At 54.5% G+C, this 209,702-nt stretch overlaps 22 protein-coding genes, 2 long non-coding RNA genes and 1 other non-coding gene across 54 annotated transcripts; 14 read left to right on the forward strand and 11 right to left on the reverse strand.

Annotated features, from left to right (window-relative positions):
• The first annotated feature begins 2,373 nt into the window (after positions 1-2,373).
• On the forward strand, positions 2,374-10,833 carry FARSA (phenylalanyl-tRNA synthetase subunit alpha). The gene is made up of 13 exons (XM_025457717.3): positions 2,374-2,571; positions 4,438-4,575; positions 4,658-4,756; positions 4,837-4,955; positions 6,289-6,381; positions 6,466-6,594; positions 6,672-6,787; positions 8,784-8,868; positions 8,962-9,061; positions 9,150-9,318; positions 9,426-9,503; positions 9,659-9,773; positions 10,449-10,833. The coding sequence occupies exons 1-13, from the start codon at positions 2,425-2,427 to the stop codon at positions 10,585-10,587; spliced, it is 1,527 nt and encodes a 508-aa protein (XP_025313502.1). The 5' UTR covers positions 2,374-2,424; the 3' UTR covers positions 10,588-10,833.
• Positions 10,834-10,985: 152 nt separating this feature from the next.
• Positions 10,986-29,502, forward strand: SYCE2 (synaptonemal complex central element protein 2). Of its 6 annotated transcripts, none has more exons than XM_025457721.3 (5): positions 10,986-11,984; positions 14,498-14,613; positions 25,937-26,147; positions 27,206-27,394; positions 28,486-29,502. In XM_025457721.3, exons 2-5 carry the CDS (start codon positions 14,504-14,506, stop codon positions 28,528-28,530), a joined length of 555 nt encoding a protein of 184 aa, XP_025313506.1. In that variant the 5' UTR covers positions 10,986-11,984; positions 14,498-14,503; the 3' UTR covers positions 28,531-29,502. The 6 variants fall into 6 exon arrangements, with proteins under 6 accessions (XP_025313506.1, XP_035558635.1, XP_025313505.1 ...); XM_035702742.2 differs by having other exon boundaries at positions 25,973-26,147; XM_025457720.2 differs by lacking the exon at positions 10,986-11,984 and adding an exon at positions 13,818-13,893.
• Positions 27,867-33,992, reverse strand: GCDH (glutaryl-CoA dehydrogenase). Its single transcript, XM_025457718.3, has 12 exons — positions 33,840-33,992; positions 33,631-33,760; positions 33,506-33,541; positions 33,093-33,236; positions 32,888-32,950; positions 32,428-32,598; positions 31,594-31,723; positions 31,297-31,513; positions 30,695-30,798; positions 30,283-30,408; positions 29,819-29,979; positions 27,867-28,396 (listed from the first exon to the last, which is right to left on the reverse strand). The coding sequence occupies exons 2-12, from the start codon at positions 33,719-33,721 to the stop codon at positions 28,323-28,325; spliced, it is 1,317 nt and encodes a 438-aa protein (XP_025313503.1). The 5' UTR covers positions 33,722-33,760; positions 33,840-33,992; the 3' UTR covers positions 27,867-28,322.
• A 4,591-nt stretch (positions 33,993-38,583) lies between these two features.
• KLF1 (KLF transcription factor 1) lies at positions 38,584-42,112 on the forward strand. The gene is made up of 3 exons (XM_025457712.3): positions 38,584-38,793; positions 39,538-40,384; positions 41,514-42,112. The coding sequence occupies exons 1-3, from the start codon at positions 38,707-38,709 to the stop codon at positions 41,687-41,689; spliced, it is 1,110 nt and encodes a 369-aa protein (XP_025313497.3). The 5' UTR covers positions 38,584-38,706; the 3' UTR covers positions 41,690-42,112.
• Positions 42,113-42,755: 643 nt separating this feature from the next.
• DNASE2 (deoxyribonuclease 2, lysosomal) lies at positions 42,756-45,323 on the forward strand. The gene is given in 7 exon segments (XM_025457713.3): positions 42,756-43,115; positions 43,220-43,397; positions 43,492-43,573; positions 43,919-44,083; positions 44,175-44,372; positions 44,783-45,120; positions 45,122-45,323. Coding segments are annotated over 7 exon segments (1,101 nt in total). The 5' UTR covers positions 42,756-43,020; the 3' UTR covers positions 45,167-45,323.
• A 263-nt stretch (positions 45,324-45,586) lies between these two features.
• On the reverse strand, positions 45,587-75,696 carry MAST1 (microtubule associated serine/threonine kinase 1). Of its 2 annotated transcripts, XM_049097728.1 has the most exons (27): positions 75,576-75,696; positions 71,973-72,004; positions 69,956-70,044; positions 69,376-69,451; positions 67,302-67,380; positions 65,057-65,217; positions 64,791-64,866; positions 64,409-64,618; positions 60,336-60,437; positions 60,106-60,238; positions 59,959-60,026; positions 57,065-57,144; positions 56,767-56,975; positions 52,486-52,624; positions 52,240-52,372; positions 51,938-52,103; positions 51,736-51,837; positions 51,464-51,586; positions 50,877-50,986; positions 50,088-50,272; positions 49,765-50,012; positions 49,223-49,429; positions 48,873-49,102; positions 48,377-48,499; positions 48,122-48,258; positions 47,032-47,219; positions 45,587-46,928 (listed from the first exon to the last, which is right to left on the reverse strand). In XM_049097728.1, the coding sequence occupies exons 1-27, from the start codon at positions 75,612-75,614 to the stop codon at positions 45,670-45,672; spliced, it is 4,704 nt and encodes a 1,567-aa protein (XP_048953685.1). In that variant the 5' UTR covers positions 75,615-75,696; the 3' UTR covers positions 45,587-45,669. The 2 variants fall into 2 exon arrangements, with proteins under 2 accessions (XP_048953685.1, XP_025313495.1); XM_025457710.3 differs by lacking the exons at positions 71,973-72,004; positions 75,576-75,696 and adding an exon at positions 71,636-71,795.
• RTBDN (retbindin) lies at positions 69,120-82,390 on the forward strand. 3 transcript variants are annotated; one of them, XM_049097730.1, is made up of 8 exons: positions 69,120-69,286; positions 69,556-69,696; positions 73,445-73,579; positions 79,723-79,897; positions 80,471-80,537; positions 80,651-80,761; positions 81,253-81,349; positions 81,944-82,390. In XM_049097730.1, the coding sequence occupies exons 4-8, from the start codon at positions 79,729-79,731 to the stop codon at positions 82,169-82,171; spliced, it is 672 nt and encodes a 223-aa protein (XP_048953687.1). In that variant the 5' UTR covers positions 69,120-69,286; positions 69,556-69,696; positions 73,445-73,579; positions 79,723-79,728; the 3' UTR covers positions 82,172-82,390. The 3 variants fall into 3 exon arrangements, with proteins under 3 accessions (XP_048953687.1, XP_048953686.1, XP_025313501.1); XM_049097729.1 differs by lacking the exons at positions 69,120-69,286; positions 69,556-69,696; positions 73,445-73,579 and adding an exon at positions 69,963-70,089; XM_025457716.3 differs by lacking the exons at positions 69,120-69,286; positions 69,556-69,696; positions 73,445-73,579 and adding an exon at positions 77,658-79,085.
• Positions 82,391-90,400: 8,010 nt separating this feature from the next.
• RNASEH2A (ribonuclease H2 subunit A) lies at positions 90,401-95,442 on the reverse strand. Its single transcript, XM_025457706.3, has 8 exons — positions 95,309-95,442; positions 95,048-95,119; positions 94,798-94,924; positions 94,608-94,695; positions 92,294-92,431; positions 92,101-92,188; positions 90,767-90,890; positions 90,401-90,631 (listed from the first exon to the last, which is right to left on the reverse strand). The coding sequence occupies exons 1-8, from the start codon at positions 95,433-95,435 to the stop codon at positions 90,496-90,498; spliced, it is 900 nt and encodes a 299-aa protein (XP_025313491.1). The 5' UTR covers positions 95,436-95,442; the 3' UTR covers positions 90,401-90,495.
• Positions 95,443-95,590: 148 nt separating this feature from the next.
• THSD8 (thrombospondin type 1 domain containing 8) lies at positions 95,591-98,002 on the reverse strand. 2 transcript variants are annotated; one of them, XM_049098537.1, is made up of 3 exons: positions 97,833-98,002; positions 96,503-96,708; positions 95,591-95,731 (listed from the first exon to the last, which is right to left on the reverse strand). In XM_049098537.1, exons 1-2 carry the CDS (start codon positions 97,981-97,983, stop codon positions 96,509-96,511), a joined length of 351 nt encoding a protein of 116 aa, XP_048954494.1. In that variant the 5' UTR covers positions 97,984-98,002; the 3' UTR covers positions 95,591-95,731; positions 96,503-96,508. The 2 variants fall into 2 exon arrangements, with proteins under 2 accessions (XP_048954494.1, XP_048954495.1); XM_049098538.1 differs by having other exon boundaries at positions 95,594-95,734.
• PRDX2 (peroxiredoxin 2) lies at positions 97,529-101,445 on the forward strand. Of its 2 annotated transcripts, none has more exons than XM_025457708.3 (6): positions 97,529-97,666; positions 98,794-98,905; positions 98,995-99,148; positions 99,738-99,860; positions 100,035-100,165; positions 101,123-101,445. In XM_025457708.3, the coding sequence occupies exons 1-6, from the start codon at positions 97,568-97,570 to the stop codon at positions 101,206-101,208; spliced, it is 705 nt and encodes a 234-aa protein (XP_025313493.3). In that variant the 5' UTR covers positions 97,529-97,567; the 3' UTR covers positions 101,209-101,445. The 2 variants fall into 2 exon arrangements, with proteins under 2 accessions (XP_025313493.3, XP_025313494.1); XM_025457709.3 differs by lacking the exon at positions 97,529-97,666 and adding an exon at positions 98,178-98,318.
• A 2,145-nt stretch (positions 101,446-103,590) lies between these two features.
• On the reverse strand, positions 103,591-105,430 carry JUNB (JunB proto-oncogene, AP-1 transcription factor subunit). The gene has a single exon (XM_025457705.3). The coding sequence runs from the start codon at positions 105,125-105,127 to the stop codon at positions 104,084-104,086; it is 1,044 nt and encodes a 347-aa protein (XP_025313490.1). The 5' UTR covers positions 105,128-105,430; the 3' UTR covers positions 103,591-104,083.
• Positions 105,431-116,309: 10,879 nt separating this feature from the next.
• HOOK2 (hook microtubule tethering protein 2) lies at positions 116,310-127,796 on the forward strand. Of its 2 annotated transcripts, none has more exons than XM_025457698.3 (22): positions 116,310-116,476; positions 117,002-117,087; positions 117,157-117,229; positions 118,168-118,218; positions 118,317-118,449; positions 118,543-118,610; positions 118,972-119,034; positions 119,311-119,391; positions 119,503-119,687; positions 119,782-119,922; positions 120,918-121,119; positions 121,356-121,466; positions 121,575-121,662; positions 121,932-122,001; positions 122,667-122,804; positions 122,915-123,002; positions 123,209-123,243; positions 126,065-126,147; positions 126,228-126,331; positions 126,749-126,859; positions 126,928-126,999; positions 127,083-127,796. In XM_025457698.3, exons 1-22 carry the CDS (start codon positions 116,432-116,434, stop codon positions 127,230-127,232), a joined length of 2,178 nt encoding a protein of 725 aa, XP_025313483.1. In that variant the 5' UTR covers positions 116,310-116,431; the 3' UTR covers positions 127,233-127,796. The 2 variants fall into 2 exon arrangements, with proteins under 2 accessions (XP_025313483.1, XP_025313485.1); XM_025457700.3 differs by having other exon boundaries at positions 116,311-116,476; positions 119,527-119,687.
• A 1,485-nt stretch (positions 127,797-129,281) lies between these two features.
• Positions 129,282-133,530, reverse strand: BEST2 (bestrophin 2). Of its 4 annotated transcripts, XM_035703587.2 has the most exons (11): positions 133,222-133,530; positions 133,004-133,098; positions 132,821-132,864; positions 132,499-132,613; positions 132,066-132,299; positions 131,812-131,966; positions 131,393-131,470; positions 131,067-131,219; positions 130,902-130,982; positions 130,553-130,707; positions 129,282-130,079 (listed from the first exon to the last, which is right to left on the reverse strand). In XM_035703587.2, the coding sequence occupies exons 1-11, from the start codon at positions 133,371-133,373 to the stop codon at positions 129,653-129,655; spliced, it is 1,689 nt and encodes a 562-aa protein (XP_035559480.1). In that variant the 5' UTR covers positions 133,374-133,530; the 3' UTR covers positions 129,282-129,652. The 4 variants fall into 4 exon arrangements, with proteins under 4 accessions (XP_035559480.1, XP_035559481.1, XP_025313464.1 ...); XM_035703588.2 differs by lacking the exon at positions 131,393-131,470 and having other exon boundaries at positions 133,222-133,529; XM_025457679.3 differs by lacking the exons at positions 132,499-132,613; positions 132,821-132,864 and having other exon boundaries at positions 133,222-133,526.
• Positions 133,531-137,358: 3,828 nt separating this feature from the next.
• Positions 137,359-143,377, reverse strand: GET3 (guided entry of tail-anchored proteins factor 3, ATPase). The gene is made up of 7 exons (XM_025457689.3): positions 143,188-143,377; positions 142,228-142,375; positions 139,451-139,599; positions 139,219-139,369; positions 138,406-138,513; positions 138,119-138,316; positions 137,359-137,705 (listed from the first exon to the last, which is right to left on the reverse strand). Exons 1-7 carry the CDS (start codon positions 143,346-143,348, stop codon positions 137,574-137,576), a joined length of 1,047 nt encoding a protein of 348 aa, XP_025313474.1. The 5' UTR covers positions 143,349-143,377; the 3' UTR covers positions 137,359-137,573.
• A 1,387-nt stretch (positions 143,378-144,764) lies between these two features.
• TRIR (telomerase RNA component interacting RNase) lies at positions 144,765-148,219 on the forward strand. Of its 2 annotated transcripts, XM_025457691.3 has the most exons (3): positions 144,777-145,218; positions 147,397-147,474; positions 147,786-148,219. In XM_025457691.3, exons 1-3 carry the CDS (start codon positions 144,865-144,867, stop codon positions 147,891-147,893), a joined length of 540 nt encoding a protein of 179 aa, XP_025313476.1. In that variant the 5' UTR covers positions 144,777-144,864; the 3' UTR covers positions 147,894-148,219. The 2 variants fall into 2 exon arrangements, with proteins under 2 accessions (XP_025313477.1, XP_025313476.1); XM_025457692.3 differs by lacking the exon at positions 147,786-148,219 and having other exon boundaries at positions 144,765-145,195; positions 147,397-147,473.
• On the reverse strand, positions 146,368-152,486 carry LOC112666572 (uncharacterized). 2 transcript variants are annotated; one of them, XR_003140900.3, is made up of 6 exons: positions 151,368-152,486; positions 151,063-151,239; positions 150,804-150,875; positions 149,937-150,112; positions 149,229-149,333; positions 146,368-146,990 (listed from the first exon to the last, which is right to left on the reverse strand). It is a non-coding gene; the product is annotated as an uncharacterized LOC112666572 (long non-coding RNA). The 2 variants fall into 2 exon arrangements; XR_003140901.3 differs by having other exon boundaries at positions 152,299-152,485.
• A 13-nt stretch (positions 152,487-152,499) lies between these two features.
• On the forward strand, positions 152,500-168,952 carry TNPO2 (transportin 2). 6 transcript variants are annotated; one of them, XM_025457678.3, is made up of 25 exons: positions 152,500-152,678; positions 154,200-154,311; positions 154,969-155,044; positions 155,129-155,278; positions 157,778-157,884; positions 157,969-158,102; positions 158,192-158,273; positions 158,348-158,470; positions 158,573-158,691; positions 159,571-159,631; positions 159,733-159,898; positions 160,117-160,269; positions 162,348-162,573; positions 162,788-162,959; positions 163,438-163,524; positions 163,604-163,711; positions 163,820-163,978; positions 164,596-164,683; positions 164,871-164,969; positions 165,588-165,683; positions 165,957-166,032; positions 166,310-166,409; positions 166,489-166,563; positions 166,666-166,767; positions 166,879-168,952. In XM_025457678.3, the coding sequence occupies exons 2-25, from the start codon at positions 154,213-154,215 to the stop codon at positions 166,957-166,959; spliced, it is 2,739 nt and encodes a 912-aa protein (XP_025313463.1). In that variant the 5' UTR covers positions 152,500-152,678; positions 154,200-154,212; the 3' UTR covers positions 166,960-168,952. The 6 variants fall into 6 exon arrangements, with proteins under 6 accessions (XP_025313463.1, XP_048954399.1, XP_048954400.1 ...); XM_025457676.3 differs by having other exon boundaries at positions 152,514-152,678; positions 165,927-166,032; positions 166,666-166,793; XM_025457677.3 differs by having other exon boundaries at positions 152,519-152,678; positions 166,666-166,793.
• Positions 162,630-162,699, forward strand: LOC112667016 (small nucleolar RNA SNORD41). Its single transcript, XR_003141009.1, has one exon. It is a non-coding gene; the product is annotated as a small nucleolar RNA SNORD41 (small nucleolar RNA).
• Positions 168,953-170,164: 1,212 nt separating the features above from the next.
• On the forward strand, positions 170,165-175,400 carry FBXW9 (F-box and WD repeat domain containing 9). 2 transcript variants are annotated; one of them, XM_025457683.3, is made up of 10 exons: positions 170,176-170,673; positions 171,786-171,925; positions 172,004-172,132; positions 173,075-173,187; positions 173,273-173,364; positions 174,239-174,387; positions 174,470-174,583; positions 174,706-174,795; positions 174,886-174,951; positions 175,026-175,400. In XM_025457683.3, exons 1-10 carry the CDS (start codon positions 170,265-170,267, stop codon positions 175,098-175,100), a joined length of 1,377 nt encoding a protein of 458 aa, XP_025313468.1. In that variant the 5' UTR covers positions 170,176-170,264; the 3' UTR covers positions 175,101-175,400. The 2 variants fall into 2 exon arrangements, with proteins under 2 accessions (XP_025313470.1, XP_025313468.1); XM_025457685.3 differs by lacking the exon at positions 174,706-174,795 and having other exon boundaries at positions 170,165-170,673.
• Positions 175,401-175,943: 543 nt separating this feature from the next.
• On the reverse strand, positions 175,944-180,441 carry GNG14 (G protein subunit gamma 14). 3 transcript variants are annotated; one of them, XM_025457694.3, is made up of 3 exons: positions 180,138-180,441; positions 176,209-176,301; positions 175,944-176,126 (listed from the first exon to the last, which is right to left on the reverse strand). In XM_025457694.3, exons 2-3 carry the CDS (start codon positions 176,299-176,301, stop codon positions 176,001-176,003), a joined length of 219 nt encoding a protein of 72 aa, XP_025313479.1. In that variant the 5' UTR covers positions 180,138-180,441; the 3' UTR covers positions 175,944-176,000. The 3 variants fall into 3 exon arrangements, with proteins under 3 accessions (XP_025313479.1, XP_048954430.1, XP_025313480.1); XM_049098473.1 differs by having other exon boundaries at positions 180,068-180,441; XM_025457695.3 differs by having other exon boundaries at positions 180,063-180,441.
• Positions 180,442-180,695: 254 nt separating this feature from the next.
• Positions 180,696-184,226, forward strand: DHPS (deoxyhypusine synthase). Of its 5 annotated transcripts, none has more exons than XM_035703595.2 (9): positions 180,696-180,902; positions 181,512-181,676; positions 181,909-182,030; positions 182,114-182,210; positions 182,286-182,372; positions 182,761-182,866; positions 182,946-183,067; positions 183,894-183,937; positions 184,020-184,226. In XM_035703595.2, the coding sequence occupies exons 1-9, from the start codon at positions 180,696-180,698 to the stop codon at positions 184,156-184,158; spliced, it is 1,089 nt and encodes a 362-aa protein (XP_035559488.1). In that variant the 3' UTR covers positions 184,159-184,226. The 5 variants fall into 5 exon arrangements, with proteins under 5 accessions (XP_035559488.1, XP_025313471.1, XP_035559484.1 ...); XM_025457686.3 differs by having other exon boundaries at positions 182,946-183,049; positions 183,812-183,937; XM_035703591.2 differs by lacking the exon at positions 180,696-180,902 and adding an exon at positions 181,002-181,155 and having other exon boundaries at positions 182,946-183,049; positions 183,812-183,937.
• On the reverse strand, positions 184,121-188,591 carry WDR83 (WD repeat domain 83). The gene is made up of 9 exons (XM_025457690.3): positions 188,451-188,591; positions 188,253-188,373; positions 188,048-188,153; positions 187,453-187,501; positions 187,252-187,378; positions 185,849-185,916; positions 185,645-185,753; positions 185,454-185,568; positions 184,121-184,423 (listed from the first exon to the last, which is right to left on the reverse strand). Exons 1-9 carry the CDS (start codon positions 188,551-188,553, stop codon positions 184,274-184,276), a joined length of 948 nt encoding a protein of 315 aa, XP_025313475.1. The 5' UTR covers positions 188,554-188,591; the 3' UTR covers positions 184,121-184,273.
• Positions 188,592-188,854: 263 nt separating this feature from the next.
• WDR83OS (WD repeat domain 83 opposite strand) lies at positions 188,855-190,293 on the forward strand. Its single transcript, XM_025457693.3, has 4 exons — positions 188,855-188,987; positions 189,103-189,208; positions 189,722-189,819; positions 189,909-190,293. The coding sequence occupies exons 1-4, from the start codon at positions 188,938-188,940 to the stop codon at positions 189,973-189,975; spliced, it is 321 nt and encodes a 106-aa protein (XP_025313478.1). The 5' UTR covers positions 188,855-188,937; the 3' UTR covers positions 189,976-190,293.
• An 837-nt stretch (positions 190,294-191,130) lies between these two features.
• On the forward strand, positions 191,131-206,530 carry MAN2B1 (mannosidase alpha class 2B member 1). 2 transcript variants are annotated; one of them, XM_049098474.1, is made up of 24 exons: positions 191,131-191,320; positions 192,043-192,145; positions 192,318-192,491; positions 192,840-193,033; positions 193,688-193,820; positions 194,073-194,218; positions 194,884-195,000; positions 197,515-197,600; positions 197,692-197,812; positions 197,893-197,971; positions 198,153-198,262; positions 198,496-198,603; positions 198,909-199,025; positions 200,327-200,496; positions 201,587-201,688; positions 201,763-201,880; positions 203,423-203,541; positions 203,632-203,733; positions 203,895-203,982; positions 204,164-204,244; positions 204,637-204,864; positions 205,310-205,462; positions 205,555-205,657; positions 206,331-206,530. In XM_049098474.1, exons 1-24 carry the CDS (start codon positions 191,156-191,158, stop codon positions 206,438-206,440), a joined length of 3,027 nt encoding a protein of 1,008 aa, XP_048954431.1. In that variant the 5' UTR covers positions 191,131-191,155; the 3' UTR covers positions 206,441-206,530. The 2 variants fall into 2 exon arrangements, with proteins under 2 accessions (XP_048954431.1, XP_048954432.1); XM_049098475.1 differs by having other exon boundaries at positions 191,132-191,320; positions 197,518-197,600.
• LOC118351736 (uncharacterized) lies at positions 201,108-204,748 on the reverse strand. Its single transcript, XR_004807659.2, has 2 exons — positions 204,614-204,748; positions 201,108-202,499 (listed from the first exon to the last, which is right to left on the reverse strand). It is a non-coding gene; the product is annotated as an uncharacterized LOC118351736 (long non-coding RNA).
• Positions 206,531-209,702: the final 3,172 nt, after the last annotated feature.

The raw sequence follows: 209,702 nt of genomic DNA on the forward strand, positions 1-209,702 counted from the left end.
CAAACTCTAAGCAAACAGGCCCTGGACCTGGGAACTTGGAAGTGGACTGGGGAAGGGGGTGGAATCCTGGCAAAAAAGCAGGGAAGGCGTGCTTCCCTGATAGTGGTGGAGACTCAGAAAAGAGAAGAATGAGGAGTCTTGGAGAAGTTGGGGTTCTGCCCCAGGCAGTATCCAGTATCACTCAACCTGCATGAGGAGCCAATCTGGGGTGATCACTCCAAGCCTGCCACTGACCCTCCCACCTTCCCTCCCTTCCACCATATGTCATGCATGCATGAGCTTGGTGCTTCCTGCTTGAGGGTAGACCCTGTGACTACCTTATTCACTTCATCCCTCAGTGTCTCTTGAAGCACTTGGCACAGAACAGGCTTAAAACCTGCTGTGTGAGAGAAAGAAGGAAATTGGAGCAATTAAACAAAAAACGAGGAAAGTGCTTCAAAGCTAAGAAGGGACTTTGAGGGACACATCCTGAATTTTTGTTAGGACCTCACTATGGGGTCAGGATTGGGTGATGTTAGTAACCCCATTTTCCAGCCTCACATAATAATTATGATGGTTAAATGAGTAAAGATGTTCTGCTTACAATAGTGCTTGTCACATGGTCCATACTCAATTTAGTATTAGCAAGTACACATACATGTGTGGGCAGTATTTCGCTTAAATCTCACAATAACCTGAATTTATATCATCTCTATCCAGGCAAGGAAACAGGCACAGAAAGCTTAAGCGACTTGGCTGAGTAGCATAAATGGGATTAGAATCTACTTGCACTGTTTCCTCTAATCTCCACTGGCCACCTGTGACTATTGACCAAAGGTAGCTGGTCTCAATTGAGATGTGCCATAAGTGTAAAACACAACAGATTTTGAGACTTACTATGAAAAAAGAACAAAGTATTCCATTAGCAATTTTTTTAATGATCTTTTACATTTTTTTTTTCCATTTATTTATGATAGTCACACAGAGAGAGAGAGAGAGAGGCAGAGACATAGGCAGAGGGAGAAGCAGGCTCCATGCACCGGGAGCCCGACGTGGGATTCGATCCCGGGTCTCCAGGATCGCACCCTGGGCCAAAGGCAGGTGCTAAACCGCTGCGCCACCCAGGGATCCCTCCATTAGCAATTTTATAATAAGTATTGAAATAGGGATGCCAGCAGTTGAGCATCCGCCTTCTGCTCAGGGTGTGATCCTAGAGTTCCAGGATGGGGTCCCACGTTGGGTTTCCTGCATGGAGCCTCTGCGTATGTCTCTCCCTCTGCATATGTCTCTGCCTCTCTCTCTGTGTCTCTCATGAATAAATAAAATCTTAAAAAAAAAAAGTACTGAAATGATAATTTGGACATACTAGGTTTGGCAATTTTTTTTTTTAAGATTTTATTTATTCATGATAGACATAGAGAGAGACAGAGGCAGAGACACAGGCAGACGGAGACACAGGCTCCATGTGGGGAGCCCAGTGTGGGACTCGATCCTGGGACTCCAGGACCATGCCTTGGGCCAAAGGCAGGCGCTAAACCGCTGAGCCACCCAGGGATCCCCAAATTCTTCGAATTAATTTCATCCATTTTGTTTTTCACATTGCCACTAGAACACTTGAAATTAGATTTGTGTCTTCCATTATATTTCTATAGGCCAGAACTGATTAGGGCATTCATTACTACCCTGACATTGACCTTCTCAGAAAAACATGCAGGGATTGGGGTGGGATTTAGGGTGTTTGTAGTTTCTAACACCATCTCTACCCACTGTGAGGAAGTCATATCACCCTCTAAGTCTCCATTTTCACATCTGTGAAAGAGGGATTATATTAATATCTACATCAAAGTATGGGAACATGAAATAACACACCTGAAGTACCTGGGTGGAAAATGTGAGATGTCCATACAGGTTAGCTATCTTGCCTATAACTACTATTAAATGAGTTCCTCTCCCCTTTATAAATAGGGATGGTCCCTACCTAGCCTCCCTTTAAAAACTTGAAAGTCGTTTTTTTGTTTTTTTAATTAAAAGTCGTCTTGATCTCAGCGGAATGACTATCTCTGGAGCCCACCACCTACAGCCCTCCCGCAGGCCAAGAGCGAATCCTAGGGCAGAGGGCTCTGAGGCTCAAAGAGAGAGAAGTCCAAGGTCACACCACCTGCTGGAAGTGGGGTTGTATGAAACCTAAAACAACGCTGTGATTCTGTCCTTGAGGTCTTCAGTTAGGGTTCTCTGGTCAACCAGACACCACTAGTTTAGCTGGGGCGGAGGCGGGCGCTGAGCTTCTCCTACCCTCTAAGTTTCAATCGCCACACTGAATATGGCGGCGCCCTGAGCCTGGCCACAGGTCGGCCACGCTCAAGATGGCGGCGCACCCCCGGCGCCGGTTCCGGTTCCGGTTGTTCAGGCCCCAGGCGGGATAAGGCGCACACGCTCGGAGGAGCCATGGCGGATGGGCCGGTGGCAGAGGTGCTGCTTCGGCAGCTGGAGGCGGCGGATGGCGGCTTGGACAGCGCAGAGCTGGCGGCTGAGCTGGGCGTGGACCACCAGGCGGTGGTGGGCGCCGTGAAGAGCCTGCAAGCGCTGGGCGAGGTGAGTCGGGCCCCGTGATGCTGGGCCTCCTCGCTCTTGCGCTTGCCGTCCCCTTGCCCAGAAGGCCCTGCCTGCTGAAGAATCCTTCGGTAGTCCAGCCTAGGGTGGGCAGGCAGGGAGTCTAGAACAAGTAAGAGCCCAGGAGCACTGACGTTCTGCACTCAGTAGATGTCCATTGAGATATAGTAGGCATGGGGGAAGGCACGATGGTGGACAAGGAAGACGGTGGTCACCGTCCTCACAGAGGTTAGGGTCTAACGAGGGAGATACTCAGGTGACCCTTAGAGTGATGAAGGAAATACAGGGAATCCAGAGGTGACAGCTGGCCCAGGCATGGGAATCAAGGAGAACGTCCTGGAGGAGGTGACAGCTGAGTCGGGCCTCTGCATTGAGGAAGAAAGCTTCAGGGATCAATGGCAGAAAGGGGAAACAGGTGTTGAAAGGCATTAGTAGAGGCAAAATTTGCAAGGCCTCGTAGGTCTCGATCTCATGGAAAGTCATGGCAGGAGCTGGAGCCAGTCAGATATGTGTCCTGTCTGTGTCCCTCTGGCAAAGGATTGACAGGGACAGGACTGGTGGTGAGGTAGGCACATGCCCAAGGTAGAGGGCATGGTGTCTGGTTGTAGGGAGGCAGGTGGAATGGAGAAGATTCAAGAGAGGGAATGAAAGGAGATTCATGGCAAGTCAGGGGAAGCAAGAATGAAGCGCAGCCTTTTTGACTTAGACGAGTGAAAGGTGATGGAGCCATAGAAGAATGATTATCAGAGGCCTGTGGGCGACCCAGGAGGCTGGATTCTCAAGGCTACGAATCAGAAAACCTAACTGGGCTGCATATTCATCAGCTCATGTTCCGTGCCCCACTTTGGTCTCAGCTTTATGTAGCATTTAGTCTTTGTCATTATCCCACGATGGTAGCACTGATATCTCCATTTTGCAGACAGGACATCTTCTGAGCACTGGTCAGTAACTGGATCAGTGTCACTGGAAGGAGCAGGCAAACCTGGATTTTAAATTAAGCTTTCAGGCTGCAGAGCCTGAGGTCATCAATGCAGAGAGGGGATCCTATGTGGCGTGATAGCACCTGGATTCCTGTGAAATTGACTTGGGTTGGTCACAGTAGGTTTAACAGTGGCTGTTTATTGTGGTTCAGTCTAATGACAGTGATAGTAATAATGACGATGATGGTAATAGTTGGTAGAATGCACACAGTATTTGGTAGGTACTGCTAAACATCCTACGTCTTTTCCATATGTTAATTTAATAATTATTCATGAAAGCTTCCTGGGGGTAGAGCCCATCGCAGCTTTCTCTCTGGGATAAGAAAACTTGCTCAAGGAAGTTAAGCAACTTTCCTGAGGTCATACAGGGACTGAAGAGCAGAGCTGGGAATTAGAATGAATAGGGAGCTAAGCCCTGTGGGCCCCACCCAGCCTTGCTCCTCTGTGCATGGCCTAAACCCATCCTCATCATGGAACTTTGTGTTCCTGTGTGTAATGTGGACCCGGGGGCCCTTTTCTGACACTCTGGGCACTAAGATGCAAACACATTAAAGGTGGAGATGAATCAGTTCACCTGGGATCTCAAAAATCTTTCTCAGATTCAAAAGCAATAGGAAGAACTTATTTTCTGTTAGGAACCATTCTTAGTACCTTACCTCACCCTGGGAGATGTGAGCCATCTGTGTTGTTATCCTGGTGTCACAGAAGGGAAACTGAGATTCAGCAAGGGGTGCTCACTCAGCTGGGAAGTGGTGCAGCTCAGATGTGAAGCTGGCTTCAGGTACCGTGCAACCGGAGTGCTGTAGAGAGGGCATTCCTGGCTCTGAACCCTGTCTCTGTGGGTCTTCCCTTCCCCATTTCCCTGCAGATCATTGAGGCTGAGCTGCGTTCCACCAAGCGCTGGGAGCTTACCGCCGAGGGCGAGGAGATAGCCCGGGAGGGCAGCCATGAGGCGCGGGTGTTTCACAGCATCCCCCGGGAGGGCCTGGCCCAGAGCGAGCTCATGGTAAGGTCCTAAGGGCAAGGCATGGGAAGTGACGGGTTGAGGTGGCCCTCATGCTCTGCTCACTGTGGTCTTGCTCCCCCAGCGACTTCCCAGCGGCAAGGTGGGCTTCAGCAAGGCCATGTCCAACAAGTGGATCCGCGTGGACAAGAGTGCAGCTGATGGGCCCCGGGTGTTCCGAGTGGTGAGTCCCTGCCTGCAGGGGGGCAGGCAAGCAGGTGGGCCATTGGCCCTCACAGCCTATTACACCCTTCATCACGGCAGGTGGACAGTGTGGAGGACGAGGTGCAACGGCGGCTCCAGCTGGTCCAAGGTGGGCAGGCTGAGAAGCTGGGTGAGAAGGAAAGGAGTGAGCTCAGGAAGAGGAAGCTGCTAACTGAAGTGTGAGTGGATGCCCCGCCCCCATTCCATCCCGCATCACCCAAGTGGTCCTAGGGTGTGGTGGACGGAGTCATCCTGCCCATACTGGGCCACAATGCTATCAGTGTTCCCCCAGCACTGCTTTACCATGTACTCATGCCAGGCTCATGCCACTGCAGGGCCTTTGCTCATGCCATGACTTCTGCCGAGAGCTGTCTTCCCTTAAGCCAGGCTTGGGCATCAAACCTCTGCCTGTGTCTATTTATTTATTTATTACGATTTTATTTATTTGAGAGGGAGAGCAAGTACACATGAGAGAGAGCATAAGCTGAGGGAGAGGCAGACAGAGAGGGAAAGGCTGACTCCCTGTTGAGCAGGGAGCCCAAAGTGGGGCTCGATCTCATGACTCTGGGATCATGACCTGAGTGGAAGGTGGATGCTTCACCGACTAAGCCACCCAGACATCCCTGTGTGTCACCTTAAAGAGGCCATCCTCGCACCCCTTTCTCCCTTTGAGTTCCATAAAAGCTGCTCACTTATTTTTTTAAGATTTATTTATTTCAGAGAGAGCAAGCGAGCAAACTTGAGTAGGGGAAGGGCAGAGGGAGAAGCACACTCCCCGCTGAGCAGAGAGCCTGACATAGGGCTCAATACCAGAGCACTGGGATCATGACCCAAGCCAAAGGCAGACATTCAACCAACTGAGCCACCCAGGCGCCCCAAAAGCTTCTTACTTATACTCTGCATATCGGATGCCATGTTTGTTTCCTTTATGGCTCTGATGTCAGTGTCTGAAATTGATTGAATGCTGGGACCTGGACAAGCCAGGGGCTTTGCTCTCACAGGGCTGATATACCCTTTGACTGATAACTTAGTGGCATAGCAGTTTTGAGGATACAGACTGGAGGAAGGCTGCCCTGTCCAGGTCATGGCTTTGGTCCTTATTAGTTTTGTGACCTTGGCCAAGTCACCTGATCTTTCTGGGCCTCAGTTTCCTTATCTGTAAAACGACCTCTTTTTCATAAGACAGTGGGATGATTTCAGTGGAATAGAGCCCAGCACGGAATAAACCCTCAAGAGTTTACCTGTTATTCTTAGTATGTATGTATGTATATATGTTTAGTACTTTGAACAGACCCTGGCACATAGTAGATTCTTATTAGGTACTTGTTGAATGAGTAAGTGAGCGACAGAAGGATGTAGGTGTGGGCTAAATAAGAGGATTTCAGGTGATGATGAATGTCAGGAAGAAAATAAAGCAGAGGGACTTGGTGGCTGGTATTGGGGTCGGCATCAGATATATTGCAGGAAACTTCTTGAAGGAAGTGACAGTGCCCTTCTCCTCTCTGACCACAGGACCCTGAAGACCTACTGGGTGAGCAAAGGCAGTACTTTTAGCACCAACATCTCCAAGCAGGAGACAGAGCTGAGCCCAGAGATGATCTCCAGGTAGGGGGTGGCCCCAGGAACTGGGTCAGGTCAGGGAGGGAGGGGAGCCTTCACCGGGCCCATGCACCCTGCATCCCCCAACAGCGGCTCCTGGCGGGACCGGCCCTTCAAGCCATACAACTTCTTGGCCCGTGGCGTCCTCCCAGACAGCGGCCACCTGCATCCTCTGCTCAAGGTCCGCACGCAGTTCCGGCAGATCTTTCTGGAGATGGGGTGAGCACAGGGCCAGGGGGTGGGGCCGACCCAGCCACTGGGCACAGGCAGAACAGTCAGGCTGCATCTCCCTCCAGATTCACAGAGATGCCGACTGACAACTTCATTGAGAGCTCCTTCTGGAACTTTGATGCACTTTTCCAGCCCCAGCAGCACCCGGCCCGTGATCAACACGACACCTTCTTCCTCCGAGGTGGGTGGAACTGGCCGCGCCACCAGAGGTGCCAGGCCTGGGCAGAACTTTTTGGAGAGGCTTATTCGTTTTACGGAATAAATTCTATCCTAGGTGTGGCTGACTGGGCTGGTGTGAACAGGTCCTCTTGACCTCTGTCACCTCCTCCCACATCCTGCCTGCCCACTTCATGGCCCTTGCCCGAGCTTCCAGGCAGTTCTCTGCTGAGAACCGCCTTCTCCCAGATCTTCAAGGCTGGCTCCAGCATCAAACCTTGGCTGACGGGGGTCACCTCACAGAGGCCACTTTGACATGCCCTTGTCAGGGCAGCCTGGGTGGCTCAGCGGTTTAGCTCTGCCTTCAGCCCAGGGTGTGATCCTGGAGACCCCGGATCGAGTCCCACATCAGGCTCCCTGCATGGAGCCTGCTTCTCCCTCTGCCTGTGTCTCTGCCTGCCCCTCTCTCTCTCTCTCTCTCTCTCTCTCTCTGTGTGTGTGTTTCTCATGAATAAATAAATTAAAAAATCTTTAAAAAAAAAGAAGATGACATGCCCTTGTCACCTTGAGTTCTAAAAGTCCCTCATCCCTAGTCTTGAAGCTTGTTTCCCAATTTTTTTCTTTCTTAATTTCACAATGTTTAGTTCTGTCTGAAACTGAATGATTTTCCACAGTCGTTTTCTCCCCACCCCCAACTGCATCCAGTCCCCCAATTCTCCACTGCAGGAAGGCAGGGGAGGCCAGTGGGTGCCTGTTACCTGGCTAGGAGCAACAATGGCATTGCTGTCGTCATTGTCACAGCGCCCAAAACTTAATAAGTACTCACTGTATACTCTGTTCTTTTTTTGTTTCTTTTAAGATTTTATTTATTCATGAGAGACAGAGAGAGAGGGGCAGAGACATAGGCAGAGGGACAAGCAGGCTCCCCAAAGGGAACCCAATGCGGACTCGATCCCAGGACTCCAGGATCATGCTCTGGGCTATAGGCAGACATTTAACCACTGAGCCACCCAGGTGCCTCCCATACACTCTAATCTCTGTTCTAATTCTGCAAACTGTAGGAAGTAGTGCTGTTAGCTCTCTTTTACAGTGGATGAAACTGAGGCTCAGAGTCACACAGCTTATACATAGTAGAGCTGGGATTTGATGTCAAGCTTTTCAGGTGCACCAAAATTATGTTTCTGGAAAGGGATCCTAAGAACTTGCCCATTCTAAGGGATGCCTGGGTGGCTCAGCAGTTGAGCGTCTGCCTTCAGCCCAGGGCATGATTCTGGAATCCTGGGATCAAGTCCCATATCGGGCTCCCTGCAGGGAGTCTGCTTCTCCCTCTGCCTATGTCTCTGCCTCTCTTTCTGTGTCTCTCATGAATAAATCTTAAAAAATAAAATCTTAAAAAAAAAAAAAAAATTTGCACGTTCTCACAACAAATGGTTGCTAATGCCCTCCTGTGGGCCAAGGTCTTTGTTAAACATCTAGGTTACAGCCATGAATGAAACATGAAGTCTTTGCCCTGGTGAGACCTGTGTCCTGGTGGATAGATGTATATTAAATCCTGAGTGCTAGACAAATGCAGTAATGCAAGGTGGCAGTAGACACAGTAGAAACTGGTGTGAAGGGGGAAGGGCCTGTGGATTTAAAACCAAGCCTTTGTTTAAAGGCCAAAGGAGGTGAGGGAGAAAACCTTATCTGAGAATGAAAGTTCCAGGAGAGAATGGCCAGTGCAAAGGCCCTGAGGCTGGAATGTGCCTGGTATTGCTCACAGATCAGGTGGGAGGCCCTGTGACTGGAGGGAGTGATCAGTTAGGAATGAGAGGCGACAGGACAGTGTAGCCAAAGGGAGGGCTTTGTTCCCACCCCTGGGACATGGATGGAGGGTTGTGATGGACTTGGGTGTTCCTAGGCACCCTCTGGCTGCTGTGGGTGTTAAGAGTGGGAGCGACACATGTAGCTGTTTGTCCTCTGTACAGTGGCTGTTTGAGAAATGCTCCTTGACTGACACGATTATACTCTGTCCTGCCCAGATCCAGCGGAGGCCCTGCAGCTCCCAATGGACTACGTCCATCGGGTCAAGCGGACTCACTCTCAGGGTGGCTACGGCTCACAGGGGTGAGGCAGGACCAGGACTTTTTGGGGTATCAGGGGAAAGAAGTTTGGGGGTCTGAAGGCGACAATGCGGACTTCCCATGTGTCCTTCTAAAGGTACAAATACAACTGGAAGCTGGAAGAGGCCCGGAAAAACATACTGCGCACGCACACCACGTCTGCCAGCGCCCGTGCTCTCTACCGCTTGGCCCAGAAGGTGCAGCTCAGCCTGGGCGGTGGGGGAGGCAGGGGGCTGTCCCAACGACCTTCTGACCTCCCAGGCCTGGCCTACCTGTCACCCCCAGAAGCCCTTCACACCAGCCAAGTACTTCTCCATTGATCGCGTGTTCCGAAATGAGACCCTAGACGCCACACACCTGGCTGAGTTCCACCAGATTGAGGGCGTTGTGGCCGACCATGGCCTCACCCTGGGCCACCTCATGGGCATCCTGCGGGAGTTCTTCACCAAGCTGGGTAGGCAGGCAGGCTGCGGTGGACGGTCTAGTGGAGCCACGGCAAGAGGCCCTGCTGCCAGGCTTATCCTCCACTCCTCTGCTTGCCCCCCTGCCTCCCCTGCCCAGGTATCACCCAGCTGCGCTTCAAGCCGGCCTACAACCCCTACACGGAGCCCAGCATGGAGGTGTTCAGCTACCACCAAGGTCAGGGTGGAACCTGGTAATGGGGTGGGGAGGGGTGTGTCAGCCTTCCCACAGCTCAGCCTGGGTCCCTGTCACTGCCAGGCCCACCCCCCCAGATCACTGCCAGACCCAGCATCATCCACACATCTCTGTCCTACCTTCTACCACCCCTATAGGTCTGAAGAAGTGGGTAGAAGTCGGGAATTCTGGGCTCTTCCGCCCCGAGATGCTGTTGCCCATGGGGCTCCCTGAAAATGTGTCAGTCATTGCTTGGGGCCTCTCCCTGGAGCGGTGAGTGCCCAAACTTAGAGTGTCTGGCTGCCACTCAGGTGACTTGCTGGGCACGGGGGCCTACAGACCTTCACACCATTCCATCTGTTCTTCATTTGAAAAGCCTTTAGTGAGCGTCTGCTATGTGTCATGCTAGGAGTATGACAGCACACATCTGTGCCTCTGCGAAGCTAGGGTTATAGCGCAGTGAGAAAGATGGTAATTAGCAAGATAAATAAGTAAATTGGACAAGTAAAATTTAGAGTGTGTCTGAAGCCAGTAGGTGCTATAGAAACACAGCAGGGAGGGCTGAGACAGGATTGTCCGGGAAAGCTTCCAGGAGGATGTAGCATCTGAGCAAAGACTGGAGGTAGATGAAGGGGTAAGCTGGGGGCCTATCTGGGGAAGGGTGTTCCAGGCAGCAGGAATAGCCAGTGCAAAGGCCCTGAGGCAGGAATGTCTGTGCTATATTTGGAGAACATTGAGGGGGCCAGCGTGGCTGGAGAGAGTGAATAAGTAGAATGGGAGGAGAATGAGGGTGGGGAAGTGACAGGATAGATCATTCGGGGCCTTCTGAGCCCTTTGAATAACTTGGGCTTTTAAGGAGGTGGGAACCATCAGAGATGGCTTGGTTGATCAGAGGAGACCGTGACCTGACATAGCATCAAAACTATTTTCTTCCCTCCCCACTGCAAGCCCGACAATGATCAAATATGGCATCAACAATATCCGGGAGCTTGTGGGCCACAAGGTGAACCTCCAGATGGTGTACGACAGTCCCCTGTGCCGCCTGGATGCTGAACCGGGGCCCCCACGGACACAGGGCGCCGCATGACATGGGCCACTCTGGATACCTGCCTTCCCTGGGCCCCAGCTGTCCAGCCCCCTTACATCCCTACCAGTGACCCCCTTGTATTTATAAGGCCTCCGTGAGGCCATCCCCCCACCCCTGTTCCTGGTATCTCCTCTTCCCCACCTGCCCCAAGGTCCCAGGGGCAAGAGAGCAGGTAGCAGGCTTGATCTATGAAGGTGGGAGCCCTGCAGGCCAGCTGCTGGCTAATAAAGTGGGCATTTGTCCTCATATGGTGCCTTTCCTTAGGGGTGGAGGAGTGCTAGAGCCCTGGGTGTGAGGAATGGTGGGTTGGGAGACTTGGGTCCTCGGAAGCACGTGGCTTGCCTGAGCCAGATCCACCTGGGGAAGGCTAGCTCCATTAAGCATTTACCCATCACCTGGTGGTGCCAGGCTCTCCTCTAGGTGAATAGAACAGAAGTCCCCCACCCCTGTGGAAGGGGCATATAGGAGGGGAAGGCCAAGACAAGTGCCATGATTCACCCTGGGAGCCAGGCATGGTGGGGTGACTGGGGGGCAGCTTTAGATAGGTGTTTGTACTTTTTTAAAGCGTTTCTTTAAAGCTGCCCCTTCCCCCCCCCACTTTTTTAAGCAGTTTCTGGTTCACAGCAAAATTGAGTGGAAAGTAGAGGACTTTTTCATCTACCTTCTGCCCCCACACACACACAGCCTCCTCACTACCAACAGCCCCACCAAAGGGGTGCATTTCTTACAATGAATGAAGTACATAGACACATCCTGATCACCCACGATTCATGGTTTGTGTTGTGGTTCATGCTCCATGTTCATCCCCTGGGTTCGGACAGCATTTTCACTCCCAGAAAAGTCCTTGGTACTCCACCAATTCATCTCTCCATCCTCCCCCTAAAAAGCTGCTTTTTTTTTTTTTTTTTTTTTAATGATCTCCTAAGGATTTCACAGGAGCTCAGAGGAGGGAGATGAGTAGGATAGAGCTTCATGAACCCACATTGAACAGTGTGAGCAAGATCCCTGTGTCTGTGGAAATATTTTAAAGTAAATCTCAGTCTCCGTGTTGCTCCCCTCACGTCTTCAAGGTCAGCGCGCTCTTGGAAACGTGAACAGTTTTCTGGAACCACGAGGCCACCGTTAACAGCCAGCACAGTTGGCAGCTGAGGCTGTAGGCTTTTCTGGTCCCAGGGTGTATGGTCACCAATCTCCCAAGGGCTACCCGGTCAGCTTTTTTTTTTTTCCTTTGTTTCAAATTTAATTAAGACATACAGAAAAATACTCATGCAACAACAGTGCACCTCCTGAGTGCCAGTAGTATCATGAGCTAAAGACTCAGCAATAGGCAAAGCTGACTCAGGTCCCTGCCCTTGGGAGCTCCCAGGGGGAAGGGAGTGCATGGGGGCCATAAACAGGTAAGTTCCAGAAATGGAAGGAGGGATAAAACCCCAGAAAAGTGAAGGTGGGTGGGTAAGAAGAGTGTATAGCATAAAATATAAAGCCTAATACATCAAGCGCCTAGGAGTCTGCCCCCAGTTTGATCAAATCTGAACGTTGACTATATTTGCTTTGGATCTTATGCATTTTAGATCTGTGACTAATGTTCTGAAGACCCTATGGGCTTGTCCTAGTTCCTTTTGCCAGCACCTTGCTAAGATTGCTCCCTCATGAATTTGGTGTTTCTCTTTCTCCTGTGTTTTTAAATTTTTGCTGCTATATATGTTCCTTTAACAAGACAGGCTTGATTTTGCTTATTTTCAGAAGTTCTACAAACCCTGCACTATAAAAAAAAACGTCCTGCATATTGTGTTGCTTTTGTTTCTTTTCAGTGTGTGTGTGCATGTGTGTGTCCTTAACAGTAAATCTTTTGAAATTTTTGATTGGAGATTGGAGTTATCTACTCCAATCTCCAAACCTGGTACTGCAGGAAGGTACATTTTGCTTACGTTGTGGCTTTGCCACAAGATACTAATGTTAGCTGCTGTTTACTAAACTCATTGTGTTCCAGTTTAGATTTTATTGCCTCAGTTACAGGCAATAAATTTTACAGGCAAAAATGGATTTTGAGACTGAGTGGAAGTTTTATGCCCTGCCCCCAGGTCTCTGGTTGGTAAGAGACCAGATTCCTTTTTTTTTTTTTTTTTTTTTTTAAGATTTTATTTATTTATTCATGAGAGGCAGAGGCACAGGCAGAGGGAGAAGTAGGCTTCCTGCAAGGAGCCCGATGTGGGACCGATCCCAGATCCTGGCATCACACCCTGAGCCGAATGCAGACGTTCAACCGCTGAGCCACCCAGGCATCCCAAGCGACCAGATTTCAAACCACATTCTCCAGAATGTAGGTGTCAAGATGTGTGTGCCCTAGTCATTGTGACAGGTGACAAGAGTCCTGCACAGGCTTCCTGCTGCCTCTCCCACATAGACATTGACACGTGTCCCAGAGAGCAGCTCTACCTCCTTACCAGTGAATCGGAGCAAAAGCCAAACCCCCTTGCTTTGGCTCCCAGCCCAGTCCCTGCCCAACATTGATCCTTCACCCATAGCCTCCCCCAATCCTTGTTCTCCCTCCCTCCCAGGCCTGGCTGCTCCTCAAGTACACGGAGTTTGCACCCACCTCAGGACCTTTGCACATGCCTATTCAAATCTTTTGCCAATTTTTAAGTTGGGTTGTCTTATTGCGTTCTTTGCAGATGCTGGCTAGAAGTGCTCAGAAATATGTTTAGCAGTATTTTCTCCCACTCTGGCTCCTCGGGTGCCAATTGTTATAGTTGTCACCATTAAGGTAATATTGCTATTAGTAGTAGTAGTAAGGGACATGGGCCCAACTCCGTAAAGGCCAAACCCATCATGTTTCTAAGGAGATTCCAGTGCTAGAGTGCACAGGTAACTGATTCAAGATGATACTGCAAAAACTTTTTCACTGAGGACAATAGGTCATAATCAAGAACAGGGACGGTCAGGATTTTTCTTTGCAAAGATTTCTTGGGGCAGCGAAGATAATCTAAACCTAAGAATAAACGCAGCGGCCAATCGCTTCCCTCCACCTGAGTAGGGCCCAGAATCCTCCCACAAGGGGGACGCACGCACACAGACCACCCCCTCCTCCGGGCGGCGCTGGCTGCGCGCGCAGCCCCTGGGACAGCCCAACCGCCGGTTAACGGTCGACTCCGCCACGCGGCGCGCGCAAGTTCTCAAAAAGAGGCGGAACCAAGAGCGCGTGATGCCGCACGTGCGCGGGGGCGGGGCGAGCCAGGGGGCGGGGTCGGCGCTTGCGCAGAGGGCTCGAAGGAGAAGGCGGGAAAAGACAGAATGGAGCGACAGGGAGTACGCGGCGCTGGTTTCCCTTCGCGCGGGCGGCGGGCGGACTGACGGGGAACTGCCGTGATCTCGGACTTCCCTGGCGGACCCGAACCGGGCCGCTTGTCTCCTGCCATCAGGGCCACCCCTCGCTAGGCCGGGCCCCGATTTCCTGACTGACTGACCAGGCCCTGACTGACGGGACTGTGTGACTGACACGCTGACAGCCCAGGCCGGAAGGACAGACCCTGACGCATGGCGCGTGGCAGGCGCAGGGTAGAGAAAGACTCAGATACCCACGCGCCGCACTCTTTCCTTTCCTTCTTTTTCTCCTACCTCTTCCCCTTCCTGGAAGGACTCGAGCCGAGGCACACACCAGTTAGCCCAGCGCCACTCCCCTCACTCCATCCCCTCCAGGTCTCCCGGCCAATGTCCTCGGGCGCTCCAGGCGCAGGGCCGCCCCACGCACGCCCCCGACCTCGTGGTGCCCATCCCAGCCCCGCGCACCTCTCCTGGGGGTCCCCAGCCATCCGCAGGGGCAAACGGAGGTGCCCGGGGTCGAAGAGGCAGGAGGAGGGACCCCTTCTCGCCCTCCCTCCTCTGGCCTCTCAAGCGCTGGTTGTGCTCACAGGTGGACATGCCTCACGTAGAGTGCAAGGACCAGGAGCCACAGCTGCTGGGGGAGAGCAAGGAGCAGCCGCAGGGCGAGGAGAGCCGCGAAGAAGAAGCTGGTCGAGGGCCAGCTAGGTGAGGAAGCACTCGGGCCCACGGTGCACACAGACCCCCAGTCCTTGTTCACCCGATTCTTCCACGAGACCCTGCCAGCGTCCACTCTGCGTGCATTTGCTCCGCCAACTGGTCGGGCGTCTACCACATGCCTGGCATGGTTCCAAGTGTTGGGACGGAGTAGTGAGAGGACAAGACAGCTGGTAAACTTGGGAGCATCTAGTAGTCCGGAGATGATAATACTGTGGGGGTGGGGGGCCGAATAAGGAGAGAGTGCCAGTTTCTTTATTTTTAAAGATTTGAGGTTTATTTTTAAGGTTTTGTTTTTTTATTCACGAGAGACAGAGGCAGAGGGAGAATCAGGCTCCCTGTGGAGAGCCTGATGTGAGACTCAATCCCAGGACCACAGGATTGTGACCTGAGTCCAAGGCAGCCGCCAATCGCTGAGCCACCCAGGTGCCCCAAGAGAGTGCCAGTTTAGAGCAGAGGGTCAGGAAAGCCTTCATGGAGGAGGTGACGAGGGAACCATGAGGGTAGGCAGAACTATGCTCTAGGCAGAGGAACAGTACCTGCAGAGGCTGTGAGGAGGACTGTGTTGGAGGAGCCTAAGAGGGAGATAGGAAGAGATGCAGTCAGACAGGTTAATGGGACTTTGGGTGTTAATTACCCATGGACAGGTTTGGAATAGAGTGACATGGCAAGGACTATTGTTAATAAAGTTTTGTTGGAACACAGCCATGCTTGTCTATGGCTGCTTCTGCAGAGTCAAGTTTTTTGCAGCAGAGACAACAGAACCTTACAAAGCTGAAAATTTACTCTCTGGCCCTTTATAGAAGTTTGAAGTCCTCTGGGCTAAGGTATTAAAAGCCTCTCTCTGGCTTTCATGTAGAGTATAGATTATTGAGGGCAAGAGTAGAAGCTGGGAGACCAGTGAGGAGGCAATTGGAATCATCCAGGTGCAAGATGACTCCAGTTTGGCCTATGATGGATCTGTTGAGATCATGAGAAGTCAGATTCTGGGTATGTTTAAGAAGATAGAACTGACATAAATTGCTTATGGATTAGTTTTTGGAGTTGAAAGAGCAGCATCAAGGGTGACAAAAAATGTTTTTGTCTTGAACATGTATTTATTCAGCAAATATTTTTTGAGGATCTGCTTTGGCCAGACACTGATGCTGAGCATGCAGAAGTGAACAAATCAGAAGTTCTACTCTCTTGAAGCTTTCTTTCACTTAGCAGCAGTATGCACTTAAGGTTCCTCTGTATCTTTTCATGGCTTGATTGCTCCTTTCTTTTTAGTGCTGAATTATACATCATTGACTGGATGTCCCACAGTTTATCTATTCACCTACTTAAGGATATCTTGATTGCTTCCAAGTTTTGGGAATTCTGAATAAAGCCGCTATAAACATTCATGTGCAGGTCTTTGTGTGGAGTTAAGTTTTCAATTCCCTTTGGCTAAATTCCAAGGAGTGCTATGGCTTGACGAATATGATAAAAATATATTTTGTTTTGTAAGAGACTGCCAAACTGTCTTCCAAGGTGGCTATGCCATTTTACATTCCCATCATCAAGGAAAGGGTGTTTCTGTTGCTCCACATCCTTGCCAGCACTTGGTGTTGTCAGTTTTTGGATTTTCACCATTTAAATAAGTGTGTGGTCGTATCTCATTGTTGTGTTCATTTGCATTTTCCTAAAGAGATATGAAGTTAAACATCTTTTCATATGCTTGTCATTCATAAGTCTTTTGCGGGGAGGTGCAGATCTTTTGCCTCTTCTTTAATCAGGTCGATTGTTCCCTTATTGTTTTTAAGAGTTCTTTGTATATTTTAGATACTTGTCCTTTATCAGGCATGTGTTTCACAAAGATTTCCTCCCAGTTTGTAGCTTATCTTTTCATTCTATTAACAGTTCCTTTTTGCAGAGCAGAAGTTTTTAATTTTAATGAAGTCCAACTTACCGATTTTTTTCTGCTGATATTATATCTAAAACGTTCCTCTAGATTTTTTTCCCTGTGATATCTTCCAGGAGTTTGATAGCTTTGTGTTTGACATTTAGGTATGTGCTGTATTTTGTGTGAAAATATGAGGTCCATGTCTCGTTTTTTGCTCATGGCTGTCCAGTCATTTAAGTGTCACTTGTTGAAAAGACTACTTTCTCCATTGAATTTTCTTTGGTCTTTTGTCAGAGATCTGTTGACTACATATGTGTGGCTCTATTTCTAGGCTCTCTATTCTGTTCCACTTATCTATTATCTATTCTTTTACCAGGGCCACACTATTTAGATCACTGCAGCTTAATAGTAAGTCTTGAGGCTAAGGCTCATCAGTCCTCCAACTTTGTTCTTCTACTTCAATATTGTATTGGTTATTCTGGGTCTGTTGCCCAGCTGATTTTCTAAAAAAAAAAAAAAAAAAAAGAGGAAGAGAGAGAGAGAGACAATAATCATAACAATAAAATAATGTTATTTCAACTGGTGGTAATTGCTGTTAAAAAAAAAACAGAGTAAGAAGCATCTAGAGTGATAGGGAGTTTAGAGAAAATTTCTTTTTTTTTTTTTAAGATTTTATTTATTTATTCGTGAGAGACACAGAGAGGGAGAGAGGCAGAGGGAGAAGCAGACTCCATGCACGGAGCCCAATGAGGGACTCGATCCCAGGTCTCCAGGATCAGGCCCTGGGCCGAAGGCGGCACTAAACCTCTGAGCCACCAGGGCTGCCCTAGAGAAAATTTCTAAGGAGATCACACATGAAAAGTACCAACCAGGAGGCCTCAGGGGAGGGGGACCCAGATTTTCCAGGAAGAGTGGAAGTCTCTGAGGTATGAATAAGCTTGGTATGCCCACAAAACAGTAATAAGGTCAGCATATCAAGCACTGTGATTGGCAGCAGGGGGAGGTCCTGAGTCCACCAGACACATGCTCTCATACATACCCTCCCGGTGGTTCCATCAGACCGAGAGGCAAGTACTGAACAAGTACTGACACAGAAGAATTTGGGGTGTTGGGAAAACACCCCAAGGCAGCCAGCCCTGAATGGGGTGCCAGAGACAGCAGCCTTGAAGAAGCAATGCTGAATCAAAAGGTAAGGGAGAATGGATGTTGAGTGGCCATGGGGGTGGGAGAAGGAGCTGAGAAGAAGTTATGCGAAGCCCCTGTGGTGTTCAGGGAGCTGAAGGCAGACCAGTGTGGCTGGGTATGGGTATGAGCACAAGAGGAGCACTGGATGGCTGGGCAGAGGCGAGATCATGGTCATTTTGTCAGCCGCAGACTTTATTCGGAGGATTTTTTGAAAATAGCTTGAAATATAATTCACATACTATCTAGTTCACCAACCAAAATGTACAATTATTTTTTTTAATATTTTATTTATTTATTCATGAGAGACACACAGAGAAAGAGGCAGAGACACAGGCAGAGAGAGAAGCAGGCTCCATGCAGGGAGCCCGATGTGGGACCCGATCCAGGGACTCCAGGATCATGCCCTGGGCCCAGGGCAGGTGCTCAACCACTGAGCCACCCAGGCATCCCTAAAATGTACAATTCAATTGTTTTTAGTACATGCACACAGCCATGCAGCCATCAATGCTATCGGCCTTATAACACTTTGATCTCCCTGAAAAGAAACCTTATATCTCTAACCATTATCCACCGGGTTCTGCAACTTCCTCAGACCCTAGTAACCACTACTTTCTGTCTCTATGGATTTGTTTCTGCTGGACATTTCATATAAGCAGAATCATACACTTCCATGGTCCTTTGTTTATTCATGAGAGACACAGAGACAGGCAGAGATACAGGCAGAGGCAGAAGCAGGCTCCATGCAGGGAGCCCGACACGGGACTCGATCCCAGGTCTCCAGGATCACACCCCGGGCAGAAGGCAGCACTAAACCGCTGAGCCACCTGGGCTGCCCCACTTACATGGTACTTTGTGACTGGCTTCGTCCACAGAATAATGTCTTCACAATTTATCCATGCTGTAATGTATCAGAACTCCATTTCTCTATGTGGCTGAGTAATACTCTATATTATGGACCCATCATGTTTTACTTATCCATTCATTGGTTGATGGACATTTGAGTTGTTTCTGCTTTTTGGTTCTTGTGAATAATGCTGCTGTGAATATCCATGTATGCATTTTGGTGTGGATATATATTTTCATTTCTCTTGTGTAGATACATAGGAGGGGAATCACTGTGTCAGTGAAGTGCCATGTTCTGGTTTCTGTTTTTAAAAGACACTGGCTGCTTTGTGGAGAATGGAAGGGAGGGGGCATGAGTGGATTTGGGGGATCGGGTGGGAGGTTTCTGTGGGGGTCGCATCTAGCAGGGCAGATGGAGGGAAACTCTTATGGGGGTTAGGGGGGAGTGTTTAGTGAGGCTGAGAAAGGGGATGAACTGAGGATCTCTCCCTGCTAGTGTGCTACCAAACAGTGAAAAGGCCAGTGTATCAGGCATTGTGATTGGCAGCAGGGATACCCATGCTGTGTTGTACTGGGGCCAGCTCCTCCCAGCTCCCACATCTCTTCCCAACATAGCATTTAGCGATTTTATGTTAGTAGCTTGAAATTGCCCATAGTGAGAGTCGGCACTATGGAAATTGGCAAACACTACAAATCAGGCCTTTTTTTTTCCTCCCCCACGGAGAGCCACTTGCTAAATGTTTACTAGCACACCTCTTTCTCCCCACTTTGGACTGGTTTCCAGCAGATAGTGGTTTCCGTGGCAGAGGCAAGAACACAAGTTCCATTTTGCCCTTATTGAGCTTGAGGTAACTGGGGACATGCGCATGAACACATCCAGAATACAGTTGGACTTGCTGATCTGGAACTCTGGGTGGGACAAGGGGCTGGAGATGGTACTGTAGGAGTCACTGATTCAGTGACAACTGTGGGGTGAATGAGCTCACCTGCGGAAGGAGTGAGACAAGGCCACGCTCAGGACAAGGCCCTAAGGACTCTACATATAAAGCCAGCTTCTCCTTACCTCCGGATTCCTCAGTTATAAAGCAGGCTACAAGGTGGAGTGGTTTCTAGGTGTGTGCTATCAATTGGAGACCAGAAAAAAGAAGGAAATGACTGGAGCCATTTGTTTGATAACATCTTCCTACAAATAGCATGTTTAGACCTGGACCTAAGTGGCAAAGAGACATAGACAATTGCGTATCAAAGACTTCAAGGAGTTCCACAAGAGCTTTGGGCTGAAAAAAACAGATGGATTAGAACCAGTGCAAGGGCCAATTAATAGATCCAGCAGCAGACACTCAGTGACATGATTAAAATGTGAACACATTTCAGGAAAGAAAAGCAGAGGGTGAAGAACAGGCTCGGTAGCTTTGATTCAGACCTTCCCCCTTCCTGGCTGTACTTCAGCAAAACCTCATTTTGCCCAAGCACCAGCGATTCTGTTGTGTTCCTTCTTGAATGTTTGATTAGCTTGTCTCCCCTCCTGGGACTGCCGCCTGCGGTGGTCATAAGTGGCTGGCGGATTGTTTACTTGTATATCTGTTAGAGGCCATGGAGGGAGGGCCCCACCAGCGGGGGGCTCTGGCTCATACGCCTGCCAATCACAGCTTTACCTGGAGCGAACAGATGGTCTCTTCACTTAGACCCATTTCCTCACCGTTCCCGGGCCCCCTGCCAGCGTGGGCCCTGCTCAGAAACTATGTCCTAATCCTTGCAGCTGAATTAGGGACTTCTTAGAAGGACAGACTATAATAGATGAGCCGGGTGAAGTGTTCACAGCCCCCACCCCAGATCCCCCCTGTCCGACCCCTCTGTGAGGCCATGCACACCCAGCCTGCTTTGTTGGGCCCACTTCCATTCGCTGGCCTCCATCCAGGGTTGGGCAATAGAAGCAGGCCTGGGAATGGGGGAAACCAGTGAAGAGGACACCATGCATTTTGTTTATTAAAGTTAATTGGTGAATGCAGGCCCAGGGAAGCCTATGATTCATTAGCATCCTGATGAATATGCAGCTGCTGAGTATTAAGAAAAATGAAATGGAAAGAAGTAAATCCCCAAAGGAGAGGTTGGAAAAAATCAAGAAGCTCTCTGCAGACATCTGATGCAGGCCTTTGTCCCACAACAAAATTTGAATGAGATGAATTCAAGTGATTTTTCACTATTTGCATAGCTGCCATGAAGACCATTCCAGCCTCATCCCTGGAGCCTGAGAAAGGAGCAACTTAGAATTGTTAGCAGCTCAAGCAGGTTGTGAGCAATTACATAAAAAGAAGCACCTGTTTTTATCATTGATTTTAATCTCAGACCCTTACACTGTCGGGACAAGGCAACTGTGGGGACAAGGTTTGTGAGCGGGGATGTTACACGCAGCTCTGGAAGAAGTTCGTTCCTTTAGGTATTCATTTATTTTTTAATTTGTTTTAAAGATTTTATTTATTCATGAGAGACAGAGAGAGAGGCAGAGACATAGGCAGAGAAAGAAGCAGGCTTCATGCTGGAAGCCTGTTGTGGGACTCGATCCCGGGACTCCAGGATCACGCCCTGAGCCAGAGGCAGACGCTCAACTGCTGAGCCACCCCGGTGTCTCCCTTTAGGTATTCAGTGAATATTTATGCTGCCTTTGGGTTGTGCAGACTGCCATCCGTAACTACCCCCCTCTACCCCAAGCAGGCGCCATGTCTTGGAAGGAACCAATGCGTGTAAACCTGGGCAGTGTTGTGATTAGTAAGCGCAGGTGCTGTGGGCCTGCACCAGCATACACTCCGAATGGTGAAGTTGCAGGAAGGGAAAGCCATTTCAGGCAAAGGCTGATGGGTTTGGTGAAGTTGTGGAAGGTTCCAAATTGCTCGGAGTAGGAGATGGAAAGGGAAGGTAGCAGCCAGGACCCTGGAAGGCCTTGTGCTCAGTGCTAGGGAATTTTCTCGATCCTGTGGTAGGTGGGGGCTCTCAAGCTGTCAAGCAGGAGTAGGACATCAGATTGCAATTTAGAAAGTCCCTAGAGACCAGGTGAGAAATGATAGGTGGAGAGTTAGAAATGATTAGATGGAGAGAAGATGATAGGTTTGGGAGAGATCAAGGAGGTGGAAGGGAGGATTTTTTTTGACAGGATGTGGAGTTGCAGAGAAAAGCTGACTCTAGGCTGACTTAAGTTTCTGGCACGGAAACCAGGTGGCTTTTGGTGTCATTCACAGAAGGAGAAGGAGGATGGCAATGTCGGTATGCAAATTTGTAGTTTGAGATGGCCTCTGGGACAGCCAAGTGGAGAGGGCCTGGAAAATAGATACATTGTTGGGAGCTCAGGAGACAGGTGTGGGTTGAGGATAAACCTGGGGGGTTGTAGAAGGTGGATGGTAATGAATGCCCTCACTAGTCATCCATCCATTTATCCCACACCCCTTTATTACTCCTGTCATGAGGCATAGGTATTACGGACATGAAGATGAGTGACACACGGTCCAGTCCTCCCAGAGACTACAGGGGGAGGCTGAGGTGCAGACACTGACGCTGTAGGTACCATGTGCAAATAATGCAGCCAGGGAAGACTTTCTAGAAGAGGCAGTATATAGGAAGGGAAAAGGATTGCTGGGGCATTCTGGCTACAAGGATTCCTTTAGGGAATAACGGGTTGTCCATTGTGAGGTGGTGGGTGGGGGGTTAGCAGGAAAGGGCAGCAGGGAGGAGGCTTGGGGGTCCTGGCTTCAGAGCAAGGTTCTGAACGGATGGTGTGAAGAGAAGAGAATGAGGCCGACAACAGGGCCTGGGGACACCAAGTGTTGAGAATGGCAGGGAAGGATGGTCAGTAACACCACAGCCAGCTCAAGGGAATTACAGTATGAGGTATCTGCTGGGTGCCATTTGGGACCCTGGCAGGAGACACTTCATTTGAGAACTGGGATAGGAACTGGGGGGCTGAGAAGAGTGAGAGGTGGGAAAATATCTCAGAAAGTGTCAGCAACTCTTTCTAGAAGAGCTACATGGCTGTGAAGGGGAGGAAAGAAGGAGGCTGACTGAAGGGTGTATGAGGGGAGGGATGTATATGTGTGTTGTTTTAAAATGTAAAACTGGGGGGCAGCCTGGGTGGCTCAGTGGTTTGGCACCACCTTCAGCCCAGGGCGTGATCCTGGAGACCCCGGATCAAGTCCCACATCGGGCTCTCTGCATGGAGCCTGCTTCTCCCTCTGTCTGTGTCTCTGCCCCTCTCTCTGTGTGTCTTTCATGAATAAATAAATAAAATCTTAAAAAAAAAAAAAAAGTAAAACTGGGGATGACATGCCCCAGAAAGGGCTAGCCCAAGGGAAAGGTCAAAAGTATAAGAAGAGGGCGAGGTACAGGCGGGGAGGATTGGGAGCCCTGTAGAGGCATGGGACCTTTTTCCTGCCTGCCAAGCTGGGAATTTGGAAAGAGGAATGATGGTTGTGGATCCATTTATGAGGAACAGTAGTCAGGGGAATTGGTCTGCTCTTTCTGTATATGCTCAGGGTGAGGGGAGGCAAGTGTGGGGTCAGGGACAGGAGAATTATGAAGGTTTGGAATGGCTGATAGGCATGTGAGAGGGAGGTGACCAGAGCACAGATAGGATGCCCAGTGACCCTGAGGACTCCCCAGAGGCTAGAGAGCAAGACTCTGCAGTGACCCTGTTCACAGGTTATTTCCTCCAGTATCATTCAAACTCCTGAGTTTGAGAAAAGATACACCACTTGGTTATGGAGAGCCAGGGTAGGGTTTTGGTGTGAGTATGATACAGTGGTGAAGGGAAGAGCGGCTGATGCTCTTAGATGGAGACTGAAGTAATAGAACCCCAGTTTAGGCTGAACATGAGGGCTGTCAGTGCTTGCAATCTCAGGGAAGTGAAACACCAGGTTTTCTTGAACCTCTGCAAGTTTCATTATCATCATGAAGCATGGCTATCTTTTTAAGAGCTATCCACTTTGTGTTTTTCGCTTGCATCCAAACATTACAAAAGTCTGAGTGTTAAACTGTCAGTCTGTGGGGGTCTGGCTGGCTCAGTCAGTACAGCATGTAACTCTTGATCTTGGGGTTGTGAGTTCAAGCTTCACATTGCATTTAGAGATTATTTAAAAATAAAATCTTAAGAAAAAAAAAGGAAAAAATAAAACATCAGTGTGTCCCAGGTCTGAATTAATCTCCTTCTGCCTCACTTCCCTGTAGGAAAGCAGTAATTGCAAGCTTAAGAGGCCATAAACTCCTTAGTAAACCATTGTCCTGCAGTAAAATGTCTTTTTACAAGAATACTCAGGAAGACTTTAGTTGGTCTATTCTTTTCTAGCTGATGTAAGTCTTTGCTATAGATTATCTGCCTCAGAGAATACTTTCCCAACTTGATAAATGCATTGACCTCACGTATCTTGCCTTGGAGACTGATGGACTTGCATACTTTGTATGAAGCCAGAGGAGGGAGGGATAGATCAGATAGAAGGTGTCCTTCATTCATTCAACGAACAATAGAAAATTTACTATGTGGTGAGTGCTGTGAATTCGGAGATAAATAGGACACAGCCCTCTGGGGAGATAGGGATGTGAGCTGTGACAAGCACATACAGTGATAGGCACAGGATCGTGGACAGCTTCTCAAAGGAGGCATTGGTCTGGGCTAGGTCTCACAGGTCAAGTCAGAGAGCAGGCACAGAGCCACAGAGCCAAAAAGCAATCTGGCAAGGAATAGTTAAGGACCAGGACACAGTTGAAGTCTTGGGCCTGAGAGCTTTCGTGCTGGTGAGAGCTCTGGCCACCCAGGCTCTTGTGCTCAGGGGTTTTACTGTGCTTGTATCCTGAGCCAAAGGGAAGAACTTGGGCAGTCAGGAAACCACCAAGAAAAATAGTTTTATGGAAAAAGCATCCAAAAATCAAAATGTAATTTTCTAAGTAATCAGTGCCTGGCTTGTGTGGTCTTGGCCAACTTTATGGTTGCTTGTGAACTGGTGAGTTCAGGAACCACGCTGTTGGCACCTCTGAGTCTCAGCCATTAAGAGCTAGAAGGAGCTCAGAGGGGAAGAAACAGGACCCAGGGGCAGCAGGACATGGGTTGGGGAGTCAGGCCAGCTGGGTGCCACACCCAGCTCTGCTGGACCCCAGCCAGTGACCCTCAGAGTGACACACTGATCCTGCATCCTCAGCTACAAGGTAGGTAAAGATGATGAGTGGACCAACCCCAAAACATGGTCAAGAGGTTGCAGCAAGACAACCTGTGAAGTTAGCATGGAGCCTGACAGATGGAAAGTGTTTACAGATCAGATAAAGCAAGATACAGAAAAGAAAGAAAGAGGGATCCCTGGGTGGCGCAGCGGTTTGGCGCCTGCCTTTGGCCCAGGGCGCGATCCTGGAGACCCGGGATCGAATCCCACATCGGGCTCCCGATGCATGGAGCCTGCTTCTCCCTCTGCCTATGTCTCTGCCTCTCTCTGTGACTATCATAAATAAATAAAAATTAAAAAAAAAAAAAGAAAGAAAGAGAAAGAAGGAAGGAAGGAAGGAAGAAAAAAAAAACATACCTTAAACATTTTATCTTAATTTTAAACACCAAAGGGTCTGCTAATCAGATTGCAACTTTTTCTTTGCATAAACTTCATTCATAACGCATTATGCATAATTTCTACTTCTTTGTTTTCAAATATTTTATTTATTTATTTATTTATTTATTTATTTATTTATTTATTTAAAGTAGTCTCTACACCTAATGTGTGTTTTGAACTCAAGACCCCAAGATCAAGAGTCACATGCTCTACCAACTGAGGCAGCCAGGCACCCCTCCACTTGTTTTTTTTGAAAAATTTTTAAAGTTTTTATTTATTCAGGAGAGACACAGAGAGAGAGAGAGTCAGAGACACAGGCAGAGGGAGAAGCAGGCTCCACGCAGGGAACCCAATGCAGAACTCGATCTCAGGACTCCAGGATCACACCCAGGGCCAAAGGCAGGCGCTAAACAGCTGAGCCACCCAGCGATCTCCTTCCACTTGTTTTTAAACCAGAGTGAAAACTTACAGGTCTCGACAAAGGAATCTCTATGCAGAATCCCTCTAGTTGTTTACAATCTTTGCCCCAATCTATAGTTGTTGATAAACTAAATAGTATAACTGACATTCATTTCAAGGTAGCAACTTGGTGTAATAAAAATGACAGTGGGCTTTGGAGTCCAGCAGATCCCCCTGTTCTGGAACCTTAGGTGGATTTTGTTTGCACTCCTGGATCTGTTTCCCCAGTTGCAAAATGGGGTTGCTGTCCCTGCCTCTCAGTGTGTGAATGAAATAAGCAAGCATCACCCACAGGAGACACACAACACTGGCTCCCCTCCCACCATAGAGCTAATTCAGGTCAGCACTCTCAGGAGAGTTTGGTGTTGACCTCAGTTTCCTGTACTTTCAGAAGTCAGGTTTCTAGCCCCTCTATCGCCACCTCCAGTGCCAACCGCCAGCTGATGATGCTAGAAGGGAAGTCAGGATCCTGCTTTTCCTCTCTGGACTCAAGCATCGACATCCTGAAGAAGAGGGCCCAGGAACTGATTGAAAACATCAACGAGAGCAGGCAGAAAGACCACGCACTCATGACCAACTTCAGGGACAGCCTCAAGATCAAGGTGACAGATTCTCCCATACACTGCAAAGGCAGGGGAAGGAGTCCTGTGTAAAGGGTGAGAGGGGAAGGAATGAAGCTGCTGCTGAGTGTCTTTCAGATTCTAGGCCTGATGCTAAGCAACCTGCAAGCAGTACCTCATTTCCCCCTTACAGCAATCCTGCCCAGAGATCAGGCCCATTTTATAGATGGTAGAGTAAGGTTTGGAAATGATTTGCCCAAATGAAGGAGCCAGGAGGAGGAACGAAGGTCCATCTGCACCTGCAGCCTAGCCCTCTTATTTCATGCCAAGGCTAATGGCCAATGGAGTAGGGGCCAAGGCACAGCCTACATTGTCACACCCATTTGTCCTTCAGAAGTTGAATTGTTTTGGGGGCGCCTGGCTGGCTCACCTAGTAGAGCATGCAACTCTTGATCTCAGGGTTGTAAGTTTGAGCCTCGTGTGGGGTGTAGAGATTACTTAAAAATCTTGAAAAAAAAAAAGTGGAATGGTTTGTGATGGGAGATTAGGGTTCCCTTGACATGGCTGGGCCTTAAGAGTCTAACAAAGTCTGATGTGATGTTCAGGTCCAACACTAATGATCATCCTTGATGCTTCTTCAGAATGCACCGAGTCCTGTGAGTGGGACAGCTTGTTGGTCACATGGGAGACACATGTCATGCATCTCTCAATGACAGGCTGACTTTTTTTTCCCTTTTCCCTCCTCCCATCCCTACCAGCACATACCCTGGTACATAATAGAAAATTTAGAAAGTAGAGAAGAATATAACATAGCAGAAAAAATAGAAAACATTCCTATGATCTCACTATCCAGCAGCTACTTTGTCACATGTTTTCTTAGTTTCCATTGCATATTTTCTTCCTGTTTGAGCCTGTACCACATACATAATTTTGCATCTTCCTTTAAAAAAAACTGAATATATAGGCAGTTTCACTTCCAGTCACTGGCATTGTTCTTACCATTTTTATAAAATAAATTGCAGAAATATTAGCCACTTAAAACAAATATCTTATGATACCTCTTGTTTGATTTTCTAAGAACTTGCTTTATTCTTTAAAAGGTTTCAGACCTGACAGAGAAGCTAGAGGAGAGGATGTATCAGATTTATAATCACCATAACAAGATCATTCAAGACAAGCTCCAAGAGTTCACTCAGAAAATGGCAAAGATCAGCCATTTGGAAACAGAGCTCAAACAAGTGTGCCACACCGTAGAGACAGTGTACAAAGATCTGTGCATCCAGCCAGAGGTATGACTAAACTCATGCATGCAGGTGCCACCTGAGGAAGGTGAGGCATGGTGGCTAAGATGAAAGTAAATGTCCACACAAACCAAGGATGTTAGCACCGTGCCCAGCCTAAACCCCATAGGGGCCACTATCACTGCAAAACCCTTGATGCTCTTGACATCTCACCCGTGGTCCTGGGCTCCCTCTGAGGTGGTGTGTCTGAGCTGAGGAGCTAGATAGTTGTTATTTCCTACCACTGTGTGGTCAGCCCTGTGGTGACAGAAAGGACAAGGGCCCCTCTGTCTACAGGCCTGAGCCCTGGTCAGTGTCTGACCAGGGTTATTGGAGCAGAGCCCAAGACTCCAACCCAGGCCAGACCACTTGTGGGGAAATCCCTGCCATACGCCCAATCACCTCACAGTCCCCACATTTTTCCTGTGACGGAAATGACCTTTTGGGTGGTTACAATTAAATGTGCCCCAACACCTTGAGGTCAGACATACAGACTTTATTCTCTCTTTCACTCTCATTTTGCTCTAACATCCAGCATAAGGCACTTACCCTCGGGATGGAAGGGTCAGAGGGCACACAGTGAACTCTTGGTGTCGGGGGGATTTGCTCAGACACCAGAGGTTGCTTCCACGTCACTCTCCTTCCCTCTTCCTGCCCCCCCCCTCCATCAAGAGAAGCTTCTGTTCCAAGATAAGTGGAATCCATTCCCGTCCATGGTTAAAAGTGGGTTGAGGAACTTGGTACAGAGAGTCCCATCTTCTTTTTAAGGAACACATTTGAATGACTTCAAAGGGAAAATTTTGATAATTAAGAATCAGTGTCTCTCACTTCCCACTATAAAAATTGGCTCCATCTGCCACCTCCCTGAGTAAGCTCAGAGCACAGCATTTCCCTGGGAATGAGCTTGAGACCATCTGGGCTCCTGGGTGAAGTATGCTCACTTGCTGGCCGTGAACGCCTGGATCCCTGTGATTGCCCTTCCAAGGATCAGAGCATGAATGTCATGAGTGCCTGGACAAGATAAATACAGAGATGGTCTGAAGTCAGAACAGCTCACAACTTCCCTTTAAAGTCAATTTTCATGTCCCTCTTCCCCCTAGGCTACTACTTTGGAAGATCAGACCCACAAAGATGGCGACTGCTGACAGCTACTGGGAGAGGCCCCTCTTAGTAACAGCAACCAAGAGAAGGCTCAGAGGCCACCGTTCAGGCCACACTGAGAAAATTGTTTTTCACAGTTCTATAATGCATCTCGGGGGGAAAAAAAAGTCCTTGTGCTAGACCCAAAACTTCAGCAAGTCCAGCCCTGGCCATGGGCCCAGCTTTGGTGTTCCCCATACTTGGCAAATTCACTCCACCCCACCCTGCACAGTTGGTTAAATGTTTAATTTTCAACCCGTTCATGCTTCTTTCACACAGAGGCTGAGAAAGCTGATGAGCTCTGTGGAGATATGTCAGGCCCTTTCTTACCTAAGAGAGGGAATGGGAACACAGACATCAGATAAATTGCTTGTCCCAGCTGATCTCCCCATCCTAAAGCCACCACCCCACATACCACATCCCATGCTGTCAAGTCTGGGTAACATTTTAGAGCCATCAGTGTTCTCATTTGCTCTTCCTAAGCTTAACAGGGTGGAAGGCAAAGGTTACTGCTTCCCTTTTATGGAGAATTACATAACAATTACGTTTACTTCCTAAAGTGCAAATCTGACCCCATCCCTCCCCTGCATAAAACTCCCTAAAGGCTCTGCTTGTCCTCAGGGTCATCCCCACACCTGTAGGATCACCCCAACCCCAACCTTCCCTTTTGCTGTTTCTGGAATGTCCATCTAGAATAGCACACAGAAGCTACTTCACTGTCTTTGCCCAGGGAGCTACACTTGCCTTCAGGCCCAACCTGGTCCCACTTTCTTCTCAAGATGAGCACTTGTACCTTTATACATCTCTGCCTGGCTGATACTAGATTGTACTTTTTTTCAAATAATCTTTTTCCATGTCTCTTCCCACAGGGAAAGGTGTTCTAGGTCCAATGCGATTATATCCAGTTGCCAGATGTAGGCACTACAGCCTGACAATGATTTGTCTTTTTTCTCTTAACATAAAATGGAGTGGTGATTCCTGTGTGTAGCTGTGCTCTTGCTTCCTAGCATCCACCAGCTCACTAGGCATTGTGCCCCATTCTGGGGATGCCCGAGGAGGTCATAAAACAGTCTAGGAAGTACCCCTCCACCTGAGCACCATGGGGGAAAGGGCTGAGAGCATTTCACTTCCACAGTCCCTGTGTGAGCCACTCCAGATGAAGAACACAGGGTAGGACTTGCCCCAGGTCACCAGTGATGACAGCTGGGAGGATTCAGTCCTGCTGTCCCCACCCTTCTTCTTTAGACAGTGAGGCCACTGTGACACTCCTCCCCCCAGAGACCCAGCCCCTACCTTCATAGGTGTTCACAGCCTCCAGGTTCATGGCGTGCCGGATCACATGATACTCATCAGAAATCCCATTCCCCCCCAGTATGTCTCGGGCCTGGCGGGCGATATCCAGGGCCTTCCCACAGTTATTCCTCTTCAGCAGGGAGACCATTTCTGGAGTGGCCCTGGGAGTGGCACAGGCATGTAACAAGTATGGGCTCACACAAAGAACTGACCCCAGGCATCCCTAAGCCCCGGGCAAACCCAGCCAGGAGAGATGATTCCCCAAGTTCTAGTCCTAGCAGCAGACACTGAGCTCCCAGTAAGGGATAAGCAAGCAGTCCTGTCCCATCGAGGCCAAGAGGGAAAGAAGGCATAGGTCCCCAGGGCCCACCAGGCACAAAAGACCCTCCTCTCCTGGTCCCCAGGGACAGCCACCACCATGTCCTTGCTGCCTATGTCCTGCTCCCCCAACACACAACCCTTACTTGTCTTGATCCTTTAAGCGGCCAAGCTGTAGGCAGGCATGAAGGCCCAGTGTGATCTCAGTGAGCATGTCTGCCAGCTTCTTCTGAATCAGCTGGTTCCTGGCCAGTGGGGCACCAAACTGGATCCTAGGTGGGCAAGTTCAGGGTAAGTGTGGGGATGTTCACTCCCCAGTCCTGGAGGCCTTCCTAGGCTGACTGGGCCCTCACCGAGTTCACCCTGGCCCTGTTACTGCTCAGTGTTACCAATGTCACTGAGCACTCAGGCCCTCAGTGTTCAGAAGAACTTCCCAGGCCATTTCACCCAGTGTGGAATTTAAGTCTGGTAGACAGGGGATGAGGAGTCACTGGTAGGGGTAAGGGATGGAGCCCATGCTGCCCCCACACCTCCAAATCTCATGGCAGCCCCACATACCTATCCAGACTGTACTGCCGGGCCGTGTGCAAGCAGAATTCAGCAGCTCCAAGCACACCCCAAGCGATGCCAAACCGGGCATTGTTCAGGCAGCCAAAGGGCCCCTGTAAAGTTGAGAGAGAGGCCTCAGCCCCAGCTGGAAGCTGAGAGGCCCCATGCAGAACTAACCTACATAAAGGAAACCCCCTTCCCCAGACATGAAGTCAGTTTAAACAGAGGGATTCGGGGCAGCCGTTTCAACCACACACAGTCCTGGCACCAAAGCTCATGCATATACAGTTTTACCCAGCCCAGGATCTGAGCTAGATGCTAAGATCTAGGGGATGATGTAAGGAGACAAAGATGTACATGCATCAAAGAATTAAATTGGCTCAGGCCCGTATGTGTCCTTGGCAGAGCCAGTATGAGCAAAATGGTCACCAAAAAGGGGCAATTTCCAAACATCAGTGAGCCAAACAGGACCTCTCAGAATCATTCGTGTGTGGGCTCTGCAAGCACAGGGACTGTGTCTGTTTCCCAGCTGGGCCCCCAGCATGGTCCCTGCCCTAGAAAGTTGAACCAGCTGGTGAGTGATACCAGTTCCCAAGGTGGCTGCTGCTCACCGCCAGACCAGATACGTCAGGCAGCACATTCTCCTCCGGCACCTCCACACCGTCCATGACAATCATCCCTGTGGATGAGGCGCGCAAGGAGAACTTGCCCTCAATCTTGGGGGCTGAGAGGCCCCGCATCCCCTTCTCCAGCAAGAAGCCCCGAATGGAGCGATCTTCACACCGGGCCCATACTACAAACAGGTCGGCCACAGGTGCATTGGTGATCCTGGGGGAGGGACAGACAGTGAGGGTCTGGCCACCTCCCCCTTGCCCCTGCCCACCTGCTTGAGACACCAGGCCCCTCACCAAGTCTTGGTCCCATTGAGGGTGTAGCTCCTGTTGGATGGGTTGTGGCGGGCTCTGGTCTCCATGCTGCCAGGGTCACTCCCATGGTTGGGCTCTGTGAGCCCGAAGCAGCCCAGGAGCTCCCCTTTGGCTGCAGGAACAATACAGGGTCACAAGACTGCCTGTCCCTCACCCATCCCCTCAAAATTGTCAGCTTCTCCACTGAGCCAGGCCAAAGGCAGACCCAACTCTGCCCTCATGTCACTCTCAGGTGATGGTGGTATGTGGGAACAGCCACCCCCCCCCCCCCAGGCCACAGTAACAATGCCACAATGGGGAGAGTAGGAGTCAGGAAAGAGATAATCTGTCTTGAAGGCAGTGAAAAGGAGCTAAGCAGGAGGAGGAAGAGTGGAGAAGAGTGCTCCCAGCGAGGTAGAGATGTGCAAAGGCACAGTGGTACTTTCGGAGAATTCTTGATTGCTAAGGAGGAGCAGTCAAGAGAATGGCCATAGATGAGGTGGAATGGTCAGCAGAGGCCAGGCTACTCATGTGGGGTCTTGTGGACCATCAGGAAATTAAGACTTTAAACTTTGGGCTAGGAAGGGGCAGCACAGAAAGCAACTCAGGAGTGAGATGATGGTGGTAAGAAGTGGGCAGAGTCTAGGCAGACCTAGGAGGGGACAGTCAGGATCAGATGCAGGGGTGAGGCCCATGGTCTGGCAGGGGATCTGGGTAGCCATTGGGTATCTTTCAGGTAGGGACAGAAGGTCTGCAGGCACTGGGGACAGTCCCATTCCTAAGTTCCAGACCCCTGACACGATCTTCCTTCCACCAGACTCCGTGGCAACTGCTCACCCAGCCGGGGCAGATACTTCTGCTGCTGCTCCTTGCTGCCATAGGCGTAGATGGGGTGCATGACGAGGGAAGACTGGACGCTCATTGCTGACCTATAGCCGCTATCCACTCGCTCCAGCTCTCGGGCTAGGAGCCCATAGGCCACAGATGAGACTCCAGCACAGCCATACCCTGGTGATGGGGAGGGAGAAGGAAGATGGAGAAATGGGAGACAAAGCCCTGCCCAGCTTGGACCAGTGTGATTCCTGGGGCCCAAGAGACAAAGCTACGTAGGGGTGCCCAGGGAGGGGACACCAAGCTGGCCCTAGTTTGTGGGTTTATGAATTTGTCCTCACAGCCACTCTCAGATGGAGGAATAACAGCCTCGCTTTGCAGACTGGGAAACTCAAGCTCAGGGATGAGAGGGGGCTTTCCAGGCCACAGTGGGGGCTGCAGAGTGTGGAGACAAACCTGTCCCTACCTTTGATGGTGGGGCCCAGCACACCAAGCTCCCCCATCTCTGAGATGATCTCCCGGTGAAAAACTGCAAAAGATGGATGCCCAAACTCAGGCCCAGCCCTGCCCCCCCTGGAACCCCACCCCAGGGACAGAGGGGGCCAGGGGCTCAGCTAAAGCAGGCAGAGCTGGTGCGCAGGGTGGGAGCATCCGCCCACTGGCATGAGCACCTTCGTTGCGATTAGCCAGCAGGATTCGGGGCATGAGGCGCTCCTGGCAGTAGGTGCGGAAGGTGTCCCTGATGAGGATCTCATCCGCTGTCAGCTGCTCCTCCAGTACCAGCGGGTCCCTCCAGTCAAATTCAGGACGCGAGGCTGGGACGCAGAGCAGAGAGCGGGAGGAGGCTTAACTGGGCCCGGCCACCCTACCACCGCACCCTCCTCTTCTGGAATCCTCAGCCCCGCTCCCGGCTCCACCTGGCTCCTGGTGGATGTGAGCTTATCTCCGGGAAACTCACCGCCTCGGCCCTAGCCACGCCCTGCCTCCCTCCAGGGCAGCCCTCGGATTCCGGGACAGAGCCCACCCCGGGGAGACAGACAGTTGGACAAGGGCCGCAGACACCCGACGCAAGGAGGGTCCTTACCCTTAGTCGCTCGGTTCAGTGTCTTCCCGCCCTTTTCTGCAAACACAGGATGGGAAAGTCATCCCGGAAAAGCCCCCGAACCTCCAATTCCACCCTCCCCACCCTGCCCCCGACCGGGCACTAACCAGTCTGCGCCGCCGCCGAGCCCCACCCGCGCAGGAAGCTCAGGCCTGGTCCACGGCTCAGCAGCCGCTCGGGGACTCTTCTCAGGGCCATGTGGGCAGCGGGCGGGCAAGCGGAGCAACCACGGCCAACCTGGAGGAGCAGGGGCGTCAGCGGAGTGGCTGCCACCGCCCGGCCCCCGACCCCACTCGCCCCTCTCGCAGGTGCTAACCTGGCGCCTCCAGGCTCACCGTACAGTCCACGGTGCAACTGGCAAAATCTTTTGACCTCTGGGGGTGGGAGGGGCGGATGCCGAATGGGGCTTCTCATTGGCGTGTGCTAGGACCGACTCCTCCACGGCTCTGCCTTTTAAAAGGGCCACGGCAGCCTCGCCGATGGAGACGGCAGCGCCCGGGCCAAGGCCTGTTAGCTGCTTTAAGAAGCAGAACAGGGAAGGGGCGGAAGGCGAGTGCGCCAAGCCAATTGGCCGGCTGTGTTCCCATTCGGATTGGCCCTAGCAGGGGGCTCGGCCCACTCTTGATTGGTCCGTTGCAGGGGGCGTGTGCAAGGGGGGGAATTCTGCAGTAAAATGAGGAAACTGAGGCACAAGAAAAATGAGTCCTGGAAGCCAGGAGTCCAGACCTTGATGTCTCCCCTACTGGGTGCTGTGAGGGGCCGGGAGGTAGGGGGCAGGCGGGCTCCTGGGGGCGATCTCAGCCCCACCTCTGCCAGCCTGTCCCAGGAAGCACGTGTAGCCACGGTGTGTGTGACTTGGGGGTGATTTGCTTGGGCTGTGCTTCTTGCATCTATGTGTGTGATTGTATCTGACTATGTATCTGTATGTGGGTGTGCCTATGACTTTGTGGGGCGGTTGACTGTGGGTGGTCGTGTGCCACTGCAACTGTGGCAGTGGCTGTGTGCCTGAATGTCTTTGTGGTTTCTTGTCCGTGTGGTTGTAAGCCTGTGTAATGGTATTCCGTGTGATCGTGTGTCTGTATGTATGATTCTGTGTTCTTTTTTGTTTCTTTGTTTTTTTTTTTAAGATTTATTAATTTATTCACGAGAGACACACAGAGAGAAGCAGAGACATAGGCAGAGGCAGAAGCAGGCTCCCTGCGGGGAGCCTGATGTGGGACTCCATCCCAGGATCCTGGGCTCACGACCTGAGCCAGAGGCAGAGGCTCAACCACTGAGCCACCAAGGTGCCCCTAATTCTGTGTTCTGATAGTTTTCTCCCTAGGTGTGCCTATTATTTTTGTGACAACTTGACCAATATTTGTGTGTATGTCTGTGAGATTGTGTGCCTACACGTGTCAGTGTGATTTGATCTATGTGAACCTGTGGTGACTGTGAATGTGACATGAACATATGCCTGAGTGAGTGGCTAGGCTCACCTAGGTCACTTTGATGAGCGTTTGTGTGATGTGCATTTGAATCTGGGTGCACTGTGCCTGACCATCTCTGTATCTAAAAGGCCTATTTCTGCCATGACATGGCCTTTTTCCAGGTGGGGTAAGTAAGGCCCAGAAAGCAGAATGATCTCGCTCAAGGTTACAGTAGGCCAAGTGCAGAGCGGGGATCTGTATTAGGATCCAGGCCTCCTGGTTCCCAAGCCAGACCCTCCCTGCCCACCAGGAACACGTCTTCCCACATCAACATTCTGGCTAATTGTATGTGTGTCATGCTCTACCTCACACCATCTCTGAATGAGTATGATGGGAGTAACAGTGGGATTGTGTCTAAAGGTGATCACTGGCCTGCATACCCTCAAGTGCCTGAGGACTGGGTGTCTCTAGACCTTCCTACTTTCTGGGCCGTTCTTGCCCGTAATGTCCAAATAAAACAGTTTGAACCCTCCTCCTCACACATCAGGGAGCCCATTACCTCCCTGAAATGTCCCTGATTATGCGTGGCTCTCATTCTTCTGGTCGCCTCCCTCCTCCTGCAGCCAGTGGGCTCTCCCCTCCCCTCTCCTCTTCCTTTCCCCAAAGTTCCCTACCCTGAAGCTGCTGTGGGTGTCAGAGGGTGATGTCCATCAGGAAACCCAAACTGAGGTTCAGGCCTTGCCTCCCTGGGAAGTCTATCATCCCTCCTGGCCACATGCTCTTAGGGGGCACGTGTCCCAGCCGCATGCCCTGCCTCTGTCCGGACCTTTATCTTCGTGCCTCACATTTTAGAGCCACAAATGCCTGTTTAATGCCTCATCCTAAACCAAGGAGATCTCTTCCCAAGGGAGACTCTGCTTTCCTCTCCAGGAACCCACTAATTCCAGCCTATTGTTTTATTGAGGCAAAATTCACATAACATAAATGAACCATTTTAAAGTGAACAATTCAGTGGCATTTAGCACATACACAATGTTGTGCCACCACTTCCTCTATCTAGTTCCAGAACATTTCCATCACCCAAAAAGGAGACCTTGTACCAATTAGCAGTCACTCCTCATTCTTCCTCCCACTGCTCCTGGAAACCACTAATCCTTTCGTCTGGTGGATTTGCCTGGATATTAACTAGAATCATATGTATGATGTCTTATGATTGGCTTATTTCACATAGCATGTTTTTGAGGTTCACCCACGTGATTATGTATTTAAAGCTTCATTCCTTTTCCTGGCTGAATAATATTTCACTGTATGGATGGACCACATTTTGTTTATCCATTCATTTGTTCATGGACATTTGGATTGTTTCTACCTCTTGACTACTGTAACTAATGCTGCTGTGAACTCAGCATACAAGTATTTGTTTGAATACCTGTTTTCTTTTCTTTTTTTTTAATTTTTTTTCTTTTTAAATTTATTTATTCATGATAGTCACACGGAGAGAGAGAGAGAGGCAGAGACACAGGCAGAGGGAGAAGCAGGCTCCAAGCACCGGGAGCCCGACGTGGGACTCGATCCCGGGTCTCCAGGATCGCGCCCTGGGCCAAAGGCAGGCGCCAAACCGCTGCGCCACCCAGGGATCCCTTTCTTTTCTTTTTTTAAGAGAGTTTATTTGTCTATTCATGAGAGAGAGAGGCAGAGGCTCCCTGCATGGAGCCTGCCGTGGGACTCGATCCTGGGTCTCCAGGATCACGCCCGGGCTGAAGGTGGCACTAAACCACTAAGCCACCAGGGCTGCCCTGAGTACCTGTTTTCAATTCTTTAGGGTATATACCTAGGAGTGGGTCATATGGTAACTCTTGTCCAAATTTTTTGTTTAACTTTTTGAAGAATCATCAAACTTTTCCACAGTAGCTGCATTTTACATTCCCACCAGGAGCTTACAGGGTTCCAATTTCTCTACATATGGCCATCTTAGTGGGTGCATTGAGCTGGCTTTTATATTACTTGCTACCCCCTCCCTTTGTGGCACATGATAATATTTTGCCTTTTTTTGTGTGATGCATTTGTGAGGACCAATTCTGATTGTGCATCTGTGGTGATGTGTCTATGTCTGGGCAGCATTGTGTGCTTTTCACTATTGGAGTGTTTGATTCCATGTTGGCAATGGTTGTCTGTCTTTAACTGGATGTGGTCCCAATGATTGGGCATTGGTAGCTGTGCAGTCATGACTAATTACAAACTGTGACAGTAACAGGTGGTGTGAATATGTAGGGTTGTAGGTTTTATGTGGTGCCATATATGGTTGAGTCTGATGTATATGTATAGCTGTGTGCATTACTACATCATTGTGCGTTTGTGAGCAGCTGTGTGCTGCTGTGTTTCATGCTTTTGTGTGTGGTGGCAACATCTGTGTTTCATGGGAGTTGTGTAACTGCATCTTCTATAGTTTAGTGACAACATATCCAAGTGTCTCTGTGTGTCTGTTCGGTTGTGGCTAAATCACGTCAATGTGATTGTGTGCGTTTATGTGACAGTGTGTGATGCTGTCAGTACCTGTCTGTGTGATTATGAATTCTATGTCTGAGAGATTGTGTGACTATGTCATTGTGTAACCAATGTAGTGGATAGCTGTGTCTTTGTGCCTGGAAGTTGTGTGTCTGTGCGTGGTCTATATTATATAGATACACAATTTCATGTGCAGGGACTATATGGTCTGTGTGACTCAGGGGTCAGGAATCCGTGTTACTATGTAACTGCCTGTTGTGTGTGGATATGACTGTGAACTATGTATGTATGATATGTGTCCGTATCATCCACCCAGGCTCCCACGGTAAAACAATGGTCCCTGGTGTAGAACCTTGGATTCCTCCCCCATGGGGAACAGAAGTCAAACAGCAGCCAGGCCCAGAGCAGGGGTTGGGGAGGGTCTCCTGCACATCATCATGTACTTCCTGTGGCCTGATCCAACCATGCAATTTCACCCAGGAGAGGGGGTCACTTCCCCTGCTCCAGCCCCATCACACCAGAGCAACTGTGGTCACGGCAGCCTCCAGCTCCACACAAGCCTCACCCAGAGGGGCCGTGGCAGACAGCAGTGCCTGATTGGGAGGGGCTCCTCCCGGCGCTAAGCTCAGACCCTGAGAACTCACAACCCAGGCAATTTCAAACCAACCTAACATGAAGCCCCAGCCCCCAACCCTCCCACTCATCGGGAACAGAGCTTTGGCTGTTCTGGGCCTCCACCTGATAGCAGCTTACAACATCTGGGGTGTCTGATAATGCTTGGCTTGGCAGGGACTTCATGCCAAGCCCCGCCATCAGCATGGTTGCTGCTGTTTATTGGGGAGGGGGAGAGCTACAGGGCCCCGGTCACAGGAAAGGGGGTATCAAAACCCCTTCCCAGGACCCCCATTCTGTCTGTCGCCCCTTCTACAGAAAGGTAACTAAGAGTAGGCCCCAAGTTTCTCTTTCTGTGGGGACTCAGTACCTCACTTTACCCAACACCTGAACCCTCAACCTCTGAACCCCCAGCCCCTGAACATCTGACTTGGCTTTAGATACAGGGTCAGTCCTTAAAGCCCAGCCCCTAAACAGGCTGAGATGAGGTCTCTTCCCCAAAAATGGTGACCCCCCGCCTTGCCTGCCTCTTATCAGGGGCTGCAGCCAATCAGCTGAGAGCAGAGAGGAGCCCTCTGAGGGGCCATTGGTGTCTCAGAGCCCACGAGGCCACGGAGGGAGAGGAGGTCTGAGGCCCAGGGTGGGCACCAGCCAGCCATGGCCACAGCTGAGACCGCCTTGCCCTCCATCAGCACGCTGACCACCCTGGGCCCCTTCCCGGACACACAGGAAGACTTCCTCAAGGTGGGGCCAGGCGGGGTGTAGGTGGGCTGGCTGGGGTCCTGGGCTGTGGGTAGAGCTTGGGGTGGGGTCTAGTCCTCATCTTACTCTGCATCTTAAGGCTGGGGGTCCTCAGGCCAGGCCAGGGGTCTGAACCTGGTCTAAGGACCTATTTCTGTCATATAAAACTGAGGCTTGGAGGGGCACCTGGCTGGTTCAGTGGGTAGGACATGCAACTCTTGATCTTAGGGTCGTGAGTTCAAGCCCCATTTGGGCCATAGAGCCTACTTTAAAAAAGAAAAGAAAAATTAAAAACCTGAGGTTTGAAGCTGAACCCTGCAGCAGTCCACAGTGAGACAACCCCGGTTACCAGGGGAAACAGCAAATCCAGGAATCACTCTTGGGAATTAATTTTTGGGGGTGACAGGGAAGAAGAGGGAGAGTCTGGAGGGAAACTGAGGCAAAGCTGAGCCCCCCCCCCCCCAGCCTTCCATGCCTAGCTCTGCCACCCCTTCCCCCATGCCTGAGTGTGGCTCCAGATAATGTTAGTCTTATCTTGGGTCTCCAGCCAGACCCATCGGCCTCTGGCCCTGGACTTGGGGGTGCTGGGGGGAGTGTGCATTGTAACACAAGGGGACAGACAAGCAAGCAGGACCCCTTTCCAGAGCCTCTGGCCAGCCTGCCCCCATCAGGGCATCCAGCACCCCCCAACTCTGGACGGGGTACCTCGGTGTCCACCGAAGCCTCACGCCACCGCTCCTTCCCCAGTGGTGGCGCTCTGAGGAGGTGCAGGACTTGGGTCCGGGTCCCCCTGATCCCACCGGGCTGCCCCTCCACGTGAGGCCAGAGTCGCAGGACGCGCCCGGGGAGGACGAAGACGACGAGAGGGACTCGGCCACCGCCTGGGATCTGGATCTCCTGCTCACCAACTTCCCGTGTCCCGAGCCGGGCGGCGCGCCCCAAACCTGCGCTTTGGCGCCAGGCGAGTGCTCGGGGGTGCAGTTCCCGCCGCCGCCGCTGCCGCCGCCACCAGCGCCCGAGACTCCCTGCCCGTACGTGGGCGGCCCGGGGCTGGTGGCTGGGCTCTTAGGTCCCGAGGAGCACCCGGGCTGGGCGCGGCCGGCCCCTAGAGCCCCGGTCCCGGACGCCTTCGTGGGCTCAGCCCTGGGCCCAGCCCCCGAGCCCAAGCCATTGCCGCTGCAGCCCGTGTACCCGGGGCCAGGTGCGGGGTCCTCCGGCAGCTACTTCTCGCGGACCGGGCTTTCGGTGCCCACGGCGCCGGGCGCCCCCTACGGGCTGCTGCCCGGGTACCCACCGCTGTACCCGGTGCCGCAGTACCAAGGGCACTTCCAGCTCTTCCGCGGGCTCCCAGCGCCTGCGCCCGGCCCCACATCACCCCCCTCTTTCCTGAGTTGTCTGGGACCCGGGACGGCGGGTTCGGGACTCCGGGGGACCGCAGGAGACCCAGGAGGGGTCGCGGACGCCGCACCGTCTAAACGCAGCCGGCGATCGTGGGCGCGCAAGAGGCAGGCGGCACACACTTGCACGCACCCGGGCTGTGGGAAGAGCTACACCAAGAGCTCACACCTGAAGGCTCATCTGCGCACGCACACAGGTGAGGGCGCGAGGACCGGGCCGGGGAATGGGCCTCAGGAGCAGAAAAACCCGAGCAAGTGGGCGGGGCAGAGGATGCTCGGAGCCGGCCTGGGACCTCGGCAGCAGGCAGCATTGAGGGAGGCGGGGCGGGGGTAGCACGGAGACAACCTGGGGAATCTGAGGAGCGTCTCCGGGAGCCGACGGGTGAGATCTGGGCAGGGCAAGGGCCAAAGAGCAGAAAGCCTGGCAAGTGACAAAGGGGACGGGCCGCGGAGAGGGGAAAGGCTTGGAATGCCAGAGGTGGAGCCAAAGACAGAGGGTTCGGGTCCTGGGCTTGCAGAGACGGAGTTAGGAGCCTGGAGTGTAAAGCGTTGAGTTGCTTGCCGGGGAGGCGGAGCCAGGCCGTAGGGGGCGTGGCAGCACTCAAGAGGGGAGGCGGGGCCAGAGCCAGTTTCTGGAGCCCAGATAGGGCGGCGGGTCCAAGAGGATAGAGGGAATAGCTGGGAAAGGAGGGTGGGCCTAGGAGAAGCCGGGTCCCAAGGATCCTGTGGAATAGAGGCGAGGAGGAGGAGGAAGGGTCAGGCCTAAGTTTAGGAGTCCCCACGGAGGGTAGGCCCAGCACAGATGGCAAGGGCCATGTGTACACTCCAGTGCAGAAGCGCAGGGGGAGAGGCCAGGAGTAGCCGGGAGAGAGAACAATCACCGGGGACAGGGCCAAGGGGGGGTGGGAGGCAGAATTGGGCAGCAGCTGGAGGGTCCTCTGGTACAAGGCAGGCGCTGGAACACAGGGAGCCAGAGTCAAAGGATGAAGGTGGGGATGGCTTTAGGACTCAGGGGCAGGGTAATAGGGCACAGAAAATGAGGCCAGTGGTGTAGGGGACAGGACTTGGGTCCAGGAACTGAGAACGGGTTTGGCGCCAAATGCAGGTACAGAAGGGTTGGGATCGCAGAGGCCGGAGTGGGTGCGAATCAGAGCCCTCCCCTGAGAGTGAGCGCCTCCCTACATTTTGAGCGCTAGGTGCCTCACTTGCCTCATCCTAGTACAGACCAAGGCTGAGTAAAGCAGTGTGGCCAGATGCAGAGGCAGCACAGGGGAGGGGTGGGGCGGACAGTGGCTCACAGCTTGTTTGTCACCCCCCAACCCACAGGGGAGAAGCCCTATGCCTGCACATGGGACGGCTGTGGCTGGAGGTTCGCACGCTCAGACGAACTGACCCGCCACTACAGGAAGCACACAGGACAGCGCCCCTTCCGCTGCCAGCTCTGCCCGCGCGCTTTTTCACGCTCCGATCACCTGGCCTTGCACATGAAGCGTCATCTTTGAGCGCTGCCCCAACACTTGGACTCTTCCTGGGGATTGGGGATGGAACAAAAGCAGATCCACACAGGGTGGTGTTCCCTTGGATGGACCCTCTCCCGGATTCATGGTCCCATAGATCCACCCAAAGATCAAGGACTGGCCCATAGAGACACTTGAAGCTCCCACACGTCTTCAGCCACGGGGAGCTACACAGAGACATCCAGTGGCCACACAGACACAGCGAGACAGACCTCCAAATAAACGGAGTCATTTGGACACTCAGACATTTTGGACAGAGGGACAGACTCTCAGAGAGCTGGACCCTCAGACCAGCTTACAAGAGGCCCTGGGCAGTGGGAGTGGTTGTGGGGTGAGGTTTCCCAGAGACCCTTGGCCTAGAAAGGGGTTTTCACACCGTGATTAATGAAGTTCTGCATAGTGGCTGGATCTGTTGTGAATGGTTATGGGTCCTATACCAATGCCTCTCCCAGATAAAGGTTCAGCGTTGGCCTGATTTTGTGGGTTTTGGGTGCTGGAAGATGGGAGGAAGCTTTACCCTCGGGGGTAAGGTTGGGAGCCGTACACACCTTCACACCCTCATCTAAACTTCAGCTACTCCTCTTAGCACTGCAGGCTTTGATGCCCCTCCCCATCACACCTAGCCCTTGTCTCCTGTCTTGAACCCCAGGTGCATTCACCGGAACCATCTCCCCCGGTGTAAGAGTCCTCACCCGGGGCCCTCAGAGCCCTAGCACCCTCCACCCTGACGTGATCCAAAATGCTCCCTTGATTAGCTCAGGAGGCCTCAGGAAAACATGCGGCATGAAAAGCAAAGAGCACAAGAGTTGAGCCTCAGGCTGTAAGGCAGGAAAGGAAAAAATCCAAATTCACATTTGACCCACGAGCCCGAGGAGAGGAGCTCTGGCGGAAGAGTGGTTTGACTATAGCCGAGCGAGCGGAGCGAGACGGAGGCGGGGCCTAGCGGAGGGATGTGAAATGTGATTGGCTGAGAAAGGAGTCGGAGGCGGGACAGGGGAAAGCAACGAGACCGCAGTGGGCGTGGTCAAGTGGGCGTGGCCAGGGCCGGCCCGGCCGGTGGGGTATATCGACGCAAGCGGGAGGCGTTCCCTGAGGGGAGTGACGGTCAGAAAGGAAGCCCCGCCCCGGGGGGGCGCCCCAAATTAACTTTCAAATCTCAACTTTCTAGTCTCGCGGGCGGACTCTGCATCCTCGTGAGGTCCCGGCTCGGGTTCCCATGCCCGTTTAGGGAAGTGAAAGTCGCCTAGGGACCGGCCCGGCCCAGCTCGTGACCTGGCGCCCCAGGGTCCCAACACGGATTCCTCGACCCAAGCGCCATGGCCACGCTGAGCCCGCTGCTCCTGGCCGCGCTGCTGTGGGTCCCTGTAAGGACCCTGACCTGCTACGGGGACTCGGGGCAGCCTGTGGACTGGTGAGTGCGCATGCGGCCACCATCCCCCGGGGTCGGCCTGGGGATGCTGCGCGACTGGGTGAAGCCTGGGGTTCCCTCTGTTCCCCTCCCTCCATTTCTTCCAGGTTCGTCGTCTACAAACTGCCAGCCCAGAGCGGGCCCGGGGATGCGGCGCAGAGAGGACTGCGATACAAGTACATGGATAAGGACTCAGGGGGCTGGCGGGACGGCGCGGGGTCCATCAACAGCTCGGCGGGGGCGGTCGGCCGCAGCCTGCTGCCACTGTACCAGAACGCCAGCCAGGTGAAGGGGCGCCAGGGCTGAACCCGGGATGAGACTCTAGGGCCCAGCCCGGGGGGGGGGGGGATTTCAAGTTGCCCCGTCCATCTCCCCCCAGCTCGCCTTCCTGCTATACAATGACCAGCCACCTAAATCCAGTGGGTCCCAGGACTTCGTCGCCATCCGGGGGCACACAAAGGGTGAGTTCTGGATTGGGGCTCCGGGGTTCCTATGCATCTTTCCCAGCTAACCCCTGACCTGCCCGGGGATGGAGTGCTGGGTGGTCTGTCGGACTCTGGACGTCTGCTTCCTCATTTTATATTAACATTGCTTTTCAAAACAAACAAACAAAAACATTTTCTTCTTGACTGTGAGAATTGACAGCTGCAGAAACTGAGCTCAACAGTGGTTTTAACACTGCTCATGCCTCCTCCAGCCCCCCACCCCCACCCCCAGCCCCGGGGCAAAGGAAGGGTGTTCTTGGTGGCGTGTGTGCCTGTCGGAATGCTTTGATCAGCCCTCCTGATCCTTGTCTTCTGGTTCAGGCGTGCTGCTCCTGGACCAAGAAGGGGGCTTCTGGCTGGTCCACAGCGTTCCACAGTTCCCTGCACCCGCCTCCTCTGGGGCATACAGCTGGCCTTCTAACGCCCACACCTATGGGCAAACCCTGCTCTGTGTATCTTTTCCTCTTGCTCAGTTCTGGAAGATTGGTGAGTGTGGACAGGGAGGCAAAGTGAATCCCTGATTCCCTGGGGCCAGAACGTGGAATAGTCGCTGATTTTCTCCACCCTTGCCCTCTAGGCCGGCAGCTGACCTACACCTACCCCCTAGTGTATGACCACAAGCTAGATGCAGACTTCGCCCAGAAAGTCCCCTACCTGAAGGACGTGGTCAAGGGCCATCATGTTCTCCACAGCCCTTGGAACAGCAGTGTAACCCTCACATCCAAGGCAGGGGACACCTTCCAGAGCTTTGCCAAATATGGAAAATTTGGAGATGGTGAGTCTGGAAATTGACGGTTGCAAAGTTCTTTTTCTGCAGAGGGGATGTCTGGTGTGTCCATGGCTAAGGGCAGGTCAGGAATAGGGACTAGGATTTTTTTGAAAGCTACAGTCAAATGACAGGTAGACAACCAACAGACCTGGGTTCACATATTAGTTTCTGGCTCTATGATGTGTGATTTAACCAGAGCCTCAGTTTAACCCATCTGAGAAATGGGGATACTGATATCTACATTAAAGAATTGTTATGAATGAAGTGAGGCATATAAAGCATTTGGTAAGGGTTATTCATGTTGTCATTCCCTGTGTTTTTAGGAATTGACAACTGAGGAAACTGAACTCAGAAAGGGGGAAATGGCCCTAGCAATGACCCTGACCCTGCTCATGCCCTTTTTCCATCCTCCACAGACCTGTACTCTGGCTGGTTGGCAGAAGCCCTTGGCAGTAACCTGCAGGTCCAATTCTGGCAAAACTCTCATGGCATCCTACCCTCCAACTGCTCCAGGGTCCAGCATGTGCTGGACGTGACCCAGATAGCCTTCCCTGGGCCAGCTGGGCCAGCCTTCAGTGCCAGAGAAGACCACTCCAAGTGGTGTGTAGCCCCAGAAGGGCCCTGGGCCTGTGTGGGTGACATGAATCGGAACCTTGGAGAGGAGCACCGGGGTGGGGGCACATTATGTGCCCAGCTGCCAGCTCTCTGGAAGGCCTTCCAGCCTCTGGTGAAGGCCTGGAAGCCCTGTGGGGAGAACAGAACTTCTCTCCAGGAAATCCAGCAGAGCATATAAGAGCTAAGGCTCAGACACCATTTGGGACTTCAGCTTGAACCCCAGTTTAACGTCTGTGTGACCCTAATTATGTGCCTTAACCTGTGACTCAGTCTACTCACCTGCAAAATGAGAATCATGACACCTGACTCAGGACTGTTGAGAAATAAAAGGAAATTGGTGGATGGGGCTGTTAACCTTTTTTCTTCAAGTGGACACTGGGACTCCAGACAACACTGCAGCCCTTCTTCTCTCTCTGAAGCTCTGGGGACAGCTGGTGTGTAAGCAAGACCCAAAGTGGGACCACAAGGAATGGTCCACCCAAGACCCACCTCCTCTCTCTATGGTAATCAGGCCTGGAGCTTCACCCTTCAAGACGCACACAGGCAAGGGGGCAGAAACAGGATGTCTTGCCCCGCCAGGGGAGGTGGGGTGAGCCCCAGAAAGCTCACACAGCACAGACACACTTTATTTATATGTGTACATATGTATACAGGTGGCTGTACAGAGCAGGGCCAGCGGCCCCCTTGGCTATGGGCCTGGAGGTGTGGGGCAGGGTGCACCTTTTTTGGTCAGGCCTGCTGGGGGTATAGCTTCAGCAGGGCACCGGGAGGTCGGCCCCACCTCAGCCTTGGTAGCTGGGACCAAGAGGGAAGTAGGTGGGGTTGGGAGCCCTGCAGTGCTGGGCGCATTCCTTGTGGGGGCTAGGGAGGGGGTCTGGGGTTCTGGAGAGAGTTTGGGGGAGGTGGGCTTGGAGCGAGGCCCGCTCAGCGTGGTCCGCTCCTCTACCACCTCCAGCACCCAGCACTCCCGACCCCGGGGAACCTCAGGTACAGGAGGCGCCAGAGATGTGGATTCCTGCAACCCTTTGGAGTCTGCACCAAGAGGCTGGGGGGTCCCGGCCTTGGCCCCGGGACGCACAGGCTCTACGACAATTGGCACCGGGGGTGTGCCTGCCTCACCCGAGCTGCTGCGCCTGCCGGTCTCGTGTTCCTGCACTGGGCTCAGCGCAGCCTTTGCCACGGCCCTGGCCACCCCACCCGCTCCATCCTCTGTCTGCACGCTCTGGTGCCTTATGCCGCTGGCGTCCCGCTCCAGGGTCCGGCCCCCGGGGGTCGTCACACGGGGTGGGGTGCAGGCATCGGCCCCACCCGGAGACTCCTTCTCTTTACTGGACACCGACGGCCTGGGGGAGCCCTCGGGCAGCAGCGGATCGGCACCCAAGCTCAGGGGTGACTCTTGGCGGCCCAGGCGACGGACGGCAACCTGCCTAGGTGTGCCAGGACCCTCGATGGGAGGCGTCTCGCCGTCAGACTCGGCGAGGCTATGCAGCGCCAGCTCGCCGTGGAAGTCCTTGCGGAAATCCGGGTGGCCCACCTCGAGGCTGTGTTTGCGCAGTGCGCCCTTCTTGTCGGCGCCCAGCGAGGCTCCCAGCTTCTCTGCCGACTGCACGCGTTTGAGGAGAGGCGAGCGCGGGGGCTCGGCACTCTTGGGGCGCGGGCGCACCACGGGCGGAGACGAGTGCAGCTTCGCAGGGAAGCTCTGCGTCGTGTGTGAGCTGCCCACCGTGTGGCCTGGCAGCGGCGGTGGCGACGCCTGTGTCGGGGACGGCGTGTGTGCCAGTGGCGACAGGGGGATGTTGCCGGCCGACTTGCAGCGCGCAGAGCGGTACTGGCGGTGCAATTTCGGCGACAGGCCGTGCAGCGTGCTGGGCCGGATGTGGTGCGACGCCGACGACGCTGGCGAGTTGGGCGTGCTGGAGGCCGGCGAGCTGCTCTGGGAGGAGGCGCCTGCGGGTGAGCGAGAGGGGCTGTCGCGCGCTGCGGGCACAGCCAGGGCACAGCCCCGCCACCCTGCGCCGCTCGGCCCGCCGCGCGCAGGCGCAGAGCGTACCTAGGTAGGCGGAGTCGGGCGTGGAGCGGTAGCTGTGGGTAGGCGAGCGTGCAGGCAGCCCGTGCGTGGGCGAGCCCGGGAGGCTGTCGCTGGACGACAGCGACCGGTTCAGCGACGACAGCGAGCGGCTAGTGTGCAGCAGGTTTGACTGCTTTGTGATCTTGCGGAAGAGGGAGCTGCGCTTCTTGCTGGGGGACAAAGAGGGGGCCACCTACCCTTCACCAAGTTCCAGAACTCCTGGCTTCTCCCACTTTAGGGCCGCAGGTCGCCCCTGGGGGCCGCCCACCCCACCTGGCCCCTCCCTCTCCAGCTGCAACCCTCAGATCAAAACTGAAAGAATTCTCCTAAACTCTGGTCCCATCTGGCTCCTCCCACATCAGGCCCCCAGTTCCCTTCTGGCCTCTCCCACCCGAAGCCAGAAAAACACCCATTGGCACCAACCCAACCACTTCTGGCCCCGCCCACCCGTCTAGCCCCGCCCTCCCCAGCTGCAACGGGCCTAACAGAGCTGGAAGAAATTCACATGACTCAGTCTTGTCTGGCTCCTCTCACTCAAATCCCCACTCAACGACTTATCCAGGCCAAACCGCCAAACCCTCTGAACAAAACACCACACACTCGTGGCCCCACCCATCTCTCCTAGCTCCTCCTACTTCTAAGGGAAGAAATTATTTCAATTGGCCCAGTCTTGTCTAGCGTGCTCATTTCACGTAGGAATCACTTCTCGTAGCCCTCCCAGACATCTAAATATATCCAACAGGTCAGAACCAGCTCTCCTGGACAGCACCCTCTTTAATTGACAAATGCTGGCCCTGGCCACCTCCCAAGACACCCCTACAAGGTTTTTCTCCCTGCCTAGAAACCTGGCAGTTTCCTTTCTGGGCTTCGCCCGCTTTCCCAGCCCTTCTCTCCCTGTCCTCTTGTTTTTGCTCGATGGTCCGGCCGGCCACTCTTCCTGGGCGCTTCCCTTCTCAGGTCCTCACCACCTCCCACCTTAGCCCCGCCCACTGCTCAAACAACAACACGAAAACGCAAATGTTCCCTCAGCCTGCTATTGATAGACCTGCCAGCTGCATTTGGCCCCACTCACCTCTCCTGACCCTCCTTGGCAGAGGGCCGCTTGTTCCTCCTGGCCATTTTGGCTTTGTAGCTGCTGCGCCGGGCGGGGCCAATGCGAATGGAGGTATTTTCAAAGGGCGTTGTAGTCACCGCTACCTTATTGCCACTCTAGGGGAAGATAGGGGAGAAATGCTCTGCTGAAGGCTGCTCCAGCTGTTTCAGTTCCCCAGAATCTCTCCAGCCCTCCCTGGCTCTCCCTGCAGGATGCTGCCTCCCTTGCACTCACCTTAAGGATCAGCTCCACGACCTCAGGATGCACCATGCCATGCACAGGCTCCCCGTTCACGTGGGTGATGAGGTCACCAGCACACAGCCCAGCCTCCTGAGCTGGGCCCCCCTCTTCCACGTGCTGGGGACAAGACACCCCACAGGGGTAGGGTCACAGGATTGGTAACAAAGAAAGCTCCTTGAGCTTATGTGCCAGATGCCTAGCTTTGCATGCACAGCAATCCTCATAGCACCTTATGAAATAATGATCATTCTCCCCATTTTACAAATGAAGAAACTGCGGCTCAGAAAGGGAAGTGAGAAAAAAAAAAAAAAAAAGAAAGGGAAGTGAGCACACAGGTCACAGAGGACTCTTATCCAGGTCCTGGTTCTACAGTTTGAGCAGTCCCTCATCACTGGGGTGTGTGTGTGGGGGCATGCGTCTGTGTGTGTGTGTTTCTTTCTCCCCACCCACCCCTCACCTTGGGACAGAGACTCCAAGCATGTGTACTCACCCAGACAATGTGATGAACACTGTAGACGTCCGAGTCACCCATGTAGACCCGAATGGCACGCAATGTGAAGCCATACTTCTTGCCAGAGCGTTGAATGGTAATGGGGGAGCGGAGCCCACTGACAGCCGGTGAGTAGTCCCGGCTGGGCGAGGAGTCCCGTGAGGATGGGTTAGAGGAGAGAGATCGTGGGGACATGGGGCTGGCCAGAGGTGAGCTTCCATGGGGGTCCACTGCAGACACAGAATCATGGTCAGAGATAGGCGCCAGAGACCCATCTCTCCCTGTATCTGCTCCTGATTCCCGCAGAGATGGAGACAGCCCCTCCCCTGCTATGTGGAACCCAGCATCACCTGCAGGAATCATGACAGACAAAGCAGTGGCGGAAGCCGACTTGATGACTTTGCCCCCCGTTCTAGAAGGTCTCTTCTCTACAGCAGGGTCTCCTGACAGCTGCTGGTGCCGCGCCCGGCGCAAAACCAGGTCATTGGTGGCCCTCGGGCCTGATGAGTCCCCGTCCTTCGAGGGTGGACAGAGGTCACCTGGGCGTGGGCGGTCAGCTGCAACAGAGAAAGTGGGTTAGGAGTCAGTCCAAGGTCACAGAATTCCTGCATGCTGTTCCCTCTACCTGGAATGCTCTTCCCACTTCTCTCTTGTGAGTTTCACGAAAGCAGGTAACATATCCATCTAGCACAGCCCCTGATACAGAGGCGTCCTCATATACATTTGTTGACTGAGCATGGAATATGGGGTGTTCCTCATGTTGATGAGAATCCCCAGGCTGGAGTGCGAAGAATGGGTGAGAGCTTGCACAAATAACACGAGGCTCACTGAAACAAATGCTCACTATCCGGCCACTGGGTAATTGGGGAAGGCGGCAGGAGAGGGCACTCACCGGCCTCAGCGTCCCCAGCGCTGGGGGTGCCATCCCCTTGAGCTGCCTCTTTGGAGCCCCGCGCTTCCAGGGAGCCTGGGGGGTCAGAGCTGGGCCGGGGAGGCCGGCGCAACCGGGCCTCGTCCTCATCCTCTTGGGGGGCGCTGAAGCGGCTCGGTTCCAGCAGCGCAGAGAAACGGCGGCGCGCGCCCAGCGGGGGACTGGCCTCCCCCTCCAGGAAGCTGGCTTCGGAAGCCGAGAAACGCTTGCTGCACGTAGGGGTAGTGGTCAGAGACACGCCCTTTCGGGTCCCGCCCCCAAACCCAGTCCAGTCCCCCGCTCACATCTCCGGGGAGCCCCCTCTCCAGGTCTTCTCCCGCAGGGTCAGGCCGCCCAGGCCCTCCCGCTTGCCAGCCGCCTTCTCGTCTGGGCCCTTAGCGCTCGGCTCCCGCTTGCTGGCCCCCGCTGCCGCCACCGCCACCGGGGTCTTGGGCTCGTGCTGCGACAGTTGCTCCATGCTGCTGTACACCTGAACCCGCGGGCGGTGGGAGGCAAGCCCGGCCCAGTTCCCGCCTTCGCTCCCGAACCAATCCGCTTCCCGCTGCTGGACCCGCCCACACTACGCCCCGCCCCCAAGGCCGGGCCCCGCCCGATTCTGAGAAGCACCCCGACCACCTACATTCTTCAACTCCCGCCCCACTCCAGTGAGGCCCTGCCCTGCCCAGGCCCTCGAGAATATGCTCTCCTTGCTTCACCCACTTACGTCTATTCTCGCCCAGACTAGGCTCTGAACCCCCTTACGCGCTGTTCCTCAAAGCGAGATCTTGCCCAGCCTTCCAAGCTCGCCCCGGCCCCGCTGCTCTTTCCCGCCAGGACCGGCCCCGCCCCACCGCGGGCCTCCTTGGCACATCCGTCCAGGTTCCCGTCAGATGCAACTCCTTGCCACGGCCAGTCCCAAGACCCCCATGCTGCCTCCCCAGCAGGGCTTCTCACGCCCAGATCTCTTGCCCCCTCGGTAATTCCCCGGCTTGACACCTCGGGCCTGGGACCCGGCTCCCCTGTCTCCTCAGCCCCGCCTCCGCCCAGGCCCCGCCCCCCGGTCTCACCGCACCCCTGGCCCAGCCTTGGCCCACCTTGCTGAAGCGCGGGGAGCAAGAGGAGAACTGGCGGATTTCCACGGGCTCCTCTTCCGTCGTGTCATCCTCATCATAGGAGTTCACGTGATGATACCTGTCCGAGCGGGCTGAGGATTGGAGGGAGGGCCATAACCGCAGGCAAGGGTCCGCTCCTCAGATCACACCCCCACCGGACCCGCGTTCCAGCCCGGCTGCAGGCCCCCGCCAGGCCCCTGGCCCATCCTCGGTCCGATTCCGCCCCTCCCCCAGGCTGGGTCGCAGCTCCACCCTCCGAGGCTCCCGGAGAAGCCTCCCCTCTAGATCCCACCTGTGGCAGTGGCAACCCGGACTCTGCCCCCCGCAGCCCCGCCCCACCGCGTGCTGGCGCTCGTTCTGGGTCCTAGCACCCTGCGGCCCAACCTAAGGACTCACCCCAGTCCAGGCGGGGTGCCTACCCCAACCCGGTTTCTTCCCGGCTTCTCAGGCTGAGCCCCGCCTCTATCCCAGCCACGCCTCCGAGCAGTCACGCCCCCTCCAGGAGGTCCCCTGACCAGCTGGGGTCCCAGGGCCCCTCTCACCGGATCCCACCCCCCGGCCCTGCTCACTGTCGAAGTAGCTCGTGTCATCCTCGGACTCCAGGTGGGGGATGAACTCGGCCTTCTGCCTCAGCAGTCCTGTCCAGTCCAGGTCTCGAAAGAAACTGTGCTGCTTCACCTCAAAGGCACCACCTGGGGAGGGAGGGGGGGAGGGGCCAGGGGAGAGAATTCCAGAGACCGCCCAGTCCAGCAGAGAGAGCCCCAGACCACTTGGGCTTGGAGTCCTACTCTCCAGCCATGACCCCCAGTTCCTTAGTTTCTCTGAAAGGCAGACCCCTTACCTGCCCCCAGCCGGACCAGGGGGTTGGTCTGCAGGAGGCTGGATATCAGGAGCTGGGCGTCCGTGGGCAGGGCCTCGTCCCCTTCTGGCCACAGGATGTCATCTGCAGAAAAGGCAGAGCTGGGGGTCGCTTTTGGAGTCCACAGGCCTTGGCCTGGCCCATGTACCCATGCCACCCGCCTGCCCCCCACAGAGGCACGCACCGCTGATGACCTGTCCAAAGAGTTCTTCGGGCGTGTCTCCAAAGAAGGGTACGCAGCCCACCAGGAACTCATAAAGAATGATGCCCATGGCCCACCAGTCCACCGGCTTGCCGTATCCCTGGCGCAGGATGACCTCGGGTGCGATGTACTCTGGGGTCCCACACACCTGGGGGCAGGCCGTCAGCCTGCGCCCTGGCCGCGGGAGGGGCCTCGAGGGAGAGCCGAGCCCCCCACCAGGCCCTGGGCCCCGCAGTTCTGTGGGGTCACTCCACCCACGGTGAACCCCATGCCCGCACACACACCTGTTTGTCCAGGAATTCCCGGGCGTCCTTCTCAATGTGGCCCTCGTACAGGTTGGTCGTGAGGCTCATAAGCCCCATCTTGGAGAGGCCAAAATCCGTGAGCTTGATGTGCCCCATAGAGGTGATGAGTAGGCTGCAATGGGGAGGGGGCGGGTCTCAGAAGTGATGCCTGTGTCCACTTCACTCCTGGTCCTTTCATGCCAGGGCTTCCCGAGGGGCAGGAAGGAAGTGATGGGAAAGGCTCACTTGTCAGGCTTGAGGTCCCGGTGCACGATGCCATAGTTGTGCAAGTACTCCAGTGCCAGCACGGTCTCAGCGAAGTACATGCGGGCCATCTCCACAGGCAGTGCCCCGATGTTCTTCAGCAGGGTGGCACAGTCCCCCCCTGTGGGGGAAGGAGTTGGCCCACGTGAAGACGGAGGCACCCTCAGCCTGGAGCTGAGCACTCAACACTCACCAGGTCCTCACCTCACGTTGTTTCCATTTTACAGCTAAGGAAAACTGAGGCTCAGAGAGGCGCCCCCCCTCCCCAGGTCACATGCAGAGTGCTCTCTACCAGGCTTCTCTCTTCCTCTTAGCTCCAAAGTTAATCTGATCAGCCAATTTCATACATGAGGAGACTGAGGCTCAGAGAGAGGTTGAGTCAGATGGTGAGGAGTTGATGGTGGAGGTGAGATCTGGTCAGAATAAAAGCCTGGAGGTGTGTGGGTGGCTCAGTAGGTTAAGTGTCTGCCTGTGGGTTAGGTCATGATCTCGGAGGTCCTGGGAATGCACCCCATGTCGTCAGGCTCCCTACTCAGTGGGGAGTCTGCTTCTCCCTCTTCCTCCACCCCTCCCCTGCCCCCATCAGGTTCTCTCTCAAATAAATACAATCTTTTTAAAAAAGAAGAGAATAAAAAGCCTGCCTGCTTATTGACTGAGTCTAGGAGCATGAGTCTTGATCTCCTGGAGTGTGACTCTTGAGGGCCTCGGGCCTTAAAATGTAGACTCCTGGCCCCTACTAAGTTTACTGTAAACAGCATTCCTATTTTAGTCTCCTAAGTCTATTCCTAACTTCTCTTACAAGGGCCAGATTTTCTTCCAGGCGCAGACTCTAGGTTAGCGTGTAACCCAAGTCGCTTCAGTGAACCAGCCCTCAGACTGTCCCTTCTATTTTCACAAATATTGCTAAACTCATAGGACATAAACTGGGATTCCTGGGTGGCAACTCTGCTATACCAGGGCCTGTCTAGAAGGAAGTCCACACATGCAAGAGCAGAGTCAAGAGATGAAGAGATTCCTGGTGACATGGTTTGAGCACCCAGATACAGCCATTCCTGAAAGTGACATGATTTTTTTTAAATCAAATCTTTCAAATAAATAAATTCTTTCTTTCTTTCTTTCTTTCTTTCTTTCTTTCTTTCTTTCTTTCTTTCTTTCTTTCTTCCTTCCTGCCTGAGCCAGACTTAACTCTGTGTCAGGAACTGACAAATCAGACTCCACAAGGGTGGGGCTCAGGAATCTGCATTTGGTCACAACCCTAGGGAATCCTGACACACACTTATGATGAGAACCAAGCTGAATTCACTTCCAAATGAGACTTTAGGGCTGGGCCACACTCAGAAAGTATATGACTTAAAACTTGCACCATCACCTCCATATTGGTCTCCTTGCTTCTGCCCTCACTGCAGCAGCTAAATGGATATTCTCAAACATAAACCAGATCATATCAGCTCTGCTTAAAATCTTATAGATGATGTCTGTTGCACCTGGAGTGAAATCCAATGCCATTCAGGGTTCTGCAAGGCTCTGCATGCTCAACCCCATCACCTCTTCATCCTTATCTCCCCCTACTCTCCCTTTGGCTTGTTCACTTGGCTCCAGCTTTCTTGGCCTCTTCATTGCTCCTCCAAATCCAGACACCTTCTCACTTAAGAGACTTTGTGCTTGGATTTCCTCTTCCTTATGGTCCCCGATGCCATCCTTATATGTGAAATCACCTGGTCTCCTCTGGCTTGTTTATTGTCTGGCTACACAGACCACAATGTAACCTCCACGAGGGAGAGGAGTGTCTGTCTGGGTCCCAACTGTGTCACCAGGGCCTAGCACAGCATGTGGCATGAGGAAAACCACAAGGGGACATCTGTTGAGTGAACAGGTGGTTGACTAAAGGCTTGGGGCAGCATAGTGTGACTCCATAAGACAATGCATCTCTTAATAACCACAATATGTGTAACTGGAGCAATAGATAGAATTAGTATTTAGGTGATTATAAGCATGGATGAGTGGATAAACAGATGAAAAAAATATACATTGGTGGCTGCATGGATAGATAGTAAATAGCTACATGGATAAACTGATGGATAAATTGTGGACAAATGGAAGGAGGTAGCCAGTGAGTCATGATCCCAGAGTCCTAAAATGGAGCCCCTGTTGGGCTCCCTGCTCAGTGGAGAGCCTGCTTCTCCCTCTCCTCTCTACCTGTACTATTGCAGTTGCTATCTCTGTCTCTGTCTCTCTCAAATAAATAAAATATTTTTTTAAAAAATAAAGAGATAGCAAAATAGGATGAGAGGCTGCTAGAATAGTTGTAGATGGAGGAATAAAAATATGGGTAGTAAATAGATGGATAGATGATGAGTTAATAAATAGATACATAGATACTGATGGATGGATAAGTGACGAGTAAATGGGTGAATAAATGGATGGGTAACTGCATGGCTAGATATATAAAAAGATGAATAGATGAAAATAGATGTGCAAGGTAAACAACTAACCCTACTATAGGGACTTCAGTTAATAATTATGTATTCAGGGGATCCCTGGGTGGCTCAGTGGTTTAACGCCTGCCTTCAGCCCAGGGTGTGATGCTGGAGTCCCGGGATCAGGTCCCACGTCGAGCTCCCTGCATGGAGACTGCTTCTCCCTTTGCCTATGTCTCTGCCTCTCTCTCTTTGTTTCTCATGAATAAATAAATAAAATCTTAAAAAATAATAATATTCATGTATCCAGGGATACCTGGGTGGCTCAGCAGTTGAGCGTCTGCCTTCAGCCCAGGGTGTGATCCTGGAGTACTGGGATCGAGTCCCACATCGGGCTCCCTGCATGGAGCCTGCTTCTCCCTATGCCTGTGTCTCTGCCTCTCTCTCTGTGTGTCTCTCATGAATAAATAAATAAAATATTTAAAAAATAATAATAATCATGTATCCATATTGGTTCAATTATAACAAATGTGCCACATGAACACAACATGTAAAGAATAAACTGTGAGGGGATCCCTGGGTGGCGCAGCGGTTTAGCGCCTGCCTTTGGCCCAGGGCGTGATCCTGGAGACCCGGGATCAAATCCCACGTCGGGCTCCCCGTGCATGGAGCCTGCTTCTCCCTCTGCCTGTGTCTCTGCCTCTCTCTCTGTGTGTCTCTCATGAATAAATAAATAAATAAATTAATTAATTAAAAAAAAAAAGAATAAACTGTGAGGAAAGAGCATCTGTGGGAACTCAATGTGTCCAGTCAATTTTTCAGTAAATCTAAAATACTCTAAAAAATGAAGTCTAGGGCAGCCCCAGTGGCGCAGGGGTTTAGTGCCGCCTGCAGCCCGGGGTGTGATCCTGGAGACCCAGGATCGAGTCCCACATCAGGCTCGCTGCATGGAGCCTGCTTCTCCCTCTGCCTGTGTCTCTGCCTCTCTCTCTCTCTGTGTGTCTCTATGAATAAATAAATAAAATCTTTAAAAAATGAAGTCTATTAATGTTTTAAGATGGATAACAGAGGGCAGCCCCGGTGGCGCAGCGGTTTAGCACCGCCTGCAGCCCAGGGCATGATCCTGGAGTCCCGGGATCGAGTCCCACATCCGGCTCCCTGCATGGAGCCTGCTTCTCCCTCTGCCTGTGTCTCTGCCTCTCTCTCTCTCTCTCTGCATCTCTATGAATAAATAAATATTAAAAAAAGATGGATAACAGATATGTAGATCGACAAAGAGATGGATAATTAAATTATTGGATGGATGGATAGATGGAAGGATGGATGATGGTTGGGTGGAGAGTGGGTGGATAGGTGAGTGGATGGGTAGATGGGTGGGTGGATGAATGGATAGGATGGGTGAGTGGATGGATGGATAGATGAGTGGGTGGATGGATGGATGGATGGATGGATGGATGGATGGATGGATGAATGGATAGATGAGTGGGTGGGTGGATGGATGGATGGATGGATGGATGGATAGATGGGTGGGTGGATGGATGGATGGAAAGAGTGGATGAATGGAGAGATGGTACATGGATGGATGGATGGATGGATGGAAAAACTGATAGATTAGCAAATGAACAGATGGAGGGAAGATGTACCTACATTAAATGAAATGAAAATAGATAAACCAACAGATGGGTAGATTATAAACAAATGTGATAGATAATCAATGACTGGATTATTAAATAGGCAGATAAACATACAGGTGGATAGGCAATATGGTGACTAGGGCTCAGGCCACTGAGCAACCATGAGCTGCATGCATCCCCCATCTTCCCTGCAGTCCTGCAGGCAGCCACACCTTCCACGTATTCCATGACCATGCAGAGGTGGCGCCGGGTCTCAAAGGAGCAGAACATGCCAACCACAAAGGGGTTCTCAGCAAAAGTGAGTATATCACGCTCCACAAAGGCCTGCTGGATCTGGTTCCGCAATATCAGGTTCTGTTTGTTGATCTTCTTCATTGCAAAGCGCTGTCTTGTATCGCGGTGCCGCACAAGGTAGACAGCACTGCAGGGGGAGAGAGCGAGGACCGGCCATCACCTCCGAGACACCCGGCCTCCGCCACCCTCCCCCCGCCAGAGCCCCGGGTGGCTCACCCGTAGGCACCATTGCTTATGAGCTTGATGGTCTCAAAGTCATTCTCTCCAGGTGGTTTTTTAGCCTTGGTGCTGCGGCCCTATAGGGAAAAATGGAGACCACCACCACCATCATCATAAGATTGCTATTCTTCTTATTCCATTTACATAGGAGGAATCAGAAGGACAGGGAGGGGAGGGGATGGAACCTTCATCCAAGTGCCACAGTGAGGGAGTACCAAAGTCAGGACTTGAACCCATACTGTCTGACTCTGAAGCCATATTCCTAACTTTTTTCCATTAGGAAAGAAGCCTACAAAATAATCACCTTAATGTATAAAGAGCTTCCAGAAATCAATAACAAAATGCCTAACAAACGAAGAAAAGATATAGGCAAGATATTTGGATTACAATTAGAGCTCTTAACCATATGAAAAGATGCTGAAACTTATATATAGTGGCAGAAGGGCAAATTAAGACTACCTCAAGATACAATTTTTCACCTAGCAAATTGGCAAAAAAATCCAAAAGGGTAAACCTGTGGAGGAACAGGTACTTCTATATCCCGCTATTGGTACAATCCTCATGGAAGGTACTTTGGCATATAAAATAATTACAAATGCATGTTCCCTTTGATCCAGTAATTGCATTTTTAATTGATGCCATAGATATGCATGTGAAAAATGATGCATGCATATCTTGCTTATTGCAAGATTGGAAACAATCCATATGTTCATCTATAGGAAATTGGTTTAATAAACACATGAGCAGCATCTGTATGAAGGGATATCGTGTCACTGTTAAAAAGAATGAGGCATTTCTCAGTACATTGATTCAAAAGGGCCTCCAAAATATTTTATTAAGGAGGGGGGAGCAAGGAACAATATGTACTGTATGTTTTTGTGGCAAAATGGAGCTATCTAATCATATCTGGGGAGGTGCTCAGTAGCACATAGACTAATAATATTTGGGGGGATATAGGCCAGTGGGGGACAAAATGGGGATAGGATATTTCACTGTATACCTTTTTTGAAAATTATGTTTCTTTTTCTTTAGGATGAAGAGATTCATTCCATAAATATCACACAAAAATGTGTGATATACTAAATTTGTATGCTCCTCTGAATGTAGCCTAAAAACATCTGGCACAAAAAATGATAGAACTACAGGAAGAAACTGCTCGAAACAAGGATTTTACACATATTTCTCAGAAACTATCAGATTAATCAGGCAAAAAAAATAGAAAAAAGAATAGGGAGATGGAAGATTTGAATCACTCAATTAACAAGTTTGATTGAATGGCATACGTAGAATCCTATAAATAACAATTAAAGATAAATACCTTTTTAGAGTTTTTAGAGTTTTGAGTGATGTCATTCCATTACCTATTCAAAAAATTAAACAAATGGCATGGGTAGTGAGATTCTTTTAAAAAAAAAAATATATATATATATATACAGAGAGAGAGAGAGAGAGAGGAAAGATGTGTGTGTATAGGTGTGAGAATTCATAGATACAATTTGAAACAAAGGTTACAAATTCAAATGCCTTCAGGGGCCAGGCAGGCCAGGTGGGGGCATGGATGACTGGGAGGCAGGTACCCCTTATCATAGAGCAGCCCCCACTTACTGCCAGCTGGTTCTATGATGGTGTTAACAGAACCTCTGGTTTTTCAAGAGAAGGCTCAAACCCAGATTTTGAGTCAAAATCTTCTCTGTAATCTTCTCTGTTCTATATTTTGCTTCAAATTTAAAAAAAAAAAACACGTGAGTGGCCAGTACTAGACATGGGGAACATCTGTCAAAGTGTGGCTGGCCTAAGAGGTGGGATTACGGCAATTTTCACTGTGCTGAGCTATTAACACAGAGAGACATCCAACCTACTCAAAACCCATGCAGGGCTCCCCACAATTACCATACGACCAGCAATTTTGCTCCTGAGTATATACTCAAAAGAACTGGAACAGCTGTCCAAACACTTGTACACAAATGTTCAAAGCAGCACTATTCATACAATGGCCAAAAGGTAAAAACAACCCAAATGTCTATCAATGGACAATACACAAATATGGTGGATGCCTACAGTGGAATATTATTATTCAGCCATAAAAATGAACAAAGTACTGATCTGTGTTACAACATGGATGTACCTTTTTTTTTTAACATGGATGAACCTTGAAAATGTTATGCCAGACAAAAAAGGCCACAGAGTAAAAGTGAATTTATATGAAATACCCAGAAATGTATATAAAATATACATTTATGTGAAATATGAAATTTATATAAAATAACCAGAATTGACAGATCTATAGAGTCAGAATGCAGATTAGTGGTTGCCAGGGGCTGGGGAGGGGAGGGTGAGTGAGGAGTACCTGCCTAATGGGTACATGGTTTTTTGGGGGGGTAATGAAAATGTTCCAGAACTAGATAGAGGTGATAGCCGCCCAACACTGTAAATGTATTAAAACCCAGTGAGTTTTTTAATTTTAAAATGGTTAAAATGGGGACACCTGCGTGGCTCAGTGGTTGAGCATCTGCCCTCTGCTCAGGGTGTGATCCTGGGTCTGGGGATCCAGTCCCACGTCGGGATCCCTGCATGGAGCCTGCTTCTCCCTCTGCCTGTGTCTCTGCCTCTCTCTCTCTCTCTCTCTCTGTCTCTCTGTCTCTCTCATGAATAAATAAATAAAATCTTTTAAAAAAAATTTTAATGGTATGTTTTCTGTACCATGTGTGCATGGGTGTGTCTTATGCGTATTTCACCATGAAAAAAAAAAGCCGATGGAGGAACAGCTGTTATTATCGACCCATTTCACAGATGGGGAAACTGAGGCTTGGAGCAGGGACCAAGAGATCCACCCAAACTGAGGGCAGAGAGCCCTCAGGAGGTGAGCCCTCGGCGGGACCCGGGGGCCTTACCTCGGAGAGGTCGTCCTGCTCGGGCGTGTTGGAGCCCCCGCTGTCCTGCTCTTCCAGGTGCACCACGTCTAGGAAGGGACGGAGAGTGAGCAGAGGCTGGGGACCCGGCGGGTGCAGCCACAGCCCCCGGCGCCCACCGGCCAGCACCTGGGAAGGGGTCCCGGGTGAGGCCCAGCTGGCGGATGATGTAGCGCGGGATGTCGGTCTTGACAAGGTGACCTTCCTTGGCGTGGCCCTCCGCCGCCTCCAGCAAGTGGTAAAACTCCTCGGGGTTGAATTCCTGAGGCAGGGCAGGGGCGGGCTGGCAGCGGGCTCCAACACCCCCACACCCCCACCCCCACCCCCACCCCCACCCCCGCCCAGGCCCGGGCCCTCACCAGGCACTCCAGCAGCCTCGCGGGGCGCGAGATGATGATGAGCAGCTTCTTGACCAGCTGGGTGACGAAGGCTACCTCCATGCTCTCGGAGCGCTCATAGGCCTGGGGGGGCGGACGCAGTGAGGGGGGTTCACCCGGCCTGCTTCAGCCAGGCCCCTCTCCCGACCCACCGGGTGCACACTGCTGCTGCTGTTGCATTTTACAGGTGAGAAAACTGAGGCCCCAGCAACGTGGTAAAAATAATGATAATGGGGGCGCCTGGGAGGCTCAGTCAGTTGAGCTTGGGACTCTTGGTTTGGGCTTTTGGGCTCAGGTCCCAATCTCATGGGTCTTGAGATAGAGCCCCATGTCCTGCTACACCCTCACTGGGAGTCTGCTTGAGGATTCTCTCCCTTTGCCCCTCTGCCCCCGCATGCTCGTGGTCTCTCTGTCTCTAGACAGAGAATAAATAATGAATAAATATTCATTATAAATGAATAATGAATAAATAATAAATGAATCTAAAAAATAATAAATATATAAATAAATAATATGAATCTAAATAACAAATAAATGAATAAATAAATGAATAAATGAATGAATTAAATAAATAATAAAAATTTATTAATTAATAAATAATGAGTCTAAAAATAAATAATAAATAAATAAATGAATAATAATAAATAAATGAATCTAAAAAAAAAAACCATGATGCAGTATTTGAAAAAATAATGCAAAAGATCTATGATAAGCAAAATAACAAATTTTATTTTTTTTTAATATTTTTTTCTTTATTTATTTATGATAGTCACACAGAGAGAGAGAGAGAGAGGCAGAGACACAGGCAGAGGGAGAAGCAGGCTCCATGCACCGGGAGCCCGACGTGGGATTCGATCCCGGGTCTCCAGGATCGCGCCCTGGGCCAAAGGCAGGCGCCAAACCACTGTGCCACCCAGGGATCCCCAAAATAACAAATTTTAAATAAAAATAGGATCCAGGGCAGCCCGGGTGGCTCAGCAGATTACTGGGATCAAGTGCCGCATCTGGCTCCCTGCATGGAGCCTGCTTCTCCTTCTGTCTGTGTCTCTGCCTCTCTGTGTCTCTCATGAATAAATGAATAAAATCTTAAAAAAAAACACAAAGCTTTCCTTCCTCTTAAAAAAATAAAATATTTGAAATAATGTTAAGTTTTAATATACCTACTTTTCAAATTTTTCAATAATTAATGTTCTGAGGGGAGAAAAAAATCACTTGCCTCCTCCTAGTGCCAAACTGATGCCTACTATTTATCTTCTGACTCTTCCTATTAGAATGTCAGCTTCCTGAGGGCAGAGATTTTGTTTGTTTTATTTCCAGGTAATTCTCCAGCTTCTAGATCAGCCCCAGAATAGGTGCTTAAGTAATATTTGTGGAATTAATGAATGAGCACATTCCCTTTTTATAGCAGAAAGAATGAGGCACAGAGAGGTTAAGTGACTTGGCAAAGGCTGCAGAGGAAATAAGTGATGAGCTAAATATGAATCTAGGCCATTTGAAGTCTGTGCCCTCAACTCCTATGAACCTCGGGAAAGAATCCAGACTCAAACCAGATTTGATGCTAAAACCCATAATGACACCAATGTACTGCCCTTCAGGTCTGAGTGGAAGCCCATAGACCAAAGCTCCATTTCTGGTCCTTGTGCCCATATCTGATTTCATTTCCTCATGACAGCAGTCACTTGGCTTCCGTGCTCCTGGAATTTCCCAGACTCCCTTCTCACCTCAGGCTGTGCACCCTGCTCGGCACACATTCCCCCCAGCGTTTCTCATACCTTTCAATTCCTCATTATTTTTGTCCCAATTTTAATGTCACCTCTTCTGGGGAGGCCTCCTGGGCATTACAGGGAAGCCCCTGACCCTCGGTCTGATTGCCCTGTTCTATTTGCTTCACAGCCCTAAGCATCAGATGAAATCATGGAATTCTTTGATTTGTCTGTTTCCCTGTTTCCTATCCAACTCCCACATTGAAATATCAGCCCCAGGGGCACCTGGATGACTCAGTTAGTTCAGCATCTGTCTTCAGCTCAGATTATGATCTCAGGGTTCTGGGATGGAGCCCCATGTTGGGAGGGTCCCTGCTCAGCAGGAGTCTGCTTATCCCTCTGCCCTTCTCCCAGTTCATGCTCTCTCTCTAATAAATAAATAAAATCTTTGGGATGTCTGGGTGGTTCAGTGGTTGAGTGTCTGCCTTCAGCCCAGGGTGTGATCCTGGAGTCCCGGGATCGAGTCCCACATTGGGCTCCCTGCATGGAGCCTGCTTCTCTCACTGCCTATGTCTCTGCCTCTCTCTCTGTCTGTGTCTCTCGTGAATAAATAAATAAATAAAATATAAAATCTAAAATAAATAAATAAAATCTAAAATCTAAAATCTAAAATAAATAAATAAATAAAATCTTTTTTTAAGATTTATTTATTTATTTATTTATTTATTTATTCATGAGAGAATGAGAGAGAGAGAGAGAGAGAGAGGCAGAGACACAGGCAGAGGGAGAAGCAGGCTCCATGCCGGAGCCCAACGTGGGCCTTGATCCGGGGACTCCAGGATAACGCCCTGGGCCAAAGGCAGGCGCCAAACCGTTGAGCCACCCAGGGATCCCCAATAAAATCTTTTTTTTTTAAAGGAATATCAGCCCCAAGGGGGCACCTCAATGGCTTAGTCAGTTAAGCATTGGACTCTTGATTTCATTTTGGTTCATGTCATGATCTCCCTGCGAAGAGCCTGCTTCTCCTTGGCCTATGTCTCTGCATCTCTGTGTCTCTCATGAATAAATAAATTAAATCTTAAAAAAAAAAAGAGAGAGAGAGAGACCGTCAAGGAGGACTGTGCAGCTGGAGCAGAGTAAATGATGGGGAGAGTGAAGAGTTGGCTTGTCCCTCTCCCTCTGCTCCTCCCCCTACTCTCTCCCTAAAATAGATAAATATAATTTATTTTTATTTTTTAAAAATAGTTTATTTATTTATTCATGAGGCACACACACAGAGAGAGGCAGAGACATAGGCAGAGGCAGAAGCAGGCTCCATGGGGAGCCCGACGTGGGACTCGATCCCAGATCTCCAGGATCAGGCCCTGAGCAGAAGACAGATGCTACAGGGGCTGCCCAATAAATGCAATTAAAAAAAAAAAAAAAGAGGGGCACCTGAGTGACTCAGTTGGTTAAGCCGTGGACTCTTGATTTCGGTTCAGGGCACGATCTATCTCTGAGTCCTGAGATCGAGCCCAGCTTGGGGCTCCCTTCTCAGCTGGGAGTCTGCTTCAGATTCTCTCTTGCCCTCTCCCTGTGCCCTTCCCTCCACTCTCTCCCTTGTGCTCTCTCTCTCTTTCTCTCTCTTTTTTTCTCTCTCTTTCTCAAATAAATAAATAAAATATTTAAAAAAGAGAGAGAGAGTGAGAGAAAAAAAAAAATCAGCCCCAAGAGAGCAGGAATATTTCTCTGGTTTGTTCACTGCTAGGTTGTCAATGCCCCAGCACACAGTAGTGGGTTAATAAATGCTGTCCAATACTCTGGTTTCTCTTCAGATCGTATAAATCTTTCGCCCCTTAATAAATGCTGTCCATTATCAATGAATTGAATGGGAACATTATCTTGTTTACTTTCATTCACTCATCCATTTAACCAAAATTTATTGATCACCTACTGTGTGCTGGACACCGTGCCAGACACCAGCGATGCAACAGTGAGCAAACAGACAACCTCATCATCCACCTGTGGGGCTGACATTTGAGCAAGTGACACAAGAAATAAGATAAACAAAAATATACCACGTGAGGGATGGTGTGAAGGGTGGGGAGTTTGAGCAGAGGTTGACATTTTAAATAAGGAATTCTAGAGGCCCCCCCCTGAGAAGGTGACATTGGAGGAAAGGCCTGAAGGAGGGGAGGGTGGTTAAATCCCTGCCGCCCCCATCAGACCTAGACGAGGACCACGGCCTTCTCTTAGGGACCACGTCTTTCTTGCCCACCCCTGAAATCCCAGCTCCGCACCAGCGCCTGGCACGCGGCAGGCGCCGTCTACACGGAGGTGGGGTGGGTGAGGCCAGCCTCCCCGTGCACTCACGTCCTGCAGCAGCTTCTCCAGGTTCTCCTGCAGTTCGTAGAAGTAGACGGTGGTGATGAGCCCATCGCGGGACTTGGTCAGGCAGTCCCGGGCCAGCTCGATGATCTGGTGGTGGATGAAGCTGAGCACGCCGTCGGCCAGCGGCAGCACGCTGTCAGGTTCGTAGGCGCGGGCAAAGTCGCGCAGCTTCTCCTCCATCTGCGCGGTGGCCTGCGGGAGGGACAGAGGCGGGGCGGGGGTGCCGGCGCGGGGCTGCGCCCGGGGGCTGTGGCCGCCAGGAGCCTGCGCTGCGCACGCCGGCCACCAGGGGGCGCGCGGAGCTAAGGCGAGCGAGGGCTCCCGCCGCCCGGCCTCCCAGCGGCCGCCCCCCGCCCCGCCTCACCTTCGGGAACCTCTCCTTGTAGACATGGTTCATCATCACGATCTCGTTGTCGTAGGAAGAGGGGGAGCGCCCGGGGCTGCGGGGAGAGAAGCCCATCCCGTCCGGCCCCCTGCCTCCGAAAGCAGCCAGGCATCGCATCTCCTCATCCCCCCCAACCCCGGTAAAACCTCACCCAACGTGTTGCAACCCATTTAATCCCGCGGACAGGGGTCTCGCAGTACACAGCCCCCCCCCCCCCCCCATCATCAGCTTGGGTTTCTGCCCACCTGAGGCTCCGCGAGCGAGGCCGCACGGCGGGAGAGCGGCGGCCACCATCCTCGTCAGTGATGCTCTCGGTGCTGCCGAAGTGTTTGGAGAGGAAGTGGAGCTCATCCACGGTGGGCTGGTAGGGCAGCTGGTGCAGGCGCTCCTGGGAGGAGCAGGAAGACTGGGGGGAGGAGCGGGGCCGGGGTCAGAGCCACCGCGGTCCCCCCACATGTCGCGACCCTGGGCTGGGACTCCTGGGGCGGATGGGCCACTGGGCATGGTCGGGATCAGGACCTGGTCTATGATCCTTGGATCCCAGGGTCCAGGTTGGGACTCCTGGAGACAGACAGGGGGACAGGGACAGACACGGATGAGAACTGTGACGCTCACATAGATGTGGCCAGTGGGAACCTGTTAAAACCTGCGTCGAGTCACATCCCTCCTCTGCTCAGAACCCTCCATGGCTTCCACCTTACTCGGGGTGGACACTGAAGTCCTTCCCAAGACCCACAACATCCTGCAACATCTGGTCCTGTCTCCCTGCCATCACCTCCTCTCACTCTCCCTATCATTTACTCTGCTCCAGCTGCACAGTTCTCCTTGATGGTCTTTTTTTTTTTTTTTTTTTAAAGATTTTATTTATTTATTCATGAGAGACACAGAGATGCAGAGACATAGGCCAAGGGAGAAGCAGGCTCCTCGCAGGGAGCCCAATGCAGGACTCGATCCTAAGTCTTGAGGCAAAGGCAAATACTCAACCTTTGAGCCACCCAGGCATCCCTCCTTGATGGTCTTTGAACAAGCCTGTTCAAGGCAAGGCACACCCTGCCTCAGGGCCTTTGCACTGACTGCTTCCTCTGTCCAGAGCATATCTAGCACAGATCACTCCTTCACACTTTTGCTTAAATGCCACCCCTCTGGGTGACCCTCATCCCTCTGAACACACATCCATCACTCCCTATCCCTGCCCTATCTTATGTCTTCTTGCTATATTTATCTCCTGAATTACTGTATCTTTATTACTAATTTTTATTGCTGTCTGCTCCTGAGGGAAGTATCTGGACTCTGCTGGGTCCCTAGTCGGGGCCTGGCATGCATAAACACAGACCTACAGATATCGGAGGGGGGAAACAAGGATATCCACTTGATTCTTCAAGCAGAAGGACCTTTTGAAACATTACATCACTCATTCCCCACCCCATCAGTATCTATTAAACTGATTTTTTCAATGCACATAACCTATGATCTACAGAACCACAATTTCAAATAGTTCAAACTGGAATTTTTAACTTAATTTGATATAAAGCAAAAAAGCTTCTGTATGGCTTCCCACCACATTTAGAATAAGATCCACTTTCCTGTCCTGGCTGAGAAGCCCCAGTATGAGCAAAGGCACTGCCTGCCTCACCCTCGTTCCTCCACTTCCAACTCAAAGCTCCAGCCACTCAAAGCTATTTAAAAAAGAGAGAGAGAGAGAGCTATTTTCAACTTCCCAAATTCAACAAGTTCTCTATTGCCTCTGGGAGTTTGCACATGCTGTTCCCTCATCCCCTTTCTAAAACACCCTTCTTTTCCTTCTTCCACCAAACTCCTGCTGATCTTTTGTCATGGCTTCAATTCCACCTCTTCCAGGTAGCCTTCCTTGACCACCCACCCCCAAACTGAATCAGGTCCTGCCTATACTACTATCACCTCACCTGGTGCTATTCCCATAACAGCTCCACCTGCCCTATGTTATAAATGTATTCTTACTGGTCTGTATCCCCTCATGAGAGCCTCATCAATCCTTGGATTCTGGCCCAGCTGATAGAGCCCACCCACCATATGACAGTCACATAAATATCTGCTGAGCATCATACCAATGGATGGGTGATGAGTGAACCAGAGACACAGGTAGAAAAAGGGCAGGTGGAGAGAGAGAGACTTTGGGTATTGCAGTGGTGGAGTAAATGTGCCCTGGATGAAGGGCATGCTGACCTTGGCCAGCTGAGACCCTTGGGCAAGTAGCTCAACACATGAGCCTTCATATCTTTATCTGTAAAATAAGTCGCTGATGAGAAGCACCCCCAAGAAGATATGTTGAGGGTGGAGAACAGGGCTTTTGAGGGGACCTGTAATGCCAATAGATGGATGAGTGACACCTTGGAAAACAAGAGAAACCCCAAACTCTCCTTAAGGCCAGCTCAACTACTGGCCTGGGTTGTGGGCCTTCAGGTGGGAGGGCCCCCCTGCAGCTCCCACCCACTCGCCCACCTGCCAACTCACCGAGACGGTGGAGCTGGGTGTGTTCGTGCCATAGCCAGATGAAGGAAGCGAAGCCAGAGACCAACGGCGTCCATCCGCCCTGGAACCCAGCCAAGATGCTCAGAGGCTGCTAGGCCCCACTGGTCCTCCCACTCCTCAGGGTGTGATACAACCCACTGGCCACCACAAGGGTAGGGGATGGGGGATATATCTGTGCTCTTAGATTCCAAAAAGCTCTCAGAGCCAAGGGGGTAAAAAGGAAGTCTTCCAGCCAGGCACCAGGGACCTAGAGCAAAGATCAGTCTCCTCTGCTCCTTGTGATGATCCTCCTCTCCTGTCATCCCCACACCAAACAAGCCTCCAAAGTGAACCCCAAGGTGGACCAGAGAAAGCCCACTCAGGGAAGTCAGTCCAGAGGAATCCCAATAGTTGCCCCCCATGAGAAAGCTCTCAGAGTGATACTACTTGAGTCTTCTCAGAGGAGAAAGGCCCCTCCCTCAAACACACACATACACACATGCTGACACACATTCCAGGTTGGCACATTCACACTCACATAGACATGATCACTCTCAAGGCCACACCCACTAGTGTTATTGAGACTAGTATAGTCAAGTTCACAAACTGGCAGTCACACACATTCACACACGACTCCTCAACACAAACACACATTCACTGTCACATACATGGACCTAAATATCACACTTCCCTACACTAACACCCAATCACACATGCAAAACCAGATGTGCACTCACGTATAAACATACACTTAGAGACTCAGTACTCACACTCTGACACAAAGACACACACTCCCTCACACACATTCTACACTTCTGCATTCACACAGACACATTCAAGAACCCTCATGCATGCAGTCACACATTCGAACTCCCACACAGCCACACATTCATTCACACTCCCACCAGATTGCACACTCACATGGAGACATTTGTGGGAGGGCACGCTCCCTCACATACTCACACACATTTACAAATGTGCAGGTACACACACACGGTCACACTTGCACACTGATGCACACCCCCATGGACACGAGTGTAGGCACAGGCTGCCTCATCTTTTCACAGTCTCACAAACTCACACATCCACATTAGCACACGGGTTGCACATCACAGGGATACACACTTCCGTGCACTAGACTCGTCCCTCATCCCTCCCTCCAGGCAGTGCCTCCCACCCTAGGTGACCGCATCAGGTCCCATCTCAGAGCCATTTTCTAGCTCTCTATTGTCCTCAGCTGAATTCCACAGCCAAAGGGGTCTTTCCCCCACCCACTCCAGGGAGTCATCCTCTGTCCCCACAGTCCTGTGTGAGTCCCACACGACAGCCTTCACCAGCCTTTGCGGTGATCCAGGGTTTTTTTTTTTTTTTTTTTGGCGTGCCACCCCAATTCAACTCCGAAGACAGAGACAGGGTGTCATTCACCCCCTTATACTCAGCTCCCAGATCAAAGCACGTGTTCAGGCAACGTTTTTAGAATGAGTAAAGTTCAAAGAAAAAGAAACCCGCCCAAACATCTTGGTGACTCCCAGAAGTTTCTCCAAAACACACTGGAGGAATCTCTCTGTCTCCCCCAATTTCGCCAAAGGCCCCAAGAAAATTCATTAACGACACCCCCAGACACCCCCAAAGACCCCCGTAGGTAAACCTGAGATTCCTCCACTTGGGCCCTCGAGAAACAGCCCTAGGTGCCCTTCCCCTTGGAGACCAAGAGTCCCTCGGTGGGCATCGTGCAGGCTGCGCTTGCGCACCCCATCTCCGCTCCCAGAACTGTTGCTATGGAAACGCCCGGCCTGGAACTAGAGGCTAGGGAGACTGAGACCCTGGGCTCAGCGCGCAGGCGCTTTCGCTCCACCGCAAAGGAAGTCCCACTCCTCCGATTCCGGACGGGCGGTGGCCGCGCCTTCCCACAGACCCGCCCCCGAGGCCCGGCGCTTATTCCCGCTGCGGCGTCGGGGCACTCTGCGGGTCCCTCCGGCCCGGCTCAGGTGCAATTAGGAGGGGAGCAGATGGCGGCCAAGACGGCGGGTGGGCACCGGCCAGCCAGGGTTCTAGGGCCCTGGGGAGAGGGACTCACCTTCGGGAGGAGGCAAACGAGAAGTGGGCGGGGGTGTTGGGGGAGAAGTTGCGGGGGCTGTCCAGGGGACTGCTACCTGTGGCAGAAAGAGGGGCATCTTAAGGCTTGGGGTGGGGGCAATCCCACCTGGCCTTCCAATCCTCAAAGCAGGTGGCGAACAGCAACTCCTCCCCTCTTTAGTCTAGTCACACCCACGTAGGAGTGGACCACGCCCCCGTAGCTGTGCACACCGCCCCTCCCCCAAGATGTTTTGGTTACCGCGTCAGCCCAGCCCCCATCCAGGCCGATTCTGTCCTCATCAGAGACGGCCCCGCTTCTCAGGTATGGTTCCTCCCTTCGGCCTTATCCTCTTTTCAATCTAGCTCCCCTGGGCCTCCGCCCACCGATGCCAGTCCCTCAGCCGACTGACCACCGCCACACAAGGATGGTCCAGCCCTTTGCCCAATCCAGGTCCTCCTCTGTCCAGGCTCCTGCGGCATGGACACACCCCTCGCCTTGGCCCCGCCCCTCACCTGTGGTCACGCCCCCGACCCGTGGCCACACCTCCTCTAGTCTGGGCCACACCCACCACCTGTCTCACCCAGGTGTCCAGGCAGTGGGGAGTGGGGTCGCGGCAGCGTGGGCGAAGTGCTGGTCAGGATGAGGCTTTTCCGGTTACTGGTGCGGCAGCTGCGGGGAAGGCGAGGCAAGGGGACCAGGCCAGGCCACAGTCCAGTGAGTTTGTGAACCCAACCAGCCACCTTCCCGTCTCAGATCTCCACCTGTCTCCTATCTGTGTGTGCTTGGAGGTGCCCCCAGAGGATTGCTCGGAGGAGGAGGTGATAGAGATCTCAGCATGTGTGACCATGTGGGCACAGTTTCAGTCATAAAATAATAGACATGCTGTCTATGTGACACTACTGAGATACTGAATGTATGTGTGTGTTTGGGGGGCTCTGCATGACATTCTGTGTGTATCCACATGTGGCACACACTGGGATGTGTGTGAGCTCAGCCCTGAGTTGGATTTATCTTATGATACAACCTTTACTTCTGTGTGTCTGTGTGACACAGTGTGTAATGTCACTTGTCCATGACTAGATATGCCACTGTGTGCTGTACCATGTGCGTGCATGATTTCTGCTACAGGTGTCCATGTCTTTGTGTGGCATTCTAAGTCTATGCGATATACTGCCCTTGTGCGTGTGTGTGTGTGACATTCACCATGTGTATCCACGTGTGTCATCTACTGTGTATGAGTTTCACACCCTGTGATACTGAGCATGTTTGAACCTGCCACCATGTGTGACATTCCCTAGATGAGTCTTCCATGTGATAACGTGGGATAGTGTGTCTCTCCATCTCTGCAAGATTTCCTGTGTCATTTATTCTGTCATCCATGTAACACCGCATGTGAAACGCTTAGATGCTATCATGTGCTGTGACATTGTTAGGTGGATGGATGTCATTGCCATACATGTGTCTGTGTGCATCTTGGATGCCAGAATCGTGTGTGTGTGTGTGTGTGTGTGTGTGTATCACCATGCATGTGACATCTTACTGGAGGCACACAACACTGTACCTGTCTGTGTGTGTCGCTGGGGGTGCCCCTGTGTGTCTGGGCATGACTCGGACCTATGGCCACTGTATGCGTGATGGCTTCAGGGTGTATCTGGGCCACTGGGGCTGTAGTGTGTGTATGTGTGTGACATCATGTCCTACGTGACGCTGTGTGTCACTATTTTCCGTATGAGGCTGTGTGCTTGGTGGGGGTAGTTTGTGCTATGATAAAGCCCCCCTATCCTTCTGCCCCTCAGGATCCCAGCTTCTGAAGAGGGAGCCCCCAGCCCCTCCATTCCCCTCACCCCCCACCACAGTGACTGAGCATATTAGCGAGGCCAGAAACACGCGGCATGGGGGCGGGGGGAGGCCAGGCTGCGGCTATTGTTCCGAGGGTGCAAAGTCCCCCACCCTCCCCTTCTTCCCCTACCCCCACTGGGTTGCCGGAGCCCGCAGCGCCAGCAGACAAAGACGCCGCAACCCCCCACCCGGCGCAGCCTCCTCCCCCCCTCCCTGTGGCGGTCCTCTCCGGCGTCCAGTGCCCCCAGTCTCGGCCCACACGGTCCCCAGTGCAACCCCATCCCCCGCAGAAGGGCTCAGCACGGACACCTCTGGCGCAGCTGGACCGGGTGCAGCATCCCGGGCCCCGCCCTGCGGCAGCGGCCAGAGGGGCGGCTTAAGTGGGGAGGGCCGGGTCAGGGTCTCAGGGATGGGGTTCTACCTCTTGGTGCGGCGGAACATACTGCCGCCAGGGAAGGAGGGCATCGAGAAATTGGAAAGCGCGGTCCAGAGAGAGTCAGACATGACCCGGCGGCGGCGACATGGTGGCAGGTGCGGCAGTGGCGGCGGCAGCGCGGGGAGCGAGCGCGCGGGGCGGAGGCTGGAGCCGCAGCGGGCAGGGGAGGGCGGGGGAAGGGAGGGCCGTGCCACTGCCGCCCGCCGGGAGGGGGCGCTGCTGTGCACCAGCGCGCCAGGCCCCGCCCGCGCGTGCCCCTGGCGCCCCTACCCTGGCTCGAGAAGGGACGGCCAGCCCTGCGCATCTCTCCCCCAAGGCTCACCTGCTGCTTTTCCGGGGCAGAGGCAAATCCTTCTGGAAGGCAAAGGGGCGAAAGGATAGAGGTCAGCGTGGACCAACAGCTGCTGTCTGCAAGCCCTCTCACCCCTGGAGGAGCAAAAGTTGGGTGGGACAAACCCGTCATAAGCATCCTCAGCTGCACCCTTCTCGTTATGCCGGGAGGGCTGGGATCTTTGAGAGAGAGGGTACCAGGGTGATTTCTCTCCCAACCCCAGACCCGTACAGAGTCCCCTATAGGACTCCTGAGTTGACATTTCAATGTGCATTTGTACAAATGAAACAAGAGCCTCTTTGAAACAATGTTTCTTGAGCACCTCTTGTATGCCAGGCCCTGTGCTAGGCACTGGGGATACAGCAGTGAATGAGAGAAAAATTCCTTCCCTTTTGGGACTAACATTTAGAGAAGGGAAGCAGACAATAAACAAGATTAATATAGAAGTGAACGAGATAATTTTAGGCATTCATAAGTGTCATTAATAAAATTAAGGTGATGTGATGGAAAATGGGTAAGAGAAGGACAGGATGCTCAGAGGACTGCTCCCGGGAAGGTGACTTTTAAGACAGTCGTTGAAAAAATAAGAGCCCACCATGGAAGGATCTGTAGAGGGAACTGCAAAGGTCTGGAGACAGGAATCAACGTGCTATGCTCAAGCATGAGAGGTTGAATGAATGAATGAATGAATGACTCCACATCGCAAGGATTCTACCCAAACCCCAACCAGATTCGGTGTTGGGGGCAGGGTAGTTAGGGTGGCTCAAAACCAAAATTGGAAATGGGAATTAGACGATGGCCAAGTGGTCTTTTTGACCATGGTAATGATAATAATTGATAAATATCAACATTATATGTCCACACCAGAAGAAGGTTATGTTCTGTTTGTCAAGCATTCAGGAAGCCACTAAGGGGATCAGAAGTTATGGAAGTCGTGAGAACAGTGGGGAGAGGAAGTACCACCTCCCAGTCAGTTCTGTGTCCACAGACCAAAGTGAATAAAGGAGTTTGGGTGGGGCTGCAGAGGGAAAGATTCTAGTGAGGGTTTCAAAAGCCTTTTGGTGGGGACTCCAACCAGGGGAAAATGCGGAGCGTTTAAGATCCTTTCTAGGATCTCTGAAAGCAGAAAGCCCTCGGTTCAAATCCCAGCGTTGCCTCTTATAACCTTGGCCAATAACCTTACAACAGTCCATTACTCCTAAAGGATTCTGTGAGATGATTCAGGTGCCTAGCACCTTAGCATGATGCCTGGTACATAGTCAACACTCAATAAATATTAGGCCATAGGAACAGGAGTTGTTGTAAATGGACACGCTGCATGACAGAGGATGGGCCAAAGGGAACTCCCACTCCCATGTACACTATGGTTGGGGTGAAAGAGAACACAGTCCAGACCGCAGCCCTGCCCTCCTGAGCCGCAGGTGACCGGGAATCCATTCCAGGTTTTCTCACTGTTTTTGCAGGATCAGTTTGAATGAGCATCAGCTGGAACCAGCCGACTGGGCTGGACGACCGCAACGGCCCAAGCGAAATCCAGACCTGGATTTCCCGCCCACGGAGCCCAGGATTCCAGATCCGGGTATACTCAGCCTTCGAGGGTGAGCCCTTTGGAGACCTTTAAACACCTCCCGGAGAAGTCTTCAAACCTAGCCCCATTCGCTAGCGCCCCTAAACATTCTAGAGTCTAAGAAAAGGACAGACTGGAGCAGTAGAGGACTTGGATCCTCGGCGTCAGAGTAAACAGACACCACCTCCGTCACTAACTGCAGAGCGGCTCCAGGATTGATGGACGGCGCTGTGGACAGGGCTTTCGGACTCGGGATGCTGTTCATATATACGATCCCAGCTGCCACACAGTTGGGGGCCCTCGGGCGCTCCACGGCTGTGGGATAGCTCCCTAAGGGGTTGCATCAGTGTGTGACTACATCCAAGGCAGCGAAGTGGTTAACTCTGCCAGAAGGGAAGAGGTAGGGGGCAGGACTCTGGCGGGGTAGCCTGGCCCAGAGGACGCCTCAGGAAGGAAGGGTGGGTGAGTGGGAGGATCCCAGGCTGGGGCGGGGTCTTGAGCAAAAGACGGAAGGCCCGCGTGGCGCTGAGCCAATGGGAATCGGCGCCGTCCCGGAGGGCGGGAACACACCCCCTTGTAGGCCCCGCCCCTTCCCACCCTTTTCTCGGGGACCCGACGGCGCGGACCCAGTCTGGCTGCTTCAGCACCTGCTCAGGCTTTGCCGCTGCTCCTTCCCTTTTCTCAAAACCCCTTGTCCCACCCCAGCACTAAGATGGGGTGGAACTTTGGGGAAGATTTCGAGAGCCCAAGGCACTTAGATGGAGCCATCTGTGTTGTGTCTGAAAGCAAATTAGCTTTCCAGCCCAGGTCTGGCTCCAACATCATCCAGATTACCTGGGAAGTCCTTTCTATCATCTGACTCCAATATTTCCTGCTGCAATGACTGATCAGCTCACCTTGGTCTCCAACCTCAGGGATAGTGTGGGTTAGAGGAGTCCTGAAATGAACGAGGCCCTGAGTGAGGGTTTGAATCCTCCCCTTCTTTTTCCAAATACCAGGCTAGGTATGTAGCCTGAGTCTGGGGCCATCTAGGCTTTATCTAAACTCCTCCAGATTGTGTATGGTGGGCCTGGGCTCCAAGTAGCCTCACAAAGACCAGACCCCAGGCAGGCCTTGGGGTGAAGCTTTGACTAGTTTCCTGGGACCAGTTTAGGAGCAACATGGGACCTTCACCTTAACCCTTAGAAGCGCACGAGGAAGATAGTAGAAGAGGACCCTTCTCAGCTTCAGAATCCCCACCCATATTGAAAGCGGGAGTTCCTGATGCCTGGATTTCCCCACACTCCACAATCCTCAGTGTCCCACTCTGTGCAGTGGACTCACTCCCGCGCCTGCGCAGCCTGGAGACCAGTATCTTCTAAGGCTGCAAGGAGCTAAAAATCGCTCCCGCCCACCCACAAGCTGGGCTGGACTTGAGGATCTAGCGGGGGGGGGGGGGGGGGGGGGGCGGGTAGTGAAAGGAGGGGGAACGAAGAGTGAGGAGGGAGGCTGTCTAGGGTGTCTGTCCAATTAGGGCAGTAGGAAGAATCCTGGTGGCCGGGCAGAAGCCTGGAGGTCGCAGGGGCTGCTCACGCCTCAGAAAGGGGTTCCTGGGGTGGTGAGGGGCGAGGCTGCAGCATAAACATGTTTACGGCCTCTGCGGCGCCGGCGGCCCCGAGGGGCGCGAGCCCTGGGGCAATAACTTTGCTCTGCGCCCCCTCACCCCCAGCCTGGCTCCGCGCCAGGGCGATGACTTCGGTCCCAGCCCCCTCCCCCTCCGGCGGGCCAGGTGCCCCTCGGCGATCCTCGAGGGAGAGCGCTAGGCGGCACCCCCTCCGTCAGCTCGCTGGATCCCCGGGCGGCGCCTGAGGGGCGGGGTCGCCAGCGCGGCGGGACGCGCGGCTACCGCGTTCCCCTCCGGTAGCGTCCCGAGGCCGTGGGAGGGGGCGCCCTGGCCGGCCCGGGCGCAAGTTCTCCCGCCCCCTGCCGGGCCCCTCCTCAGGGCGCCGACCCCTTCCCCGCCACCCGGGACCGGGGCCGCCGCGTACCTGCAGCCTCCGGCGGCGGATCAGGCCCGAATCGTCCATGGCGGCGGCGGCTTCGGCCCCGGGGAGGGAGGAGGGAGGTGGCGGCGGCGGCGGCGGCGGGAGGAGGGAAGAGGGAGGGAGTGAGAAGCCGCGGGGACCGCGGCGGCGGCGGCGGCGGCGGCGGCGGCGGCGGCGGGTGGGGGGGTGGGGGGTGGCGGGGGCGGAGCAAAGTGGGGCGGACCCGGCGCCGTCACTGCGTCGGGGCGCCCAAGCCCTGCCTCGGCCAAGGCTGCCCTAGCCGCGGGGTGGGAGGGGGCAAGCCGGGGAGGAGCTTCCCTCTGCCCCCGTGGGAGCCACGCTACGGAGAGACCCCTGTAAGGAGAGACACCCCAGGGGAGAAGAGACATGCCCATGGGTAGACCTCCAACCCCAGAAACACCCAAGGGAGACATTCTTGCTAAGATAAATTCCTTATGCGGATATCCCCCCCCTTCCTGCAGCGACACCCCTCAGGGAGACACATTCCCACGGGTTGGATAGTCTCCACCGGGAGGCCCTCTGCAATCAGAAACTCCCCCTTCACCCTGAAAATCATTCCTAAAACAGATGATCTCTGAGAGGTAACGCTTCCTCTCAAAAGCCCCCTGCCACCCCCAAGAAGAGACACTTCCGAAGAGAAAAACCTCCACGGGTGACATTTCACGTGGGAAGCCTGGTGAAGATGCCCCCAGTGGAAGACCCCCCTAAAATATTCTCTGTGGGAAATTGTTTCCACCCATGAGACCCCCACATCCTAAGGAGATGCATTCTTACATACTGACATTTGCATTACGGACACCCATCCTCACGGGAGATGCTCCCACAGAAAAACATTTTCCATGCATATACCGCCCCCCTTCCCAACCAGAGCCTCTTCGGAGAACCCTGCAACCCCTCTAACGACCCCCCCCCCCCATCAGGATTAAGTAGCCAGGCCAGGCCAGACTGTATTTATAGGAGAGATTAGCTGGTAGTTTGGGAGGGGGGCAGCTGAAGCGATTTTCACACATACCCCCCTGCAGTGTTCCTACAGCTGAGACCAAGCCGACCATGCTTCCCAGAGTTGGTGTGGAAAGCATCGGCGACCTCCCTACTCCAAGTCTAGGCGACGGAGGACAGGGTGGGGAGAGGGCTTCCCAAGGGTCTCTGCCTCCAGCTGGCCAGGAAAGCCCTGGAGGGCGCGGTCACTGGGCTGGAGCGACCCCTGCTGGCCAATGAGGGCGACGGCGAGGTCTAGGTCCAGGTGTTCCCCAGACACTTGTTTCCTCGTCTCCGCGGCTTTGCCTGCGCTATCTCACTGTTTCTCTCTGTCTCTGTTTATCGGCATGTTTGTTTGCCATCCCTCTGAGTCTGTTCTTCCAACTTCTCTGCCAAAGGCCCGGACTCCGCTCTTGTCGCCCCTTCTAAAACCGGCGGTCGCGGGAGCTCTCCGTGGTGCTGATCTTACGCGCTCCTGTCCGCGGTGCTGAATTCCGAGGGCAGGGTTGGGGGCTGAGGTCAGGGGAGGGGAAGGGTTGGCGGAAGGCACAGCCCAAAAACCGAACAGATCTGACACACGAGCACCCTGGACTACCTCGAAATGGACTAGGGGAAGGCTAGGTACACTAAGTCTTGGTTGTTGAAGCCAATAGGACATCAGTGGGTGTCCCCCAAGGGGCCAGGACACAGGGCCTCCTGATTTTGTTAATTTACTCAACACGCACAGAGCACCTGCTGTGTACTAAGTTGTGTTTTGAGATCTGGGAGTTCCGTAGTGAAAATGGCAGACAAAAACTCTTCATCAGTCTGAGTAGGGAGGGATATTTGTGGTAGTTGCCACTGCTCACAAAAACACATATGCACACACTACAAGCACAGGCACACACACTGCAAATATACAAACACAACATACCAATACATCCTCAGGAAACGGACTCACAGGGGATCCCTGTGTGGCTCAGCGATTTGGCGCCTGCCTTCGGCCCAGGGCGTGGACCTGGAGTCACGGGATTGAGTTCCACTTCGGGCTCTCTGCATGGAGCCTGCTTCTCCCTCTGCCTGTGTCTCTGCCTCTCTCTCTGTGTGTCTCTCATGAATGAATAAATAAAATCTTTAAAAAAGGAAACAAACTCACATACACATAGTCACGCATTCTGCAAATATGTACTCCTCTAAAATACACACAAATACACATCCTCAGCAAACAGACTCACACACAAACACACATACACGTTTGCAAATATACACTTAGCAAACACACACTGAATCCTATAAAAACACATAATACAAACACGAAATCAGCAAACACAGACACACACACACATATACACATAAACTCACATTCTGCAAACACATACATATGCAAACACAAAATTAGAAAACATAGACATACACTCAGCAAATGAAGACACACACAAAACAACATGTACAAACACTCAACAGACATAATCACACACACACATAATACCAAAACCAAGGGAAATTCAGCTACATACAAACTCTTTTTTTAAGATTTTATTTATTTATTAATGAGAGACACAGAGAGAGAGAGAGAGAGAGGCAGAGACACAGGTAGAGGGAGAAGCAGGCTCCATGCAGGAAGCCTGATGTGGGATCCCAGGACCCCAGAATCCCGCCCTGAGCCAAAGGTAGATGCTCAACTGCTGAACCACCCAGGCATCCCTACATACAAACTCTTACCCAACATACAAACACAATATTCTCCCAACACAACACGTGGACACACACATACACTCACATACCTACTGCAGCACTGTTCTTCTCACCAGACTCTCCCACTAGAATGTCCACTCTGTGTGGTTGAGATTTTCATTTTTTGATCACTACTGCATCCCCAGAACCTAGAGCACTATAGGTGCCCCATAAATGTTTGTTGAATGAATGGACGAATTGAGGAAATGCTTGCAAGAAACTCACATTCACGGAAACTGCAGAAGAACACACACACATTTCAGATGCAGACATGCACCCTCCCCACACATGTGAACACCCTCTTGTTCATTAATGGTCGCCTATCATGGTCAACAGCCTATATCCCCTGACTTTATCCACAGCATTCTCACAGGACAGCATCCTGATTCTACATCCCCCTCCTTCAAATTTATTATATCTTAATCAATTGGATACATGGGGATTGGGACATATACACCCAGATTTTGAACACACACACACACACACACACACACTCGACCAAGAGACACACATACTATACCTTCACACAACAAACATACACTACACACACACACACAGCCATACACACTCTCAACTAACACACACACAGAGAGTTTAAGCCATAATCTCAACATAAAGGCCAAACAAGTATATATATACACAGCAGTCCCAGGTCCATTGGCCTTTGGTCAGCTGGAGCAGGGCGTGTGACGGAAGGAAACTCCTCCTCTGCATCAAACCACACCCCCTTTGGCTGCCGCTCTTTCCTGGACTTGACTCTGAGGTGTCTCAGCAGCTCCCTAGACCCCGGTCCAGTTAAAGGTGAGAGGTGATCAGAGGGGGCAGAGGAGGGGAGGGAATTGTCTTGTCTCCACAGACCCTCAGCTTCTCCTAGCCTGTGGTTTTTGGACCACAGCGGCAAAACTGGAGTCCTGCCACCGCCAAGCTTGGCTCCAAAGGCCCAGCCCTGGTGGCAGCCCCTAAGCCGATTGTGGGCCGAGAGAAGGTGACCATGAGAGGGGCCAGCAGGGATCAAGAAGGAGGGAGGAGACTGGGCAGAAGAGAGGGAGGAATTACTGGACAGAAGACGGAGATTGAGAGAGCTGGGGAGTCCCTTTAGTTCTGAAGACAGAGGGGATCACCTGAGCCAACCAGGTGGGAGATCCTCCTGGGCATGAGGGGGAGGGGAACCATGGTCCAGCTAGAGGAGGGGGCCCTTGGGCCTAAAGAGATGGAGGGGACATGAGTCTGATGGGGGAGAAGGGGCCCCTGGGTCAGAGGCAGGACTTGATGGTTCCCTGCAATTTGAAGATCCTTGGTCATTGCCTCCCCCATCAACTGCTCGATCTCTGCTCTCCCTGGCACTGTCTCCTGGGTAGGCATTAGGAGGGTACTACCCTTAGCTCTCAGAAAGGGACAGCCAAAACTCACCCCATTCCCAATCTAACTCTTGTCTCAGGTGGACATGGCCAACAGGGGCCACACTCAACCCAGGGCCCTGGCCTGGGCCCTGGGACTGACCCTGGTATGGATCCTGCTGGGTGCCTGTGGAGGGAGCCGCCCACTCCCAGCTTTGTCCCGAAGACACCATAGGCTGGCGGCAGATCTTGGCACAGGCCAGCTGCACCTTGCAGGTGAGCACTCCAGACCCTACCTAACCCCCAACACCCAAGAAACTCCACTTCATCATAGCAATACTAGGATTTCCTTATGAGAGCGGCTTAGGGTGAGGCACAGGCGGGGAAGGTGAGCAGGCAGGACTAGTGCTAAAGAATGGTAGAGTGCGCAGAGTCTGGAGTCAGACTACCTGGGTTCAAATTCCAACTCTGCCACTTCATAGCTGTGTGACTCTGAGCAAGTCACTTAACCTCTCTGGGCTTCATGTAGACCATTAAAAAGGGAGAAAAATAATAGACCTACCTCATAGGGGTATTGTAGAGGGGTGTATGTAAGCATATGAAAACTTATACCATTATTAGGGACATAAACAATAAGCTGATTATGATTTATTATTATTATTATTACTAGAAATTGCATTTGTGTCCCAAGAGAAGTATTTTTATTTAAGTTTTATGTTTGGGTGGCACTGATGTAGCCGGGGACTCCCCTGTTTAGGGGGCTCAGGCCTTGGTTCCCCAATCCTACCTGAGGATCCAAGACCCCCAACTCACAGGAGTCCCCTTCCCCATGGTCCTGTTGTCCCCCAGAGATGGACACACCAGAGGCATCGGGCCCTGGGATGGTCTCAGAACACTGTGGGAAGCCGAGCCCCGGGTGAGTACAGTACCCGCCAGGGTTTCCTTGTGTCCTTTGCTCCAGTTGCCCCTGCCAGGGGCCACAGCCCCGGCGCATCCTGACTCAAACGAGTTATTTTTCCCAATGTTCAGGTGCGAATCCTTTCTGGGACACCTCCAAGTCGCCCTCCACAATCGCTTCCGCCTGTTGTTACTGGGGATACGCCAGGCGCAGCCGCTCTGTTCAGAGCTCTGCGACATCTGGTAGGGAAGGCGGGGCAAAAGGGGGTGTGTCCTATGGTTTGCGCGGGACCAAAAGCGAGATGGGCAGCTCGCTCGTCTTGGTGTGTGAAGGGGCCAGGCCTGCCTCCAACAAGGCCAAAATCTGAAGATGAGGCCCAGTGTTTGGAGGCCAGGTGGGAAGGGGCGGGGCCTGTAGTGGACCAGGCTTTTAAGGGGCGGGGCCTCCTGTTTGAAAAGAGAAGCTAAAAGGATGGGGAATGTAAGGGGCTGGCCTGAATTAGATGGTCTGAAGTCTGCAGGGATGAGGCCAGCTGTGACAGGGCCCTGGATATGTGTGGAGAATATAGGGCAGGGTGAGATCTGGAGGATGGCGTCCGTGGGGGGCGTGGTCCTAAGAGGCGAGACCTGGATCAGGGGGCGGGACGTACACGGAGGGAAGACTGGAAGGCAGGAAACCCACTAGAATGCGACCGCGGAGACTTTACCCCCTCCTCTCTACACACCATCCGCAGGTTTGCCACGTGTGAAAGTGATATTACCTGCGGTCCGACTTGGCTCCCACTCCTAGAAAAGAGGGGCTGTGAGCCTCGCTGCACTACCTACGAGCAGGTGAGCTTGAGACAAGAAGGTGCAGGTCAGAGACTGGGACCTCCCCTTATTATGTCCTGCCTTAACCCGCCTAGGCCCCAGAGTCCGGACTGGCACTCCCAAGGCCCCTGCTCCCACCCTTCCCCCTTCCGCAGCCCAAACTCCGTAATGGGATACGTGTGGACACTCCCTAGGGCCCATTGAGGCTGGATTTGTCCTCCCCAAGGGACCGTCTCTGCTCTAGGCTCGTCCACAGTCCCACACCCCCACCCCGGAAGACCCAGAAGCCCGAATCACCTCACCTAAAACCCCAGCCTTAATCTAGCCCTCCCCCATCCCAACCCTGGGACCTAGTAAAAAAACTCGCCCTCTCAGGACTCTTCTGTTATGCCCTCGCCCTCACACTCCCAGGAGGACCCAAAGAGGGTCACTGCCCACCCCTCGACAGCGGCTCTACACTCGCCCCTACTTGCAAACCAAGCCAAGATTTTCCTTTTCCAAGGCCACGCCCCTGGACACTCCCCCGCCTACACCGCCCGAAGGCCACGCCCTCCCCCCCCCCCCCCCCCTTAAGGACTCTATCCACTCCGGCCCTAACTCCACTCCCTCTCCCAGACCTTCGCTGACGGGGCGGACCTTTGCCGCTCGGTTCTGGGCTACGCCCTACCAGTGGCCGCTCCTGGCGCCGATCACTGCCTCAACATTTCCATCTCGGTACTGCCGGGGTCCAGACAGGAACGGAAGGCCCAGGAAGTCACCTTCCCGCGTTCCCGCCGCTCACGCACCTGGATCCTGGATGCTCCCGGCAGCGGGAGCGGCAGTGGAAGCGGCAGCGGCCCTTAGGGGGCGCCAGGTCTTGAGTGGGAGATTCATCCCTTCCCCAGACCCCGTCCCTCTAGACACCCGGAGCTTCACCATTCTCCCGCTCTGCCTTCTAGTTTCCAGAGTCCTGTCCCTCCTCCCTGGAGTCCCAGGGACTAGCTCTTCTCCAGGTGATTAGAGAAATAATCCAACTCTAGCTCATCTCTCCCTCTCCCCCTCTGAATAAAGTCGCCAACTAGAGCACTGTGATGTACCTGCTTCTTGGGGCAATAGGGGGCAAAGATAGCTGCCAGAAAGAGATCAGTGTGTCACTTCAAATCGTCAGGTCCCAGAGTTAGCAAATGATGCACACTAGCATGTAAATGACAGCCTATATTCTGAGCACTTTCACAACTTGGAGTATCCAGGTGTCAGAACTGAAAAGGGGTCCAGAAGAGGGGTTGACAAAGGGAAGAGGTATGCCCCCCCTACTATGTCCACCAGGCCCACCAGGAAGCCCCTTCACTTGTACAGACTTCAAGACAACCTTCATGGCCCTCCCCTCTGATTAAGCACCCAACAGTGGCTGGCATAACTCACACTTCATTCCTTCCTCCCTTTCTTCCAAATCCCAGTCCTCCACCTAAGACAAAGGACTTGACTCAGATTTAAAATTTGGGATGTTAAGTGCTACTCCTGATCCTCCTCCTATCCAAAAGCCTTAGGACAGCCTGTTTCCTCACCAATAACAAAGAGCAATATGCCTTTTAGTTTTGTTCAATAGAACAAGATTGATGGATGTGTCCTGTGCCCAGACTGCTGAGATAGATCAGGCCCATTCTCTGCCCTCAGGGAAGATGGAATAGTATGAGAGGTGCCTCTCTGGGGAAGTGGCAGATAGACCTCTTTCAGCTTCAAGAGACAAACTCGGTTCTTTTTTTTTTTAAGATTTTATTTATTCATGAGACCCAGAGACAGAGAGGGGCAGAGACACAGGCAGAGGGAGAAGCAGGCTCCATGCAGGGAGCCTGATGTGGGACTCGATCCCAGGATTCCAAGATCATGCCCTGGGCTGAAGGCAGGTGCTAAACCACTGAACCTCCCAGGGATCCCCGAGACAAACTCAGTTCAAAGTATGTTTAGCCAACAGTGATAAGCTTCAGGAATGGCTATATCTAGTTCCTTAAGTGATGTTAGGAATCTATCTGTATCTTTTTCTTGGCTATTTTCAGCCAGGATCTCCTCACAACAGGAAAGATGGACCAGCAACTACATGATTCCAGTAGTTAAAATGGTCCTATTTCTCTGTCAAAGTTTTCCAGTGCTGGCACTCAATGATCCTGTCTCCTCATGAAAGCCCATCACCAAACCAATCACTGTGCCCAGAGGGATGCTACACTCTCAATGGCCTGACATGGGTTATGGGCTTGTGCCTGAAGGCTCAGGATGGGGTCAGTTCCATCCGAACCACAAGGACTGGGGATGTTTCCCAGTCATTCTTTTTTTTTTTTTTTTTTAAAGATGATGGCATTTATTTTATTTTTTTTTAATTTTTATTTATTTATGATAGTCAGAGAGAGACGGAGAGAGGCAGAGACACAGGCAGAGGGAGAAGCAGGCTCCATGCACCGGGAACCCGACGTGGGATTCGATCCCGGGTCTCCAGGATCGCGCCCTGGGCCAAAGGCAGGCGCTAAACCACTGCGCCACCCAGGGATCCCTGTTTCCCAGTCATTCTGAGTCTCTTTATCTATAAAATGGGGATAAGTGTTCCTCTCCTAGGATTGTTGGGAGAATTAAATGAGCGAATGCAAGTTGTTCTGATTATACATAGCTGTGTAGCAACTCCAAACTTAATGCTATAAAACAACAATCATTATTCTTTCTGGGTTCGGTTACAAACACTGGCTGGGTCTGGAATCACCCTAAAGTCTTCTTCATTCATACATCTGGTGGTTGGCACTGACTCTTGCCTGGCTGCTGACAGAATTGCTACACATGGCATGTCCCTCTGGCTTGGGCTTCCTCACAGGATGGCATCTGGGCTCCAAGGGCAAGTGTTCCAAGACAGTCAGGTTAAAGCAGTCTCCTCTCTTTCTCTCTGGTGTTAGAAAGCAGTGTTGCCTCCACTCTCTATTCACTGATGTTGTGTCACTAGAGCCAGCTCATATTCAAGGAGAAGCATTAGACTCCAACTCCTAATGAGAGGGATGCCAAATAAAATACTTAGAAAATGCCTGGGACATAATTAACCCTCAATAAACATAGACATTATCCATTATCATTGTCACAGTTATATATACTGTTACACATAAGGCCTTGAACACAAGGCCCTGATGATAAGGTGAAAGCCACGGAAGGTTTACACACAAGAAGACCCATCAGACTAAGACTCTTGTCTGACGCTGCCAGTAGGACAGGGAGAGGGTGAGACTGGAGATAAGGAAGACCAGTGAGGACATCAGGACAGGAAGCAGAAGGTGGGCAGAGATGGGTGAAAGAGAACCAGAAGAATAACCCACATGGTAATCTTCCAGAAACGGGTTATTGTTAATTTCATTTTATTTATTTTTAAGTCTTTAAAAAAGATCTATTTAGAGAGAGAGCGTGAACAGGGAGGAGCAGAAGGAGAGGGAGAGAAAGAATCCCAAACAGACTCCATGCTCAGGGTGGAGCCCAACGCAGGCAGGACTCAATCTCACTATCCTTACATAATGACCTGAGTCGAAATCAAGAGTCAGGAATCCCTGGGTGGCTCAGCGGTTGAGTGTCTGCCTTTGACTCAGGGCCTGATCCCAGGGTCCGGGATAGAGTCTCACATTGGGCTCCTGCAGAGAGCCTGCTTCTCCCTCTGCCTATGTCTCTGCCTCTCTGTCTTGAAAGAGAAAGAAAAGAAAGAAAAGAAAGAAAAGAAAGAAAAGGAAGGAAGGAAGGAAGGAAGGAAGGAAGGAAGGAAGGAAGGAAGGAAGGAAGAAAGAGAGAAAGAAAGAAAGAAAGAAAGAAAGAAAGAAAGAAAGAAGAAAGAAAGAAAGAAAGAAAGAAAGAAAAGAAAGAAAGAAAGAAAGAAAGAAAGAAAGAAAGAAAGAAAGAAAGAAAGAAAGAAAGAAAGAAAGAGGGATCCCTGGGTGGCTCAGCGGTTTGGCGCCTACCTTTGGCCCAGGGCATGATCCTGGAATCCTGGGATCAAGTCCCACGTCAGGCTCCCGGTGCATGGAGCCTGCTTCTCCCTCTGTCTGTGTCTCTGCCTCTCTCTCTCTCTCTCTCTCTCTCTCTGTGTGTGACTATCATAAATAAATAAAAATTTAAAAAAAAGAAAGAAAAAAAGAAAGAAAGAAAGAAGAAAGAAAGAAGAAAGAAAGAAAGAAAGAAAGAAAGAAGAAAGAAAGAAAAGAAATGAGGAGTCAGACACTTAACAACTGAGCCGCTCAGGTGCCCCCAGACCCTACATTTCTAACAGATGAGCTTGATGCTGCTGATCTGGGGATCTCTATTTGAAAAACTGGGGATTCAAAGATCTATTTTTTAAAGATGTTATTTCTTTATTCATGAGAGACATAGAGAGAGACACACACACACAGGCAGAGGGAGAAGCAGGCTCCACGCAGGGAGCCCGATATGGGACTCGATCCCAGGACTCCAGGATCACGCCCTTGGCCAAAGGCAGACCGAAGCTTAACTGCTGAGCCACTCAGACGTCCCAATTAAAAAAAAAAAAAAAAAAAAAAAATCTTAAAAAAAAAAGTAACATTTGCAAATTACACCCTTAGGGTGCCCACTAACTTCTACTTACGGGGGATAGTTTCTCTTTATCTTGTCCAGGCAAATTCCATGAGCAGTCAAAGGGGCCTATACATTCAAGATAAACTATAATTCTAATTCGAGAGAAAAAAATAAATCCAAAATTTATAACATAAATTTACAAATTTATAGCAGAGAAAAGGACAGGGCAAGATTACTAATGGAATCTGGATGTGTAAACGTTTCGTAACTACAATGATAACCAGAGGCTGAGGCTTGAAAAGAAGGTACCCCAAGGGTGGAAAAATGGGGAGGCCCCAGCTCCTCCCCAAGGTCTGCCTTCACCATCCCTACTCTCCAGCCTTCTCAAAGCAGATCTTCCGGGACGCCTGGTGGCTCAGCGGTTGAGCATTTGTCTTCAGCTCAGGACCTGATTCCGGAATCCCAGGATCGAGTCCCACATCGAGCTCCCTATATGGAGCCTGCTTCTCCCTCTGCCTGTGTCTCTGCCTCTCTCTGTGTCTCTCATGAATAAATAAATAAAATCTTTAAAAAACCAAACACCAAAGCAGATATTCTCATCTCTGGGTATCCGCACTAAATGCTCCCACTGCCAGGAACCCTCTTCTCCCTCCTGTTCTGTCCCACCCCTCAGATCTCAGCCATTGAGCTTCTCAGGCTCTGTGAGCCCCAGAGCAGAGCTGGGATCCCCATGGTGCACTCCTGAGGTCCCCTGGACCTCAGTGGGTACTCAGAGACCTTTTGTAGCTGGGTCAGCACTGGCTTCCTGGTCCCCAGCACAGAACCTATGTGGAGGTATTCGGTTATGCACTAAATTGTATTCCACTCCCCAAATACATGTTGAAGTCCTAACCCCAGTGCCCCAGGCTGTGACTACATTTGGATAGGGTCTTCCAAGAGGTAATTAAAGTAAACTAAGGTCATATGGGTGAGTCATAATCCAATGACTGGAATCCTTAAGAGATTAGGGGTGCCTGTGTGGCTCAGTCAGTTAAGCATCTGCCTTCAGCTCACGTCATGATCCCGGAGCCCTGGGATCGAGCCCTGCGCGGGGCTCCCTGCTTGGTGGGGAGCTTGCTTCTCCCTGTCCCTTTACCCCTCCCCACTGCTCATGGATGCTCTTTCTCTTTAATAAATTTTAAAAAGAGAGAGATTGGGATCCCTGGGTGGCGCAGCGGTTTGGCGCCTGCCTTTGGCCCAGGGCGCGATCCTGGAGATCCGGGATCGAATCCCACGTCAGGCTCCCGGTGCATGGAGCCTGCTTCTCCCTCTGCTTGTGTTTCTGCCTCTCTCTCTCTCTCACTGTGTGCCTATCATGAATAAATAAAAATTAAAAAAATAATAAAATAAAATAAAAAATAAAAAGAGAGAGATTAGGACAGACACACACAAAGGGACTACCTGGTAAAACACAAGAAGAAGATGGCCATCTGCAAACTAAGGAGAAATCAACACTGCCAACACCTTCATTTTGGACTTCTAGCTTCCAGAACTGAGAAAATAAACTTGTTGTCTAAGCCACCCAGTCTGTGGTACTTTGTTATGTAGCCCTAACCAATACATGCTCCATAAATAATATTCCCATAATGTCCTGGGCTTTTCCCATCAGAACATTTACTAAGAAGTTAAAAACCATCCCCTTTCTTCTTTCCATGAAATTGCCACTGCTCAAGTCAAGGAAGAGTCAGAGTGAGGGAATGAGGTGGGAGGGCTGGGTACTGGATGTCTTCCTACCCCCAGGTACCAGTTCTTAACTTTTTATCCCAGATATTCCATTCCCCTACTAAGGAATTGCTTTGGGCATAGACTTGTCCTACTTTCAGCCAGGAAGTGACAGGGCAGCTGCTGGGGGATGAGGCCTTTGGAGATTGAGATGTGATATCTGTAACTGTGGCAGCCATAGTAGGACCATGAGAGGCAGAAAAACCCCACCAAAATGGCAAAATAGATGAATTTTTAAAATGGTGTCTTTGGGGCACCTGGGAGGCTCGGGTGGTTAAGCATCCAACTCTATTTTGGCTCAGGTGATGATCTCAGGGTCATGGGATCAAGCCCCACGTAAGTCAGGCACTGTGCTCAGTGAGGCATCTGCTTGAGATTCTTTCTCTTGTCTTTCTGTCCCTCCCCTCCACGTGTGATCTCTCTCAAATAAAACAAGAAAAATCTTAGGAAAAAAAAAAAAAGAGTGTCCTTGATGTTGTTGAGCCACAGTGTAGGTTGAGTGTAAGCTTCCAAACTTCTCACGGACTGAAATAAACCTGTCCTGCTACTGGCAAGGCTGTGCGGGAAATAAGTGCTTACTTACACCGCTGGTGGGACGAGTTCATGTCTTCACAGAGAGGATTTTGAAAATATCTCTCCAAATTACAAGCCACATAGATCCTCTCACCCAGCAAGCTCACCTCTGGGGATTTATCCTACAGACAAAACTGCATGAGAAATGATGGCATACCCCGGTCATTTTCCGCTGTACACGTTTAATATTTATTTTTAAAAACATTTTATTTATTCATGAGAGACACAGAGAGAGAGGGGCAGAGACACGGGTAGAGGGAGAAACAGGCTCCATGCAGGGAGCCCAATGTGGGACTCGATCCCGGGTCTCCAGGATCATGTCCTGATCCAAAGGCAGATGCTCAACCACTGAGGTACCCAGGCATCCTACACGTTTAATATTTAATGGCAAGCTGGGCAATAACTCAATGCCTCTTAAGAAGCATTAAGTAGGGGCATCTGGGTGGCTCAGTGGTTGAGCATCTGCCTTCGGCTCAGGTCGTGATCCCAGAGTCCTAGGATCGAGTCCTGCATTGGGCTCCCCGCAGAAAGCCTGCTTCTTCCTCTGCCTATGTCTCTGCCTCTCTCTGTGTCTCTCATGAATAAATAAAAATCTTAAAAAAAAAAAAAAAAGCAGGGATCCCTGGGTGGCGCAGCGGTTTAGCACCTGCCTTTGGCCCAGGGCACGATCCTGGAGACCCGGGATCGAATCCCACGTCAGGCTCCCAGTGCATGGAGCCTGCTTCTCCCTCTGCCTGTGTCTCTGCCTCTCTCTCTCTCTCTGTGTGACTATCATAAATAAATAAAAAAATTAAAAAAAAAAAAAAAAAAAAAAAGCAGCATTAAATAAACCACAGGACATTTGCACTGAGGACTCTGAAGCTAGAATGGGAATGAGGAAGGTCTTTAGGCATTCATTGGGAATTACCTCCAAGATGTGGTGAAGAGTAAGAATGTGCACTGTCTAGGGTAGTCTGTTTCCATTTGTTTTTTTTTGTTTCCATTTGTAAAACAAAAACAAACCTCAGGAAAGCATCCACATGTATATTTGTAACATGCCAGGCAATTCCCAGAAGGATCTAAAAGGTACCTGCTGTGGCCTGAATGTCTGTGTTCCCCCAAAATTCATGTTGATATCCTAATTCCCACAGATAATGGTGTTAAGGGGTGATTAGGTCAAGAAGGGGATTAGTGCTCTTATAAAAGCGACCTCACACAGGTTCCTTGCCCCTTATACCGTGGGAGGACACAGTGAGAAGTTGGCAGTCCACAACCTGGAAAACGGTCCTCACCAGAATCTGACCACCGTGATCTTGGACTTCTGGCCTCCAGAATGGTAATAAATGTCTGTTGTTTATAAACCACCCTGTCTGTGGTATTTTGTTAGGGCAGCCTGAACAGACTGAGACACCTTGGTAAGCCCACCAGCAATCTGGGCAGGGTGCTCCCTCCTAATTCTGCATCCTACAAGTATATTATGCATTGAAAAAAATAAAATAAAATAGGGGCACCTGGGTGTCACAGTTGGCTAAACGTCTGATTCTTGGTTTTTGGCTCAGGTTGGGATCTCAGAGTTGTGACCTTGAGCCCCGGTTGGGCTCCATGCTCAGAGCAGAAGTCTCCTTCAGATTCTCTCTGCCCTTATTTTGAACCTGCATGTGTGCTCTCTCTCTCTCTCTCTAAAACAAACAAATCTTTATTTGTTAAAAGATTATCTATTTATTCGTGAGGCACAGAGAGAGAGAGAGAGAGAGAGAGAGAGAGAGAGGCAGAGACACAGGCAGAGGGAGAAGCAGGCTCCACGCAGGGAGCCTGATGCGGGACCCGATCCCAGGTCTCCAGGATCACACCCCCCCAAAGGCAGCACCAAACCACTGGGCTACTGGGGCTGCCCAACAAATCTTTAAAGAATAAATTAAATAAAATTAAAATAAAAATAAAAAAGGGCACCTGAGTGGCTCAGTGGTTGAGCATCTGCCTTTGGCTCAGGTTATGATTCTGGGGTCCTGGGATAGAGTCCTGTAGCAGGTTCCCCATGGGGGTGCCTGCTCCATCTATCTAGGTCTCTGCCTGTCTCTCATGAATACATAAAATCTTTTAAAAAAATAAATAAAAATTTAAAAATAAAATAAATCAGCCAGGGAGGGCCCATCTTGTTTAGGTTCCAAAAGTCTGTAGCTGGGTAGAGCTACAGAGCACACTCCCAACGAGCTTCCACCCCAAAGTACAACCAAATGCTTAGCTTTCCTTAAACAATTTTAATCACAAATTGGGGGGTGGGGGAGAAGCAGTGCAGGGTGAGGGAGGCACATAAAGGGAGAACAGGCTGGCTCCTAGAGAATGGTGGCTGACTCCAGGCCTCGCTCTTGGAAGTACCGGTGGGGGAGGCGGGGGTGGGTTCGAGGGCCTTTGCTGAAATAGGACATGATCCTCCCAGGTCCCTCCTGATCTCCTGTCAGCGAGTCCTCCCTGTGGGAGAGAGAGAGGTGGGGATACTGATCACTTCGGAGTGTCGGGAGGAGGCCAGGGGCGGCGGGGAGTCCCAGGGAGGACTGAGCCCCGGCCTCCGTCTCTCATTCTTCATGGCACCCCCAGGACACCCACCATATAACACCTTCTGCCTCCTTCTCCAGGATGCTCTGGGCCGTGCGCCAGCTGAAACGGACAAACTGGGGGAAGCCAAACACAGGCTCCACGTGCTTCCTCAACCACGCTTTTGTCTTGGGATCTGAGGGACAGGAAAGGTGGGGTGGGCAGTGGTGATGGCCCCTGAGCCCTGCCACACGGTCCAAGTTCCTTGGCCTGGCATCAGAGGCACCACTACCTCATCTTGGCCTCCAGAGTACCCCTGAGGCACCTCCCACTGTCTGGGACCCATTCCTGCCTCAGAACCCTTGTGCAGGCAGCTTCCCAACTCCACCTGATGTGCTCAAGGTAGTTTGGGGAGACTGTCCCTGAGACATCCTTTCACCCCCTCAAGGACAACAGTCATTAAATGAGCATCTGTGAATCATGGTGGTAATACCCGCCATCTCCACAAAACTAGGAGCTCAGCAGGGACAGGGAGGTCCTTCTTTGTCTTGCTCATGGCTATATCCCCAGGGCACAGACTTGCATGGCACATACCAGGCCCTCAATAAGCACGGAATGCGACCCAAACTGTCTTTGGCTTGGACCTGGTTTCCTTACTTTGGCCTCACCTAAGTTCCAATCACAGACTTGCTGTGTCTCCCTACCCAACTGCCCATCCCTCCCTTGGGCCTCAGAAGGACCACAGGGCTCCTTGAACCCAGCCACTGAATTTTGAAATAGACTCATGGCAGGGGGCGGGCACACGATCATCTACCACACAGACAAAGAGAGTGAGCCTCATAAATGGGAAGAAAACAATAGATTCGGGGCGCCTGGGTGGCTCAGTTGGTTAAGCAACTGCCTTCAACTCAGGTCATGATCTCAGGTTCCTAGGATCGAGCCCCACATGGTAGCCTACTTCTCCCTCTCCCTCTGCTACCCCCCACCCCCGGCTTGTGCTCTCTCTCTTCCTGTCTGTCAAATAAATGATAAAATCTTAAAAAAAAAAAAAAAAGAAAAAGAAAAAGAAAAAGAAAAACAACAGATTTAAGCTGGGGCTACTGGACATGAGCGGACACCCCTCACCACCACCCCTTTCCCCTTAATAGACAGATGCCCACCAAGGATGTCAGGCCCTCAATGGGGCACAGCAGAGATGGAGAGAGAAGGGAGGAGAGAGCCTGCCCACTGGAATCCAGCTTTGCCACATGCTGACCATAAACAAGTGGCTCCCCCGTCTGAGCCTCAGGCTCTTCCATCGCGGAGCAGGATGAGCACAATGAAGAAAACTGTAGAAGTGCACTCAGGCCTCCCTTGTTGGCGTTATTGCCAATATCACTGTCTCAAGGAGGCTCCAGTCTGCTCACCATTGGGGTAACCGGAGCCATAATCGGCATCCAGGTCCTGCAGCTTTTCCACAAAGTGCCAGCTCTTTACAGCCTGGTCACGGGCCACCTGTGGGCAAGATAAAAACTTAGGATCTCCCTCCCCTGAAGCAGGCACGCCTGCCACATGTGCAGGGGGATGCGAGGAGCTGGCCATGGCCAGAAGGAGCCTAACCTTGGCACAGATACTGGCAGCGCTGACCACAGGGTAGAGGGCATCCGCCTTGGCCTTGACCGTCACCTCAATGCCAGGAAAGCGCTGCTGCAACCGCTCTTGGTAGGTCTCTGGCAGCCCCACAGTGTCCACAAATACCTGCCGTGGTGACAGAAAGGTATTCATTCAACAAATGTCTGGGAAAATAACTGTCAGTGATCCAGCCTTACCGCATTTACACCTGCTGCTCCTGTGTCTGGAATACTCTTCTCAGCTCAAGGCCAGACTGAACCTTTCCCAGGCATCTCAGTTTATTTTATTATTTTTTTAAAGACTTATTTATTTATTTATGAGAGACACAGAGAGACAGAGACATAGGCAGAGGGAGAAGCAGGCTCCCCATAGGGAGCCCAATGTGGGACTCAGGACTCGATCCTGGATCCCGGGATCACACCTGGAGCCAAAGGCAGACGCTCAACTGCTAAGCCACTCAGGCATCCCGGGCAATCTCAGTTTAAAAGTCCCCTCCAGGGGCACCTGGCTGGCTCAGTCGGCAGAGTGTGCAACTCTTGATCTTCACGTCATGAATTTGAGCCCCACACTGGGTGCAGAGATTACTTAAAAAAAAGGAAAAGAAAAGTCCCCTCCAAAAGAGGCTGTCCCTGATCAAGCTGAAGCTATTCCACACTTACTGAGCACCTACTGCATACCACAGCTACAGCAGATGCCAGGAATTATAGAAGCAAATGCAAGACAAAAAAACCTCTGTCTTCATGGAGTGGATACCCTGGTAAGTGCCACAGACAAGAAACAGGATAAATAATAAAGGACAGGGGAGAGTTGGGAGGGATTATCATTTTATTTCTTATCTACTTTTTTTTTTAAGATTTTATTTATTTATTCATGAGAGACACAGGCAGAGGGAGAAGCAGGCTCCAGGCAGGGAGCCTGATGTGGGACTCGATCCCGGGACTCCAGGATCACAACCTGGGCCAAAGGTGGCACTAAACCGCTGAGCCACGCAGGCTGCCCTACTTATTTTTTTAAGTATGCTCTATGTCCAATGTGGTGCTTAAACTCTTGACCCTGAGATCAAGAGTACCATGCTCTAACGACTGAGCCAGCCAGGCATGCTGGGGGGGTATCATTTTATATAGTGGTAGGAGAGATTCGGGGATGGTCACTTCAAGGTGGTAACATTTGAATAAAGGCCTGAAAAAGGTAAGAGAAGGAGCCATGTGAAGATGCCATGTGAAGAGGATTCTAGCCAGAAAGAACAGCTAGTGCAAAGGCCCTGAGGTGGGACCATGTCAAGTATGCTAGACAGTAACAGGGAGGCCTCATAGCTGGAATAGAGAGATCAAGTCAGTGATCTCCATTGCTGTTACCCTCAGAAATCACCTTTATTATCTGCTTACCAGCTACCATCTGTGCCTCCTGACTTGGTCACCAAACCCTAGAGGGCAGGGCCCTTGTCTGTCTGTCCTAATACTGCATTGTGGGCTCCATATTCCAGTCCTGGACTTCAGCCATCTCCTCAACAAGGTCTCCCTTGTTATGTTCCCTATCTCAAGCGTATTTATCCTTGTTATTCTCTCAAAACGGCCTGTTCTTGGCCGCAGAGTACTGGATACAATGCCAACTTTTATTTCCTTCTGGTATTTCAATCTCACTCTCTTCCACTTGACACTGAACTTTCCAGATTTGTTACTGGGATCAAAAAATTAAATGTTGAGATCTATGTTTCAAAACGTGACTATCTGCTTCACAGGAGCAGACTATAAAGGACAGGCCTCAAAGTGGGAGGAGGATGGGGGGGAATCCAGGAGAGAAGAGTACCCTGGGCTAGGACAGAGGCTGCAGACAGGGGATCAGATATAGATTTGTTCTGGATTCCGAGCCTTTAAGATACAGAGAGATAAATCAGGTCACCTGGGTGGCTCAGTGGTTGAGTGTCTGCCTTTGGCTCAGGTTGTGATCCAAGGGTCCTGGGATCGAGTCCTACATCAGGCTTCTCACAGGAAGCCTGCTTCTCCCTCTGCCTATGTTTCTCCCTCTCTCTCTCTGTGTCTCTCATGAATAAATAAATGAAATCCTAAAAAAAAAAAAAAAAAAAAAAAGATACAGAGGTAAATTAAAAGAGAGTGGAGCTGGGGGCTCCTCCTTGATCCTATATGGGGCACACATTTTGGGTAGGAAAAATAGTAGAAAGTCAAAAGACAGCAATATATATTCCTGAGATAACTCAGTTATGTCTGACTCTGAATCACCCACTGTACTTATATACTCCCATTTTATCCTGAAGTGATCAAATGTGGACAATCCAACAGCTCACCTGTGCAACTTTCACACCCTGGTCCAAGGCATACTGCACCAGCCCAGTGGCTGTATCATGGGATAGGGAGTTCAGGTTGTACTTGACCCTGCAATGGGAGACAAAACCTAGTCAGTTCCGGTCCCTACACCGATCCCTTCCAGGCCACGCTGGCTGCCCCTCCACCCGGCCCCTCCCAGAGGCCCCTCACCGCCCAAGCATGCTCGTAGAGATGAGGTTTGGAGACAGCACGTCCAATGCCCAGCCCACAAAGTCCCTGTCCTTCTCCATTTTCACAAAGAGCCTGTCCCGCTCGCTCTCCGATAGGGTCTTTGAGTCTGGGAGGAGGGTTGGGAGAGAAGGGGTGCGACTGGTTCTCCCAGCTGTTCTCCCCCTCCAGTTTGCACCCGCTCCTGCACACACCCAGGAACCACCTCCCCAGGGTCACACCTCGGGCTCACCTGCCACTTTCAGGGCTTCCAGATCTCCCAGGCGGGACAGGGGGCAATAACAGATGGCGTAGACCATGGGGCCTGGAGAAGCGAGTGTCCAACCAGTGAGCCCGTGAAAACCGCTATCCTTATTCCATCATCACCGCTTTTTTCGGTGCCATTACCACCATCACCCCCCTCCCCGGGTAGGGTACAATCCCGGCTTGCGTTCCAGTGCAACGTGCATTCCCCTAATCACGCCCCTCCCCCAGCCCAGCCCTGGGGGCGCACCCAGCACCGGGCCCCGGCCCGCTTCATCGACGCCCAGGACGCAGGGCTCCTGGCGGCACACCGCGGGCACAGGCGAGCTCAGGCGACAGCGGCCCGTGTTGTCTCTGTCCAGCTCGCTGAAATCCATGCCGTCTCTGCCGCCGCCACCGACCGCAAGAACCAGGTCTACAGGAGCGGTTCTAGGCGCGCGTTTTCCGCCGGCCCCGAAGCGGCTCTGGCTCCCGACCAATCGGTGCCCGGGACACGCCCCCGACGCTCCGGCCACCGTTGACGTTTCCGCAGCCGCCACCGAAACTCCTGCCGCGCGGCTTCCTGGGAATTGTAGTTCCCAAGGCCGACCGCCGAGCTCCTTCGGGGGAACGGGGTGGGCGGGGTCGCCTTCCAGGCTCCGCCCCGGAGTCCCTGACGCCCCGCCCGTCGGGGCTGCTAGGAGATAGGGAAATAAAAGTGGGAAACTGACGCAGGCCTTGGAGGCCGAGGCCCAGCCAGGGCCTAGAAGGTCAAATATCACTATACTGCCAGACTACCGCCAGTGCCCACATCACTGGGTCCCAGTCCCCGATCTGGATGCTGGCTCTGGTCCCTGTCCCTGCCATTCCACACAGGCTAAGCCCTCCGGACCAGGTATTCCTACTTCCACTGGGCTCAGGCCTTCAGATTTGCTGTCCAGCTCCCTCTCTCTCGGTACCTCACCCAGACTCTCGCCCTCCCTTTCCCGGCTTCCTAACCTCTAACTGGGGCTAGGCCTCCTCCACCCACCCCCTCCCAACTGTGATCCCAGATCTCAATAGGCTTCTGCTGAGAGTCTGAGCCCACAAGGCAGGGCCATTACCCCCAGTTGAGGGTTCATGTCCCCCAGTTCTCGAGTCTCAAAGGGGCTCACATCGTCACCCTATAGGTCCTTGACCCTCATCAGGCTCATGTCCCTTCCTCAGGGTCACAGTTCCTCCATCTCTGATTCCCCCCTCCCGGCCCATGACTAGCTTTCTTCCTTTCTCCCCGGGTATCAGTGGGGCTCACGGCTCCTGACTCAGCTCACCTTTCCCCACCATCTTTAAGCCTCATCCCTAAAGGCTCTCCTGCCCGCCCCCCCACGCCCCGCCTTTTCTCTCGCCTCATCCCAGGCCCTGAGGACTCCCAACCCCGGACTAGACCACCTGCCCTGGCCCCGCCTCCTCTGCGCTAGTCTCTCACCCGGGTTCAGGGCCTCCAGTCGCAATCCGTTGGTTTGCAGGATGAACAATCCCGTTGCCTGCAGGGCCGCACCTGCACCAGATTCTCGCGGTCCATGAACACCGGACCCGGCGCCGTGCCCAGGACCTCGCGGCTGCGCTCCTGCTTGCCCAGGTCGCAGAAACAGCGCCACTTCCCCCAGGGGCCAAGGATCGAGTCCTCCAAGTCTAGGGATAGAGGGCCAGGTAGGGGGGAACCTACCCCCGCCATGCCCTCCTCTAGGAAGAGAGGCAGATAAATACACTAACAACAACATCTCCTGTTTGCTGGGCTCTGCGTCTGTGCCAAGCACTCCACCATAGATGATCTAATTTAATTTTCCCATTATTCCCAGGTGGGGAAACTGAGACCTATAGAAAGCAAGCCACCCCTTGAGCTGATACATCTGGTGTGTTGCCCAGAGGAATTGCAAACTGACACTTCCCACCTGTGCCAGCCTGTCCAGTTGGGAGTGTGATACAACACCTTTGGTGCCCACCATCTGAAGCTGACTCCTGTCTTGGGGGAGTGGTGATAATGGGCCTGTTCAGTAGGCATAGTGCCACCTAACCAGCAGGGATGCCAGGTGGTAAATTAAGTGACATAATTGGCATAATATAATGAAGGTACTGAAAGTCTCTGGTGATGTGCTAGCAGGTAATACAAAAACAACTATAATGACCACTTTTCAAGCAGCTCCAACCTTCTGAGTGCTTATCAGAGGCTCTTTTACAATGTTCTTTTATGGACTCCTCCCTATGCCCCTAGGTAACTGGTCTTATCCCAACTCTGCAGCTCACAAAGTCCTAACACTTCATGCCTTCCCAAGACAACACTGGCCTCTTTCTTTCCCTCCGCCTGGCCTCTTGGCTTTGGCACTTGCTGTTCCCATTCCCTGGCATACTCTTCTCCCTCAATCTTTGTATTTTTCGCTTTTGCTGGATTCCTGCTGCATTGGTTACCGATCTGCTCCGTCAGGCCTTTTCCGACTTGAGACATTTACCCGCCCCTTTCTTCCTCTATCCCTATACTTCCTAGCGCTCATCCATGAGTTTATGGATGTGTCTGGTTCTGGATTTATTGTCTACCCATATCCCCCTCTGCCCCTGTAAGCTGTGTAAAGTCAGTCTCTATTTCAACTTACAGGTAAGAAAACTGAGCCTCGGAGAAAAGTAACCAGCCCAAGGGGGCCAGCCAGTGTGCAGACGGGGAGAGATCTGAAGTCCCTGGAGGAGGGTCTGTTTGCAGCCAGCTGGCAAAGTGGGGCAATAGGGCACCTTTCCGCACCATCACCCCCACAGCGTGCGGTTACCTTTCTCCTGATGCTGCAGCCGCAGCTCCTCCCAGAGGTCGCCTTCGCTCTTCTCGCCGAAGTAATTGTAGTTGGGGGAGACCCTAGCAGGGGTCCCCAGAAGCAGGAGAATCAGAGGCGGCAGCAGTAAGTCCGCCGGGCTCCGGGCCATGCCGGACTCCAACCGACCCGGGCGCGCTCCGAGGAGGAGCTCCTCGCGGGGGATGCGGTGGCCGCGTCACCCCCCGCCAGCGGTGGTAGTGGTCGGGGCCCGCGTTCCCCGACTCCTCCCGCCGCTTTCGGGCGCGTGGACCCGGCCGGCCTGGTTCCCCACCCCCCCGCGGTTGCAGTGGACCCGACCGCTCCGCTCGTCCGCCCACCCCCCCTCGCCCTCTGCGTCATGGTTCGGGCCGCGCATAAAAGACACCCAGGCCCAGGGCGCGCTCGGCGCTGAGAACGTGTGTTCGCGCGTCTGCCAGCCCGTGCGCGCCGCCCTTGCCCACGCAGGTATGGACACCTAGAGGGCACCGGGCTCTGGGAAGCCCCCCCCCCCCCCCCCGGAGCGGCTCCGGCCGGGTCCAGACCTTAGCGCTGCAGCCTTTGTTTCCGCCCGCCGGAGTGGCCGCCTTTGTCCTTGCAGGGGAAACCGAGGCCTCGGCCTTGCAACACAGGCCGCATCGGCGAGCTCCCCACCCCCGGCTCGCGGGGGCTCCTCCCGGAGCGGTGGGCTGGTGCCAGGGAGCTCAAGCCGAGACGCTAATGGGGGGCCCCGGCGCCTGCGGCCCGGCCGCTAGTGCTGGTCAGGGGGGCGGGTCTCCTGCAGTGTTCAGGCCGCGCAGCCCGGTACCCGGGAGGGTGCGGGGTAGTGCTGCGGCCTCTGCCTCTCAGTAACCGGGCCCAGCACGCAGCATGACCTTGGGAAGGGACGACAGAGGGTCTTCCCGGGCGCGCTGACCAAGCGGGGGGCGGGGGGGTGTCTCAGCTTGCAGTCATGACCTCTGGCAAGGCGCACATCGGAAAGCCCGCCCCGCCCTTCCAGGCCACCGCCGTGGTGGATGGCGCCTTCAAGGAGGTGAAGCTTTGCGACTACAAAGGTGAGGGGCAGCCGAGAGTGGGCCCAGGTGGGGGTAGGACCCAGGCGTTAGAGGCCTAATTCCTTGTCTATCCCCGCTTCCTTCCCCAGGGAAATACTTGGTCCTCTTTTTCTACCCGCTGGACTTCACCTTTGTCTGCCCCACGGAGATCATCGCCTTCAGCGAGCATGCCGAGGACTTCCGCAAGCTGGGCTGTGAGGTCCTGGGGGTCTCCGTGGACTCTCAGTTCACCCACCTGGCTTGGTATGAGCGGGACCCGCAGGGAGGGAGGATGTCACCGGGCCTACATTCTCCTCAAGGATCCTTCTTGGGGCTGTTGCTCAACGTCTGTGCCTTCCTTCTGCCCCCCCCCGCCGTCTTGAAAATAATAGCATTCCGAACGCCCAAGTCCTTAATGATGATGGCCTAATTAGCATTTGAAAACTAGTTGCTTGGCCCAGGGAGTTGGAGATGCTTTACCTCACTTAGGGCTACACAGCTTCCCTTCCAATAGCTATTTCAAGAAGGTGGAAACTCCAGTTCTAGTTGGTGAAGGGCTGGGCCCCAACACACAGAACTAGAGAGGAGGATGGGGGGCTGTAAGGCAGGCTTTCTGCCCTGAGCTGTGGGAGGTCACCAGCACATGTGAACACCCTTGACTGGAGCTAGAGCCTTGGCTTAGTGTTCGCAGCTGTGGGAAACAGCCCCTGCAGCCTCTTGAGGGTGGAGTGGGTGGGGATCCTAGAGCCTTGCTCTAAAGCCCCTTATCGCTCAGCTCCAGTACCTCTCCTCCAGTCTTTATCATACCTAAGCCCCCGGGGTGAGGATCCAGCGCTGTCTCTTACACCCCTAGGATCAACACTCCCAGGAAGGAAGGAGGGTTGGGCCCCCTGAACATCCCCCTGGTGGCTGATGTAACCAGAAGTTTATCTGAAGATTATGGTGTGCTGAAGGAAGATGAAGGCATTGCCTACAGGTACTGTGGGGGCCCTTGAGAAGCCCCCGGTCCTCAGGGGCAGGGGACAATGCTTGGGTAGTGTCTTCCCTGCCCCCCAGCCCTGTGGCCTGGCTGGTAGGGAGGTGTTATTCCCTCCCCTGGCCCTGGCAGCGGGAACTCCCAGTTCCTCACCATGAACCCTGATATCTTCAGGGGCCTCTTTATCATCGATGGCAAGGGTGTCCTTCGCCAGATCACTGTCAATGATTTGCCTGTGGGGCGCTCCGTGGATGAAGTTCTGCGGCTGGTTCAGGCCTTCCAGTACACGGATGAGCACGGGGAAGGTGAGCACACACATTCACCTGTGTTCACCTGTGGGTACATACTCAGCCCTCATGCAGACACTCACTGCTCTATCACTTGTGTGGGATGGATATGAGGGCCCCAAAGAAGACTCAGTTCGGGGCCTTGTCTGCAGGACCTTTCTAGTCTGGTGGGGGAGATACCCTAATATGAGGGTGGGGAGCCAGGAGTTAACAGATTTACAGAAGGTATTTGAGAAGGCATGTACCAAGGCAAGCTCGGATAATATTATTTGGATCAGGGCAGCCCCGGTGGCGCAGCGGTGTGGCGCCGCCTGTAGCCTGGGGTGTGATCCTGGAGACCCAGGATCGAGTCCCACATCAGGCTTTCTGCATGGAGCCTGCTTCTCCCTCTGCCTGTGTCTCTGCCTCTCTCTCTCTCTGAATGAATAAATAAATAAATCTTTAAAAAAATATTAGTTGGATCAGAGTACTCTCGTGGGAGGACACAGCCTGGTCACAGGCCCTCGAAGTCCAGTAGATCTATGGCTGAAGGAGAAATAGGATCCAAAGGGGTCAGAGAGAAGGGTGCCAAGGTGGCTCCATCAGTTAAGCATCTGACGCTTGGTTTTGGCTCAGGTCATGGTCTCAGGTCCTGGGATCCAGCCCCTTGTCAGGCTCCACACTTAGCAGGGAGCCTGCTCAGAGGATTCTCTGTCCTTCTCCCCCTGCTCGAGCTCTCTCTCTCTCTCTCTCAAATAAATCTTTATAAAACAATGGGGAGGCTGTCCAAAAAGAAATAAAAATGTCAGCCAGAACATCCTATAGCTTGAAGGACTTCTCTCAATATGCTGTATGGTCATGGGCCTGTACCACTTGGCTCTGGGCTTTTGCTTCTGCTACTCAGGCTCATGCTTTGCCTCTGTTCATCCCCTTGTACTGCCCTACCTTGAAGATGTGGCTCTAGCCTCACATGTGCATCCCTGTGTCTCCCCACAGTATGCCCTGCTGGCTGGAAGCCAGGCAGTGACACAATCAAGCCTAACGTGGACGACAGCAAGGAATACTTCTCCAAACACAACTAGACTGCAGACATGCGGAAAGCTTGGGCTGTTGGCCCCCACCTACACCCCTACGTGGATACCCCATGCTGACCCAGGAAAGGCCGGACCTGCCCCTTTAAACTCCATGACCCTGGAGGGCTTGTCCAAGGCCTTCTCATTCTCCCAGCTGGGAGCTGGTGAATGGTGAGCCCCTCCCTGGAGCCCATCTAGCTGGGCCCAGGCCAAAAGGTGACCAATAAAGTACTAGGACAGACAGGAGTCTGAGTCCTCGTGTCTTTTGCACCTTGGCCCCTTCTCCCTGGGAAATTGACTGTAGTTACTTATCTCCACCACAAGGTGGGAGCATTACCTCATACTCACTGCTTCCTCTTTCTCCTTGGCCTGAGGGTGGTTTCCAAGGGGAGGGGGGTGAGGTAGGCTGTGGGTCCCTTGCAGGGAGCAAGCCCCAAGATGCCCTAGGCCTGAAACCTGGCCACACAGTGCAGCACCCACACTTTGCCATCAGCCAGCCTGGGTTCAAAGGCCATTCAAGAGCCTGTGATTTTCCGTGGGTTTCTTCAACAGTAAGATGCGAATAAAGACAACCAACTCACATCACTGTGTAATACAGTATGTGATACATACTGTGAAGCAATACAGTATGTGAAGCTTGGGGTCCAGTTAATGGTTATTAGGACAGGTCCCCGGGGCTGGAAGAAGAGGGCGGGGTGCCAGCCCTAAGACCAGAACCACGAATGGGAGCTGGAGCTACATGCACCGTCCCTGTTGCAAGCTCTGCCCCACACTAGGTTGGAAGGATGGCCCACCTGGGGTGGAAGGGTGAGGGTCACTTCTGAACCAGAGTGTGTTCCCAGGAGTGCAGTTTGATGCTGTGTATCTTCAGGCAAGTGGTTTTGCCACTGAGCCCCCATTTCCTTCCACAGGACAAACCTCATTTAATCCATAGACCCATTATTAATATTGCTATCCAGCCTAACAATCCTCCAAAATCACTCATTTGGGCCTTGGAATTTTATCTACACTCCTTCCCCAAGGCCCTCCGTGGTTTCCCTGACCTCCTCTCCGCACTCTTGGTTCACTCAAATCCAGGAACACAGTTTTTGTTTTTTTTTGTTTTTGTTTTGTTTTGCTTTTTTGCTGTTCTTTAATAGGCTGGTCTTGTTCTGGCCACAGGAACTTTGCATGTGCTGTTTGTTCCCTCTTGCCCAGAACGTTGTTTTCTCAGAGCCTGGCTTTAAAGCTGAAAACTCGCATCATTAAAGGTCCACGTTTCCAATCCATTCTCCAAAGCCCTCCCCTGCCCCATCACTACCACTTTGACCGGTTTTGTTTTGTTTTCTCTTGCTAGCACTTACCACAATCTCCGAATCCTGTCTGCTTGTTTATTGTCTGTCTGCCACGGTCCGGGCAGTGTCTCCAGGGCTAGGTTGTTGAGCATTTCGTAAATGAATTAATGAAGCGTCTGCTCTGCCCACCCCACCCCTGCGGCTTCTCAGCCTGTGTTTTTCTCTGCCGCTCTGGGGGGCTTCAAGATCCGAAGCCAGCTAGACCCCCCTCCGGGCGCACCAGCCGCCCTCCCACCCGTCCCAGCTGCGGGGGAGGGCGTCCCGCGAGAGGGCGGCGGCGCCCGGCAGCCCGAGCAGCCGCCCCGGCAGGACCAGACCTGGCAGTCGCCCTGCGCCCTGCTCCCAACCTGGCACCCGGGAGGGGAAATTGGCAGGCGGGCGCCGCCCTTCCTGGCGGGGGTGGGGGGGTACCGCGGCGGCGGCGGCGCGAAGGCTGCAGCAACCCCCCGCCCGGGTCAGGTCAGACGGAGCGCGCGTGGGCGCGGCGGGGCCCCGACGCCGACCCGATGGGGCGGGCTCGGGGCTGGCTCCGGGACCCAGGAGCTTGGCCCTCCCACCGCGGACGCTCTGGACCCAGGCCTGGGGCTTTCCGGGCCCCGGCAGCCGCCTGCCTGGGAAAATCCCGGCCCCCTTCCCGGCGCCGCAGCCCTGCCCGGCAGAGCGGGGGAGGGGATTCCCGGAATCTGCCCGGAGACCGCCGGCGCGTCACTGGACAGAATCGGCCCATGTAGGGGCAGCGCTTCCGCTGCGTCAGCGGGGAAAGCCCCAGCGCGCGCAGCTGGGCGGGGCTGCGCCCGCGCACTGCGCGTCTCGCCCCAGGCCTCCTGCCCCCTGGTGATGGGCGGCTGGACCGCGTACCCGCCCTGGCCCTTCCAACCCCGGGGAGGAGGGGGCCAGAGAAGGGTCCGCCGCCCGCACTAGGGCTGCAAGATGCTTAGGTAGAGCTGGCGAGGAGGACACGGACACTGGCGCGAGTCACAAGCAGGAGTGGGGTGGGGGCAGCCCACTATTCTCCTCCCTCCTCCCGCCCGGCTTGGAAAAAAAGACAACAAATTAATAAAGAACCATTTTTTTTTTTTACTTAAATAGATTCAATAAAAAGTCGGAACAACAAACACACACACACACAAACACATCTTAAAATAAACTCTTTAGGGACCGAGTGCGTGTTTCTTATCCACAGTACGATGCAGAGGGGGGAGGGCAGGGGGCGGGGGTCCCTTCCCCAGTGTCCCCGCGGGCTTGAGTACCGGGCGGCGGGGCCAGCTCCGCCGCGATCGCCCCCTCCTCCCCTCCCTGTTAAATACACAAATATATTATATTCAATATGAATCGAGTCTGTTTCCAGCAGAAAAAAAAAAACATACAAAAAAACGCGAAAGGGGGGCTTGTAAACGTCGAAGTGGAAGGACTGGACGCAGAGCGGGCGGGCAGGAGTCCAGTGTGGTTTGCGGTGCCCCGGGGGCCGGTGCCCACCGCCTGCCCCCTCGCCCCTTGGGAGGCGTGCGCCCAGTCGTCCAGACTGGGGGAATGTCCGTATGGGGGGGCGTTCAGAAGGCGTGTCCCTTGACCCCGAGCAGCAGCTGGCAGCCGTTGCTGACGTGGGTCATGACCTTCTGTTTGAGCTGGGCCACCTGCTCCCGGAGGAGCCCAGCAGTGCTCGACAGCCCCGCGTTCTCGGCCTTGAGTGTCTTCACCTTGTCCTCCAGGCGCGCGATGCGCTCCAGCTTCCGCTTCCGGCACTTGGTGGCCGCCAGCCGGTTCCGCAGCCTCTTGCGCTCCACTTTGATGCGCTCCTGGTCTTCCATATTGATGGGGGACACCGGTGGCGTGGCGTCGCGGCTGCGCGCCTCAGGCACGGTCTGCGGTTCCTCCTTGAAGGTGGAGGCTCCTCGGCCCAGGCCCAGTTGCGCCGGGTGGCCGCCAGCGAAGGGTGGCGCGTGTGGGAGGTAGCTGATGGTGGCCGTCGGGTACGAGCTCCCAGTCCCGACGGCGGCCCCGGCGCCTCCAGAGGGCGCAGAGGCTGGGGAATAGCTGTTGAGGTTGGTGTAGACTGGAGGTGGCTCCGGGCCGGCGTAGACGCCCCCGGGCCCAGCCGGGGGCCCCGAGCTGGCGCCCAGGGACACGTTGGGGGGCGTCACGTGGTTCATCTTGTGCAGGTCGTCCAGCGCTTTGACAAAGCCGTCTGCGAAGCCCTCCTGCTCCTCGGTGACACCGCCCCCGGCGCCCCCCGCACCTCCGCCGCTGCCTCCCCCGCGGGGGTAAAAGTACTGTCCCGGGGGCGTGGGTGTCGTCGTGATCACTCCGTTGCTGTTGGGGACGATCAGGCGCTCCAGCTCCGATGAGGCAAGCTTGAGCGACGCGCCTGTGTCCGAACCCTGGCCGGAAAAGTAGCTGCTGCCACCGCTGCCCTCTGGTCCCGGGCCCCGCGCCCCGGGGGCTTTGAGACTTCGGTAGGGGTCGGCCAGGTTGAGCGCCAGGCTGGGTTTCAGGAGTTTGTAGTCGTGTAGAGAAAGGCCGCCCGGAGCCCGGCCGTATCCCGCCGCTGCGTATGAGTCGTCGTGGTAGAAGGGCTGTTCCATTTTAGTGCACATCCGGGCGGCCCAGGCGGTCTGGGGGGGTCCCTGCGGGGCCGCCCCGGGCCTCGCTGCGGCGAGCGGCGCCCTGTCCGCGACGGTGGCTGGACTGGGTATCTGGACGCGCGTTCCCAGGAGCTGGCACCGGCCGGGAGAGGCCAGCCGGCGGCGGTGCGCGGAAGCTCCGTGCGGCTTCTCGAGCCCTTCGGCCCCTGTCCGGCGCGCTCGCTTTCCTGGTGTCGCTTCCCCCTGCTCCCCGCTCCCTGCTGACTCCGGTGCTGGCCTGGCCGCGCTCAAGGTCCCGGCAGCTCAGGCTGAGCCACACGCCTTTATACGGCTATTGTCAGCTACGGAAGTGCGCTCCGATTGGCCGTCGCGCGAGCCGGGCCCCCGCGCCCCCCTCCTCCAGCGTGGGGAAGGGGAGGAGGCGGCTCGCGTCACTGTCAGGAAGCGCGTGTCCTTGTAAACAGCGGCCACGGGCTGGGTGGCTCGGCGCGGCTGCAGGGGGAGGGGCTCAGGGGACCCCGGGGTGCGCGAAGGAAGGGGTGCTGGTCCGAGATACACGGGGAGGGACTCCAGGGAAGGCACTGATTCCCCTGGATGCGAGGAACTGTTACAAAGCAAGTGTGTGTGTGTGTGTGTGTGCGTGCGTGCGCGTGTGCGTGTTGGGGCGGAGGGCGGGGGTGGTCTCCAGGGTGTACACAAAAGGCCTGAGGGACTCGGAGTATTCGAGGGGGGTTGAAGGGCTGATTATATACACAGGGAGACCCCACAAAGGTGAGACAGGAGGATCAACCAGAGTAAATGAGGGAGGGGTAAGGTAATGTGTGGGGGTCCTGAGTACAGAGGGGTTAAAGGACTTGAATTTTAATAGAGGGACTGAACCCAGGAAAAGTGAGGGGGGGATCAAAAGGGCAAAAGGAGGGGATGGAGGATCCATTATGCAAAAAATGAGTAGGGGTCCTGAAGTCCATGGGAGAGACTGAGGGCCTCCATAAGGGGAATCTAGTTATGTAGAAAGTGAGGGCTCCGGGGTATACCGAGTCTGGGAAATTATGGGGGGGGGGGACCCTGTCAGAGGTTGGGAGTCACTGGGGTCATCTGCAAAGCCCTGATGAAGGAGAGTTAAGAGTCCGGACACACTTTCAGAGCCGAGATGATAATGACACAGGGTCTCCAGCTGAGACATGAGAGGAGGGGTTTTTGAGGATCCTGGGGATTTGGACTGCTGGATCTTCCATGACTGGCCACCCCTTCTTGTGGGTGCTTTCTAGGCGCCAGTATACTTTGCTCCCATCTCCAAGCCCTCCCCCCGTGACCCGGGGCTTGACCGACACCGTGCCGACTCAGGGTGCTGAACCTACCCCGACGGCCCGGGCGCGGTCGCCCAACCCCACTCCTTCCTTAGAAACAGGCTGGGGAAAGAGCGCCGCGGCAGGAAGTGTGGCAACAGCCCCGGGGGAAGGAGCCCGGCCCTGCCTCCGTCACTCGGATCCTACGGGACCGTGCGCCCCGCCCTGGGTCCGGTTGGGTTCTGCGCCTCAGAAGAGGAACGTGGACGTGCGACCCCGGCGGAGGCCAGGGTGCGCAGAACACGCCCAGCCGCAGAGGCCTCTAGTCTCCCTCTCCCAGCAATGGTTCAGCCCGCAGCACCCGCAGGCGACCGCGGAGGCAGGCGGTCCGGGGACGATTCCATTAGCCCGACGGAGGGGGACGCGCCCGGGAGCGGGCTTGGTCGCCATGGCAACAGGCCGGAGTCCGCGGGCAGAACTGGGGGCGGGGCGGCCCCGGGAGGCTCTCCCCCGCGCCCATATAAGGACACAGGAAGGGGTGGGGCCAGCGCCGTCCCGGGGCCCGCAGCCAGGACCCGGGAGCCCGGGTATCTGCCAGGTCCCAGGGCGCGCCCGGGCCCCCGGACGGCTAGTCCCGACCAGCCCCGCCGCCGCCCCCGAGGCCCCCACGGCCGCCTCGCTGGGCCCCACCCAGCTGCTCTGGGGCTGCGTCCTGCCGGGCCCGGCCCGGCCTGGCAGGTCCCCGCCTGCCCGCGGGCCTGGGTCGGACTTCGCCCCCGGCCCGATTGGGCGCGGAGGGGCGGGCCAATGCCTCGAGGCGCCCCCGGCGCCTGGGCGGGCTGGCACGACTGCCTCCTTCCTCGGGTGGGGTACCTTTCCACCAGGAGGTCTGGGCCTCTCCTCCCACATCCCGAGGGGCTAGGATGCCCCTTCCCTCCCTCACACCAGTGGGCAAAGGGCCTTATTCCCGTTTTAATCTGGGGGTCCCTCAACCATCCAGAATACCTAAAAGAGGGGTGAACAGTCTCTTCCTCTCCAGGGTATCTCCTTCATCCCGTCAGAGGAGACCAGAAAATCCAAGGGGAGAGAATCTAAGGGAACTCTGTGCCCCTTTCCCAGCACTATACTGAGGTTTAGATAGCGAGGCTCCTAGTTAGACTTAAGGCGGGACTTCCAAGCAGAATGTGAGCCACTAGAACTGGTGGAAGCTCAGTGTCTCTCTCTCTCTCTCAGAGAGAGATGCCTCTGTCTTCTGGGAGGATGAAAGTTTCTTTAGCGTAGAGAGAGGCTGAGAGACAGGGGCTAGCCTGCCTTTGTGGGACAGGCAGAGAGCACACTTAAGTGCCAGGAAGAGAAGGAAAATGAAAGAGGCAAAAAAGAAACTGAGCCATGTGGGGGCTGGGGAAGTCCAGCAGAGCAGTGAAGTTAGGGAGGAAGGTCCCATGAGAAGCTGGGGGTATCCCCATCTTTGGAGGGTCCTTGTGACCCCTGGGTGCTCCCTCCCCTCCTCCTCTTGCTTGAACTGCTCCCCTAACCCCACCCCAGGCTCAAGGGAGATTCCAGCGGCTGGCCGCTGAGTCTGGCGGGCGAGCTGCCAGGCCTGTGTCTCCCGCCCATGCTAATAACTGCAGCTGACATCTGGCCGGGCCCTGCGGGGGCGCAGCGGGCAGCGTTGGGGGGCTGGGCAGGTCTAGCCTGAGGGCAGCATCTTGGGAAGCCAACCTGCAGGTCCCACAGGCCAGGAGGGCACAGTGAATCAGCCCTGGCCAGGGCTGAGGTTAGCCAGGCCAGGGGAGCCCTGGACAGACGTGAGGCTGGCCCAGAGAGGGTCGAGATGGACGACAAAGATGGAACAAGGAAAAGTGGATGTATGGGGGCGGGGGTCAGGGCAGGGAGAGATGCCCAGAGCGACAGACCGGGGGCAGTGTTAGCGTCATGCAGGCTAACAGTGAGACTCAGAGACACTTAAGATAGGCAGACAGACTGAGAAATAATAATTATTATTTTAATAGCTAACACTTAGATGGCTCTTAGCATGGGCCAGGCAGTCTCCTAAGCGGTTTACATAGAGTAACTCATTCCTGCTTCCAACAACCCAGCGAAATGCATGCTCTATGTGTCCTCATTTAACAGACAGGAAAACTGAGACTCAGGAAGGTAAGGAACTTGCCTGATATCCCAAAGCTACAAGGACTGGAGTCAGAATATAACCTGAGCTGTCTGGCTCCAGAGCATTAGCCACTGCCCCGTGGATTCACAACCAGAGAGGCATTTATGCTGCACCAAGTGTATATCAAGCTCTGCAGGCCCTTTCATGAAGGGTCTCTGTTTCATCCCCAGAGAAATGGAGTTGGGCACAGGGCAGGGAGGTGGGGGTGGGGATGGGAGCAGGCTAGCCTGTTGAAGTGGGGTCTGGTTGCTCCATGTACTCTGCATGGGTGTTTGAGCAGGGGGTGGGGATTGGGCCGGCAAAGGAGGGCGGGGGCCCAGCCAAGCTGGTACAGCCGGTTCCAGGCCCCTGCCAGTCTCACCCTTGTGGCCTGGGCACCACCCCCTCACGCCGCCCCACTGGCGCCAAGGCCGGCTGTGAGGAGGGTGTAAGGATGGCCCCCTCCCCCACCCAGCCTGGGTGCCCAAACTGGCAGCTGGGAACTGCCCAGCCCCTGGGCTTCAAATCAGCATCTGGCTGAGGAGTCTGTGCCCAGACTTCTCCAACGCCCAGGGGACTGGGGCCTGGGGAGTGGAATAAGGAGGAAGTTCACCCACCCCCACCCACAGGTCTCTCTGGGGCTTTTAGCCTTGAGGGACTTCTCCTTCTTATAAATAGCCTGGTGACCCCCTTGCCCCAGCCCCACTGACCGACTGGGCCTTCACCAGGAAACTGGGCTGGGGGCTGCCCGTGAGTCAGCCAGTGGGCAGGCCAGGGCGAGAACCCACAAGTCATAGCACCCAGCCTCCTGCGTCCCTGCCCCTGGGTGTGGACAGACAGCTGGGCAGGAAGAGGCTGAGAATCACGGAGGCCCTCCCCCAGGAACCCCTAGCCTGCCAGCCACCTCCCTCCCCCACCTCTGTGGTTTGGGGGTCCCTCACCCCCTCTCCTGGAGAGGAAGCTTCTGGGTTTCCTTGGAAGCAGGAAGGAGAGGCTGTCTCCTCAGGCTGACTCAGCTGGGCATGAGGGGAGTTTCCTACAAAGCTACTTCTGTTCCCCCCCCAGCTCCTGGAGAGGTCTTGGGGGGCCTAAACATGGCTGACAATCCTGGGTGCCCCCTTTCCAGGGGATGTGGTGAAAACTATAAGCCCACACCCCACCAAGGACTGAGGCTGATGAGCTGGGCCTCCTAGGGGAAGTGACAAACAGCAGGGAGGGAAGTGGGGGGGGGTGATGTTTGGAGAGAGGAAGCACCAGGATGGGGGGGCAGTGCGCAGACACAGGCCTGGAAGCACAGAGCCCCACAGCACTTCAGCATGGTCCAGGAACGTGTGTGTATGTGTGTCTGGTTGACTGTGGGTTTGCATGTGGCTGGCCTGTCAGGGCGTGTGAGAGTGCGTGTGAGGCCTGTCTCCTCAGTGCAGGGGTGTGTGTGTGCGCGCGCGTGTCTTGCCCCAGCCCTCCAGGGGTGTGTAGGGCCTGTCTGCTTTGGGGGGCAGGAGGTGGGTAAGTGTGTGCGTGGTCTGTGGAACAGGTTGCACGTGGCTGACCCACATGTGTTTGTTGTTTTGGAGTTCATATGGCTCACCTATTTGTGTTTGGTGTGTACGTGTGTTTGTGTGTGTGAGGTCCACAGCTTGCCTGTGTGAGGTCTGTGTGTGAGGTCTGTGGCTGGTCTGTGTGTGTGTGTCTGTGTGGCTGGTCTGTACGTCTATGTAAGCCCCGTGGCTCTGTGTGTGTGTGTGTGTGTGTGTGTGTGTGTGCGTGCGCGCACGTGCACTAGCCGACAGGTTCTGTCAGGGTGTCTCCGAGCCAATGTGTTTATGAATGTCCGACTATGGCTTGTTCATGCCTCTCTGTGCTGGGTGTGACTGTCTGGCCAGACCATGTCTGTAAATATGTCCGTTTGTCTGTTTGCATCCGTCTAGTCTGTAGGTGGCTCTGGGCTGTGTTACTGCTGAGCTGTTGTGTGTCTGTAAGCCCGAGTCTCGGCGTCTCTTGGAGCCTTGGAGTGTGTGTGCCATGTGTGTGGGAAGCTGGGGTCCTCCTCATCCACCTCTCTGTAGGTTTAGGATGGTCTCCATTGAGTACCTTTCTGAGTGGGTGCACTTGTTAGTGTGTGCGCATGCGCATGTATCTGAACACCTGTGCATCAGGATCTGAGGGTGCGTGCGTGCATCTGAATATCTCCTGTGCAACACTAGATGTACCTATGTTGAAAGCAACCGTCCCTTCTCTCTGAGTCTATGAACATGTGTGTGTTGCCTGCCTGTGTCTGACACCGGGTTTGGCCTCTCCTGCCTGCCTGTTTCTGGCCTATCCTATCTGTCTCAGTGTGAGTGTGAGCACGGCACTACGCTAGGCTGTGTGCTTCTCACCTGAACGTCAGTGTGTCCATCTTGCCCGTGTGCCCAATTGATTTATCTGTGTCACACACACCCTACCTGCATGCTTCGGAATGGCCAAGATCTTCATGAGTTTGGCAGCGTTTCGATCTTGCTCCGGAGTCTGCTCTGTCACTGCCCTATGTGTGACAGCTGCCACTGGGTCAGCTTGCCCAGATGTGTGTCTGACCCTGTCTGTGTGTGCCTGGTTGGCAGTCTCTGTGGCCAAGGTGACAGGAGTTTGTGTGTCTGGACTGGGTCTCTTTTGGGGTGACTGTGTGTGTATACACTCCTTGCCGCCCCCTCCCCCAAGTCTAGCCACCCTGGGCCATGTTTACTCTGCCCCCAGCCGATTTCTGCCCTGCCCGGGGAGGGGCTGACCCTCCAGTCTGTCCAGCCAGCAGTCCACAGGATGTTCCCCAGACGCTGTCTCCGCCGACATCCCCTCCCTCTGGCCACCCTTGGGTCAGGACCCAGGCGTCCAGGGCAGCGGGGGTGGGGCTGCAGCGTGGGGGGGTGGTGGCCTGTCAGGGCCCCGGAATGAGGGTGGGAGGTGGGGAGGCAACGGGCCCAACAGGTTCCGCCTCATTCCTGCCCCGCCTCTCACTTCCTGGGTGCCCGCCTGGGGCAGGGGGTGGATGGGATGAACCCCATGGCCTCAGAGCTCCTGGGTGGGGCTCGGCCCGCCCCGCAAGGACTGGCTTCTGCTGGGCACCTTGACACTCAGGCCTGAGAGACAGGAGGAACCTGGGTCCTTCTGCCTGCCAGGCCTCCTCCTACTCCTGTGCCCAGCTCAGGATGCAAAGCGTCCCCTCTATTATTCACCTAATTCCCACAACAACACAATGGGCCGGGTATAATTATCCCCTATATTCAGATGGGGAAACTGAGACCGAGACAGCAGTGAGGGCAGAGGCAGGATTTGAACTCAGCTCTGAATGCTACCCAAGACCCTCAGCCCGCTCACCAACCGCCTTCCTTCCCTTCTCTAAAAATGGTACATGTAGGGTGGAGTGTAAACCCAGGCCCCCATGAGGCCTGGCTCAAGGGGGCGCCCAGCTCGCTCTGAGTCAAAAGGGGCCCCTGTTTGAAATGAATAAGAAAACGGCTTTAACCGTTTCATCGCCACGATGGGCTCTGCCAAAACTTCCTGTGGGCTGGGGGGGAGGGGCGGGAGCTGGGTTCCCGGAGGCCCGGGCTGTGGCGGGGAGGCCCTGCCAGTTCTGGGGTGGGGGGGAAACACCAGCGAGGGCTGGCTAAGGGAAGGCACCGGCAGCCCCCGGAAGGGGCGCCCCTCCCCACCGGACCGGGAGGTCCCTAGAACTTGGTTCTCAGCCCCCCCTTGCCCGGAGGGGGGGGTCTCAGAGTCCGCAGCCCCCTCCCCAGGGGCCTGACTCACACTCGGGGAAAGCCGCGAACGGTGAGTCACGGGGGCGGAGAAGGGGGAGCAAGGTCGGCTGCGGCCGAGGGACCCCCGCGCTGGCCTGAGTCACGCGTGCTCCAGCCTCGCTGACCCCAGCCCCCCGCCCCAGAGGCCGGGAGCGGGAAGCGCACTGCCGGAGGACCAGGGAGCCGAAGGACCCAGTGCTGGGGGGAAGCACGCGTCAGGCCGCGCGGGAAGCTCCGGTTCCTATGGTAACTGGGGGGTCTCTCGGCTCCACGCGGCGCGGGGGAGTTCCTCTCTCGGCAGGGACGGCCCCCGCGCCCCGGGGAAGCCCCCGCGCGCTCCATCGAGGGGCCGCAAGTTTCAGGTCGGGCAGGAAGGGGTTAACGGCGGCCCCCTCCCGGGTTTCACCCGCGCTCCGAGCCCGGGAGGGGGCGGGGCTATGCCCTGCGCGCCCCCGCGCGCCCAACCCCCGCGGCCGCCCACGCACACGCGCACGCACTAGCCCATCCCCCCCGCGCGCTCGCACGCACGACCGCGTCGGGCTCCACGCATGCAGCGACCCCCGTCGTGTCTCACGTCACGCACGACGCACGCGCCCCCGCAGCGCGGGGAGGGGCCCCTCCGGGCGACAGCGGCTTAGAGCCGTGGTACGTGGGGCGTCTGGTGCCCACTGCGCACATCTCCGCCTCGGCGGAGCGCCGTGTCCGGTATGACTTTGACACCCCCATACACAAGGTCACAGACTCTGCGATGACCCACAGTGTCACACGGACACAGGATACACCTGCCATAGGTTCGCTCAAACCTTCACTAGTCCAGCCAGCCCCGCAGCAGACACGGACAGGGTCGCGCGGACACACCCGGAGCCCCAGATGGTTCACAGGCACACTTGTCATTCCTTGTGTATGGAGACCGGGCCATGTCCATACACAGAGAGGTGGTATGTGTAGGTACCCGGATAAGGCCACACCATCACCATGGAGACAAAGTAAGACGCAGATACAAAGTCTTGGACACCAGGACTCCAACCTTGGAGGGTGGAGGGACACTAGGACAGCACAGCCGTGCTTGTCACAGAGACATATGATGGGGACAGAAGGTCATCACAAATAGGGTGCATGAAAGAGTCACAGACAAACCCACAAGGGCACACACAGGGACACTAAGATTGTCATGGGGATGTGAACAAATCAAGGACATACTTGTCAGGGTCATGCTATCACGGAAAGCCACATGGAGAAAAAAGACATGGTCGCACAAAAACAACCTAAAGCCACATTGAGGTACTGATTGTTACACACTTCTCATACAAAAAGTGACACAGGGGTGTAGACAGCAAGGTTGCATATAGAGAAGCACTGTGCCCCAGTCGCCATCAGAAACCACCCCCCCCCCACGGCCAAATCACAGTTTGTTGCATAAATTTCCAGGGCCCCAAGACACGGGCAGATGCAGACACAATGCCTGTGCACCCACAATCACAGACCCACTATCTCACACCTACAATGTGAGCACACTTTACAAGGACTCAGACACACACAGAGACACGGGGAGGAGGACAGGATGAAAAAGTTCCCAGTGGGATATTAGTGTCTTTAGTGCAAAAGGCCTGCCAGAGTCCCTCCTGGTATGGAGCATGGTGTCCACCCTGTGGCTGTGGTCATCCCTGAGGAAAGGGCATCATCCTCCAATTGTGTGCACCCAGGGTCCCCATCCTAGCCCTCATGACTGGGTCTTTGCCCAGATGTGAAGGCCGGAGGGGACGGGCCGGGGTCCAGCTGTGGCCGCAGGGAGGGGCTGAGTCACCAGCTTCCCAGCAGTACAACCCAGGCTGGGCCCAGCTGTTCCTGGAAAAAGGCAGGAGGGGGTGGGGTCTCCAAACCAGCTGGGGGCTGCTGGCCCTCACCCACACTCTCAGTCCCTACTAATGGTGGCCTCAGGAGCATCCCCCAAACTTTGGAGCTCCCTCCACAAAAAATTAAGGTTTGCATCTTTCCCCCAATTATAGGGTTCCTGCCCCCAAATGAGGGCTTGTGACCCTTTCCTCGAATTGAAGGTACCTAGATCCCTGTGGGACTCCCTGCATCCCTTAACAGATTGCCACTTTCCCCTACCAACATGGAAGCTTCCTTTCTCCACAAACATAAGAATCCCTGCCACCCCAAATGGAGGGTTATGGCTCCTCTCCCAAACTGAAGGTACTCAGACTTCTCCTTAAATCTGAGGACTCAGGTCACTGAACATCTAATCTAGAAAGCCCTAACATCACACTGGAACAATTTAAGTCCATGCTCCAAATATTTGGATTCCCTTATTCTTCCTACACAGCAAGATCCCTGCAGTTTTTGCAAATACTGGGGATCCCAACCCAAATATGTGACGGTCCCCCCAACACTGGGCAAACAGGCCCTCCCACAAATATTCCAGCAACCCCTGCTTGTAACAGCCGTAAGTTCCGGTCCGTCTTTCCACTTTTACCTGGGGGTAGGGTGGCCCCATTTCCCCCTATTGGCAGCACCCTGTCCTCCGGTGGGTGCGGGAAAGGGGAGCCAGCGGCAGTTGTTCCCACGCCCGCCGGAAGGCAGCCCAGTCCGGAAGCCCGCACTGCCGGCCCCAGTCGCCTTCCCTCCTCCTCCCTCTCACCCCGCTCCCAGGAGTTGGAGGCCGAAAACAACGCGGGGAGGGGGTGTGGGGGTGTAGCCGAGCCTGGGAGGCCTCCGCGTGCGTGCGGCTGCGCGTCTGAGTGGGCTGTTACTGGGTTTCTGATGGTAGCGTGACTGTGCTCCTGCGATGCGGCGTGGGGGCTGCTGTCATCTCGCTCAACCCGCTCCGGGGCAGGGTCTTCCGAGCCAGACTCGGGGTTGGAGAGCAGCACCCCTCCCCTCAGATCTAGACCCACCCCCAAAGCAGAGCCCGCCCCTCCCTCCAGGTACAGCTAATAACCTCTAATTACTGCTCATTAGCTTGCCCGCCTCGTGGGAGAGGAGCTGCTGGGGTACTCTGGCGCCAAAGGGTGCGGGCCGGGGCTTTACCCCTTCCCCTAAAGCCAACTAGAATCTCTGTTTCCTCTCTTGCGACCGGGAATTAAAACAGCACCTGCCACCCAGAGTCGTGGGGAGATTTCTTTTTTTTTTTTTCCGTGGGGAGATTTCTATATATTTCAATCGCTTAGCGCAGAAGCTGCATACTGTAGACACTCAATAAATGGGGACTGCAAATTTATTAACTACTATTGTTACCACTTTCCTTTGAGCCCCCTCCAGAGCCTGGGCGGGGTCTCAGAAAGGGCACATTGCTTCCCCGCAGGCTACGCTGCAGCAGTGTGCGCGCCCCCTGGTGGGCCTTGGGGGCACGGCGGCCTGGTCCCGGGGTCTGAGGCGGGAGGACGTCGCGGCCCTGGGCCGGGGGGTGGGGGATGGGGGGAGTGGGGCGGAGTGGGCACCGCGCAGGAGAAGCTTAGTGGTACTGCGTCCGTACTGGGCAAGTGTGTCTGTCCCTCACCCAAGACCCGAGCCTGGCTGATTCATCCTGCCCTCGACCTGGGACCACGCTCGTCCCCTCTTGTTTACTCCTGAGTCAAGCCTCCCAAGTCACCTCTACCGGGGAGACCCTTTAGGATGTCTCTTCCAAGTGCACAGAACGTGTAAGGGCCTGCCCTTTCCCCGCGCAGATTATGGCTCCGATCAGAAGGTAGATGGGCAGCCGAATTTCTTCCAGCTGAAGGGGAAGGACGTGAATAAGCCTGTATAACAGGGTGGGATGGCTCCTCCTCACGAGATGAGGAATAATCGTGAGGTCTCGGCTACCCCCAAAAGAGCCAAGGAGCAAGGGGTAGCGGGTCCACACTTGGGATGTGCAAGCTTGGCCCAGACTGACCCCTAGCGGCAGGGCGGGCGCCCGAACGCTGCCCGCATCCAAAATGGCGGAACTGGAAGGCCGATCGGCGCCGGGCGATCACGTGTCCGGGGCGGGGCCTGCGCCTAGGGGGCGGGGCGGGGCGGCGCTCTAGGCCGAGCGGGAGGTCGGGGCTGCGGGCGCTCGCTGGTGGCGGATCAGGAGGTGGCTGCGGTGGCGGGGCTCCGCGGTCGGGGTCGAATCCGATTGGGAGCCATGAGCGTGGACAAGGCCGAGCTATGCGGGTCTCTGCTCACCTGGGTAGGTCGGGGGCGGGGCCAGGGACAGGTGTGCGCCCGCTCTTCTCGCCCGGGAGCCCTGGCCTTGGCTTAATCTATCCCTCTGTTCTGGGGCTGGGAGGAGGAAAGGTTGGTGGGCTTGCAGGGCAGTTGGACTCCGGCCTGAGCACCCGCCCCCGTCACGTGGCAGGTCTGCGTGGAAAGAACAGGTGAGGCCCCGCCCCTTCGCGGCTGGGTCACTTAGGGCGAGGGCACAGGTGAGCTGGCCTGGTCACGTGGGGCCTGTGGGGACCAGGTGACATGTGGTTCCGCCCTGGCCCGGTCGCGCGGGGTTTGTTGAGCTGGAGTGAAGTGAGGCCACGCCCCCTCCAGTCCCAGGTGAGCAGAGGCCACTCCCCCGCGGAGCTGGAGTGCGGGAGTGCGAAAGCGATAGGCCAGTCCCCGCCAACCGTGTGAGGTTCCTGCTGACCGGGAAAGTCTGCAAAGGGGGAATGGTTCTGTTCTCCCAGGCCCTGACTGCCCGTTGCCCTTTCCTCTCCCTCTGCAGTTGCAGACGTTCCACGTCCCATCCCCTTGTACCAGCCCCCAGGACCTGAGCAGTGGCCTCGCCATAGCCTATGTGCTGAACCAGATGTGAGTGGGGCTGAGGGGGAGGGTCCCGAAAGGGTCCCCCCGCAGCTCATCCCGCCTTCTCGCCCCCAGAGACCCTTCCTGGTTCAACGAGGCGTGGCTCCAGGGCATCTCAGATGACCCAGGTCGCAACTGGAGGCTGAAGGTGACAGGTGGACTCATGACTGGGGGACAGCTTGGTGAAGAGATAATCAGGGAAGGCTAAGCTAGACATATCCTGGGTGATGGGTCAGCTAGACACATGTCCTGGGTGATGCACAGATTTGGCTAGGAAGAGAGACAGATGTCTGGTTACCAGCCAACTCTGTTCTTTCATTCTCCTGTGGAGCAGGCCTGGGTGTGCAGCAAGGGATAACACAGACACCCCCGCCCCACACACATACACATAAACACTAACATCCAATGGCAGTAAGTTCTATGAAGACAATAATAGCTGGGCCACGAGACAGGGCAACTAGGGGAGGTGGTTACTCCAGATGGGCTGACCTCTGTGTGAAATTTGGAGAGAGGATTCCAGGCACAGGGAACAGCAAATGCAAAGTGGGGAATAAGGTTGGTGTATCAAGGAAAAGCAGGGAGATTAGATCAGAAAACAAGGGGGCAGGAATGGTGGATGAGGTCATTAGGAGCAGGGCAGGCTGGGGCAGGGAGATGGATTCTATTTTAGGGGCTGTGCAAAGTCAAGGGAAGGTTTTAGCAAAGAGGAAAGATACAAACTGCCTTGGACTTTAAAAAGCTCCCTCTGGCCGCTTGGAGAGGAATGGGGGTGTAAGAGTGGAAATTGAGACCAGGTTGACATAATCCAGGTGAGAGATGAAGGTGGCTAGGGCCGAAGGGTGGCAGGGCAGGTGATGAGAAGTGATTGAAATTCTGGGGACCTGTAAATAATATGGGCATGTGGGCAAGGACAGGCAACTAGACAGGTTGCCCTGAGACAAGACATTAAGATAGAGAATGGTGCTGGACAGGATGATGTGACCAGGGATTGGGAAATGAGGCAGAGAAAAGGCTGGGTTAGGCAGATTCAGAGTGGGGGCTGTTTGGCTCCAGGGACCCTGGACACAACTCTTTGACCTTCCCCAGGTCAGCAATCTGAAGACAATCTTACAGAGCTTGGTGGAGTACTCCCAGGATGTGAGTAACCATACCAGGATTTAGGGGATGGGGTTGGGAGAAGGTGAGTGTCCATGAGCCCCAACATCCCCCAATCCCACCCCACCCCCCATCTTCAGGTCTTGGGGCATCCCATTTTGGAGCAACACCTTCCAGATGTGAGCCTCATTGGCGAGTTTTCGGACCCAGAAGAGCTTGGCAAGCTGCTTCAGCTGGTGCTTGGCTGTGCCATCAGCTGCGAGAAAAAGCAGGGTATGGGGGTCAGGGGGTCCCCAGGGGAAATCCTGAGCAAATCCTCCTCACCCCCTACCTTCACATTTCAGTCTTCCTCACCTTGATCCCCAGAACACATCCAGAGAATCATGACGCTGGAGGAATCAGTTCAGCATGTGGTGATGGAAGCCATCCAGGAGGTAGGTGGGGGTGCCCAATGTGGCAAGGAGCTTCGGGGGAGGGGACATCAGAGCAGAGGCAACTGGGCACAGCTCTGCCCTGGTAAGTTCTGGGCTCTTCCTGGAACTCAGCTGGCCAGATTTCCCTGTCTCATGTGTCTGCCAACTCTTCCCAGCTCTCAGTCACAATTTAGCATCCTCAAAGGACCCAGCCTCCCTGCGGGACACATGGCAGGAGGGCAGCCTCTAGACTGGGGTGACTGGGGAGAACTGCCTTTGGGGACAGGAGGATGGAGAGAGGTCCTTGGGCTAGATCGTGGGAGCTTTAATGGCCACCCTCAGAGGGCACAGCTCATCTCAGTGCCTTCCCACCCTGCTTCAGCTCATGACCAAAGACACCCCTGACTCCCTGTCACCAGAAACGTATGGGAACTTTGATAACCAGGTAAGAGGTGTGGGGCATTACTGATTCTCCCGGTTGCCTAAGGAGGAGGGACGTGTCCTTAAATGTATAAACTACCTCCATTCCTCAGGGTCCTAGCAACTTCCCTTGCCAGATCCCCGGTGTTCCCACATCACTGTTCTGCCTGTCCCCTGGGGTCCTAGCCCTCTGTTAGATCTTTCGGGCTTCTTGGCTCCTCCTCTCTGCCACTCGAGATGCCAGACTCCCCCCCAGTCTCCCTGTGGCTCCCTGATCTCCTTGCCCCCACCCCCTCATCAGTCCCGAAGGTACTACTTCCTGAGTGAGGAGGCTGATGAAGGGGATGAGTTGCGGCAGCGCTGTCTGGACCTGGAGCGGCAGGTGAGGTTGAGGGTGGCAGGGAGGGAGCATAGGTGCTCCTGGTGCAGAATTGCTTGCTGCTGCGCCCCCCCCTCCCAGCGCCCCCACTCCCATTCCCCCTCCAAACTCCAGCTCCTCTGCACCTCCTGCTGGCAGCTGGTGCTCCTGGCGGAGGAGAAGCAGAGCCTGGCCCAGGAAAATGCGGTGCTGCGGGAGCGGGTGGGCCGGCCAGAGGGTGAGGGTGCCGCCGGCCTCACCACCAAGAAGCTGTTGCTGCTGCAGTCTCAGCTGGAGCAGCTGCAGGAGGAGAACTTCAGGTGCGGTCATCTCGGGATGGGGCCAGTCAGCCAGGGGGGCTAGCATGGGTACGGTCTCCTCAAGCACCCCCTTTCTTCCCTACCACCCCCCCAGGCTGGAGAATGGCAGGGAAGATGAGCGCCTGCACTGTGCTGAGCTGGAGCGAGAGGTCTCTGAGCTGCAACAGCGGAACCAGGCACTGACCAGTCTGGCCCAGGAGGCACAGGCGCTGAAGGATGAGATGGACGAGCTGCGGTGAGTACCTGGTCCCTGGGTCCCCGCTGTGCACTCTCATTGCCACAGTGTCCCTCTGAGGCCATGGTACCTCGAAAACTCCAAAATGCCCAGGGAACCCCCACAGTGTCTCCTGGACTCCACAGTAAGATCCTCAATCGCACTGTACTCTCCTGGATTCCATCATGTCTCTGGACACCTCCAAGATTCCTGGATCCGTGGTGCCCCCAGGAGCCCACAGTGCCCCCTTGTCATTCCACATTATATTCCCCAGACCTTGTAGCATCCCCATGACCCCAGCTACCAGCCCCCTCCCCTGCTCCAGTGCTGCCCAGGTGCCATCATGCCCCAGGATCCTCTTGTGCCCTCCAGGACTCAAAATGCAATAATTTTGCACCCCACCCCCACCCCCCATGACCCCTCTGTGCCCTTCATGATAGGACTATACCTTCTTATGACTCCACAGCACTCCTGCAGCCCCAAAGCACTTGGTGGGCCTCCACAGCACCCATTTCCTAAACCTCACTGTTACTTCTTTAACCTCAAAAGGCACCCCTGTGATCCCACAGTACCCCTGTAATGTTAAAGTGTCTAGTGAATCCCTACTGTACCTTAAAGGATCACATAGTGCTCTGCCCTCAAGCCCCCCGTGACCCCACCATGCCCTTGTTGATTCCATAGCCACCTTATTACCTCGAAGTGTCCTTGGAGGCTCTTTAGAGCCTCTGGATTATATCATTCCCCCTGTAACCCCTCAGTCATTCTATATCCCCACAATTTACCCCATCCTTGATCATGACCCTGGACTAACCATTGGTGCTGAGGACTCCCTCTATGCCCCTCAATGACCTCCCAACAACACCAGGCCCTGGTTGACCCTCCCAATCTACCACCTTGAACCCACACATCCCCAGGTAACATGACATCTTCCCCTGCCCGGAAGGGAAGACCCCAAATCCAAGCTGAACCCTGATCCCAGACCCAAGTGTCCTCTCCTGACTTGCCTCCTCCCCCAGGCAGTCCTCTGAGCGTGCTGGGCAGCTGGAGGCCACGCTGAGCAGCTGCCGGCGCCGGCTGGGTGAGCTGCGGGAGCTGAGGCGGCAGGTGCGGCAGCTGGAGGAGCGCAACGCTGGCCATGCCGAGCGCACTCGGCAGCTGGAGGATGAGCTACGTCGGGCCGGCTCGCTGCGTGCTCAGCTTGAGGCTCAGCGACGACAGGTGTGGCAAGGACCAAGGCAGAGTCCAGAGGGCTGGGTGCTCTAAGCCACTGGATCCCACCCTGCCTCCTCATCTTAAGCATGGTGCTTAGCCCTTCCACCTAGAGCCCTCTCACCCTCATTTATATATAGGTAGCACCCTTGAGGTGGCCCAGCTCCTCCATGTTCTTTGTGTCTGGTCTCTCTGGCCCCACGCCTTCACTTTCCAACCCTGCATCCTCATACCTCTCTGTTCAGGTTCAGGAACTACAGGGCCAGAGGCAGGAGGAGGCCATGAAGGCCGAGAAATGGTTATTTGAGTGTCGAAACCTGGAGGAGAAGTATGAGCTGGTGACAAAGGAGAAGGAGGTGAGACTGAAGTCCTGCATCCAAGCCCCATCCTGTCCGTCCCAGCTCAGCCCAGTCTCTAGGAGGACAACTGTGCCTCACATGGTGTCTTGCACCCCATCCCTCCAGCGGCTGCTGGCGGAGAGGGACTCCTTGCGGGAGGCCAATGAGGAACTGCGCTGTGCCCAGCTGCAGCCTCGGGGGCTGACCCAGGCTGGTGAGTTGGAGGCCTATTGGCCCAAGGGCCTGGGGCTGGGGTGGCCTAAGGTATTATTAGGGCAGTGTCCCAGGGCTTGTCTAGCGTGGGGGCAGAGCCAGGTGACCTTGGAGACAGGCTAGAATGGAAAGAGGTGACAAGGGCTAACAGAAGGCAGGGGCTGACCTCCCAGAATACCAAAGTCCCCAAAGATGATTCTTAGAAAGAGAACCCTAGCGATGGGGACAGGAGCTGTGCAACAACCTGAAGACATTTCTTACCTTCTCCAGACCCCTCACTGGATCCCACCTCACCAGCTGTGGAAAACTTAGCAGCAGAGATCCTACCTGCGGAGCTGAGGTATCCTGGGGTCGCTCAGAGAGAGCTGTAGCCGCACCCAGAGCCCATCCTCAGCCCTGCTCCCAGTGCAGGCACCTCCTGCTAGGCTGGCCTGTTGTGTTGGGCTCCCAGTTCCTAGCCTGGGTCCTAGGCCCATGCACTCCTGATTCTGCCCTTACCTGCCCAGGGCTCTAGCTCTTGTTGGTTGCTTGCCTCCTCCAGGATCCATCCTCAGTGCACTAATTGGGTTCAACCCATCCGGCTCCTCTCACCGAGCAAAAATCCTACCCCCAGCCCCGCTCACATCGGACTCTGCCCCCCAGGGCGTAGCCCTGCCCTCCGTGTAGCCCCTGCTGGGTTCAGTGCCCCGTGTCTTGCCCAGATGAACTCTCCCAGCCCAGGTCTTCCCAGTTCTGCGTCTTGCTCTCCTGCAGTCAGGCCTTCTGGCAGCCGCTCCCGTAGCCCCGCCCTTGCCTGGCGCCGCCCTTAGCCCAGCTCAAGGCCCCGCCCATTTTGGGTCCCCCTGCGCTGGGTCCCCAGGACTCCAAGCCCGCTCCAGGGTCCGGCCAGGCCCTTCCCCGGGGCGCTGTCCCTCTGCAGGCCCGTCCGCCCAGTCTCCCTGCCAGAGCCCGGGCAGGCCTGCAGGGGGACCGGTCTCCAGCCCTGCTCTCGGCCCCGATCGGCAGGGAGACGCTCCTGCGGCTTCAGCTGGAGAACAAGCAGCTGTGCCAGCAGGAGGCGGCCTACCGGGAGCGGCAGGAGGAGCTGCAGCGCCACCTGGAGGAGGCCAACCGCGCGCGCCACGGGCTGGAGACGCAGCTGCGGTGAGGACCCACCCGGCGGAGGGGGCCCCCCCGAGCGGGCGCGTGGAGGGGGCGTGAGATGCGGGTGCAGAGGGCGGGCGCGGGCACTGAGTGGCCCCGCACTCCTGCAGGCTGAACCAGCAGCAGCTGTTGGAGCTGCGGGCCCAGGTGGAGGACTTGCAGAAAGCCTTGCAAGAGCAGGGGGGCAAGGCTGAGGATGTGAGTGCCCACCTCCTCCCTGCCTGGCCCTCCCTCGTGCCCCTCCCCCCGTAACCCTTCTCTCTCTCCCCCCTGCTGCTCGATGCCCCCTGCAGTCCATTGTAAGTACGGCGCGGCCCAGGGTGGCACCGCCCCCTACCCTCACCCCGGGAAGGAGTTGGGAACCTCTGGATCCCCATTCACCCAGTGCCTGTTTTCTCTCCCAGTCCGCCCTGCTGAAGAGGAAGCTAGAGGAACATCTGTGAGTCTCAGAGGAGGGCACACCTGGGGGTGGGGAGGGGAAAGGCTGCGGCACAGGTGTGGGGGATATTTGCTGTCTGCGGATTTATTTATGAGAAGAACCAGTTAGCCAGAACCTAGAAGGCTCAGATCTTATGGGATCTTATGGGCCAAGGGAAGGAGTATGAACTGTTTGGGGGGAACCATGGGGAGCCATGGAGGGATTTCAGTAAGGTACTGTGACAAAGTGACAGTCACCTTTTACTCTACTTTTTTTTTTCAAGATTTTATTTTAAAATTTTAAAAATATTTTATTTATTTATTCATGAGAGACCCAGAGAGAGAGAGAGAGAGAGGCAGAGACACTGGCAGAGGGAGAAGCAGGCTCTATGCAAGGAGCCTGATGTGGGACTCGATCCCTACACTCCAGGATCACACCCTGGGCCAAAGGCAGGCGCTAAACCACTGAGCAGCCACCCAGGGATCCCCTAATTTTTTTTTTAAGATTTTATTTATTTATTCATGAAAGACACAGAGAAAGGCAGAGACATAGGCAGAGAGAGAAGCAGGCTCCATGCAGAGATCCCGATGTAGAACTCAGATCCCAGGTCTCCAGGATCACGCCTTGGGCCAAAGGCAGGTGCTTATCCGCTGAGCCAGCCAGGCATCCCAGTATTTTATTTATTTATTCACGAGAGACACACACAGAGAGAGAGGCAGAGACACAGGCAGAGGGAGAAGCAGGCTCCATGCAGGGAGCCCGACGTGGGACTCGATCCCGGGACTCCAGGATCACGCCCTGAGCCAAAGGCAGGTGCTCAACCACTGAGCCACCCAGGCATCCCAGAAGCTATTTTAAATAGCTGCGCTATTTATAGTTTAAAAAACAAAATATATACTAATCAATACATAGAGAAGGGGTACACCTCTTAGTCCCCCCCATTGGCTCAGTTTCCACCCCATCCCTATTCATATTATTATAAAAATCCTTACATGGGGCGCCTGGGTAGCACAGTGTTTGAGCATTTGCCTTCAGCTCAGGTCGTGATCCCAGGGTGCTGGGATCGGATTCCGCATCAGGCTTCCTGCAGGGAGCCTGCTTCTCCCTCTGCCTGTGTCCCTGCCTCTCTGTGTCTCTCATGAATAAATAAATAAAATCTCTAAAAAAAAAAAAGAAAAAAATCCTTACAAAGTTTTTTTTTTAATTTTTTAGATTTTTATTTATTTATGATGGTCACACACAGAGAGAGAGAGAGAGAGGCAGAGACATAGGCAGAGGGAGAAGCAGGCTCCACGCACCGGGAGCCCAACGTGGGATTTGATCCCGGGTCTCCAGGATCGTGCCCTGGGCCAAAGGCAGGCGGTAAACCGCTGCGCCACCCAGGGTTCCCCTTACAAACTTTTTTAAGCAAATGCAAATGAATATAAATTTTTCTTCTGAGTCCTTATTTACATGAAAGGTAGCATAATATGTGTTAGTCTGTACTTTGCTTCTCCTACTTAAGAAGATGGTTAGGGGGGTGCCTGGGTGGCTCAGTTGGATAAGCATCTGCCTTCAGCTCAGGCCATGATCCCAGAGCGGGATCTAATCTGGCGTTTGGCATTCGGCTCCCTGCTCAGAGGGGAGTCTGTTTCTCCCTCCGCCTCTACCCCACTCATGCTCGCTCTCACTCTAATAAATAAATAAAATCTTTAAAAGATGGCTGGAGGGGATCCCTGGGTGGCTCAGTGGTTTAGCGCCTGCCTTCGGCCCAGGGCATGATCCTGGAGTCCCGGGATCGAGTCCCATGTCGGGCTCCCTGCATGGAGCCTGCTTCTCCCTCTGCTTGTGTCTCTGCTTCTCTTTATATATATCTCTCATGAATAAATAAATAAAAATCTTAAAAAAATAAATAAAAGATGGCTGGGAAATTTTGCCATATGAATAGTTATATTTTTTATAAGTACAGTGGCTTTTGTCAACTGGGGTTTTACAGGGAAAGTGGCCCTTACAGAACACGACTTGTTTGACTCTCCTCATTTCCACTAAGGATGGAGTGTAGCCATGACTATCCCAGAGTGCAGAAAAAGTTATTTCCTTAGAGAGGATGGATATATGGAAATATCAGGGCCTTAATCCTCCTGTAAAATTCCGGTCCAGAAGGGCTGACCCTTTGTGAATATCATAATGTACTTAAGTCATTCTCTCTAGGTATTTGCAATTTCAAAGAGTGCAACAAAGTAAAAGCTTATATATACATCATTTTGCTTATGTGCGGATAAGTCACCAAAGTGGAATTGGTGGCTTCAGAGGGCACATGCCTCTATAACCTTAGCAGACCTAGCCCACGCTTCACAGTTAGGTGTTATACCATGTTCCATACCCACTGCATGGTAATGATCTCACCTCCAGGGAGTGTCCTCAGATCTTTGGGGTTTTGCTGCAGGTGGCAGAACTAAAGTTTCACCTTGTGTTTCTTTTTGTTATAAGGGGTTTGTATGCTAGAAAGATCTCTGGCTGCTGGCTGGACAAAGGAGCTGAGATTGAGTGTAGAAGGGGCTGGCAGGGGGTGATGGTACCAGTGTGTGGGCTGTGGAATGGAGAGAAGTGCACACACGGGGGGCGGTGGGGGGGCACTAGGCAAGGAGCCAGCTGACGAAGGGCGTGGCAGGTTGTGGCTCCGATGCCTAAGGAGATGGTGGGACCAAGGCATACAGCTTCTGTGCCGTGGAGGGGGCGGGCACACAGAGGTCTCTGCAGCTGGGCAGGCGCACGTTGGCCGAGATGACCAGGGATGACCACCAGTGGGAGGGAGGGAGATGGGCGCAGAGTCAGCCCGCTGCTGCCCATCCTCTGTCCACAGGCAGAAGCTGCATGAAGCAGATCTGGAGCTGCAGCGGAAGCGAGAGTACATTGAGGAGCTGGAGCCGCCCGCTGACAGCGGCAGTGAGTGGGACGCAGCAGCTGGGCAGGGAGGAAGGGCCCCAAGCTTGGCGGGAAGCTGAGGGGTCCCTTCGTTCCCCCAGCCGCCCGGCGTATCGAGGAGCTGCAGCACAGCCTGCAGAAGAAGGATGCGGACTTGCGGGCCATGGAAGAGCGGTACCGCCGCTATGTGGACAAGGCGCGCACGGTGAGAACACTGGGTGCTCCGCAGGCCTCCTGCTGAGGCTGCTGCCTCCCGGTGACTCGTGCCTCCCACCGGCATGCCCCTGTTTTCCCCCCACTTCTTTTTGTTTTTTTCTTTTTTTAAAGATTTTATTTATTTATTCATGAGAGACACACAGAGAGAGGCAGAGACACAGGCAGAGGGAGAAGCAGGCTGCATGCAGGGAGCCTGACGTGGGACTTGATCCCGAGTCTCCAGGATCACACCCCAGGCTGCAGGCAACACTAAACTGCTGCACCACCAGGGCTGCCCTTCCCCCCACTTCTGCCTCTGTTGTACCCCACCCCATCACATACTTTTATACCACACTTAACATAGTCCAACACGTCCGAGGGCCTACAAGGCCAAGGTCACCCCATCTGTGTCTTTCCCAAACCCTAGGTCATACAGACCCTGGAACCCAAACAACGGCCACCCGGAGGGGCGCCCCCAGAACTTCACACCCTGAGGACACAGCTCCGGGAGCGTGACGTCCGCATCCGGCACCTAGAGGTGGGTGTCCTCATCACTTCCCGCTGTCCCCAGCATATCCAGGCCCTTGACTGTTCTTTCCTTGGCAGATGGATTTTGAGAAGAGTCGAAGTCAGCGGGAGCAGGAAGAGAAGCTGCTCATCAGTGCCTGGTATAATATGGTGAGTGCGTGTCACCGTGGCTGGAGTCCTGGGGTGCGCCATGGGCTCACCTGAACCCAACCCTGCCCCCTTCCTCCCTCCAGGGCATGGCTCTGCAGCAGCGAGCTGGGGAGGAGCGGGCACCAGCCCATGCCCAGTCATTCCTGGCACAGCAGCGGCTGGCCACCAACACACGCCGTGGGCCCCTGGGACGCCTAGCATCCCTGAACCTGCGCCCCACTGACAAGCCCTGATGGACCTTAGGATCCTGCCACCTGTCCAGCCCTGGGGGGCTCAATCCACCCTGGATTCCGCCCCCACTCACTTGGGGCCCAGCATCAGGAAGGCCTCAGTCTGCTGCCTGAGAGCCTCAACGTCATGACTTCTGCCCTTTGTTCTCTTGGATGGGACAAGAGCGCAGGATAGGGCAGGAGGCAGGAAGGGCCTATTCTTTCTAGCAATGTGATTCTTATCCTTGATTTTCAACCTCGGGTTAATGAGATGCCAGGAAAGAGAGTGATTTTATATTTGAGAAGAAAAATAATAAAGATTTTCAATCTGCCCTGGCTGGACTCTGGGCACTGAGGGGAGGGAGAGAAGATCCCTCAGGGGATCTTCTGATCATTGCTTTTAGAAAGCTTGTGTTCTTATTGAAGCATGAGTGAGTGAGAGCACCCACCAGGAGACAAGAAACACGTTTGTGTCTGTAACTGTATGTGCGTGTGGTCATTTTTGAAGAAGCTTCAGGCAAAAATCCCTGCCCCATGAAGCTATCATTTCTAATGAGACAGACAATAAACAAAATAGATAAAGTAAAAGTTTGATGTGGGAAGTGCTACACAGAAAAATAAAGCAGACAGAAGTCATGGGGATGCAAAAGGTGCATTTGGGATGTGGTGATTTTGAATAAAAGGCCAGCAGAAGGGACGCCTGGGTGGCTCAGCGGTTGAGTGTCTGCCTTTGGCTCAGGGCATGATCCCCGTCCCGGGATCGAGTCCCACATCAGGCTCCCTGCCAGGAGCCTGCTTCTCTCTCTCTGTGTCTCTCATGAATAAATAAAATCTTAAAAAAAAAAAAAAAAAAAAAAGGCCAGCAGAAGAGGCCTCACGAGGGAAGTGACATAAGCAGAGACATGAAAAAGGTCAGGGAGGGGCCGTGGAGGTATTTGGGAAAGTGTGATCCAGGCAGAGGAAATAGCATATGCATGAGGCCCTGAGATGGGTTTTTGCTGGGTGGGTTAGAGGGACAGTGAGGAGGCCAGCGTGGAGTGAGTGAAGGAAGGAGGGAAGAGATGAGGGCAGGGAGATTGTGAACTGTAGGGAGTACTTTAGCTTTTATTTTAAGGAACGTGGTCATCACGTTCCTTAAATCTTTTATAAGATTTTATTATTTATTCATGAGAGACACAGAGAGAGGCAGAGACAGTAGAGGAAGAAGCAGGCTCCTCGCAGGGATCCTGATATGGGACTTAATCCCTGGACCGGGATCATGCCCTGAACTGAAGGCAGATACCCAACTGCTGAGCCACCAGGCATCCCGTCACATAGGGTTCTAAGGAAAGGAGGGACGTTACCTGACTCAGGTGTTCATAGGGTCTCTTTGGCTGCTGTGGAAGGAACAGACTGGGGGTGGTTATGGCCAGAGCTGGGACACCAGGGAAGTGTCCTTGGTCCAGATGGGTGGGTGACATAGGGGACTCTAAGGTGTGGGCCCTAGAGGAATGGGAAATGGTTGGATTCTGGATACAATTTGAAGACCGAGCTGACGGGATTTGCTGCTGGGTTGACATACAGAGGTAAGAGAAACAGTTGGAGAGGACTCCCAGATTTGGGCCTATCAACTGTTAGGACAAAAGCTAACAGGTTGGGGCAGGTTGGGGAGCCAATAGGGACCTGGTTTGGTGGCATGTTCTGTTCAATGTGCCATGTGGAGATAATTGAGGAGACAGGTGGCTCTCTGGGTCTAGAATCTGGAGAGGGATCCTGGCTGGACTTCTAAATTCAGGAGTCAGCAGCATATGATTGAATTAAGACCTAGAGCTCTGAAGCAGTAGGGGAGAATGCAGGGACTTGGGCAGGGCAGCCATTTGCAGAATCATAAAACAAGACTGACAGGAGGAGGCTGTGGTCTGGGGACTGGCATGTACATTAATGAATGATAAAGCCAAGGACACTGAAGGGGTCACTTCAGAGGGCAGAGTTTGGGAAGAAGGGAGCAGGCTTCGACCAACGAATCTGGAAGAATTCTCGAATCTTATTTAGCCGGATTCCATGGCAGGAAAAGTTAGCCTAATAATGTTTGGATAAAAACCACTAACATTTTATTGAGCACCTATTAGGTATCAACACTTTCAAGACCGTCACTTCATCCCCACAACTCACTGAGGTAGGCACTCGCATCTCCATTTTAAGGAAAGAATCAAGGCAGCTGAGGGAGGGAAGTGGAGCTGGTGGGGAGGACGGGCTGTTAAAGAAACTGAAAGACTCCCCCCCACCCTTAGCCCTGTGCCCGTCCCACGGGGGGCGCTCCAAGCCCCAGTGCCAGACGTGAAGGCTGGTGCGCAGGAAGTGGGAACCGGTGGAGTCCACACGCGGCTTATGCAGACCCGTACTGCTGCCTGCGTGCCCTGTCCGAGTTAGTGTCCCTGTCCTTGGGGGTCCTGGGCCTGAGGGCCTCAGGCTAGACTCTCCTCCTCCTCGCCAATGGGGCTGGGCAGCCAGGGTGGAGCCGGCCCCCGGGGCGCGGGCATAGGCACAGTGGTGAAGGGCTCGGCGGCGGCGGGCCCCAGGACGGGCAGCTCGGGGCCAGCTGGGAGCTCCGGCTCTGGCTCCCGCAGGCCGGCGTCCACCAGCGGGTCCCCGCACCCGCACTCCGGGGCCGCGCCGTCGGGGGCGCCTGCGCACGCGCAGCTGGTGGCTGTGGACGTCTCGGACACGCAGCTGTTCTTGCGGCGCATTAAGGACAGGCGCCGGCCCAGGAGGCCTCCTGCGGTCACGCCCGCCCCCACCGGCAGGAGGCGCTGCAAAAAGTCGCCGTGCGCGTCGCCCAGCGGCCCGTCCACGCCGTCCAGCCGCTGGAACTGCATGTCCTCTTTGGCCAGCCTGTCGGACAGGACAGTAGTTCAGCGTTGCGACCTCGCCCGTCTCCTTGACTGACAAGAGTGGGACCGAGACACGCTGATTTTCCTGGTTCCACCCACCCCTTTGTCCCATTTATCCCCAAAGACCTTGGCTCTTCTCCAGAGAGCCTGCTTTTATCCTCTGGCTTTGGCTAAGCTCAAACTTAGGCTGCAAGCCTCAGTGGTGACTCCGTCTCCGGCACTGCCTCTGGCCGCCCATTCAATCCTCAGAGACCTTAGCCCTTAGCTTGGCCCCCAATTAGTGGCCCGGTCCCAGACCTTGACCCGGATCCCTGCCCCCTACCCCCATTCTAGGCCTCTCAGATTTTAGGTCTTTGCTCCAAGTCGCCAAAGTTAGCCTTTAGCCCGTCCTAGCATCCCCATAGCCCCTCCCATCGGATAATCCCCCGCAGGACCATAAACCCCTCCTCCAGGAGCCCCCCCATCCTGGCTCACGTGATATCGAAGGTGGAGCCCTGGAAGGAGGGCTGCTGCAGCAGGAACGCAGTGGCCGCGGTGTAGGGGGCGCGAGCCTCGGTTGCATCCCAGTACAGATCCTTCTCCAGCATGGCCAGGTCGTCGTACATCTCGTCCACGGCCAGCATCGACACCTGCAGGCGTGGACGTGCGGTGCAGGGTGGACCTTGGCAAAGCTCGGGCACCGCGGGGTGGACCCCTCAGGCTGGGTTAGGAGTATGGTGACCAAAGGAAGAAGGATGGTTCAGGGTCCAGGCCTGGGCACGTGCTGGTGGGGGTAGGACCAAGGCTGATTTGGGAGCCCGGGGTGGTCGCCACCGAGCCTCACCTGGAAGTTGCGGTCGATCAGAAAGTTGGTCTCAAAGTCATCGTCGTCCTCTCCGAAGGGATTGATGAGCTGCTCCGCTACCTGAAGGAGGAGGGGGGAATAGTTAGGTAGAGGCCTATCCTCCCGCCCCCGGCCTGGAGTCCCTACTCCTGGGGCCCCACCCACCTTGAGCCAGCCTGCATAGAAAAAGAACTGCAGCAGGGTGAAGATGGGCACGCACAGGTCCAGGCTGTGACCTTGGTAGCCCTGAGCTGGGTCCAGGAACTGGCGACCGATCAGGCAGGCCAGGAAGTAGCTGTACACAGCTATGGTCACCACCTGGGGGATGGGTCACCAGGTCAGAGTTCTCCCGGTCTCAGGAGGCCTTGGAGAGACCAGGACTGGGATGGGACATCATTGATATGGGGTCTTAGCTGGCCCTCAGTCTCCCTTTGAGACCAGCACCACAGGGCCTTTGAAGCCAGATTTAAACGGAGGCACGGCAGGGTTACCTGGGTATAGACAAGGGGTACGCTGATCCAGTCGTAGTGAAAGAGCATTCCACACTTGCCCCGAAACACATTCAGCTCCTGGGTGCAGATGCAAGTCATGAGAGTGCCTGAATGGTGAGCTTTCACAGGGGTATGAGGTGTGGGAACTTGGGATGGAGGTGTGTGGTTACCTGGTGGGCTGTGGGTGTGTGCTTCTGGGTCTCCAGGGAGAGTATTTAGTGGTGAGTGTACATCTGGGCTAGGGGGCACTAGGCGCCTGGGAGTCGGCCCCCTAGAGATAGGTGTGCACCTGGGGCTGCTTGGTAGGGGTGTTGGGAATCTGCCCCATGGGAGGCGTGTGGCAGGTCACCATCTGACACGATTCCAGGGACGTGTAATTTCCCTGAAATTTTGTATGAATGACCTCCTGGCGGGCCCACCTCGAGCAGCAGTTTAAGGGCACTGTTGTCGCGAATGCGGCCCTCGCGCCGGGCCTGCGCAGCCAGGTTGGAGAACCAGACGCAGGGCACCCAATACTTGTTGTAGGAAGAATTCAGGTTTTCGAACTTCTTGCGCTCCTCGCGGGTCATAAACCCTGTTGGGGTGGGGTGGCGGGAGATGGGTGGGTTACTCGCCCCCCCTCCCGCGCCCCCCCACTCCGCCTCACCCCGCCCTGCTTCGGGCCGAACCTCACCCGCCTCCACTACGTGGTCTACGGTGGGGAAGCGCTTGAAGACCGCGGTGCTGACGGAGCGCAGGATCAGCACAGCTGACAGCCCCGCGTAGCGCATGAGCGTGCGCCGGTAGAGGCGGCCTCGCTCGTCGCGTCCGTGCACCGTGCCTGCCACCACGCACATGAGCGCGTCGGGCAGCGGCATGCACAGGTACTGATTCCACCAGCGATGCACCACTAGCGTCACATAGAAACCTGCGGCAGAGTCGGGAATGCGGGACTAAGTGCGGATACTAGGGCCAGGTCGTGGGAAGAGGGAGGATAAGAGGGTCTGCATCAGAGACACCAGGAAGGCTTCTCACCCACCCCCCTGGCGGGGCCAACTGGGCTGGGAACTTGCAGGTCCAGCCTCAGGGAGGCTGGAGCAGGCTGGGTCACCCCGGCTATTTGTCACCTGGGATGTGGGATTGGGATCTCAGTATGGAGGTGGAGACACGGCCTATGTTAGGGACACATCGGCAGGTTGTCACCCTGGCCACAGGGAGCCACCCCGTCGGGAGCCTGGGGACCTGAAACAGCAGGCTGGGGGTCACTGACTTGTCAGAAATGTCCTCTGGGCTGGACTTGAGAGGATGGAGTCATATGGGGTCACTGGAGGGCTCCTTGGGGGCCCAGGGCATGTAGGGAGCCATTAGTAGTCTCATGCAGACACAGGTGGGAGACCCTGAGATGACCAGGGATAAGCCTATGGGTGGCACGGAGCTCTCATGGCTTACTGTAACCAGGTGATATCCAAGGTCTCTGGAAATTGGGGCCACACCTGGCATGAAAGATGCAGAAATGGGGGTCTGTTGGGGTTGGATTTGGTTGGGGGGCTCTTTTGAGGAATGGGGTCTCCAAAAAACCTGGGAATGGGTTTCTCAGCATTAGGGGAATGGAGAACTCAGGAGCGAACGCACCCAGCACGAAAGAGACCGGGATGAGACTGGCATACTGGTCACAGTAAATGACGAGCTTCTCGAAGTAGCGCTTCTGCTCTTCGGTCAGCACGAAGCTGCGAGGGAGGGGGTACGGGGTTACAGGAGAGCCTCTCTCTCCCCTGGACGCACCCCCCCCAGGTCCCCCCTAGCCCCCCCCCCCCCCCCCCGCTGGCATGCCCCGCCCCAGGCCGCCTCACCGGTAGGCGGCACTCAGCGCCATGTAGAGCCCGAGGAAACAGACCAGCTCGCGCCACAGAAGTTTGTAGATGCTCCCGCGCCACAGCAGCAGCAGCTGCGAGAAGCCGCCGAAGCGCGCATTGGCCACGCGGGCCGTGTACGTGACGGTCATCGCGGCGCCGGGCGGGGTGCGCTGGGGAGGGGGCTGAGCCGGACCCCAGCCTGCGGGCAGAGGAACGGGTCCCCCGGGCTGCGGGCAGAGGCGGAGAGGTGCCCGCCGACTCAGCTTGGCGTCGCCTCCCGCGCCCGGGCCTCCGGGGTCGCGTCCCTAGCCCAGGTTCTGGTCTCCTCCCAGGCCCGCCCAGCCCGCCCTAGGCCCCTCTCCCGGCCTCCCTCTTCCCAGGACTCCTGGTTTCAGCGCCTCGCGTCTACCTCTCCAGGTCCTCTCCCTCCATCCTCCACCCCCAAGACCTTTGGGTCCCCCGATCAGCCCCAGTTGCCCTCTCTGCGATTCCATCCTCCTTAGGTGGGCTCCATCTACAGCCTTCCCCACTCCCCGAGGCCCCAGTGCCTCAGTTTCTAGAGTCTTAGGACTCCAGCTCTTCCCCAGCCCGGATGCCCTTCTTCAGGTCCCATCTCTGCCCGCCGCCACCCCCCACTCCTACAGCTCCCAGTCTCAGTCCTTCCACCACCCCTGCACTCCCTTCCAAAGCCCTGGGAAGCCCAACCCCCAAGCTTCCAGTTCCCCAGGCCCTATCCCCCAGGCCCTCTGCCTCAGGCTGGTCTCTCCCCTGCACAGTTCCCCCCCCCTATCTACCCCTGACTTAATTGTCCTGCTTCTGCCCCTACCACCTTCTCCTGGACCTGCCTTGACCTTTCATCTGTCCATTCCCCTCCAGCCTTCAGAGCCCTCAACTCCCCCCCCCTGAAGAATTTGATGGTTTCCTGCCTGAGGACCCATCTGTCTTCAGGATTCTCTGTTCCCCCAGGCCTGGGCCCTTCTCACCTGGTGGAGGGTGCAGAGACAAATCGTGCCAGGGACAGAATGCGCTGGTGACTTCAGCGTTAGGTGGGGCTGAGGCCGGACCCTGGGGGGAGGGGGCTGGGGAGTGGGCGTGGGCAGCCCCTCCCTGGCCCGCCCCCCCTTGGCTGCAGCCTCAGAACTTTGTTTGGAGAAGTCTTGCCAGTTTGTTACCTGGGGCAGGGGGGGCGATCCGCCCTGTCCTCCCTTGCTCCTCCCTCTCTCCCAGTTAGTCACTGGCAGGTCCAAGGTATCTTGGACCTAAGTTGGGGGAGGGGGCAGTGACTGTCTCCTTCTCAGTTCCAGAGACAAACACACACTGCTCAGTGAGGCTGTGTCGCTCCACAGCCACCTGTAACCAACCACACACTTGTCACAAGGATGCACATAGAAACACACACGGTAGACCCAGACACAAATTTGGCTTCTTTTAACACAGTCTCCCGCCACCACAGTAACCCAGAGGGCAGTGTACACTGTCACAAAGACTTACAAAGTCATACAAGACACACTTAGCTCTACCCACCCCCCAATTCAAATATAGACAGATGGGCCCTACCCCACCAGGCTCTCAGCTCTCAGGTATCCATATGGTACTCCAAACAGCCACTCAGGAGCACACGGGCAGGGACCCGGGACCCTGCATTCCCTCAGATCACACCATGTAACAAAGACACATGCAGGGTCACACAGTCGCTAAGCACAGACCCCAGGATGCCTTTACACACACAATCACACACGGTCACACAGGAGGTATTGTGCATTTATTCCCGATCTCTTCTGCACAAAGACTGACCTGTGGTCACACACCAGAGGCAAGTACACCTGTCCTCAACACAGCAGCACATGGTCTTGGGGTCAGAGCAGAGTCCTCAACACACTCATACAACAGAGATTCCTCCCCAACAGGCCCATAGACCCTTCTAATGGGATGGGGTCCTGCCCATAATCCCCCATGAAATTTACCTGCATAGGCACATCAGTGCCTATGACTCCCACCCCCCCAGTGCTCCCTCACTGCAGTGTGCAAGCATGCACACCCATACATACACCTCAGGTCCCAGATACTCTCAGTATTGCCACGAACACACCAGCTTGGGGACACAAAACCTTGTCCCCCAATTTGGCAGGGATGCAGACAGATGCTCCCCCTTCACAAGGGGCACTCCAAGCCTGACATAAATAGTGCCCTTATCCCCAACATCAAACTCATAGCCCCATGTGGAAGGTGCGGAGGCTGAATTCCAACCCCAAGAGGGGTACCCTAGAAGAATGGTACCCTTGCATTCACCGTGTGCACTACAAGTGCGGATGGCCCGTTGCAGCCCCACCCTGAAGCCCTGCCTGCCAGGACACTATGTTCCCAAGTCTGGCAGATGTCTGCCCTGCCCGGGGTAATTAGGAACTGGCCTGGGCTGGCCACCCTCAGACCCAAATCCCCGCTGTCCAGCTGCCGGACAGCCCATAAAAGGGGGTGAGGGAGTGGTGCTACAATCCTCAGGGCCTGGGGGAGGGCACAGGCTTTAAGCTGATGGTCTCCGTTCCTGACCAGAGGCCCCCACTTCCTAGGATGCATCCTTCCACACACTGCAGCTAGCCTTCACCCTGTGCTCAACCACCCTCCCCCAACTCACTCGTGTCCCCACACACTTCTGACTGCTGGACCCCTGCTGGACCCGGGGCAGGTTGCCCGGGCTACTTCACATGCTTAATAATTGTTACAGTGAATAACAACAGACACTCTGGCGGCTACGTGGCGGGTGCTGTCGTAAAGGCGCTGCTTATTTCATCTCAAGTCCTCACAAGCAGGCCTAAGAAATTGGTGCTTTTGTTATTCCTACTATCCAGGTAGGGAAACTGAGGCTCAGATGACACATGGTTTGTGACACAGCTGGTTTTTGGGCCCAGGGGGTTTGGCTTGGAGCCTGGGGTCTTTGTCACAGGTCATATCATTATGTTTGCTTACAAGGGCTCCCTCAACTTGTCTGCACCTGCCTGCACACACCCAGTGGAAGTGTGTAGGGGGGACACGTCTAGGCCTGTGGCTGGGTTTCCCTTACACGCACCCCCTGGCACACCTGTGTGCAGCCTGAATACCACTTCTTGCCTCATGCATATCCTCAGGCATGCTCTTTCTGTGCCCTCTAACCAGCTCTGGCTTGGAACTTGCAAATGCTCAACATCATGCTCCAGGCTTGGGTCTCTCAAGTGGGGATGACATTGGCTATCCAGGCAGTAGCAGAGGGAGAAGGGAGAAGGGAGCCCAGGCTGGTGTGCTAAACGCTTCCAGGGTCCCGTGAATTTTGCCACGACTCTGAACGGCCACACTTTATGGTTCCATTTTAGGGATAAAGGGATTGGAGCTCACATGGCTGGAAGCATGCTGCCTATCACTCAGTGAGGCCATGCTGGAAGCAAGCAGGACTTCAGGGGCTCATCTGACCTGCGTCCTCTGCTGTCCTGCCTCCAAATTAGCCCCCCTGTTGCAGCCCTGTGCTGGGAAGGGTTGAGGCCATCCCATGGGAACAGGAATTGGGGGGTGGAGACTGCTAATCCTCAGTCTGGCAGGCCCAACCTCTGCCCAGGGCGCCCACTAATTCCCAAACCAAACAGCAGGCAGTGCTGGGCCCGCTGCCGGCCTAATCTGTTCCCCACCAGCCTAGGGCCGGCCAAGGGGCCTCCCAGTTCCCACGCTCTGAACCTCAAAGTAGGCAGATGCTCCTCTTCTATTATAGGCTTTATAGCCCCAGCAGGGACACCGCTACCCACAGAGTTAGGAAAGGACATCCCCTTACTGAAGATACCCTCTTTCCAAAATTACCATAATGAACATATATCTCTATTAGACCTCTGTTGTGGGATGCCCAGGTAGCTTAGCGGTTGGGCGTCTACCTTTGGCTTGGGGTATGATCTGGGGTCCAGGAGGAGTCCCACATTGGGCTCCCTGTGGGGGGGCCTGCTTCTCCCTTTGCCTATGTCTCTGCCTTTCTCTGTGTCTCTCATGCATAAATTAAAAAAAAAAAAAAGGATCTGTTGTGACTTAATCCCTCTAGATATGCCATCTTTGTGCAGTGTACAACCTGTGCAACTGTACACAAAGGCGCTGACCCCTAGCCCCCCTATATCAACATCCACAGTGGTTTAAGATCATTTTATTGAGGGGCGAGAGGCAGGGAGAGGTGGGGGGCAGCTACAGCCCCCCCAGCCCCACCAGGGGGAACAGACCTCCTCCCCGCCCCCCGCCCCCCACTTGGCTCCCCCTATACTATGGGGGGACTTTGTGCAAACTCTGCCCCGGGGGAGGGGTGGAGGGTGGGTGTGAAATGGCAGCGACTGGGGCTGGCAGCAGTGCTACTGGGCACTGGGGGGCTTGTAGGGCTCCAAGAGGAGGGCAGAGAAGGTGTTGACCTTGTCCGCCCCCCGCACCTCGTGGGGCAGCAGCGGCAGCTTCACAATGTGGAAGTCTTCATACAGGTCCTCCATCTGTGGCCAGGGCATAGCGTATATGGCAGTGATCAGGGGGGTCACAGGGCAGGGACAGAATGTGGGTCAACGGGAGGGTCGGGCCAGGCATCTCCCAGGATCAGGGGAGAATGTGGGGCAGGGGCTTCATTCACATGGTGATAAGTGGAGAGAGACCAGTGAAGTCAGAGATCACTGGGCTGGACCCCCCACCTTCCCGCCCGGGGTCAGAGGAACCCAGGCCAGGTCAGCTAGTCTTCAAGAGCCAGAATTAGGGTAGTAGCAGGAGGCTGGGGTAGAGGATCAGAACACGGGATGGAGTAAAAGGTGAGAAAATACAGTAAACGATCCATGGTGCCTTGGTTGGGCTGGGCCAGGCCCCAATTTCCAGGGTCTAAGGTGTGAGGGCTGGGCAGGCAGTTGGGCATGCCCACCTGGTCCAGGTACTTGGCCTGAATCTTGTGGCGGGCCTCACACATCTTGCAGGGCTTCTCGGGGTCAGGAAAGACAAGCTGGTTGACGATGATGTTGTGGGTATCGATCTTACATTTGGCTAGCTCCTGGATCAGCCGCTCTGTCTCGTACAGGGACAGGAACTCAGCGATGCACACGCAGATGAAAGTGGTCTGCTCCTGCAGGGCGTGAGAGAGGACAGCGAGGGGCAAGTTCTAGCCCTGTCCCCATCCCAAGCCTCTCACCACCTGCCTGGGCCGTGACTCACAGGGTCCTTGAACTGTTCACTGACGGAGCGGATGACGGGCAGTGTCTCCTCCAGCTTGGAAGCTAGCTGGTCTGCGTTCATGTCCCCCAGGCCCAGCATGTTGCACATCTGTGGGGAGGACGTGGGAGGCTCACAGCTTACCTGGGGTGCCTTATAGCACTCAGGCTGGGGACTCAATATTAACACCAGGGGGACCACCTCTGACACCTCTTGTGGTTAAAAGTCCTTGAGCAGGGGACCTCGAGACAGGGCTCAACCCAGCTCTGCCATTTCTGGGGTACTTGACCTGTGGCCAGGGGGCTTGACCTCCCAGAGCCTCAGTTTCTCCATGTGTAGACCTTACCTCCAACAACTGTTTTACTGAGGTACAGGTCCCAGGGCGGGGGAGGAGGGGTGGCACACACCACCAGGGAGAGGGTGGTGGTGGTGGTATGTGTACCTGTGGGGGTATTGAGGTGATCATGTTGTCATGCAAATAACAACTCTTGGGACACTTGTATAGCCTTTGTTTGACAGACAAGGAAGGTGAGGCCCAGAGAAGTGAGGTAACTTGCTTGAGGTCAGAGAGATGCCACACTTAAGTGTAAATTGTTTGAGCCTGGGCCACCTGGCTCTGGAACGTGTGTTTTCAAGCTCTGTGTGGGTCTTATGGAGTAGACGGCCAGGACCCCCCCCCAACCCCGTGGTGAAGATCCATCCCATGGGCTGGGAACACGGACTGAGAGGGCGGGCGGTGATGGGGAAAGCCTTTGTTACTACACGCCTGCCCACTCTGACAACAGGGGGTGCCTGGCCACCCTGGGGCCTGCCTGCCTGGGAGATGAAGGGGCTGATCTGGTTCTTGATCTGCATGAGGCGGCCTAGGCCCCGCTCCACGATGGTGGGGAAGTTGAGCAGCCTCAGCGTGTGGCCTGTGGGCGCCGTGTCAAACACCACCACTGAGAAGTTCATGCCCTTCACCAGCCTGCAGGGAGAGGAGCGTCAGGCCTGTTTGCCCTCTCCCGCCCCGCCCCAGGCACACCTGCCCCTGTTGGCAGGGCCTGACCTCATGACCTCTGCGTAGCTCATGGCCTCGTCAATGCCGGGGAAGGCGCTCATGGCCTCCTGCATCATCTTCTTGCCCATGCTTAGCATGTTGTCCTCTTCGAAGAACTCGTCGGGCAGTTCAGCCACACCAAGGCTGGGGTCAATCTCCTGAGGGCCGAGAGGTCAAGACTCAGGCTGCTGCTACTGCCAGGCCTTCCCACCCAGGCGCCAGGCCAGAGAGAACCCACGAAGGGCTCTGAATACCAACCTTCATCAGGTTGTGGCTGGGCATACCCCTGGGGTGCCATGGCCCTCCCCTAAGCTCGTCAGGTCTCGTGTGGTCACACGAGTGGTCAAACCATTTCACAAATATAACGGAAAACTGTAAACTGTGATCAGTGCCCCGGAGGGAAGTCAAAGCCTGTGGCTGGGCCTTTGCATTGGCTATTCCCCAACTGGGGCCCTGACCTCCTCCAGACCATTTCTCTAACAGGAGCCCTCCCTGACCATCCCATCTAACAATGCAGCTCCAGCTCTCCCTGCCCGGCCCTGCCTTCATGTCTCCTGCATACCTAGCTAGCTCCTCCTCATGTGCCTTACTCATCATGTCCCTCACCTGTCTCCCTGTTCATCACCTTTATCACCTGTCAGCATCATGAAGACAGGGACTTTTCTGTCATGTTTATTGCTGTGTCTCCAGCACCTGGAAGTGTCTGGCACCCAGTAGGTCCTCAACATGTATGTGGAATCTAGGAAGGGAGGACTGTCCCTGGGGCGTCTGGTCTGCCCTGGATTCAGTGCCTCTCTCTCCATTCTCCTCCCACGTCACTCTCAGTGACTTCACGGGTCCCATGGGAAGCCCCCAACTCGCTGGGCTCCAGAGGTCATTTCCCTGCAGGAAGCGGGTCTACCCTTTCCCCCCGCAGTCATACTCTTGATGGGTTATTGCTAGTAACTGGGCCACCTCTAAACTTCCACACTCACTCTCTGACCTGGGCCTCCTTGCCCCCTATATCAGTTATTTAAGCCTCTTAGGGCCATCTTGTCCCCACGCGCCCGCCCCATTGTTCACTATCAGTGTTCCTCATGGCCGGCACCCTTATCCAGCCTGGGCTCCATAGGGTGCCTCTACAAACACTCCTTTTTCCCTCTGTGGTTGGCAACATCCTGACTCTGGTCATTTCCCACTCTCTGCTATGGCTGCAGTAAGGTGAACACCACGGGAACACACTTGACAAATAATTCCCACATTGCTCCCCATTCCTGAACACAAATCTCCAACAGGCACTCAAGCCAGACAAATCCTTGAGAGTTTCTTCTTTTTCCTCAAACTCTGTCTGACCCATTTACCCCTTGCTCCCTGCTGAGACCAGTGCTGTGCCTGATTAGAAAAAGAAGCCACCAGCTGCCAACACCCTCATCTCCCCCTAGGAAATGCTCCTGCGCCTCCCATCCCACCCCACCCTGCCTCCATGTCCTAGGTCTGTGAGCTGAATGGAACTCACACCCACCTACCTGCATGAGGACTGTCCTCTGCCAGCATCCTTGCTCCCTCCCGCAGCATCACTGTCCCTCCCTGTTGGGTCATTTGCATCGGCAAACAAACATGCTCTGGCATCTCCTTCCTCAAAAAAAACCCACCTCCTTAACATCCCCCCCCAACTCCCTCCAGCAATGGTGTGATTTCTCCCCATTTTGGCGATCATTGTCCCCACTCCTCAGCTCACCCACTCTGGGCAGGCTTCTGCCCCCACTCCCAGAGCGCTCTCTCTAAATCTGATGTGCCTGCTGGAGCCCACGACTTTTTCCTGCCAAGTCCCTTTGTCCTCCTGGGGCTCAGGAGCTCACAATTCCTGGCTTTCCTCCCACTGCACTCATGGCTCCTTCTTAGCCTCCCTCACTGGTCCCCGCACCCCCCCCCCACTGGTCCCCGCACCTCCCTCACTGGTCCCCGCACCTCCCCCCCAGCTGGACCCTAAATGTCAACGTGACCTCAGTTTGTTTCTGGGCTTCTCTGTTCTCATTCTCCTCTACTCACACAGCTTTGAATACTACCCTTGGGACAATGACTTCCAAATCAACACCAACCTCTTCCAAGGTCACATAACTCACGGAACTCAGCCGCTGTCCTGCTGTCTCCACTTGGATGTCCAGTGGGCATGGAATTCCTGATGTGTCCCTTCAAAACCTGCTTCTCTCCTACCCACCCCGATCCCAGTTGCCCAGGGAACCAATGCTGAGATGTACTCGATTCACTTTTTTCCCTTGCCCATGACAACCAAGCATTTGCGTTGCTTTACTTTCAAAATACATCCCACTGACCACTTTTCCCAATGTTCTGACCCCCTCTGAGTTTAGGCTGCTATCATCTCTTGCCTGATCACTGCCCCTGGTTTCCTTGCTTCCATTCTCGACTTACCATCTATTCTCTGCATGGCAGCCACAGGGAACTTTTTTGCCAAATGAATTTGGCCATGACACTGCCCCGCTTAAAATGAACAGCTTCCTATCAAACTTGGAATTAAACTGCTCCCAGTGGCCTGTAAGGTCCTCTGCCACATAGAGGTGGTTCACCACATAGAGGTGATTGACCTCTCTGATATCACCTTCCCTCCCCTCGTTCACTCAACTCTGGTCACTCCGGCCTCCTTGCTGCTCTGCAAACATTCCTCGCTCATTCTCCTGTGTAAATGTTAAGGGATGATGCAGAATGGGCAAGGCATAGTGGTTGACAGTGTTCACAGAGGGCCTGAAGGGCCTTTGCCAGAGTGGGGAGCTGAGCCCGGCTCCACTCACCATGGCGAAGAGGTTGTCATAGCCTTTGACCTTGGTAGGCACCTTGGAGAACTTCTGGTCAAATGCATCGGAGATGTTGTGGGCTGGGTCGGTGGAGATGATCAGAACACTCTCCCGCCCCTTGGATAGCTGGACGGCTAGGCTGCAGCTGGGCAAGGGAAAGGTCAAAAGGCAGGGAGTCAGGTTCTTCTCCCTAGGTCTACAGGGCCCAGGAGCAGAGGACCGGCGTCAACAGGGGCCTTGAGAGAATATGGGTAATTATGGAATCAAGACTTAATCCCTGTATAGGAACCCTCTCAGACTTCACCTGCTGACCCCTCTGGGTGGCCGCAGTGGTAAGGTTCAGCGGTCTGAGTCAGTCTGGCCTGCCGCCTGCTGCTTCTTTGGGGCACAGATGTGCACGGTCCAGCTCTCCAGCCATCCTAGTTTGACCCTAAACGCTAATCTAAGGGGTCCCTTGCATTGCCCGCTAAATTCAGGATGGTTCAGTCCACTTGTTCAGGATAATTGTCCCCGGGACCCCTCCCCCTCCTTTCAGCTGACTGGAATAGTCTAATCACGTGCCTCCCCTCCCGCCTACCACCGCTACCCCCACGTGGCCAGAGAATGGCAAGGTTCGCCAGCCTAGGAGAGTTTGCCTCGGTGCCCCTCCCCCTACTCCGAGCTCACTCTGGTACGGTCCAGCTGACTGGGACATCTAAGTGCTGTCCTGCTCCCGTGCGCTGGGTTCAATGTGGTTCTGCCCTTGAGCCCCAACGGGGGCGGTCCAACTCAGAGGGTCTCGGGCCTGCATTCAGGCAGTCTCTTCCATTTGCCCCAGGTAACTCCTGGGAGTACAATCCGGAAGACCTCGGCCCAGCCTCCTCGCTCGGCTTGGGCTGGAAGAGCCAGTCCCGAGCCTCCCCTTCGCCCAGTGGTACATCCCACCCGTCTTCTCGGCCCCCGCCGCAGCTTCCTTACCTGCAGGTGGTCTTGCCGACGCCACCCTTGCCCCCGACGAAGATCCACTTAAGGCTGCGCTGCTCGATGATGTTGCTAAGCGTGGGCTCCAGCGGCTCCACATCAGGTGCATCCTCGAACTCCTCTGCCTCAACCCCCCACCCGGCCACCCCTGCCGCCATCTTGGAACCGGCTCACGTGACCCAGCGGAGCGCACCATGTAAAGCACCTACAGGGGAAACTGCCTAGCGCATCCCCATCAAGTCTAGGAGCTTGCATTAATTTCCTCATGGACTGACTTTTACGCGATAATAGAAGCTATATTTCCAACGTCTTTCGCTTCTAACGTTCACTTAGTCGCCCTCTTGTCTATGTTTTCTCGGAGACCCCCCCTGCCGAATTAACATATTGGTACTTTTCAGACTACTCCCCTTCACTGATTGGATGCCAAGTCTCGCAGCTCTCCTTTCATTGGCTACCTTTTTTCTCACTTTCGCCAATCACTCTCACGTCCCTGTAGCCGCCAACCTCTCCTTAGCAACCAGCCAAACACCCAGTCCATGCCCTTTCCACGAAGTTAGATACGAGGTCCGCCCTGGGCTGACTTCATAGGTTCAACTTCATGTCGATCATTGTCTTTATTCTTTAAATTGGGTCCCAACATCGCCTCAGGTCCGTGTCTTCTGTTATCCAATTGGCGGTGAGCCATCTGGCTCTTGACACAAGCCAATCACAGAGGAACCTATTAGTTGGCTGGAGACAGGTTCCCTGGACTGCTAGGCGGTTAGAGGGAGCACAACCGCAGTTGTGGGCAAGGTTCGCGCATCTTCGTCCAGGGCGCCCTGAAGCCCCATGCTGGGCAGGCGAGGGCAGGAACCGCACCTGCAACTGCCCTCCTTGTAGCAGAAGGGATCCCTCTATTCCCGGAAACCTTCTTGCACTTTGCAAGAGTTTGAGGGGGGACTCCAGCGAATTCCCTCTTTGAATCTCTGCCCTGGGCAGGAATACAAGCTGGGTCCGACACTCTTACTTAACCTTAGATAGACCATAGCCTAGGGATGCCTGCGACTTCATTTGAGAACTCCAGCCTGTAAATGACGCCCTTATTCTCGGGTGGGGATCCCAGCTCAACGGAGCCAGCTGTGTTCCCTTTCCCAAATGAGAGCTCCATCCCAGGGACGGGTACCCAACCAAACCAGAGATATCCCCATTTCTAGTCGGGGGTGGGGTCCTTTGGCTAGATATGCCCTCTAGATCGTGTTCGGGACCTCGGTTCCGAGATGTCAGGTGAGCACACAGTCTCAGAGGGGGCCTTTCCCTCACAGAGATTATCCCTGGTGTCACAAGGGGATCCTAGCCCCAGAAAGGTAATGTGCCCCCAGTTTCAAGCGAGAACCTCATTCCGGAGAGCCAGCGGCAGCCCTAGTCCCAGACAATGGTTCCATTCCCGGGGAGACTGCGCGTAAACCTGCCCAAATCTAGCCGGATTATAAAAATCCGTGTGGCCGGCTGGGCGGGCCCGTGCAGTCAGGTCTCACCCCTTATTCGCCCCGCCCCTTATACTCCGCCCCTACTGCGGACGCTTGAGGTCTAGACCGCTCTTCCCGGCATGCATTGCCCGGGACGGGGCAAGTCGGGCGCCAAGCGCCGGGCCGGAGCCGCCTTCCCGGAGTCCTTTGCGCGGCACCTGGCGACAAAATGGCTGCCCGAGGGAGACGGGCGGAGCCTCCGGGCCGGGAGGCGCCGGGCCCCGCGGGCGGCGGCGGCGTTGGGAGCCGATGGGCTGAGTCGGGGCCCGGGACGTCGCCCGAGAGTGGGGACGAGGAAGCGTCGGGCGCGGGTTCTAGCCCGGTGTCGGGCGGTGTGAACTTGTTCGCCAACGATGGCAGCTTCCTGGAGCTGTTCAAGCGGAAGATGGAGGAGGAGCAGCGGCAGCGGCAGGAGGAGCCGCCCCCGGGCCCGCAGCGACCCGACCAGCCTGCCGCCGCCGCCGCCGCCGCGGGCCCTGGGGATCTGAAGAGGAAGGGCGGCCCGGGCCCCACGCTCAGCTTCGTAAGGAGCCGCGGGGGTGGGGGCGGGCGCCAGGGCCTGCCTTGGCAGAGGGAATCGGGGCCCGAGAAAGGGGATCGGGATCCAGGTCCATCCTCCGGCCCCGATGAGGGGGTCGTCCAGTCGCCCGCTGAGGATCTGCAAGCTGGATTCTCAACGAGAGGTCAGGGGGCGGAGGGCGGGGGACACCCCCGCTGGAGCCCGCCCGCAGGGACCGGGAGCCAGAGAATTGCATTCGGAACAGCGCTCCGGGGATGGGGAAATCAGAATTCCCGGATTCCAATTTGAGTGGTACTTATTAAACTTGGGTACTGGGACCATCTCCCACCATGGGGAAGGGGGGCAAATTCAAATCTGGAATCTGAGTTGTGTGGATTAGAGACTCAGCGCGCTTACTGTGTGACCTTAAGAAATTTGCTCTATTTCCCTAAGTCTCATTCGTCCAGTATCCATTTATTGAGCACCTTACCTTATGCTGAGCATTGTGCTGCGTGCTGGATGTGCCATGTTGAACATGACAAAATCGTTGCTTTCTTGGAGTGTCTGGGCTAGCCTGCTCTCAATTTTCCCATTTGCAAAAATTGTTATCACATCTTCTGAAGTGATGAGGGTTAGTGAGACCATCCGGGAGGTTACTACCAGGTTAGTCTTATAGGAAGGACTAAACCACCAGTGATTTTCTGTTGGGAATGAACACCCCCCCCAAACCCCCTCAATTTGGCAGACTGGAGAAATTTGTGGTGGTCAGAACTGGGGGAGGGGTGCTGCTTGACATCCGTGAGTAAAGGCTAGAGATACTTCTCAACATCCTACAAGGCACAGGAGAGCCCCACTCACCCCCACCCCCTGCAAAAATAATCCAGCTCAAAATATCACTAGTAGAAGTTCAAGAAACTCCAGGCTAAATAAATGGCAACTATACTGATGGTCAGCTCTGAGCTTGCCTTGTTTCTGGTATTGAGATCAGGTCCCTGGAGGCTCCTGGCTGGCTCAGTCGTTAGAACATGGGACTCTTGATTTCAGGGTCTAGAGTTCAAGCCCCAGATGGGGTGTAGAGCTTGCTTAAAAACAAACAAACAAAAACAACAACAACAAAAACAGTAAGATTCTTTAAAAAAACAAAAATTAAAAAAAAGGAAAAGAAGTAGCTAATTCACAGCGTAGATATCAATTTATTCAGAGATCAAGTCCCTGTGGTGTGGAGAAAAGTGTTGAATTGAGAGTAACAGACTGGTGGTCAAGTTTTAGACCTAGTAGTGTGATTTGGGGCAAGTGATCTAAGCTCTCCAATCCTCATTTTCTTCATTTGTTAAAAGTGAGTGGGGATAATCCCAGCAGCACAGGTTCCTTGATGCCTGGCTGAGGAGCAGAGATGAAATGATGTCTAAAGCCTGTTGCAGCCCATGGGCACAGAAAGTGCTCAGTCAGTAGGAGAAGGTGGAGGAGCAGGGGGAGGTCTGGAGCGATACTTATGTTGGAGGAAGGAAGAGTATCAGGACCTGGGTTCCTGGCTTGGTGTAAGAACCAGAAGTGGAGGCTGAGTGATTCTTTGTGAGTGGGAGTTCAGTACTTGTCACTTTTTTTTTTTCATTCTTCATTGAGGGGCACCCTTAAAGAGGCCAGGTTAGGTATAGGGGAGACCGTGTCCTTTGGTGGGCAAGGATGCTGCTCTGTGACTTGGATCCATATATATGATCTTGTTCCATTGTTTGCTGCCAACCGAGGCGTTCCCTCAACTATAAAATGGGGATGGCTGTGACTTTCCTCTTGGGCAACTGTAAAGTGAAGGATAATACATCCAAAGTACTTGGCACAGTGCTTAGCATACAGTGAGTGCTCAGTAAAGGGAGCTGTTGCTGCCTGTGTGGTCCCTGCTAGGGGAGGGTGAGGCTTTGGCTGGGAGAGTGAGGACAGCCTGTCCCCACTGATGTGGGGGTTCTTCTCACTTTTGGGGAGGGCAGCCCAGGGGCCCAGGACTGCCAGGGTATCATGGGCCCAGGGCAGGCGCTAAGAGTCGCGTGTGCTCCTCTCTGATTGCTGCGCAGGTCGGCCGGCTGGCGGAGCTGGGCGCGGCGTCGGGACGGGCCACCGGGCCGGGCTAGGAAGGTGTAGTGGGCCTCAGCGCCGCCAAGGGCGGGCCCGGCTCCTGTAACCGTTGCAGTCTTCTGTCCCTTCACCCAGGTGGGCAAGCGCAGAGGCGGAAACAAACTAGCCCTCAAGACGGGAATAGTAGCCAAGAAGCAGAAGACGGAGGATGAGGTGAGCAGGCTGGGTGTGGGGGACCACCCGCAGTGCCTTTCCCTTCTAACCTCAGTGCCTGGCTGCAGAGCCCTTTCCCCTTGTCCAGCACCCGGGGCCTTGGATGGGGGGCTGGGTGGGGGAGGAGGGCTTTCAGCAGGATCCTCAGATAAATTGGGTCTGCATATCTTTACCTCAAACCCAGGACCTTAAGGGTGACATGGGCTGTGGGGGGGAGTGTGGGGGGGTGTCAGCTGTCTCAGGACAGTCCTGACCCCAGTTCCTGGCCTCCTTGGTATCCCCTTGCAACCCCTCTGTGCCCCCACCCACAGGTATTAACAAGTAAAGGTGACGCATGGGCCAAGTACATGGCAGAGGTGAAAAAGTACAAAGCCCATCAGTGTGGCGATGACGATAAAACTCGGCCCCTGGTGAAATGACCCCCTTCCCCGCCTGCCTACGGCCTGGGACTCTCTGCGATGTACATAACTATTTAATGCAGCGGCAGCGGCGGCAGCCTTTCCCCCCCAAGGACTTCTACACAGAAGGAAATCGAGATGCTTCCCGCAGCCGCGGACGATTCTCCAGGACTCTTTTTTACCTTGAGCACTTGCCTCCTGAGACTTCATAGAACAGTGGTTTACTGTCCCCTCTTCTCCCACCTCCTTGCTCTCTCTGGCTCTTTCTGTCTTCCTCCCACCCCCACCCCCCCACCCCTCCTTAGCCATCACTTCTGGGAAGTAAAGAACTTGACTTAGTGCCGAAAGCTGTTTGCCTTCTTTGTTCTCCACCTTAAGTACCCCCTCCCCCCATTGCCTGGTCCTGTACCTGGTCCTGGGTCTGGCTCAGTGAGGGGGTTATTTGTGGGCATGGGGAGGACAGGGGTGCCTCCCCTCCTGTCATCCTGGACTCTCCTCAGGACCCATTTCCCCCTACCCCTGACGGAGCCTCAGGATTGCTCCTCATGTTCAGCATTCCATCACAGCCCCATTTGGCTGGGCCAGAACTGTCAGTTTGTTCGTTCAGCAGACACTTGACCGGTGCTTGCAGTGTGCTGTTCTGGGCCCTGGGGCCAACAGTGAACAGAACAGACCATGTACACTCCCAGCCCTTCTAGAAGGAAGGTGGAGGGAACAGCCAGTGTAAAAACAGGTGGAGGAACATATGGCCTTTGTGGGGAGCTTTGAGGTGGCCCACATGATTGGACCTGAAAAGTGACGACGGTGTGTAGATTATATGCTAGGGTATTGTATGCTAGGGTTTGGATTTGGGACTTCATTCTTAGAAGAAGCCTTGAGGGGGCAGTATGATCTGAGGAGCAACAGGTTATGTGTTTTCTATCTTAACAGCCCCCCTCTGGCTCCTGGGGCAGAACCTGGAGATGAGGCTGGGCCATGATTAGAGGAGGGGAGGTGGTGGAGTGTTGGCAGTTGAAGAGGGCTGGGATCTGGATTCCAGTGGGGCTCCTCTGTCCTGCCAGCTACTTGCCCCTCCAGTGAGGCTGGGTTGACTCCACCCTTATGTATATACGATCAGAAGTAGCACAAATGCCACCTTGCAGAACATGATTGTTGACATGTCTGGGGACTGGGTGTCCTAAAGGAAGCCTGACTCCTTTAGTATTCCTTGTACTTTTGTGCCTTCCTGGAAACTGCCTGGCTGCCTGTTCCTCACTGAGCCCGCAAATGTTTTAAGATGTCCCTGCCTCCCAAACCTCCCTTCTCAAACCTGCTAGACCTAGGAGCAGCATCTGGGTCCCCCAGCCAAGGGCCTACCTCTCAGGCTTTCCCATGCAGGAATGCTGAGCTGCTCGGCACCCCTGCCCATCCCAGAGTTCTGGTTCCCATTTCTTTACCAGGACCATGGTGGCCGCCTGGGACCTGTGTAGGAAGAGGGAAGAGGGCTGAGGTGTATAGTACCAACCTGGCCTCAGCCAGATCCACCCTGTGGGGGATGGGGTAGGCATTCCAAATACGGAGACTGAAACAGGCAAAACTCCTTGTTCTAGTGAGACTAACATTCTAGTTGAGGAAACAAACGGGAAACGAAATGGAACACAGAACACATCAGATGCTTATACATTCTATGGGGGAAAATTATGAAAGGGGAACGGAGATGAGTGGGAGAGATGGCAATTTTAAGTTATCAGGGATGGCCTCCCTGAGAAGGTAACATTTGTCTTAAGTTCTGAAAGCAGTAAAGATGATCCTTGGAGGTGTTCAAGGCCAAAGAAAGCAGGTACAAAGACACTGAGCTGAAAGTTGGACTGGCTTGTCAAAGAAACGCCTAAGCAGGCTTTGGAACAGGAGACTTGCATCTCACTTCTGGCTAACACACTAAGGCTTGTCTGATTTATTTTCCACATTGGCTCAAAGCTATCTCCCTCCTACTTTGGGGATGATGAGCTGGCCCAGGTGTAACTTTAGCCTTGGGGATGTGGTGTTGGGGGAGGGGACATAGGCAGCCAATGGTGCCAACCTTACCTCCTCCCTCAAAGGCACCAGCAGCCGCTGGATCTTTAAAAAGAAACACAAGTGGGAGAAGTAGGTCGCCCCTGCAGCAGCTCAGCCTCTTTTCTGGAGTGTCAGGAGGCAGGAGGAGCTGATGGAGTCCCAGCATCCCCCTTCACTGCATTCACCAGTCCTGACCTGGGGAAAGTCTGAAGGGGGAGAATCAAAATCAGGGTTTGGTGAGTCACATAGCCGTGGCTTCAAACTATTCTGGTGCATGTTAGTTGTGTGATCTTGGGTAAGTCACTTAGTCTTTCTGTGTTTCAAGTTCTTTGTGTATACAATAGGGATAAAATATGGAAGCATTTCCAGAATCAAATTCTAAAGTAAGGGCAATATTGAAGTCAAAACAGCCGTCATTGTTTCTCTGGGTGAAGTAATTGGCTTGAGTTGGGGGGGATGTGTTTGAGAAATGGTGGCCTTTAAAAGGGGGTGCTGTGTGAGGAGATGCTCAAGCAGGGAGGCTGTTGTAAAGGGAGAGGCCTTTGTCTCCCATCTCAGATTCATGGTTGGGCACCAGTTCCTTGAATTTTTTTCTGCACTGGGTGCTTCTAGTTGGGAGTAACTTTGCTGTATACAGGGCTGTTATGAGAACTACATTTGGAAACTGCCTGACAGGCTGTAAAGTAGGTCCTTAAGAAATAGGAAAATGGGGTGCCTGGTTGTCTCAGTCCGTAAAGAGTGTGACTCTTGATCTTAGGGCCGTGAGTTCAAGTCTCACACTGGACATGGAGTCTACTTTAAAAAAGAAAAAGAAATAGGGAAAAAGCTTGGATTCAGTACTCAAATCCAGTGGCTGGGGCCAGGAAGAAAGACTTCCATAATCACGAGGGCCAGTACCGTGGATCACAAAGACAGCAGGGGTCACTCTCTTCTGGCTGACTCCTCTCCCCGGAGGCTTGCGAAGGACCGCTGGAAACGACATATTAAAAGGAGAGGGTGAGCATTAAATTCTTCGCGCATCTCCAGCTCTCTCCCCACCTGACCCTTATCTGGGGCAACTCCCAAGCCTGAGAAGAAAACTTCTACTGTTAGCACCCCCTCCCGAAACTTCCAGTCCAGTCCTTCAATGTCACTCTTCCTTCGGCTCAATGCTCACCTCTGGGGGTTTCCAGACCCCCGGGTTTTGAGTCACAGCCTGAGTCTGTGAGCGCGGTGACGCGGGCGCACGGTGAGATGGGATTTGTAGTTCTAGGGCCTCAGGGTGTGTGAGGGGAGGCCATTGCGCATGCGCAGGCGGCGGCTTTCTGCACGTGTCTCTCTAACCGGGTTCGGTCTGGTAAAGGAGGAAAACCCGGTTATTCCTTTAGCGAGTCTTCCCTGACTCTCCGAGTGGCCTTAGGCGCCAGCCGACCCTTCCCGAGTCTGGAAGGCCCCGGTGCTGGGAGCAGAGGTCTTAGGTACCTGTTTTTCATGAATGAACGGAGGGGGACGGACCGCTAACGCGAAAGTAGCTGAGAAACCTGTCCCCTTCTTCCAGGCTGGAGCAAAAATTGACCTGTCACAACTGGAGCCAAAAAGTCCCTCAGGGCGGGGCTGGGATGTCCTTGGGGATTAGAGGCCTCGTTGATTAAATTCAGTAAATATTGGCTTAGGGTGTGGCTGAATACAGTGAAAGGATGGCCTTGAGCCTCTGCCGGTAAAAGCCAAGTTTTTAAAGAACAATTTAAGTTAGGCCTGGTAATGCTTAACTTGATGATCTCTAACCTAGCAAACTATTTTTATACCCATTTGGCAAGTGGGGAAACTAAGACTCCCAAGTGGTGGGAGGTTGTCCACCTGTTTATCAGCCTGGCCAGGAAGTGGGGAACCGAGGTCTTCAGCTCCTCCCTCCTCCGCTGCTCCACTCTTAAAAGAGGTGCCCTACTTTGTCCTCAGATGGCGCAAGGATTACGGAGATGTCTTTCATCATGACCCTGCCCTTGCCTAGATTTCCTGGGCTGTTTCACCTCACTCAGCTTCAGGTAGGGAAAGAGATTAGGCCTTTCGTTTCAGCGTTTATTCATCTCGTTTAGAATTTTATGTCCTTGTGGGTTTCTCTCATATCCTTGTAAAAAGTATCAAACTGTACTGGAAAATAAAACAAAATGTGGCAGAGGCTTCTGCAGGCACGCAGCCTATCTTAGGCACTCCCTTTGTCTGGCTCGGCCCTTCCTTTGTCTGGGGTCTAAAATCCACGCTAGGCTCAGTCCCCTCCGATCTTTCCTTGAGGACACCTCCTGTACTCTTCCAGGTACCTTCCGGATGCGAGGGAAAAGGCAGAGTTGTATTCGTAGAGAAGGGGGTGAGAGGCACAACTGGCTGTGGCCGAGAGGTCCCCGGGCCTACCACATACCGAAAGTCCCCCCACGCGCCACTAAACTCAGCTCCCAGCAAAGAGCTACTGTCAGGCGGGCGTGAGAGACGCTGAGAAAACGAGACGCCGGGAAGACCAAACGGCCAGAGAGCCCAGGCGAGCCGCCAACACTTCGGTCACGTGACCCGGTCTCGGCGGGGCCTGGGTCTCCCCGGAGCCGGGCCACGTGTTACGGCTGCGCCTTCCGATTGGCTCTGCTGGGCCGATTTGAACGGCGTACGGAAGCCGCCGCGGCTCATCCACGGCCGCGTTTTTTTTTTCTCTCTCTTTTTTTTATTCCCTCTCTTTGGCTCCCTCCTTCCGCGCGAGTCTCAGGAGAAGCCGCAGCGCACGGCGCCGCTGCTGCCACCCGGGGCCCGGTAAGTGGGCCTTTCCCGAAGCCCGACCGGCTCGGCCCGGGCTTGTGTTGACCCCCGCCGGGCTCCGGGTCAGCGCCGCGCGCGGCCCGGCCGTCGGGGCCGCGCCTGACCGGGAAAGGCCGAGAACCTGGTTTGGGCCCCATTCGCGAGGCAACGAGAACGGGCCGGGGCGGGGGAAGGGGAAACCGAGCCGGGCTTAGGGGGTGGGGCCTCGGAGCCGGGCCAGACCCCGGTGCCTCGAGAATCGGGCCAGTGGGGCGGCTGGGATCGGGCCGGAGGGGATCTGGGGGAAGCGTCTGGGGACTCCTTAGGGCCTGATTGGGGAACGTCGCGAGGATCGGGTGTGTGTGTGGGGATATTTCGGCGGGGTTTTGGTTGGGTCTGGTTGGGGGAGGCCGCATTTAAAAGTTGGGGGTCTTCTTGGACCCTGACCGGGAGGGGCGTCAGACTTCGTTCTAGAGGGCTTTGCTGGGTCTGACTTCGAGGTGTCGCTAGGATCCGTTGGGGGGAATGCTCCGTGGGGTGTTCGTCCAGGCCTAACTGGGGGAAGCTGCAGACATCGGACGAAGTGGGTTGCCGGCTCGAGGTGGTGGGGGGCTTGGCCGAACTTGATTGCGGGAAACAGCAGAGATCCGCCAGCAGGAGTTAATGCTGACTGGGGCTGGAGGCAGAAGGTGGGGGGTGGGGGGAGACTTGGCCAGACCTGATTGGGGAAAGGGACGGGGACCTGTCCAGGGGTCAGATTTAGCAGGGTGGGCGGGCTTGGCTGGCTAGCCTTTGGAGAGGCAGCTCGGACCTGTCTGGGGATTGCTTCGGACCGATGAAGAGGAATCTCGGATGGGGTCTAGCTAGGCCAAAAAGGAGGAGCGTCTGGCATCCGGCTCAGTTTGGAGGGATGGATTAGGGGAGGTGGCAGGGATCCGGACGATTGGAGCACCTTGGGACTGTGCACCTGGGAGGCTCGGGGACCAGACGGAGGAGGAGGAGGCAGCTGGGATCTGGCAGGGCTTGAGGGCTGGATTTCGGAAGAGCGGTCTCTGGGGTTGGGAACTGTGCCTGGACCAGGGAGACCACGGGGGCCGGGGCGCTATCGTGGTCTGGGGCAGGGCCCCTGGGTGGAGAGGTGGCTGGCGCCTTGCCTAGCGGGTGTGAGGCTGGCGGAAGTTGTAACGCCTGCAGCCGGGGGAGGCGGCATGGGCCGCCCTGGGATGAAAGCTCCGTGCGGGGCCCAGTGAGGACCCGCCGAGCCCTGCCACTGCCTCCCGTGGCCTTCCATATCCCCCATATCTCCTCACCTGTGTTTCCGAGACTGCGCCGACGTGGATGGCGCAGCTGGCGGGGACCCCGCACTTGGGCTGGTGTGGATCGGCGGCCCCCGCCTGTCCGCCGAGGGCGCTCCCGCCGTGCGGCCGCTGCAGGCACCTCCACCGGGGCTCGCTGCAGGCACCTCCACCGGGGCTCAGCCCGGATCTCACATGGGGCCCTCGGGACCCAGCGCTGACCCTGGCCCCTACCCCGCAGCTCACCCTGCGCCATGGACTGGCAGCCAGATGAGCAGGGCCTGCAGCAGGTCCTGCAGCTGCTCAAAGACTCGCAGTCACCCAACACAGCCACGCAGCGCATCGTGCAGGACGTATCCTTCCTTCCTTCCTTCCGGGCCTAGGGGGAACAGGGCAGACGTCTGCAGAAGGGGCTGACACCCTAATTCCCAGATTCTCTTACGGCAGGAGCTAGCTTTGGCAGAGAATTAGGGATTAGAATTTTTGAGTCCCATTTCCAGAGGAAATGTGGCCCTGTGGGGGAGGGGGGAACACTAGCTGGCACGTGGTTTTTGTTTAGGTTCATGGTTAAAATGTCTCTTTCCCAATTGATGCTTAAAACTCTGTAAGTTAAAGTTGAAGATATTTAAACTATCAGCAAGTTTTACTTAAAAATGTAGATTCTCTTTTCTTTCTTTTTCTTTCTTTCTTTTCTTTCTTTTCTTTTCTTTTCTTTTCTTTTTAAAAGGGCAACATGGGACTTATGAGCAGGACTGAGTAGCAGTGGTTCTCACTGCTGTGGCCAGGCCTCTCAAGAGTGCATGGAAAGCTCAGGCGTGCTCTCCCACCCACTGGGTGACTTTGATGTGCCTGCAGCACTGTGTTTCCTGGCATGGGGGTTGACAGGTGGCATCTCAGGAGCTGTCCCCCTGGTCCCGGTGGTCAGAGGGACTTTTAGCTACACGGCAGTGAAGGGACCCACCGGGGGAGGGGAAGGCCCTTGTCTCCCAAGTCCCTTAACAACCCGGCAGAAACTCAAACAACTGAACCAGTTTCCGGACTTCAACAATTACCTGATCTTTGTCCTGACCAGACTCAAGTCGGAAGGTATGCTCCCGGTGCCCCTCTACGCACGGGCTAGATCCCGCTTTCTCCCCTGTGCTCCCCTGACCCTCAGCCCTCCTCCCCCAGATGAGCCAACTCGTTCCCTCAGCGGTCTCATCCTCAAGAACAATGTGAAGGCACATTACCAGAGCTTTCCGCCCCCTGTGGCCGACTTCATCAAACAGGAGTGTCTCAACAACATTGGCGATGCCTCCTCACTCATCCGAGCTACCATAGGTGAGAGCGGGAGTCGGCTGGTGATGACTCCCTGAGTTCTTCCTCTCAGCCAAGGAGCTTTTTGACACATTAAAGGTGTCAGTCACTGACTGCTCCGGTATCGTGGATGGTAGGACTGTCAGTGTTGCCATTTTACAGATGAGGACACTGAGACGCAGAGATGTTAAGGGACCCGCTTGGTAAGTAGCAGAGTTCAGAAGCCACCAGTGCAGGTCTGTGCTCTGAACCACTCCCTCGTGACATAGCTCTTGCCACTCTGGAGGCAGTCACTCAACATCCAGACCTCTGCTTCGGTCCTGACGGTGCAGCACATTAGAAGGCCACGGCCCCCTGTCCTCTGGAGTTTGTTGTCCTCAGCTAACTCACCAATAACGATGAGGTGAAATGGGAGTGTGTTTTGTGTATGGAGCCTTCCTGACTCCCGACGGGCTGCCTGAGTAGTTAAAGGAAACACCAACTCAGTTCTTTGTTACTGACTTGCCCCCCCCCTTTTTTAAAGATTTTATTTATTCATGAGAGACACAGAGAGAGACAGAGGCAGAGACATAGGCAGAGGGAGAAGCAGGCTCCCTGCAGGGAGCCCAATGTGGGACTCAATCCCAGAACTCCAGGACCACGCCCTGAGCGAAAGGCAGACGCTCAACCATTGAGCCACCCAGGCGTCCCTCGACTTGCTTTTTTGCCCACCTTGACTGAGATGTAGTTGACATGTAACTGATTTATGTTTTTATTCTTTAACATCAACTCTTAAAAGTTGCATTTAGAAGGAAAATGTACATGACTTTTTAAAATTTGCTTGCTGTAAAGGGAAGGTAACCATAAAACCATGCAATAAAGAAAAATGTAGTATGAAATTTGAGCTAGATACGGGGCTTGCTAGAAGTGCCGGTCTTGGGGCGTGTTATCCTGAGCCCCAACAGTGCCCCCTGTGAGCCCAGCAGAAGGATCTGGACTTCCCGAGTTTGCTAGGTAGCCAGGTTCAGCTCTGACTGTCTGAATTAAGATACTGAAACTTCCAGTCGCCCAAGGGGCCCATGCTCCTCCCCCCTCCTCCCGTGGAACTACAGAGAGGTTAGGCCACGTGGCCAAGGTTGCACAGACTGGGATGGGACTGGGACTGCACTCCCAAGTCCCCACAGTCTCCCTAGTGCAGGTGACACCTTTCCCAGCAGCAGGAGCCAGGGTCATCTGGAGTGATGGCAGTGGCAACATTTCCCCAGCAGGGGGGAATGGCTTTGAATATCCTCCCTGGCTGCCCTCACCTGAATTTGGCTCAGCTGCCACACCGCCTCTGTCCTCCACACTGCCCATGCCTATTGCAGGCTGCTCTTGGGCTTCTGCGCAGCAGTACAAGTCTCCCCAGGGCTGTATGGCCCACCTCAACCTGCACTTGTCACCTCTCGGCCCTCGTCTCCCACTCATCTCCCCCACCCCCGGTCCCCGCTCTGCTCAGTCCCTGGCTCCTCATCTATCTTGGAGCACACCTGGCTTTCTCTTGCCCAGGCCTTTGCACCTGCCATTCCCTCTGCCTGGGATGCTCTTGCCCCAGAGAGTTGGATAGCTTCTCCTTCATCTTCTTCAGGTCTTTGCTCAGATAGCAAGGTATCACCTGGGTAAGCCTGCTCTGGCCACCCATTTTATTTTTACTTTTAAAGATTTTATTTATTCATGAGAGACCGAGAGAGAGGGAGGCAGAGACACAGGCAGAAGGGAGAAGCAGGCTTCATGTAGGGAGCCTGATGTGGGACTCGATCCCAGGACCGCAGGGTCATGCCCTAAGCCAAAGGCAGACATTTAACCACTGAGCCACCCAGGTGTCCCATGGCCACCCATTTAAAAATGGGGCAACTGGCTGGCTCCATCAGAAGAGCATGTGACTCATGATTTCGAGGTCGTAAGTCCAAGCCCCACATTGAGTGTAGAGATGACTAATAAAAAAAAAAAAAAAACAGGGATCCCTGGGTGGCGCAGCGGTTTGGCGCCTGCCTTTGGCCCAGGGCGCGATCCTGGAGACCCGGGATCGAATCCCACATCGGGCTCCCGGTGCATGGAGCCTGCTTCTCCCTCTGCCTGTGTCTCTGCCTCTCTCTCTCTCTGTGACTATCATAAATAAATAAATTCAAAAAAAAAAAAAAAAAACAAACTTAAAAATATATGAAATTGCTGCCCTCAACCTCCGCTCTTCCAGCTCTCTTCTCTGCTTTTTTTCCCCCTTAGCTTTTGGCATCTAGCCTCCTGGGTCTTTTGCTGATTTATTTTTACCTTGAAGCCTCTCTCACTAGACAGCTCCCAAGGGCATCGATTTTGTGCTTAGTTCTGTGCTGCATCCCAGGGCCTACCACAGAGCTGGCTTACAGTAAGGCTCAGAGGATCTCAAAAGGAGTGTGTAGGGCTTCTAGGGGACTGCGCATGGGCAGCCTGCAAGTCAGTGGAGTGAGTGCGAGGCAGGCCCGCACCTAGTACCCAGCCTGAGGCAGCGTCCTTTCCCGGCTGCCCCAGGCATTCTCATCACCACCATCGCTTCCAAGGGTGAGCTGCAGATGTGGCCTGAGCTGCTGCCCCAGCTGTGTAACCTGCTCAACTCAGAGGATTACAACACCTGTGAGGTAGGTGACTAGCTGTGGCCTACCTGGGTGGGAGTTGGGACTGGACTGGGGTTCACAGCTGTCTATCTACTCCTCTCCACTCAGGGAGCCTTTGGAGCCCTGCAGAAGATCTGCGAAGACTCGTCTGAGCTCCTAGACAGTGATGCCCTCAACAGGCCTCTCAACATCATGATCCCCAAGTTCTTACAGTTCTTCAAGCACTGTAGCCCAAAGATCCGGTGGGTGTGGCTCCCTGGGGGTCTGCAGGGGGCCTGGAGGGGGCGGGATAGGTGGGTCAGGGTTGACCGAGGTGCCCACTCCTTGCCAGGTCCCATGCCATTGCCTGCGTGAACCAGTTCATCATGGACCGGGCCCAGGCGCTGATGGACAACATTGACACCTTCATCGAGGTGGGCTGCCGGCCTAGGGGTGAGCAGGGCAAGGGCTGAGGGCCCTGCTGCAGCTGATCCCACCTTCCCCGCAGCACTTGTTCGCCCTGGCCGTGGATGATGACCCTGAGGTGCGGAAGAACGTGTGCCGTGCCCTGGTGATGCTGCTGGAAGTGCGGATCGACAGGCTCATCCCCCACATGCACAGCATTATCCAGGTGTGCACAGCCAAGGCAGGCCCAGGCATGCTGTGGGTGGGGGACAGGTGGCGAGCTACCCCTAGCTGGGCTGGGCCTTAGCCTTCTCCCACCCTGCCCTAGTACATGCTGCAGAGGACTCAGGACCATGATGAGAACGTGGCCCTGGAGGCCTGTGAGTTCTGGCTGACGCTGGCCGAGCAGCCCATCTGCAAGGAAGTCCTGGCCTCCCACCTGGTCCAGTGAGTGCCACTCCTGCCTCCTGCCTCCTGCCTTCTGCCCTCTGCCCTACCTCAGCCTCCACCCTTCACTGTGCTCTAGTTTTCCTGTTTATTTTCTGTATTAGCCATAGTATGTGTTCTATATCTCGGTTTACTTTCTGTTCCTGTGTATGTTTATTTAGCAAGCGATAAAAAAATAGTTTTTAATGACTTAATAATTAGGTAAGTCATAGGTGAATAAAATGAAAAGTTGACAAAGCCTTCAGGCATAGCTGGATGCAGGTGCTCAAAGGACGTAAAAGACTTTTGTGAGGTCGCAGATCTATTCCCTCTGTGTTGGGCTTTACTGTCAGGCACGACCTTCCCTCTTGGTACTGCTGTGGCTTTCTGCTACCTTCAAGCTTAGGCACCCCTGAGTAAAGAAATTTTCTATTAAATCAGTATGTCTAGCAAAAGGGCTAAGGCTGACTGACCCTCCTTGGCCAGCTTGGGTCACTTGCCTATCCCTGAATCATGAATCAAAGTTCCCAATCCCGAGGTGCATTGACTGCAGCTGGGGGGAGGGTGGGGGACTGGCTGCCTTGCCTATTTGTTCCTTTGACCCGGCTCATCCCAGAAAAGGGCCACATGTCCTCCTTGACTTATAGTATGCTGGGGATCAGCCATTGTTCAAACAGAGGCCTGGAATCCACTGAGTGGCCAGGTCTGGTTCAGGAGCTCTCTCGTGGAGCCAGAGAACTGTCCCCTTTGTCCTGGTCACAGTGGCTACGACTAAGTTGGGATAATACCCCTCAGGGCCATACGCTGCCCCTTGGCTCCTTGCAGGCTGGCTTCTGTATTACCCAGGCTGTGAGCCCACTGGGGGCCCCTGCATCCGATGAACAGCCTCTCTCTCCACAGGTTGATCCCCATCCTGGTAAATGGGATGAAATACTCAGAAATTGACATCATTTTGCTCAAGGTCAGTCAGGGCCCACTGCTGGGCACAAACGGACAGATGAGGGCTGGGGCCTTGAGGCTGGGGGGCCCTGGTGGTGCTTAGTGATCTGCTCGGCCCCACAGGGGGACGTGGAGGAAGATGAGGCAGTCCCGGACAGTGAGCAAGACATCAAGCCACGATTCCATAAGTCACGCACAGTGACGCTGCCCCATGAGGCTGAGCGGCCTGATGGCTCGGAGGACGCAGAGGATGATGATGATGACGATGCTCTGTCCGACTGGAACCTGAGTGCGTGGCCTGGCCTGTGGGGGCTGGGAGGTGGGGGCGGCAAGCCTAGGGGCTGCCTCTCAGGAGGTGATGAGACAGCCTACTCAGAGCAGATCATGAAGATTCGAATCATGATCTCTGATCCTGGGGGTAGAGTCTTGGTAAAGCCCCTCAGGAGCTTGGCAGCCTGTCCTAAGGGCCTCCCTGAGCCTGCCCCCACATTTCCCCTCCCGTCCCAGGGAAGTGCTCGGCAGCTGCGCTGGACGTCTTGGCCAACGTCTTCCGGGAGGAACTGCTGCCTCACCTACTCCCCCTGCTCAAGGGCCTCCTCTTCCACCCTGAGTGGGTGGTCAAAGAGTCAGGCATCCTTGTGCTGGGCGCCATCGCTGAGGGTGAGTGGCCCCACTGGCCTGGTAAGGCCCGACCTCAGCGTCCCGTGCTGGTGTGAGACTGTATGGAGCTGGCCCAGGCAGGGCTGTGTTGTGTAGCTGTACGGCATGGGTGATGTCATCTGCAGGCTCTCTCTCAGAGGTCTGCTCAGTCTCTGGGCCTGAATGGAACCTCCAGACCCCAAAATGTGAGCCCTCCCTTTAATTCTCAGAGATCGCAATTCTCTGAGGTGGTCAGTGCAGTGATGACTACAACAATGATAGGGGCAGCCTGGTCCCGCAGGCTCAGCACAGCCCGATGAGGTGGGGTGTGTAGATGGGGAAATGAGTAGGGTTGGGGCAGAGAGATTGACACCACTTGCGCTGTCACCCTGGGGTGCAGCTGGGCTGGCTCCCAGCTACAGGGCTGGCCTGTGAGATCAGTGATGTGCAGTGAGGTGTGTACACAAACTTCACATGATGCTCTGTCCTGGGCACGGCTTTCGAGCTCCCTTCGTCCTGATGGGATGTACAGCTTGAATACCTGAGGGCTTTGTGAGTGTGTTACATGTGTCACTCGTGACCGCCTCAGCATCCAGGCCTGTCATAAAAAGTTCAGACACGGTAGCAGGAGCCTTCGCCCTGGAGAGCTTTTAAAATTTATCCAAGGAAAGACTTCCTTATATAATAAGTGCAGTGTGTGTTATGGTAATATGTGTGTATATGTTCACAAGCTTCATTAGGTGTTCTGGGGAAACATAATGGGAAAAGATTTGGAGGAATTGACCCACAACTGGTAAAAATAGATCTTGGGTTTTGGATTATTAGGTGGCGTGCTACTATCTGCGTTCTCTAAACAAGAAATATGTTCATGGTTTTTTAAAAAGGAGATGAAGGACACCTGGGTGGCTCAGCGGTTTAAGCGTCTACCTTCGGGTCAGGGCATGATCCTGGAGTCCTGGGATCGAGTCCCACATCGGGCTCCCTGCATGGAGCCTGCTTCTCCCTCTGCTTCTGTCTCTATCTCTCTGTCTTTTATGAATAAATAAATAAAATCTTTTTTTTTTTCTAAGATTTTATTTATCCATTCACGAGAGAAACAGAGAGAGAGAGAGAGAGAGAGAGAGAGAGAGAGAGGCAGAAACAGGCAGAGGGAGAAGCAGGCTCCACACAGGGAGCCCAATGCGGGACTTGATCCTGGGTCTCCAGGATCACGCCTGGGCTGAAGGTGGCACCAAACCGCTGAGCCACCCAGGTTGCCCTAAATAAATAAAATCTTAGAAATAAAAAGAAGATGAAAAATAGAAAACTCAAAAACATCCAAGAAATGTTTCAGAAAAGTAGTTGGAGCAGCTAGCTGGCTCAGTCGGTGGAATGTGTGATTCTTGATCTTGGGGTTGTGAGTTTGAGCTCCACATTAGGCATAGAGCTTAAGTTTAATTTTTTAAAATTTTATTTATTTATTTATTTATTTATTTATTTATTTATTTATTTATTTATTAATTAATTATAGTCACAGAGAGAGAGAGAGAGACACAGGCAGAGGGAGAAGCAGGCTCCATGCACCGGGAGCCCGATGTGGGATTCAATCCCGGGTCTCCAGGATCGCGCCCTGGGCCAAAGGCAGGCGCCAAACCACTGCGCCACAAGGGATCCCTGAGCTTAAGTTTAAAAAGAAAAGAAAAGAGGGGCGCCCAGGTAGCTCAGTTGGTTGAGTGTCTGACTCTTGATCTTAGCTCAGGCCTTAACCTCGGGGTTGTGAGTTTAAGCCCCACACTGAACGTGCAGCCTACTTAAAAAATAAAAATAGAGAAAATTTTAAAAAGAAAAAAGTACTTTCCATCCATTTTGGTCACTTGTGTTGCCTGGCCATTTGTGAATTAATGAGTGACCAGGATGGGGTGGACCCGATGGAGGGGAAAGGCTTGTTCTGATGCTGCTTCCTGTCCTGGCCCAACCTTTCACCTTTTCTGTACTGAGCTTTTGTGATTTTGCCTCCCGGCCTCAGTGTCCCGCATGTTAGGTGGGTGATCTCTCTCCAGGAGGGTGGGTGTGGCCAGGCCCAGCCGGGCTCAGGCTTGCCCTTGTCCTGGTCCTTGCAGGCTGCATGCAGGGCATGGTGCCCTATCTGCCCGAGCTGATCCCGCACCTCATCCAGTGCCTGTCGGACAAGAAGGCCCTGGTCCGCTCCATTGCCTGCTGGACACTGAGCCGCTATGCCCACTGGGTGGTTAGCCAACCACCTGACATGCACCTCAAGCCTCTGATGACAGAGCTGCTCAAGCGCATCCTGGATGGCAACAAGAGGGTGCAGGAAGCAGCCTGCAGGTGACTCTCGACCCCTGCCCCCACAGCCCCCACCCCTGCCCCCACTGGCTGCCTTCTGGGAAGTGATGACACTCATGACCCTTGACATCCTGCTGATTTCTGACGTATTCGTACTGGCTGATCCCAAGTGCATGTCCTCCCCGCACCCCTCAACCCCCCACCCCAGGGCCCAGCCCCACTTGTGACCACCCACTAAACCCCTTCCCCACTCCAGTGCCTTCGCCACCCTGGAGGAGGAGGCCTGCACAGAGCTAGTGCCCTACCTCAGCTATATCCTGGACACCCTTGTCTTTGCCTTCGGCAAGTACCAGCACAAGAACCTGCTCATCCTCTACGATGCCATCGGCACCTTGGCTGACTCTGTGGGCCACCACCTCAACCAGCCGGTGAGACCCCACAGCATCTCCCTCTCTTGATCCCCCTGCCCCTCTGCATCCAGTGACCTGGCGGCGACGCCGTGTCGCACGCCAGGGACATGGCCGTGACCTCAACAGGCAGACAGACAGACCTGGCCCCCGCCCTCGCCCTGCTCCCAGTCTAGCGGGGGAGACAAACAGTTATGAAACAGCGTGGTAAGTGCTGTGCTGGGGAAGCTCAGGGGCCTGCGGGAACCAGGAGTGCTGACCCCCAGGCTCTGAGGGGGTGGAGCAGGGTGGGGCGGGGCTAGGGACTGGTGAGAAGGGAATGGACCAGAAGGGCCTGGAGGTCCGGCTGGATGGCAAGGCCTTGTAGGGCCCCATGAGCCACCGAGATGCTCAGACCTCATCACTCAGGCAGTAGGCGCCTCTGTGTCATGGGGAGCCCTGCTGGTGCCAAGCTGCCACCCCCCACCCAGGGAGCCCCAACTTCTTGCTCCCTCTCTAGGAATACATCCAGAAGCTGATGCCTCCGCTGATCCAGAAGTGGAATGAGCTCAAGGATGAAGACAAGGACCTTTTCCCTCTGCTGGAGGTGGGTGGGCTCCAGGCCCTTTCCCAGAGCCCTGCCCCGTCCTTCCTGAGTTTACCTCTCCTGCCCTCCTCCCAACCAGTGCCTGTCATCGGTGGCCACTGCCCTGCAGAGCGGCTTCCTGCCCTACTGCGAGCCGGTCTACCAACGCTGTGTCACTCTGGTGCAGAAGACTCTGGCCCAGGCCATGGTGAGCATCCCACCACCAATACCCACCCCTGCTGCCCCGCTCCTCTGTAGCTGCCCGTAACCTGGGTCCCCTCGCCTTAACCTGCTTGCCTGCCCCATCTGTGCCCAGATGTACACCCAGCACCCTGAGCAGTATGAGGCCCCTGACAAGGACTTCATGATCGTGGCCCTGGACCTGCTCAGCGGCCTGGCTGAGGGCCTGGGCGGCCATGTGGAACAGCTGGTGGCCCGTAGCAACATCATGACGCTGCTCTTCCAGTGCATGCAGGTGGGTGGGCCCCTCGCAAGCTCTCTCGTTGCAGTGAAGACATAGCAGCCTGTGCAGATCACCCTGGGATGACTCAGGGCCCTGGTTGTGACTGAAGGAAATCAGGAGAAAGGGACCCATGGGGGGAGGAGGGGAGCCTATATTTATTTTAAAAAGTGATTCCAGTAAGATATGAATAAAGTCTCATTAAATGAGCTAACGACGTAGAAAATTAAACAGAGAAACAAGGGGCGCCTAGCTGGCTCGGTGGAGCATGGGACTCTTGATCTCAGGGTGGTGAGTTCTAACCCCATGCTGGGTATAGAGATTACTTAAAAAATGTGGGGGGGGGGGATATGAAAGCATAAGCTCCTCCAACTTTACACACACCCATGCACCCAGTGTATCGGGATGGGCCGCAGTTAGGCCTGCTCCCTGCTGTGGTGGTACCCTGACCAAGGCCCTGTGGTTCACTGTGTCCCAGGTTTATAGATGGGCCCCATGACAGGAAGTGTGCCAGGGTCAGGCTGTGCTCTGGGGCCCGCACCCCTAGCTGCCCTGCCTGAGGGATTACTCAGGATCCCAGCTGGTTGGGGGGCGGGGAGCCTTGCCACACTGACCCTGCTCTGACCCCTCAGGACTCCATGCCAGAGGTTCGGCAGAGCTCCTTTGCCCTCCTGGGAGATCTCACCAAAGCCTGCTTCATCCATGTCAAGCCCTGTATCGGTATGGAACCGTCTTCTCCTCACCCCGCGACCCCAGCTCTGGCCTCAAATGATGGAAAAAGATGACTTTGGGAGGATAATGACCAAACTGGATTGTATTCGTACTGTCTGATGGGGTCTGCCCGGCCAGGTCCAGGAGCTCACCCTGGCTTGCCCTCCTGCTCAGCACTCCTTTTTCTCCCCACCAGCCGAGTTTATGCCCATCCTGGGCACCAACCTGAACCCTGAGTTCATCTCTGTGTGCAACAATGCCACCTGGGCCATCGGCGAGATCTGCATGCAGATGGGTGAGTGCCCTGCAAGCTGACAGGCCCTACACCCACCCCCCCCCACCCCCACCCCCCCTCCTGTTCCTTCCTGGGGGCAAGACCCTGGCTGTGACTGACCGGTCCCCTTAAGAGAGCCCTGGTGCTGCTTGAGTATTGCAGCAGTTGGTGATGCAAAGAAGCCATTTCTGAGTACTTTCGCGGGGATGCTGCCAAATGCTTGGAAAAGGCATCTAGGATAGGGGTTTCTAAAGAGGCGGAATCAGGAGGCCTGTTCAGATTGGATTGTTCCTGACCTACTCCCCTCCCTGCCATGCACTTGGCTGAAAGGTCCGCTGGGATTGGTTGGGAGAATTTGGCCGCCTCCCTCCCCATCTACCCCCCCCCCCCCCCCCCCCCCCGGGCCCCATGGAATCTGGGTAATGTGGTCTAACCCTGCTGTTGAGCATGACTCCAAGGAAGCTTCTGGTGTCTGGAAGGTGTGGGCCTGTCCCTGGTTGGCCATGGGTCCAGAGCTGGGCACCAGCCGGAGAATGAGTTTTGTTCTCTCACTGGTTTCAGTTGGCCAGTGTCTGGGTGCAACTGGGGTCAGCATGGATGGTATGGGCCCTGCGGGGCTCTAACTAACTGGTCCCCCAGGGGCAGAGATGCAGCCCTACGTGCAGATGGTCCTCAACAACCTGGTGGAGATCATCAACCGGCCCAACACACCCAAGACGCTGCTGGAAAACACAGGTGGGCACCAGGCCTGAGCAGCTGCTGTCCCCTTACCTGGAATTGGGGTTCCCAGCTGGGAGGGGGGTGGTGAAGAGACCTCGGGAAAGAACAAGGGAAGGTGTCTGGGAAGAGCACCAGGGAAGCTGCTGGCCTCAGGGGAGTCCCTGGTAGGGCCTATTCCCTTGGGGCCCACGGGGCGGGGCTGGTGCCTCATGCCAGAGGCCCCGCCACGTACCGTCCCGGGGCCGCTCGGGGTTGCAGGTCGCCTGACGAGTCCCTCTGCCATTCCAGCCATCACCATCGGCCGCCTGGGCTATGTGTGCCCTCAGGAGGTGGCCCCCATGCTGCAGCAGTTCATCCGGCCTTGGTGTGTGCTCCCCTGTGTGGGGCCTGCGTATGGTGGGCTGGGCAGCTGGGGGGGTGGGGCAGGCCCGACCCGTTCCTTGCCTGTGTCCACCCCTAGATGCATGTCCCAGCTTGTCACCTGCTGAACCGCTGCCCCCCCCGCTCCCTCCCCCTCACATAGCTACATGCCCCACCCCAGCCCCGCTGCCCGCTGACCTGCTGCTCCCCACTGCCCCCCACAGATGCCCATCCTGCCCCAGCCCCGCCAGCTGACTGCCTGCCGCTCACCTCCCCCACAGGTGCACGTCCCTCAGGAATATCAGGGACAACGAGGAGAAGGATTCAGCCTTCCGAGGCATCTGCATGATGATAGGCGTCAACCCCGGGGGCGTCGTGCAGGTTGGGGCAGCCGGGCTTGGAGGGAAGGCACGGGGGCTGGGCTTGTGCAGCCCCTCACACAGGCCCTGTCATGTTTCAGGACTTTATTTTCTTCTGCGACGCTGTAGCCTCCTGGGTGAGCCCGAAGGATGACCTTCGGGACATGTTTTATAAGGTGAGCTCGTGAGCAGCAGGGTGGGGGTGGGCCTCTGGGGAGAGAGGCTGCACTCGGATGGCTCTGCCCCGGGGCCGCCCCTCACCCCCTGCCTCATCACAGATTCTCCATGGCTTCAAAGACCAAGTTGGGGAGGAGAACTGGCAGCAGTTCTCAGAGCAGTTCCCGCCTCTGCTCAAGGAGAGGCTGGCTGCCTTCTATGGGGTCTAGATGAGCATCACGACTGTCAGGTGAGGAGGCTGCATGCAAGGGGGGCCTTTGATTTGGGACGGGTTGGGGAGGGGTACAGGCCCTGACCCCTGCCTTTCCCCACAGGTTTCTGTCTGCGTCGTTGGAGGGGTTGCTGGGGAGCGCGCTGCGTCCAGAAGTCGCCGTGCCCTGGTCGAGGGGGGTTAGGGAGGAGTGAGCGGGACCCAAATCCAGACGCCTTCCCCGTCCACCTACCTGCCATGGGTGTGTGTGGTCTGCCGGCCAGCGGGCAGGTGGGTGGGGTCTCCACACTCATCCTACAAACAGGGGAGGGGGGGTGGGACTTCTTGGCAGCAAGGGCCCTTTGCTCTCAGTCGGGGTCACCTCAGGCAGCCCATTTGGGCCAGCCTCGTGGGAGGGAAGATTCAACACGGCCGACCAAATCCGGCTTAGGGTGAGGCAAGGGGAAAGCAGGCGGGGAGGGGGGTCCTTGTAGAGACACGTACACTCACATGTACACACGTGGACACACGCATGTGCGGCGCTGCAGCCAGCCAGGCTGGGCCAGCCGCCCCACCATTTCCCCGACTGCATGGAGACAGTAGAATTAGTGAACCCCTGAGTTAACCCGTAAGGCCTTCCGTGTAACCTGCATCTAGAGTTTAAGAAGCTTCTGCTGTTTTGCCGGAATTGGTGATTGGGGAGGGCTGGGTGGGTTGGGGGCCTCCGCCGGGACCCTGGGGCGGGGGAAGAGGACGGCTATCTCCGGGCCGCCCGAGTCAGCACGCGCACGCTTCGGACCTGCTCCGCACACTTCCTGCCAGCTCTGTGGCAGCCACAGCCTGTGTGTCCCCCTCCTTGCTCTGTCCCAGCCAGAAGAGTGGGGACTGCCAGAGTGGCTGGGTCTGGCCAGAGGTTGCCCATTCTTCACCCCCACCCCAACTGTGCTCCAGTGACTTTTGAAGACATTGGGCCAGGGTCTTTTTCCTGAAGAGAGCTGGGGGCAGCCAGAGCTGCTGACCCCCTACCCCCCTGCATCTCTTCATAAGCAAGTCTGTTTCAAGGGCAGTCTGTGTCTGTGCTGCTTAGAGCTCTCCTCTTAGGTTCCAGCCTGAATTTTAACTTGAGGGCTGGGGCCGGGGCATTTAATTGACGGGGCACAGAGGATGAAAGCTTCTGCTTTGCCAGCAAGAAGGAAATCAAGTGCTTTGGAGAAGTTGGTAACGCTCCCTGACCCCACTCTGTCCCTGGGGCTTCCTGTTCATCACTGCTCCCAGTGAGCTACAAGGCCCCACCAGATAGGGGCAGTGTTCTAGGGAACCTTCTGGGATTGGTTGGGGATACAGTCAGTGTGGGAGGCACCCCTAGAGGGGGGGCATGGTTATTTCCCAGTTGGCCTCAAAACTGAATCGGGCCCTGCAGCCCCCTTAATGTTTCCCTTTTTTTCCCCTTCTCTACTTTTACTTTTCTGGGGGCCCTTTTGGGGGATTTATGGGGCTTTGACTGGATTCCTACATCCTGGGGCTTGTTCCATTCATCCCTGCAGGGCCCTGGACCCAACCCCATCATAGCCCTGTGTCTTCCCCAGACAGGGTCAAGCCCTGCCTCTATTCCAAGGGACACTTGGTGCACATTCCATAAACTCAGCAGGCTTCCCTACCCTGTGAAACTCCAGCAGGTCTCTGGAAGCCATTTGTTAGAAAAGAAAAAAAAAAAAAAGAAAAAAATTAGGTACCATTTAATTTTCTGGTAATCCAGTTCTTTGGAGCATCCTCTGCTGGGTCTTGGGGTGTGTGGATGGATTGGGTGTCTGATGGGATTTGTAACCCCTTCTCCACCCAGGATGGGGGGCTCTGGCCACCTTCAGGGAAGGGGAGCCTGGTTCTAGTTTTTTCTTTTCTTCTTCTTCTTTTTTTTTTTTAAGAAAACTATTTAATTTTTTAATTTATTTTTGGTTGATTTTTGCACAACGAAGTTTCAGCTTCTCAACCCTCTCCCCTGCCCAGGGCTGCAGACCCTGACTGGCCTGGATCTGCAGTCCCTCTTTGTCCCACATCCCTCTCTCCCCCTCCCCCTCTTCCTCCTACGGGCTCCAGGGTCTGTCCATTTGTTACTGTGCTGTGCTGGGGATTGGCGCCGAGGTGGCGTGAGATTCCACTTGTGTAGAACTTTGTTGAGTAAAGATCAGTTTCTTGTGAAACCCTTGGCTTCCTGTATCCTTGGCTTTGGCAGTAGAGAAAAGATGTGTGTGTGTTGGGACGCCTTAGAAATGGAGGTGCACAGGATTCAAGAAATAATTCTGGGAGCAGGGAAGTAAGCAAGCATTAACCAGGCACATTTCTTGCGACCCCAAGCCTCATTTTGATTCCCCGTAAAATGGGAAGGTGAATGTGAATGACAAAAGATTAAATGTGATAATATACACGTGTCGGGTGTCCCCCTGAACCTAATTACAGCTCCTTGAACATCAAGGTCAATTTAAAAGGGAGCCATTAGTGTTACAGCCCAGGTTCAAGATCCCATCTGCCTTAGACTAAACTAAGGGGCAAAGCCTTGCAGCACTCTCATCTTTAACCTCAAAACTCTGGGTCACTGGGCAGGTTAGACATTTTCGAGAAAGCTTAGCTGAGCACTGGCCTGTGGGAGGTGCAATAAGGAAGGGTGAAGCAAATGAGAAATTGCTAAATTCTTGGGGGGACACAGCCTCAGAATAAAACCTTGTTGCAACCTCAACATGGCCGAAGGTCGCCTGCCTCGACTTGGGAAGACAAAAAGCTGACACGTGTACCCACCCAGCTTCCCTTCAACAAACGAGTGCATTTTAGAGAACAGGAGATAATGAGCGAAACAGCGACATGTCCCACAGAGAAAAAGCCGGCGCGGAGGGGAGAGCGAACGCTGGGACAACGGTCGGCTTTACAGGAGGGTACTGTGAGGTCTCGGCGGAGGGACCCGAGCAAGGAGCCACTGGCTGCCCGAAGCGAGGCCGCACAGCCAGCGCTGGGGCGTTTATATGGATCGGTTAACACGGCCTGGCTCAAAAAGAGGCTTTCAGGAAATAAGGGATAAATACGATTTTAGGTAAGAGAACTTGAGGCCTCTGCGGTCCAGCTGCACGTGCCGGCTCCGGAAGCAGAGGAGCTGGAATCCCCGTACGGCCCAGGCGGCGAGCTCGGGGGCGGCGCTTCTAAGCTCAGCGGCGCCGAGAGTGCCTTGGCCAGCGCCGCGCCGCAGCCAGCCGCCCTCGCATCAGCCCCGGCGCGGACTCCTGCTTTAACAGGCGCTGGAAGCAGGAATCTGCGTTTTCCAGCCCAGGGCCGCCGCAGCTGCACCGCGGGAAGCCTCAACACTGCGGGATTCCAGGGTCCGGCCGGTTTCCGCGCGTGCCGCTCGCTTCCGGCCGGCGCCAGCGCGTCATCACGCGGCGCCGGAAGTGCCTTCGCGCTGCCTTGGAGACGGGACGCGGGGCCCTCGGCTGACACTGCCCGGCTGGCCGCGCCCACCCGGTCGCCATGGAGCTGCCCCCTGGGCCACGAGACGATCCCCGCGCCTGGGACGATGACTCGGAGCCGGAGCCGGAGCCGGACCCCGACGCGCAGGCCGAGGCTTACGTGGCCCGAGTGCTTAGTCCGCCGAAAGCGGGGCAGGCGCCCCTGCGCGCCCCTTTGCTGTCCGCGCCAGTCGCGTCCCCTGGCGCCCTGGAGCCGCGGGCGGCGTCCAAGGGTCCGCCCGTGGGGGTCCCGGGACTGCTCAGCCTTCCTCCGGAGCTGCTGCTCGAAATCTGCGCCTACCTAGACGCGCGCCTGGTGCTCCACGTCCTCCCGCGCGTGTGCCACGCGCTGCGCGACCTCGTGCGTGACCATGTCACCTGGAGGCTACGCGCGCAGCGCCGCGTACGCGCGCCCTACCCAGTTGTGGAAGGTGCGCGCGCCTGGGGGCCGGGGTCGGCTGCCCAAGTTAGGCTGGGGTGCTGTGAGCACAGCCTGGAGCAGGCTTCCTGGTTGTCCTGGCTTGGGTGGACGCTGAGGTAGTCATCGATGGCGACAAAGCCCCTGACCTCTGGGTGCACCATGAGCCAGACGCTTGGGGTCCTGGGTCTGTGGAAATCTACCCTGGAGGGCTGGGGTCCCTGAACTCAGAATCCAGCGATGCTCAGGATTGGGGTCTGGTGGTACCAGGGCCTTCACTGCTGGCTGGGGGTTGACACAGGGACTTGAAGTCTCAGCTGTTGGACTCTCTTGGGGCTCAGAATAAGGCCAAGAATCCTCTGGGTATAGATGCTGAACTAGAACCTGGTGATGCCAAAGCTCCTCATCCTTACAGTCTTGACCTAGGTAGGGGCGAAGCATGGGCCAAAGGCTCAAGCCTCCAACCTTTGATCCAAACCTAGAGGTTTGGATCCCTGGCACCAGCAATCACACCCTAGCCCAGGGTCTAGCCTAGTCTAGAGGCTGGTGGTAATTTCTCCTCTCCCTGAGGTCAGATCCCTGGGGAATAAGACAGCTTGGGGACCTTGAATTGATGGGGCTGTCCTGAACAGCATGACAAACAGTTGCTTGAGCCTCATTATACCACTGAATCTCTGCACCTAGGCCTTGAGTTCTACATCTTGACAAGGCCCCCAGGTTTACAGATACTAATTTGAGAACACTTCCCTGGGTTTGGTTAAGATTATGGAGGCAAAACATCCTAGTTCCGATGTCTAGCCTGAGGGTTGAGGCTGGACCTTAACACCCTGAGGCTATTATCCTCCACATTTGCGTTGGGGTTTGAGGCCTGCAAAGGTGATCCCGAGGCTCCAGTTACCCAATCTTTGGAAACTGGGGTGAGTAGTCCTACCTCCTTGGAAGGTGGGTGGCTGGTGGTCCCAAAGCTAGATCCTGGGCCTTCTTGGGTGGGGTGAGGGATCCAAGTGAGGTTTTCTCCAAGTCTGGGGAAGGCTGGGCTTCCTGGAAGCCAAGGGTGGGCTTGGACAGCTGGTGTCGATGTCAGGATTCCTGCCCACTGGGGACCCCACTCCTGATGCCCCACAGAGGAGGACTTTGACTGGCCAACAGCGTGCATTGAGTTGGAGCAACACCTGTCGCGCTGGGCAGAGGATGGGCGCTGGACTGAGTACTTCTGCTTGGCTGATGGGCACTTTGCTTCCATTGACTCGGTCCTGCTGCTCCAGGTGAGGTGGGGGATCGGCGGGGGGGGGGGCAGCCAGGGGGGGCCTGGGTGACTCTGACAATACTACCTCTCTTCTCAGGGTGGTGCGCTTTGTTTGTCGGGCTCCCGGGATCGCAATGTCAACCTGTGGGACATGCGGCAGTTGGGGGTAGAGCCCAGCCAGGTTCTAGTCAAGGCCCTGGGAACCGAGAAGAACAGCACCCACAAGGTGAGGGCTTAGGGGGCCAGGTGAGGGCAGGAGGGGGTGAGGCCTGGGGAGGATGCCATGATTAAGGGCATGGGTTTTGGCATCAGATGTAATGGAATTAAACCCTGCTCTGCCATTGTTAGTGTGGCATCGGGTGAGATGTAGGACTTTTGTGGGCCCCTATTTCTCTGTCTAGGGGTCAGTTAGGAGGAGGATGAATGAGATGAATATGCCCTGAGAGCTTCCCTTAGGCTGGAGTACACAGCAGGCACGCTGTAGATGTCAGGTGTACCTTGAGAGGCACAGGGCAGAGCAATGGTGAGGCTGCCCGCCGTGGGGATCACAAAGCTCTGAGCATGGCTGTCATCTCACGAGAAGTGGCCATGGAGGAACACCACCACCACCACCAATCATTGAGGTGGTCTAGGTCGGTGGCCAAGAGCTTGGTCTCAGAGCTAGGCCACTGGGTTCAGATCCCCACTCTGCTACTCCCTGGCTGTGTGACCTTGGGCAAGGGACTCAACCTCTCTGTGCTCCACTGTCCTCATTACAGTACTCTCTCCACAGAGTCTGGGGAAGAATAAGTTAGTCATCAGCCAGTGCTTTGTGCCTATTAGCTCCTGAGGCAGGGGCTGTTTTTTGTGCCCATTTTCCCAATGAAGAACTTGAGGAAGGGCACTTCCCTTGCCCAGGTCATGGAGGGGAGGACCCATCCGTAATCACACTGTTAGGTGGCCTCAGACCACCACTGGTGCTGAGCCTCGCAGGGACCTGACATAGGAATATTATTCTGTGTGGATGTGCACGTCCTGCACTCTGAAGTCAGACAGACCCATAGACCTAAGTCCTAACCTCTACTTGGAGCTGACTTGCTCTGGATTCTTAGGTCAGTTGTCTCCCTCCTCTGACCCTCAATTTTGTTACCTCTGAAATGAGGGATGATGACATGGGTCCGGTCTGCAGGGCTGGGTGTGGTCGCTGGCAGCGCTGGACCACCGCGTGTGCTCTGGTTCCTGGGACAGCACGGTGAAGCTCTGGGACATGGCAGCAGATGGGCAGCAGTTCGGCGAGATAAAGTGTGTGGGGTCCTGGGCAGGGAGGCGGGGCAGGGCTGGGTCCTGCCTACTAACAGCCTGAGCCTTGTGCTCCTTGTGTTCCCAGGGGCAAGGCAGCTGTGCTGTGCTTGTCCTACCGGCCTGACATCCTGGTGACTGGCACCTATGACAAGAAGGTGACCGTCTACGACCCCAGAGGTGGGCTGGGGGCCCTGGAGCCTAGGTGGGGAGAGGAGGGCTGCCTGGAGTCTCCAGGGTCATGCCGGGGAAGGGGACACTTGGACCTCATCCCCGCCTGGCTGGGGTGACGGAGTCATAACAGTTCCTGACCACTCCAAGTGGCCTGTGCTGGGGCAACAAAGACAGCTGGTGGGGAATGGGTGTTGGGGCAGAGGCAGCCTCCTCCACCTGGGTGTTGCAAGGGATGGGAGGGCTCCCAGAGGAGGGTCCTCTGAGTGTCAATACTGTGGGAGGTGGAGCAGCCCCTAAGAACCTTGGTTCCCCACTTCCTAGCTGTCAAGCTTGAACCTCAGTTTCCCCATCTGTAAAATCTGGATAATAACTCTGGCCCCGTAGGGTTAATAGGAGATGACAGAAAGAACCTCAGTGGATTAAACATTAGTTTACATAAGAAGCCTAGGATAAACAGTGCCCAGCATACATGCCTTTTCTGTTGCTTCTTTCTTTATCCATTTGTACTATAACTGAAGGGCTGGGGGTCTTCACCCAGGTGGAGCCAGAGGGGGTGGGGGGTCACGGTGGAGGCTTGTCTCAGACCCGCCTGCAGGCGGAAGCATTTTATGCTGGGACCTGCTGAGGCCTGCACTGTACTGAGAGCAGATGGGGTTGGGACGGCAGGCGGGAGAGGGTGCTGAGGGCTGGGGGTCCTGGGCGGCCCACCTCCTGCAGGGACAGGACAGGAGAGAGACAGGATCACATGCGGGAAGGGATGCGGGCGGGAAGAGCAGACCAAGGGTTGTACCAGGTGGGATAGGGGCCCTGGGGCCCAGTGGAGGCCGGGCAGCCTCTGAGGGGCTCTGATGTCTCCCTCCTCCCCGCCTCACTCGCGAAGTCGGCCCGGCCCTGCTGAAGAGCAGGCGGCTGCACTCAAGTGCGGTGCTGGCGCTGCTGGCGGACGACCGGCACATCATCTCGGGCAGCGAGGACCACACGCTCGTGGTGTTCGACCGCCGAGCCAACAGCGTCCTGCAGCGACTGCAGGTGGGCCCTCCCCTGGGGCCCAGAGGGACCAGGCTGGGGCTGGGCCTGGCCTCAGCTGCTCTGTCCCGCATCCCTCCCACAGCTGGACTCCTACCTGCTCTGCATGTCCTACCGGGAGCCCCAGCTCTGGGCTGGTGACAACCAGGGCCTGCTGCACGTCTTCGCCAACCACAGTGGCCGCTTCCAGCTTGTCCGGGTCTGCCAGGGTTCCTGCCCATGCCCGACCATCCCCGGGCCTCCTCCCTACCTCGTGACCCCTGGGTGGGCTGACCGTGGGAGAGCCCTTACCTGAGTGTCACCTGTCCCTCCTTTCTGCAGTCTTTTGACGTGGGCCACAGGTCTCAGATCACAGGGATCAAACACTCACTGGGGGCCTTGTACACCACGTCCACTGACAAGACCATCCGGGTGAGGCCCCTAAGACAGGCGCCTCCCTACCCTACCCTACCCCTGGCAGCTGAGGTACACTCATGACCTTTGCCTGTTGGCCCTTGCCAGGTGCACGTGCCCACGGATCCACCAAGGACCATCTGCATGCGAAGCCACAACAATGTGCTGAATGGGGTAAGACCCTGCCTTATGCCCCCTGCCCGGCTGCCCAGAACGCCCCTGACTACCTATGTCCCTGCCCTCCCCAGATCTGCGCTGAGGGCAACCTGGTGGTGGCTGCCTCCGGGGGCCTATCCCTGGAGGTCTGGAGGCTGCAGGCCTGAGCTGCCAGACGTGGAAGTGGCGGTGGATCTGCCGGCCCACAGGCTGGGCCGCAGCCTCTGTTCTCGGGGGACCTTCCCCCGTGTTGGTGCTGTCTCTGCCTTCTCCCAAAGCCCTGAGGCACATGGGGTCCGGGCCATGGTGAGGCAGGGTCCTTGGGCTGTGCCCCACGCCAGGGAAGGTGAGGTTGTTCAGGCCCACCCAGGGGACGGCTCCCTCCCCTGGGCCCTGTTTTTGTTAAGGTTTGGATACCTGCTTTCCCTTGAGAGCGAAAGAGAAATAAACCTGATGTACTGGTGTCACCTGAGGACTCCGCCTGTGCTTGCTTGGGACTGGGATGTGCGGGGCATGTGTCCGTGGAACAGTCATAAAAACCTTGGTGGCAGCCGCTGTTTTATCCAGGTGTAATGTACCTGTTCGAGGGCCTTTCTGCTATCATGGTCACGTGTGTGTGTCACTGGGGAGGGGATGTGGCTGTGTGTTACAGTAACCCTGTGTGCTGGTGGATGGGGGTGTGTGTGAGGAAGAAGGAGACTCTTGAGGATGTGTGCACATTTGTACAATGGCACCTGCGTGTGACATGGAGGGGTGTGTGATGTGTGGTGGCACTCTACCCTAGAGTAGACTGGGACTCTGACCCTAGCTGTGTTTGTGCAGTGGGCCAGGAGATCTACTAACCTACCCCATTGGTGTGGGAGGAAGAGGGGTGGGGAAGGTGCATGCTCTTCCCTCCAGGGGGGCCAGGATGTGTGTGCTGCTGGGGCCACAACCCTAGAGTAGGCAGGGGAGGGAGGCTGTCTGCAGGCCCCCCTCTGCCCCCACTGAAGCCTGGCTAAGCCACGTCCTGAGGATCATTCACTTCATTTTTATTGAGGCCATCTGGGTAGTCAGGGCCATGAAGGTCACAGGATGGTGCAGGGCTTCTTCTCCTTGAAGGGGTTGGTGGCAGCTGGGATGCCCACAAGGAAGGGGTCACTCTTGGCCTGCTCCGTGCAGAACTGCAGCAGGTCGGCAGCCGCCTTGGACACCTGCAGGCCAGCCTGGTCAGTCGGGCCTGGGCTGTCCACCTGCCCCCTCACCCAGACCTGCCCATGCCACCCTGGTCCTCACCTTCACGCGGTCGATGCCTGCCTCCATCCGCAGCTGCTCCACAGCCCGGCGGGCCTGCCCGATGTCGCTGCCAATGGCCACCTTGCTGGACATCTGTGGGGAGAGTGAGCAGGGTCAGAGGCATGAGGTTCAATTCCAGACCCTGAGCCATACAGCTGAGAGTCCCTTAAGTGCCTCCTGTGTCCCCCGGGGACTGTGGGAAAGGGGTGGTGGTTCCCCAACCCATCAGGACCACATACTTCAGCTAAGGACTCCGGCTGATTCCTGACTGCTCAGTCCTTCAGCAGCCCGGCTCTGGCTCCCTCCCCTGCCAGCCTGGCCTCTCCTGCCCCCTCCTCCCCTCCCCCCGCAGAGACTTTGAAGCCAGGACACTCATGGAGTGAAATGTCACCACGAGCAGCAGCTGCCTCAGCTGAGGGGGTCCCTGCCCCAGGGGGCCCAGTGGCTGCCCTGGTGTCACATGTCACCTTGGCTGGGGGAGTGGAGGGGGCCCCAGCCTCTTACTGCCCTGGTTAAACCTCAACTAATGGGCCCCAATAAGCCTCTTTTGGCAGCCTCTGCACCACCCACCCCCCCCCGCCAATACAGAGTATAACCTGGCTCAGGTGCAGCCCTGCCTCTCCACTCCATCTACACTTATCCACAGATAACTCTGTCCACTTGCTTATGCTGATGGCTTCCTCTGTCCCCATCCTAGTACCTTCCCTGATTTCAGATCCATCCAAAGAACTTCCTGCCTGCTCAGTCTGTCATCCTGGTGTCTCAGGTGTTTGCTGGTAGCTCAGCTGAACTCAGGACTATCTACCCCCTCCAGCCCCGCCCCCAAATTCATCACCATCCACTCAAATGCCCTGGGGCCCAAATCTTGGAACTCCTTCAATCCTCCCTTTCTGGGGTCCCGACATCTGATTCTTTCTCAGGACCCATCAGATCGACTTCAAATTAGGTTCTCAGTCTGGTCACTCCATGTCTGTTGGCATGTCCCAGGTCCTGCTCCCACCTCTGTGGCCGGGACCAGTGCAGTCGCCTCTGCCCTCGTCCCCCCTGCCCTGCCCTTCCCCACTGCCTCCATTCTCAAGGCAGCCAGTGGGGTCTGGTAAAAAAGAAATCACTTTACAACATGGATAAACCTTGAGGTCAGGTCATATATTAAGTAAAACAAGCCAGCCACAAAATGACCAATAACCTATGATCCTATGTGCGGTCCCTAGAGGAGTCAAATTGAGAGACAGAAAGTAGATGGTGGGGTGGTCAGCACTGGGAGAGAGAGGGGAGGGAGATTTAGTGTTTAATGGGGACAGTTTCAGTTTCGGATGATGAAAACACTTCAGAGATGGATGGTGTAACGTTTGTACAACAACATGAGTGTGCTTAATGCCATAGAACTATACACTTTATTATTTTTTTAATTTTTTATTTATTTATGATAGAGAGAGAGAGAGAGAGAGGCAGAGACACAGGCAGAGGGAGAAGCAGGCTCCATGCACCAGGAGCCCGACGTGGGATTCGATCCCGGGTCTGCAGGATTGCGCCCTGGGCCAAAGGCAGGCGCTAAACCACTGCGCCACCCAGGGATCCCAGAACTGTACACTTTAAAATGGTTATGATGGGGCAGCCCGGGTGGCTCAGTGGTTTAGTGCCACCTTCAGCCCAGGGCCTGATCCTGGAGGCCCGGGATCAAGTCCCACGTCAGGGTCCCTGCATGGAGCCTGCTTCTCCCTCTGCCTGTGTCTCTCTCTCTCTCATGAATAAATAAATAAAATCTTTAAAACAATAAATAAATAAAATGGTTACACGTTTTATGTTTTATATAAATATAAATACACATACGTATACATATTGTGTATATATGTATACGTAAATAAAATTTTTATTTTTAAATATTTTTTATTTTTAAAAAATAAAAAAAATGACTTAATACAAGTTTTAAAAATTGGAAAAAAAAATCGGAGTGTTTCAGTCCTTTTTAAAACTCTCCAATGGTTTCCCAGCCTCTTAGAATAAACCATCTTCCTTACTACAGCTGAGGGCACTCTGCTCTAGTACCTTCTATCTGCTCTGAATTCACTTTTTGGTTTTTACAGGTTTTATTTTTAAGTCACCTCTACATCCAATGTGGGGCTTGAAGTCACAACCTCGAGATCAAGAATCACATGCTTCACTGACTGGGCCAGCCAGGCACCCCCGAATTCACTTGATCAACCTCTTTCCCTCCTTCATTCCTCATGGATCACCCTCATGCCCTCGTGTGGGCTCATTCATTTGTTCAGCCTATGTGCTGAGATCACAGTATGTGCTTGCCACTGCATAGAGTAAGAGAAACAGGAGTGAAACCAGACAATCCTGCTCACAAGGAGCAGCCGTTCTAATTAGGGAGGGACACGCAAAAGCAAACAAAATGTATCAAGTGCTTTGAAAGACAATGACAAGGGATGCATGCGTGGCTCAAAGGTTTAGAGCCTGCCTTTGGCCCAGGGCATGATCCTGGAGACCCAGGATCCAGTCCGACATCAGACTCCCTGCATAGAGTCTGCTTCTCCCTCTGCCTGTGTCTGTCTCTCTCTCTGTGTGTCTCATGAATAAATAAATAAAATCTTTAAAAAAAAAAAAAAAGAAAGACAATGACAAGCAAGGTAAGGGTGGAAACAGGTGATAGGAGCAGGCCTCTTGGATGAGGTAGTATTTAGACAGAGGCTCAGAGGACAAGGAGCTTGAGAAGAGGGTTTCCAGGCAGAGGGAATAGCAGGTGCATCATCCCTTGGTCAGGAGATGAGCTTGGCGGGTTCTAGGAGAGCGAGGAGGCCAGTGTGGCTGGAGAGGAGGAAGTGAGGGCCAGTGGAGAGAGATGAGGGAATGGAGGGAATTGAGCAGGCATCTTCACAGGCCAGGGTGAAGACCTTAGGTTTTACTCCGAGGGAGAAGCCACCATAAGAGAGTTTTAAAAGGAATGATGTATCTGGCTTCTGTTTAATGAGCTCTCTGGCCACAGCTGGGAGATGGATTGGAGGGAAGGTAGCCCAGCGTGGAGGCTGAGAGAATGGAGAGAAGCATCTGGATACAAATACCCAATCAGAATGTTGTACATCTAAAACTAATAGAATATGTTAATTTTATCTCAATAATAATAAAAAGGCACCTGGAATTGGGACCTATTTTGTGGGCAGAACTTGGCGGAGGTGCTGAGGGATGGGTGAGAACAAAGGAGAGAGGTCAAGCTCAGTTCTCCAGTGTTGGGTCTACTAGGTGCATGGAGGGCTTATTTGCTGAGTTGAGGGCTTTTTGATGAGATGTGGAAGACTGCAGGGAGATCAGCATTAAGTGGAGTGGGAGCTGAGGTGGTGAGTTTGAGATCCAAGTGGGGACTGTCAAAAATGTCAGGGAGGATGTTCTCTTCCTCCAGTTAAGTGGGCTAATCTCTGACCTCAGGACTTTTGCACTGGCAGTTCTCTTTCCCATTGGGGGATGGTGGGGGAAAGGCCTCCCCAAATCTGCACATATGGGGCCTTTCTTGGCTTTCTGGCCTTGGCTCAAATGTCACCTCCTTGGTGTCCTTCCCTAACCACCTGTCCCTGCAAATAAGGCCATCAACCCCTTCAACCACCCCTACCTCAAAAACACATCATGTTTGAATCCTCAATAGCACTAATCACTATTGTGGTTAGCTTTACTAGCTCCCCAATCAAACTATGGACTCCAGGAGGGCAGGGTCTGCATCTTGTTCACTGATAAATCTGAGTCGCCAAACACAGAGCCCAACGTATGGTATAGACTCCATAAATTATAAAGTGCCTGGTTAAAAGATTCCCCCTGGACCAAACCCTATGCAGGGCTAGGAGGACCCATGAGATACAGACCTCACCTTCGAGGGTCTCACAGTCTTGCTGGAGGGAAAGAGAGGTCAGCCCTGGATCCCAGAGGAGGTCCCTTACCCAGAGGACGGTCAGGGAAGGCTTCCCAGAAGTGACGGCCGCAACTACCAGGGGAAGACCAGAGGGTTACGCAGCATGTGGAGGCTCTGGTACGGACAGCGATCACTACACCATTTGATGAGAGACGCTCAGGGCCAGAAATTATCTGACATTTCCTGATGACTCGAATCCTGTCCTAGGGCGACGTCTAAGAAGCCATCCTCCTTCCCAAAGGGACAGAAACGAATGGGAAAGCGCCGCGCAACGCGGTGGGTCTCCAGCAGGCGGCAGTGAAAGCAGGACTCTTCATTCATCTCGGGCTGACAAGACGCGAAACAGGCAATAACGGCTCCTCGCGGCTTCCATATTACGGAAACGCATGCGCAAACATGGCCGCGCCCTGGATTGTGGGGCTCAAAGAGTCACGTGACCGAGCAACTTCCCGTCCCCTTCTGCAGGTTTTCCAGAGCCCTACTTCCTGCACTGTCATATAGAAGCGCGTGCCGGGGCTTAGTGCGTTTCGAGGCCGCTGGAGGCCTGGTCTGGGCGGCTGTGATCTGAGAGTGCGGCCGCGGGAGCATGGAGGGTCTTCCGGAAGGGAAGGCACCCGCGGCGGCGCTGGCCGCTGTGCTGAAGCATAGCTCGGCGCTGCCCTCCGAGAGCTCCCAAGTCCGAGGCTACGACTTCAGCCGCGGCGTGGACTACCGTGCGCTACTGGAGGCCTTCGGCACCACTGGCTTCCAGGCCACCAACTTCGGGCGCGCAGTGCAGCAAGTCAACGCCATGGTGAAGCCTGGGGCGGAACTTCCTGGGTTGAGGGGGTGTGGCCTCCAGTAGCGGCAATGCGGTACTGGGGGGCGGGGCTCCCTTGAGAAGGAGGCGTGCCCTTTGTCGGGCGGCCCAATAGGTGGAGAGAGGCAGGGTCCATTCTGGGCAGCGGTTTCCGTGCTGGGGAGAGGACCTTGTGCCTCCCCATCTCCATAGCATCCTACCATCAGGATGAGGTTGGGACTGATGCTAGATAGGAGGCGGGTTGTAGGTAAGGAGTGAAGTGTTCTGAACGGTGCGGTTGAGGAGGAGCCTCAGTCAGGGCGGGGTCTGGGCTCAGATTTGCTTTTTCCAAAGGGGAAAGTGACCAGGCCTGCAGAGGTAGTGCTCTCCAGTTCCTTGAAAGGGGAATAAAACCTGAGCGCGTGCCTTGAGATTTGGGCGGTGAATGGGGCTGAGCCTGCGCAGGGGGCGTTCGTTCCTTGGCTTCAGGTATTCCAAGTAGAAGTGTTTCCTTATTCCTGAGTGGGCAGGCCCCGGGGCTGGAGTCTGATCCTGAAACCCACTTGGAGCCCTCGGGCTAGAGTTTGGGGCCAGAGGGTAACTTGACTCTGCCCTTACACCTAGATAGAGAAGAAACTAGAGCCGCTGTCGCAGGATGAAGACCAGCATGCAGACCTGACCCAGAGCCGCCGCCCACTTACTGGCTGCACCATTTTTCTGGGCTACACATCCAATCTCATCAGTTCAGGCATCCGTGAGACCATCCGTTACCTCGTGCAGCACAACATGGTGGGTACCTGGCGGGGTTGTGGACTTGGCCTCTCTAGGTCTTATGGGCAATAAAAATTATTGGCCACTTAAATGACAGGGAGACAGGATTGTTTTAAGCGGAGGAACAGGATCTTTTATTTTGCAGTAGAGATTTTCCCAAGGGTCACTGGATTAGTGTTGGGAATGAGGAGCCCTACCTGGCATGACGGCAGGGCCCCTCTTCCTGGGCCAACCTGATTTGTGGCTGCAGGTGGACGTCTTAGTGACCACAGCTGGCGGTGTGGAGGAAGATTTTATCAAGTGCCTGGCACCCACGTACCTGGGCGATTTCAGTCTCAGGGGGAAGGAGCTACGTGAGAACGGGATCAACAGGTTCGGGGCCCTGAGTGATGCTGGGCAAGGGAGCTGGGCTGAGGATCCTGGGGCCCGATGCCCACATGCCTCATGTTCCGCAGGATTGGAAACCTACTGGTGCCCAATGACAATTACTGCAAGTTTGAGGACTGGTTGATGCCCATTCTGGACCAAATGGTGCTGGAGCAGAACACAGAGGTGGGGCAGGAGCACCCTGGGGGTCGGTGTGGAACTGAGGCGGCCCTGCTGGCTGAAGTCAATGTCTCCTCCTAGGGTGTGAAGTGGACACCTTCCAAGATGATTGCCCGACTGGGCAAGGAGATCAACAACCCAGAATCAGTGTATTACTGGGCCCAGAAGGTGAGGGACTAGGTAGGGCAAGGGTACCAGGCCTTGGCACATGTTAGCTTGTTTCACCTTCATAGCCACCTGGAGAACCATTTCATCATCTCCACTCTTAGGTGAGGAAGCCAACACAGATGTTAGTTTGTCTGAGGCTGCGGTCCAGCAGTGGGAGTAATGAGAGCTACCATTCTCCACTGGTTTTGTCTGGTTTCATCACATATGCTTCATCTGTGATGGAGATGCTGTTGCAGTCTCCATTTTACAGTTGAAGAAGCTAAGGCCTAGAGAACTTAGTAAGCATCCTGCCTAGAATCAGGCAGAGAGGAGGGGATGCCACTGGGATGGGGGCCAGTCTGCCTCTGCTGGGCTCTGAGCTTGTTGCTCTCATCTTGCTGTTCCCTAGAACCACATCCCCGTGTTGAGCCCAGCGCTCACAGATGGCTCCTTGGGCGACATGATCTTCTTCCATTCCTACAAGAACCCAGGCCTGGTCCTGGACATTGTTGAGGGTGAGGTGCTAGGGCCACAGAGGAGCAGGGGAGGTGGGGTGGCTGTGTCCACTGCCTGACCACAATGCTCTTCTCCCAGACCTGCGACTCATCAACACACAGGCCATCTTTGCCAAGCGCACTGGGATGATCATCCTGGGCGGGGGTGTGGTCAAGCACCACATCGCCAATGCCAACCTCATGGTGAGTGGGGACACAGTAGCCGGTTCCTAGTGAGGGTGGCACTCGGGCTTGCCATACAGACCTGTGCTAAGCCTACGCCATGTGCCAGGGCAACAACTGTAGACTAGATAGGCCAGGATCCCTGTCCTCCTGGACTGATGTTCTAGTCAGGGAGATAGGTGGCAAGCAAGTGATGTGCATGTCACGGGGCAGTTAGCTGCTGTGGGAAAAAAAATGAGGGATGACAAGTGCAAGAGAAAGAGAAAGGAGTGCTGTTCAGAAAAGGGAAGTTCTGGGAAAGACAGCCTGTAAACAGAAAACAGCCAGTGCAAAGGCTCTGAGGTGCCTGAATTAAATCAAGGGACAGTTAGCAGGCCAGTGAAGGGGACCGAGACAATTAGCAGCAGGAGCCTGGCCTCTAGGGCTGCCAGTTGGGTGCTTATAGGTGCACCCTGGCCTCTATAGGGGGAACAAATGGCAGGTCTTGGTAAGGAACGATGGGGCCAGGATAGGAATCTTCTTTGTATTTGGTGGCAGCCCCTGCAGATGTGGGAGAGTTGTTGCTACATGGTTGGTGCTTTTGGGGCAGCTTTGCCCATTGACCCTATCAACCTCCAGCCTCACACTGCTCTTGCATTGGCGTGGGGCCCCCCTTCCTACAGAGTGAGGGGCCACTATGAGCTTTGTTCATGCAGGACACGTCCCCCAGCCTCTCTAGCTAGTGCTGTCCCCTTTCCTGTCTCCAGTGACTGGCTGACCAGCTCACCATGCCTCTCCCCACAGCGGAATGGGGCTGACTATGCTGTCTACATCAACACGGCCCAGGAGTTTGATGGCTCGGACTCTGGTGCCAGGCCTGACGAAGCTGTCTCTTGGGGCAAGATCCGGGTGGATGCACAGCCGGTCAAGGTGAGGGCCAGTCAACTGGCCAGGGTGCGGTCTCCCAGAGTGTAACCACAGATCCTGTGGTTCACCCAGGTCCCCTCTGCAGGTCTATGCTGATGCCACCCTGGTCTTCCCCCTGCTTGTGGCTGAAACCTTTGCCCAGAAAAGAGATGCCTTCATGCCTGAGAAGAATGAAGACTGAATGGCTACAGCTCCAGGAAGTCTCCCCCTCCTCTATTTATTAGCTTGCACACCTGGTCCCTCCCTCACTCCTTGGTCAGCTGCGTGTCTAGAATAAATGGTCTCAGTCATCCTTCTGAGTCTGCGTCTGTGTCCTTGGTAACAACAGGTCCTCCACCTTCAGCCTGTGCCACCCTCAGCCTCATAAGCCTCCTCCCGCCAGCAATGGACGCTGCCCCCCATGGCAGTCAGCAGGCAGGGCTCCGTGGGGTGGTAGGCCAGTGACTGTACCACGCCGGGACCCACAGGAAGGGCCAGTGCCAGGGCACCCTGTGGAGTGAAGGGGTGGGGGGTGGTTATAGTGTGTCTCTCCCCTGACCTTTAGCCACCCACCTCTAATTGCTTCCCAGGCACTACAAACTTGATCTGCCCCCAAATGAACCCCGCAGTTATTCCACCCTCCCTGGTGCTCAGGCCAATCATCTTGGGAGTCTTCCTCTTTTATACCTCCTACCCCTTTATCAGTAAGTGCCCCCCTGGCCCTGCCTTTAGACCATATCCAGACTCCACATTCAAAGCCACAACTTGCTCCAATCCTGTGGTGTCTGTTCCCAGCTTCTCTCTACACCTGCTGCCATCCGGGCTCTACAGGCCACTGGGCTGCCTCCGTGCTCACTTCTTTCATCACCTTGCAGTCACCACTCAGCACATATGGTCTGTCCCACAAGCAGGCCCCAGATTTCTCTTCCCACTTCAAAATGTCCCTTCATGTGCCCTCTCCTCCAGGGTAGATTCTAGTCTAGTAGACTCTTGAGAAGCATGCAGGGCTCTGGCATGTTCTTAGTTGCCAGAGAGAGCCAGCCCCTCAGGTCTCCAAGGCCACCTCCCCCCCCCCCCCCCCCCAGATTCCTCCATCCTCTTAGGAGGATTACTTTCCCTGGCCAAGCCCTGGCCCTACCCCATTAGGCTAGAAGTGTCTATTCCCAGCCTGACATCCCCACCAGGCTTGAGACACATCAGGACAGGGCTCACAGGACTTGGGATTAGAAACCACGGGGATGCTCAGAGGCAGCTTAGGTTTCTTGAACCACAGCCCCATCTCAGCTGGGGTCCAATGTGGCTATTGGCCTTGTTCCACCAGGGTCAGTCCCAGCGTCTTTCTGTCTCCTGATCAAAGTGTACCACACCTCCAGGCCTTAGTATGCACTGTTCCCTCTGCCAGGCATGCCCTTCCTGTTTGTCCTCTCACTCACTCCTCTAAGCCTCTGGCGCTAATAGCATTCCCTTTTGCAGGTGTGGGAGTGGTGAAGGTAAAGACAGGGCAGGCACCCTGGTGAGGAGTTGGGATGAGGAGGCTCACCTCTACCAGGTCCCAGAAGTACACCTTTCCATCCTCGGAGCAGCTGACCACGTGTGTGTCACGCTCACTCAGGCAGCAGTCCAGCTTGTACTCCTGGTTCTTGTGGCCTGTGTACCTGTGGGTAGGTGGAGTTAGGAGGGCTTGGGTCTTAGCAGGGGTTGGGGAGGGACCCCACGACCCTGAGAACTCACTCGCCCAGCAGCTCCCCTGTGTCCTTGTCTAGAAGCCGCAACGTGGAGTCCAAGCTGGACACCAGGGTGCACTGCCCATCCCGACTAAAGCAGGTACAAGTGATAGGACCTGAGGGGTGGGGAGGGGTGCAGGTGGGTGAGGCTGGGGCCCCCTTTGTTGCCCCCCTCCCAGCCCTGTCTGCCCCACAATCCTGCCATACTCACTGCCCACATAGTCTGAGAAGAGCTGCCCCATCCTCAGGTCATAGCGCCTCACCCGGCCGTCAACGGAGCTGCAAGAGGATGGATCCACCTGAAGCATCAACTCGGGGCAGTAGGTCCATGGCTCCCCGTACTCTCCCTGACCCTGCCAGGACCCTTAGGGTGGGGAGGTGCTGGGCTTGCCCTTCATGTGCACTCTTCACTGTCAGGCTCACACTCAAGACTTCGCCGTGGAAAATAAGCATTGGTAGTAATTCATGAGTGGAATTCCAGGGCACTAGCTTTGAGACTTATACCCAGGGCCAATCAGGACCTACTCCATCTGTTTTTTTTTTTTTTAAATTTTTTTTTTTAATTTTTATTTATTTGTGACAGTCACAGAGAGAGAGAGAGAATGAGGCAGAGACACAGGCAGAGGGAGAAGCAGGCTCCATGCACCGGGAGCCTGACGTGGGATTCGATCCCGGGTCTCCAGGATCGCGCCCTGGGCCAAAGGCAGGCGCCAAACCGCTGCGCCACCCAGGGATCCCTACTCCATCTGTTTTTGATATGTACTAAGTATCCTCTCTGTGCTAGTCCTTGGGACACAGCTGCAACAAAGCTAGGAACACTTTCTTCCATCAAAGAGCCTTGCTGACTGAGAGTCATCTACGAAGGTCACCCCAAGGAGGTGACCTCTAAACTGGGACTTGATAAGGAGACAAACACGTGTGGTCCAGGAGGAGATGTGTGGGAACAGATGAGGCAATAGACTGGGCAGCCCAAACTAGTGGGAATGGCACTCCTTTGCATTGTGGCAGCAAAAGGGCAGCCTTTTTTGGGAATTTTAATTATTTGCCTCTTGCAACCAGAATATTAACCCTATGTGGGCAGAGATTTTTTTCCTATTTTATCCACTGCTGAGTGTTCACTGACTAAAAAAGTGGTATGCAAGAGATGCTCAAAAACACTTTCAGTAGAAAGGGAGTCCAGGTAGAGGAAGAGCAATTGCAAAGGTCCTGAGATGAGAGCATGATTAGTATATTAAGAGAAATGAGACCTGGATTGAATAAAAGCTAAAAGATCGGCAGAGACCAGACTGTGCAGGGCCTTGTAAGCTAAGGTGAGAAGAGTTGCTTTTATTTTTTTTTTTTATTTTTTTTTTAATTTTTATTTATTTATGATAGTCACAGAGAGAGAAAGAGAGAGGGGCAGAGACACAGGCAGAGGGAGAAGCAGGCTCCATGCACCGGGAGCCCGATGTGGGATTCGATCCTGGGTCTCCAGGATCGCGCCCTGGGCCAAAGGCAGGCGCCAAACCTGCTGCGCCACCCAGGGATCCCGAAGAGTTGCTTTTAATCTGAGTAGAGAGGCAGCAGTGATCCCCGGGGGCACCAGCAGAGGGGTGAGGTCCTGGCTCCACTCACCCTGACAGGACCTCATGGTCTGACACTTTCACACTGGATATGCCATCCCTGGCTTCGTCCAGTGTCTGCACCGGCTCAGGCCTCCGAGATCGGCAGTCCCAGCATCGTATGCTGGAATCAATAGAGCCTGTGAGGACCAGCATGAGGTAGAAGTCAGGTTTGGGCAGCAGGGGCAGTACCCTGCCTAGGCCCCAGACTCACCAGACAGGATGACCGTAGCCTCTTCATTAAACTGGACCGTATTCACCTTCTGAGAAACAGGAATTGCCACTCAGAGGAAGCTGGACTTTGGAAAACTGAGATTAAGGCAGGGTTCCTGATGCAAGTTAAAGCAAGGGAATGGGGGGGTGGGGGAGGCGTTGGATATAAAAATGCCAAAACTTAAAAAATAAATAAATAAATAAAGCAAGGGCAAAGGAGGGGTGCCTGGGTGGCTCAGTTGGTTAAGTGTCTGCCTTCGGCTCACTTTCTAGGGTCCTGGCTCAGGTTCTGGGTTCTCAGGGTTCTGGGATCGAGTCCCCTGTTGGGCTCCCTGCTCAGTGGGGAGCCTGCTTCTCCCTTTACCTCTGTTGTTCCCCCTTGCTCATGTTCTCTCTCAAATAAAAAAAAAAAAAAAAAAAAGAGGGGGGGGTGGGGAGGTGAAAGGTTTTGGGGAAATTGCATGCTGGGCCACTGGGAAAGGATCCTCACTCTGTAATAGGTGGGGGTGGAAGGAGTCTTTGTCATCACCTACACGATAATGCGGGCCTTCTCTGACATCAAGGCTCTAATGAGGGCTCTTCTTGTTTGTACTCACCCCCGCGTGGCCCCGGAATTTGCGAACGACCTGCCCCGATGCCACATCCCACAGCACCACCGCCTTGTCCCCGCCGCCGGAGCAGAGACTACTGTTGTCAAACGAGCTAGAGGACAGAGGAAGGAAGGTCAGTGCTGACCTCAGATCCCGACCTCTGCACCGGATCACGCGGCCTGGCCGCCCACCCACCGCCCCAACTGCTCACCCGGCCGCGTCCAGCACCTCGTAGCCGTGGCCACTGTACGTCCTCAGCAGCGTCCCTCGCAACGGATTCCACAGCTTCAGGGTCTTGTCGCTGCCGCACGTCAGACAGTAATTGCCATCCACTGGGGAACAGCAGGAAGGGATCAGAGGGCTGCGGACCTCAGAAGGCAGGAGAACCCGGAATGAAGAGCGAGCTCACCATTAAATCGTACAGCTCGCACTGCCCCCTGCCCGCAGTCCAGGGTCTTCACCCGTTTTTGCGGCAGCTCCGGGCCCCGTGGTTTTGGCTCAGGGAAAGCCATCGTTTTTGGGACCCCTTCGTCGCCGCCTTACATCGGTTTGCCCCGGAGCTTCCGAACCCTCGGAACCCACGCTTGGATGTAACCTTATTGTCTTCCGTAGTCTACTTCCTATTTCTCACTTCCGGTTCAAAGGTTTGGCTTTTTCGGGATAATATTGGGAATACCGAAGTCTGATTCCAGCTCCCAGGTTTCTTTCCCCACTTCTTGTTTTCAAGGAACATTTTTGGTCTCTTCTAATTCTGTCCCCCGGCTTGGAGGAGTCCTGGCCCCCGCCGCCAGGAACGGAAGCTCGAAGACCGAGGGTGTCACTCCAAAAGCCACCCTCCGTTTCTGCGCCGGAAGCTGCAACTCCCGCAGCGGAAGAGGCACGACCTCCGACCTGCCATGTCCACTAACAACATGTCGGACCCGCGAAGGCCGAACAAAGTGCTCAGGTGAGGACCCCGACGTCATGGGAACAGGGCTCGGGCTGTGGGGCGAGGCCCAGGGAAGCGCTTGTCCATTTCGGGGGCGGGACTCGAGTGCCTCTGACCCTTGAGCCTGCCGCAGGTACAAGCCCCCGCCGAGCGAGTGTAACCCGGCCTTGGACGACCCGACGCCGGACTACATGAACCTGCTCGGCATGATCTTCAGCATGTGCGGCCTCATGCTCAAGGTGGGCGGCACCGGGTTTCCTCCGGCATCGCTTCGCCTGACAGCGAAGCCCGTGGGGGCAGCGGATTCGGAACCGGGCGGGGCCCGCGCTAGGGGGCGGGGCTTGGGCCTGGCCGGGGGCGGGGCTTAGGTGCTGCTGGGCGGAGAAAGCCGGAGCGCGGGAGGGAAGGAAGGTAGGGGTGGGTACCCGAGAGGTCAGTTTGAAGGCGGGGCCAGGTTTTAAAGCAATTTGGAGGGGCCTCCTGGAGAAAGGATGGGGTTCTTAGCATCACAAGTTATGTCACAGGCCAGTCTTAGGCCTGAGGTTATGTGCTGGGGTCAGAGACGCAGGCCAAGAGAGTAGGACGAGAAACTGGGTACCTGGAGTAGGCTACGGGATTCTTGGGAATGAGGGCCAGGCTGTATCCGGCGGAATCAGTGGGTTGGAACCTGTGCCTGGGGTTGGAACCCCTCTGGAGGCTCATTAGTGTGCCTGTCACTGACCAAATACCCCCATCCACCTTCCTTTCCCCAGCTGAAGTGGTGCGCGTGGGTGGCCGTCTACTGCTCCTTCATCAGCTTTGCCAACTCCCGGAGCTCTGAGGACACTAAACAAATGATGAGTAGCTTCATGTGAGTCTAGGCCTAGAGACGGAGGACTCCTGAGTAGTTGGAGAGGGGGACCCAAGCCTGCCTGGACTGACACCTCTTTCCCTTTTCAGGCTGTCCATCTCTGCTGTGGTCATGTCATATCTGCAGAACCCGCAGCCCATGACACCCCCCTGGTGATGTCAGCCTAGGACTTCTCTCTACACATTCCCCCAGGCCTGGCCCCTGGCTGCTCAGCCTCTGCCCTCAGCTGCTGTCCTGGGCTCCCCTGAATGAGGTAGTCTCCGGGCTTGCAGCTGAATGGAGGGAACCTGACCCTTTCCCTGGGATTCTACTTCTGCTGGGCAGAGGGGAATACCTTAGGCCTACCCTCCTGCCTGCCTTCCCCACCCTGCCTGCTGCTGGGGGAGATGCTGTCCATGTTTCTACGTGTATCTACTCGTCTTTTTTGTTGTTGTTTAAACCAGTTAATAATAAAATTTTGCATTCTGGCTGTTCTTTGCGACCTCTCTCTTCTGTGCATTTGTGGGTGCTCTTCCTGGTGGGGGAAGGGCTTCAGATCCTCCAACTCAGTCAGGCCTATGGTGGGCCTCTAGCCTGGAGCCTTCTGGTCGTTCACTTGCTTATTTCACAAGCCTTGTGACTTAAGTCAGCTGCCAGAGACAGGACAGTGATCCCTGTCCTCTGGCAACTCAGCAGATGAGCTCTGCTAACCTGAGGAATGTGGGCTTTGATTTTCTTATCAGACTAATCGTGTAATATCTGAACTGGATGGACTAATAGGGGTTGGGAAAAGCCTGGAAGGCTGAGTCCTCCCCCATGTGTCACTCCTCACCTGAGTACCCAGGGGTATTTTTTCCAATCAAGCTGGGCACTTCCCATTCTCAGTACCCCAAAGACAGTTCTTCTATGCATAATCCTCACAGGACAGAACAGGACCACCATCAGCCCCTGCCTCTAGCCAAGCCAGGTCCCTCCAAGACCCTAGCCCTGAAGATCAACGGGACATGCTTGGATCCCACGCACACACTCCCACCTCCCAAGCAAACTTACACCCATAGGAAAATCTGAAGCCTCCGCGTCCGCGGGGACAAAGGGACACTCCGAGTCCATTCGGAGGCGGTGAGACACTAAAGGCTCCCCCGAGGGTGGGACACGCCCAACGCCTCCCTACACCCCTAGTGTCCCCTGGGGCTAGCGGGAGCGGAGGCCTCGGTCCCGTGACTCGCCAGGCCGTCCTAGCCCCGCCCCCGCCAGCACCCATTGGCTAGGTCGGGCTCTGGGGGCGGGGCCTCTGTCCTGCCTTTCCCTGCCCCGGGAAGCCCCTGGAGGCTGCTGCGGTGGCGGCGGCGGCGGAGCCATGGGCGCCGACGCGCGGCCTTCGGGGGTCCGCGCTGGCGGTGGCGGCCGGGGCTCGGCAGGGCCCGGGACGAGCTCCCGCGCGCTGCAGCCACCGCTCCCGCCTCTCTCCTTCCTCTTTTTGTTGTTGGTGGCGGCGCCCGGCGCTCGGGCAGCGGGATACGAGGTGAGAGCGGCCCGCGAGCGGAAATGTCCACAAGCTGGAGGAAAGCCCCGAGTAGGGTCCAGAGGCATGGGTGGGTTTGTTCTGCGGCGCCCAGGGAATGGTTGGTAATAGGACAGTGTGATCCGAAGGCATGCTTTGCGTCGTTGAAAGGTCTGGCTGTGTAAATCTGAGAATAGGGCTCTGTACCTGCCTCCGTGCTTCTGTGCGTCGGCTTGCCTGGACTTTGCATGCACTGAACTGTGTGATTGGACATAGGTGTGTGTGTGAGGGCGGGGGGAGCGGGGATTGCTTGAGAGTTGGGACTCGAGTCAGCCTGCCCGGACTTCCAGTCTGTCTGGAGTTCCAGTCTGACTCCCTGGCTGCATGACTTGGGGCAAGTCACTTAATTACTTTCTGATCCTCAGTGCTCTCATCCGAAAATGAGATAATATTGCCCAACCCCTTTTCCCCCAGGGTGGCTGCTTGCTATTGGCAAATGCTTAATAAAAATTAGCTACTACTATTACCATTTTCCCAGTGAGAGCTGCCCTGACGGGTTGTGTCAAGTGGGAGTTGTATCTGTATGCTCAACTCTGTGTGTGTCCTCTCTGGAAGGGCCTGGCCCCATTTGTCTGTCATTCACCTCTAGATTTACCTTGTGCTCCCAGCCCCACCCCTACCCCCAACTGCCTCTTAACCTTGGGGTAACTGACAGGACGGGTGTGTTTGGGGTCCCTGTGCAGACATGCCCTGTAGTACAACCGGATATGCTCAACGTGCACCTGGTGGCCCACACACATGATGATGTGGGCTGGCTCAAGACTGTGGACCAGTACTTTTATGGCAGTGAGTAGAGCATGGGGATTTGCCCCCGGGACTCCGTGGCCCCTTTGAGCCCTTCAGATCTTTTCTGGGTCCTGGACATTAGGGTGGGGACATTGCCCAGCTTAAACTCCTGTGTCTGAGAATGTTGCTCCTTGGCTCGTTTGTCTCTGACTACCAACCCCCGTGCCCACAGTCCAGAATGATGTCCAGCATGCAGGTGTGCAGTACATCCTAGATTCAGTCATCTTGTCCCTGCTGATGGAGCCCACCCGCCGATTCATCTATGTGGAGATTGCCTTCTTCTCCCGTTGGTGGCAGCAGCAGACAAATGCAACACAGGAAGTCGTGCGGAACCTGGTGCGCCAGGGTGAGCCTGTCCTAAGGAAGTGAAAAGAGGAAGCCTAGCTCAACTGTTTCTGACACTCTAGCTTCTAAGATTTTTATCATGTCCTGTGCATCCTTTATGTGCATGTGGCTCCACCTGCCTGGAATTTCCCTTTATGTGTAGAACTCCTATGCATCCTACAAGGCCCCACCTCCAGGGGATCCTCAGGGGGCCCTCTGTTCCATGTCTGGCTACATTGGCCCGGGAGTGACCCCTCTTCCCCCCTCGAGGCCTAGGTTTGCAGGCGTGTCTTCTTATCCCTTGCATTGCCACTCCTGGCCCCAGTCCTGGCCCTTCCAATGGACCTAGACTTTGCCCTTCCCGGCACAGGACGCCTGGAGTTTGCCAATGGTGGCTGGGTGATGAACGATGAGGCAGCCACCCACTACGGAGCCATCATAGACCAGATGACGCTCGGGTTGCGCTTTCTGGAAGACACCTTTGGCAAAGATGGGCGCCCCCGTGTGGCTTGGCACATTGACCCCTTCGGTCACTCTCGGGAGCAGGCCTCGCTGTTTGCACAGGTGATTTCCCAACCTTACTCCGTTAGCTCTGACTCCTCCCTTGGCCACTCATGCCCCGCCCTTCCCTTCAAGCTCACCTGGATGGGGCCGTGTCCCCTGGCCCTCTGGCCCTCTGGCCCCTTGAGGCCCTGCCCCTTGGGTAAGCTGTGAATCCCATTTACTGCCCCCACCCCCCACCCCCCAGCCTCTCTGCTCTGCCTCAGCCCAGGCTGACCCGCTCCAGCTGGCTCCTCCTGGGCCTCAATTCATTTGCTATGATCCTGGCTCCTCTCCAAGCCAGGTGTCAGGTAGAGGCCTGCCCTGATTTTCCCCTGGCTTCAAAATCTTTGCCATGACCCTGTCCCCTTTCCATTCCCCGATCCCTTCCATTCTGAGGGTGCTTAAGTGGGAAAGTCTTAGTCAGGCCCCTCTCCGAGCTGGGGAAGGTGAACGTCTGTTCTCCCGTTGGACCCGCTCCTCCTGGCTCTCCCACCATGTGATCTGACCCTTCCCCAAGTTTCAAAATGAACTAGAACACTTCTTGATTTCAGACCTGGTTTTCCTACCGTGCTCTGACCCACCACTCCCATGCTGAGGGGGCTGTGGTTTGTGGTGAGAGGACTGGACACGCTCTCCTGCCCTCTGATCCCAGTCCTCATCCCTCCCCACCTCCAGATGGGCTTTGATGGCTTCTTCTTCGGGCGGCTGGATTATCAAGATAAGAGTGTGCGGCAGGAGAAGCTACAAATGGAGCAGGTTTGGCGGGCTAGCGCCAGCCTGAAGCCCCCAGTGGCCGACCTCTTTACCAGTAAGGGGGGTGGGGTGGGGGCAGGGCTGGCCCCAGGGGCACGGGACCTGGGACCTCTCTGACAGGGCCCTGGGTTTGGTTTTATACTTTATTGTCATTGTCCTGAAACTCTTAATAATTTACAAACAAGGACCCAGCATTTGCACTTTGGACTGGTCCCTGCAAATTCTGAGGTCTCTTCTCCGGGGGGTGGGCATGGGAGGCTTTGACCCCAGAGCAGGTCTGGGGCACTGAGCCTGGTGTGGCATGCAGGTGTGCTCCCCAATATGTACAACCCACCGGAGAAACTGTGCTGGGACACGCTGTGTGCTGACAAGCCCTTTGTGGAGGACCCACGCAGTCCCGAGTACAATGCCAAGGAGCTGGTCAATTACTTCCTGCAGTTGGCCACTGCCCAGGTAACCCTACTGTGAAGAGCCCCCTGAGACTGGTGTTCATAATGCACTGGGCCCTTTGCACGGCCCGGGCATTCCTTAAGACCTCCTCAGGACCCTCAGAGGAAGGTAGCATTCTATTCACCACCAAGCTCCCCTCCCAGATTTGTGTGCATTTCTAATTAAAAGATTGCAGACACCTTTGCTGCCCCAGATGCTCACGAAGGTCATGAGACATGGCACAGTGCCTCAGTGCCCTCATCTGTGTGGTGGGCCCAAGAGAAGTTACTCAACAGCTTGTGGCTATTTTCACCCGTGTCCCTATGCTCCCACATGACCCACTTTCACTTCCCCCTCTGCTCCTCTATGTGTACCCATACTTTTTTCTAAAAGATTTTATTTATTTATTTTATTATTATCTTTTAAAGATTTTATTTATTTATTTGAGAGACAGTGAGTGCACACGAGCAGGGAGAGAGAGAATCCTCAAGCTGACTCCCAGCTGGCTGCAGAGCCCAATGTGGGGCTTGATCCCAGGACCTGAGATCATGACCTGAGCCAAAACCAAGAGTCAGATGCTTAACTGACCGAGCCACTCAGGTGCCCCACACCCACGGGTATACCAAGACACAGCTGTACACAGCTGTACAGGACACCCTGGCCCAAGGAAGTCTTCATTTTACCTGCAGAGCGAGCATTACCGCACCAACCACACCATAATGACCATGGGCTCAGACTTCCAATACGAGAATGCCAACATGTGGTTCAAGAACCTTGACCGGCTCATCCAGCTGGTCAACGCTCAGGTAAACGTAACATCTCGTGTGTATGAGTGTGCTTATGTCCCTGGCCTTGGGTCCTATGCACAGCAGTGGGTGCTCTCATAGTTTTCTCTTGCCACTATAACAAATTACCAACAAATGCGGTGGCTGAAAACAACAGAAATATATTCTCTTACAGTTTTTTGTTTATTTAAATATTTTATTTTTATTCATTAGAGACACACAGAGAGAGGCAGAGACACAGACCGAGGGATAAGCAGGCTCCCTGTGGGGAGCCTGATGTGGGATTCAATCCTAGGACCCCAGGATCATGGGATTAAAAAATTTCACTGGGTTAAAAATCAAGATGTCAGCAGGCCTGGGTTCCTTCTGGAAGCTCTTGAGGAGAGTTCTCTTGCCTTCTCCAACTTCTAGAAGCTGCCCACATTCCTTGGCTCATGCCCCTCTCCCCCATTTTTGCCAGTCACACAGCAGCTTTCTGCCCCTGCATCTGTCATCACATCTCTTTCTTTTTTTTTTTTAATTTTATTTATTTGTGATAGTCACAGAGAGAGAGAGAGGCAGAGACATAGGCAGAGGGATAAGCAGGCTCCATGCACTGGGAGCCCGACGTGGTACTCGATCCCAGGTCTCCAGGATCGCGCCCTGGGCCAAAGGCAGGCGCTAAACCGCTGCACCACCCAGGGATCCCTCACATCTCTTTCTTTCTTTCACTCTCTCTCCCAGTTTTTTTTTTTTTTTTTAAGATTTTATTTATTTATTCATGAGAGAGACAGAGAGAGGCAGAGACCAGGCAGAGGGAGAAGAAGCAGGCTCCATGCAGGGAGCCCAACGTGGGACTCGATCCCGGGTCTCCAGGATCACGCCCTTGGCTGAAGGCAGGTGCTAAGCCACTGAGCCACCCACGGATCCCCCTCGGGTTTTTTTTTTTTTTTTTTTATTCATAAGAGACACAGAGACAGAGAGAGGCAGAGACATAGGCAGAGGGGGAAGCAGGTTCCATGCAGGGAGCCCGATGCGGGACTCAATCCCAGGTCTCCAAGATCACGCCCTGGACTGAAGGCAGCGCTAAACCTCAGAGCCACCCCGGCTGCCCAGTTGTTTGTTTTTTTTTTTAATTATTGATTAATTTAGAGAGTGTGCATGTGAGCAGAGTGGGGAGGGGCAGAGGGAGAGAGAGAATCTCAAGCAGGCTCCACGCTTAGCTTAGATGTGGGGCTCAATCTCAAAACCCTGAAATCATGACCTGAGCTGAAATCAAGAGTCGGATGCTTAATCGACTGAGCCACCCAGGAGCCTTCTCCCTCTTCCACTTTTAAAGACCTATGATGCCATTGGGCCCTAACCATCATCCAGGATAATCCATTTTAGGGTCAGCTGATCAGCAACCTTAGCTCCATTTGCAACCTTAATTTCCATTTGCCATGTAACCTGACAGGTTCTGGGAATCAGGACTCAGGCATCCTTGGAGCTCACGTATGAAATGTTCCTTCCCATCAGTCCATCCTCAGGGTTGTCTACTGGCAGTCTCCATGGTCTCATCTTCCACTTGCTCCCTGCCCTGCTGTTTCATCAAAAACACTCTCAGGAACATCACCAAGGGCCTTCCAAAAGACATTTCCCAGTCCTTCCCATGCCCCTGAGGGGCCCTGGAGGCCTTGATCACTCCTGTAAAGATCATGTTCCTGGGCTGCCATTGGCTTTTTTCCTGCCCCTGACCTCTCCTCGGCCCACTCCATTCTATTGGAAATGGACCCCTTACTTCAAATCTGTAGCTTGCCACTTACTGGCTCTGTGACCTTGAGACATCTTAAGCATTCTACCTTAGTTTTCTTGTCTAGAAAATGGGCATAGTGGTGGCTCCCAACTGATGAGGCTTTTAGGGTTTAATGAGTTCGTTTATACAGATCGATAGAACAGGGCCAGGTAAATAACACGCATTACGGTTGTTGCTTATTACTATTATTTGGTGCTGAAAACCTTCTGCTTTTCCTGTAACACATAAGCTGCAATGTTGCCTCCTCCAGGAAGGCTTCACCAAACGCAGGTGGAGCTCTTGGCCTTTCCTCTGTGTACACAAGTTCCCCACAAATATCTGTGAGGCCACATCCAGGATGATTGTAACAAACTATCTGTTCAATAACTTTCCCCCACTTGGCTGTGGATTCTACAAGAGTGGAGCTGGCCTCTGCTTCTAGATTGTCCGAAATCCTGAGTATATTGAAGAATCAAGTGATTGTTTGCTGAGTGAATCCTCTGTGTGTGTGTTTAACTGTATGTGATTGTGTGTGCAGGGGTAGACATGTGTATGCACATAAGGGCATATAGTCCTACTCACTTCCCTTCATTCACTCAACTGTTTAATGAGCACCTACTGCATAACTACTTGGCCCTTGGTTTGCACCCAAAACGTGTACGAAGAGAATGAACACACTGCATGTGTGAAGGTGTGCACGTGTGTGAGGATGTCTGTGCACACCTGTGGGCCCCCTGGGAAGGTGTGGACTCCCGAGGGCTCACAAGGACACCTCCCCCCAGCAGCAGGCCAATGGGAGCCGCATCAATGTTCTCTACTCTACTCCAGCCTGTTACCTCTGGGAGCTGAACAAGGCCAACCTCACCTGGTATTTGGGGGGCGGGGGGGAAACGGGAGCTTGGGGGTGTTGGCATGCCCTTTGGGTCATGACCCTGGCCTCAAGGACTCTGCCGCTGCAGGTCTGTAAAACAGGACGACTTCTTTCCCTACGCTGACGGCCCTCACAAGTTCTGGACTGGTTACTTCTCCAGCCGGCCGGCCCTCAAACGCTACGAGCGCCTCAGCTACAACTTTCTGCAGGTGAGTGGGCGCTGGGCTCAAGGGGGCACCCAGGGGTCCCAACAGATGCAGGGCCCCACCACACCCCTTCTGTCCCCCAGGTGTGCAACCAGCTGGAGGCACTGGCGGGTCCGGCGGCCAACGTGGGACCCTATGGCTCAGGAGACAGTGCACCCCTCAGTAGGTGTTGGAGTCGGTGAGGGAACGGGAGCGTCTGAAGCCCGACACCACACCCTCGGGCACCTGTCCCTTCATAAAGCTCCTGGGGACCCTGCCCTTCCCCATGTGACCTTTCCCGTCTCCTTGGGGTCTGGGCTGAGAGTCCTGCAGAGCCCCCACCGGGTTCACCGTCTGCCTGCAGATGAGGCGATGGCCGTGCTCCAGCACCACGACGCGGTCAGCGGCACCTCCCGGCAGCACGTGGCCAACGACTACGCGCGCCAGCTCGCGGCCGGCTGGGGGCCCTGCGAGGTGCGCGGCGTGGGGCGGAGGGGCGGGGCCTGGGAGAGGCGGGTATAGGACCAAGGGGAGGAGACCGGGAGAGGCGTGGCCAAGGACTTGGGGTAGGGTCTAGAGTTGCCTTACTGGGCGGGGCCTGGTGCGAGGGGCGGGGCCATGCAAGGGGCGGGGCCCGAGAAGGGACCCAGAGGAGACCTGGGCGGCCCCCAGCGCTGGCCCGCCAACCTGCACGCTCCCTGCCACAGGTTCTCCTGAGCAATTCGCTGGCGCGGCTCAGCGGCTCCAAGGAGGACTTCACGTACTGCCGCGACCTCAACATCAGTGTCTGTCCGCTCACCCAGACGGCAAAGAGTGTGAGCTGGCCTCCGGGCGGGGGGGCGGGGCCGGGATGCTGGGGGGTGAGGTTGGGGTGAGGAGGAGGGGGGTCTGGAGGAGGCGGAGCTCCGGGTGAGGGGCTCTCGAGGTACCTGCCGGGTGTGGAATTGGCTTGGAGGATCCGTCTGCGGCGCGATCACTTGGAGGGCAGTGAGGCTGTGGTAGGACAGAGACCACAGCACTCCATGGGGGCTTGGGTCACCCAAGGACATTGCTGCGTGTGGGGGGTGGGTTTCGCGAAGGCCTACTGTGACCCATCCCCAATCTGACCCTCCCACACCAGTTCCAAGTAACCATTTATAACCCCTTGGGGCGGAAAGTGGATTGGATGGTGCGGCTGCCGGTCAGCGAACGCGTTTTTGACGTGAGGGACCCGAATGGCACGATTGTGCCCAGCGATGTAAGCTCTTTCGACAAATACTTCTATGAATACCCCCCCCCCCCATGATTATCTCCTGCCTTGGACACCTCCCCCTGGGCATTTCTCCGCTGCCCCACCCGACCCCACCTTGTAGATACATCTCCCTCTACGGATACCTCCTCCCATAGATACCTCCCTCTTTTGGGTAATTCTTTTTCATAAGTATTTCGCACTCCATCAATACCTTGTGCCCAGTACCTTTTCTTTTTCTGTCCCTTAACATTATATATTCTTGGAAACATCCCCTATCCCCACCCCCCACCCCCCAGCCTCTCGGGCAATCACTCCCTTTTTAATGTCTCCTCAGGAATTTTTTTTAGGATTTTATTTTATTTTTTAAAGATTTTATTTATTTTAGAGAGAAAGAGAGAAAGCACGAGCAGGGGGAGAGACAGAGAAGCAGGCTCCCTGCTGAGCAGGAAGCCAGATATGGGGCTTGATCCTAGGGCCCTGAGATCATGGCCTGAGTGGAATGCAGATGCTTAACCAACTGAGCCACCCAGGTGCTCCGAAAGATTGTATTTTTAAAGAGTTTATTTTTGGGATCCCTGGGTGGCGCAGCGGTTTGGCGCCTGCCTTTGGCCCAGGGCGCGATCCTGGAGACCCGGGATCGAATCCCACGTCGGGCTCCCGGTGCATGGAGCCTGCTTCTCCCTCTGCCTGTGTCTCTGCCTCTCTCTCTCTCTCTCTCTGTATGACTATCATAAATAAATTTAAAAAAAAATAAAAAAAAATAAAGAGTTTATTTTTTAAAGTAATCTCCAATGTCCAATGTGGGGTTTCCACGTACAACACCGAGTTTGAGTCACATGCTCTACCAACTGATCCAACTGATCCAACCAGTTGCCCCCAATTTAAAAAATTTGTTTACCTTATTTCCCTCATCCTAGAAGACTTCTACCTATGAATCTCCTCCTCCCCCGAGAATCTGCCTTTCCCTCATTCCTCTGCTTCAAGGATCTCCTTCCTCACTTACTCCCTCACTTCCCCTTCTCCCATAGCCTCTGCACTCTCCAAGTGATTTCCACCACCCCGCTCCACTTCATGAATCTTCTCTGTAATATTTATTTATTTATTTATTTATTTATTTATTTATTTATTTATTTTCTCTGTAATTTTTAACTCAGAATTTGACACCCCATCCTTCCTGGGCAACACCTACATTTCTCCTCCCCATCCGGGGCTCCTTTCCCTCCTGGAGTTTGACCTGTCCCCTTAGATACAGCTCACTATGTGTGCTCACAGCCTCTTGACTCAGTTTTACACCCCTTTTCCCCGAGGTGGTGATACTTCCTAGCTCAGACGGTTTGGAGCTGCTTTTCTCAGCTTCAGTGCCTGCCCTGGGCTTCAGCATCTACTCAGTAACCCAGGTGCCTGGCCGGAGACCCCATGCCCACAGCCGCCAGCCGAGATCCCAGAAGTCCTGGTCCCAGTGTCTTGGACATCCAAAATGAGGTGAGACTCCGTTCAGATCCCCTTCCCTTCCCCCGTGACAAATTTGAGGTGTGGTGAGCTGCATGGACTCTGGATCAGGGGGTCTTGGGTTTGTGGCCTAGTCACCAGTCTCCTGTTAATGTGTCTTCTGGTGAGTGACCACCTCCCTTTGGGCCTCACTGTCTTTTCCTGGACTGTGAGGACAGTGGGTGACATTGGACAGTTATGTAAGGGCTGATGGTGGTAGGGGTTTGCAAATTAAATGAAGCAGGTCAGAGACTTGAGGGAGGGAGCCAGGTGGCCACTTGGGTGAAGAAGAATCCAGGCAGGCATGGAGCAGCAGAGACAAAAGCCCTCAGGCAGAAGGGTGTTGAATGTTCCAGGAGCCCACCGGGGCTGAAAGGGCAGGTGTTAGGTGACAGGTCAGACTCTGCAGGACTTGAGGACCAAGGGAAAGACGTCAGCTGTTACTTCGAAGGAGCCATGTCAGGAACAGGGCTGCATTAAGACTGTAATGGGCCCTAGCACTTTTGCCTTTGTAGGTCCCTTTTTTCCACTTAAAAAAAAAGTTAAAAATTGTATTTCATGAGCAGGTGAGTGTAAAAGACGAGAATTAACCAGGCAGTCTTCATTATAATATATTCATTATTATTACATTTAAGTTTTCTTCTGATTCTAAAATAAATTAAAATTTACGTGTTTCCGTGGGCCCGTAGAAGTCTCCCGGGTTACGGGTTAAGGCACTAGGATTCTTCAAACCGGCACTAGGATTCTTCAAACCGGCAAGCGGACAGTTTAGGGTGGTACTTAGGGTGTCACTGGCACCCTCTGGTGGCCGTGGGGGGTGGAATTGACTGGAGGAGCGAGCCTGGAAGGGGTAGGCTGTGCTTGTCCCAGAAGGCGGTGGAAATGGTGAGAAGTGATCAGATTGAGAAGGTGGAAGGTAGAGCTATTATGATTTGTCAGTAGGGCCAGGTGTGAGGAGAGAGAGAGAGGGAGAGAGAGAGAGGAGGGGAGGTAGCTTCTGGGTTTTCTCCTGAGCCCCAGGAAGGATGAAGCTATCCTTGGCTGAGATGATGGTTATTAACATGTCTGCCCTTTTCTACCCAGTACATCCGGGCTAGGTTTGACCCTGACACAGGATTCCTGGTGGAGTTGGAAAACCTGGAACAGAACCTCCTGTTGCCGGTTCGCCAAGCCTTTTACTGGTGAGTGGGGGACTGTCAGGCCAGGGAGGGGGTGTAAGTAGAGCTTACCTGACTCTCACCTGTTCCGGCCCCAGGTACAATGCCAGTGTAGGCAACAACCTAAGTACCCAGGTCTCAGGTGCCTACATCTTCAGACCCAACCGCCAGGAACCACTGATCGTGAGCCACTGGGCTCAAACCCGCGTGGTGAAGGTCTGGAGCCTTGTATGATGAGTGGGTGTGGGGGGAGTTGTGGGAGAGGTGTGGAGCCTAGGAGGGTGGTGAGTCATGTCCAGTCAGGTTTACATCTCCATCAGATAAGAGGGCTAAGATCTGAGGAGAATATTAAGGATTTTCACACTGGGCTGGTATTCATGGCTGCTTGAGTAACAGTCAGGCCTTGGGAGCAAGTATGAAGGCTTTTCACATCTGCTGTGGGTGTCAGGATTATACTTAGCTTTTGAAACTGGGGGTGAGGTGTTCCCACATGGTCCATGAATGGGGAGAACCAGGTATAGCTGCTTGAAGAGTTCACCAAGGATCTGTGGGAGGAGGGGATTATATCTGAGGTGGATACTTGAGAGTTCATACTTGGATAGGACTTGGGTGATTCTCATTTACAATATCTGAGGGTACATCTGGCTGGGAATAGGAGCTCACCCTTTTGGGGTTTCTTGGGACCTCTCATTGACATTTCCTCTTAGGGTCGGGGTGGGGCAGGTAATGGCAAGTTTCACATCTTTTTTTTTTTTTTTGCAAGTTTCACATCTGACATGATTCCCCTTGAGGTGAACTTCTGCATATGTGGGTCATTGCATTAAGATAGTTTTGCCTGAAAAAAAAAAAAAAAAAAAAAAAGATAGTTTTGCCTGCAGTAACAGCTGTGAAAATTAATCATGCCTAAGACAAGATAGACATTGCTTTCCATCTAACAGAAAGTCTGGCTGGGCCATCCAGGGCAGGTGGAGTGATTTCAGAGTCTCTTCTATTTCATTGTTTTGCCTTCCTCAACATTCAGCTTCTCTCAGTCTCTCTTTTTTTTTTTTTTTTAACATTCAGCTTCTAACTCATGGCCCAAGATGGCTGCGCAAGCTCCAGCCATCATGTTTGGATCTGAGTCAGGGGGAGAGGGAAAGAGGTAGGGAACGTTTTTTTTTTTTTTTTTTCCCAAAACAATGAGTTTCTTTTTTTTTTTTTTTAATTTTTATTTATTTATGATAGTCACAGAGAGAGAGAGAGAGAGGCAGAGACACAGGCAGAGGGAGAAGCAGGCTCCATGCACCGGGAGCCTGATGTGGGATTCGATCCCGGGTCTCCAGGATCACGCCCTGGGCCAAAGGCAGGCGCCAAACCGCTGCGCCACCCAGGGATCCCTGGGGAACGTTTTGTACACCTTTTTGATCATTTTCCATTGAGCAAACCATGCTCACACAGCTATTGATCTAGCCTCGGGGAAGACAGGACAATATAGTCTTTATTCCAGGTAGCCACTTGCCAAGCTAGAATCCTCTTCTCAGAAGGGAAGTTAGGGTAATGGTGGGCAGCAAGCATAGATGCTACAGTCAAGAATTATGTGGCAACATTTGACATGGCAAGTGTGGGCATCACACGTAGGCAGGTGGGGGAGCAGCTTCCCATGCCATTGGTCGGGTTGACCTGGATGTAGGCCTGTGTGAGGTTTATAGCAGAGATGGGTATCTGCAGGGGTGCTCAGGTGTGGGCTTAGACTTGTGCTCCACCCCCATGTGCCCACAGACACCCTTGGTGCAGGAAGTGCACCAGAACTTCTCAGCCTGGTGTTCCCAGGTGGTCCGTCTGTATCCAGGGCAGCGGCACCTGGAGCTGGAGTGGACGGTGGGACCAATACCTGTGGGGTGAGCAGCACCAGCTGGGATTTGGGGGCGTGAGGGCAAGGGCAGAGTTGGTAGATAAAGCTCACCATCTTGCCATCCCCTTGGGTATAGTGACGGCTGGGGGAAGGAGGTCATCAGCCGCTTTGACACTGTGCTGGAGACAAAAGGACTTTTCTACACGGACAGCAATGGCCGGGAGATCCTGGAAAGGAGGTGGGGGCACCTAGGGGCAGCCAAGGGTGGTCTGCGGTGTGTAAGGAGCATCTGCTGCTCCTCGCAGCATGGGAGGGAGGGGGTGAAGGGGGCGTGAGGAATGGATAAGTCAGGGAAGGAGGACTGGAGCCCAGGCCTGACCAAAGCCTACCCCTCCCCAGGCGGGACTATCGCCCCACCTGGAAGCTGAACCAGACTGAGCCAGTGGCAGGAAACTACTATCCGGTCAACAGCCGCATTTACATCAGGGTAACCGACAACACCCCCCCCCCCCCCCGTGTCCTGCTCCCCATTTCCTAGCATCCCTCCACAGAGTGGGGGGTCACACTCATTCCTAGCATCTCTCAGCTGCCCTCCGTGGGCTCCACCATGCCCTGTGGTGCCCTGCTGGCTGTGGGGCCCCTCACTCTCCCCTTGCCACCCCCCCCAGGATGGCCACGTGCAGCTGACGGTGCTGACCGATCGCTCCCAGGGGGGCAGCAGCCTGAGGGACGGCTCCGTGGAGCTCATGGTGAGTGGCCAGAGCTCCAAGTCAGTTCCCACCCGGGGCCTCCTATTGGACCTTGAAAGCCGGCTTCTGTTCCCTGCTGGTAGTCCCCACAAAGCTGAGACCTTCATTCCTATGTGGAAAGTTTACTCCAGGCTTTTCTCCAGTCCCTCCCCAGCTCCCCAGCTCGTCCAGGGCCTGCCCTGCCCTATCCCGTTAGATCCCTCCTTCCCTCTGTCCTAGACCCTTGCTAGGCTGGACCCGGCTTCCTGGGGCAGTCCCCTGCAGGTCTTTCTCCGCATCTCTTCTTCTCACTCTTTAGTTTCTTCCTGGAAATGTTCACAAGTCCGTACCCAATTTCTGGCCCAGACATCGGCCAGAGGGACCACTTACCCTCTCCTGGCCACTCCCCACAGGTGCACCGGAGGCTTCTGAAAGACGATGGACGTGGCGTGGGGGAGCCGCTGCTGGAGGAGGGGTCGGGGCTGTGGGTGCGAGGGCGCCACCTCGTGCTGCTGGACAAGGCTCAGACCGCGGCCACCGGGCACCGGCTGCAAGCAGAGAAGGAGGTGCTGGCCCCGCAGGTGGTGCTGGCCCCCGGTGGCGGCGCCCCCTACCACCTGGGAGTCGCCCCGCGCAAGCAGGTGAGGGGGGTGGGGCCACCAGCTAGGACCCCGGCGAACCGCGGAGCGTTTTCCTGGTCCCAGGGAGACCCACTCCGCCCGCCCCTAACGCGTCCTGGGGAGGCCATAAGCTCGTCCCACCCCCTCAGCACAGCCCCGATGTCGCCTCGCCTGGCTCAGTCCCATCGCGCCGCGCCGGACCAGGTCTCGGCACTTCCTCCTCCCCTGGAGGCGGGCTCACTGGGCCGCACCCTCCCTCCACCTCCAGTCCCCACGCTCGGGCCCGCCCCGCCCCGCCCCCTGAGCCTCATCCCCGCCCTCCGTCCGTGGGTCTCGGGCCGGATCAGTCCTGCCCCTTCCGAGCTCGGGCCCGCCCCCAGCCTGACTCCGCCCCGCCCCGGCCAAGCCACGCCCCTGCGCCTGAGCCCCGCCCCCGCCGCGCCTGAGCCCCGCCCCCTTCCTGCAGTTCTCGGGGCTCCGCCGGGAGCTGCCTCCCTCCGTACACCTGCTCACACTGGCCCGCTGGGACCGGACGAGGCTGCTGCTGCGCTTGGAGCACCAGTTCGCTGTAGGGGAGGGTTCTGGCAACCTGAGCTCCCCGGTGACCTTGGATTTGAAGGTGAGGAGGGGAGGAGACGGAGGCAAAGAGAGAAGGGAGAGGGGGAAACCCTGCTTTGTCCCCACTCAGCCAGGCCTATCCCCTGCCTACAGGACCTGTTCTCCGCCTTCACCATCACGTACCTGCAGGAGACCACGCTGGCAGCCAACCAGCCCCGGGCCAGCGCCTCCAGGCTCAAGTGGACACCAAACACGGGTGCGGGCCTGCCCTGGGAGCCAGGCGCAGGGGACTGTGTGGGAGGCGTGGGAATGTTGGCCAGGACCCAGGGATAGAGCTCTAGAGTCTGAGGTAGTGTTCCGATCCAGGCTAGGGGATTAAGGGTCTTTTTTTTTTTTTTTTAATTTTTATTTATTTATGATAGTCACAGAGAGAGAGAGAGAGGCAGAGACATAGGCAGAGGGAGAAGCAGGCTCCATGCACCGGGAGCCCGACGTGGGATTCGATCCCGGGTCTCCAGATCGCGCCCTGGGCCAAAGGCAGGCGCCAAACCGCTGTGCCACCCAGGGATCCCTGGGATTAAGGGTCTTAAGTGGGTCTAAGCAAACTAGCGGTGGTCTTGGGAGTTTGAGGTGGAATTCCATGGTATCTAGTTCTGTGGAGACCAGTGTGCCCATCACCCCTGGGATTGGCATGATGGCCTTTAAGGCTTGAGACCGTAAGGGAGATGGCCAGACACTGGGGACAGATTTGGGGACCTGGGGATGGTATTCAGGGCCTGGGAGGCAGTTTAAAATGCGTGTGGGAATAAGGCCCTGGGTACAGGTTTGAGGATGTATGGCTTTGTGGAGGCCGAGGGGAAGGAGCATGAGGAGGCTATGAAGCAGAGGAAGTTTGCACCCCTCCTCACTTCTCTCATGCACCTCCCTAGGCCCTACAGCCCAGCCCTCTCCCCCTCGGCTGGACCCCACCACCATCACGCTGGAGCCCATGGAAATCCGCACTTTCCTGGCCTCGGTCCAGTGGAAAGAGCATGGCTAGACATGCTGGGGGCAGGAAGACTCTCCCTCTCCTCCTCCTGCTGCTGTTGCCACCAATGGAAGCCATTAAAATGCCACTACCAAGACTTGAGTCAAGGTGTGAGTGGGGTTTTGTTTTTTTTTTTGGGGGGGGGTATTTAACTTATGACCTAGCAAACGCTATCTTACTGCTGATCTGAGGCCTTTCACGGAAGTCACTTACCAGCCTGAATCTTCACAGGAGACCACGACATTTCACACCCCACCTCACCCACCACCCTGCCTTCCACTCCTACTTCACTCCTTCATCGACTCAGGCTGTGGCACAGCTGTCTCTAGAAGCTACTAGGGGTGGGCCTGCATTGGATATGGACCCAGAGAACCAGACATACCCCAGGCCTTTCCAGACCTGGTTTTGGGGGAGAGCCAGGCCCTGAGGGCAAGGAAACTAGGACATCCTGGATGTCCACTGGGGAGTGCAATTGGAGCCAGGTTCCGAAGTGAGGCCTTGGACAAGTCGGCTAGAGCTGCTGGGCTCCCAGGAAACAGGCAGAAAGCCTAGCGTGCCCTGGTGTGCTCTGGGGTCTCTTATGGAGGAAGGACACTTTGGGATGAAACTGGTGGTTTAGACTTGAAAGTAAGTGACTTCCCTTCTGGTCAGGACAGCCATATGCAGGTCCCTTAAAGGAGTATGATGGCCAAGAAGGCATCCTAGGCTGATCTGCAGCCCATATTTGGATGCATGCACCCCTGATTGTCAGATACACCTCGAGAAAAAATGTTTAAGTCCAGCTTAGGGTGGCAGGCATGACCCTGGGAAGCTGGAAACCCCCAGGAGGGCACTAGGAGCCTAGATAAGGTCCCAGAGGGGGCCTGGGTGCTTGATGTGCCTCTTGAAATTTTCTCTAAGTCTCCCCATTAAGAGATGGACCAGAGAGGCCCAAGGAGGGAACCCCAGGCTAGTTGTCATCCTGCTTGGGGTCTCTTCACTGGATGCACCTCTCAGAAATGTTTAAGTTTCCCTCCAGAGGCACTTGGGTGGCTTAGTTGGTTAAGCATCTGCCTTCGGCTCAGGTCATGATCCCAGAGTTCTGGGATCAAGCCCCAAGTCAGGCTCCTTGTTCAGCAGGGAATCTGTTTTTCCCTCTGCCCTTACCCCTCCTTGTGTGATCTCTCTTTATCTCTCAAATAAATAAAATCTTAGAAAATAAAGTTTCCCTTCAGAAGGGAAAGGCAGCAAAGCCAGGGAGGGTAGTCTAGGGGCTGTGCCTCAGGGGTGTCTGCTGTCCTATATAGGGTCCTATCTTAGGAGGTGCCCACCAAATTGGCTTATAAAGGATTCCTCCAGTGGCAGGGAAAAGTCTGGACAGGTAGTGCACCCTGGGGATGACATCTTTAGCTTGGTAGTCCGTGGAATCTCCTGAAAACATCCAAATCCCCCTCTAAAGGCTGGCATGGTCCTGGCTGGCCAGGGAGACCCATGGAAACTGCCCTGGGTCCTCCTGCAGTCCCACATGGTGCCCGATTGTTGGATATACCCCTGTAAGCCTCTGTAGCTCTTCTCTGGTGATGGAGACAAGCACATACTAGCCAGAGAGACTCCGATGGGTGCCCAGGACCAGGCTGTGGTTCTGCATCTGCCCAGGTATTGGAGCCCCCTGGTTGTGTCTCCTGAAAACGTATCCACATCCCCATCCAAACAATGGTCACAGTGAATGGCCTGGGCTGGACAATACACCCGTGAAGGATGCCGGGGACTCAGGTGTTGTCACCCTTGGGTCCCAGTCATTGGGAGCACCTCCCGAAGTTTCTGTGTCCTTTTGTGGGAGGTCAGGACTGAACTCTAGCTGTTGGATGCACTCCTCCTCCTCCCCCTCCTTGTTCTGTCTCCGTCTGGAGGAGGTGAGCAGCCCCAGTTGCCCAGGGAGAGTGTTCCAAGCCCAGCCTTGGTCACATGTAAGCACTATGTATCACATATGCCACTGGAAGATGTTTCTAACTCGTAAAGGCAGGCAGCAGCCAGCTGAGCCATGGACCAGCCTTCCTGTGTTGGGTTGCGATGCTACATGTGTTTCTCAAAAATATTTTTAAGTCCTCTTGGGGAGACTGAGCAAAGACGGCCCGGGAGGCCCGTGGAGGGCCAGTCTCACATAGGGTGTAGTCACTGGGACTATCTACTGAAAGCATCTAAATTGTACTCTGCAGTCATGCTCCACTCCTGAGCTATATACCCCCCAGTGCACTAAATGGGAGCAGCCCGGGCCACCCCGGGAGTTCTGACGACGGTGCCCTGGGCCCACCAGCCTACTCCTTGGCCGCTCTGGGCCAAGATACACAATTGGAGTGAGATCCAGGCAAGGTGGCACCTGGCGGGGTGAGGGTGGAGGTGGGGGTGGCGGTTCAGGTTCATCCATGATGGTAGAACTGCGCCACCTGGCGGCTACTTTTTTTTACTTTTTAAATTTTTATTTATTTATGATAGTCACACACAGAGAGAGGCAGAGACACAGGCAGAGGGAGAAGCAGGCTCCATGCACCGGGAGCCTGACGTGGGATTCGATCCCGGGTCTCCAGGATCGCGCCCTGGGCCAAAGGCAGGCGCTAAACCGCTGCGCCACCCAGGGATCCCCTGGCGGCTACTTTTATGCAGCTGCTTTTACGTTGTCCCCGGAGCTCGGCTGTGCGGGCCTGGGACGGGATCCAACCGTCAAAACCAAAGCAGAGTTCCAGCAGGCTGGCAGAGATGTCGTCCCAACCACACCCCCTCCCGATGGGCTCCCCTGTAGAAGAGTGTGACATCTAGGAACTGTCCGGATAGGCTGGCTGACTGGCACACGGCGGTCTCCTCCCCACATGGGAACTCCTTTGAGACCTTGCAGGTAACTGGATAAGAGTGCCCTGGGTTTGGCTGCGTTCTCAGCTGGTGCCTGGTTGTTGGGGGTGCCTCCTGAGAATTCTTCTAGGTTCTCCCTCCTGAGGCTGGGATCACGGCCAGGAAAGCCTGGGAGCATTCCCCTCAACTGGCTGCAATCCTGCGTGGGGTAGGGTCATGGGATGGGCATTCTGAAATTACCCCTTCTGAAGAGGGGGGCAGGGAGGACCAGGGAGAGCACCCTGTGCCCAACTGCAGTTCCAGTGGGGCCCATTCTTGGGACACTTTCCCCAAATCTTTGGATGTCTCCCTGTGGTGGCAGGGTCCATCCTGGGTCAAATAGAGGGATCCAAGGGTGGGCTCGCTAGGCCTGGTGGTGGTCCCCAGTGGCCACTTGATAATCTGAGCCACT

The sequence above is a fragment of the Canis lupus genome, chromosome 20 (genome assembly GCF_003254725.2).
Source record: "Canis lupus dingo isolate Sandy chromosome 20, ASM325472v2, whole genome shotgun sequence".
Lineage (NCBI taxonomy): Eukaryota > Metazoa > Chordata > Mammalia > Carnivora > Canidae > Canis > Canis lupus.

Excerpts from the sequence above, each read along its gene's own strand:
- FARSA (XM_025457717.3), top strand. The coding sequence starts at position 2,425 with ATGGCGGATGGGCCGGTGGCAGAGGTGCTGCTTCGGCAGCTGGAGGCG. Across the intron at positions 2,572-4,437 it reads GCCTGCAAGCGCTGGGCGAG|ATCATTGAGGCTGAGCTGCG; the intron begins GTGAGTCGGGCC and ends ATTTCCCTGCAG. Across the intron at positions 9,774-10,448 it reads TGGGGCCTCTCCCTGGAGCG|CCCGACAATGATCAAATATG; the intron begins GTGAGTGCCCAA and ends CCCCACTGCAAG.
- SYCE2 (XM_025457719.3), top strand. The coding sequence starts at position 14,122 with ATGGCGCGTGGCAGGCGCAGG. Across the intron at positions 14,143-14,497 it reads TGGCGCGTGGCAGGCGCAGG|GTGGACATGCCTCACGTAGA; the intron begins GTAGAGAAAGAC and ends TTGTGCTCACAG. Across the intron at positions 14,614-25,936 it reads GCTGGTCGAGGGCCAGCTAG|AAGTCAGGTTTCTAGCCCCT; the intron begins GTGAGGAAGCAC and ends CTGTACTTTCAG.
- GCDH (XM_025457718.3), bottom strand. The coding sequence starts at position 33,721 with ATGGCCCTGAGAAGAGTCCCCGAGCGGCTGCTGAGCCGTGGACCAGGC. Across the intron at positions 32,599-32,887 it reads GCTGGGCCCCACCATCAAAG|GGTATGGCTGTGCTGGAGTC; the intron begins GTAGGGACAGGT and ends CCCCATCACCAG. Across the intron at positions 28,397-29,818 it reads GGCTGTGAACACCTATGAAG|GCACTCATGACATTCATGCT; the intron begins GTAGGGGCTGGG and ends TATCTTGTCCAG.
- KLF1 (XM_025457712.3), top strand. The coding sequence starts at position 38,707 with ATGGCCACAGCTGAGACCGCCTTGCCCTCCATCAGCACGCTGACCACC. Across the intron at positions 38,794-39,537 it reads CACAGGAAGACTTCCTCAAG|TGGTGGCGCTCTGAGGAGGT; the intron begins GTGGGGCCAGGC and ends CTCCTTCCCCAG. Across the intron at positions 40,385-41,513 it reads TCATCTGCGCACGCACACAG|GGGAGAAGCCCTATGCCTGC; the intron begins GTGAGGGCGCGA and ends CCCAACCCACAG.
- RTBDN (XM_049097729.1), top strand. The coding sequence starts at position 70,015 with ATGAGGCTTTTCCGGTTACTGGTGCGGCAGCTGCGGGGAAGGCGAGGC. Across the intron at positions 79,898-80,470 it reads AGGCCAGCTGCACCTTGCAG|AGATGGACACACCAGAGGCA; the intron begins GTGAGCACTCCA and ends GTTGTCCCCCAG. Across the intron at positions 80,538-80,650 it reads TGTGGGAAGCCGAGCCCCGG|GTGCGAATCCTTTCTGGGAC; the intron begins GTGAGTACAGTA and ends CCCAATGTTCAG.
- MAST1 (XM_025457710.3), bottom strand. The coding sequence starts at position 71,718 with ATGTCTGACTCTCTCTGGACCGCGCTTTCCAATTTCTCGATGCCCTCC. Across the intron at positions 52,625-56,766 it reads GGTCATGGAATACGTGGAAG|GGGGGGACTGTGCCACCCTG; the intron begins GTGTGGCTGCCT and ends CTTCCCCCACAG. Across the intron at positions 48,259-48,376 it reads TCGTGGAGCTGATCCTTAAG|AGTGGCAATAAGGTAGCGGT; the intron begins GTGAGTGCAAGG and ends ATCTTCCCCTAG.
- RNASEH2A (XM_025457706.3), bottom strand. The coding sequence starts at position 95,435 with ATGGATTTCAGCGAGCTGGACAGAGACAACACGGGCCGCTGTCGCCTG. Across the intron at positions 94,925-95,047 it reads GGAAGCCCTGAAAGTGGCAG|ACTCAAAGACCCTATCGGAG; the intron begins GTGAGCCCGAGG and ends CCCTCCTCCCAG. Across the intron at positions 94,696-94,797 it reads TCTACGAGCATGCTTGGGCG|GGTCAAGTACAACCTGAACT; the intron begins GTGAGGGGCCTC and ends CTCCCATTGCAG.
- PRDX2 (XM_025457708.3), top strand. The coding sequence starts at position 97,568 with ATGAGTTTATGGATGTGTCTGGTTCTGGATTTATTGTCTACCCATATC. Across the intron at positions 99,149-99,737 it reads CAGTTCACCCACCTGGCTTG|GATCAACACTCCCAGGAAGG; the intron begins GTATGAGCGGGA and ends TTACACCCCTAG. Across the intron at positions 99,861-100,034 it reads GATGAAGGCATTGCCTACAG|GGGCCTCTTTATCATCGATG; the intron begins GTACTGTGGGGG and ends TGATATCTTCAG.
- THSD8 (XM_049098537.1), bottom strand. The coding sequence starts at position 97,983 with ATGGCCCGGAGCCCGGCGGACTTACTGCTGCCGCCTCTGATTCTCCTG. Across the intron at positions 96,709-97,832 it reads GCTGCAGCATCAGGAGAAAG|ACTTGGAGGACTCGATCCTT; the intron begins GTAACCGCACGC and ends CTCTATCCCTAG.
- JUNB (XM_025457705.3), bottom strand. The coding sequence starts at position 105,127 with ATGTGCACTAAAATGGAACAGCCCTTCTACCACGACGACTCATACGCA.
- HOOK2 (XM_025457698.3), top strand. The coding sequence starts at position 116,432 with ATGAGCGTGGACAAGGCCGAGCTATGCGGGTCTCTGCTCACCTGG. Across the intron at positions 117,230-118,167 it reads GTCGCAACTGGAGGCTGAAG|GTCAGCAATCTGAAGACAAT; the intron begins GTGACAGGTGGA and ends GACCTTCCCCAG. Across the intron at positions 126,332-126,748 it reads ATGTGGACAAGGCGCGCACG|GTCATACAGACCCTGGAACC; the intron begins GTGAGAACACTG and ends CCCAAACCCTAG.
- BEST2 (XM_035703587.2), bottom strand. The coding sequence starts at position 133,373 with ATGACCGTCACGTACACGGCCCGCGTGGCCAATGCGCGCTTCGGCGGC. Across the intron at positions 132,614-132,820 it reads TTGGATATCACCTGGTTACA|GTCCCCAGGCTCCCGACGGG; the intron begins GTAAGCCATGAG and ends CTGCTGTTTCAG. Across the intron at positions 130,708-130,901 it reads TGATCGACCGCAACTTCCAG|GTGTCGATGCTGGCCGTGGA; the intron begins GTGAGGCTCGGT and ends CCACGCCTGCAG.
- GET3 (XM_025457689.3), bottom strand. The coding sequence starts at position 143,348 with ATGGCGGCAGGGGTGGCCGGGTGGGGGGTTGAGGCAGAGGAGTTCGAG. Across the intron at positions 138,514-139,218 it reads TCAGCCCCTTCATCTCCCAG|ATGTGCAACATGCTGGGCCT; the intron begins GCAGGCAGGCCC and ends TCCTCCCCACAG. Across the intron at positions 137,706-138,118 it reads AGGCCAAGTACCTGGACCAG|ATGGAGGACCTGTATGAAGA; the intron begins GTGGGCATGCCC and ends CCCTGGCCACAG.
- TRIR (XM_025457691.3), top strand. The coding sequence starts at position 144,865 with ATGGCTGCCCGAGGGAGACGGGCGGAGCCTCCGGGCCGGGAGGCGCCG. Across the intron at positions 145,219-147,396 it reads CGGGCCCCACGCTCAGCTTC|GTGGGCAAGCGCAGAGGCGG; the intron begins GTAAGGAGCCGC and ends CCCTTCACCCAG. Across the intron at positions 147,475-147,785 it reads AGCAGAAGACGGAGGATGAG|GTATTAACAAGTAAAGGTGA; the intron begins GTGAGCAGGCTG and ends CCCCACCCACAG.
- TNPO2 (XM_025457678.3), top strand. The coding sequence starts at position 154,213 with ATGGACTGGCAGCCAGATGAGCAGGGCCTGCAGCAGGTCCTGCAGCTG. Across the intron at positions 158,471-158,572 it reads ACATGCACAGCATTATCCAG|TACATGCTGCAGAGGACTCA; the intron begins GTGTGCACAGCC and ends ACCCTGCCCTAG. Across the intron at positions 159,899-160,116 it reads TCTGTCCGACTGGAACCTGA|GGAAGTGCTCGGCAGCTGCG; the intron begins GTGCGTGGCCTG and ends CTCCCGTCCCAG.
- FBXW9 (XM_025457683.3), top strand. The coding sequence starts at position 170,265 with ATGGAGCTGCCCCCTGGGCCACGAGACGATCCCCGCGCCTGGGACGAT. Across the intron at positions 174,388-174,469 it reads GCGTCCTGCAGCGACTGCAG|CTGGACTCCTACCTGCTCTG; the intron begins GTGGGCCCTCCC and ends TCCCTCCCACAG. Across the intron at positions 174,952-175,025 it reads ACAACAATGTGCTGAATGGG|ATCTGCGCTGAGGGCAACCT; the intron begins GTAAGACCCTGC and ends TGCCCTCCCCAG.
- GNG14 (XM_025457694.3), bottom strand. The coding sequence starts at position 176,301 with ATGTCCAGCAAGGTGGCCATTGGCAGCGACATCGGGCAGGCCCGCCGG. Across the intron at positions 176,127-176,208 it reads CAGGCATCGACCGCGTGAAG|GTGTCCAAGGCGGCTGCCGA; the intron begins GTGAGGACCAGG and ends GCTGGCCTGCAG.
- DHPS (XM_025457686.3), top strand. The coding sequence starts at position 180,696 with ATGGAGGGTCTTCCGGAAGGGAAGGCACCCGCGGCGGCGCTGGCCGCT. Across the intron at positions 180,903-181,511 it reads TGCAGCAAGTCAACGCCATG|ATAGAGAAGAAACTAGAGCC; the intron begins GTGAAGCCTGGG and ends CCTTACACCTAG. Across the intron at positions 182,031-182,113 it reads CGTGAGAACGGGATCAACAG|GATTGGAAACCTACTGGTGC; the intron begins GTTCGGGGCCCT and ends CATGTTCCGCAG.
- WDR83 (XM_025457690.3), bottom strand. The coding sequence starts at position 188,553 with ATGGCTTTCCCTGAGCCAAAACCACGGGGCCCGGAGCTGCCGCAAAAA. Across the intron at positions 187,502-188,047 it reads AATTCCGGGGCCACGCGGGG|AAGGTGAATACGGTCCAGTT; the intron begins GTGAGTACAAAC and ends CCTGTTTCTCAG. Across the intron at positions 185,569-185,644 it reads ACAGGGGAGCTGCTGGGCGA|GTACACAGGCCACAAGAACC; the intron begins GTGAGTTCTCAG and ends ACCTACCCACAG.
- WDR83OS (XM_025457693.3), top strand. The coding sequence starts at position 188,938 with ATGTCCACTAACAACATGTCGGACCCGCGAAGGCCGAACAAAGTGCTC. Across the intron at positions 188,988-189,102 it reads AGGCCGAACAAAGTGCTCAG|GTACAAGCCCCCGCCGAGCG; the intron begins GTGAGGACCCCG and ends AGCCTGCCGCAG. Across the intron at positions 189,209-189,721 it reads TGTGCGGCCTCATGCTCAAG|CTGAAGTGGTGCGCGTGGGT; the intron begins GTGGGCGGCACC and ends TCCTTTCCCCAG.
- MAN2B1 (XM_049098474.1), top strand. The coding sequence starts at position 191,156 with ATGGGCGCCGACGCGCGGCCTTCGGGGGTCCGCGCTGGCGGTGGCGGC. Across the intron at positions 203,542-203,631 it reads GTGGGACCAATACCTGTGGG|TGACGGCTGGGGGAAGGAGG; the intron begins GTGAGCAGCACC and ends CCTTGGGTATAG. Across the intron at positions 205,463-205,554 it reads CGGTGACCTTGGATTTGAAG|GACCTGTTCTCCGCCTTCAC; the intron begins GTGAGGAGGGGA and ends CCCTGCCTACAG.